This window comes from Canis lupus, chromosome 16 (genome assembly GCF_048164855.1).
Source record: "Canis lupus baileyi chromosome 16, mCanLup2.hap1, whole genome shotgun sequence".
Taxonomy (NCBI): Eukaryota; Metazoa; Chordata; class Mammalia; order Carnivora; family Canidae; genus Canis; species Canis lupus.
The window spans coordinates 60,028,787-60,271,000 of NC_132853.1; the positions used below are offsets into that span (position 1 = coordinate 60,028,787).

Genomic DNA, 242,214 nt, shown 5'->3' on the forward strand with positions numbered 1-242,214 from the left:
CGCCGACACACAGCGGGGAGGGGCCCCGAGAAAGTCGGAGCCTTTCGCGCCCCGGCGCTCACCCCCGCGCCGCCTCCCACGGCCCCTGGAGTCACGCCGAGGCGCGCGCATTATGTAAGGAGGCCGGTTGCCGGGGAACCTCTCCCACCCGGCCCTGCCACAGTCGCGCCTCATCTCCTCCGCCCCAGACGAGCCCCCTGCGGCCCTCCCGCTGCCCGGCCAGTAGGGAAGCTGGGGAACCTTCTAGGCCACCTTGCCAGGAGGGCCAGGAGGAGCCCAGACGACCCCCGGAGCCTGCCCGGCACTCCTCCAGCCCCCTCTGGGGGGACGGCAAGCCCATCCCCTGCCCAGGCAGGGCTCCGCTCAGGCCTCCCTCCTGGGCACGTGCCTGCGCTCCTGGCGGGGGGGGGGGGGACAGGCAAGGGCGCCATCCCTGTGGCCAGCCCACAGCTGTCCTGCAGGGCCAACTCTAGAGGAGAAAGCCTTTAAACGGACTTCAGGGCAAGGGGGAGTGGGTTTTGGGAAAGTGCAAACCCGAGTAAACAGCTGGGGGTGACAGCGTCATTGGGGTGGCACCCCCTCCTGGCTGGGTGGTGCCCCGCGGCCCCTGCTGTTGGCAGTTGGGCCCTGGGCTCCCCGTGTGGGGGCAGGCAGCCGCCCACCGCTGGCCCCGAGGCTGGGATCTGGGGTGTGATGCGCCCCACCCCCAATACACTTCCCATATCAGGACAGTTTCCACTTCACACAATTATTGCCTCCCCGCCGCGCCCCGTGTCACACATCGGGAACCAGCGCGGGCCCGCGGTCAGCAGGAGTCCACTCTCTGTTCAGGCTTCCTTGGTTCGCCCGTCACACCCTCTCGGCCTGGTCGTCACATCTCCCCGGGCGCCTCTGGGCCGCGGTGGCCTTCACGTCCCTGGCTTCGGGTGGCCCAGCCGTGTGGGGGTGCAGGGGCTGTCCCTCTGCCGGGACACTTCTGATGCTTCTGTAGGATTACGCTGGCGGGACAGGTTCTGAGAAGAAGAGCGCAGTGCGCCCCCCTCACGTCGTCGAGCCACAGGAGGTCGCTGAGATGCCCGCCGTGGCTATGCCCTGGCTCCCCTGGCTGGGGACTGCTCCCCAGTGTCTCCCAGCGAAGCTCTTCTCCTGCCTGCCGTGCTCTCTGGGAGGCAGCGGCCACGCACGGCCCACGTATGAAGGGCTGGGGAGTCTTCTTGAGGCACCCCCGCTTTTTAAAGGGCAGCTTCTCAGGTGCCTTTCTACGTGGCATCTGGGTGCTTTCTAGAAATGTCTAAGGGCCGATGACAACAATCTGTAAAACATTTGAAGGCATGCCACGTGCCAGGCACAGTTCTCGGCGTTTCTCCTGTCTTTCGCACCTTGAATGTCCCCAAGCTCTGGGGCAGGTGCCCCTGCCCCCCTCCCCGCCCAGTGGGGCCCACAGAGGCTGGGGAAGCCCCCGAGCCCCGCCGGGCTGCCCAGCGACTGGCTCCTCCTGCACGCTGTGTCCACTCCCAGCCGGTAGACCTCAGGCAGGCCTCACCCGCGGGCAGAAGACACAGCTCCCCTTTTGTGCCGCGCAAGGCCACGGTGCGCCGGAGGCGGTGACCTTCCTGCTGGCAGGAGGCAGGACTCCCCCAGGCCTAGATCTTCCAGCTCCGGGCGGCTCCAGGCTTCCTTGCCGATACTGCTGACGGTCACGAAGACCGGGGGCCTGGCCGGGAACCAGAAAACAGTTCTCCGGACACAATTCGGACAGTTGCACCACAACCACGGCCCGGGCCAGTCGCCTGGGGCACCTGGAGTGGACGGCGTCAGCAGCGCAGACCCGGGTGGAGGCCAAAGGTGAGGTCCCGCCAGGTATGCCCGTCCCTCCTGCCCTGGAACTTTCTGATTGCTGATTACAAGTGCTTGAGTCCAGGAAGGAGAAGAGGAGGAGGAGTCCGGATTGGCTGGCTCCCTTCTCAGAGAGCTGGGAGGAAGGAGGAGGGCGGAGGGAGAAACAGCCTCCTTGCCAAGCACACCCGTCCCTGGCATCTGAGCTGAACGGCCACCCCTTAGGCCCAGCTCAGCTGAAACCAGGTTAGGCAGAGAGAGACGTGGAGGTGAAAGCCCTTCAAAGTTTTGCTGGGCGGCCACCTCAGAAAGGGCTCCTTCTGTTTAGCAAAAATTCACAAATCCTTGTGCCTGCCTGCCAGGAGAACAGCTTGCTTGAAAAGCAAAGCCTGTCATCCTGTAATTAAATCTGAGACCCCCCTCCCTACGTGACGCTGAGATGAAGCCACTTATATAACACGCCTAAAAATAAGCTGATGAAGAGACGCACTTTTATTCTTCCTGCTTCTAGCCCTCTACTCCCGGGCCACCCGGGCCGGGGTCTGCGGAGCCGGGGTCGACGGCGGCAGCTCCATGTGGTCGCCTTCTCGCCTCCGACCACAGCCCGGCAGCCTGCCGGCGCCAGCCCCAGGGCCACTGCTCGGGGCCAGGGACCCTCTGGTTCAGAGCTGGGTGCCGAGGACCCACGTGGCTACATGCCTGCCCGGCCGCGCAGCCCAGAGGTGGGGACTGACAATCAGAAGCGACGGGGAAGTCGGCGGTGCGGGGTGCCAGAGCACCTGCCTTCTCAGGGAGCCCTGAGCTGCTTCCCAGCCCTGCCCTGAGTGTAGGAGGACCACCACCCCGGTCTGGGGCAAGGACGGGACTCGCGGTACTGGTGCTGGCACTCTTGCCAGTCCCCTGGGACTTCTCCATGGTGACAGCACCTTCCTCTCGCTGGCCTTGGAGGGGGCAGACCAGGCCCCACATCTGGGCAGTGATTTCCCAGCTGCACTGTCTGCCAACCTCCAGGCAAGGCCTGAGATCCTACTGCCCCCAATACGCTGAGTGTTCAGGGGAGATGGAACACCTGGGAAAGGGGAAAGGCCTCTGGACACCTCCCGAGTAAGAAGGTGGCAAGATAAGGGTGCCCCCTTAACTCTGGGGGCTGGCACTGGGGCTGACCTTGGCACCCAGCCCAACATCTAGTCTCGTGCACTGCTCAGGCCCTAGCTCCCGGCCCAGACACCATCACCACTGCAAAGGGGCTTCCATACAATGAAGAAAATCCTCAGAGAACAGGGGTGTCTCCGAGGCGGGGGCTCAGACCCATTCTCACGGCCAAAGGGGGGGTGCACTCGTGCTGGAGACCTTTCTGGACTCTAGTGGCTCAGAGAGGCACAGGCAGGGTACGCGTCTCCAGGCCTGGATTCCAGCGCTGCACCCACATCTCACTCTGCGCCCACCATCAGCCCTGCTGGCTCTCTCGGTGATGCTCCGGGCAATGCTCCTTCACTTTCGCCCGTGGCAGGTGCTGCGTGTTGGCCCCTCCCTGCCGCTTGCCTCCTGCTCCGCTGCCAGGGAGACAAAGAGGCCCAGGATGGGCTGCAGGACCATCAGCACACCAGGGAGGCAGGCCAGGCTCAGGGTGGGTCCCTGACCTCTGCCACTACCAGCAGTGAGCATGCCCTTGGGCAGGAGGGGGACAGTCTAGAACCTTCTAGAGAGTGGAGCTGCACTCAGGACTATGGATGCCTCTCTGGCGAGGGCCCTCTCCTCCTTCTACTGTTGTGACACTGATGGGAGCAGACAGCTCGGAACCCTCCAGACTCATTCCCCTCCCACAGCGAGGAGACCTCCCCCTCTGGTTTTCCTGCCAGCCTCCACCTGTCATTCTGGTCCCAACCACGTCACTTCCCTTAGGGAAGGCAGCAGCTTTACTCTGCACCCACCCAGCTCCACCTCGGCCCTTGACCCCGCTCAGGTCAACCAACGTCGGTCGTAGGGCTGGCAGGATGGACGTGTGCAGCGCACCGAGGTGGCCCGGAGCAAAGGGAAAGGGAGGAGGACGATGGTCCCACCGCCCGCCGCCAGCAGAGAGGTGCCCCGGCTCTGAGAGCTGCACTCGGCCTGCTTTCCGACACTTGCAACCAAAGGAATCCCAGAATCTGTGGGCACAGGAACCCGCCTTAAATCACGGCAGTCGAGAAAGAAAAAAAGAGGAAGCCACGGCTGGGAGCAGGAAGGAAACGAAACCGAGAAGGCTCTGCCTGTGATGGGAGCCGGCAGACAGGAGGGCAGGGGGGCTCGCCCCGACGTCACTCCCCTTCCTCGGGGGCCCTTCTGCCAGGCGGAGGGCTGTCCGTTTGGATCCGGGCGCTGTGACTTCGGGATTTGCCCTAGTTCCGCTCTGTGCAGGGCCACCTGGCGGGGCTGTGTCTTCCTGGGCTCCTGTGCTTGAGCAGCCGTGTGAGGAGCCGTGTGAGCCGCTGTCCTGGGCAGGATGCGGCGCGGCGTCGGGCTTCGAGAGATCTGGTGTCTTACAACGTAAAGCAAACAGTCCCTCCGTGTAACTCTAATTTCTGTAAATATTTTTCCAAAGGAATTATACTGGGAGCCCTGTGGGCCAGCTGAGTCAGCTTCCCCGTGGACCCTCCCAGGAAAGGCCTTCAGAACCAGCCAGTGGTCTGACCCCGTGATCCCTCCAAGGGAGGTCCTCCACCCCCAGGGTCCACCCCTCCCCAAAGAAAGTGTACCCGACGAGGGTCATCTGCCATCGCAGGTCCTCTCCTTCCCTGGGGGTCCCGGGCCGTCCTCTCCACAGGGTCCTGTCCCACCTGCCCACCCACCCCCTCTATGATCTTCTTGGCAAACTGTCCTCCCTGTCCCCAGGATGCTCCCTTTGCCAGGGTTTTCCTCGGGGCCCACCCGGCCCCCGAGTCACCCCTCCCGGGGCCCTCCTCTCCCAGAGCCCACCCTCCCAAGGTCCACTCCCAGGACGCGCCCCTCTCAGGATCCTCCCCAGGGTCCACCCCTTCCAGGGTCCTTCCCCATGACACCCCCCTACACACCCCAGAGCCCACCCTCCCGGGGTCCAGCCCTCCCAGGACCCTCCCCCAGGGCCTCCCGCCCATCCCCCTCCCCGCCCGCGCCCCGCACACTCACCTCGCGAAAGTCGGGGTCGGGGCGGGACCCGAGGCCGCGCGCCGGCCTCTCCCCGGGCCTGCCCCGAGCCCGCGACCCGCGGCGCCCGGGGTCCGCCCAGACCGAGACTCGGCGCAGAGCCCCCCCGCGCGCCCCCCGCGGCGCCCCCGCCCCCGCCCCCGCCCCCGCGCCGCCCCTCCCGCGCCGCCGGCCCACGCCGCCCCGCCCCCAGCCCGGCTGTCGCCCGGCCCCCGGGCTGTTCCCAGGCCGCGGCCCGCGCCGCGCCCCCGCCTCCTCCCCCGGGATCGACAGCGCCGCCGGCCAATCGGCGCCTGCGGCCGGCCGCCGAGCTCCGCCCCCTCCCCGTCCGGAACCCGCCAATGGGAAAGGCGGTGCGGGGGCGGGGCCTGCCGGTTGCCTGGCAGCGGCGCGGCCGGCCGGGGGCGGGCGGGCGGCCGGGGGCGGCGACGGGGCGCAGGGGGCGGAGCCTGCGGGGGGCGGGGCGAGAGCGGCTATAAAGGCGGCCGCCGGCCGGGCGCCGCGTCCCTGGTCCGGCTCCGCGCGCCCGCCGCCCGCGCCCGCCCCCGCCCGCCCGCCCGCCGCCCGCCCGCCGCCCGCCGCCCGCGCCCCCGCTCCGCCCCGCGGCGCCGCCGGACCCGCACCATGTCGCTGTCGCGCACGGAGGAGATGCACCGGCTCACGGAGAACGTGTACAAGGTGAGCCCCGCGCCGCCCGCGCTCGGGCCCGCCCGGGGCCCCCGGGTCTTGGCGCGGCCGCGGTGCCCGGCGCCTGCCCGCGGGTCACAGGTGGGCGCCCCGCCCCGCCCCGCCCCGCCGCCCCCGCCCCGCAGCCCCCGCCCCGCCCCGCCGCCCCCGCGTCCGCGGAACCGGGCCCTCGCGGGAGCCCAGCGCTGGGCCGGGGTCGGGCCGGGTCGGGCCGGGTCGGGTCGGGTCGGGTCGGGGCCGCGTCGCCCCGCGCCCCCGGCGGCGTGCGGACCCGGTGGCGGCCCCTGCGGCCGCGGTCACGCCAGCCCCCGGGCACTTTGTCGCCCACGGGCTCTGCCTTCGCACAACTCGCTCCCGGGAGCGCTGGCGTCCTGGACGGCCCGGGGGGGAGGTCGCGCGGGCAGGTTGGAGGGGGGACAGATAATCCATCGTCTTATGTAACCGCGGAGGAGAAGACTAATTGTGTAGGAGGCTGGCGCGCCTGCCTCCGCCTCTGATGTGTGTGAAGAGTGGGTGCGCGTCCTCCCCTGCACACTCCGGCGCCGCCGCAGCGCAGGGCCGCGCAGCCCCCAGACCCCTGGGCGGCCCCTCCGCCCCCGCTGAGCCCGGTCCACAGGAGCCGGCCCTGTGCTCTGGCCCTCCGGCCCCCGTCGCCAGTTTGCAGCCTCGCCCGGGTCGAGCAGCCCCTGGGCCCGCATCAGTCCCACGCGGCAGGTCCTCCGTGGGGGGAGGCCGGGGGCCTGGGCGTCCGCAGCAGGCGGCTTAGCGAGCCGCGCGGGTTCCAGAGCCAAGCCCGGGGCGTTCCTGCTGGGCTGGGAGAGTCAGGCGCCCGGAGCTCACGGGGCGGGGGTGGCGGGCGCCCGGCCGCTACGTGGGGCTGCGAGGCGCTGGCGGCGCAACAGTTTCTGGTTGTGTGGAGCGCCTGTGGCTGTGGCTGAGCCCTCCTGGCCCGGCCTGCGCCGCCCTCGCGTCAGCACCTCGCCCCGGACGGCCCCCACCCCGGGACTTGCCGGTGGGCCCACCCCGCGCTCGCAGCTGGGGTTCAGGTGGCGGACTCCTCTAGGGCGGCTTCTAACACGGGTTTTAAAGTTAGAGCCGGATGACGGGAGGAATCCTGAGGCCGGGCGGGGTGGACGAAGCCGTCCCGGAGCCATGTTAGAGCCGCCGGTAAACACGACAGCGGCTGAGGAGGGCTCGGCGCGTAGAAGGCACAGCCTCTGGGGGTCTGGTGCTCGGTATCGCGGAGAACCTGTGGCGTCCGTTCCTGGCGGTGGGGTTCTGCTAATGCCGTCAGGGAAGGGAGGTTTATTAAATTATTAGTCATTAGTTCCATAACCATTTGCTCGCTGCTGCAGGGGGTGGAAGGGAAGTGCCGGCCAGAGGATCTCTTTCCTATTTACCCTGTTTCTGCCATGAAACCATTAAACAGGAACTTTCATGGGGAGACTCACAAGGGGTGCCCGGTGTGGCTTTGCTCAGGGGAACCCCACAATCGTTCTTGCTAGAACTCTCATAACCTGGGCAGCGAGGCGTGCAGTTACGGCTGAGCGGCTTCCAGATGGAGCTGTGATTTATCCGGAGCTCTGAAGTGAGATCTCCTGGCAGAAAACAAGCGGGGTTTGAGCGTGAGGACCGTGAACCCCTCGGGGAGCCGGCTGGAGGGCGTCGGGTGCACATTCAACAGGCGAGCCCGTGCTTTGTGCCCAAGGGCCAGGCGGTTCGCAAGCTCGCGGGGAAGCGTGGCAAGGAGCCCCGGTGTCCGCAGGGCCGTGCCCCCCGCAGCCCAGCACCGCAGCCAGGTTGGCTTCGTGGGCGGCGCCGTCCCCGCCACCCTGTGGCCCACCTGCCAAGTCCTCGAGTGCCGAGTGCTCTCTCACCCTTTTGTGTTTTATCCCCAGGAAGCTCAGCGTTCCCTGGGGGGGTGGGGGGGGCAGCGGGGGCACCCTGGCCTGGTGGAGGCCCGGTGGAGGCCCGGCCTCCCTGAGGCACAGTCAGGGTGCAGCCAAGCTGCCCGTGTGGACCCAGCTGGCCCACCATCCCGTCCGGGGGCCGGGCCGCCTCTGCGCCTAGGTCGGGGGCTGGCGGAAGCGTGGCAGGGCCGTGTCCCCAGCCGTGTGCCCCGCGGGGCAGCCCAGCTGTTTGCTCTGGCCCTGCTCCGTTCCAGCTGCAGTTTGGAGCACTGTTTGCCTTGGCAGAGGAGGGAGCCGCAGGGACGCTCGTCCTTGGTCTTGCTGATTAAAAATGTGAGAAGAGAACATACTCCCTCCTGGAGGAATGAGTCCCGTGGACTTGTACCTCTTTCCCTGTGGCCTGGTCCCCACGGGAGCCACGTCCTCGGGGAGTTTCACGAGAGGTGAAGGGAAAGAGGTCAAACAGCTTCAGGGGGCAGCTGAGAGCTCCCCTTCTCGCCGGGCCAGGGCGACAAGTGCCAAAGCCTTCTGGGGGGAGGTGTGGGGTTAAGGTGCGGGCAGCAGAGCCTGGTGCCAGGACCTAGTCTGGAGGGCAGCCCTGGGTGACAGCCAGAGGGAGGGACAGACTGGGGCAGGGGCAGAGGCATCTACTGCTTAGACTTAGGGCCAAACCGCAGCCGTCCTGGGAGAGACCTCTGCGTGACCCCACCTGCTGGACCTCACCTCCTGGCTGGGTTTGGGGTCAGGGTGTTTTCCTTGTGGTCTTTTATGCCTAGAAGAACTGTGGCCCTCAGGTGACCTTCTGTCTCCTCGGGATGGCAGCTCCCATAGCTTTTCCAGAGACAGCAGCATCACCTGTCCTGAGGCTGCAGGAAGGTGGGAGACGGCCCGAGGATGGGACCTCGCAGGAGAGCCTTGGGCAGGCTCTATGGCGGTGTGGCTTTGGGGCCTTGGTCAACAGGGCCAGGCTGGTCACTAGGGGAGGTCTGTGGCTGTTGTGGGGATGTTGGCCTGGCTGTGCCATAGCTGCTCCGTGGGTGGAGGGTGACACGGGGCTCCTGGTGCCAGGAGGGGGGTGTTGGGCGCTGCGGGGAGGCAGCTGTGAGAGCCCACTGAAGCCTGGCTGCCCGGGCCCTGCCCACTACCCTCCACTGTCCCGGTCCCCGCTCCAGGTGGGTGTTGGGGGCGCTCTGGGAAGCCCTGGGCCGCTGACCTCAGACCCGCTTCCTCACCCGCGGCTGGGCAGTCACGCCAAAGCGTGTGCTGCCATCAGAAGTCCGGCGTCTGGCGTGGACAGAGCCCAGGGGGCCCCCAGTTGGAGAAGGTGGACTGATAGGCACTTCCTTGGCAACGGAAACGCCTGTCGGGAGGAGCGGAGCTGGTGCCTGCTTTGTGGAGGAGGCAAGGAGTCACAGCACTGCGCCCACCTCTGTGCACACGCATCTCTGCTGGTATACGTGTGAGGGTGAATGTGAGTACGTGTGTATGTGTGTGTGGTGCTCGTGTGCTTTGCCCTAAAGGTGCTTTCGGGGGTGTTTCTTGCTGTAATGTCTTCTGAGGAGGTGGCGGGGCCTGCTGCTGCCGACTGGGGTCTGCTACACGGCCTGTCCTTCCCCTACTAGGCTTTTAGGGGAGCTCCTCCACCCCCTTTCTGGAGTAGCCGGGGCAGCGAAATGGTTTCTCTGTTGCAGTGAGCTCTGAGCCGACGGGCTGTGGTAGTTCTTTGTGCCCAGGTCACCCCAGAGATCGTCGGCTGCACGGTGCAGGCCCCTGGTGGCTCTTGGGGTGCTGCTGCTGCCCCAGAAGGTCATGGGCCCAGGCCTGCGCTGTCCCTACGGGTCTTGCCTCGAGCACGGGCCTGCATTTGGGAGGCTGGCTTGGCCCGTGGGACCAACCCCGTGCCCCTGAGGCTCCAGGTCCCAGTGGTGGCTGACGCTGGCCCCGGGCTTTCAGGGCACCACCGGCAGAAGAGGCCGTGACGGGGCTGCCTGGTCTGGGATGAAGCTCCCCTCAGGACAGCCCTGCTCCCCCCGGCTCTGGCGAGGACGGGCAGCCTGTCATGGGAGGGCTAGGGGCTCAGTAAGGGGGCCTGTCCCCTGCCCCGGGCTCTCCAGCTGGGTGCTCAGACTTGGGTCCTGCTCGGGAGAGCCCTGGGTGTGGCCGCGGGCCTGGGTGGGCCCCAGGCAGGGCTGGCCTTGCTGCCTGCCTACCCTGCCCCGCTTGGCACAGTGCCCAGGTTTGCGTCCTCGGGGGGTGGGGGTGCCCGGGGCTGTGGCCCGGCCGGCTCCTGTCCGCTTCCCTTGCCCGTAGCTGCACTGAGCCAGGGCCCGTCCCCCCTTGCCGTCCTGGCCGCTCCACCTGGGCCTGGCGGGGGCGGGCAGGCTGCCTTGTCCCGATGTAGACCCGTGTCCCCCGGGTGCACAGCACCAGGGCCCCGTCAGCACCGGGCCGCCACCCGCTGACCACAGCCGCCTGCCCCGCTCCGGTCACTGTGAGTGGGCTATGCGTTGGGGGCAGGGGCACAGGTGGCCCGAGGGGAGGTGGGTGCCTGGGCTTCTCCTAAAGGGCAGAATGTCTCGTCTGCCCACGATGTGCTCCCAGGCGACCCCAGCCTTGCCCTGAGACCCCGGACCAGCGGGCGCCTGACTGGCCAGCACGAGCGTCAGTGCCGGGGCTCGGGGTGCCTGCGTTTGCGTTGCCGTCCGTGTCTCTGGTGGGTCTGCCCTCGGGCTGTTGGCTTCGAGAGTTCTGGGGGCTGTCTGGGTGCACGTCCCCGAGCATGACGCGTCCCTGGTTCCCGGAGCCCATGGCAGGCTGGGTGTTGGCTGGGCAATGGGGGTCCTGCAGCATCCTGGGGGGACCCTCGGGTCTGTGGAGAGTGGCTGGACTGGGAAGGCAGGGCCTGCAGCCAGACCAAGCTCTTCTCTGCGAGGTGACCTTGGCGCCAGGGGCCAGGGGATCTGTGCCCACACAGTCTGTAGGATCCCTCCTCCTGCCTTTAGCTCCTCCTTCAGACTTGTGCTGCGGGCGCCTCCATCTGTCCCAGAAACCTGTCTGGCCCTCGGGCTCCTGCGGCCGGCGGGGAAGACGCTGGCCTGGCTGGTCCCTGCCCTGGTTCTGTGGCCCGGCGGTCTCAGGTGCACCATGGCCAGGGCGGTCCACCTGCAGGTGCCCCTTCCCTCCCCTTTGCCCATCTGGGGGCTGGCGAGCCAGTCTGTCGTCTTCGTCCTGAAGCCACCACGCACCCTGGGCGGAGAGCACAGAAGATGTCTCGACACACATCACTGGACCCCACACCCCGACCGGAGAGATGCCGGGGGCCAGTGTGGGCCACCAGGGGGGAACAAGGCCACTGATCAGAATGGAGAGGAGTGCGTGCTTCCTGTTTGAGATTTTAATTTTCCGTGTAGGGGCAGTGTCTTGGAATGATTTCAGCAACGTTTAGGAAAGCCTGTATTAAATGGACAAGAAGTACGTCGGTAGAGTTTTCAGAGTCTGCCCCCTGTTTCACGGTGTCCCCAGCACCCTCCCCTGGGCTGTCGGGCAGCAGTGACCAGCGCCTCCTGAGGAAGTCTCTGGGATGTTCTCCTAGCCCTGAGACCCATCCCGCTGTTTATTCGTTTATTCGACAGAGAGCGAGCACAAGCCGGGGAAGCGGCAGACAGGGAGGAGCAGGGAGCCCGACGTGGGGCTCGATCCCAGGACCCTGGGATCAGGACTGACCCCCCCGGGCGCCCTGCGCCATCCCCTCGTTGACCAGTGAAGGGCCCGTCGAGTACTTCCTAGCTCGCGGAGAGCGCTGGGGGCACGCGGAAGGGGGGGGTGCGTGACTAGCCTGCAGAGTGGAGACCTCCAGGGGGCAGTGGGGAGGGCAGGGCAGGGAGGCCCAGGCCGAGGAGGCCCAGGCCGAGGCCCTACACGCTGCTGCCGCTGCCGGGCCTGCGGGGCGCGGTGGCCGGTGTGCCCGTCGGTGTGACGCTTCCTGGCCGGTGCGTCCTGTGGAACATGAGGGCAGTGGGACCGGCGCGGTTCCAGAGCGTTCGCAGCTGCCTCCCTGCTTGCTCAGAGGTAGTTACTCATGCAGTGGGGAGCCCAGCACCCTGAAACCCAGGTCAGCGCCTCTACAGGGACAGGGGTGGTGACAGGTCAGTGGAACGTCCTAACTGGGGACACAGGAACCAGACCTTGCTTTGTCGTCAGCGTTGGGCCTTCCTGTGGCAAGTGGGGGTTGGCCCAGTGTCCCCAGGTGCTCTGGCCACCATGACACAGCACCGTAGGTGGCAGCCTTCACGGGACACCTATTTCTGACGCCCGTGGGGGCCGGGAGTCCGAGATCCAGGCGTGGGCAGGGCTGGTTCCCCCGGGCCTCTCTCCTGGCTCGCGGGCGGCCGCCTCCTGCCCGCGGCCCCACGCTCTGGTCCTCTGTGGGCTCCTGTCCCGATCCCTTCTTAGACGGACGCTAGTGAGATTGGATCAGGGCTCACCCGAGGGCCTCATCCCACCAGCTCGTTCTGTCAGGACCGTCGTTCTGCGGGTAGCCCCGTGCTGAGGTGCCGGGCGCTAGGCCTTCCGCACGGGAAGTTTTCGGGCCTGATTGAGCTGCTACCAGCCGTGTGGCCTGGGCCTGCACCCCAAGGTGGCGCGGGCTGTGCTGTCGCCAGGGGCTCCTGGCTGCGCTCCGTCCGAGTCGGAGTGACGGCACTCCGGGCTGGGCGTGCTCGGGCCGTGACGGATTTCTGTCCAGCCTCAATCTAACGGCCACCCCGGGTGTGACCACACGATTCCCTCGGGGGCCGTGCGCTCCGAGCCGCCTTTGGTGGGGCCGGGGCCTCGGCTGAGTGTGAAGTGCAGACGGGAAGCGGTGGGAGGACACAGGTCCCCTGGCCCAGGGCAGCTGCTCCCGCGGGGCCAGCGCTCAGGGCAGGCGTGCTGGCCGGGCCGGTGCCTGCCGTGAGCCCTTGGGAGGCCGCGCCAACTGAGGTCGGGGACTGGTGGAGGGAGCCTCAGATGGGAGGGGAGCAGCCAGGCCGTGGGCCCTATGTGGACCTGCTGCGGGGTCGGCCTGGCTCCAGGTGGTGGGGTTGTGGCCACCAGGTCCCTTTGCTTTTTCATGCTCCGTCCCTGGGGGGCTGCAGCTGGGTTGGCCTCCCCAAGCCCCTGTGGGGTCTGCGTCTCTGTTGTTGGCTGTGGGGCCGAGGCCGTGAGTGCCTGCGGTCGGGTCAGGCTGCGGGGGCTACGGCCCATGGGGGTGGGGGTGGGGCGCCTGGTGCTGTTACAGTGGAGCCTGTCTGTGTCGAGTGCTGCTCGCTTTGTCCCTGCTCCCCTGGGGGTGTTTCTGCATCCTCTGCTGGCCTCCAACCTCCCACTGTCACCCCAGGGGCTGTTTTGTTCTGGAAGCTTCGCCACATCCAGTCATTTTCTGAGCAAGTATGAACATGTTCTTACCTTCTCTCTGGCTCTAACCCAGTGAGATCCAGCTCAAGACCTGCCTCCTCCAGGAAGCCCCCCTTTAGCACTCACTGAACTTTCCAAGTTGGTTTTATTTTTTCGAAAAGGATCCCCAGAATAGGTATCCCAGTTTATGCTTTTTTAAAACATTTTGTTTATTTATTCATGAGAGACACATAGAGAGGCAGAGACACAGGCAGAGGAAGAAGCAGGCTCCACGTAGGGAGCCCGACGCGGGACTCAATCCCAGGACTCCAGGATCACACTCTGAGCCAAAGGCAGACGCTCAACTGCTGAGCCACCCAGGCGTCCCGATACCCCAGTTTTTAAAGAGGAATGGAGCCTTCCACCTGCCCCCCACCACCCCAGGTGGGAGTCATGCAGAGTTGCGCTGAGGAGCTGGGCTCTCCCGGCTCAGCCTGGTGGTCCTTCCCACGCCTCCCATCCCCTGGCCCCCCTCGCACGGTGAGCCAGACCCTCCATCAGGGCCCCAGTGAACCGGCGCGCTCTGGGGGGGCTGCAGCAGGGCTCCCCTGGGAGGATGGCCGCCCCTTCCCGGGCAGCTCCTAGACAGAGGCCACCATAGTAGAGCTGGGCCCTGTGCTTCCTTATCCTGCGGTCATGACGAGGTGGGACGTGAGGGCAGGTGGCCGGGGCAGCCAGGTGCCGGGCCACTCTGTGGCTGAAGGCCCTGTGTCCTGGGTAAGCAGTTGGGGTGGGCACCCGGCGTCAGCCCTTCCGCAGATGGTCCCGGAGCGGGCATGTACCACCTCGGCCCTCGCCTCGTTCTGGGGTTGCTGGCCATGGCCCCTGAGGGCACCCAGGGCAGGCGGGGTGGCCCAGATGGCGCCTGGTCCAGCCTCGGCGGCTGTCGGGATAGCGGGGAGGCCCGTGTGCGGCGAGCGCTGAGCTCAGCTGTGCGGCCAGCCTGCGGTTGAGGCTGGAACTGTCTCCGCGGCAACTACCGGGCAGGCTCTTGGCCTCCCCACGCCTCTCCCTGCCTGTCTGTAAGATGGGGTGGCGGCGCGCTCGGATCGGTCAAGCCAGGGTGCAGGGTGATGGGGGCCAAAGGCCAGGTGGGGTCCCAGCACCGTCCTGTTCTCTGCATGTGCGCTTCCAGGTGTTGAGTGTGTTCCCATGAGTGTGCGCAGGACACAGGCAAACACGCCCAACCCGTCCTTCCTCTGCTGCGTGTGAGGGGCTGGAGGGGAAGCAGAAGGCATGTCACTTCCCCTCTGTCAGCAGAGAAACTGCACTTTGCGACCGGCCTGCCAGGAAGGCGCTGGAGGGGGGCCGTCGGCGGGAGCCCGTGCTGAGGAAGAGACGGAGTTCCTGCGCTCCGAGCAGCCGGCCGGTGCGGGCACAGGGCAGGCCCGAGCAAAGTCCCTTGGCAGAGCTCCTTTCCAGGATGCGTTGGCCGCCCTCCTCGTCCCCCCGCGTCGGAGACCGGGCTGCCTCGCTGCCCTTTCCCCTCACCGGCCAGGCGGACCTGTGACCACAAAGTCCATGGGGATGCGTGTCAGCATGCAGGCGGGCGGAGAGCGGCCCCTTGTTGGGGTCCTGGTGACAGCCGCCCGTACAGCTGCCCTTGTCCCCTCCCCTTTGGTCTCGTAGAAGGGCATGTGGTTCCCCAGGGCTGGGCAGGGCGGCCGGGCATCTGCGGCATGGAGACTCAGGTAGCCTCCGGGGTGGCGGGGGCATCCAGCTCAGGATGTCCTGGCCGGGGGGTGACAGCACAGCAAGCCTGAGCTCGCGCGTGTGTCCTGCAGGGACCCCTCCTCGTCCCAGCCCTCTCGCAGCATACATTCTGGGGGGGCGTCCGGGTGCCCTTTGCCGATCTCAGCCGCCCACCTGCTACCCAGGGAAGGTCCTTAGTAGGGGAAGGAACCAGCGAGTAAGTGCTTGGTGCTAAATACAGTGGAGCCGGGAACAACGCGGAAGTTAGGGGCGCAACCTCCCTCCCAGCCGAACATCTGCGTGTAGCGTGGGACCCCACCCAAAACTTGGCTCCCCGTGGATTAGTGTTGGCTGGAAGCCGACCTCCCGATGATGAGAATAGTTGATTAATGCACGTTTTGTACGTCGTGTGTGCTACGTGCTGCGTTGTTATGATGCAGTTAACCAGGGGAGAAAATGTTACTTAAAACCATTGTGGGGGGTGGGGGGACGGGGTGGCTCAGATGATCAAGCATCTGATTCCTGGTTTCGGCTCAGGGTGTTGGGACCGAGCCCCTTGTCAGGGTCCACACTCTGCGGGTGCCTGCCTGAGAGTCTGTCCTCTGCCCGCCGCCCCCCCCCGCCCCCGCTGGCATATGCACACGTGTGTCCCCTCTCTCTTTTCTTTGTCTCTCTCTGTCTCTCTTTTCTTAAAATAAATAAAATCTTAATAAAAGAATCGTTAGAGAAAATACATCTGTAGGGCTGTCGGATATCTACTGATAAAATGCCGGCGTGAGCGCGCACGTGCCCTCCTGTGTTGTTCGAGGCCAGCGGTGTGGTCCTCGGCCCAGAAAGCTGCCAAGGGAATACGTGCACCATCTCCGTGTTGCACTGCAGACTTTGAGCCGATTTGGGGATCTCATTTTCAGGGCACAGGGGTCAGAGCTGGAAGATGACTCTGGTTGCTGCTCATGTTGTGGGACCGAGCCCTCACCCTGAGGACGAGTGTGAGGCTGCAGCACGTGGCCGAAACACGGGAGGCAGGCTGCCCCCGGCCTTGCTCTTGTTGGCAGCGCCCTGGGCACAACAGTCCTGAGGAGAAGCAAGTTTTCCTCTCCAGGGAATCAGGCCCTGCTGCAGGGTTTGGGTGCTCTGGTCTCTGCACCCTCCTGGCAGAGCCCAGGAAAAGATAGTGCCATCCCTTGGCTTCTGAGAAAGGTCCAGGTGGCCAGTGACAGCCCACCGAGGCCTCCTCTGTGTGATGAGCTGTGGGCGCCCATGATGCTTCTGCCTCTATCGGCTCCGGGGCCCCTCCTCGGGCCTGGTTAGGGGAGTGGTGCTGGGGCAGGTATAGCAGGTGCTCCCCCTGGGCCGGGCCGGAGGAGGAACCCCATGCCAGGCCTCTGAGGCAGACCTGGCTGGTCTCTGGCTGCCCCGGTGCCAGGAGAGCCAGTGACCGGGAGGCAGGTGGGTGACGGTTGGCTGTGTGTCCATCCAGACTTCCGTAGGAGGCCTGCCTTCCAGGCCAGAGAGCGGGATCTGCACAGGGCTGCAAGCAGGTGCCTCTGTCACCGCCTCCAGTTGAGACAGTGACCCCTGTGTGACCAGGCCTGCTGTCCTGGCCACCAGCCTTCTCAGCAGATCGGAGGCCCTGCCCTGCCCAGGTGGCCTGACTCGCACCCCAGCACCCAGGCTGCCCTGCCCACTCACTCCCGCATTCCTTCCGCGTGAGCTCAGCTGCCGCACAGAGGGAGCGAAACCTGGCGGCTGTCCCCGTGTGTCACTGGGAGGGTGTGGGCGGGCTGCCACGGTGATCCCCTCGCTTGGCCTGGGCGCCTCCTGGCCCGTTTCCTGCTGTCAGGATGTTGATGGGCTCAGAGTGAGCTTGGGCAGCGTGTCCTCCTCTGCCCAGGAGGCCGGGGGTGCTGTCCCGGAGCCAGGGTGGCTGCGGTCCTGGGAATGCGGGTGGGTTTGGCACCAGCATCAACTAGGGCAGCGTCTCACACCTGTGCCCATTGTCACAGCGAGGAACTCGTGCTGTGCTGAAGCTCTGGGCACACGTGCACACACCAGCACACACACACACACACACACCTCAGGCACCCCTGGCCAGCAGGCTCAGGGACCCAACCTACCCTGCCTGGGTTATGGACCTTCTGTCCTTCACCGAACAGACACACGTGGGGGCACCCGGGTGGCTCCGCGGGCACAGGTTGTGATCCGGGGTCCTGGATGGAGCCCCTGCTCAGTGGGGAGCCTGCTTTTGCCTCCCCCTGCCCCTCCCCTGCTTGCTCAGCTCCCTGTCTCCGTGTGTCTTTCTCGTGAATAAGTAAAAATCTTAAAACAAAACAAAACAAAAACAAAAACCAGACATACATGAAGCCTGTCGCACTCCTTGGTCCTGAGGTCTCTGCAGGCAGCCTGCGCCATGCGCCTGGAGCTCCCACACGCCCTGTGTTCACGCCTGGCTGGTGACCCCTAAACCTGGCTTCCTGCTCCCAATCCTCCCGATGTCTGATCCTGCTGCCTGGCAACGACGCCCCTGTCCCGGTTCCCAGGTGCTCCCTGGATTTGGTCCACATTCCTGGGGCCCCAGAGCAGCGGCCTGCATCCTGCCTGCCTCCCCGCTGCCCCTCAGCCCCACCTGACCCACGTCCCGGTGCCTGTGGATGGGACCCGAGGGCCGAGGGCCCCGCTTCTCAGATCCCAGGGCAGGTCCAGCAGGGCTCCTGTGTCTGCTGGGCCCTGGCGGCAGTCCCCCGAGCACCAGTGGTTCCCCTCGGGAGGTGGCTGGACAACAGCTCTGCTCAGACCCTCTCTCCACTTCCCTTCCAGGCCCGGGAGCAGGGCCTTCCCCACTGCTTCCTGCCTCCTCCCCAGCCTTTCAGCCCCTGGCCGCCCCTGTCCTCCACCCAGTGGCTGGGCCCAGGCTTTGCCTGCTGCTGCCTGCCCAGGCCCTGCCCTGCAACCCCCCCCCAGCCCTGCCCTGCCCCCGGCCCCACCCCCTGCCCCAAGCCCTCCCCCTTATCCGCCCCCTCCTCCCTGCTCTGGCCCCGCCCCCCATCCCCTACCCCCAGCCCTCCCCTCTGTAGACAGCATGCCCCACTCCCCTGCTCCCCCGCCAGGTCCCGCAGTCTTGCCCCCTGCCCGGCATGTGGTGTGGACGTGTTTTGCTCTTGGGATGCCAGCCCCACAGGGATGGGGCATAGGCAGGGTCGCCGCCATGGGCCCCTGTGCTGTGCGGAGCAGTGCCCTTCCCTCGCCGCCCCATGGGTACGGCTGCCCGTGTTCCCTCTCCTTGCTCCCATGTGGTGTGGGACCTCGGGCCAGCCCCAGGGCTTAGGAGGGCACAGCTCCCTGTGGCTGAGGTCTCCGTCCCTCTGTGTGGATGCCCCTGGCTGCACCCCAGGGCGGGCAAGGGCAGCTGGAGCCCCTCCTGCTGGCTGAGCGCAAGGAGAGGGGACGGAGGGTGTGACTGGGGGACAGAGGGGCTCTGGGGGGACACAGTCCCCCGCCTCTGTTCCCAGACGGGCGTCAGGGACGGCGGGTTTTCTTTCAAAGTGCGGCAGGGGCGCGCGTGGCCGGGCCGGCTCTCGACTGTCGGCTGTCGGCCCTGTTACCCCGTGGAACTCACGTCGGGAGGTTGCGTGGGCCTGTTTTCACGCCTTGTCATTAAAACATCTGCTTGGCCTTGGCCGCGAACATCTGATTTCATCCGATGAAGAACTGCGGTCCCTGGGGCAGAGGACCCGGGGCTGCGAGATGGTTCATAGCGGGGTGTCTGTGTGTCCGCCGTGTGCCCCTCTGATCAGAGCCGTGTTCGTAGTTGGCGTGTTGAGCCAGGATTTGGGTGGGAAGGGGCACTGAGCCCTATGTGCAGCCGGAGGGGCTCCCCTCCCCGACTCAGCTCCTCCAGACGGGGTAATGGCACCTCAGCAGCAACACTTCTGGGCGCGATCCTGTGCCAGGCACTCTGTGCTCGGCGTGCGATCTGCAGAGCCCCGGGCAGCAGGCCGCTCTTGCTCCGTTGCACAAGGTGAAAACTGAGGCTGGGGGGGTCTGCCGAGGGTGGGGCTGGGGCCTCCCGGTCTCCACCCTGTGGATTTTCTCCCCTGGGACACTCCCGGGGTCACCGGGCCACCTGGTCACTCACGCCCTTTCTCTTGCTTTCCGCAGACCATCATGGAGCAGTTCAACCCCAGTCTCCGGAACTTCATTGCCATGGGGAAGAACTATGAGAAGGCCCTGGCAGGTGAGGCCGTGGGAGCAGTGGCCTGTCAGCAGGTGGATGGCTCAGTAGTGGGAGGAGGTGCTTTGCTCCAGAAGAAAACCCTTGGCAGAGGGAGGGTGTGGATACCTCGGCGTCGTGCGAGCCTGCTGTCTGCGCCCACGGCTGGGGGGCGGCCACGTCCTTGGCCTCGGCCTGGGGTCTGGGCTCGGTGCTCGTCCACAGCACCTGAAGGCGGCGGGTGTGGATGTCTGCTGCAGAAGCGTCTTGAGGCTGTAGGATTGGGCTTGGGCGCTGGGGCAGGGGCAGCGCTGCCCGGTCTTGTTCAGGGAAGGGGCGTCAGTGCCAGTTCTCTGCAGCGCGGGCCGCGGGTGTGTATGGACGCTTCCACCCTGGCGGGGGCCGGGTAACTCACACTGCGGTCAGGGGCGCCCTGTTCTGGGGGCCTGACTGCTGGTCTCCCCCACCCTTGACTGTGTCTCCAGGGTGGGGGTCAAGCCCCCTGACCTGGGGGGGTGGCATCCTTGTGAGCAGAGCCCACACCCCCAGCAGCTGCCCTGGGATGTCCGTGGCCCCAAGGGGGCTTGGTTGGTGGGACTTTGGCCTGGAGGCAGCAGCCTGGAGGGAGAGGCCGAAGCTGGGCAGCTCCTGTTCTTTTCTGTCTCCGTGGTCGCCCGGGGGACAGAGCGCCCGGCGGAACCTGTCTGCTCCTGGACGTGGCCTTGCTGGTCTGTAGGTGCAGGTGCCTGGCTGCAGACCTGCCCACTTGCAATGTCTTGGGGGTGGGGGGGCCTCTTGTCGTACCCCCCTCTGCCAGGTGGGCCTCTGCCCGGCCCTGGGGCTCCCCTCCGGGGGAGGCCGCTGCCCACTGACCCTTGTGAAGGAGAGCCTGAGGTCACGCACAGAGCAGGCCCAGAGTGTGGGGCGTGCTCCCCTGTTCCTGCTGAGGGGTCGATGGCCTTGACCCCTGTGGGCGGGCAGGGTCCCGTGCCGCCCTCTGGTTGTGGGGTGCTCACAGGCGTTCTGCGCCCAGCCAGGCTCTCTGAAGCCCCCCCCACCCCACCCGGTGCTGCAGCCCTGAGCGCAGGGACGCTGCCCGGGAGCCTGCCGGTCCCCAGCAGGGACAGAGGCACGTCTGCTCATCAACACAGGTTCTGTCCGCTGCTGGAGCTGAAACGCAGCCTGTTGCAGGTCACAGGCCGCAGTGGGGGCTTCTGTCTGCCGGGGGTTGCAGGCTGGCTTGGCCTCGGGTCCGCTGCCCCAGACGCCCCCCGTGTGCCAAGCTGGAGGAGGGCAGCGCAGGAGGGCGGGGTGCGGACCTCGGCGGGGCAGGACCAGGCTCATCTCTTCTGATGGGGCGGGTTTTCCCCGTGCACTCGGCTGACGGGGATTCCCTCTGTGGAGCCGCCGTCGGGGACTCTGCTCGCCCTCACCTGGCTGCCTCCTGGGGTGTCACTTCACTCCCAGTCAGTCCTGGTCAAGACCATGCCGCCCACTTCTCTTCAACGTGAGGCCAAGTTTTCCTCCAGAGCTTTCTGCCCCCACTCCCGGTTCCCCGAGGCTCCCCAGGGGCACTGGTGGAAAGTTGGCGGCTCCTCCGCCCCGTGTTCCCGGACCACCCAGTGGCACAGAGGTCGGGCAGCCACGCCACCACCGGCCCCTCCGCTCCACTCAGCGTCCCCGTGGCCACACTCGTGCGGGGCTCGGCTGCCCTTTGATCAGCGTTGAGGAGCCCACTCCTCTGGGCAGCCATCACAGGCCAGCCGTCTGGGCGCCGAGCGCGCTCCTGGCTGTCGCTTCCGTGGAAGCCGCTGCATAGCCTGTGATGAAGGGCCCGGTGAGATGGCCCGGCCTGGCTCTGGAGGCAGAGATGACAGGCTGCGTTGCCCCGTGCTCCCGGCGGCCTGCAGGGCAGGCGGGTCCCCTCTCCCCCAGTCTCCAGGCACGCGGCCATGCGGCCACGGTCACTGTGGGGCAGCCCGCCGCATGGCTTCTGTTCAGAGACGTGAGGGGCACCCTCCGTCCACGGCTGGGGTCTCCACGCCACAGCTTCCCCCAGGTGAGCTGTCAGCAGACCCTGCGGCCTGGCCGGATCCGGGCGCTGGGGGCAGCACCCGGCATGGGCTTGAGAGGCCCCAGGCCTGAGCGGGCACCGCATTCGTAGGGGAAAGCTGCTGGAAGGATGTCAGCCGGACCGGGCTGTGCTCAGCACAGGTGGAAGGGCCACGGAGCGGGCTGTGCCCACGACCACCGTGGCGGTGCTGAGGGCTGCCCTGTCCATCTCCGGTGGGCACTGACTGTCCCTTCTCTCCTCTCAGGTGTGACCTACGCGGCCAAAGGCTATTTTGACGCCCTCGTGAAGATGGGTGAACTAGCCAGCGAGAGCCAGGGCTCCAAGGAACTCGGTAAGACCCCTGATGCAGCGGGAACCCCCAGGCGGCTGTCCCGTCAGATGTGCCCGCGCGGGTCTGGGGTCCCCTCCTGTGCCTGGTCCTGATTCCTCTTGGGGTCCAGTCTCCTTGTCAAATCGGCATCTCTGAGGGACTGTGAGCCTCAGAGCTGGCGAGGGCCGCAAGGCACATGCCCGGCTGCAAGTGGGGTGTGCTGGGAGCTTCGGGGGCTGCTGAGAGCACGCCCGCTGGGTCTGTCCCCACCCCCATCCCGAGCAGCATGGTGGGGGGCGAGGAGATGGAACCACGAGGCCGGTGTTGGGCACCGTGTAGCAGTGGGACTGAGGTGACGGGGAGTGTTCCTGGTGTGATAGCGAGGAGGGACCCAGCCCATCACGTGGGGCCACCTGGTTTTTTGGAAAAGGACGCACCCGCCTGCATGCTTGTTGCCCGACAAGTGGGGGAAAGGCCCCAGAGCATAGCAGGCGGAGCCCCTGCGGCGGGTGGTTCTCTCTGTGCTCTCACTGTTTTACACACTCGTGTCGCTCGTGCCCCAGGCGCTCAGTGTCCCTTGTGTGTCCTGGTCACACTGGCAGGTGGCGGCACCAGACTGTCGGCGTCGCTGCTGTGGTTCCCGGAGCAGGCCACCGCCCTCCCACACTGTCCCAAGCCACAAGCAGAGCCTGTCAGCTGTGGCGCTTTGTAGGGGCGTCTGGTGCTCCTTGTCAGGGGACGTGGGGCCTGCGCCCGGGCCCGGCGGTCACGTGCCCCTGCCGGTGGTGGCCGCCCTGGAGGAATGGCTGCGGCGCCCAGACTGGTGTGAAACACGGCTGCTCTGTTGACAGACACGGCCAAGGAGCCTCCTGGGGCCGGGGGCACCGTGCGGACAGGGTGTGTGGCCAGGGCAGGCCCCTCGCACAGGCTGGCTCTGCCTGCACGGGTGGCGGGCGGCCTCTGTCCGGCGTCTGAAGGGCTGCGCTGCTCCCTGGCTCCCGTATGGCCTCCACAGACGCCGCGCTGCCCTGCACCTGGGGGTGCGGAGGGTGCTGATGGGGAGGTGGCTGTGCAGCCTGGCCGGTGACGGAGGCCCTTGGTCCTGTGGCAGGTGGTGCTTTGGACCAGCGGGCTCTGGGCTCAGAGGCCACACGTGGGCCTGCCTGGGGCTTCTGGGCCCTCCGACACCCTCGGGGCGGGTGGGTGGCCTGTGTGACCTGTGTGCGCACAGGCTCCTGCAGCAAGAGGGCCCTTCCGCTGTGGGGGGAGTCACATGCTCCCCTGGCACCAGGCCTGTCTGCTCCCTGCGGCCGCACTGGGCAGGATGAGCGTGTGGCTCCAGGATGGGGAGCGTGGGGCCCGGCACCAGGTAGGAATTTGCTGGGTGTGTGCGCATCTGCAGTGGTGGCCACAAGGTGCCGGGCAACGTCAGCCCGTGTCCTCTCAGCACACGCGCTGGCAGCAAGCGTGGGGCTCCCTGGGTCAGCCAGGTCTCCCGTTGTCTGGCGGCCGCGGCCTTCCCGGACACCATCGAGGTGGAGCAGCGTGTCCGGAGGCCACAGTGCTGTCGGACTTGGGCTACACGGCAGGGGTTCCCGTGACCTGTTATCAGGTTGGAGAATTTGCTAGAACAGCTCACGGCTCTCAGCAACACTTAATTACATTGACCAGATTATCCTAAAGGTGCCAGAAGGATACAGATGAACAGGCAGATGGAGGGAACCGTGGGTGGGACGCCTGAACCCGGGGGCTTCGGTCCCCGCACCCCCAGCCCAGGGCATGTTCCCCTCCCGGCAGGGCCCTGAACCCTGTGGTTCAGGCATTTTCACGGAGGCTTCGCCACGTGGGCAGGTCAGGGCCTCAGTCACCAGGCCCTCCGGCCCCAGGGGAAGGGGCGCAGCTGACAGACCAGCGTGTGGCTGTGCGGGGCCTTCCTGGTGGCCAGCCCCATGGCCCACCCGGAGGACGTGAGGATGCACGATGCTCCCGTCGCTCAGGGCCTCCCAGGGGCTTCGGGGCCCAACCGTGAATGTGTCTTCTGTGCCAGCCCCTCCTCCGCAGGCTCATCTCTTCTCAGCTTTACTGACACGTGACTCACGTGCCCTACGACTTACACGGGGGTCAGCTGTGGGGCTGGGGGGCTTCTAGGATATTCATGGGGGGTGCAACCATCCACCAGCCCCTGCAGCCACTGTCGTCCCCCGGAGATGCTGGCTCCAGACCACAGTGACCGCCTGGCCATGGAGTCGGGCTTCTCTGCACGGGGAGTTAGCGGGTATTTGCCGGCGTGGCGTCGGTGGGGCCGTGTGGGGCGGACTGTACCCTGCGTGTGGCCTGGCTTCTGCTACCGTCAGAATTGCGTGACAGTCATCCCTGTCCCCATGGGGCCAGCGTCCCTCCCGCCGCAGCGCCCGGGCCCTCCCGCCTGATGGAGGCGCCTGCTTGTCCTGCCATCTGCCGAGCAGTGTCCGGGCGGTTTCCAGTGTGGGCCTTTCCAAGTTTGCCTCTTCCCCGTGAACCAGCGACACATGAGCAGCGCCTCACATGCTTGCATCTCTTCCTCGGCCAAGTGTGCGTTCACGTCCTCCTCCTCTGCTGGGGTTTTGGTCCCGTGGCCAAGGGTGAGACTCGTGTGACTCGTGTGTTCTCGATGGAGATCGTCGGTCACGTGAGCCCCACAGCCGGCGCCCCCAGTGTTCACCTGTTGTGTCCGGAGCAGGGATTTTAGAACAAACGTGTTTAATTTCAGTGAAGTCCAGTTGGTTGATTTTTTTTTCTTGGACTTTACGGTTTGTGGGTTTTTTCGTGAGAGACACAGAGAGAGGCAGAGACACAGGCGGAGAGAGAAGCAGGCTCCCTGCAGGGACCCCGATGTGGGACTCGGTCCCGGGACCCCGGGGTCATGCCCTGAGCTGAAGGCAGATGGCCAACTGCTGAGCCATCCGGACATCCCTAGGTCGTGGGTTTTTATTAATGTGACTCTGGTTATGGTTTTCACCTGTTTCTTCTTCCTTCGCTTCGTTCCCGAGCACCTCTGCTGATTTAGTCCCAGGCCCCTGGGCACCGTGCTGTTCCTGCGCCGCCGTCCTCCCGGCCGCTCCCCGGGCACCAGGCGTCCCTCTTCTGGGCCCAGACCGTGTGCTCTGGGTCCCGCTTCCCCTGGGTCGGGGGACCGTCCGGTCTGTAGAGGCTTCTTCAGCACGGGGGTGGGAAGGGCCTAGGCCTCGTCAGTGTGTCCGCAGCTGTTTGTCCACCTGGTGGAAGGTGGGGCTGACTTAGGATGGAGGAGGCTGCGTCTTCCCCTGGGGAAGGAGGCACTCCCGGCCCAGCTCTGCTTTCTTCCAAGCAGGTTTTAGTTTAGGGTGTTCTGTTTTTCTCCTCCTGGAAGTGTTTGAAATCTTTATTCTTGGGGGGAGGGCATTGGAGGCCTCCCGGCTCTGGGGGGTGCGGGCTGGGCTGCAGATCAGAGCATCCCCCAGTCGTGGACGAGGCGTGCGGCCTCCAGGACCCCGGGCAGGGTGACCAGGGCCTGGCGTCGAAGCTGCGACCCCGAAAGGGGAAGGGAGGGGGCGGGGACACACAGTGCAAGGTGGGCAGGAACAAGGCGCTCTGGTGACATGGGAACAGCGTGGAGCCAAGGAGCGTGGAGAGGCTGCTGGGGGCCCTGGGAGGATGGATTTGTGCCCCCTCGGGTCGTTCTCCAGCAGCAGAGCCCACTTGGCACAGTAGAACATTCTGTGAGCAAACCATCGTTTCTCTCTCCTCTCCGTCGGCAGTTGGGTTATTCTGGGCGGGTTTTGCTGCTCTGAACGAGTTTGTCCATAGGACCGTGGTGCTGAGCCCTGCCACAGGGTCACCTCCACGGTGACGTGGCACCTGTGACGTGGCGCCAGGGCTGCTGGGGGGACCCAGCACTCCCTGCTGACCTGCTGCCATCCTCTGGGACAGGAGCAAGGGAGTGGCCTGCGCCCCCTGCTGAGGTTTCTGTGAGCCTTGGCAGGCTCCCCTCTACGTGAGGCTCAGCACACGTGTTCTCCTCGCACGCCCTCGGGCCACATCTGCGTGGACAGGACCCCCGCATGCACCCTGACCCCTGTGCCACAGTAGCAGCTACCGGCCGGCTTGGCCAGCCCGGCATGGGGGCCGGGAGGGACAGGTCAGGCCTCTCGGACACCAAGAGGCACTTGTCTTCGCTTTGTTGTAACTCGGGGCGTCAGAGGTGCCAATGTACCGGGGGCGGATGCTGCCTCCCAGGGGGCGCCCGTCCTGGGCTGGTCACTGTGCGAGGTCTTCCAGGCCCTTCCGAGCGCTTGTCCCTGCTCCTGCCTTGAGGCCCTGGTGGAAATTTCACATTTGGGATCCTTTGCTCTTGGCTGAGTTTGCACAGGTTGGGGTTCGGTGGCACATTCTGGCCACTGTCACCAGGGAACCATGTCACTGGGGTTTTAGGTGTCACGTCACCCTCTGAGGGGCACTTCGTTCTGGTTCCTTAGTTCCTTGGTCCCATCGGTCCACGGGGAGCGGGGACATCGGTCTGAGCTCCCCTCCCTGCAGGCAAGTCAAGACCCCGGGTGAGGCCCCTGTGGATTCCCACGTGACCACGTCTTAGGCACCTGCTGACAGGCTGTTCCATCGGCCCGTGGCCCCCTGTGCACGTGTGCACATACGTGTGTGTGTGCTGTGTTCGGAGGGAACGCCTGGCCCCTGACGAGAGGTGCAAACTCCGTGTTACGCTCGTGGACTGATGGGGAAGCCGACGCACGCTCCTGGGACCCAGGACACCGGCTTGTCTCTGGCTGTGAGGTGACACCCGTGTGTGGTCACACCTTCCTGCGGAGCTGACCCCTCTGTCGCTTTGTCTGGTGTTCATTTGACTACCTGCTCGTCTTCCTGTCTGTGGCCCCTGGGGATGGGCTGTTTCTGACCATTTCCTCCCCGCAGGCCTTCCCCCCAGGACCCCCACGGCCTGGGAACGACCAGGTCTGGAAGGGTGAGCGCCCCTGGGGGCGGCCCAGGAGGAGCCGCCAGGGCTTCATGACCACAGGTGTTTTCAGAAACTTGACGTCAGAGAGCTCGGTCCACTCTCTGGCTGCTGCGTCCCATGGGGCCTCCGTGAGGCCGGGGCTGCGGGTCGGGGCTGGGCAGGGACCTGGGGCGGCGACGCGGCCCCTCCCTGTGGGGCTCCAACCCGCCGGCTGTGAGGACGCTGCCGCCACCCGCTCCCTGCGGAGCCCTGTGCGCCCGAACCACCAGCACGAGCTCAGCTCACGCGGCCCTCCCGGGTGAACCCCCAAGTCGCAGGCCCAAGGCTTCCACCGTGTGGTTCCCCGCTCCTGAGCGCCCCAGGCGGCCCTGCTCCACCTGGCCCCCGCTGCAGTGGGTGGGCGGCCATCGCCCCAGCTGCCAGGGGGCGCCCCTCTGCTCCGGGTCGCGGCGGCCTAGTCAGAAGCTCCTCGTGCCCCCTCCTGCTGCCTCCAGCGGCGGCACACGTGACCTCCGCCTGCGGGGCTCCGCTGGGCCACCCCTGAGTGCCAGCCCCCCCCCCCCACCGGTGACCCCTGAGCGCACCAGCCTCTGCTTCCTGCTCTGTGCACCGTCCACGGCCTTCCGGGCCTGGGCTGGGCCTGACTGGCAGCTCGGGGCAATGAGGGAGGGCGCCCCGGCCGCGTGCGGGTCCCGGGCCCTGGGGGGCGGGCGGGGCTTCCACCCGCGCCTCCACCTTAGTCCCTTGGACGGTGGACGGGTGGCCCCCCTGCTCTGGCCTCTCCCTCATCCGTCCTGACGACGAACCATCAGAAGTGCCGACAGCCTGCTACGGGAGCACAGCACTGAGCTGCCGATGTTTCTGGAAGGCCCCAGCGAGGGGCGGGCCAGGCTCTCTTCCAGCTGAAGAGGCTGGTGTTTCCGCAGCTCAGGGGGCGCACTGCCCGAGCACCCGCCCTGCGGGGCCTGAGCCAGGGAGGCCCCCTGCACGGCCAGGGCCCCTCCAGGCTCTTGGTGACCTGAGCTCCGGTGCTCGGACATCTCAGTTCGGGGAAAAGCAGACAGGGCAGTGGCGAGAACCCCCATGCCGTCGTGCCTTTGCCGCCGTCCCTGTCCCCAGGAGTCCCTGCCCGTACCTCGGCTCTTCTCTGGCCCCGGCTCTGTGCGCGCTGCGGGCGGGTGCCCCCAGCTGTGGGGCTCAAGCACCTGTGTCCCCATCCAGGTGCGGGGGGCTGGCTTCTGGGCCCTCTGTTCCCGTCACAGCCACTGGAGAATGGGTTGTGGCTCCAGGGCACAGTCTGTGTGTGATGCATGGTGCTTTCCCCAGAGCTGGCTTCTGGGGGTGCCCTGTTTCTGGGGTGACCCCTGCTCCTGGGGGGGAGTCCTGCTCCTGGGGTGACCCCTGCTCCTGGGGGGGAGTCCTGCTCCTGGGGTGACCCCTGCTCCTGGGGGGGAGTCCTGCTCCTGGGGTGACCCCTGCTCCTGGGGGGGAGTCCTGCTCCTGGGGTGACCCCTGCTCCTGGGGGGAGAGCCCTGCTCCTGGGGGACTCCTGCTCCTGGGGGACTCCTGCTCCTGGGGTAACCCCTGCTCTTGGGGGGAGCCCTGCTCCTGGGGGGGAGCCCTGTTCCTGGAGGGACCTCTGCTCCTGGAGGGACCTCTGCTCCTGGAGGGACCCCTGCTCCTGGGGGAGCCCACCATTGCTCTGGGTCCCTCTGCAGGGGAGGGTGCCGTGGTCTGTGGTGCCCCCGGGGTGCTGTGTACCTGAGTATGTCCCACCCGCTGGACGAGGCGGCAGCCACAGCCCTGCCTTGTCTCTGCAGGGTGACTGTGTGCAAGGAGCCAGGCTGAGCCCACGGAGGGCGCAGGAGTGGGGGCCAGGGTCCCGGTGCCCCTGGGTTTCTCTACATGTGTGAAGTGATTCAGGTGTTTTGTGCTGGAATCACTCAGGCGGAAGAGGATCACGTCGCTTGCTCTTTGGCCTTCCCTGGCTTTGCAGGGCAGACTTCTAGAGGGTTCTAGACTTTTCACGAAGGCGGCACTGCTTGACGAGAACCTGTGGTGGCGGTGAGCAGGGCCCAGCCTCTGCTGGCCTCGGTGTCCCCCGCGTGTGGCTGAGCTGCCCACCGAGCCCGCCCTGTCCCGTCCGCGGCTGCTCTGGTTGCCTCATCCGTGTGGACGGCCGTTTTGTTTCTGTTCTCTGCCTTTGAAGAGGCTGCTTGTTTGTGATCCGGGGCGTGTGTGTGCTTGCAGGGCTGCCGTGTGCCTGCACCCGCGCCGGGAGAGCGGCAGGAGCTCCGTGCTGGGCGCGGCCCTGCCCCATGCTGGTGGGAGGCGCCTGAAACCCTCCGCTCTGGCCCCCAGTCCCTGGTTAGGGGAGGTGCGGCCTGAGCGCGGCCCCGCCTCTGGCTGCTCTCCGAAGGGTCACCGTTCCCACGCCCGCCCGCGGAGAACTCCCTGTGGGGTTTGGGTGCCTCTTCCTGGTCCCCCCCGCAGAGCTGGCTTTGCTCACTCGGGCCTCTCCCTCGGAGGCACAGGTGCCTGTTCCCGCCTGAGGGGCTGGGGTGCAGGGGGCCCAGCAGAAGGGCGTGCCCTTGGTGATGCGACCCCGGGGACCTTGCGACGGTGGCTGGACAGGCTGTGTTGGCAGAGGTGGTTCTGTCGGCCGCCCACCTGCTCCGGCTCCCGTGCTCCTGGAGGCCCGGGGGTGGTCTGGCTGCAGCCCCCCTCCCGTGTCTCTGTCGTGTCTGGTAGGCTGCCCGCACCCGGCCAAGGGCCTCAGGTGTGCCCCTGCCTCCCCTCAGGCCACGTGTGACAGCAGTGGGGCGGAAGTGCCACCTGCTGTCGGACCCCGACAGTGGGAGCTCTGTTTGGAGGCTTACTCAGATCCTGGTGTTGGGGCCTTCTGTTTCATGTCCCCGGGGGGCCCGACTCAGAGCCCGTGTCCCGCAGGCTGCACATCCGTGGCCAGCCTGGAACAGGGCTCCCTGCCTGGGTCCTGTCTTGATGTCCCCTTCCCAGCTAATGACACCGAGGCTCCCCCAACAGCACCCGGAGAAGTGGCCGGACCCCAGGGATAAAGACCCTGCTCTCTGGTCTTCCTCGGCCGTAGGGACTTGGGACCCATCGGGGCTCTGCTCGGGCAGCGTTGTGGCTCTGCTGTTCTGTTCCACTTTGTGTGGACGCTCAAGGGTCAAAGCCAGCCTGGGAGTGGGCGGGCCAGCCTCGCTGTCTTGGGCAGCGTTCCCTCGGCCCCACTTGGCAGCCCGGGCCTCAGGGCTGAACACAGAAAGGGCCGGGACATGTAGGGGTCCATTCTCGGGGCCCAGGGGCTCAGATGACCGTCACTCTTGCCAGGGGCCCCCAGTGCCCCAGCGTGGCCCACCCTGATGGGAGCGTCAGGCAGACTGAGCCTTGGCCAGGAGACCTCGGTAAACGTCATCTTCTCAGTGATGGCTTCAGTGAGAGCGGGAGAGGTCTTGCAGCGTGTGTTCACGTCCCTTGGCGTCCAGGGGCCTGTGCTGGGATAGCAGTCGGTGGCTGGGTCTCATCCTGAGGACAGGTGGGACCGCAGGGCCTCCTACCAGGATACCGGGGTTCTTGCTTGGAAGGGGCCAAGAGGAGCCCCGAGCCGTAGCTCTGTCCAGAGCCTGTTCCCTGGGGGGGCCGTGGGGCCATGCAGGGTCAGTGACCACCGGCCCCCGGCCTCTGCTCCGACGGGGAGCATGTGACTCGTCCCGTGTCTTGGCCTGCAGCTGAGGCCTTGTGAACCCCGCCCTGCAGCGGCGTGCCCGGGCCAGCCCTAGAGCCTGGGGGCCCAGAGCTCTCCCGCGGCGGCCAGTGACCGTGTCTCCTGACCCCAGCCGTCACCCCCGATGTGCGGTGCTGTAGACAGCAGCACCCCGCGGAGGACATCTGAGGAGAAGAGTAGGTCCCTCGTTTTCTCCCTCAGGCGGGAGCTGGTTTCCGCTTGGTGGTGGCCCCAGGGCCAGTGCACGTGCTGCTCAGGGGCCTGGGAGGCAGGGCTCCAGTCTCCCTGGGGTGCCAGCTCCTGGGGGGTGCCGGTCCCTGGAGTCCCTGACACTGGGGGAGGGTGGGCGCGTCAGAGGCAATGTGATACCCTGACGGTGGCGACCTGGTGTGCTGGTGACCAGCCCTCTACCAGTGGCTTCTCTCCTGTTTGTGCCTTCGTGAGAAAGCGAGAAGCTGCCCTCGGAGAGCCGACGTCCACTTGGATGGCGAACAAGGGAGCTCAAGGCAGGTTGACGGAGGGCTGCCCTCAGCACGGAGGGTCCTCGGCGGCACCAGAAGTGCCTCCCGAGCGGGAGCACGGCCTCTCTGCTCCGAGCCGGGGGACTGTGGCCTTGGGCCTTGGGCCCCGTCTGCCCACCCCTGAGGAGGCCCGGGTGTCGGGGTTCACTCCCCCAGGTGACTTTGGTCCCTGGTGTCTGCTTTGGGAGGAAAATGCAGGGAAAAATCCTCATCTGTGTTCACACCGTGCATTTCCTGGCAAGTCGCGGCAGGCAGAGTGAAAGACGCGGCTGGCAGGTGGCGAGCCTGCTGGAGCCGAGCCCCGGTGGACGCGGGAGGTGGGGGGCGGGCGCGGGGTGCCGTCCACACCACGGGGCCCACGGCGAGAGGTGACGGCCTGGGCGCTGCCACCAAGGGTTGGCGCCTCCTGGTCCTTCTGCCTCGGCAGGTCCCCTTGAGGCGCCACCCCTGCCACCCTGACCAGATGGCCTGGGGCCCCCGGCCCGTGCGGTGTGCCTGTAGGACTCGCTTGCGGATCGTGGCCAAGCACAGATTTGGCACCGGGAGGCCTGCGGCGGTGGTGATTCTGGATCCGTCCAGACTTCCAGGCGCAGCCGACGCCCGGCCAGGCCCTGAGCCCGGAGCAGGTGGCTGTGCGGCTCAGCGGGCGGGGTCGGCCTTGCCTCTGCCTCTGCCGGGAAGGCCTGGCCCGGCATCGGGTGCTGGGAGGGGCTCTGCTGAGCCTCCGGAGAGCTGGTGAGGAGCCCTGTCTGCCGTCATCACCATGGCAACACAGCCATCGTTCCCCCCCCCCCCCCCCCCCCCGCCGCTTTCCGTTTTTGCCTTTTTTGTGAGCAGGAGAGAACCCCCTTCTCCTGGGAGGAGCTGGAGGCTTCGTGGGCGCGGGGAGGGTGGTGCTGGCAGCTGATGGGGGTCCCCGTGGTGCTGTCTGGGCTCCGTGTCCCCTCCCGCAGTCCTGACGGTGCGGCGCTCCCTCAGCCCCTCACTGTCCTCCCCGTGAAGCTCTATATTTGTGCCTCATTCGGGCATATGCTAATTTAGCTCTCGGAGGCGCCTTCCGCTCTGGAAGCCACCAGAATAATTGAGCATTATGGATATTTGCTTCAGAAGGCTCCAGAAGGTGGTGTGTGTTCCCAGCCAAGTTTGAGCAGCTGACCCCTTGGCTTGGAGCCCCTTCTGAAATGATAGAGACCAGAGACTCGAGCTTTCGGGGTCCTCGCTGGCCACTTGTGACCACAGGGATGCCGTGAACTCTGAGGAGCCACAGGGTGGCCCCATCCAGCTCCAAGACCCCCAGGCTGGAGGTTGAGGCACGAGAGGGAGGTCACATGCCTCCCCTGCAGCCCCCGGCACTGTCTGGGGCTCTGAGGGCTCCTCCAGCGTGCGGCTCGCCCAGAAGAGGCTGAGACCATCGGCAAGTCCACCTGCCCCGACCCGGCACCCGCTCATGCCGAGCCGCGGCCATGACGTCATTGGTCTCAGCTCTGCTTCTCCAGGGCTGGTCTCCAGATGCTCAGCGGCTGTGCCCAGGCAGGGGCCAGGGTCCCCACAGGCCTGCGGCTGCTGTGCTCCCCACCCTGGGATGCTGGGTCCCAGGCCCCCAATAGGCCAGCCAGCTCACGGGATCTGCCGGCCTGATGGGCAAACGACACTCCCTTCTCCTGTGGGCTCCCACCCCGGGGGCTCCTACCCCATGGGCTCCCACCTTGGGGGCTCCCACCTCCCGAGGGCTCCCACCCCAGAGGCTCCTACCCCGTGGGCTCCTACCCTGGGGGCTCCCTGTGCTCCACGCCCTCACCCTGTCCCTGGCCCCAGGCTCCCTCAGGTTCCTGCAGCAAGGCCCAGCTCCTCTTGGTCAGAGAGTGCACCTCTGCCATCATATCTCAGGGCCTCCAGGTTCCCGGGGTCCCCCTGCTTCACACGACCCCCGTGCTTGTCAGTGCCAGGGAGCACAGCCTCCTGGAGGATGGTGTGGACATTCTGCTCCCAGTCCCACTGAGGCCACCCAGCCCCTGCCTTCAAGAACGCTGGTGGTCAAAATAGCCAGGTCTGGGAGGGCTTTGACCTTTGAAGCTCAGCCTGCAGCCCTGGGGCCCCCTGCCTTGGCCGCCTGGTCACATCCAGCTGCCTCTGGGCATGGCTGCCCTCTCACTGGCACACGGTTTAACCCCCAGGAGAGAGGAACGTGGGCCACTTGAGATTGGGGTGGGGGCCTTGGCAGGTGGCACCCGTTGGTGCCCAAACCTGACCATGCCAGCCTCCTGTACCCAGAAGGGGTGGCAGGTGTGTGCAGGACCCTTCCCCAACACCGGGGTGTCCAGGCTTGACTGTTCCCTGGGTGCAGGCCAGCAGGTAATGGGGTTCAAGTGGAAGGAAGATCCTCAGAGGACATGGGGCCTCCTCGGGTGACCCAGGGCCCCCTCCGGGAAGCCCAGTGCTTTCCTGGAGCACCCATGTGGTCTGAGAGCGCGGACCTGCCCCAGGGGCCGGCGGGCCAGCTGCTGGTCACATCACTGCCTGCCGTCTGTAGCTGAAGATCCCCTGCGTCCCACAGCACCGGTTCCACCTGGGTCCGCCCCTCCTGACACCGTGCGTTGTGCGCGGCTCCTCTTGTCCACAGGCCTGTGCGGTTGTAACAGCCGCGAGAAGGACACAGGTGGGCGGGCACAGCGAGGAAGACACCTGGCACTTGCAACCCACTCCCAGGCCTGACTTTGTCACCAGATGAAGGGTGTCGGGTGGGAGGTAAGGGGCCACGCATGGTGCCCACCCATTGATCACGGGTGGGCGGTGGCCCTCCCACAGGCATAGGCCTGGCTCCACGGGGACTGAACGTTGCCCCCACTGGGGGCTTTTCCTGCCTTTTGCCTGTTTGCTTGACCACCTCAGCCGCCATCGTCTTTCTGCTTAAGTGGGGAGGCTGTGCCTGGAGGCGCCGTGGCTGTCAGGCGGTGCCGCGCCCCACTGTCACTGTTGCTAATGGAGGCCAGTATTTGCCTGGCCCTGTCCCTGGGGCAGGGATTGTGTCGTGTGCCGTGTGCTTGGCTGGCCCGGTCCCCTGTCAGGAGACGCCTGGTCCTACTGATTCAGTCACACCAGGTACTGACATCCGTGCTTAACCCTTGAGAAAACTAGTCGTGCCTGGGAGCAGCCCTCCTGGGCTTCCCCCGCGGGCCCCTGGCCTGGGAGGCCATCTCCCCCGGGCAGCCCTCCCTGGTCTGCAGATGGGCCACAGAGCTGCAGCCGAGGGTGGTGCCGGGCCCCTTCTCCCTCCCTGCGCGCCACATCGGGGCTTAGGCGGCCTGTCCTCGGACACGCACACCGCCTTCCCGAGGCGCCTCCCGAGGGTCAAGACAGAGCTGCCTTCCGACCCGGAGAACACGCGAGTGCTGACTCGGAGGGACCCGTGCACCCCATGTCCACAGCAGCCAAGTCACGGAGGCACCCCAGTGTCCACGGACTGACAAGCAGACAAGGAAGGTGTGACGTCGGATCCTGCCGCTTGCAGCGATGAGGATAGAGCGGGAGGGTATTACCCGGCGCAGTCAGAGAAAGAAACGCCGCATGATTTCACTTAACGGGATTTAAGAAGCAAAACAAGTGAGCAAAGGGGAAAAAAGAGACAAATCAAGAAATAGACTCTTCGCCACAGAGAACAGAGTGAGGGTGACGGAGCCGCGGGGGCAGGTGCCGGGGATGCGGGAGGGCGCCTGTCGAGGCGGCACCGGGTGACATCCAGAAGGTGGTCCCTGTGTCCCACACCTGAGGCTGGTGCTACCCCGTACGGTAATCGGAATTAAAAGGAAGGAAAGAAACCGCCCTCCTCGGCCGCCTCCACTGGGGTCCCCGCTTCCTCTCCATTTCTGGGCTTAGTCAGGTTTTACAGGTCCCACTCCTGGGCGGCCTGTGAACCTGTCAGTTGGGAGGTGATGCTCAGCCGGCCTTGCAAGGGGCACACCCGGCCGTGGCCTCTGGCAGCTGCTGCAGAGCCGCCTCGTTCCACGCTGGGCTGCTCGCCTGCCCTGTGGTGTCAGCTCAGGCCACGGGCCTCTGTCGTGGGGGCCATCCCCCGGGCGGGCTACCCGGGCCTGTGTGGCGCTGGCAAAAACGTGTTCTTTTTTATTTTTATTTTTTTAAAGATTTTACTTATTTATTTATGAGAGAGACAGAGAGAGATACAGGCAGAGGGAGAGGGAGAAGCAGGCTCCATGCAGGAGCCTGATGCGGGACTCGAGCCCGGGTCTCCAGGATCAGGCCTCGTGCCAAAGGCAGGCACCAAACTACTGAGCCACCCAGGGATCAGGGATCCCCAAACGTGTTCTTTTGTTAAGCCTCGATGGGGCGTTAACTCAAATCCTGGTGAAATGCCGTCCTCGCTCCTTGGGGACTAGGAGCCGGCGGGGTGGCCCTGGAGGGGCCTCAGGCGGACGTGGGTCCCCGCCCCAGCCTGGTGGGGGGAAGATGGACCCACGTCTGCTGCCGGCCTGCAGGCGAGTGAACCCCGGGGCCCCGTGCTACCCCGTGTCTTTGTCAGTCAGCTGGAGTCCCGCTCCCTTTCAGCTTCCTGTCATTTGAGGATTAGAAGAATGCGTCATATCTTCTGTAAGAAGTAAAAGCAGCTGAGTGAAGTAAGTCAGTCGGAGGACAAACGTTATATGTTCTCATTCATTGGGGGAATATAAATAATAGTGAAAAGGAGCATAAGACAAGGGAGAAGAAATGTGTGGGAAATATCAGAAAGGGAGACAGAACGTAAAGACTCCTAACTCTGGGAAACGAACTAGGGGTGGTGGAAGGGGAGGAGGGCGGGGGTGGGAGTGAATGGGTGACGGGCACTGGGGGTTATTCTGTATGTTGGTAAATTGAACACCAATGAAAAAAATAAAAAAAAAAAGTAAAAGCAAAAAAAACCCCCACAAAAACCGAGCCTGAATCTTTACGGATTCAGTGTCGTGAAGGCGTGGGAGGGCTCTGTAGGTGCAGACGAAGACCCAGGCGCCCGAGGTGAAGATGCGAGTCCTGTTCCACGCCCGTCCCTGGGAACCGGCCCGCGGGCCTGCGTGGGGCTCACCAGTTCCCAACGCTTGGAGCCACGTTCAGGCCGACGGTGCGGAGTGCCTCGGGGAGAGGAGCGAGAGATGGGCGTGCAGTCCCGGGGGGAGAAGCTGGCGGCCACCGCGTCCGTGTGCGGGTGCGCTGTGGGGCTGTCAGGGAGGGGGGCGTGCGTCCGTGGCCGCCTCCCTTGAGCGGGGCGGGGCTGTCTGCTGTGGCACCAGGCCCTGCTGGGGAGTGCGTGCCGGCGTGTGGGGGCCACGTCCCCGGGCTCGGGGCTGACTCCCAGATGGTTCAGCGGAACGTGTGTGTACGTGCATGTGTATATGTGTACGTGCGTGGGGGTGTGTGTGTGTGTGCATTGTGTATGTGCATGTGCGAGTGTGTGCCTGTGTGTGCATGAGTGTGTGTGTGCACATCCACCAGAAGCAGGGCGTGAGCAAACACGGCGAGCGCCGAGGACCAGGGGGCCTAGGAGGCGGTGCACGGTGTTTGTTTCACTGTTCCTGTGACCTCCTGAGGTTCGGAAGGTCAGGCCGGGATGAGAACGTGTGCTGTGCTCTCAGCCCCGGGGACAGGGGACTTGAAGCTGTGACTCACGGCCCTGTTACCGCCCAGCAGGTCCCACTGTGTTTACCCGGGGCCTCCGGTGGCAGCCTGTGGGTGTGGCTGTAGAATGGGCCCGCACCTGCCCCGGGCCGACCTGCAGGCCCCCCTGGAGCCCCGGGTCACGGCCAGCTCCGGGGGACCCGCCTAGCGCCTCCGGTTCCCATGGGAGGAGGGTCTTGGTCTTGGGTTCAGAGAAGCTGCCGACTGGGTCCCCCTGCCGGCCGCCCACTCTGCTCGTGGTCTCTCTGCCACGTGGGGGCCCCCAGGATCCTGGGGACCCCGAGGCCGGCTCCCCACCAGCTGCCAGCCTCAAGGGCTTTCTCGGTCTTCCCAGAGCACACCGACCAGCCCCGCCGTCCTGGCGGCTCTCCTTCCCGGTTCTGCGCGGCCCCGGAGGGCACACGGGCCACGGCACCTGACACGGAGCCGTGGGGCGTGACCGCAGAGGATGAGACGTGAGCAAGTGCGCAGGCTGTGAGCTGGTCACCTCGACCTGGGGGCAGTTCTCACACTGACACACCAGCCTGTACTTTGTAGAGTCTGTACCTTTAAAACATTGGTACTTGTCCTTTGTTCCAGTTTTCTGGAATACTTTTTTCCCAAAGATCTGAGTTTGGGGAAACAAGCAAAGGTTTTCCTGGTTCTGGGATGTCGGGTGTGGTCCTACGACCCTGCAGGTGTGTAAAGTGGCCGAGTGCTCTGTGGCCCCCTCCCCCGTGGCGTCCTTCTGGAGGTTCTGAAAGCCCCCTGGGGTGTGTGGTGGACCCTCTGGTCACCTCAGAGGACACGGCTGTATGGGAGCAGGCACCGTCCTTCCCACTGTCCCATCCTGGCTGGCGTGCCAGGTGAGAGTGGCTCTTCTTTCTGCCTCCCCAGGGCCCTGCTGGGAACTTCCAAAACAGTGAAACCCGTACAGACTGGTGGCTCAGAGAGGTGGGAGGGATGGGACTTCGTGGGGACAGGTTTGTGGCTGATGGAATGTTCTGCAGTCAAGGATCGTGGTTGCTCGACCCGGTGCATGCAGTCGAGGACAGAGTTGCCTGTCGGGGGGTCCACAGGCCTGGTTCCAGCTCTGTGTCCTTGTTGGGGTGTGTGTCCCCCATGGAAGGCTGCATTGTCACTTGTCCCTGTCACCCCAGGGCTGGGCCACCAGCAGCGTCCTCAGCGTCCCCAGCCCACCTTAGCTGCACCCTTTCTAGAGGTTGCACTGGCTGCCAGGTCGGTCCCGACTGTCCCACCGTTGTCCTGTGTTGGGCACATGAGACAAAACCAGTTAATGTCCAGCCACACGTCCCCTGCACGTTTCACATTTCACTCCAGGAAAGATGACCGGCACGTCCCCTGTGTGGCTGTGTGTACACTTGTGTGTCTGTTTGCATGTGTGTGTGAGCGTGTGTGTATACGAAGGCGGGTGCACGTGTGTGCGTGCATATACTGACGTGCGTGAACGCCCCTGCTTCCCCTGCAGAGGGGCGTTGCCGTGTGTACCAAGTTCCGCTCCTTGCCCGAAAGCTGCTTGAGGTTACGGGCAGGACCTGGAATGTGAAAACGGGGAGCTGAGGGGCGTGCGCAGGTGACTCACCGCTGCCCTGGCTGCTTGGCTGGTACGGCAAACACTCGGAGGGCAGGGGAGGACGCGGCCTCTGACTCAGATGCCTCTGTGCTCTGCATGGGGCCGGTCCCTCAGGAAGCCACGGCGCCCACGCGGGCCTCGACTCCTGTCCTTGCTCCCGTGGCCTTTACCCCTTCCCCGCTTGCAGATCCTCTCCACGCCTGTGACTCGAGCCTGCGCGGCCCCTCCAGCCCGGCCACCAGGCTCTGCTGACTCCCCAGCCCGGGCCGTGGGCACCTGCCGCCTGGCACCCCTCTGTGCACGCCCTCTGGAGCCCTGGCGCCCCGGCGGGCGGTGGGCCGAGTTGGCCGCTCCGCCACCCTGGCCTGTGGAGGGCTGGGTCTGCGCTGCTATTTTAAACCCGGTTCGTCAAGTTTTTGAGCCACCTGTGCTATGAACCCAGGACACAGATTCCCCGGGGCGCATGCGTCTGCACTCGGGAGGCGGGGGCAGCCCGCGGCCACCTCCCCCCTGGGAGGGTGTCCCCCTTCGTGCTGTCTGGGACACGGGGTGGAGTGCCTCGCGGAACCCAGAAATGCAACACGGCCCCTGCTGGCTCTGGCTCTCAGGACCCCCGCTAGGTTGCCCGCGGGCCCCGGAAGGCACAGGCGCCCCGGGACCAGGGAGTGTGGTACTTGTGGCTCCCTGTTTCTCCAGGGGCCCATGTTGGGGCCAGCCTCGCCCTGCAGGCGGGGTCCCGGTCCCCGCAGCCAGCCCAGTGCACCCCGCCCGCCCCAGGGGTCCAGGGCCTGGGCTGCTCGTTCTCCCCCCGCCACCGCCTTGCGTGGTTCGTGAGCATATGGCTTCCTGCAGCTGCTTGTAAAATGCAGTTTAAAAATTGTGTGGGCTGCTTGGTGCAGCCTTGGGTTTGGGGCCTGGAGCCGGTGTGCGCACTGCACCGGCGCACCGACAGCACGGCCGGGGGGGCGGGCCGGGCCTCTGCTGGGGGTGGGGGGTGGGGGGGAGACTCCGGGGTGCTCCTGAGCAGTCGGCAGAGCCAGGGGTGCAGCGGCCGCGGTTCCTCACAGAGCTTCATGCACCTCTTGGCGTCGGGACCTCCTTTCTGAAGGGGTTACTCTGCGGGGTTGTGTTCCTCAGATGTTCTCCGCAAGCTGCTCGCACACAGAATTTTCAGGAAACATTCGTTTTCTGTTTGATCTTGTTAACTTACAGGCCGGTGCCCTGGGTGCCGCCCCTGCGGGGAGACCGGCTGGACCGCGTGTGGGCGCTGCCACGCAGGCTGATGCCCCTTGAGGTTGCCGTGGGGGCAGGGGGTGGGCGCTTGGGAGCAGGCCCTCCGGTCCAGTCCGGCCCTTCCCCGTGCCGGCCAGACCTTGTGCCATGTGGGCCCGCACCCCTTGGCCTCGGTCTAACCGATTCCCAGGTGCCTGCGGGCAGGGAGACTGAGGGTGGGTCCCGGCCGCTGACACAGGAAGACCCGTCACAAATGAGACCACAATGTGTTCCCCATCTCAGAGTAGTGGGTGTTTGTTTTGAGAAAGTTCCAGAACGCCAGAAGCGCCGAGAAGCAGAATCACCCTGGAGCTGCCCCTCTTGGGGCTTAGACAGATTCTGAGCATCCAGAGGCGGGATCCGTGGGTCGGGGTTGGCTGTGTGCGCCGCTCCAGGTACGCGGGACGCACCCCCTGCACACCGCAGGTGGCGGTGCTGAGGGCCGAGGCCGGTACCCAGGTCCCCCCGCAGGTGCTGATGCGCCCGAGTGTCTGCGACGGGCCGGACCGCCCTGGCCAGCACCCCCTCGCTCCTCTTGTCCCATGGGCTTCCCTTCGGCCAGGACTGGGCCCAGGCCCCTCCTTGTCATTCTCCGTCTCCTGTCGTTCTGGGCCTTGAGTCAGGGTTGATGGGAGTAGGGTCAGGACCAGGGCAGGCTTGGCGCCCTGTGGGGCTGGTCAGCCCTCCCACCCCGCGTGTGGTTGACTGTGGACCGCATGTGGTCAGGGCGCCGACCTGACCACGGGAAGCCACAGCCCCCCTTGCCCTGCCACGCCCTGTGGTGCCACAAGGCCAGGCCAGGGCTTGGAGCAGAGCAGGAGTAAGTCCAGGGACCCGGGGCCCCGCAGGTGCTCGCCGTGCTGCCATCTGTGGCGGTACCACCGGGTGACCGCACAGTTAGGGGGTTTGTGCACCGGGAGCTCCTGGAGTCCGGCCCTGCCCGTGTCCCTTCCTCGGTCGCCTCCCGTGCGTCGGGCCTGCAGACAGACCCAGCAGGTACAGCTCTGGTCCGGGGGCCGCGTGTTCGCAGCCCAGCCGCCGGGCTTCCCGTGTGCACAGGGCCCAGCCCTGCCCGACGGAGGCTCGTGCTCACACGCGCACTCACCCGTACACACTCAGGCCCGGTGCCTCCCCTCTGTCCCAGGCCTGCGCGCAGGCTGGCCCCGGGGCAGGCGTGAGGGGCCTGGGCGGGGAGGAGGCCGTGGCGGGACAGCGGGGTCCCAGCTTCCGGGCAGGTGCTGTCACCCTCAGCAGACATCTGTGGTCTCTCTGAGGCAAAATGGGTTCAGGAGGCGACTCAGCTCCGAAGGCAGAGCCCGGGGCCCCACAGGGTGGGGTGGAGCCTGCGGGCCTCAGGTCGGGCGGCTCCTGGGCTCAGCGGGGGCTCTGCAGGCCCCGTGAGCGTCAGCAGCTCGTGGAACAGCCAGTGGCCACGAGTGGTGGGCCGCCCTAGAGCCCGGGGTGCTTCTGGGAGGCAGAGTGGGCCTGGTGCCCCCCGTGTGGCCGGCAGGCAGCGCCCACCCCACCCCCCCACCAGGGTGCCTTCTGGGGGCCAGGGCACCCCTCGCAACTGCCCCAGGAAGGATCTCTGGGTCACGGGGCCCAGGCGTGAGCTGGGAGGGCTGCTGGTGCCAGCAGCACGTTGGGGACGGGGTTTGAGGGCAGAGTGACCCCCGCCCCCTGATCCATCGTGTCCACAGCATGCTCATGGCACTGGCTCTGCGAACGGCACTAAGCAAATAGGAGCCGTTCCGACGAGCACGGTCCGGCCGCCCGGTCAGCTTGTCCCTGGGCCACAAGGAGGGCGTCCTTCGTGCCAGCGCTGCGGGGCTGCCCGGAGGGTCTCTGGGTGAGCGGCCTGGGCCTAGGCCTCTGTCCTGGGGGCATTGGCTCGGGGGCGGGTACTGGGCCTGTTGGCCACTGTCGTGCCCTGGGCTGCAGCCTGCTGGTCCTGAGCACACTTCAGGGTGGCAGCTGGCGGAGAAGGGAGAACGAGGCTGAGCCCCCCGCCCTCCACGGCCTCTCCCCGGCTCCTCTGTCTCTGCTCCTCCTCTCGGGAGGTGGGGGGGCGGTTGGCAGCACGCTGGCTGCTGCAGAGAGTTCGGGAGGTGCGGCCTCATGTCAGGTCAGCCCCCAGGAACGCGCCCTGTGTGCAGGTGACATGAGCCCGTGTCGCCGACACCCAGACTGGAAGCAGCCTCTGGGGGACAGCCTCCTCCTCGTGCTGCCACCTTCTCCCTCCTGCCTGTCTCCTGTGATGACGGGCTTGAACCATCAGCATCCCCGAAATGTCGCTGCTCCAGAAAAGATGCTTGGAGAGCTGTGCTGTGCGCGCCCGCTGTCCCCAGAGGCCCTGCGTGCTCCGGGCGCCTCCGCAGGCCTCCCTCTGGGGCCCGCAGCCAGATCTCCTCTTGGCCCCATTACTGGCGGGAGGGTGGGCACAGGTCTGTTGGCCCTGGTGTCGCCTGGCCCCGGAGTGGGTGGGTGGTTGGCGGCCACGCGGGGTCAGACATGCGTGTGCTCATGGCTCGCTCATGGGCTGGAGATATGCAGCCTGTTGCTTCTGTTGGGCACTGCCGGTCTGGTGCAGACGCTTGAGGACTCTGACCCACGCCCCCCAAAGTCCCCAGTGATCAGTGTCTGAGGTTGGGCATCCCCCGTCACTCGAGACCCTCCCATTGCCTGGTGCCCCATCCCCGCACCTTTGCCTGCTGGTCACCCGCAGCCCAGGCCCCTGCACCCGACCACCAGCGCCCTGCTCCTCGGCCACAGGAGGGTGGAGGGGCCGTAGTGCGGAGAACTTACCTTTTCTCTCCTTTGTGTCTTCCCCACCCTCATGCTTTTGCAGGAGACGTTCTCTTTCAGATGGCGGAAGTCCACCGGCAGATTCAGAATCAGCTGGAAGAGATGGTGAGGGCCCCGGGGAGGAAGGGACGGAGGCAGGGGCGGCCGGTCCGAGGGAGGGGAAGAGCCGGCTGTGTGCCCTGGCCGTGTGTCCCAGGGCACGTTGCACAGGCATGTGGCTGCCGTCAGGGTGGGGGCGTATCCCAGGCCTCACAGGAGTCACATACTGGGGAGCTGACTCTCCAGGGGGCCAGGGACGTACAGAAGGACTCAGCAGGACCGGGCACAGAGCAGGGGGCTCGCAGGGGCTCTTGCTGTTTTCTGCCTGGAGTGGAGCCCCCGAGGTCACAAAGGCCGGGACGGTGGGACGTTCCCCGCGGGCTCCTCGGGGTGGCCGGCGTCCGGGGTGCACCTCTTGGGGGCGGCTCCCTCCCTCCCGCCCTGGCCGCTCACCACCTGGCGTCTTCCTCCACATCCAGCTCAAGTCGTTCCACAATGAGCTGCTTACACAGCTGGAGCAGAAGGTGGAGCTGGACTCCAGGTACCTGAGTGTAAGTAGTGCCCCCCCCCCACCCAGCGGGGCGCCTGCGTCTGCCGGGAGCTCCCGGTCCTGCAGGTTCCCGTCCGCGACAAGTGCAGCCCGGGGGGCGCCAGCCTTTGGGTGCCCCGTGCGCCCGGTCCCTCCTACCGGCAGCTGGTGCTGCCCGCGCCCTCGGGGCCCAGCTGCCCGCCGCGGGGCAGGGAGTGGGAAGGCCGGTCGGCTCATCGGTCTCTGCTTCATGTGGCATCTTCGCATCTTTGTACCTCAGGCCGCGTTGAAGAAATACCAGACGGAGCAAAGGAGCAAGGGTGATGCGCTGGACAAGTGCCAGGCCGAGCTGAAGAAACTCCGCAAGAAGAGCCAGGGGAGCAAGAACCCGCAGAAGTACTCGGACAAGGAGTTGCAGGTGGGACCGGCCGGCCGGCGCCGCGGGGACGGGGCCATTAGCCCTGCTGCATGAGGCAGGTGGCCTGGCCAGCACGTGGCGCGGAGCAGGGCGGGGATTTAGGACAGCGTGGCCCATGGTGGGCACAGCCCCAGACACCGGAGCTACCGGAACCCCGGATATTGGGGTGAACCCCCGGGTGCAGGTTGACACAGGTCAGGCCCAGGACACCCACCCCCCAAGGTTGCGCGGACTTCAGACAAGGAGGACGCCCGTTGTTTCCAAAGGAAACCTCGAGAAAGCTTCTCCCAGCTGCTTCAAGGGAAGCACCCCGGGTCGGGCGTGGGCACGAGGCCCCCCCTTCAGGTGGCAGCGGTTAACAAGCCAAGGTGCACCACGCATGCCTGCTTGCGGGCCCACGTCCCTCGGCTGCATGCCGGGACCCAGAGGTGGGGTGGTGCCCGAGGAGCACGCGCCCCGCGCCCTCCCTGAGCGGGTGCAGGTGACAGGCCCCCCCGCTGCCCCCCTCTGTGCCGGGCCTGCCTGGTGGGGTGCACGGTCCTGGCAACAGCAGGTGAGAACTAACGAGCACAGCCGGCGAGGGGAGCGGGAGGGGCTTGTTGCCCGGGGCAGCGGCGGGCAGCTCCTGAGTCAGACGCAAGTCCTGGCGCCGCGCTCTTGCCACGTCCTCTCCCGGGACTGCCCCAGCCCGTCAGCCCTGAGGGCCTGTCCCCGAGGCCGTCCCACAGAGTCATCTGCAGAGAGAGTCCTGTCTAGGAGCGGGTTGTGAGGCTGAGCGGTGAGAAGCCCACGCCTCGCTGGATGTCTCGGTTTCGTCACCTCCGTGGTGTTTTGCCGTTTTGCTCACCCAAGCTTCAAAGGTGAACAGTCCCCGTCCCCCATGCCCTCCCGGCTGGAGGCCAGGAGCGCCCTCAGCACTGGTGTGATTGCCCTGAGCTCCCGCTGAGGGGCCCAGGGGGTGTGGTGGCGGGGACACGGAGGCCGGCTCGTCCAGGGGTCGGAGCCTGTGCACCCCCCTCAAGGCAGTTTTTCCTTTCCCTGGTATCAGCTTGGAGATGTGCTTCGCATGCCGTAGGGTGGGCGGGGGCCTGGAGCGTGCCCACCCCTGCAGCTGTGCCGCCGTCCCCATGTTCCGCCCAGAGGATTTCCAGCACCCCAGAAAGGAGGCCCCCGCCCCCCCGCAGGCACCCCTTCCCCTGAGACAGCCGGTGATCTGCTGTCCGCGTGTGAACCGGCCCCGTCCGGGCATCTGGTGTGAATGGGTCACCACCGTGTGGCCTTCCGCATCCGGCCTCCCGCCTCAGCACCGTACGCCCCAGCCTGGTCCACGCTGTTGCCTGTGTCAGAACGTTCTCCTTTCACGGCCACGAATGTGGGAGCTCTGTTGAGCAGGGCCTGGGCCTGGACCAGCTGAGTTGCTGTGACCAGCCCCCGGGAAGCCGTCACCAGAGTTTGCAGCTGGAGGGTGGGGGTCATGGCCAGGACACCGGGGGTGGGCGGGGCTGGTGGAGGCCCTGACAGCTCTTCCCCCCGCGTCTGCAGAGTCCGGAGACTCTGCTGCATGTGGCCCCCAGCCACCCACGGCCCTCAGTGTGCCTTGCGCCACCCTGGACCCTCGGGCCTGCAGAGCGGGGCCGGAAGGGGACACGTCAGGGCCTGCATGCACCCTCTCTGCACGCCCTCGTCTGGTGCTGCTGGAAAGGTGGGGGCTCTGTTCTCGCTGCACGGGGTCTCCCGGCAGAGCCCCAGCTTGGTGAGCTGGCCACGTCCACCCCGGTCTCCATGACTGAGGGTCACCCCCCAAGCCCTGGCCGTCAGCACAGCCTACCCGCCCCCAGGAGGGCCGGCCCCTGCCCCTCCTCCTCCCCGGCACCTGCTGTGCAGCAGCGCCTGGTCACCCCACACGTGGCTGGCGGACAACCCAGGCTGGCCCTGCCCCATGCAGGCCATGCTGTGAGGCCTGGTGGGCAGATCTGGACTCTCCTCCTGGCCCTGCCCCTTGCAGGGGGTGTGGTGGTGGCAAGTTCCAGGCTCGCCCAGCCTGCCCGCCCCTTTATGGGGTGGGTCCTCCCCCCACATGCCAACGCCCACAGAGCAGCATCCCCCTCCCTCTTTCGAGCACCTGCTCAGGCCCCACCTGTGGGTCTCCTGCTTCTCCAAACCCATCTTCCTTCTGTTGGATCTGTGATCATCCAAGGGTTTTATCATGACTTTTCCCAGGTCACTGAGCCCCTTCCCGGGAGGGGTAGGTCGTGTGGTGCTCAGCACCAGGTGCCGCACCGTGACAGCCTGGATGTGTCCCATTATTTCAGTTTCCTTCCTCGAGGGCAGACGCAAAGGGACCGTGGAACCAGCACACAGAACTTCAGGAGGCCTGGCTGGGACTGTATGGGGTCAGGTGGTTTGCAGAGCGCTGTAGCGACTGTCCCCAGCCCTGCGGAGGAGCTGGGAGAGGCAGATGTGCCCACGTGGTGTTCCCGAGTCCCGGAGGGGCAGGATCCTGACTTGTGTGGGCTTCTGGGGCTGCATCCGTGAGCTGAGGAGGAGGAGAGTCGTGACCCCAGGGAAGGGGCGTGGGGTGGGCTTCAGACACAGCTGACGGCCTTCCGTGCTCCCTCGCAGACTCCTGTGCTCCTGGGCCCCGAGCCTCATGCAGCCCGGGGGGGGCAGGCCCTGCGTCCCGGGGCCCAGGCAGGCTCACCGAAGCCCCTGCCCTCGGGGCACTCCCCTGCCAGAGCAGGTGGTAAACCAGATGGCCTGAGCCTGTGCCACGGGCTGGCGCGGGCCTGGACACTGTGGCTGGGGGTTCCAGCATGGGGTTTCAGGCACGGGTTTGCTCGGTGCCAGGGAGAGGGGGTGGTCCTTCAGGAGGCTCAGCTGCTGGCGTCCTCCCCCCGCCCCCCCCGATGTCACGTGTGTAGAATGGTTGCTGGGGAGAGGAAGGGCTGCCCACGGGGCAGGGCCAGCCCTGGGGGCTCCTCGGGCAGCTCTGCGCCCCCCGGACACGCCCCCATCCGCTTGTCCTCCCCCAGGGCCTGTGCTGTGCATTCTGTGGCCAGGCCGAGCCAGAGCACCCCACTGCCCATGCGGCAGAAGGGACGTTGATCCGACTGGGTGTCGGTCCGTCAGTAGGGGTTCCCTGTGAACGGGACTGGGTCAGAGCCGGCCATTTGCAAGAACCGCTGGTAATTGAGGCTGTGTTTTGGGATTTCCATCAAGAGAACTGATTTTAGTTGTAGGTCAGGGAACAGGTGCTTAGAGGCATTTGGGGCACTAAGTAGGACGAGGGTGGCATCTAGAAGTAGGGAAGGCACCAGGGGCCGTCCTGACGGCCAAGGCCACTCCCCAGACCTCCTGGCACCCATGGAGCGCCCGTCCTTGTGGACGGGGCCGTAGGGTGCTTGGGCCGTGGAGGACATGCTGCATGACCCTGTCCCCTTGGCCCTCGGCGTCTCCGCGGAGCCCGCGTCCCCCTCCCCAACGCACAGGTGTGAGCGGTGGCACTGTTTCAGGGTCGTCAGAGCTTCTGGGTGATTGTGACGGGCAGCCAGTCCCGCTGGGCGGCCGGTGGTCCCAGGGCTCGTGAGTGGCTGGTGTGGAAGTGGCCAGTGCTGCAGGCCAGGCGGCAGCCTTGCATGTGTTTGCCTCCTCTGGCCCAGCCTGGCCCAGCTCTGACTAGAACGAGATGGGCAGAGGCAGGGGACCCCACCCTCCAAGGGGTATCTTGACGGATAGAAAACCCAAGAACGCACGTTAGGCACGTGGTGGGCTGGGGTCCAGGGAAGTGGGGTGTCTTCCTGTGTACAGGCTCCATACACCGAGAGAGGGGTTGTCAGGGCCCCAAAGGCAGAGGTGAGCGCCTGGGAAGGAAAAGAGACAGGGTGGACCCTGCCCGGGATCCCCCGAGGGTGGGCCAGGCCTGCTGCCCTGAGCACGGTGAGCCACGGCCGCATGGGGCTCTCAGGCGGCCGAGCCCCTGGAGCCCCTGACCCGGGCAGGGTCCGGCTGCTGAGCACTCGGAGCTGCGGGGAGCACTCAGCCAGGCCCCGTCCCCTCCCATCCCCTCCCGTCCCTTCCCGTCCCCAGGGCCATGCAGCCATGGGGGGAGAGGTTCTGCAGCCCCACGCTGGTTGTGTTGGAGGAGGAGGTCCAGGGAGATCCTCAGCACGGCCTCGTCAGAAGCGGGGGGCGCAGGCCTCCTCGTGGCGGCCGCCCCCCTCCCTGGGTTCGCGTGTTCCAGGAGGTGCACACATCCAGATCCCAGTCTGCGAGGGGGGAGGTTTGTTCTATTTAAAGGGGTGTGTAATTAACGAAACAAAAACAAAATAACCATAATTTAGGTCTTCAAAAAAGATCATGGCAGAGGCTGGTCCCATCAGCGTGTGGAGTTTGACGCCGTGCTTGTGGTTCAAGCCCTCTGTGCACCTCCCGGTCTCACTTAAAAAGCTCTTCCACGCCCGAGGCGGTCTGTGGGCAAGTCTCCCGGCCGCGGTGTGGACGCCGTCCCACCAGAGGCGCACCGGCCGAGCCTGAGAAAGCAGCGGCCTCTGCGCCCTGTCAGGGCCTGTGTGTCCAGAGGTGGCATCAGGGGTGCCAGGGTCCCAGGACAGGGAGGCTGGGGGACGCCCTCTGTTCCTTTGAACCTTTGGGCCGCGGGGGCCGTGTCGCCCCGCACACCACGCCTGTGCCCACCGGCCCCCGCTTGCCCAGATGGAGCCGCGCGGCGGGTTGTGGCCTCGGCACCGTCTCGGCCGCCCGGGAGTGGTCTGGGACGTTTTGGGCATCAGAGCCGCAGAGCCCTCGGGGGCCATGTCGGGCACGTGGCCTCTGACCTCTCACACCCAGGCCCGGCCACCTTAAAAACGTAAGAAACAGGCGATGTTGGTTTTAATGACATTTGTTGTAATAACGTTTTTAAGTGACAGCCCTTGTCTGAACGTGTTTAGAACGTGGCTTTGACATGTCATCGCCCTGAAAAATACTAGCGAGATACATCGTGTTCTTTTCCTATCAAGTCTGTGAAATTGGGCGTGGACGTGGAGCGGCAGGAGCTCCGTGGCCGCAGGAGGCCAGGGCTGCAGTGTCGGCGTGCCAGCGTGGGCGAGGCGGGCCCGCCCCTTCCCCCCGCGGAGGAACGGAGACCCCCAGGGCCTCGCAGCTCAGCAGGGGTTGCCTGGCAAAGCCGGTGCTAAACCCAGCCTCTGGCTTCCTCCAGGCCCGAGGGGCCGAGCTCACCGCACCCCTGGGTGGGGCTGGGGGACAGGCTGCGCTGCGGGCCTGACGGGCATCTGTCAGGGCAGGCATCTGGCCCACGGGTGTGGACATAAGGGGCCCCACGCTCTGCCCAGGCCTCTGGGCTGCAAGGGTGCCAGGCAGGGCGTCCGCACGTGGGGTCTGCAGACCTTCCTGCCATGCTGACGCAGCTCTGCACCCCTGCAAACAGGAGCCCCCAGGCTCAGGGAGCTGGACGGCTGGCCCTCCCCTCACAGGCCTGAGGGCGACCTGAGTCTTGCTCAGGCCCCTCGTGTTGGAATGAAACCCTCAGGCTCCCCCGACGCACTGCCCTGTGCCCACGGCCCCGCCACGCCCACCCCCCAGGGGACTGAGGCTGGTGAGGCTTCAGCCGCTGATGCCCGCGGCCTTCCTGTTCTGAGAACCGGGCCGGCCCCCCAGGGAGGGGACGCAGGCATGGCCAGCGAGGCCCAGGACAGCCGCTGGTGCGGCTGGCAGGTACCCAGAGTCCAGACAGAGCATGGGGGTCAGATTTTGCTGCCCCTTCCTGGTCCCCGCAGCCAGCTGAGTTCCTCGGTTGCCTCCTGGGGGTCGGTTCCTGCGGTGACAGCCCAGGGCCCGGAACGATGCTCTCATCCATGAGCCGCAGACCCGAAGGGGCAGCGTCAGGGCCCTGAGGAACGTGGGGCGCCACGGCCACGTGGGCCGAGGATTGTTCTCGAGCGCCCCTCCCCCCTGTGAGTCACTGCTCGCTCTGAGAGGAGACATATGTTCTGATCACTTTTGTCTTCTCGGATTACAGGGCTGTTGAGCCCAGGGTGACTAAGCGGGAGCGTTCTGCGTTCTTAAACGCTTTCAGCTGGGTGTTTCTATAGCACTGTCGCCATGGCACCGTAGGCCGAGCAGGAACACGGCGGAGGGGCGGGAGCGACGAGCCGGCCACAGCACCCACCTGCCCGCCTGCCTACGGCGGGGACGGCTCGGACCGCTTTCAGCAGCTAAGTCATTGGAGGTGTAGGGCCAGGCCGTGTCCTGTCCCCCTGCGCTCTTGCAGGGTGCGTGAAGGCTCGTGGGTGCGTGCTTGCTCGTCCGCGCTCAGGGCCGTGGGTGTCCTTGCCTGGAGCAAGCCGGTGTGGCCCGGGCCCCGTGGGTGGCCGTGCTGCACCGCCTGTCCCCCTCGACGGCAAAGCTCCCCACTTGACCCAGATTTCCTGGATGTGCCCAGCGAAGCTGTGGTCTCGGTCCTCAAGGAGCTGCATCCAGGAAGAGGAGGCCGGGAGGGCGGCTGTCATTCCTCGACAGAGGAAGCTGTAGCTCCAGCTGGGGCCACTGCCCGCTCCCCGCTCCCTGGGAGGCACGGTCCCCAGGTCGCGGCCCCCCTGCTTCTCCCAGGGCCGTGCACTCCACCTCCGTCCCGTCCCCTGAGACCCACGCTGCTCTCAGCCGTTCTCTGAGCTTAAGTAAATGGAAATCTTAAAAATAAAACTCCCCTCCCTCCCCGGCGTGGAGGCTGCCAGGCCCCGAAATGAGGCCAGTGCCCCACACCGCATGGCCTGGCACCGTTCCTCTCCACTCCTGGGAGCGGGGCACACCGCTGGCGAAGATGTGCCACAGCCTAAAAACCCAGAAACCGCATGCAGGTGGGACCACGGGGCAGCTCGAGGGCTGGGGTTGGAAGGAGCTGTGCTCGGTGCTTGGGCGGGCAGACCCAGGGGGCCCCACGTCCCGGTTTCCACGCCGTCCCGTACTGACCTTTCAGTGGTCCCTCTCCTCCCCGTAGGTGACAGCTAGCGTGGAGGCCATTGCTCTGGGCGGTCTTCCCTGGGCCTCCCTGCACGAGGCGGGCAGCCCATCGTGGTTAGCCTGGCCCTCCCCCAGCCCCCAGCCAGTTGGTGGGGACGCTAGAGCAGCCCCTGGGACAGCGGGAGGTGGTGGCACCAGGAGAGGGTGGGTTGGGGGCCTCCCTGGGGGTTAAACCCCTCATCCTGAGGCCGCCCCCCGAAGGGGCTCGTGGGCACTGGGCTGAGCCGGTGAGTGGCGTCGAGGAAGGTGCCCTTGCTGTGGGTGGTTGAGGCCTGTAGGGCGACGGCGGTGTCCCTGACGGCCCGGGTGGGGAGGGCGCAGAAGCCACGGAGCATTGTGCCAATGCTGAGGATGGGGCCCTGGGGGTGTGCGTCCATCCGGGCTGTCCCGTCCTCCCCTGGGAAGGCCCCCTTCCACGGCCACAGCTGGAATCGCCCCCGTGAAGTGCAGCTGTGCCCAGCAGCCCCCCCCCCCGCCGTCTCCCGGGGCACCGCCAAGCGCCAGGCCTGCTCCCCTGCCTGGGGAAGAGCCACGGTGCAGGGGAGGTGCTGGTAGGCGCACGTTTCATAACCAGGAGAAAAGTCTTCAGGCAGCTCAGGGAAGGGGGGGGGGAGGTGAGGGAGGTGTGTGGCCACGGGGCGGGGGTGGCCACAGGGGAAGGGGGGTTTGGTCCCCAAGAGCCGTCCTGGGTCCCCTCAGGCACGGGGGGTGGGCCTGTTGCTTGGGGCTGCGGACGGTGGGCGGATGATGGGGAGTCCCGGTAACCGTCCTCCCCAAGGGGGCAGTGGAGCTCTGCGTGGGTAGCCGTGTGGTCCCCAGGGGTGGGGGGCCCGGGTCTTGGGGGCAGGCCTCACAGGGAGTGGGGTAGTGTGGCTGCTTCCAGCCTGCACCCAGCCTGCACCCAGCTTGCACGGTGGCCGCGGGGGACAAGCCACACCCACAGGCGGGTGCTCGCCCCTCCGGCAGCGCTGCCCGGAAGGGAAGGGAGGCGGCAGGAACATCCCGTTCTGTGCACCTCCTCCTCCCGGCGCCCACCTGGGCTCAGCACCGCCCCCCAGGCTGAGTCAGAGCCGTGGGGGAGGCGCCCTCTAGGCAGGGCCTGCGGGGGGCACAGGAGAGCCCAGGGCCGCACAGGGCAGCAACCCGGGGCGGAGGGTGCAGGGGAGAGGCGCCGGGACCCTGCGGGCCCTATCACACGCGCACACACCCAGGCAGGGGCACGGCGGTCCCCGAGCGGTGCGTCTGGGTGCCCCCACCCCCCGCGACGGCTGCCTACGGCTTGAGGGTGTTTTGTTACCCAAAGTTTCCAGCCTGCAAATCCGACTGTTCCAGCGTGCCCCGGCCTCAAGCAATGTCTCCTGCATTCTCTGGCCACCCCCGCAGGATTTGGGTGTGAATTAGTCATTCTCACACACGTCGTGCCGGGTGAGCTTTCCCGGCCGCCGTCAGGGCGGCTTCAGATGCTTGGATCAGCACCGCGGGAGGCGCCACGATGCCTCCAGGGCCTCACCGACAATCTGCCAGCAGGGTCTGCGCCGGCGTGGGCATGGCTGCGGGGGTGGGGGGCCTGGGGCGCCCAGAGCTGGGCGTGGCCCCTGGTGTCCCGTCTGCTCACGCGTGTCGCCCGCTCTCTCCGCCCCCAGTACATCGACGCCATCAGCAACAAGCAGGGCGAGCTGGAGAACTACGTGTCGGACGGCTACAAGACGGCCCTGACCGAGGAGAGGAGGAGGTTCTGCTTCCTGGTGGAGAAGCAGTGCGCCGTGGCCAAGAACTCGGCCGCCTACCACTCCAAGGTGGGGGTGCTCGCTGCGCGGGCCGCTCCCCGTGGAGCGGGATCAAAGTAATACCGAGCGTTTGGGGTCGTCCCGGGGGACGGCGTGCGAGTAGCAAGAGTCACCAGCCAGATGCCGCGGGGACCTTTGAGGCTTTGGTTAGAAGCTGCCGGCTGTTGTTTTGAGGACAGTGGCTGGAGGCTGGTTCCTTGGGGATGGCTTGGGTGCCAGGGAAACCCCTTGTAGGGGTGGTGTCGCCCCTGGGGCTGGCTCCCCTGCAGGAACAGGCCTCTGTGCATAGTCTGTAGTCAGGAGCCAGGGAGGGAGCACTCCAGAACCTTCCAGGAGCTCAGAGGGCCTGCCTAGGCAGCCGCATTCACATCCTTTCTCCACGAACGGGCCGGTGGATCAGCAGTGTGAATGCACATTCACGCACGTGTGCTTGACCGGAGACTTGCTCTCTGCTCACCCAGCCTGGACTGGGAAGGGGAGCCGCCCTCCCTGCGCAGAGGCTCTGCCTCCTGGCCTTCCTGAGGGCCCGGCCACAGGTGCGGGGTGAGGACAGTGCAAGGACGTGCGTCCCCTGTGGGGGCTGGGAGGGCTCCCTGGGGCACCAAGCCAGCCTTGCCAGGAGCTCTGTGCGGTGCCTGCAGCTGGGAGCTGGGAGCTGCAGAGGTGGCCCCGCCCACACACACCGGCTCGCTGTGGGCACCCGCGCCCTCTGGTGGCACCAGGCCCCATGGCAGGTCAGGACTCCCCAGTGCTGCAGGCGCACGGAGGCAGGGTTGTTGCCAAGGCCCTGGTGCTCCCCCCCCACCCCCAGGGGCTGGACGCAGCCCTCCCGAGCCAGGTGAGAGAGGCCCGAGGGCCCCCAGGCGTCTCCCTGGCAGGTGTGTCCCAGCCCCACGGACGGGCTTCGTCACCAGGTGGGAGCCCTGGGCTGGGCCGCCGCCCCCAACAGGGAGCCCTTTCGAGGGTCACAGACCTGGGCTTGCCTCCTTTGGGTGCCGCGTCCCTGTAGGCCTCTTGTCACCACCACCCAGATTTGTCAACCAGTTATCTCAGCCTGGGTGCAGGTAACACTTTGGGTTTTGCTGTAGCGCAGAAGCAGCCCGACTAGGGACAGACGGGGTACGTTACAGAACGGGGGCCAGCCCTCAGGCCATGGCTTGTTGGGCCCTGGTCTGAACCACTCAGAGGGCCTTCTCCTCGCTTCTCCCTGCTTTCCCACACAGACGCCCCCTCCCTGCCCAGACCCAGGTCAGAAGTGGAGAGAGGCCACGAGGGCCAGACCGCCTTTGGGGAGGCCCTGAGCTGGGGAGCAAGCCACCCAGGGGAGCTCCAGGCTCTGCAGTGGGATGAAGGTCATGTGCCACTTCGGCCAGATGGGAGAGGGGAGGGCACAGCCCCCCAGGCCCTGGACAGGCTCATGCAGGAGGCACCAGACCCGGGTGGGCTACAGGGAACCTCAGGCTGGTGCCTCCCAACCAGACCCCTGGCTTCCTCATCCTGTTAGGCCGGCCGAGCTGATCGCAGGCCCAGTGCACGCAGAGGGACAGCTGGGCTCTGGGCCCCTGGGTTGGGGGCAGGGACAGTTAGCATCCTGCATCTACCGGGTACTGCCTGGTGGGTCCTGCCGTCCTGCACCCCCTGCAGCTTGGCCTGCCTGTGGCCAGGATCCCCAGGGCCTCGAGGTCACCCACGGTGCGTCAGTCAGCTGCATGGCTACTGGGCCATCGTCCCCTTTTCCTTCTTCCTTTTCCTTCTTCGGTGGCCCCTGCCCAGCTTGGACCTTGGTGTCATCTGAGCCCTGGTGGCCTCATGACTGCCTGGCTCACTGCTACAGCCCAGCCCTCCCAGGGGCCAGCGGGCAGGGCTCACAGGTGGCCACTCTGGCTGTGTGTCCCCACCTGGTGAAGAGCAGCCATCAGGCTTGACAGGTACGGCCCCCTCCCCGGCCAGCCCTGACCCTGCCCCTGCCCTCCCTGCTTCCTCTGCTGCAGGGCAAGGAGCTGCTGGCACAGAAACTGCCACTATGGCAGCAGGCCTGCGCCGACCCCAACAAGATCCCAGACCGCGCGGTGCAGCTGATGCAGCAGATGGCCAGCAGTAACGGCTCCGTCCTCCCCAGCGCCCTGTCGGCTTCCAAGTCCAGCCTGGTCATCTCAGACCCCATCCCGGGGGCCAAGCCCCTGCCGGTGCCCCCTGAGCTGGCCCCGTTTGTGGGGGTGAGTCTGCAGCTTCCAGCAAGCTTTCTGGGTGTGGAAAGATGCCCCCCCACCCTGCACCGGGGTGGCTGGGCTGAGGGGTCTCCAAGCCAGCCTCGCCTGACCAGGCCCTCCCGCGCCGCCGCCCCCCCCCCACCCCCCGCCTCTTCCCCACAGCGGCTGTCTGCCCAGGAGAGCACGCCCGTCATGAATGGCGTCTCGGGCCCAGATGGCGAAGACTACAGCCCCTGGGCCGACCGCAAGGCCGCCCAGCCCAAGACCTCGTCTCCTCCACAGTCACAGAGCAAGCTGAGCGACTCCTACTCCAACACGCTCCCCGTGCGCAAAAGCGTGGCTCCGAAGAACAGCTACGCAGCCAGTAAGGGCTTGGACGTGCCCCCAGCCCCGGGTGGTCGTGTCACACCCAGGGGAGGTTGGGGAGGCCCCCGGGCCCCGAGTGTGTGCGTGCTCTTGGGTGGCACCTTGACCCCCTTTGAGATTTCTGTCCTGTATCCTCAGGCGTCGCCTGGCTCCCCCCGCCTCCCGTTAGGCCTCTGGCGAGTGGCGGGCTGTAGGGGGGACACCGCGGGGCTGCAGGGGAGGGTGGAACAGCCCCCCCCCAGCTCCCGTGGGCGGCACCCCACGCGTCCCCCAGCTCAAGGGTCAGTGATGAGCAGGCGGGGGAGCCGAGACCCAGGCCCCGAGCTCCCCACACCTGCTGCGGCAGGTCTGCAGCCCCATGTGCCTCTGACTCTGACGTCCAAAGGCAGGGCCCCCACCAGCCCCGCCCCGCCCCCGGGGCAGCCGAGCTGACAGGAGGACCGGCACAGCCCCTCACTCCTGCCTGTCCTCCTGCAGCTGAGAACAAGACCCTGCCGCGCTCCAGCTCCATGGCGGCTGGCCTGGAGCGCAACGGCCGCATGCGAGTGAAAGCCATCTTCTCCCACGCGGCCGGGGACAACAGCACCCTGCTGAGCTTCAAGGAGGGAGACCTCATCACCCTGCTGGTGCCTGAGGCCCGGGACGGCTGGCACTACGGCGAGAGCGAGAAGACCAAAATGTAAGCGTCCACCGGCCGCACCCTCTTAGCCGGCCGTCGGGGTGTCAGGGCGGGCAGCCTGCCCTGCGTTCTGCTGTGCTCGGGACGCCTGCCCCCGGCCCCAAGGCCCTCAGACGTCCTGGCGGCTCGGGGTCCTTCCCCGACTGTTTCCCACTGAGCATTTTCAGTCGGTCCCCGCGGCACAGACGTGACGGCTTCTGTCCAAGCCCCAGCCCCACCGTCGCTCAGCAGCCCGTTGCCCACCCTGCCCTGCGTCACCCACTTGGCCCAGAGCCCCACACGTGCACACAGCCCGTCAGGCACCGCCCCCTTCCCCCTCCCCCCCCGCCGCTGTCAGGGCTGTGGCTTCCCAGTTGGCCGAGGCCCACCGTCCACCCCAAGGCTTCCTGCTGCCCCCAAGGCTCCTCTGACCAGCCCGAGTGCTGGGGTTCCAGAGGTCACGCTGTTGTGTCCCCGGAGCCGCGTCTTCACGGTTTCCTTAACACGTGTGACACAGAGGCCCTGCCAGCCTCTCGCTCTCGCTCGACCGCGGGGCCGTGCCCCCGCTACTGTCATCCGGTTGTGGCTGCTGGCGAGATGGGAGACGCCCCCGCCTTGGCCAGGGAGGGGCTGGTCGGAGCGCTGCCGCAGCCCCAGCAGCCCCCATCCTGGCAGGGCGGTCGCTAGGCCACCTTGCTCCCGGGCGCATCTGCCGCCTTCCAGACAGCTGCTCTGATGCTGGGGCCATGTGGCCGGAAACCAGCCCTGGCTGCTGCAGACGCAGGAGCCCTGCCCTCCTGCCGGGGATCCGCAGCCTCCCGTCCGGGGCGGGGGCTCAGGGCCGGGTGTGTGCCCAGGGCGCAGGCTGGGGTCTGGGGTCTCCCTGGAATGTGGGATCACCTTCCCTCCAGACGGTTGCAGCGGGCCGGGGAACTAGGGCTCTTGGGCCCCAGGTCGCTCTCACCTGTCTTCTCTTGCAGGCGGGGTTGGTTTCCCTTCTCCTACACCCGGGTTCTGGACGGCGACGGCGGCGACAGATTGCACATGAGGTGAGCCTGCTGACCAGGGCGCTGGCCCTTGGCTCTGCAGAGGCCGCTTGGGAACAGGGCACCGTGGGTGTGCGGCTCTGCGAGCCGCCCCTGCTCTCGGCCCAGACGGCTCGGCTGGGCTCTGGTGCCTTCTCGGCCCAGCATGCTGTGCGTCGGAGGCCCCCAGGTTTTGGCTGCAGTGCGCTTTGTGAGGCGGGAGTCAGGGAGCCTGGGGGGTCACGGGTGTTCCGTGGGGTGGGGGCTTCCCTTGCCCTCCCGAGGGGCTGAGTGGCACCAGGAGGGCTGGGGGCACGGCTGTGGGAGTCCCTCTGCCACACCTTCAGGCCCCGTTTCACGGCTCAGTGAGGCTGCTCCTGGGCCTCCAGGGCAGCCCATCGCCAGGCCTTCTCCGAGGGTCCAAGGGGAAGGTGGGGGCCCCACGGGGTCCCGGGCAGGGGTGGAGCCAGCCCCTGAGCACCCCCATCTCCGCAGCCTGCAGCAGGGAAAGAGCAGCAGCACGGGGAACCTCCTGGACAAGGAGGACCTGGCCCTCCCGCCCCCCGACTACGGCACGTCATCCCGTGCGTTCCCTGCCCAGACGGCCGGTACCTTCAAGCAGAGGCCCTACAGCGTGGCTGTGCCTGCCTTCTCCCAGGTGAACTCCGCAGCCCCTCTGCCCAGCCTCCCCTCTGGTGGGGGCACCAGTGGCCTCAGACCGTGGGGCTCCTAGGCCCGAGTGTGGACACGAGCACTTGCACCGGAGGCCTGGGAGGCGGCCAGAACCGTTTTGTTGCTGTGTCTCGGGGCCTCGGGAGCCAGGGCCTGGCACGTATGCCCAGGTGACCCAGGACCAAGTGGCCAGAGGCAGGAGGTCAGGGCCTGGGTCCCAGTGGAGCCCTCGAGCACGCAATGGTGGTTCTGAAGTCCACGTGAGGCCAGGCTGTGTGCGCGGATGGGCAGGTTCCTAGGGCTGTAGGAGCCCAAGGTTCTGGAACATTGGTCTCCCGGGGGGTGTCAGGAGCGGGGTTTCCAGTCCTTGACTCCAAGGTGAGCTCCCAGCCCCTGCAAGGGGTGAGAAGAAGTTTCTCTAAGACGCGGGCAGCGGTGACGCCCACAGATCAGGCCTGCCCAGGGCTGCAGAGAGCGGTGGCCGAGGTGGGTGAGGTCCAGGGAGGGCCACACGCAGCACCATCTGAGCGGCCTGCCCACCCCTTCCCGGGAGGAGCACAAGCGCAGTGAGAAGGACTCGACTGGGGGGTGGAGCTAAGGCCCTGGGCTGGAAGCTTCCAGAGAAGGTGAGGTTAGGGCTGGTGCTCAGGCAGCAGCAGGAAGGGGGTTCTCATCCAGCCTGGGAGAAGCACGGGCCCTAGGCAACGCCCCAGCGCCATCCAGCCCTGCCTGGGCCCAGGACACAGCCAGCTGAGCTGTGTGGTCTGGCCACCACACACCACTCCCGTGTCCATCGTCCAGCTTTGGCTTTAGCACTGAGGTGACCGAGGAGGGTGTCCCCAGGTGGCGCCCACAGCCCATCCCTCAGCCCCACAGCCAGGGCTCTCCCTCCTGGGGTGGCAGCACCTCCCCCAAGGCCAGGAAGCTGCCGCTGGTGTTTCGGGGTGCAGGGGCGTGTCCCATCCAGGGACTGGCCCAGGCTGGTGTCCTCGGGAGGCCCCCCCTGCCTGCCCCGAGATGTGCCAAGCAAGCCCGAGCTCAGCTGCCTTGGTGCTCATCCAGGAGATGTGTGTGGAGAGGTCACCAGAGGACCCATCGGGCGTGTGCCCGTGAGCGTGAGCTCGCTCGATGCACGGTCTGCCACTGGCTGGATGCGGAGCTGGGCTGTCCCTGCTGGGCATTTGGAGGGGTCCCCCGTGCCCTCGGCTGCAGTAGGGCACAGCCGCCTGGCCGCCCCCTGTCCTGCAGACCCCACCTCCCCCCGCGAACCCCAGCCTGACCCGTGGTGCTTTTCCTCCCCAGGGTCTAGATGACTACGGAGCACGGGCTGTGAGCAGGTAAGGGTTTCACACGCGTCGTTGGGGGCGGTGGGTGGACAGGGCCGGCTCCGCTCACAGACGCTCCACGGCCTGCTCCGTGGGGCCTGCCAGAGACTGGAGGCCACGCTCTGGGTCCGGGCAGGCGGGCGGGCGCCCGTTCTCTCCCCTGTCTGCGTGGCGGGTGTCTCAGGCAGCAGCCCAAGCCCCAGATACTGCCTGGGGGTCCGGAGAGCTGGGCGGGTGGGAGTGGGCCCTCCCCGCGGGAGCCCAGCGTGGCCCCAGGGGCCCCGCCTTCCAGGAAGCCCCTTGGTCCCGCTGCTCTCCCGCCTGCCCTTCCCTCCTGGTGCAGCAAGGGGGGCGCCTGGCCCTGGGCTCCCATCCCCAGAACCAGCCCGGGCGGCGCGGAGGGCTGGGCTGCTACCCCCGAGCTGCTGGCGGAGCTGCTGCAGGAGAGGCGTGCGGCCCGGCAGCGTCCTGTGCTTTGTTTCACAGCGGCAGCGGCACGCTGGTGTCCACAGTGTGAGGACGCTGACCACGGGCAGCCGCTGCTCGGAAGAGCCCCCCCACCTGTCTGGCCTCCATCAGTTCCCTCCTCTGCGCTCGTTGGTTTGTTCTCGGGTTCTTTTTCTTCCTCACTTGCCCTGTCCTGCCTTTTGATGGTGACCCCAGACTCTGAGTTCCCCCAGGGTCCATGGTGCTGCCCCATCTCTGCTCCCCGTGTTTACACGCCCCCCACCCCGCGTGTCCGCCAGGCAGGAGCTGCTGGCGGGGCAGCGGGGGCAGGCGTCCTTGCCTCTGCTCCGCGGCCGCCGTGTTCATGACGCGCTGTCCCTTGTCGAAGGCTCACCGCGAGCCAGGCCTAATGTTTGAAGAAAAAGAAAAATCTTTAAAAAAAAAAAAAAAAGAATAAAGAAAAAAAAGAAAACAGAAAAAAAAAACAAAAAACAAAACAGGAAAAGGACTTTTCTTTCCTGAAAAACAAAACCAGATCTGCATGGACTCCGGTGTGCGTACTGTTACTCCTGCATCTGACTCCCCCAGCGGACGCTGGCATCTGTGTCGGGAGGCTCGCGGCCCGCAGGCGCCCCTCCGAGGGCCGCACCCTCCAGGGGTCTTGCCAAGCAGGGGGGCCTCCTGAGGAAGCTGGCTGCTCCTGTGAGGGAGGCCACGGCCCCCAGCCCCGCAGCCGGGCCCCTGAGCGCTTCTTCCCGCGGACGCCAGGGCCCGTGTGCAGCACAGAGTGGGCGGCCCCAGGGCATGGGCCCTCCGCGGCGGAGGGGGGGGGGGGCAGTTGCAGCCGCTCGGACTTTCCAAAGAGCTGCAGACACCCCACCCCACCCCACCCCCGCCGCCCCGAGCGTCCTGGAAAGCGGCGCACAGCCCGAGGGATCCACAGCCCCGGCCCGGGCGGCCCTGGGGAGGGGGCAGCAGGCCCACCGCCCGGCCTGCCCCAGCGCGCTCGTCTGTCCGTGTGTCTCAGTGACTTCAGAAGCAGACACGCCGGACTCCGTGGCTACTGGTTTTGCCTCTTCACACCCTGAGTCTGGGGAGGGAGCCAGGCCGCGGCCCCGGGAGCCCCGTGAAGCTGTGGACGCTTTTTCTGACGTGATCTAAGAAAACCCTCCGCCCGCTCTCCTGGGAGCGTTCGCGAGAGAAGCAGCTCAAGACACAGACGGACCCATTTTATATTTGAGGAAAAAACAAAGCCAGAACGTGGACCCAGTAGAGAGAGCCTTCCGTGGTGTGTGCTCATTTTGCTAAAAGATCTCAAATCCAGGGGATTCCATGCTCAGTGGATGAATGTAGACACAAAACTGCGACACTTGTATGAAGATGTAAAGTGCTCAAAATATTTTCGTTTCCTTTCCTCTTTTTTTTTTTTTAATCTGAATTGTGCCCTGTACTGCAGTCGTTTGAATAAAAGTTTTATTTCTTGCACTGAGCTGAGTGTGGCGCGTCCTTCCAGGCCCGCTGCGGGGCCCGGGCGCCTCAGCAGGCCAGCCTGCGTCCTGTGGCCTCGGGGCTAGGCTGCCCCGGCCGTGCCCCCTGCGCCCGCCACCAACGGAGCCCTGTGTTTCCTTGCAGCGCCGAAGTGGAAGTGGCCAGATTCTGAGCCGCCCCTCACTAGACTTAGTAAGTCGCCCCGAGCTCCGCGCTGCTCGGTCTGCCGGGCCTGCCCCGCTCCGGCCTGGGCTTTCGCTTCTCCTTGGATTGCTCCTTGGGCTCTGGGATTTCCGCCCTCCGTCTGGAAGCTTGCGGGCCTGACTGGCTGCTCCCCCTGCGCCCCAGCACCTCCCGCACCCCTACGCGTGGTCAGGCCCCGGCCCTCTGCCCGGGTTCCTCTCCTGCCTCTGCGGGGTGCTTCGGCCGCAGTTGGGGCGAGGCCTGGTGATGGGCTGTGAGGCCAGCTTTGGGCTCCCCTGGCTCGGTGTCCACTCAGACACTCCCCTGTGGGCTCGGGCCCGCACCCGGCCCGGCCGGCTCCCTGGCTGGTGAGTACTGCGGCCTCTTGGGGGGCTGGGGACACCAGGGTGGGTCTTGGGGTCGGACCACCAGGCCCGCCGAGGCAGGTGGATACGGCGGCTGCGCCCCGTCTGGGCTGCGTAGAGGCCGCACCAGGCTTTGCAAACCAGGCCTCCGGCCACCGCGTGCGGGTGCCCTCGCTGACTGCCCACAGCCTGACCGTGCCGGCCCCTCCCGCCGGGCTCCAGGGAAGCAAGCCCCGACAACAAGCAAGGGGAAGCCCGGCGCTCCGGGCCAGGGCCCGTCTGTGCCTGCCCCACCCCGTCGCCGAGAAGCCTGCCCACGAAGCTGGCGCCCGCATCCTCTACCCCACAGAGCACCGCCGTGATGTGCTCCTCCCCACGGGCAGTGACTGCTTCAACAGCCCTGGACTCTCTTCTCTCACCACATCTGAGCTGCAGCGTGAGAAACTTCTGGAGAATTCTGGAGACAAATGCTCTTGACATTTGGGGACGGGGCGGATGGAAATGCCTTCCCTGCCTCTAGATTCCTTCTTCCAAGAGACCTTAGGAGGCCTACGCCTGCCACCCCCGCTGCCCCTTGGCCCCAGGGCTCTGGACGGAGCCCAGCCTCTGCCCCAGCCCGCCCCCCAGGCACAGGGCTGCAGCCCCCCGTGGGAGCCGGGGCATCCCCCACAGACTGGGCCTGGCCCAGGAGTCACCCGGGGTGGGTGTCAGGGCCCCCGGGGAGTTTGAGGCACCCCTGCCTGCTCTGCCAAGGTGCCCCCTGGGTGTGGCCCTGAGGGGCGGGACACAGTGGACTCCACCCCGGGAGGGTGGGCGTCCCGGAGGCACAGGGACCAGTCAGGCCCCAGAGGAGAAAGTTGAGGATGAAGTGGAAATCTGGGCTCCCTCTGCTCCAGAACCACAGAAGGCTGGGAACCGCACCCCGAAACGACGCTGCTCTTCTCCGATCACGTTTCTCGCTCACCCTCACGTAGTGGACTCAGAACAGGCGACGCCCGGAGTGCGCGGCGAGAGGTTGAAGTGGAGAGGTGCTGGGCCGTAGCGCTCGGCCCCCCTCAGCTGTAGGGCTGTAGGGTCTGTGCCCCGCGACACCCCGAAGCGTGACTGCTAACCGGGTGCTGGATCGGCCTCTGGGGAGGGGCCCGGCTGGGCAGGGAGCTGGCGGCACCGGTGGCCCTGGGCCTGCCCTGCCGAGTGTAGACCGCCCCGTCCGGGGCCCAGCGGGGGTGCTCCCGTGGGGACGGGAGGGGCCGGCTTGGGGCAGACCCTGCCATCCAGATGGTCCCTGCCGCCCTTTGCCGGCGCGACTGGAGCCTCCTTGTATCTTGGTGGTTTGTGGTCACACGTTGGCTCCCCCGGCAGTGACGGATGTCCGCGGGGCCAGGGACTGTGCAGGGGGCCCTGGGTTGGGATTTTGTCCTGTTGCGTCAGCAGGGGGTTGACCTGCCGGGCTCACCCGGGCGCCCACCCTGGGGCAGCTGCTGAGCCCCATCTTCCCCAAAGGCAGGAGGCCCCCGGGACCTGCGGTGTCGATGGCGCGGTGCCCTGCACTCAATTTTGGGGAAGATGAGAAAGGGGGATCGGAGGCCAGGCACCCTCTGGGGGGGGCCTCTCTGACCCTGCCGCCCCCCTCCGGCCCCAGCTGCTGCGGCTGGGTCCCCGGCCCTGGGACCAGGGCAGGAGTCGGGTGTGCCGCCCACAGCCGCTTGGCCCCGCACGGGAGCTGCTCGACCCCCACCTCCACCTGAACAAAGCTGCCCCATTGCGGCCCCCCAGACGCCCCCTGCCTTGACCCCGGCTGGGGACAGCCAAGGGCCCAGAGCCAGAGCCGCCTTCTGGAGCCAGAGTCGAGTCACGGTGGCAGGGCCTGGGGCAGACATCGCTGTCACAGCACACCTGGCTTTGGGAGCCAGAGGTGGCCGCTGCCCCCCGAGCCTCTGAGCTGCGGCCAGTCTGCACACGTCGGCCAGGAGAGACTGGCACGCCTGGGGGAGCTCGCGGGGTGGGAAGGGCCTTGAACGCCGGGCTCGTCGCGCTCCACATCAGAAGAAGCTCATGGGCCACGGGGCCAAGCAGGATCCTTCTGTCCCCGCGCAGACGTGGAAGCCGTGCGCCAATAAGTCGGCCGCTCTCCCTAGTTTATCCTTTAAAAATTCCGTCCGAGTTATCTCAGTGTCTTAGAAAACACAGGGAGGGGCCCCCAGCCCATGTGCCCCCCAGCTGCCGTGGACACCAGCCCAGCTGTGCCAGAGGCGACCCCTGCCCCAGGTAATGGCCTGAGAGCCAAGTGCTTCGCCGGGGGTGCAGTCCTGTCCGTGCCGAGCCCTCCGTGTCCCTCGTACCATCTGTGCTGTCACCCCTGGGGCCGCCTGATGACGCCCAGCCCGCTGTCCTCTGCTGTCCCTGCCCAAGCAGGGCCCCCCGAGCCCCTTAGGGACTCCGAGGGGAGGCTTCCGCGAGGACCAGGCTGCGTGCCGGCCTCTGCTGTGCTCATCTTGTCCCATCTCAACCTCTTGTCTGGCGAGTCCGTCTGTCCGTCAGCTGTGGCCTCAGGCATGCAGGGGAGGGCGCAGCTCCCTGGACTGACAGGTGGCTGAGCCCTGGTCCAGCCCTGCTGGCCCACGGCCGCCGGTGTGCGTGCACCCCGTGTGTGTCCTGTTGGTGTGGGGCGGCCGAGGCCCCGTGTCTGCCCCCAGCCACCTTCCGGGACCCCGGGATGCATGGGCCGGGTTTGTGTGAGCTGCTGAGCTGTGTGTGTCCGTGGCATGTCTAAAAACGGGCAGGTGGAGGGTCCTCTTGGCCTCGTGGGGCGGCGGCTCCCCAAACCTGGACACAGGCTCCCTCAGGACTGCCTCAGGTTTTGGAGAAAGAAGTGACTCCTGGCCGTGGGGCGCAGGCAGTCAACTGGCCCTGTGCACAGAGCCCATCCCTGGCTGTCCCCAGCAGGCTCCACGGTCTCCCTGCTCCGGGTTCCCGCTGGGGACCCTGGGGCCTGGGCAGCCCAGGTGGTTCGGTGCCCAACGGTGCCCGTCCCGGCACTAAAACCACTCTCCTCTCCTCTCTCAGGAACCCCTTTGCCAGCGTCCAGCTGAAGCCGACCGTGACCAATGACAGGTCTGCACCCCTCCTCAGCTGACGGCCAGGCCCCCACCGCTGCCCGCTGGGCCCCTGCTCCCCACCCGCACGCAGACCCTCTTTTGTAACAGTCTGCGTGCTCCCCGCTCGGAGAAAGAACCTTCCCCTCCCTGCAAGCCTTCACCTGCCCAGCTCTGCCCCGCTGCAGCCTGGCCTGGGCTGGACCCCGGCCGTTGCTTCGGAGGTGCCCCTGGGCCGCGGCCCTCGGGGCAGGGAAGGACGTCGGCCTGTAGCTGGAAGGGGAGCACGGCCCCCGCCCCGCCCGTGGCTCCCCAGTGTCTGGTCAATAAACAGGCTGCCCTACCTGTGCCTGCTTGTCATCTGTGGGCCTGAGGGGGCGGGAGGCCTGCGGCGGAGGAGGAGGCAGATGCCCCCCGATGGGGCTCTCCTGGGCCTCCCCACCCCTGCTGGCAGCTCTGGGGGGCTCTCCGCCCCACCCCACCCAGGCCCGACTCCCCTCCAGAACTGGCTGTGGGGCCCCCGGCTCTCCTCCATCCCTGGAGTGAATGGTGGGTGCCACTGTTGGGGGAGTCCCCCCCCACCCCCAGCTGCCTGCATGCTGCCTGTGGCTGAAATACACCCATGGTGACCAGCGGTGGTGGGGGCAGCCACTCGGGCCAGGCTCCTGACGCCAGGTTCTGCAGCCCTGAAGCGACACCGAGTCCGCGGCCCAGGAAGAGAAGCAGAAGGGGCCGCAGGTAGGGCAGGTGGGGACACGGGCCTCTGGCCTCGCAGGGGCTGGGGACGGGCCAGGCGGGCTCTCAGGGCAGATGTTTGGGGTATAGATGCACGGAAGCCCTGAGTCGTCCTGCCCCCGCTGCTGCACTTTGGCGAGGCAAGGGGAAAGGCCATCGGGGAGGTGTGTGGGTCTCCCTCCTCGCAGGACAGGAAGAGGCGGCTGCAGTCCGGTCTCCCCCCTGCTCCGTGCAGACCTCCACCCGGGAACGGCGGGGGCCGCCCTCTCGCATCCCCCCACCCTGCCATGGTCAGGAAGGACGACCGTGCCCTCCTCGGCACCATCCAGGCCCCCTCCTGCCCAGGGCTTTAGATGCAAACCCCCAAAAGAAAACACACGTGTAGCATGAAGCCTTTTTTTTTCTTAGCTTGGTTTCTTTTAAAAAACAAACGTAAAAGGAACAAGAAAATCATTGCACCAGCATCCTAAGCCTCAAACTAATAAAAAACGAAAAACACAAACCCAAAACAAGTCCCCCACCCACACCCCCAAAGCAACAATAAACTTTACATCTCTTTGGCAACAATAACTTAAAATCATCCCATATCCATTCGCTCAGACAACAGCAGTTACAAAAATATTCCCTGTGCTGCCCTACCCCCCACGCCCCTCCCAGCTCCACCCCTTTCTGCACCTGCCAGGCAGGAGCCCCTGACATGGTGGAGGTGCAGCCCCCACTTCCCGTCGCAGCTGGGCCGGTGCGGGCAGTGCCCCGCAGGGGAGCTGGGTGCGGGGCCAGCCACGGGCACCTCTAGAACAGGTGTGGCTGGGCAGCCCCCCCGCCCCCCACCCCGGGCCTCCAGCCGTGGACTCAGACCCTGGACCCAGATGGGAGCTGGCCCAGACCACGTAGGGAGGGAGCCCCGGGGTAGTGGAGTCGCCCAGGGAAAACACAGCCACAGACTCTGAGGTAAGGGTGGCGGGGGACACAGCCCGGGGGGCCTCTTCCTGCTGAGCAGACCCAGAACCCGGCAGAAGGGGCAAAGGGGGCAGAGAGACGCCGTCCCAGCAGGCCTGTGCCCGTTCTCCCCCCGGGCGAGGACACAGCGCCCTGTCTTCACCGCAGGAGCTGGCAGGCGGGCATGCAAGGCCCCCAGCCGGGAGCAGGTCCTCGGGCCGCAGAAGCCAAGCAGCCCGTTGTAACGCAGGGCGGGGGTGGCGGGGGCTGCTGGGGGCAGGGGCTGCTCGGGCCTGAGGCTCTGGGCACCCCCAGCCGCTCGCCACCAACCCGAGCGGCCAGAGTAGTCCTGCCCCGCTCCTCCAGAGCGCCGCGCGGGTGCCGGGGTGCCGGGGTGCCGGGGTGCCGGACGCCGACCACCGTCCTCGCCGCTGCCTGGAGCGGGACCAGCAGGGGCTCAAGCCTCCTCACAGCTGCCCCCAGCACCTGCCACTGGGCCTGGCCAACAGGAGGTGCCGCGTGAGCATTTGCAGACACACTGCAGACAGCGGTCCCCGAGAGTCGCCTGCCGGGGTCCCCACCTGACCTCCGTCCCTTCCTGGGACCAGGTGACCCCTGGGGCTGCGGCCTGGCGCCTCCCCTGCAAGGGGCCTGCCCATGCGCCCGGTTGGGGCCGCACCGGGTCTCCTCCCACCGTGTCACCAGGCTCCAGACCCGACCCTCAGGCCCAGCAAAGCTCGGCCCTGCCCTCGCCCTCTTACGGGTGGGGAAACTGAGGCCCGGGCAGGAGCAGCCGGCCGCGGCACGAACCCCTCCTGGTGGCCGGCTGATCGCTCAGGGATCCTGCCCGGAGCCTCCAGGGAAGCCGCAGGGGGGCGGGCCCCGGCGGGGGGCTCGGATTCTGGCCGCAGGGGCTGCCCAGGCCCCGGGGAGCTGAGGCCAGGGAGGGCCGCTCGAGGTCGCGCCGCATCTCCACCGGGCGGGCCCAGCCCCGGGCGAGGCGGCACGGCGGCCGGACGCTCCGCGCCTCAGTTTCCCCGTCTGAAAACCGCGCTCGACCCGGAGACGAGAAATAACGAGCGCGGACCTCACCTCCCACGGGCCCGGCGTCCGAGTCCGAGACGTGCGTGATGGAGAAGCGCGACGCGGGCGCGGGCGACACGGTGAAGCGCGAGAACGGGCCGGGCGCCGCCGGCTTGGGGGGCGCGGCGGGCGGGGCGGCGGGCGGGGCGGCGGGCGGGGCGGCCTCCGGGACCGCGCCCCGCGGGAAGCCGTCTCCCCACGCCAGCCCGCCGCCTGCAAGCGGGCCGCACGTCACTGCCGTCGGGGACGTCACGGCCCCGCCCCGCCCCGCCCCGCCCCGCCCGGCACGCCCCGCCCCTCGGCCGGCCCGCCTCCCCCCCTCCACGCCGCGCCCGGCAGACCCTGCCCGGTACGCCCCGCCCCTCACCCGACAAACCCCGCCCCCGCCCGGCACGCCCCGCCCCTCGCCCGGCACGCCCCGCCCCTCTCCACGCCCCGCCCGGCAGACCCCGCCCCTCGCCCAGCAGACCCCACCCCCGCCCGACACGCCCCGCCCACTCCCGGCAGGCCCCACCCCTCCTCGCCCCGCCCCTCGCCCGGCAGACCCCGCCCCCGCCCGACACGCCCCGCCCACTCCCGGCAGGCCCCACCCCTCCGCGCCCCGCCCCCGCCCGGCACGCCCCGCCCCCAGCTCACCCTCTTCTGCCGCGGAGCCGTCGGGGGCGGTGTCGGCCCGCGGAGGCCGGGCGGGGGCGCCGGGGGCGTGCGGGCTGCCCGCCGGGAAGGCGGGGGGCGACTCCTTGGCGCCGGGGAAGGGCTCCCCGAGCTCCCGAGTGGGGCTCTCCTGCAGGGTCAGAGCGGCACGGGGCTGCAGCGGCCGGCGGGGGCGGGGCGTGCCGGGCGGGGGCGGGGCCGTGCCCGCCCCCCCCACCCCCCCACCCCCCACCCCCCCCAGCCCCGCCGCCCCGCAGAGCCCGGGGCGCCCGCCCACCTGGTCGAAGAGGTAGACGGTGACGTCGTCGAAGAAGGACACGGCTTTCTTCTTGCGCTCCAGGTCCTCGCAGAAGGCCTCGGACAGCAGGCTGGGCATCTTGAGCAGACTGCGCAGCTTGCGCGCGCCCTGGCTCTCGGCCACCACCACGGGCACCGGGGGCGCCTCCTCCTCGCTGTCCTCGCTGGGCTCCTGGATGCTGTAGCAGCGCAGCTCCTCGTCGGACTCGTCGCTGTCCTCGCTGTCCTCCTCCTCCTCCTCCGGCCGGCCCTCCGCGGCCGCGGGCAGTGCGGGCAAGGCCAAGCCGAGCGGGGTCCTGGGGGCGCCGGGGCCCCCCGTCCGTCCCTGCTGGGCCTCCTGGAGGTCAGGGCGGGGGCTCTCGGAGCTCAGCGGGACTGGGGTCAGCTGGAAAACCTTGGGGCGCCCGGGGCTGAGCCCTGGAGCCCAGGGAGGCTCCAGTCTGGGGCTCTCCGGGCAGGTGCTCTGCTCCGGAAACGCGTCCTCCGGCGGCAGCAGTCGCAGGGGCGGCACCTCCCTGGGGCCAGGGCCCTGTGTCCCCCCAGGCACCCCAGACTCAGGCGAGGGCTGTGCAGACTGCAGCCCAGGGCTCTCCAGATCCAGTTCTAGCCTGGAGGCCAGGGCACCTCCTCCCTTCTCCGGGGGGCCCGAACTGGCCTCGGGATCTGTGTCGAGGTCCGAAAAGTAGGCTGAGTCACGGTAGGGGTTCTTCTCCCCAAAGCCGCCGAGGGAGGTGGGGAGCTGAGTCTTGGGCCCGGGGCTCTCACCCTCGGAGACCAGCTCCCCAAAGGCCTCGGGCTCACACGGCTCGTGTGCCTCCTTGAGCACGAACTCCGGGGACTCATAGTTCTCCGTGTCATAGCCACTGTCCAGAGCTCGGGGCTGCCCGCCGGGAGTGCCAGTGACCGACGGGCTGAAGACCTCGCAGCCACCGCCATCGCTGGCAGAAGATGGGATATCCAGGGAGTCTACGGAGTCAGGGGTCCCCACCTGCTTCTGCAGGGAGCAGAAGGCCGGCGTCACATCCAGCTTCCCCGCAGGTGGGCCATCGCTGGACAAGTCCGTGAAGACGCCGGAAGTGGCCTCTGTTGTGTCCTCATCCTCTCTGACTGGCGCCTCCAGCCCAGGGGAACCAGTGCGGCTCTCTGGGCTCGGGGCTACCTCAGGGGCAGTCTCCCAGCTGCCAGCAGGCAGGGGCAAGGCAGGCAGGGTGGCGAGGGCACCAGCCTCCTCGGCAGGCAGCAGGGCTCCCTCTTGGGATGGGGCTGGGATGGAGGGAAGGGGTCGCTGAGCTCTGCTGGAGCCCTCGGCCTCCTCAGCAAGCCTGGGCTCTGTCTGGGGGCTGTCACCCCAGCCCACAGCCCCCTGTGTCCAGGACGAGGTCACCAGGCAGGTGGCAGGTGCCAGGCCCCCAGCAGGACACAGATGAGGGGGGCCAAGGCAGCGGCCTAGCTCCAGGCCAGAGGAGGCCCCCTGCAGCCTGAGGAGAGGCTCTCTGGCGTCCTCCAGGGCCAGGGGGCGTGCCAGCTCAGGGACAGCCTGTAGGGCGTGTTCTGCGCCCGGGCAACAGCCCATGCAGCCCCCCACACATCCCGGGGCCCAGGGGCCTGGTGCTCGGCTGCCACTGTTGTTATTGGCGGACACGTTGGAACTCCAGTGCCTGAGCTGGGCGGCCCTGCATGCCTCGGCCTCCCCCACCTCCTCCCCACCCGGGGACGGCCGAGCCCCAGAGCTTCCCGAGGGGGACGTGCCCAATGGGTCCTCCAAGAAGGGTGGGCAGAAGGCAGCCGCGCCCCAGTCGGTGTCCTCCTCCCCAGGCTGTGCCAACCCGAGGGTCCCCGGTGATGGCGAGCCCAGCGGGCAGGGCGGGTCTCGGGCATGGCTCCCCCGCCCATAGTAGTCACAGTGGCCCCAGGACCCCTCAGCGGGCGGCTCGTGGCCCAACAGCGGCTCCATGGCCAACGAGGCGGCAGTGCTGCCCTCTGAGTCATTGTCCTGGTCACCGGCGTCGGGGAGCAGGTCCGCGGCGAGGGGGCTGGGGGTGCAGCCAGCGCAGTCAGGCTCGTGGCCGGCGGCGGGTGTGGGCTCCTCCAGCCGGATGAAGTACTCGCTACCCAGTGAGGGGCTGTGCGCACTGAGCACGGGCACCACGCCGGGGGGCGCGCCGTCAGGGGCACAGAGCTCCAGGCGCGAGGCGCGGCCGGGGCTCCCCGCACCCCCGGGCGGGGGGAATGCCTCGGCGCCGCGGCCCGCTTCCCACTTGTACTCGAAGTTGAGGCCGCGGCTGGTCTCGGTCACGGTCAGCACGTCATCCCCATCCGCGTGGAAGCCGTCGCCCGCGAACTGTTCCAGCAGCGGGAAGGACGAGGTGGCCGCGAGCTCGCCCGCGCCCCCCAGAGCCAGGCCGGCCAGCCCGGGGCCCCCGCCACCCCCACCCGGCCGCAGGGAGCGCCAGCGCTGCTCAAACTCCTCCTCCGCCTCAGTGGCGCCCTTGGCACAGAGGTACGACAGCAGCAGGTGCACCTCCTCGGCCGTGGGCCGCTGCTCAGGCTGCAGCCAACAGAACTGCATCACCTCGTACCTGCGCGGAGGGAGGCCCAGGGCTCAGGCCCTGCCCGCGCGCCCGCCCACCTGCTGCCCCAGGGCACCGCCAGCCTGGACGCCAGTCCCCGCCGGGACAAGTGGAGCGGCCCTCTGCACCAAGGTCTGGGGCCTCTCCTCCTACCCAGAATCCCCCAAGGACAGGGAAGAGAGCCTCCAGCTCACTCCCAGACACCCCAACTCTCCCAAAGTGGTGGGCACAGGGCTCTCCCCTTAGTTCGCCCCCACCCTGGCCGCAGGTGCGTTTGTGTTTTGGGTAAAGAGACCACTTGGGCCGTGGGCACAGGACAGGGCCCAGAGGTCAGTGCTGGGCAGAGGGGGAGCTGGCGTGAGCTGGAAACCCAGGCCGTCAGACTCGGTCTCGCCCCTCCGGCTGGGGACGCTCCACCCAGCCTGGCATCCCAGGGTCCTCACCAGCGGTCAGACAGAGTCAGCTGCAGCTGGGGCTTGGGAAGCTTGAGCTGCTGCTCCCGGACAGCGTAAGCCAGCACCTGCCGGTCTGAGTGGTGCGGGTAGGGCTGCGCACCCAGCTCGAAGAGCTCCCAGATGGTCACGCCCAGGGACCTGCGGAGACGACGGCCCTCAGAGGGGGCTGGCGTGGCTGCCCGGGGTCTCAGAGCCTCGGCCACCACAGGGCAGCTCCTGTCATCCCGCCAGCATCCTACGGACGCCCCTCCCAAAGGGTAGCACGGTCCTTGGGTAAACTGGCAGGATGCACGACCCGGCCAGGCCCAAGGCGGCGCCCAGGTCACCCAGGCAAATAAAAGCCACGCCGGCCTTTCCCCAAACCCAAGTCCATTCACTTGTCGATCTGTTCACTGCCGCGGTGAAGGCTGGACACTGCACCAGGGGTTGGAGCGACCCGGTGAGGCTCCTGGTGCTAGGGGCCCGGTGATGGCAGAGGGGGGTCTAGGTCCACAACACGCATGGGCCCAGGGAGTGGGCAGGGGCGGCCGCAGCCTCCAGGGCTGGGAAATGGCACCTGGGTTCCTTCCGTGGTCCTTCCCCCAGCTTCCAGGCCCAGGCTGACCCCAGAGACCCAGAGCATAAGGAACAGAGAAGTCGGGCGGCCCGAAGCAGAGCCACCCAGAGGACCCCAGTCAGGATGGGCCGGCAGGGGACAGGGGTGCAGTGCTGATGCACTAGGGGAAACGCCCCGGGGTGCTCAGGAAGGGGGGGGTCCATGGGTCCAGGCTCTGAGCACTCAATGGGAGCAGAGGGAGGCCAGACAGGCCCCGGGAGCTACAGGCTGGCAGGGTGCAAGGGAGAGGTGGAGAAGGAAGAGGGGACCACTGTGCCAGAGCCTCTGGCAGCTGCAGTCCCAGGTCTGCGTGCCCCTCTGTGCCCCGCCCGGTGCCGGGTGCTCAGGGAGGAGGGGGGCTCCAGACTACAGACAGGAGAGCCCGGCCTGCTCGCAGACAGCGGGGGCCACGCTGAGGCCCCGTCTCAGTCCCGGTGGCCTCCCCACCTGAACGTGTGCTCGGGCCTGGGGTCTGTGGGTGTCCGTGGATCTGGGAGGGGCAGGACCGTGGGCTACAGGTGGCCCAGCAGCCCCGCCAGCTCCCCGGGGGGCCATGGAGAGGTGAGGTGGGCAGATGAGCAGGTCATCCCACGTCTCTGCCCCCTGGAACCCGGCAGGCCCCGCGTCCTGGCCGGACACGCACCCACACACCAGGGCCTGGCGGCCTCGGGGTCTCCCTAGGCGTGTCCTCCAGCGCCGCCGACCCCCCACTCACCACACGTTGCTGGCCTTGGTCTGGTCCACCACCAGCAGGTTGCAGTGAACCTCGTCCACCAGCTCGGGTGCGATCCAGCGCAGTGGCACCCACAGCTGGTCGGCGGTCACGAAGTAGTCCTCCTGCGGCGCAGGGGCGGCGTTACCCGGGGGCGCCGGGCGGCTGGCCCTGCCCCCCACGCGGCCCCGCGCTCTTACTCTGTATTTGCCGTGGGACAGGCCGTAGTCGCCGATCTTCACCGTCAGGTCAGCCGCAAGCAGGCAGTTCCTCAGGGCCAGGTCGCTAGAGGGCGGGAGGGTGTGGGTCAGCGGCAGGGCCCGTGGGGGGCAGCGGGGCCGCGGGGCGGGCCGCGTGTCCCCGAGGCCTTGTCGCTCACGAGCGGGTGGGAAGGGGCATCTGAGAGGCAGCCTGTCCCCCCAGCTGCCCCGAGCCCCCTCCCTGGCCCAGCACTGGGCGCCCCGGGGGCCCACGGGGACGGGCCGCACACGCTACACCACAGACAAGGAAAATGAGGCCCAGGGAGGGCGGGAGCACGCACGGGGGCCCGGACGGCCCTGCTGGAGCCCCTCCCTCCTGACCCCTGCTGTTGTCCTGGCTTCCGACCCCCTGCCCACTGAGCCACCCCTCGGGAGCCAGCCAGCCAGGGACACCGCAGGCTTTCTTCCCGCCCGCTCCACCCTCCCCCTCGGCAACCGGCACCCTGGGGTCTGAGCAGCCCAGGGCATCCGGGCCCGGCCCTGCTCACACGGGGCTGGGCCCCTCCTGGCCCAGGACAGGGTAGGGGTAGGAGTGCCCCCCTGGAGCACGGCGGGCCCAGGGCTGCGGACCTCCCCCCAACCTGCTCGGGGGCCACAGGGTGTGGGGGGCATGGGCCCCTACGGCAAAGGTGGGGTCAGCGCACATCCACCGGGGGCCACAGACGGGCCCGCGCCTGTGGGGCGTGCGGGTGCTTGGGCCCCCTGGGTGGGCCCGGCGGGCAGGTCGGGAGGCTGGCAGCTGCCCTCTTCAACAAAATCACTGATGCTGGAGTTGCATGTGTCATCACTCAGCACCAGGATATTGTTGGGGAGGACGGCCCGTGCGGCGTCCGGGGCCGGTGGGCCGTTTGTCCATCGCCACTTCTTCTGGCACGTCCCCCTGGGCTGGGCACCCTGGTCCATCTTTCTGACTTCCAGGGCCAGGGTGGGAAGCAGAACAGAGCCATCCCTCCCCCGGGGCCTAGGGATCCAGAGGCCAGCAAGGGCCAGTGTGGGGCCACCCCAGGGACGGTGGATGGGCCTTGGGCCCTGCCTGTGCTCGCCCGGGCCAGCCTGACGTCCTGCAGAAGCAGGTCCCCACCCCGCGCCCCGTCTGTCTGGTCTTCATTAAAGCACCATGGTCCCTAAAGGCTGAATAAAGATGGACCAGCTAGCCTCACACAGCCCCAAGACGGGAACCCAGGGCCCCTCGGCGCGAGGGCAAGAGCCGCCCTGAGCCCCACGGGGACGCCCGGAGAGCCGGCACCCTGCCCCGCCCTCACCTGTGCACGTAGTTGTTGCGATGCAGGTGTAGGACCCCACAGGCCACCTCACAGGCCATGCGCTGCAGGGTCAGGGGGTCAGGCGCCATGGACTCTGCCACCCGGCAGCTCCGCAGATACCCCTTGAGGTCCCCCTGCCAAGAAAGGCGGCACCGTCATGCGCCGATCGGGGCGGGCACCCCGGCCAGCCCCCCAGGCGCCCCTCCCCCCCAGGGCCTGGTGGCCGCACAGCCATCCCACAGCCACGAGGTCTGCCCCAGTGGCCTGCTCGCGGGAGGACAACCCCACGGGTGGAGGGCCCGGGGCCACAGGAGCATGCCCCGTGTACCGCCCTGGGGCCCATGTGCTCGCCACCTCACTGCTGGCCCAGGGCAGACGACCCGAGCATCAGCGGGCACAGCCTTGACCTGCGGACACCGCCCGGCTCCAGCAAGGGCCCAGCCGCTGGGGAAGCCGGAGGTCACAGCTACGGCCCAGAGTCGTCCAGAAACCAGACTGGCAGACGGGGCGGGGGGAGGGGGGGGGGGAGCCTGCAGCACGCCTGGAGCCACGGGGGGCGAGGGCAGCCAAGGTCACGCCCTGGGAGGAACATGGGCCACGTGAGGCCCAGGACGCAGAGGTGAGGGCTTGCAGGAAAGCGTCCTAACTGAGCGGGACAGGCGGCGGGGCCCAGACGCAGCGGGACGTGGTGGGCATGCGCCCCGGCCCGCTCAGGGAGCAGGGGATGGAGGCGGGAGCGGCCACTCACCATGGGGCAGAACTCCATCACCAGCAGGTAGGGCGTCACCTCCGCGCACTGGGCCAGGCACTGGAGCAGGTTGCTGTGCTGCAGGGCCCTGCAGGAGCCAACAGGCTGCCCCCCTGACTCGAACTCAGGCCAGGAGGGGGCGGGCGGGCGGGGAGGGGGGCTGGCTCTGCAGGGGTAGGGGAGGAGCAGGGACAGCACAGAGCTTGCCTTTGTTCACAGGGCCCCGTGCCCGGCAGCCCCCGCCTGCCACCGCCCGGCCCCAGGTGCCACCCACCTGTAGGGCTGAGCCTCCTCCAGGAACTGCATCTGCTCCTGCACGCTGGCGCTCGCCTTCAGCTCCTTCACCACCACCTGGGTGCTGCTGATGCCCGAGTTCACCTCCCCGAGGAACACCTGTGGGGGCAGGCGTCACGGCGGCCCTGTCCTTCCTCGCTCCCCCCGAGCCCCGACCTGGAAGCCTTGCTTTACTCATCTGCAGAAGGGGCTCTGGGCCCCTCCTGGGGGAACCCTCCCGGCTGTAACATCCTCCCTTTCGTGCTCATCCCAAGGCCCCGGCTGTTCCGGCTCTCTCTGGGGGTCCGCAGGGAGGAAGTGGGGATCCCCAGGCTGGGGATCGGGGAGCAGCCAGGACCAAGACCCCGCGCCGCCCCCAACCCGGCGCTCCCAGGGCGCCTCCCAGCATCTGACACCAGGACTTGCCCGGAAGGGACGCCCCCGGGAGGGGGTCTCCATCCTGCCCCTGTGCCTGCCGGGCAGGAGACTGGCCCCCGGCGTCAGCGCGCACCAGCCCGCCCCCGGGGTCAGCCACTCACCTTCCCGAACCAGCCGTGGCCAACCTCCTCCAGGTACAGGAGGCTGTGGCGGCCTAGGTCCGTGGACTTGAGCAGCTGCACTGTAACAGGGCAGGGGGCTCAGGAACCCCGGCTCGGGCTGTCAGCGCCCCCATCTGCCCTTCCCGGGGCTGCCCACTCAGCACCTGCCCTCAGCCCCCCAGCGCCGGGGCCACAGCTGGGGGGCTGCCATCAGGAGCAGGATGCCTGCTGCCCAGGAGAGCTGTGGACCTGCGAGCTGCATCCGGGCATCTTTCTGGATGGGTCTGGGAAGGCTGGTCCCCAAACTACAGGGACAAGCCGCAAAGACAGCAGGGCCTGGAGCCAAGACCAGTGCGTGGGCAATGCCAGGCAGGCGGGATGGCCGGGGCCAAGCCCATGGGGAGGAGGGCCCTGGAGCCGCCCGTCCCCTCACCCCTGCCGCAGGCTGGCATTCCAGCACCAGGCACACCAAAGGCTCCTTTGTTGGGGGCTGCTTGGCACAGCCGTGCACGGAACACACTGGGCCCATTCTCCTGCAGCCTCGCTGGGTGAGGTCAGCAGGGAGGAAGGGTCAGCGGGGGCCCTGGAGGATGGGCCACGGCTGCCGAGCCCACTCACACCCTGTCCCCCGAGGGATTCCCCGAATTCTGCTCCCACGCCAACCGCCCTGAGGGCCCAGGGGACAGGGCTGGGCCGAGGATGCCAGGAGAGCCCCGGGGATGGGGGGCGGCTCCCAGGGAACACGGACCTTGACGCTAAGCAGAATTTAGGGTGGGGAGGGTCCCACTGGGGCTCGAGCCTCGGGGGTCCTCCCCCTGCACTGTCTTCCTCCATTTACAGTCTCAACAGGTGGCACCTGCTACTCGGGTTTTCAGCCTTGACCTCCGGGGGGGGCTGCCCCCCGACATCACCTCCCCAGACACGGGGTATCCTGCAGATCTGAGACATGGGCTATGGAAATGGAGAAAGCAAGCAATCGCTGCTCTCTCTGGTCTCTGCTCCCACCCTCAGGGACAGCCCCCCGAGCGGGGGGAGAAGCCACGTCTCAAAGATCCTTCGAGGTCCCAGACACTGTGTGCATGTGACAGGCCCGGGCTGGGGGTAGGTGACCCCTGGCTCCCCACCAGCCACAGTGTCCAGGCCAGCACAGCTGAGAGAGCCCCGGGGCCATCCAGGAAGGCCAGGGGAGCGTCCTACAGCAGGGGGCCTACCCTCTGGAGTTTGCGGGGGGCACATGCCTCTGAGCCTCAGCCCTGGCTCCTGCCTAACCGGTGACCTCTCCTCCAGGAGACACGGACTGGAGGGTGGGCTGTGACACCCATGGAAACCCGGGCCCTAGGGCCGGCAGCTGGGGGCCCACAGGGTTGCTCTGAGGACTCAGCACCTTGGGGGTCCCCAGCCCTCAAAGAAGTCTGGGCTTCACAGTGGGCAGCCTCGTGGTCATGGGCCTGCCAAGGCCTGGAACAGAACAGGGATGGGCCTGCTCATCACCCCTCAGGGCCTGACACCCTTTCCTCGTGCCCCTGGAGGAGCGGAGGGTGGTGGGCACGGCCCTGCCTCGGAGCCCGCAGGGACTGAGGTCAAGCTGCCTCGGAGGTGGGGGTCAGCGCGGGACCTCCCCCTACAGACCCGGACACGACCAGTGGTGCCCACAGCACCAGCCTCAGGCAGATGGGTTTGAAGCCCAGCTTGGATGTTGACCTCTAACCTTTCCAGCCTGAACTCACATCTGTCCTGTGGGTGCTCGCCCTGGGGGGGACCCCAGGACGGGGAACTAACGGGACACAGGGCAAGGGGGCCACGGAAGAGGCCCTGCTGCTCCTGCCCCCACCCCAAGGCCTGAGTGAAAGGCCCATTCACGAGCCCGCCCACGGAGGGGCCCCGACAAGCCCCTCCTCCCTGAGTAGGTGGGCCCTGCCCACTGGGCACAATGGGGCCCATGTCCCTGCTGGCCTCAGGGGGTCGTGTGGGGGCAGCCATCCTGGGACAGCCGGGGAGCCCCTCCTCCCAGCACACGGGTAGCCCATCGCAGGACCAGGCCCACAGCTTCCTCGCCCCTGTGGCCCGAGCTGCCCCTCTGCACAGCAGCCCCCGGGGGGCGGGCAGGAGGCCGACCCAAGCCTGTCCGCGGTGCCCCAGGTCCCACCAGAAGGGGGCACCTACCAGCCCTCTCCTGCCTCTCCCCTCCTGAGCCCAGAGGCCAGGCTGGACCCCGGAGTCACACGGGTGCGCACCACCCGGCCTCTCCGGGGGGGGCCACTCACCTGAGCGCCCCGGCTGCTTGGCCATGGGCAGGGAGACCTCGGTGAGTGGCAGGACGTACACGTCTGGCCCGTTCTGAGCCCCTGTCGCAGGGGACCCCTGTGCCGAGAAGCCCGCGGCGTACTCCTCCCCCTCGGCATTCTCAAACTCCTGCGGCGGTAGGTGGGCGCCCGCTGGCAGTGACTCCAGGGCTCCGGGGACGGGGGGCAGGGCAGGGGCAAGGGGTGCAGGCCAGGCTCGGCAAGCACCGAGCTCTCCGCTCCTTCTGGAGCCGGAGGTGGAGCAGGCTGGGGGCCTGACCAAGGTGGGGCACCTGCCAGCTCCCCCCACCTTCCCAGTCCTCGGGCAGGGAACTCCCCCACTCCCCCCAGCTGCCCGGGCACTAGGGGACCAGACAGCTTTGTTTTGTGTTGGCCGGAGGGGAGGGTGATTCTCCTCCCAGAGGCCTGGGGGGGGCCTCAAGCATGGGTGCCCGGAGCCCCAGGCCGGCTGCCCCTGCCCATCCGGTTGGTCAGCCCCCCAACCCTCTTTGCGCCCCCACTCCCCCCAGCAGCCTGTGATCCCAACTTCGAGGTCAGGGCTGGGGAGCAGGGACAGGGGCCCCGTCAGCCTGCCCACCCTGCCCCTTCCACAAGCTGCATTCCTGAGGGCCCGGAACAGGGAGCCCACCCCCCAGGCTGCAGGCCTAGGCCAGGCTCCCTGCCACCTTCTGCAGCCACCTGCCTGCGGGCCGCCCTGGACCTCGACCCAGGAGGGCCTTCCTCTGTTCCGGGGGCTCCTGAAGAGCCTGGCCCAGCCGTGGCAGCCTGGGTGGGGAGCGGGGGGCCCTACCTGGCCGGCCTGCTATTTGGAAATGCAGCTGCTGCACCTGTCGGTGGAGAAGCCCCTCCCCCGGGTCCAGAGCGCACTCCAGAGCAGAGCCAGAGGCTCAGGAATCCCCTCCTACAGAAACAAGAGCAGCTCCCACCCCTGGAGCCCACAAGCCCACTGCCCAGGTGGGTAGACTGAGGCCCAGAGCACAGCCCCTATGTGGGCAGGTGGCTGGACCGGCAGCCAGGCGGCCTAGGTTCTTCCTTTGGCCCTTCGTGCCCCCGGGGACCCTCCTTCGTCCCCGAAGCCCACTGCAGGCAACCCTAGTCCTGGTACCGACCCAGAGAGGACAGAGCCTGGGGACAGCAGGAAGCATCCCCTGCGATGCCTCCCCTTCCCAGGGCCCATGAGCCCTCCCTGGGGGCCCTGGGGTACCCACTGCAGCCCCATCCACCCCCCAGCACGCCTGGCCCCAGCCCCCGGCCCATACCTGACGGTGCCGCCTGGCAGCCCGCCGGATGGTGCCAGCAGAGCAAGCGATCACGTAGGACAGCGTGAGCATCGCTGCCTGGCCCCTGCTCCCAGCAAGCTCCATGGGGGTGCCCAGCCCCGGGCCCCCAGAGACCAGGCAAGAGTCCCCGTGCAGGCAGGCCCACCCACCGAGGCGCACTGGGGCCGGAATGTTCTGGGCACCATGTTCCCCAGGAAGTGAGGAGGGCACGGGTGGGAGGGGCCGAGGCTGGCCTTTGTTTGGGGCCTTGTTCCCACCGTGCCCTGGGGAGGGGCTGACCTCTATGGGCCCCCCACCCCACCCCCACGGCCTCACGGCTCCAGGATCCTGCCCAGAGTGCTGCGAGGTGACGCAGGACAGGCAGACGGCCTCCCCAGGACCGGCCGAGGGAGCGCAGGCAGGGGCACGGACCCCGCAGCTGCCAGGGCACAGCGCGGCCACAGGGGCACTGGGGGACCCGGGAGGGCGGCTGGGTGAAAGGCACCTCCTCATCCTCGCCGGACAGGTGCACAGCCCCCCGCGGGGCCTCCTGCGCCACGGCCTACGTGGCAGGGGTGCTGTCTCTCTAAACGGGGGCGTCGCGGCTGCGGTGCGGGCCGCTTAGCGGGGACGTGCATGGCCGGTCCCCTCTTAAAGCCGCCAGGCCTGGGAACTGCCTCCAGCCCAGGCGGCCGGGGTAGGGGCCTCCGGTCAGGGTTCTGGGTGGTTCTGGGCGGGCAGCTCCTCCGCCTGGTCCTCCCTCCCCGAGCAGCTCCCCGGGGAGTCCCCGGCCACTCTCCGGGCCTCGGCGCTGACTCCGGCCCAGGCTCCCTGGAAGCGACCCTGGGGGCGGCCTTCGAGAGGCCAGGGCCGTGCGTCTGGCTGACGCTCCATGAACAGCAGCACTGGCTACTGCCGCGCGGTCGCCCCGATCTCCGGCACCCAGCCCCTCCCTGTGGGGGCCCGGGGGCCCCAAGGACTGCGATTCCAGCTGGCCGGGGGGTCCTGGTGCGCGGGAAGCGTGTGCGGGCGGCTGTGGTTTCTCATTGCTGGGTCCCACGATCAGGGCTTGAGGGGCCGGGGGCACTTCCTCCCTGGGAAGCCAGGGGCCCCTGGGGAAGCGAGTCCCCTCCCACGGTGCTCGGGACCCCCACGGCCGCCCGCGAGGCCCCTCCTCACTGTCCCAGGGCGCCCAACCTGCGCACGGCGCTGAGGCCGGGCCCCGAGCCGGGATCCCACAGCACGGGGCCGGGCCCACACGGGGCACCCAAAGTGTGGGAGGTAGTGGGCGGGGGTCCCCAAAAGCCTGCAGGCCCCTCCCGTCGGTGGACCCAGGGAGGCTGTGGGGTCCCAGGTCTGCGTGGCCTGCAGGTGACCCCAGGAGGGAGGGAAGCCCATGCTGCGTGGGCACAAGAGGGCCCGGCCCTTGGGATCCCGTCCACCCGCCTCGGACCCCCCAGCCCTCACCTTGAACCCGATGCCGCCCTTCTTACAACACAGACAGGCCAGCATGAGGGCGATGACAGTGAAGAGCCCGGAGAAGGACACGGCCACCACAGCCAGGGAGGACGACCAGGAGAGCTCGCTGAGGGGGGCGCCGTCTGCCGAGGGAGAGGGGGTTATAGGGGCAGCTCGCCCGGCCCCACACCCCTGCCACCCCGGCCTCCCGGCCCCCTGCCCCCCGCCCCGGGCCCGCCACACCTGCCACCCACAGGCTCCGCAGGTGCACACGCGGCCACCGCCGCCCGGACCCGCAGTTCCCGGAATGGCCACGGGGCGCCGCTCTGGCCTCAGTCCGAGGACGCGGAGCAGCGGCTGATGGGGCACTGACACGCCCGCCCGTGAGACCCGGTCACCCGCCTGCCCTCCCGGCGCCGCCCCAAGGCCAGTCATCCCGCCCGAGCCGTGAGGATCCCAGAGGCGCCCGGAGCGAGGCACCCGCCAGGCTCTGCGGCGGGGTTGGAGCCGAGGCGGGGGGCGGGGGACCCCAGGGCCCCGGAGGGTGCACCGCGGGCCTCCTGCACCCGGCCTGGCGTCCCCAAGGCCCCCTGATGCTGCTTGTCCCGGGAGCAGCAGGGACCCCCAGGGCCGCACCCGGCCCACCTGGCGCCTCGGCCCTGAGCGTCACCAGGTGTGGGGACGTGGGTGCCGGGAGAGCGCCACTCCCCGGACACAGAGGATCGCCCCCACAGCCCCGAGACACAGGCAGGCACCCCGGCCTGCCCCCAACCTGTCACGCCGACCCCCCCTGCCCCCCGTGGCCGACCCCTCGAGACCCCGTCACCCGATGCAGCAGCCGGCCACACCAGGTGCGTCCGTGCGGGTCACCCCTGGTCTCGGCAAGGCCTTAGGGGACCCAAAGCCCCCGAGGTGACCCCGGGCCTGCTCCCCCACACAGGAGGGAACGGCGTCCCGGCGAGAGCGAGGAGCCTGAGGCGGCACAGCTGCCCTCCTGCGCCCACATGGGCACCCCGGGCCGCGGGCTGACGGGCTATCTGGGGGGCTGACTGGGGGGCTGCCCAGAGGCCGCGGGAACCCGAGGGCAAGCACCGGGCACCTGCCGGGTCCCTGGGCCCCACCCTCGCCCACAGGGCCAGGGGACTGGGGGGCAAGGGCGGCAGGGACAGCCGCGACCCGAGCCCAGGGGGCCCAAGGCAGAGACCTCCCAGCGCCTCCACAGCCCCGTCCACGCAGCGTCCCCTGGGAGGAGCCCCGGCCCCGCACCCGGGGAGCAGCCAGCGCCCTGGGGGTCACCCACGGGGGCCCGTGCGTCCCCGCTCCCCCCCCACTGGGCAGGTCTTCTGGCCGCTGGCCCTTGAGGAGGGCAGTAGGCACGGTGGCCACGCACCCGGGACCGCACCCCCAGCGCTGCCCCCGGGACCCCGCGCCGAGGAGCCGTCCCGCCCAGTCACCCTCCCCCGTGTGCTCAGGGCCCCTTGCGGGATGCGAAGGGAGCTGGGTGCGGGAAGCAGGGGGCCCAGCGCAGAGCGGAACCGGCGCCGGCCCTCCCTGAGAGGGAGACGTGACCGCGTCTTCATCAGGAGGGGGTGGGACTGGCTGTCACACGTCCGGGTGGCCCCCACGCCCTCTCCAAGCCCCTGTCCCAGTCCTGTGACCCTGTGGGGGATGACGCTCCACACAGGGCCAGGGAGCAAAACAGAGCCGGGGAGGGCGTGGGCCGGAGCGGACCCCACGCGAGGACGTGGCCACCACGAAGCGCACACGGTGCCGCGGGAAGACGCGGGAGGCCAGGCGCAGAAGGAAAGGCCCAGGGCCAGGCCGGCGGCGGGAGCCAGGGAGGCACGTCACCAGGTTTCCACGCGGAGCACGACGCTGAGGCAACGAGCAGTGGAGGACCGGGCCCCGGGGACCTCGGTTCGAGCCCCGCGGCGGGCTCTGCTCCGAGGGGAGTCTGCTTCCCCCCTCCCTCTGCTTCCCCTGCTTGTATCACTCTCAAATAAATAAATAAAATCTTTTTAAGAAAAAATAAAAGCAACAGAGGAAATCAAATATATCGATGGATTTGCCTCCATAAACACGTATGTTCCACAAAAGCCCCAAATCAGGGACGCCCGGGAGGCTCAGCGGTGGAGCGTGTGCCTGTGTCTCTGCCTTTCTCTGTGTCTCTCATGAATAAATAAATAAAATCTAAAAAAACCACACTTGGCCTCATCCATAATCAAAACAGCGCAACCCAAAAGGCCACGTCCTCTTCCAGGCCTGGGGGGCGATCTCGGCCGCAGCCTGCGCTCCAGCCCTGCCGCCGGTCTCCCCGGCCTGCACCCGGCAGCATCAGGAAAGCGGGAAAGCCGTCCTCACGGCCCCCCTGGGGGACCGGCCCCCTCATTGGCCAAGTGATCCCTCGTCTGGGAATTTAAACCATGAGCCTAACCCAGAGGGCACGGGAAGCCAGAACCGAGGCGAACCCAGGACTGAGCGCGTCACCACCGCAGACAGAAGAGATGTTCGTTGAGGTGATGTTTTTAGGACAAAAAGAGCCCGAACAGTCCACAAAAGAGGGAAGGATTAAAAAAAGAAAAAATCAGTACATCTGCAAAGGAAGCCTTACACAGCGAACCGAAGACGGCGTTCCCAAAGAGGAAAGCTCGCCGCCACGCTACGGAGACGCTGCGAGGCCACGAGGACACGTCGGGGCGCCAGGCGTCAGTCATGTCACGGTGGAGTCGGCCGGGACCCCCTCTCTTCGCCCCCCACTCCTCGCACACTCGCACGCGCTCCCTCCAAATAAAACCCCAAGAAAACCCAAACCTCGCAGAGTTCACTTCAGTTACACCTGCACTAAGTGGAACCCGAGGCGGGACCGCAACCGCTCATAAATCCAGGTCCCGGGGACGTCAAGGGACGAAGAAAGACCAAACCACCCCCAAGAAAGCCCTCAACGCATGGACGGCGCCTGTCGGGCAGCAAAGCAGCGGCCTCCGTTCCCGCCATCTGCGCCTCGTGGCCCCAACGAGCACGCAGCGCCTCCGGTCACACGTGCGTAAGCCACGTCACCGTCCCCGCGCTCGATGCCATCAGGAGCCCAGGGCCTCAGCATCACCCATCCATCCCCCGCCGGGAGCCACCTGCCGAGGGCAGCCAGGTGTCCCCGGGGACACGACGGGGACCCAGAAGGAAGCGGGGAGACGGCACAGCAAGCCAGAGCTCAGCGGGCCCAGCTGGGCCGTGTCTGCAGCAGGCGGAGCCGCATCCTGGGCCATGGGGCAGACCCCCCAGGCCTCCCCGTCGGCCCCACCCCGCGGTCCCCACCTGGACCCTCCTCGCCACCCCCAGGTGGGCCCTTCCCTCGGGTGGACCCGTTCCCTGGACCCGTGCCCGCCCACCCACTCCCGGAACCGCACAGCCAGCTGCCCCTGCACCCCTGTCACCTCTCCCCACGGGTGACCCCACCCAGGCCCGGACGGCCACCAGCATAGCCAGGACCCTGCCAACTCCGGGGGTCTGGGGTGTCTAGGCCCTCCCTCCGCAGCACCAGAGCCATCTCCAAAAGCAGCGCCCACCAACGCCCCCTCCGGGCCGTCCACGCAGACCCCCTTGCCCACAGGCCGGCCCTTCCCCTCACTGTCCCTGCAGCCTGAGGGGACATGGCTGGGGGCCTGCGACACACAGCACTCCGGAACGACTTGGGCAGAGCGAGGGCAGAGCAGTCAAGCCCTCCAGCCCCGCGGCCCCGTGCCTCTGTTTCCCCAGCGTCCCCCAGGGCCACAGCCTGCTGTCCCACCCGGCAGCTGCTCTGAAGCATACGCGAGGCCTCTGACCCACCAAGACGGTCACAAATCGTTTAATGAGAAGTGAGTGTGGCGAGGACGCGGAGAGCGGGAAGCCCGTCCCGGCCAGTGACCCCGAGGGAAAGTGGGGGCTCCTCTGGACATCGCCATGCACCACCCCCCCCAGTGTGGACCGTCTGCGGCAAACGGGGGTGGCGCCAGGGGCCGGGGGTGGGACGGGGCTGCAGGTGGCCCACTGTGTCTTTACGGGGTGAGGAGAATGTTCCGGAACTAGACGGGGTGGTTGCATGACATGTCAACCCACTAAGCGCTGGGCGTTGCTCACTTTGACAGGTCACTCTGTTCTGTGCGTTTCACCTCAATTTTTTTTTAATTTTTATTTATTTATGATAGAGAGAGAGAGAGAGAGAGGCAGAGACACAAGCAGAGGGAGAAGCAGGCTCCATGCACCGGGAGCCCGACGTGGGACTCGATCCCGGGTCTCCAGGATCGCGCCCTGGGCCAAAGGCAGGCGCCAAACCGCTGCGCCACCCAGTGATCCCCGCGTTTCACCTCAATTTAAGAAAGTGTTCAGGGTGCACTGGCACGGCGGCCTGGCCCCCAGAGCTCCCAGCCCCCCGCCCCCCGCTGCTCACACCACGGGGAGCTCACTCCACGGGTCAGCAACCCGGCCTCAGGGCCTCGGGGCCTCAGGCTCCAGGGTGACCGCAGGGGACGTCTGCTGCCCCACGTCCCCCGAACCTCAGAGGCCACCTGATGAACGAGAGGGCAGAGCAGGGCTGAGAGCGGGGCCCTAAGGCGTCTGTGAGCCGGAACGAACCTGCCCACACGCGTGGGCTCCGACACGCGGGCTCCGGACCCCCAACCCCAGCCTCCCACAGCAAAGCCACCCCCGCAGGACACATCCCCGCCCCACAGCTGGCACTGCACCCAGAACCGTCACGGACCGCTGCCAGGCTCAGCTGACCAGAGCCAGGTGGGGGAAACTGAGGCACACCCTCCCCCCTCAGAACCGGGCTCTGGGCCGGGGTGCAGCCAGACCCGACCTCCACCCCCCAGCAGATGAGAGAGGCCCACGGGGCGTCCGGCTGGGGTGGCTGTGCCCCGCTGCCCCCACTCCAGAACCTTCCAAACCTCTCAGCCCCGAGGCCCGGTCGAGGGCACCGCCCGCCGCATGAGGACAGAGGGCACGGGAGGCGCTGAGAGGGCAGGGGGTGTGCGGGGAGCGGGCGACAGGGAGGGCGCACCCCGAAGACGGAGGGTGGGGCTGAGAGGCCAAGGCCCGGCCTCCTCCAACACAGGGAAGCACGCGTGTCCCAGGCCCGGGTGCCAGCGTGCCCCGCCCCCACCCCGGTGACCACGCCGCTCAGCAGCCCCGGGGTGCTGCCCCCGCAGGGTGCGCAGGGCGCACTGGGGCCAAGGGGCTCACCCAGGAGGACCCCTTCCCGGACCCCGGGCCCCTGACCCGCCAAGGGTGGCCTGGCAGCTGGCGTGCGGTGCGCCCCCTTCCTGCCGTCCGTGTGGGTCACCGCTGAGGCCCCACACAGAGCCTACGGGGGGCACCCTCGGGCCCTGGCTCCCCAGGGGCAGGACAGCACCAAGGGGGCCTGGGGGAGGGGAACACACCCACTCGCACTCACACATGTTCACGCTCCCACTCGCACACACCTGCGCACGTTTCCACAGCACGGACAGACGCTCGGGGGCGTAGGCCTGGTGGTCTGGGGGGGCCCGGCCGAGACCAGCTGAGCAGCCGCCCTGGCCCTGCCCCGCGTCAGGCCAGCTTGTCACAAACACGGGGACAGAAGGAAGTTCCGCAATCTCCACACTGTCCAGTGACACGTGAGAAGGCCCAGGCCAGGGTGCCACCGCCGACCCCACAGAGCCCCCCACACAGCGTGGGGCCCACCCGCATGGCCGGTCCCGGGGTGGGGGGCCTGGGGGGTGGGAGTGACAACGGGGAGCACGGGGGCTGCCTCTACCTTCCACACGGTCTCCCCTGCACGGACGGCCCCCCCACGGGCCCCCAGCCTCGCCCACCTGGCCCTCCGAGGCACACGCGCCCACGGCCCCCACGCCCCCCACGCCCCCTGGCCTGTGGGAGACACCTCGGGAAGACAGGCCTGTTTGTTCACCCAGGGACCCTGCCTTGACACACGCTGGGCACCAGGTCCCGGGGCAGCTGAGCAGGACGGAGAAGTCCATCTCCAGCACGGCTGGGGCGGGGGACGCGGGGGACAGCAGCTTGGTAGACAGAGGCCCAGGGCCACCAGGCTCGGACGCCCCGCCGCCCTTGGCTCCACGTCTCTGCCTGGACACCATGCAGGGCACTATTGGGGGGCGGCCGGCTGGGGGCGGGGGCAGTGGGGGCACTGCCGGGCCAGCTGCGGCCTTCGCCAGGGGCAGGAGCACGCCCGTGGGCCTGGGAAAGGAGCCCAGACCCCGCAGGCCCGGAGCAGGCCCCGCCAGGGGACAGGACAGCCCCCTCCCAGGCTACGCAGCTTTGAGCAGGATCGTTCCTCCAGGCGTCCCCGCGGCGACCAGGAGCTGCGGCTTGGGGGTGCCAGCCTGCCACCAGCAGGGCTCAGGCACGTCCCCAGGATGAACTAGGCGGCCCAAACGCCCCACAACCAGCTTTGTGGGAAAAAGGAAAAAGGAAAAAGGAAAGGGGGGAGGTCTCCATGGGCGGCGTTTGCCAGCTCCTGGGGCGCAGCCTCCACTGCAGCCCGATGGCCACCAGCGCCACGTCACCGAGCGCAGGGTCGGGAAGGATGGGCGGCTGGCGCCAGCACACTCCGCGGCCACACAGCACCGGGAGAGCAAATGTGAGCCACGACACACGCGTGGGACCGAGGCTCCGGGTTCCAGGGTACAGACATGCCACCCCAAAAGGACGGGGGAGGAGAGGCCCAGAGGGGCATCACGGAAGGAACCGCCACACGGGCGACGCCGCGGGGGAAGGGGGACGGCATCTGCGCCCCAGCACGGCCACCGCGGGAGGGCAGACGCGGGCCCCGGGAGGGGCTGCCCACGGCGGCCACCGCCGCTTCCCCGGGGCCCGAGCTGCTCCTGCTGTTCTCGGAGCAAAGCCCCACGAGCCAGCCAATCAGGGGACACGAGGAAGGCCCCGTGTCACACGATTTGCTGCTATGACGTGACCTCGTGAGGCGACCCTGTACATGCACGCGAGGTGCGGGGGGAGAAGGGAGGGGGACCGGCAGGCTCGTGGGCTTGGTCCTGGGGGACGAAGGCGGGGACAGCTGCACATGCCCAGAGGCCAGTAAACACTGGAGCCCACCCTGTAAAGGGAGGAGTCCTCTGCAGGGTGGGTTGCGTCACGTGACACAGTTAGAGACCTGGGGGACAGAAGGCGACGGCAGTCCACCGTGGGGCCGGGGAACGCACAGCGCCGTGTCACCAGGGAACACGGCCAGCGGCGCGAGCCAGGACGCCTCGGGCAGGCCCACCGGCGCGGGCCGCGTGAGTCTGAGCAAGAGCAGCCGGGCGCACTGGGAACTGCCTCCCATGGGGTCGAATCCCGCCTTCCTGGGGGGGTCTCCCCAGGGGCTCGCTCAGCACAGCCCCCACCTGCCGCCACCCCCGCGGCTCCATGGCCCCAGGCGTACGGCCTCCGCAGCAGTCACCGCGGGGCCTGCAGGTGAACCTGCCCGGTGCCCCCAGCCGGGGCCCCAAGCCGGCAGGGCCCCCCAGACTGGCTGCAGGGCCTGCAGGGCTGCTGCAATCGGAACCCCAGGGCCCCTGTGCCAAATCACGAAGGATCGGAGAGTGACGGGAGCAGGGGTGAAGCCCCGTGGGGCCTCCCCAGGCCGGGCCCCCTGCGAGGACTCCTCGGATGTAGGACGGGGTTCTCGGCCCTGGGCCGCTGCAGGGGAGGCCTGGGCAGAGTCTGGGGCCAGCTCCCGTCTCCCTGCTGCTGGCCCGGCTCACGGGGACCCCACCGCCTCACCCCCATGCCATGACAGGTGAGTGGCCCTGAGGTGGGACCAGCAGGGCACCAGCCCTGCCCGTTCCTGTCCTGCCACTTCCTCCGCCAGGGCCCGGCCCTCGTGACGACAAGCCGCCGCCCCGGGCACCGCGTCCTCCCAGGAACCCCCCCCCCCGCCGTACCCGGCTCAGGCGGTGCTCCCATGTGCTCCGGCTGGCGGTCCCACCCAGGGTGGCCTCGGGAGACCCCCACCCCGCTCAGGGCACCAGGGGCCCGGCCCCAGGGCTCGGCGGCCGCGGCCCACACAGGCCGCCTGGGAACTGGCTCGGCCGCGGCCCTGCCCCGGCTTCCTCTGCCGCTTCCTCTGCCGGGGCGGGGAGGCAAGGCCGCGTCCTGCTGGCGCCCGGTCCTGCACGAGGGGCGGGCGGTGGACGCGCAGGTCCCCAGGCCGCCGCACCTGCCTCCCTCCCTTTCTTCTGAAGCCTCCCCCGGGTGGGCACGGGCGCCGCATCTACAGGGCACCGCAGGCCGCGGAGGGCGGGGGCGGCTGGGAGCCCCGGGGGCCGCCTGAGCGAGTCAGGAGCCCAAGTGCCTACCACAGGGTGGCGGGGAAGGCCACACTCAAAAGCCAGGGGCACCACTGCGCCTAGTTCAAGGTCACCGAAGGCTGGGGAGCCGGTCAGGCCTCGGAGGGACTGGGGTCCAGCCCCAGTGCGGGCCCTGCCCCATGGACTCTCCCACGGCGGGTGGGGGGATGGGCAGCCAGAGGGTCAAGAGGCCACACACGGGGCCACCTCGCCCAGGAGACACCCTCCGCCCCCAAGGAGGTAACGACATATTTTATTTTATTTATTTTTTATTTTTTAATTTTTTAAAGATTTTATTTATTCATGATAGAGAGAGAGAGGCAGAGACACAGGCAGAGGCAGAAGCAGGCTCCATGCAGGGAGCCCGACGCGGGACCTGATCCCAAGACCTCAGGATCAGGCCCTGGCTGAAGGCAGACGCGAAACCGCTGAGCCACTCAGGGATCCCCGGTAACCACATATTTTAAACAACGGGTTCTGCCCCAGGTGTACGCACCAGGCACCTGTGTGTGCTCAGCTGTGTGAAGAGCACGTGTGCAGGTGTGCACACGCCGGGGTCACCCCTATGCATGTGTGCACGTGAGAGGTGCCGGTGTGTGTGAGCACGTGTTTACAGTGTCCGTGAGAGGCGTACAAACATTTACTAACATTTCTGGGGACATGTGTGTGCACGTGTGTGTGCATGCGTGTGAGCGTACCTGCTGGTGTGGGAGCAGGGTCCCGGGGGGAGGAAAGGCAGAGGCTGGCTCCCTGGAGAAGGTGCCCGAAGCAAAGCCCCCCGCGCCCCCCACCCGGGGGCCGCCCTTCCCGGGCGCGAGGAAGGGTGGCGGCGCTGGCCGCAGGGTGGGTCCCTGGCGCCCCAGCCAGGCCGCAGAGCAGAGGCCACCAGGTTCAAGAACTGCGGCCGCCGTGCACTTGCCGCCAGGGAGAGGGCTCCCCACCTGCCCCCCAGTGCCCCCCAGGCAGGCCTCTCCCCGGAGGGAACATGAGGTGAGCACCCAGGCAGGACGGGAGCCAAGGGGCTGGGGGAAGGGGCAGGGGCGCCGGGTCTGCGCAGTGTCCCTGACCTCCAGGTCCCCCAGCCGGTCAGCCGGCACCCTACGGGCCGGGGACTCGCTGTGTTCGGTGGGTCAGGGACCCGCAGCAGCTCCAGCGAGGCCTGGACCTGCCAGCCACTGACCGAGGCCCCCCCAGGCCCCACCCGCCCAGTCTCCTGCCTTGGGACCCCCCAGTCCCCCAGGGCCATCCCGTCCCAACTGCTCCCGACCCAGCATGTGGCACCCCCGGCACCCCTCAGGCCTTGTCCAGCCGGTCTCCCCAGGGTGAGGGGTCACCTGCGCCAAGCCGAGTCTCGGGAGCTTGAGGGATCAGCCCAAGGCCACACAGCCCCGAGGGCATGAGGAAATCCCCCACAGCCACCCATACCGTGGGAGAAAGCACTGGACCCCACAAGTGGCAGCCCACCCCGAGAGCACGCGTGCAGGCCTGCCCCCTCACGCACCCCAGTCCCACCCACACATGAGAGCTGGTGGCGGCCCCGCAGGGCGCTGGTTTGGGCAAGGGCTCCCCAGCCCCGGGCCCCCCTGGAACCCGTACTCACAGCCTGAGCCTCAAGCTCAGTCCCCTTCTCAACACAACTGCCACCGTCCCTGCTGCACCCCCCGCGGCAACCTCCAGGGAATCCCAGGAAGCACACGTGGCCTGCGGGTGACTTGGTGAAGGTGCGGCCTGGGCCCGGCCTCCCCGTCCACCCTGGAGGGGGAGCCACAGGGACAGACTCCCAGGTGGCCGAGGGCGCGGGTGTTCCCTGCCCCCTGGGCTTGCTGGCCCGAGCAAGGCGCCCCAGCCCTCCACACACAAGCAGCCCTCAGAAGGAACCCCCCTCCACTCTGGGGACAGAGGAACGCCACGGAGCCACCGTGGGCTCACCGCCACCCTCTCCAAACAGCATCTTTGTTCACGGAGCGCCAAGCTTCCCCAGCACTCCACCGCACGAGGGCCGGGGGCGGGGGGGGGACAGGCCCTGCTGTCCCATTTTTACCGATGAGAAGACAGCGCCAGAGACACTCCACGGGGCCGGGCATCTAGCGGGAGGCCAGGGGGCCCTGCCTCGCCCACGTGGGGGCCGGCACGGAGCCCTGCACCCCAGCCATCACCCACTGCCGCCATCCAGGGCTGCCGAGGGGACCTCCCCCTGCCCTCCTGAAGACAACTTTCCCTGTACGTCGTTAAACTGACACGTTATAATTACGACGATCGCAGCTGTTTACGCAAACACTTGCAAGCCCCGCAAAGCTCTGGTCCTCGGAAGTGGGGGCAGGGTCTGGTGCCAGGACACACCGAGCGTAGGGACGTGGCGGCCGAACCCCACACAGGGCAGCTCGGGCGCCACAGAGCGGGGAGAGGCGGGGGAGGGCAGGGGAGGGGGTGGTGATCCCAGGGCCAGTCCTGGCACATGTGCCCACGCATCCCCGACCCTGCCGGCAGCTCCACGGCCGCAGTCCTGGGGTCGGCCCCCCACCTCCCGGCCCGCAGGCTGCGGGGACCAGTGGCCGGAGCCGCCCGGAGGGCTGTGCCTAGGCTGGCGGGGCCTGGGGTTGCTGCCACCCAGACGCTGGGCCGTCCGCGGGTGACATCGAGCTCCCGAGCCCTGGGGGCCGATGGCCTGGGAAGGCTTTGCTGAGGGATTGACACCCACACCCTAAACCCAGCAGACAGACCTCACGTCAGCTCCCTTCCCCCAGGAGCAGATGCCTTCAGATGGGGCTGTGCCCAGGGGACGCCGCGCATGGCCGCACACGCCGGCCCGGCTCCAGGCGGGAGACCCAGGAGAGCCTGTCACATGTGCCTGGCTTTGTTTTGGCTGCACTGGCCTGTGCCCGAGCTCCAGTGACATGTGGGTGGGACTCTGGCCCCTGGGCCAGGGCTCCAGGACAGGGATTTCTCTCCCACTCGGACCAAGGAGGGCTGGAGCTGGTGACATAGAGGCAAGGAAGCCTACCCCCTCCCGGGGACGGACGCGGGCCTCCTGCTGTCCCAGGCCCCGTGCCCCCTGCGCCCCCCGCGGTACCCACCCCTCCAGGATGCCAGCAGCCATGAGTAAACAGGCGGCCGGTGCCAGCTGCCCGGCAAGGTGAGAGCCCGGGCCCCGGGGCCTCGCAGCCAGCTACGCTGTGCCCCCCAGGCTGGCCACCTGGACCTCCCCCGGCCGTGCAGGGGGCCTGGGCACCACGGGGCTCCACCTCCCGAGCCTCTGCCCGGTGGGCTCTGTCCTGCGGGAGGCCGCTGCTCCCAGCTCCCGGTGCAGGCTGCTGGGCCGCCGGGCAGGGCTCCCTGGAACCGGCTCTGGGCAGCGAGAGAGGCTCCCACGGTGAGACCACGGACGGGCAAGGGGCCACGGAGGCCTGGGCCCCAAAGGTGACACTCCCACCCTCCCAGGGGACCCTCGCCCCTGGCCACCTCCTCCCCTGGACACCTGGGCCCGATGCGGGCCCTCCTGCCCCAGTTACCTGTGCCTGAGGCATCCCCAGAGACGCGGCCGGCCCTCCGCGCCCACCCCTGCCAGGTGCCAGCCCCGCGGCCTGCCCGCCTGCCCGCCGCCGGGGCCCTCCCGCCAGCAGCTCCTTCTGCGGCTGGGCTCAGGGTGCCCAAAGGGTTAATTTCCATGCAAAAGAGGAAACCGTGGCTCAGGAAGGCACCATGTCCGCAGTGGGGGGCTGGGGGCGCAGCCGGTCGGCGGCAGCAGGGCCAGGGACTCCCCGCCGGACTCACCGGGGTCGAAGTGCGAGCTGAAGGCGAAGCTGGGGTTGAAGAAGGACGACGACATGGCCAGGGCCGGCGGCGCGGGCACCCCGGCTGGCGCTCGCTCAGGACGCCCGGGGCCCCGGCCCGCGCCGCGCCATCGCCGGGCCGCGCAGGTGCCGAGCGCGCCCTGCCCGCCGCCCCCGAGCGCCCCCGAGCGCCCCGCAGCGCCCCCCGAGCGCCCCCCGAGCGCCCACCGCCGCAGCCGCAGCCGCAGGAGCGGGCCCGGGCGGGCGGGGCGGGCGGGGCGCGGACGAGGAGGCTCGGCGGCGCCGCGGGGCTGGGGCTGGTGCAGTCCGAAAACACTGGCGGGAGCGCGCGCGGGCGGGGGGGGCTCCCTCCGCGGCTGGGGGGGCACGGAGACGCGCGGGGGGAGCTGGGGGGCACGGGCGGGGGGAGCTGGGGGAGCTGGGGGGCACGGGCGGGGGGAGCCAGGGGGCTGGGGGAGCTGGGGGGCTGGGGGAGCTGGGGGCACGGGCGGGGGGAGCTGGGGAGCACGGGGGGCTGGGGGAGCTGGGGGAGTTGGGGGGCACGGGCGGGGGGAGCTGGGGGCACGGGGGTAGCTGGGGAGCACGGGCGGGGGGAGCTGGGGGGCACGGGCGGGGGTAGCTGGGGAGCACGGGCGGGGGGAGCTGGGGGGCTGGGGGAGCTGGGGGGCTGGGGGAGCTGGGGGGCACGGGGGCAGCTGGGGAGCACGGGCGGGGGGAGCTGGGGGGCTGGGGGAGCTGGGAGGCACGGGCGGGGGGAGCTGGGGGAGCTGGGGGGCACGGAGACGCGCCGGGGGCTGGGGGGCGCCCCGCGGCGGGGAGTTGCGGGCGGGCGGCACACCGGGGCGCACGAGCACGCAGGGGGATGCGAAGGCGCGCAGGGGGGCCACGCGCGGGCCGCACACGCAGGTTCGGAGGCGCGGGTCCGGCCCGCGCCCTTGGGGCGGCGCCCTTGGGGGTATTTTTGCAGGAGCCGCCCGCCTGTGCAGCCCGCGACCGGGGAGAGGAGGAGGCCGCCCCCGCCCCCGCCCGGGGCGCACAGCCGGGCACCCGGGGACCGTCCCCTCCCCGCCCCCCCTCGCCATCTTGCCCGATGCGCGCCCGCTGCGGGGGGGGCGGGGGGGGTGGTTGAGCATCTGGGTTTTATGTAACTCGGGTCAGGCTCCTTCCGCGCGGTCCATCCCCCGGGTGGTGAGCAAAGCCCCTGCGCAGGGCCCGCTGGAGGGCAGGGGGGGCGCAGGAGGGGGCACCTGCTCCCCCCCCCCAGGGACCTGCTCCCCCTCCCAGGCCCGGGGGCTTTGGGGAGCGGGAGGGAGCCTGGTGCTCCGGGCGAGGAGTCCACCCCTTAGGGAGAGGCTGCCTAAACCTGCCCTTCTCCTGAGGGGGCTCCCGGTGTAGAAAGTCCCTCCCGGAGGCTGTGGGCAGTTCTCCGCCACCACAGGCCCGTGGAGGACAGGGCATCCAGAACCTTCCAACTGGCCCTGGCTGTGTGGCAGCTGCTCTAAGAGGCTTTGCCCCACAGGCCGCTGTGGACGGTGAGAGAGCCACAGGTGGAGTGGCCCGGCAGACGGCCTGCCCTGTGGCAGGTGCTCTGATCCCAGCCCCAGGAGCAGGGAGGCCCCTGGGGGTGGGGCGGGCTGAGGTCTCTGCCCCAGGAGCGCACCCACGGGAAGGGGGCCGGGTCCACCGTCCGCGACCTCCCCTCCCCACCCAGGAGGCAAGCCCAATGCCGCCTGGCTCCGTGTAGAGGGGCCTGCTTCTGCCCACCCAAGGGGGCACCCCAGATACCCACGAGGCCGGGGAGGCCCCTTGGGGACAGGCGGGGGAGGTGACCCGTGGCCCTGAGTTACCTTTGCCCCGAGCCTCTGCATCACTGTGGCCGGCCTCAGGGACCAGGGTCAGGAGACAGTTGTGTGCGCCACCATGTGCACACACTCCCAACCCTCCGGCCGCCTGCAGCACAAGCCTAGGCAGAGGGTGGGCCACATCCTGGAGCCTTGGGGCCACGGACCGTCCTCTGGGGTCCAGGCAGGGCAGGGGAAGACCCCGGGGGCTCCAGGGGCAACACTCCCACCCCTTTTGGCCAGAGTGACACCCCTTCCCCCCCGGGCGACCAGGAGCTACTTCCCCGGCACAGTGACCATTGAGCTAGAGGTGTCCCAGGTGCCCCCGCCCATGAATCTGTCCCTTGGATCAGTGCTTCCCACTTGTGGCCCACCAGCAAGCGCTCACTGTCGGCCCAGCATGGGGCAGGGAGGCTGGCGCTGGAATTCAGGGGACGTCTGTCTGCCTGCTTCCCCCCAGACGGGCACTGCTGTCCGTCCAGGGGTTCCGGAGCCCCGGCTGTGATGAGACCGCCTGGGGGGACAGGGCCTGGCAGCCCCGCGGAGGGCGCAGCTGAGGTGCTTGGGGCCAGTCGGGCTGCCTGGGAATCTTTCCTTGGCCTCCGGGCCGGGGGTCAAGTCCCCTGACCTCTGAGAAGAAACAGGGCAGGCCAATCTGGGGTGGCCCCAGTTTCCTGAGGACGCGCGCCCTCCTCCCCTGAGCTGGGGCAGGCAGGATGCCCCAGAGCCCTCCACAGCGGAGCGGGGGCTGGGCCCGATAAGGGCCGGGGCAGGGCTGCCACCTACCTGAGTGGCCACTGCCCAAGGCCCTGCTTCCACCCACAGAGGCCCGGCTGGCAGTCACGCCTCCTCCCTGGCTTCTCCACCACGGGACACACAGTGAGCTTCCCTCGGCCCACGGAGACCGGGGTCATGGCCAAGAGCCTCTGCACCTACGGTCCCAGGGGTCCCATCGGGGGCAAGCCCACGTCCTGCCTGCCCCACCCAGGACCCGAGGGCGCAGGCCAGGCCGGGAAGGGTGTCCACAGAAAGGAGTCTGGGCCCAGAGGACATGCAGGAGAGGGGAGGCCCCTCCCTTTGGGGCCAGGTGGGGTGACATGAGGGGGGCACCAAGGGGCCCCAGAAACTCGGGGGTTATGTCTGTCTACAGGTGAGTGGGCCCACGAAGTGTGGTGCATTGTCCTCAAACACCTGCTGGGACATGGGGACCTGGGAGACGTGCTCAGGCAGAGAAGCCAGGCGAGGAGGGACAGATGCCATGGGCATCCGTGTGAGGGACCACACTGCCCCTGACCACAGAGCCGTGGCGCAGGGAGGGGCAGACCCGCGAAGGGGCGCAGGGCCCGCTTCTGGGGTGATCACCGTGTTCTGGAACAGAGGAGGTGGTTGTGCAACCCTGTGACTATCCGCACAAAACCCTGAATTGTGCATTCTGAGCACTGACCTTTGTGGTGTAGGAGTTGTAGCTCAGCAAAGCCGTCAAACTCCGTAAGCAGGTGGCTGATATTTTAATGTAAAATACGCTAGAGAGTCAGAATCACTGAGGAAACCCACGCAAGAGCGGGAACAGCCAGCGCGGCCTGAGGCCTGGGGAGCCCGGACCGCTCACCCGTCAGCCGGGCACCCCTCACATCCAGCCTCAGATGCGCACCCTGGTCTGGCCATGCCAGGCGCCGCGGAGCCAGGGAGCCCGGCCAGCCTGGGGGGGAGGCCTCCTGTGTTCCCCCCCCCCCGGGGCATCCAGGCCCCTAATAAGGGAGGAGCCACACTGCCCGAGTCCTCACCTGAGGCTGGACGTCCTGGAGCCGCCCTCACAAATGACCACGAACCTGGGCCACAAAGCAGCAGAAATGGACCCACGACTCTGGGGCCTGGCACTGAGCTGTTGGCAGCCCCGGGCGCTGATGGGCTAGGGGACCCCCGCCTGCCTCCTCCAGCTCCCAGGGGCACCAGCGGTCTGTGCCTGCGGCCCTGCCACACCATCCCCTGGGTCTCTCCTGTTCTCATAAGGAGCCAGCCAGTGGACTGAGGGCCCAGCCTGATCCAGAAGGGCCCCATGCTGGCTTCAGGGCCCCGGGCTCACTGTAGGGCCTGGTGCTAACTATAGGGCCCCACACTAACTTGAGCACATTGATGAAGACCCTATTTCCAAAGGAGATCCTATTGACAGGACTGGGACACAGACATACCTTCTGGGGGCACTGTCCATCCCACGACACAGGGGCAGGGCCAAGGGCACAGGGTGGGTGTGGGTGTCCGTAGAGTCCCGCCTATAATAAGAAGACATGTTAGCGTTTGAGCTTGCCCGGATCCCGCCCACAACCCCTCATGTGGGCACCACAGTGGGCACTGCCCCGGGGACACCCTGCCTGCTGGGCCTTCAGCCCCAAGGGACCTGGCACCCCTGCACCCCCAGGCCCCCTGCACAGGGGACGTGGCCACAGGCTGGGGGTGGGGGAGGGGGTCAGGTGCTCCTTACTGTCCTCACAGCCTGCCCCCATCTGTGGGGGAGGGGGTGCCGCTGCAAAGGGGAGGGGACTGTCCCTCGCCCCCTGAACTTGCTGGTGGACAGGCCCCAGACGCAGAAGTCTCCTCCACAAGCCTGCCCACCCCAGCTGTGCTCGGCGGGGTGAGGATGAAAGGGGTCCCGGCTCTTCCCCAAGAGGCCTCAGAGGGCAGGGGGCCTCTGCGGAGGGTGCCAGTGCCCAGAGCCAGCCAGGTGCCCCCAGCACCCCCAGCACCCCCAGGGGGTTACGCCGTGACCTGGGAGGAGGCCGAGGCTCTTGTCCTCACTGCTCGCTAGAACAGAAGGGCTGACCGGCCTCACACTCTTGGGGCTCGGGGCAGGGCTGGGGGGGCCGCGGGGGGGCCCAGGGCCGGCCCCCCACCCCACACTTGCTCCACGTGGGAGGGGCAGGGCTGTAGGGCCTGCATATGTGGGGGGAGGACAGTGTCCCCAGAGTTGCCCCCAGGCCAGCTCAGCCCAGCGTGGGGGCCACAGAGCTGTGGGCGAGGAGGTGCGGCAGGCTCCCCACCCCTCATGTGCAGCCCCCACAGAGGTGGACACAGACTGGGTCTTCCAGGGGCTTCCCTCGTGGGGTCAGGCGGGCCGGCTCAGCGCTTGGCCAGTCCTGCTGCTTATTTATGTTTCCTGTTTGATTTATGCTTCATTAAAAGCATCGTTTCCTGTTCTGCATATTTCTTTTTCTTTCTTTTCTTTTTTTTTTAAGATTTTATTTATTTATTTGACAGAGAGTGAGAGAAGGAGCACCAGCAGGGGGAGCAGGAGAGGGAGAAGTAGACTGAGCAGGGGGCCAGATGCGAGACTCCATCCCGGGACCCCCGGGGTCATGACCTGAGCCAAAGTTAGATGTTCAACTACGGAGCTGCCCGGGGGCCCCTATTCCTTTTTTTTTTTTATATTTTATTTATGTATTCATAGAGACAGAGAGAGAGAGAGAGAAAAGCAGAGACACAGGCAGAAGGAGAAGCAGGCTCCTTGGGGGGAGCCCGACGTGGGACTTGATCCGGGGACCCCAGGATCATGACCTGGGCTGAAGTCAGGTGCTAAACCCTTGAGCCACAAGGACTGCCCCCCCCCCCTTTTTTTAAATCCAGGAAATGCACATGATGTAAAACAAATCATTTTAACATGAACCATTCAAGGGCATTCAGCACGTTCACAGTGTGCAACCACCACCTCTATTCAGTTCTAGAACATTCTCCCCTCTCCAGAAGAAAAGCCTGTACCTGGTCAGCACTGACTCCTCACTCCCTTTCCCTCCAGCCCTCGGCAGCCACGACCTGCCCTCTGTCTCTGTGGGTCCGTGGATTTGCCAATTCGAGGTATTTTATACAAACCGCACCGTGCGCCATGGGCTCCTCCGTGACTGGCTTCTTCCTGTCCACGTGAGGGTCGGGGTCCATCGGCCTGGGGAGCGTGTGGCTCCTCCTGCCTGTGCGCAACGGCCTCCCCCGTAGGGCCACGTGCGGCGCGGGGAAGTGCTGCCTGCTGGGGGCCTCGCGGGCGTGTGCAGGTGTGTACCCTGCGCTGGGCCGAGCACACGAGCACGACGGAGAGCTCCCAGGCGGCCTCGGAGCCAGAGACGCCCCCCCACAGAGACACACGCTGAAACAGCATCTCTACCAGCAAAACGCTGGGATCGGTTCAGGGTCCGGCAGCAGGCGGCCAGTGGAGGAACTTTCTGGAGCATGGCCGGCCTCGTGTGAAGCCATTACACGAGGCGGCGCACAGGACGTGTGAATTTCCCGGGGATGCGCGAGCGACTCTCACGCAGAGAAAGCAGATCTCAGAGCCGCGTCCACGCCGTGCAAAATGCGGAGCAGGGAAGCCGCACGGAGGGCAGCTGGTGGTGGCCAGGGGCTGGGAAGAGGTTGCCCCGGGGGTCTGTGCAGCTTGTTAAAAACCAGAGGACCTGAGGGGTGTCGGGCAGGAGCCCTTGGGTGCGTCTGCGTTGGTCTCCTTGTGCTCAAGCCGGTGACTGTCTTTCAGGCCCCCCCCAGGGAGAGGCCAGCACTGCCTGGGGTCCCACGGCCCTGCTCCCCACGACCTTGGGGCTGACGGACCCTCCCCTGCCCTCCCCCGCTTGGTCCGCCCCACCGTGGCTCCCTGGTCCCCCACGGTGACCCAGGGACAAAGGACAGCTGCCCGGCCTGGCTGCTCACCAGAGGAGGTCCCCGGTCCAGTGGCTTCTCGGACATGCAGGTGAGTCTGCACGCCCCCGTGACCCTGGCGGCCCCGGCCAGCCCGTCCTGGATGCCCTCCCTCACACGGTACGGCCGGGGGCAGGGTGGACCTAACGCGGCGGACACCGCACCTGCCCCCGAGCTGCCCACTCGCCCCCCCGCCCTGGGCTCGGGGAGGCCGGGCGCTGCCCAGGGTCAGCCTGCCCCGCGTGGAGGCGCCAAGTGCCAGTGAGCCCCTGGGGGAGGCAGCGCCAGGCGGGAGTGGCCGGGAGGGGCAGGCGCTGGGGGACAGGTGCAGCCCGGCTGTCAATAGCCCCAGTGCTCGCAGGTATAAAAGCTGGGGCCCCTGGGGCAGACTCTCAGCACCCCAGCCTGACCTGCCTCCCCAGAACCCTCAAGGGAAACCAGGCGGAGGTGAGCCCTGCCCGGGAGGGGCGGTGTGGGCTCCAGGCCCAGCCGGGCTCCCAGCTGCGTTATCATCCACAGGACAAGCAGAGGCCCGGGGGGCCGAGGAGGCCGCAGGGAGGCCCAGGGCATGCAGGGCAAGGAGGCGGAGGGGGAGGGGCGGCCCCGGGGGAGCCCCAGTCTGGAGGCAGCTGGGGGCCGCAGGGGTGGGCCCGGGGTGCACCTCGCTTCCGTGGCCTCCGACAGCGCCAGGAGCTGGGGAGCCGTGTGGGGAGGCCGAGACCTCAGGACCCCAGGTGCGGAGTGGGGGACCGGGAGCCCCCAGGGCCAACAGACCCACTGACTCTGGAGGTACCCTCACGGCTTCACGTGAGTCCCTGCCTCTGTCAGCCCCCAGCCCCGCGCTCCCTGGGACCCAGGCCCCCCCTGCTGGGCCCCCTGCCTCAGTTACCCCCGCCCCCAGCCCGTGCAGCGTTCTTCTCCTGTCAGCACCTGAGCTTGGTGGGTGACTCGCTGGCAGATGCCAGCAGAACGCGGCCCCAGGACGGCGGGCGTCCGGGTGAGGAGGGAGGGAGGGAGGGGTCGTGCTCGGGAGGCACCAAGTGGGAGCAGCCCAGGAGGCTGGGGGGGACCCGGGCCACCAGACGCTGGCTCTGTGTGGTGCCCGCAGTTCCCAGCCCCCAGCCCTGGCGGGACACGTCAGCCTCCCTCTGGGGTGAGTGCGGCTGCGGCCCGGGCCCTGGATCAGGGCTATAAATAAACTAACGGGGCGGCCGAGGCCCCGGGCTCGCCCCCGCTCCAGCTCCGAGCTTGGGCTCCCCTGCCTTCCTGCGGGGGCACCCCTGACAGCAGCCGTGTGGGACTGGCTGGCGACGAGGCACAACCAGGGTGCCCATGGGGGCGGGCAGGGCACCTCCTTGCAGCACAGAGCTCTGAGACCCTGGCCCGGGAGAGCGGAAGCCGGGTCTCGCCTCTGAGCGGGCCTCCGATGGCAGCTGCCCCCCGCCTCCCAGGCCAGCCCCCCAGGAGCCTCCTTCCGGGCACGACGGCCGGGGACCCGCTCCAGGCCCATCTCAGGCCCGGAGCCCTTCCCCCAGCATCTACCTTCCTTCCTGGCTCCTCACTTGACCCTGAGAAGGGGCAGGATGGGCAGGGGTCTCCCCACTCCACAGATGAGGAGACCGAGGCCCAGGGCAGCCGTGGGGTGCTCCCGGGCCAGGAAGTCCGGGGGCATAGGCAGCACGCCCTGCCCCCCACAGGCTCCTGCCAGGGTTGAGCCGCAACCTTTGACCCGTGGCTCCTCTATCGGGAGGAGAGTAGAGATCCCTCCGGCCACTGCCCAGCCCCACGCAGGATGCATGGGCCCCTGGGCTGCCCCCCTGGTCCTGGGAGTATGTTCCAGAAAGTTCTGCAACCTCGTGAACTTTTGAGAAGGCCAAGGAGCCTCTGAAATAGCTGTTTTGCCACAAGCCCCAGAACCCAACCCCCCCTGGGGACAGCAACCCGAGAGCCCGGCAGGTCACAAGGCACTGCCTTGAGGGCCACAGGACAGCCCGGTCCCCACCTGCTGGCCCGTCAGCCTGTGACCAGACCCCCACCCGCTCGGCTGGAAGCCTGGCCTGCCTCAGTGGCTCCTGCTTGACAGCGACTTTCCGTGAACAGGGGGCAGCAGGCCTCCCCGCTTGGGGCGCCCGGGTGCCCATCTCCCGGAGCCAACCCAAGGCTGGCCTCTGTCAGCACGCCCCGCTGCGGGGCCTGGGAGGGCGAGGCCAGGGCTGTGGGCCGCAGTCACGGGGGAAGGAGGTGGGGCCTCAGGTACGGGGCGGCTTCCCGGAGGAGGCGGCTTTGAGACAGGCCTGAAAGGACAGACAGAAGTTCCCTGGCGGCGTTGAGGGGGCCGAGGGCAGCCACCACCTGTTGGGAGCCAAGGGAAGGGCCTTGTGCTCTTCACTGACCGTCTGGGGGCCTCGGCCTCTTCCGTGAGAGCAAGTGACACTCAGGATGGCCCGCCGGCAAGAGGGGGCCCCGGGCACAGGAGTGTCCTCTGCGGTCAAGGGCAGCCACACGCCTGGTCTGGGCCCCTGGGGACCCTGCTCAGGAGGCAGGAGTTGGCACCTGCAGGGACTGTGTCTGCTCCGGTCCCAGCAGAGCGCCCTGTCCCCTGCCGTGCGCGCCCCCCAAGCTGCCTCCCATCCCCCGCAGGGCCACGATGGACGAGGAATTCTCCTCTCAGATGAAGAAGATGGCCTTGGCTATGGGCACGTCCCTGTCGGACAAGGACATAGAGCTGCTGCCCACGGACATGAGGCATCACGGTAGAGCACGCCCCGCGTCCCCGGCACTGTCCCCCCGCCCCGGCCCGGCCGGGCCGCGGACGCAGGAGCCGCAGGAGCCCCATCGGCGGGCTCCCCGTTCCCGGGGCTGAGCCGCCAGCCCCGCGGGGTGGGGGGAGGGGGCCGTCCCCACCGCAGGGCGGAAGCGTCCCCCTGGGCCCTGGTGACCCGCGCCCGGCCGTCCCAGGCTCCTTCAACTACCTCAAGTTCCTGGAGTACATGCAGAAGTTCCAGGCCGCGGGCCAGCTGGACAGTGCCATCCGCCAGGCCTTCCAGACCCTGGACAAGGACAAGAGCGGCTTCATCGAGTGGAACGAGATCAAGTAATGGCCCCCGGCCGGGGGTGGGGTACTGAGCCCCCCAGCACCCCGGGGGGCCGGGCCCGGCCAGAAAGTCTAGGCACCCCACGCTGGGGCCGGGCCCGGACACCCCCTCCAGCAGGGCTCGTTCCCCACCTGTAGGACGGGGAGGGGGCCCTGTGCAAACCACTGGGTGCCAGCCGGACCCCCAGCTCTGACCCGAGCCCGCCCCCGCCCCCCACCCCAGGTACATCCTGTCCACCATTCCCAGCAGCGGGCCCACTGCCCCGCTGACGGACGAGGAGGCCGAGGCCATGATCCAGGTGGCCGACACGGACGGCGACGGGAGGATTGACTTCGAAGGTGGGTGGGTGCGGACTGGGGGGGACGCCAGGAGCCTCCAGTTGGCCCCCACCCCCGGGCACGGGGCGCTCGGCCATGTTGGGTGGGTGCAGCCCCGCACAGCGGGAAACCAAGCGTCAGAGATGCTGAGTGTGCGGGGGCGGGGAGCCCACGGTCTCTAAGTGGGCGAGGGTCGGCTGGGCGGGGGCGGGGTGGTCTGAGGGGCAGGGGGAGGTTTGAAGGTGGGAACCAGAGCCCAAGGCCCCGAGGTCTGGTCCCCACACAGCACCCCTTCGGGCTGGCTCGGGGACCAGAAGGCAGAAGGCAGCACGGTGGCCCCTGAGAACAGCGGAGCGAGGCTCGGGGCCCAGGACGGACAGGCCTCCACACCGCCCCGCCCGCTGGGAGCCTGAGCTCAGCTCTCTGGGCCCGCAAAGCCTGCCTTGCCAGGTAGCCCCAGGATCGCAGAGGGCAGCCTGGCCGAGGGGATGGCTCAGGATTCAGCGCCCCAGCCTCTCAACTGGGCCTCAGTTTCCCCACTGAGAAAGGCAGGATGACCCAGTCCATCATTAGTCCACCACGCAGGCCCTGGGTGGGGACACAGGGCCCACAGCAACCGCGGGGGGTGCAGACGGCACAGCTCTGGTCGGCCTTGCTCCTCAGGGCCCAGCAGGGCAGGCCACGGGATCCCCTACAGGTGAGACTCCCCCTCATAAAATGGGGCGTGCCTCCCCATTGGGTCTGCAGGCCTTGAGGGGCACAAGGCCAGGGGATTATTTACTAGAAATCTGTCTCCTATCCTAGAATTTTCTGAACTGATCAAAAAGGAAAAAGTTCCAAAGAAGAAGTAGTACCACGCTCGGCCCTGGGCATCGTGGGACATTCGCATGCCTGACCGAGGGGGCCATGGGGGTGGACACAGCGCATGCCAGGAAAATGGAAGAACAGTGTCATTAAATGAACGATGCAGCCCGAGTGTTTCTTGGGTGGAGTGTGTGAGCTGGGGGGGTGGGCCAGTGTGGGAGTGAGGGGGGCACACAGGCTGGCTGGGTGGGTGCAGCGGCCCCGGCCCCACCGCCTCCCGGTCCCCACACCACGGGGCTCTCGCCGCTCCTGGCAGTGCTCTGTACCGACACCCCTTCTCCAGCCCCAGCTGGCCCCTGCTAGGCTGCCCTGGCTTCATACAGCTGCACAGGGACACAGCGCGGGGACACCTGCTACCCCAGGGTGCAGCCGAGGGGGACCTGGCATGTGCCCCAAGCCGCAAACCTGCGGTCAGTCCTCTGCCCGCCTGCTTCCCTCCGCCCCCAGCTGGGCCTCCGGGCTCTGCTGCTTGCCCCCTAGGGGGAGCTCCATCCTGTGGTTTAGGCCCCACCTGTGGGCTGGGGCTCCCTGCCCCCTGCGCCCTGCTCCCCACTCCTGAGCCCTCGTGGCTTCCTGACGCCCCGGGTCATGTGAAGATGTCATCTCGGAGCCCGAGGCCGAGCTCTACGGAGTCCCAAGTCCCACCAGTCCAGTCGGCTGTGCATCATTCCTGGGCCTGGGCTGATCAGGCCGGGAGCTCTGCAGCCCACACCCGGGGAGCGCTGGCTGCACTCCCCGTCCATCCCGGACCTGGACCCGGGAAAGCACTGGGCCCCCCACCTGGCCCCCAGGTCCACCAGTGGGGGTGAGCATCGGGGCGGGTTTACAGGAGGGCTTCATCCTCCCACTGCTGTGTGGGACTCTACACCCTCTAGGAAGGAGGAGCCTGAGGTGGCCTGACCAGCCCGACCTTCCTCCTCCTCTCCTCACCTTCCAGAGAATCCCACTGGCTCCACCCTCAGGAAGCCACGCCCCCCTGTCCCTGCCACCATCCTGATCACCACCCCTCTTGCCTGGGTGGCTACCATATCCCCCAGATTAGCTGCCCGGCCTCTACCCTCTGACAGGTGGTTCTCAACCCAGCAGCAGGGAGGTCCTTTAAAAATAGAGGTCAGATCTGGGGCGCCGGGCTGGCTCAGTTGGTAGAGCACGCAACTCTTGATCTCAGTGTCATGAGTTCAAGCCCCATGATGGGTATAGAGCTTACTTAGAAAAAACAAGTCAGATCTATCGCTCCACTCAGAACCCTCTAGAGGCTCCCTTGTCAAGCTGATTCCTTGGAATGCCCCTCATGTCCTGGTTCTCCTCCAGGCCCTGATTCCAGCCATGCTGCTCCCTTTGCATGGCTGTTCCTGCCTGGCATGCTCTTCTCTAGATTCACATCTGCATGACTAACTCCCTTGTCTCCTTCTAAATTCCCTCAAATGTGACCTCCCAAAGAAGTCAATCCTAACCCACAGTTTGCACATCACACTCGCCTCGCTACATGCTCTGCATCTCCTTGCCCTGATATCTTTCCCCATAGTACTCACCTCCCACTAATATACCATAATATTTATGTATTTGTTATGTTTACTATGAGTAAGAAAAGTGTCAAGGACATGGGGATCTGAGACCCCAGGGAAGAAAGGCTTTGAGAGGTAAGCCTGATGTTGGCACAGGTTGCTCATCAGTCATTGGTAACAGTGCCCAAGAGACTGAGAAGCTGAGGAGGGCATCCAGCAGCCTCCTGGGTGTTTGGTATCTGCCAGGGAGGAGGAGGAGAGGCTTGCCTTGGGGCTCTAAGAAGTGGGGAGTGGACAGGAGAACCAAGCCAGTCTTCACAGAGACTGGAGTCTGGCTACAGCTAGGCCAATCCTTCTGCTTCACTACCCCTCAGAGCAGAAGAAGTCCCTGTGGACCGGGGGCCAAAAATGGCCCAGTGCAGGCCAGACCTGGCCACACTCATTTATTTGCATAGTATCTGTGGTCGTTTTCAAGTTATACTTAACTGGAGGACCACACAAAGCCTGAAAGTAAAAAGAATCACAGAGATACACCACACAAACACTACCATGAGCAAGTGGGTACAGGTACCACTATCAGATGAAAGAGACCACAGGCAAGAGGCACTGCTAGACAAAAAGGACCATTTCATAAAGATGAAGGGTCAGTTCACTAGGAAGACACACAGCTCTAAACATGTACACACCCACTAACACAGCCTCAGAATTCATAAAGCAAAAATGAGCCAACTGGAATGAGAAAGAGAGGATGCACAATCATGGTGGCACATTTTAGCATTTCTCTTGGGAATCAACAGAGCAAGGAGGGAAAATAAATCATTAAGGATACAGGAGAGGGCAGCCCCGGTGGCGCAGAGGCTTAGCACCGCCTGCAGCCCAGGGTGTGATCCTGGGGACTCGGGATCCAGTCCCACGTCGGGCTCCCTGCACGGAGCCTGCTTCTCCCTCTGCCTGTGTCTCTGCTTCTCTCTCTCTCTCTCTCTCTCTCTCTCTCTCTTGCTCATGAATAAATAAATAAAATCTTTAAAAAAAAAAGGATACAAAAAAAAAAAAAAAAGGATACAGGAGACTAGAAATACCATGAATGAACTCAACCCAAATGATACAGATCAACTCTGCATCCAACAACTGCATTCTCCTTAAATCAACAAATATTTACCAAAATTGCCCAAATGGTGCCCATAAAGCAAGTCTCAATTGAATCAGAGCATTGAAGAAACATATAGAACGCACTTTCTGACCGTAGGTAAATCAAGTTAGAAACTGTAAACTAAAAAGAAAAGCAATGCAGCACAAAACAACTCCCAGTTCACAGAAACCACTGTGGAAATTAGAAAATATCTTGAACCCAAGAATAACCAAACTACAATAAACCAAAACCTCATGTTGCTTGGAAGAAAACTCAGTGTTTGCTGCATGGACTGGGAAGGGAAAGCCCGACCATCAGTGGTCTAAGAACTCTCCCCAAGAAGTCAGAGAAAGGAAAGAAAATTCCATTTAAAGGCGAGGGAAGGGAGTAGAGGAGTTCTGAAGGGTCAAGGCCAGTCAGTGCCCCCGCCCCCTGGCCTGGCCCCTGCAGGAGCGCACACCCCACAGGGCAGGCTGGGGGTCTGTTTGGCTCCGAGTTCTGCGCAGCACAGATCCAACCGCAAGTTCAACGACCTATCTGTGCTGTCACTTGTATCCAGAGAGGGTGGTGGGTCAGAGGCAGGTTGTCTGTCAGAGGGCCACGGGTGCAGGGGGCCTGGTAAGGGGGTCCAGGTGAGGTGGCGCCAGAGATCCCTCTAGCTGCCCCTATAACCCATAGTCATCCAGGGAAGGGACCCCGCCAAAAACCCAGGGTGTCTCCCTCTTCTGTCCACAGGGGGCTTTGGGGTGCTCCTGCTGGTGGTGGCCAGTGCCACCTGGGCCGGGAGGTCAGGCCTGCCTCTGGTTGGAGCATCACCTCCACCCACCTCTACGGGTTTCCTGGCTTTCCTGCTTGCCCTGCTCTCTGGACACCACCGTCTTCCCATGTGCTGAATACCTTACTTGCAAAACTACATAGTTGAGTAATTTACAGCCACTTCCCCATGGCAACTCCTAATAACAGCTTCAGACAAAAATACCTTTTTTTTTGGTGGGTGGAGGGAGGTCAGAGCCTCGATAGGAAAACCTGTCTTCCCCCGTGCCGTCCCCGCCGTGCTCCTGGGAGCCTGGCCGCAGTCAATGACCAGTCAGCTCCTTCTGCCTGCAGCTGCAGCCCAGGGAGGGGTCTGAGCTGTGCCCGCCGCCCTCCCCTAGAGGAGCCCCACCCCGCGCCCTTCCCGGCTCCAGCAGAAGGCGTCAGAGGCCAGCCTGGATCCTGGAACAGCCGGTGGAGAGGGTGAGCCGCAGGGCAACCCTAGCCCCGAGGGACGGAGCAGGGAGTGGGGGCCGGAGCTCCGCAGAGACCCGGACAGCCCCCCTCACCTCCCGCCCCGGAACTGGATGCCCCAGCCACACCCGGCTGCATGGCCACAAGCTCTCCTCCCGATCCAGGCACCTCACAGGACGCGACAGCCCCGTGAGGAGGGGCTCGGGCTCGGGGACGCTGTCCAGGGGCCAGCCCAGGCTCCCGCCCCGGGAGGGGTCAGGCCAGAGGGAGCGGGTGTGTGTCCCTGCGGCGCCCCGCCCCAGCACCAAAGAGGGAAAAGACTCTCGTGCAGGTGAGGAAACCGCAGCTGGACATACCCCAAGGCAGCGGGGAGGGCGGCGGCAGGAAGGGGGAGGCCCGTGGTGAGCGAGGGCCGGCAGAGGGAGGGGAGGCGCGTCCGCAAGGAGCACCTCGGCCTTCCCCTCTCATGCCTCCCCCCTCCTCACGGGCAGTTCTTGGCCAGTGCCCACTCCTCAGGGGCTCCCGGCTGTTGCACTTCCGGGGGGGTGTCCTCAAGTGAGGGAAGGAAAACGAGGGTCTCCTGGGAGGGCCACACTGTCTCCAGCCATCGGGAGAGAACAGCAGGCGCTAGGGCTGCTGGAGAGGAAGGGGAGGAGCCTCCGAGCCCCTTCTGGGGCAGAGCAGGCCAGCCACAGGACCTGAGAGCCACGGGGCCCAGGAGCCACGGGGGCCCAGGAGCCACGGAGCCCAGGAGCCGCGGAGGCTGAGAGCCACAGGGCCCAGGAGCCACGGAGCCCAGGAGCCACGGGGGCCGAGAGCCACAGGGCCCAGGAGCCACGGAGCCCAGGAGCCACGGAGGCTGAGAGCCATGGGGCCCAGGAGCCACGGGGGCCAAGAGCCACAGGGCCCAGGAGCCACGGGGACCAACAGCCACAGGGCCCATCGAGGCCCAGGCTGGAACAAGAGCCATTCTCTCTGCTGGGGGCCTGGGACCCAGCCCCAGGGGCTGCAGCAGGCACATGCACCGGGAGGGGCTGGGGACACCCCATGCCTGGCCTCCAGCCCCTGCTACCCCAGCCCGCAGCCCAGGAGAAAGAGACGAGGCAGGGGCTGCACAAAGTATGAAAAACACCTCTTTACTGTTAAAATGCAGGCATGGTGCTCTAACGTCAGGATGACCGGAGCCCAGGGCGGAGGAATAGAGGGGTCGGTGGGGTTGGGGCCGGGCTGGGGTCCGCCTCACACCAGGCACCCCCCGCCCTGCTGCTGTCGACCCCTCCGGGCTGCGGTGGTCACTTGGCGCTCGATAACGGCCACTTGCGCTGCTCCAACAGCTCTTCCAGGTGGTCGGCCCGCTTCACCGCGGCCTGCAACACGCAGTCTGCCAGGGGTCAGGCCCGAGTCGCCCCCACCCCGTGCCCCCCGGGCAGGCCCGGCCTCGGGGACCCACCTCATGCTGTTTTCGGAGGCTGCGCACGGCCTCCTCCTTCTTCGTCAGGGCCAGCTTCACCCTGTGGGGAGCACGCGGTGGGCTTCGGGGCCTCACCCCCGGCCAGACCCCAGGGCCCGTGTGCAGCTCAGAGGAGCAGCACAGTGGCTGGGAGGGGCCCCATCCCAGAAGGGCCAGGGGGATGGCTGTGCTCACCCCACCCCAGCCCTGGGACGGAGGGGAGCTGCCCCCCTAACCCCTCGGGGCCTAGACTCCTCCCACACAGGAGCTGCTTCATCCAGGCCGGGGATGGGGGTGTGGGGGTGGAGGGTGCGGGGAGCTGCCTCTCTGCAGACCCACGTGGGGCGCTCCTGGGGAGCCGGTCCTGCTGGGGGGCTTGGTGCTCAGCCGGCCAGGCCCTCGGGCCACGCGTCACACGGAGCCCCCAGCGGCCTGGACGCCCAGCTCCACCCCAGCTGCCAGGAGAGGCGGACCCGCAGCCCGCATCCGCTTCTCAGACCCAGCACCCCCCACCCACCCCCTCGTGCGCCCCCAGGGCCGTGCCCACCTCTGGTGCACCTCCTCCAGCTCCGCCTGCTTCTCCCGCGAGAGCTGCTCCAGCTCCAGCCGCTGGCGGGCCCGCAGCTCGGCCAGCTCGGCTCTGGCAACCCGGGTGTCCTCCTCGGAGGCGGCCAGCCGGTCGGCAAACTCCCGGCGCAGCACCTCGGCCAGGCCGCTCCGCTCGCCCACCAGCTGCTCGTTGACCTGGGGGGGTGTGCAGGGAGTGAGCATGTGGCCGGGGTGGGGGGGCGTGGGGATGGGGCCGCCGTCCGCCCCTGCTCACCGCCGTCACGCGGGCCAGCTCCTTCTCCTTGTGCCGCAGCAGGCCCTGCAGCCGCAGGCCCTCGCCCTCCGCCTCCCCGAGCCGCCCCTTGAGCTCCGTGCACCGGTCCTGCAGCTTCCGCTCCGACTGCTCCAGCTCCGAGAGCTCCGCGTCGTACTTGTCCCGGAGGCGCTGCACGCTGGCGGGCGGACAGGGCAGGGCCGGGGTCAGGGGGCCCGGGCGCTCAGGGCCGAGCCGGGCGCCGGGGACAGGGCCTCACCGGCTCTCCGCCGCCCTCTCGCTCTCCTCCCTGGCGCGCGTCATGTCGGCCTCCAGCCGGTGGATGACCAGCTCGATCTCCTTGTCCCGGCCCCTGCGGACTTCTTCCCTCAGCTCCCGCTCCCGGGTCAGCAGCCATGCCTCCTGGGGGTGCAGGGGCTCGGTGGGGCTGGCGCAGGGTTGCCCACAGGACCTCGCCCTGCCCTGCGCCCCGTTGGCCCCATGGTCAGGACCCGGCAGGGGCCCGGGGTCCGAGGGGGGGACTGGACACCTCCAGCCTGGGGCGGGCAGGGCCCCGACGGGGTGGGCTCAGGGCAGGCAGTTGGGAGACTCGCGTCAGGCTTCACGCTCTGACCCAGCCGCCCCGCGTCCACAAACGTGCCTCACAAATGCAGTGACGCCTGCACATGGTTACGGGGCAGACAGGAGGCTGCTCGGTCCCCAGGCCTATGGGTCACCGGCTCCTGCATGGCCCGGAGCGCCTGTCCACACAGCCTCTCTCCAGAAGACCCGGCAGTGCAGGCCGGCACTTCCCGAGGGAGGCACCGCAAGTTGAGGAGGGAGCCTCCTCGGTGCTCCCCGAACACGGGTGGGCGGTGTCTGCTAGTTTCAAGGGCAGCCACGTGGGTGAAGGGAGGGTGAGGAAGGTCCTCCTCTGCCATCAGAGGGACTCACCCCGGCCCCAGTCTCCCCGGAGGAGGCCTGAACCAGCGCACTCAGGTCCGGTGCATCCACCAACCCCACCACCAACCCTGAACGGCCAGTCCGGGGAACCCAGACCGGGCCCACGGGAGGCCACGGGACAGGAACCCGCACGCAGCTGTTCCGACACCCGAGGTGCCGGCCAGGGGCTGCTTCCCGCTCCCCACCTCCTTCTTGGCGCAGTTGGCCTCCCACATCTGTCTTTCCGCCTCCAGCTGGTCCTTCAGGGCCTTCATCTCCATCTGGGGGGTGGCAGCACCGTGAGAGCAGGCCCCGAGCCCCCGGCGCGCACGCCAGGCTGTGGGTGCGCAGGGCGCTGGCCGGGGAGCCCCGCCACTCCAGCCCGGCTCAGCCCAGCTCCCCGGCCGGCGGGGCTGGGTGGTGACCCCTGCACCCCAGACGGGCGCGCCCCACACTGCAGCGGGAGGGGAGGGGCGGGGAGGGAGGCGCGCAGACCTGGTGCCGGCGCTCCTGCTCCTCTCTGCCCTTCTCGAACTCGGCCCTGAGAGCCCGGCCCTCAGCCGCACTGCTCTCCTCCAGCTGCCGCCTCAGCTCCTCCAGCTCCGCCCGCTGCCTGTGGGCCGGGACAGGTCAGCAAGGCCAGCAGGGCGGCCGGGGGAGGGGGCGGCGGGCGGGCCCCCCCGGGTGGCACCTGGCTGCCTGCTGGCCCAGCCGCTCCTTCTCCTCGGCCACCTCGCCGTAGAGCCGCCGCCGCTGCTGCTGCAGAGCCCGCTGCTCCTGCTCCACGTGCTGCTCGAAGCTGCGGGACCGAGGGCCGAGGGCTCAGCCCCGCCCCCCGCCCCCCGGACGTCCCAGCTCTCCCGGGCCAGGCCCGCGTGTCCAGGGCACCCACCGCTGCTGTGCGCGCTCCCGCTCCTGCTGGCCCAGCGCCTCCTTCTCGCGCTCCAGCTGCTCCCGAAGCTCCTCCACCTGGCGAGCGCAGCGCTGGGCCGCCCGCGCGTCCGCCTGCAGCAGCTCCGCCTCGTGCACGCTCTTGAGCTTTTTCACCTCCTGCTTGTGCCTGGCGATCAGCTTCTGGATCTCAGGCTCCAGTCCTGGAGGGAGGGCATCACGCTGCGGGGCCCGCAGAGGACCCCTGACCCAGGGCCCCGAGCCTTGCCCCCGGGGCTGCAGGGACTCCCAATTCCCACCCGCTGGGACACTGGGGCTGCCATCCGGCCAGGGGGTCCCTGACCCCGGCCACACTGGAGTCTCCAGCCCAAAGCACGGCGGAGTCCCCGTGGGCAGGCCCATCCCTCTGCCTGCGGCACTGCAACTCCCCGCCGACTCCCCGCCCTGGGGTTCAGGCCTGCGGGGTCTCCCCTTGGTCCAGGCGTTAGTGGGCACAGTGGAAGGGGGCCCGTCAGCCCCCAGACCCACTCTCTATATGCGGGAGGAGCAGCGATGGTGCCAGGTGGCAGGGAACCCCGGGGCACCCCCATGCTCCCCTGGAAGGTGGAGGAGTTCAGGGTGCAGAGGGGAAGCAGGGCCCCCCTCCCGGACCTGCGTGTGAGGCCTGTGGCCTGCCTCCCCGCCGCCCGCCACCCAGGCCTCCAAGCCAGCTGGATGCGGTCACCCACCCTGAGGCCTTGGGGCTCCCCGGGAATGTGGTCACTCCCGTGGCTGTAACGGAAACCACTGTCCTTGCCCAGGACCCCCCCCCCCCCCCGTGCCTGCCTCTGGGCCCTTGGCCTATCAGCCTCTGACCCGCCCCAGGGGCTGGCCGGCCCCCACCTCGGACTGTAATCTCCTTGATTTTTCGGGTTTTCTCGTTGATCCACTTCTCCCTGCGGACTTTCTCGGTGGCACTCATTAGTTCCTTGAGTTTCTTGATTTCCTGCCAGCAAGGACACGGGGAAGTCCCCAGGGCAGCGGTGAGGAAGCTAGAGACGCAAAGGGACCCCTGCGCCTCACCCACCCCTTCCCCCGCACATGCCCATGACCCCATTCGGCCCTCCCCAGAGGTGGAGGCAGGGTCCAGTCTGGAGGCCTGAAGCGGGGGCCCCACAGGGCACCCCAAGTCCCTAGCACCAGCTGACCCTGCGCTGGCCAGGGCAGGGTGGACCTTAGGCATGCTGGTGCTGGGGCGCCTGGTGGCTCGGTTGGTTAAGCGCCCGACTCTTGGTTTCGGGTCAGGTAGTGATCTCAGGGTCGTGGGGTCACGCCCTGGATTGGGCTCCACGCTCTGCAGGGAGCCTGCTTGAGATCCTCTCCCTCGTCTTTCTCTGCCCCCTTCCCACTTGTGTGTCTGCTTGCAGGCACGCTCTCTCAAATAAATAAATCTTAAAAAAAAAAAAAAACTGCTAGTGCCCGCCCTTGCAGAGTCAGCTCTGGGTGTGGGGACTAGCTGCCCACAGTGTGCGCAGCGTGGCCGTGCGGGGGAGGGAGCCTGTGAATGGCGGCCGCCGGCACAGCACAATGAGCAGGGGTCCAATCCTCGGCCAGCAAAACCAGGAAAAACAGGTGAGGTCCCCTGCCCCAGGGCCCAGACCGGGGGCCGCTCAGGTTCACACGTGGCCAGCACTGCCTGCCACCTCCAACGTGACACAGCGAGGGGGACTGCGAGTCCCTTGGCCCCCACCCTAGCGTCCAGCACCCAGGCGGTCAGAAGGAAGCTGCTCCAGGGGAGGGAGGGGACAGATGCTGGTGCTGGGGCGGCATGTCCGCTGCCTGGGCCGCTGGCTGGCACCCCGTGTGTGGGCCACAGGCCCGAGGCTCTCACGTGCGCGCTCCTGGCTCCACATGGTGGGTGCACAAGCCCCCGTGACTCTCACACTCCGAGGCGGCCTGGTTCTGGGGTGGCCAGGCAGGGACCTGCCCCCACGGGGCCTGAGAGCACCGCGGGGCTGGAGGTAGGCCGTAGGACGGCCGGTGCAGAGACGGCCACTCAGGCCGCAGGCCACCGGGCCGAGAGGCTCACCAGCTCGTGCTGCTCCTGCACCTGGGCCTCCCTGTCCTTGCGCCTCTGGTCCCTCTGCTTCAGCTCGGCCACCACAGCCTCACACCTCTCCGCCAGGGCCTTCTTGTCCTCAATCAACTGCAATCAGGGGCCGGGGCTGAAGCTGCTGCCCCCAGAGGGTCCCTGCCCCCGTGATCACTGCCCACCTTGCAGGAGCCTGCGAGGGGCCCTGGGGCTGGGAGGGCAGGCGGCAAGCGGACGGAGAGCATGGGTGGGGGACACAGCCGCGGGGCAGGGGCAGGTCACGGCTGTGGGGGGAACACCATGATGCCTTGGATGACCTGTCAAGCAGTTCCCACAGGGGAAGGTGCCGCCTGTTTCCGCAGAGGGGAGGAGGCCCGTGGATCTAGAAGTCTCCGAGAGGCCCGAGCCGGCCTGGACCCCGACGACCCCATGTGCCCAGCAGGTCCCGGTCCCCTCCCCCGCCGCTGGTGCCCCCTTGCCCGGCGGAGGCACCTGGTCGATGAAGGACAGGTGCCGCTGGATGGTGGCCTCGTAGTGGTCCCTCTGCTGCCGCAGCTGCCGGCCCAGCTCCTTCTCGGTCTCCTTGACCCGCCGGACGGTGAGGTCCCGCTGCTGCATCTGCGAGGGGTGCCGGGGCGGCGACGGGGCAGAGAGAGCCAGGAGGGGGACACGGAAGGCGAGGCCTCTCAGGGAGCAGCACTGGCAGGGTGCCCAGCTGGGGAGCAGGTGCAGCGTGCGCGTGCGTGTGGGCGAGGCTGGGGGCGGGGGCGTTACCAGCGCTCTCTGCAGCAGCCCCACCGCCTGCTTCTTCTCCTCCACCTCCAGTTTCAGCCGCATCACAGATGTGCTCACCGTGGACCCGGGCTCCGGGCGCCCGTCCTCCAGCGCCAGCCCCTGGGGAGGCAGCATATGTCAGGCAGGCCCTGGCCCCCCGGTGAGGACCTGCCGTCCCTCCCGGGGCCCCTCCACACCTGGGGGGCCGAGGCCGGCCGGTCCTGCCCTAACTGCTCCATCTCCATCTCGTGCAGAAAGCTCATGATGCTCTGCAGCTTGGCCTCAGAGAGCAGGGTCCCGTCTTCGGAGGGACCGTCGCACGTGCTGAGCTTCCCAAATCTCTCCAGGTTGTCAGCTGTCAGGTTGCTGGCATCGTCCTCCTACAGGTACAGGGGAAGGGGCGCAGCATCAGAGGCTGCGGGGCGGCCGAGGGCTCTGCGCTGGCCTCCAGGAGCAGCTCAGGACCCTAGGGCAGGAGCACGCGCAGGCGCATCTGGGGAAGGCGGCTGGACCTGGTCTGGAAGGAAGGGCCTCTCCGGCTGCCCAGGTGCTTGCAGGGCATCGCTGAGGGCCCCCAGCAAGGAGGCGGCCCTCTCTCCCCACCCCAGGATTACTGAGCATCCTAAATCTCAGCGAGCCCTCAGAAGAGTGGGGGGGACTCAATGAAGCCCTACGTGGCCCTCACTGGGGTCCCGAATGAAGCAGGCAGGTGCCCCCACGGTGCCCCTGTGACCTGTGCAGTCGCAGCCCACAGTCACCTCATCCGTCCAGGAGTACTTGTCCTTGCGGTAGGCCCTGGGACGGGGCAGCGGCTCGGGCTCCTCTTCCAGCAGCTTCAGTGTGTCTAGCAGCTCGTCCAGTGTCACCCTGGACTTGGCCCTGCTCCGGGCAGGGCCCCCCACCTCCAGATCCTCACCAGGCATGCCCTGGGCGCTGGCATCCTGCAGCGGACACAGAGGAGGGAGACCCACTGAAGCCACTCAAGCCACGCGGCCTGGACTCATCCCGACCCACCTCCAGGGAAACGAGAAGGGTGGCCAGGCAGGGCGCCCCTGGGGCTGGCCTTCTCGCCCCTTGGCCCACACCTAACCTCGGAGCCTCCCGCTCCCTTCTGCAAGCGGGTGCAGGGGGCCCCACCCCAGGGTGTCTGTGAAAGTCTGGGGGGACGTCAGAGCAAGCCCTGACTCCCCAGCTCCGCACTGGAGCAACGACCCAGCCCTTCCTGGCATGAGTGGCCCCAGGCATGGACGCGCCCCAAAGCTGAAGCCAGGGAGGGAAGTCAGGAGGAGCCGTGGGGACACCTGAGGCTTGTCCTCTGCCAACTGCTGGGGCTCCGGAGATGAAGGGGAGGCGGACTGGCAGGGCTCCTCTGGGCGCGCGGTCGGGAAGCCAGCGCCTGTGCAAGAGAGCACAGTGGTGGCCCACCTGGGCGTCCCCCCGGCCGGGGCAGCAAATCCAGAGGAGCCCTTGAGAAGGGGCCACACTCAGGAAGGCACAGCAGGACAACACGGGCCATCGGGGAGTCTGGGCAACACGGGCTCCTCTGGGTGAAGGGTCAGGGGAACTAGTGCGACCCTAGGACTCCAGGCAGGCCTCACTGCTCCGTGGGTCCCCTGACCAGCTGCAGAGTAAGAGGAGCAGGGCTGCAAAGCCTAACGCTGAGGCCCCTCCTCCATGGGGGGACGTGGCCAAACGGGCCGTGGCACAAAGTGGGGTAGGGGACATCGGGAGGGACCACAGCCCTCCGGGGAGGGGGGGGTCGGGGGAGGTGATGACCTTGAGGGGGGTCGGGGTGATATGATGATCTTGATGGGGGTCAGGCCGGGGTGATGAGCTTGGGGGGGGGGTCAGGGTGGGCTGATAACCTTGAGGGGGGTCGGGGTGAGATGATGACCTTGACAGGGGTGGGGGTGGGCTGATGACCCTGAGGGTGCACAGGCCGGAGGCAGAAGTGTGGCCCGCGGGCTCTGCTGTGCTCACCGGCATTGTTGGCCTTGTGGGTCTGGGGGGTGTGGGTGGTGCCCCCCGGCCTTGGGGGCAGCTCCTGGGCAGGCCGGGGCTTCTCTGGCCCCCAGGCCTCCTTCAGCTCGGGGTCACCTGACTTCTGGGCTCGCTTCTGCTGCAGCTCCTGCCGTGAGGGGGAGCTCTGAGCAGCATCGCTGGACACAGCCAGGCCCCTCGTCCCCCCACCCTGTGCCGAGCTGCCCAACGCCCAACAACCAGGGGCATGGGGAAGGAGGGCTCCGGGAAGGTGGCGGGCAGGGGTCCCCCGGGGGCACGGTCTTGCTCTCAGCCACAGAGGGCAGACCCAGCGAGTGTTTGCTGCCTTGGCACGGGGTCCCCACGCCTCGGGTCACCTGGCGTACCTGAATGGCCGCTCGCCTGGCCTGGCGTGCCTTCTCCTCCCGGGCCTTCCTCCTGGCCGCCTCCTTCTTCTGGTGCTGGTCCAGGAGGCTGTCCCCTCCCAGCTGCCGCCGCTGCTCCTGTGGAAGCCAAAGCCACAGCTGGTCTGACTGGGAAGATGGAGCCGCCCGGTGCAGACCTGGTTTCCACGGGACACCCTGGCCCCCAACCTGCTGTCTCTCTGCCCCAGAGGAGAAAAGCGTCCATCCAGGCAGCCAGTGGCTCCTCCGGGTGGGGAGGCCGCTCTGCACCTCAGGGCGGGGGCCCTGCAGCCAGAAACCCACTCAGACTGTAGGTGGCAGGCGTGTCCCGATCCCCAGGCCCTGACCCGGGGCAGGGAGGGAGCAGGGGGCCCCCAGACTGGGTACGGGCCACGGGCAATTCCAGGCCACAATCCCACGGGTCCCAGAAACCCCACTATATGCAGCTGAGACCCCGGGGACCCTCGCCCGCCTCCTCGGGGCACGGCTTACACACCCACGCTGACCTCTTGGTTGGATGCTGGCAGGTGCTCTAGGCGGGCAGCTCTGGCTTGGCGCCGCTGCACCTGGTGGCGGTACCATCGCTGGATGGTGACAGCTGCCCGGTTCACCTGGTGGATAAACCTAGGGGGAAGGGGGCAGCAGGGCTCGGGACCAAGCCTGGGCCCCGTGTCCCGTGGAACCAGGCAGCTGAGCGACGGCCTCTTGTCCCTGGATCCCCGAAGGCCCAGGTGGGCAGGGAAGCTAACGGCTGCACGTTCCCGCAGAAATGAAACCCCAGGAATAACCCAAAGGCCCACCGTTTGGCTGGGGGTGAACGCTGCATCCTGACACAGATGGCAACTCCCCGCAGAGAGCGGCAAGCCAAGGACACGGCCAGGCGTGATAGGCCACGGACCAAGTGCTGCCCCCTCAGAACATTCTAGAAAACGCAAAGCCCTAAGGGGATAGATCGCTGTGGCCAGGGTCGGGCCTGGAGAAGCTGGATAAAAGGCATGTGGGGGCTTGTAGGGGTGATGGACCTTCTGTGTCTTGGCGGCTGTGTGTGTAGACGACACAGGTGCACATGTGTGCCCAAACTCACCAAGCCCACCCCTTAGCCTGCGGGACCATCTCATAAATCAGTTCACTTGGATAAAGCAGAGTCAACCCTTGATCTCAGCTCCTGGGACCATTTGCTGGTTCGTTCGGCAAAGGTCCCCCGGGAGCACCCAGGACATGGCTGTGGCCACCACAGGACAAGCACACGGCCAGGCAGGTGACCGAGCGGCCGGCGCCTGACCTCACCGTCGTGTGACCTGAGCTTGGCAGCCTCCGTGTTCTAAAACTATTATCGACTGGAAATTTCTCTCACGGGAGCTTCAAGCCCCGCCGCCGCCACTCCCCCCAGCCCCCAGCCCCCCGGTCACCTCTCGGCCTCCTCCTCTGTCACCTCCTTCCGTCTGAGCGGGCCCGGGGCGCCCCCTGTGTTGTTCTGGGCCACAAGCTTGCTGCCGGCCTGGTCCCCGTGCGGCTTCCCGAAGCTGCCGCTGCCCCCAGCCCCGGTGGCCGCCTTGAGGATGTTGCTACCGGGAAGGGCAGAAAAGGCTCGCGGCGGGCCCAGGCCCCGCACCCCCGGACCTCAGGAGTGAGCACAGCCTGCTCCCTGGGCCTGGGCCCGAGCGCCAGCAGATCCCCAGGACCGCCTGCCCGCCCCCCCGCCCCCTCCCGGGGTCCATTCGGTGGCATCCACTTTGGTGGCCCCGTGATTAACGAGCTCATTACGTTCAAAAAAGCAAAGCGGTCTCAAGAGTCACAGGATCCCAGAGCCGGACAGTGACCCGAACCACCCGTGGGCAGTCCCGGCCCCCGACTGGCCTGCGCAGAGCTGCTCTGGAGACTCTAGGGTGGCCGCGGCTTCCCCAGCAGGACCCCACGCGGGGCTGAGCCCCAGGCTGGCCTGACTGCCCACCAGGTCTGGCCCGTACAGTGCCCCCCCGCGCCCCACCCCGGTGCCCGTCGCGGGCAAGGGCAGCAGCACCAGCGCCCCGACCTGCCCCAGACCAGAGCCAGGCCTTACTTGAGGGAAGGAGCTGTGTGGTTAGAGCTCTTGGGGGGCGGCGCCCTCTCTGGGGGCGTGTAGTGGTTGTGCACCATGGTGGTGACGCAGTTGCCCACGGTGCCCTTATTGCTCCTGCCGGAAGACACGGGAGGGGGTGGCGTCATCCAGGCGTCCCTGGGGCCCCTCCACGGCCGCCACACCGATAGCGGGGGCCTCCTCGGGGCCCGGGACAGCACCCCCCCCCCCGCCCCCAGGCATTCCACTGAGCAGAACCCGAGCTGCGCAGGGAGCACCTGGGCCTTGGCAGCGGACATGCCTGCAGTGGGGACATGGGTCAGAGACCACCTGTCGATGGGGATGGGCCTTCCTGGGGCAGCGAAACAGGGCGGAAGACACACACCGTCCTCTCTGCCCCTCAAACGCCCGGGAAGGAACACACGTGGTATAAACACACGAGGACGGAAGACGTGAGCACAGAGCTTAACGAGATGAGAATCAGAAGGACCAGTGGTGAGTGACACGTGGAGGGCTGGGGACAGGGAGCTGGGGACCAGGGGAGCCCCACAGAGCTGCGGGAAGTGGAGGCCCCCAGCTCTGCTACGCTGCACCGCAGACCCCTTCCTCCCTCGGCACCCAGGCACCGAGCCCGTCCCTCCGCTCCGACAGGCTGGCTCTCCCGGTGACGCTGTGGCGGGCGGGAGACCGGAGAATCCCTCCCCAGGGGCACCGAGCCGCCCGGAGAAAAGCCCCAGACGCCGATGGCACGGACCCCCAGGCCGGCAGCCCGGCCCTCCTGGTCACCCCACGTGAGCCACCAGGCAACACTGAGGACACCCCTGGGAAAGGCCCCAGAGCCAGACTCCAGACATGAGGAGACGCCGTGTGAAGGGCGGATGACCAGAGGGGGCGGGACAGGGTGTCTCGGAGAATCCACACGGGCCCCGGGGCAGTGTCCACACACCCTAGGGACAGCGTCTGCGGCACGGGCTGTTGGTGGCCTGCGCCGATTTCAACGCAGCCCTCACGGCGGACCCCAGACGGTGCAGCGCAGACGGGGCGGGAGCGCAGTCCCCCAGCCGGTGACCCTGCAGCGGCGCCCACGGCCCCACCGCCCCGCCTGCTGCCGTCGGAGCCCTGGGAGATGGAGCAAGATCTGCCGCCCCAGCAACAGGAGGAGCTTGTGGGACGAGGCCCACGCGGGGCTGGGGCAGGGCAGGCTTGCAGCACGGGGCACGCAGGCCCCTCGGGGCGATGCTGAAGGCAAAGGAGACGACGACTGGGGAGGTGCTGGCTCTCTAGAACCTTCCAGCAGGCTCACTGGGCCACTGACACCGGGACCGAGCAGCCTGAGCATCAGCATGGGGTGGGGGCACCGAGGAGAGCGCGGAGGCCCCAGGGTGCAGAGGCACCCCGAGATTCCACGTGGGGGAGCAAGGGGACGACACAGAGCGTGTCTGGAGACAACGTGGCACCCGGAGAGGACGGGGATCGGGAGGGCAGACTCCGCAGCAGGGGCCCTGGAGCCACGGTGACCCTGACGGCTCCCTTCCCGGCCCGCCCTGGGCTCACCCGGCTCTCCTGTCGCCACCCGGTGCCCTGGCGGGGGGAGGCGGGTCTGCAGGAGGCTGTGCCCAGAAGACAGAGGAAGGAGGGCCCGCCCCCCCAAGGCGGGGGCACGTGCACGGGGAGGGGGACAGGGGGTGGGGCGGGCGGAGGAGCCAGGCCCCGAGGGCCTTCTCTGCGCAGAGGAGCTTCAGGGTTCTATCCTCAAGTCCGGGACAAGGGCCGGGACGCAGACAACACGCAGGAAAAAAGATCATTTTAGGGTCCGCGAGCCGCGAGCCTGCCCCACAGGAGTGGCACCCGAGCGCAGCGCACTCCCCGGCAAACCCTCCCGACTCCGCGGGGCAAATAAGAGCATGACCCGCAGGGCGAGGATCCAGGGCCCGGGTCCACAAGTTCCACGGCAGAAACGAAACACAAAAAAAACCACGCAAAATCCCAGAATCCGGATGAAGCAGAGCGGGTGCTGGCCCTGCGTGGAAGCCCCGCCCCAGAGATGGGCGCGCACCTGCCCATGGAGCGGCCGAGGCGCGGTGCGCAGGGGTGCGCAGGGCGGCCACGGGACAGCAAACCCCGCCTTCCAGCCCGCCGTGGGGGCCGACGAGGGACCCTGGAGCCCGCACGCTGACCAGCCAGGGCCCCGGCTAACACGCTGTGCCCCTCCCCAGATGCGGGTCGGGCCTCGCAGTGCGGCCGGGGCCCCCCCAGGAGCCTCGCCAGGCCCAGCCTGTGCGGAAGAGGGCGGCGCAGGCCAGAGGAGCCCCCGCATGCAAGACGCCTCCCCCGAGGCCTCCTTCCCTGGGCCCCGGGTGACAAGTTCAGTCACTGGTTTCCCCACTGGTTCGTTCATTCTGGAGCACGCAGGTCCTGGACAAGTATGACAGATGCAGCGTGCCCCCCACCCCCCAGGGCTTCAGGTGGCTGGGCCCCGACCGCGGCTCCCACCTGTTGTTGGCAGTGAAGCTCGGGGCCAGGGGTACGGTGCACTCTCTCCTCCGGGGGCCCACGGGCGCACCGACGGTGCTAGGGCTCCGGGAGTCGGGTGGCGAGGCAAAGGCCCTGGGCTGGTCATCCTGTCGGTGACACAGATGCCACCTCCTCGGACCATGACCTGCTGCCCAGGCCCCTGGCTCATCCCCCACTGGCTCCCCCACAGGCTGCGGGTTTCTGTGCCCCTCCCCCACGTCTGATGCTGGGATCAAAGGTGCCCCCAGAACTCAGAGGGAACCTCGCAGACCCTGGCGCCGGCCCTCACCAGGACGTTCCACGTGGCTGCCTTCTCACTGGGAGTTTTGCTCAGACCAGCCGCCCTCTTCTTCCCACCGGGGCTGCCCTCAGAGAGCGTCAGGACATGGGGGCTCTCGGCCGGCCTGTGTCGGGAGAGGGGACGGCAAGCAGGGACAGTCAGCCCCGGGAAGCCAGCTCCAGGAGCACGGACGCCACATCCTCCGGGGGACGGGAGGGGCCAGGTCACCACCAGGAAACTCTGTCCCCGAGCACTCCCGCCGCGCCCTGGCCACCCTGACACCTGCACAAAGGGCGCCGCAGGGACAGGGGGAGACGAGCAGGCAGAGGGCCACTGGCCTGGGGGTCCGCGTATCTACTTGCAGGTAGGATGGGTCAAGGCACATCCCGCCTGCCCCCTGCCCCCCGTGGGGCTGGCCTGAGTGCAGGTCGCGTCAGGCCCGTGTCCAGCTGGGGCCCAGCCTGGTGAGGCTGCAAGAGGGGCTGACGGAGGCAGGAGGGGAGGGCGCCAGGGGCTACCTGGGGGCGCCGGTCCAGGCCTGGTTAGCCGGCGGCTGGTGGACCTGCGTGGTGCTGTTGGATCTGCGGAGGTTGTTGACGGTTCGGGAACCCCCGGGCCCCTCCTGCAGACAAGGAGAAACAAGCACCCCGTGGCGGGGGCTACAGACACTCGCCGGAGCACCGCATGCCATCCTGGGGCTTCCTGGGGCTCCCTGGGCCTCGGAGAACGGGTTCAGAGAGAGGAGCGCGGTCTCCCGGTTCTGAGGACGGCACCCCCGGGGTCCTCGGCGTGACCCGGGGCGTGGGCAGGTCCTCAGCCTCTAGAAGCCTCGTCTTCCCTGAGCAGAGTGGTTCCCTGCGATGCGGTATGGTGAGGGTCCAGGAGGAAGAGGGTGGGCCTGGCCGGGGAGTGGGCGACGGATCCCCGAGGAGCGTGGCCCGCTCGCTCCCGCCGCAGCACCTGCTGCCAGCCTGCCCATCAGGTCCCTTCAGGGCGCTGGAGCTCATCCCCTCCTGCTCCTTGAGCGCCTCACTAATCCAAATGTTGGTGGAGCAGGAGGGACCGAGGGGTTGGTGCCAGCAGGATTTAGGCCCCGACCCTGGCCTGAACCCGTGGGAGTTAGGTCTCTGGTCTATACGAGCTGGAGTCTCCCCGGATCTCGGGGCGGCCACAGGCAAGGAAGAGGCAACAGCCGTGAGGGGTGCGGCGGCTCTTCGGGGCGCCCGCACACCCGGCTCCGGCACTTACCGGCGCCTTCCTCCTTGGCTCACTGCCGGCGACCACGGAGAAGCGGGCGATGGGCTTGGTGGTGGAGGCGCTGTTGGGGCGCCAGGACACCGGCGGGGGGAGGCCCGTCAGGCTGAGGTCCACGCCTTCTGAGCTGCCCTCGGGGGTGCTGGCGGGCCGGCTGGCGGGGCGGGAGCCCTTCATGGGGGCGGAGCAGGCCCTGAGCAGGCAAGACATGCAGCGGGCGCCCTCTGAGAGCCGGGCCGCCCCACCACCACCTCCCGCCCGGCCTCGCAGGCACCTCCTTGCAGGGTGGGTGGGGGTCCCAGGGCCAGGAGAAGGCATGAAGCAGAGCAGGGTCGCCTCTCCGGAGGGACCCCCTCGAGGGTGGCCGGGGGCAGCTGCCTTCCTTCATCGGGGGGGCAGGCAGGTGTCTACAGAGGGCCGCCCCCTGGGGTCATCCTGAGGCCGGCGGGCAGGACGCGCCACGAGAGATGTTCTAACGGGGACCCGGTCTGATGCTTGCCACCCGACCCAGGGTCTGCAACTCATCTGGCCACGGCACCCCTGAGTTTCCCCAGCGCCCCCAGGAGCACCCCAGGCGTCCTGGCATCGGCCGCCCACTCCCAGGCCCTGCACCCTCCCAGCACCCGCCACCCTCCAGTCTTCCGGGCTGTCCCTTCCCTCCTGCTCCTCACCCCTCAGGTCAGGGGGTCCCGGGCTCAGGCTTGGCCTCCCCTCCACCCACCCTCTCACCTGGGGGCCCACATCTGGCTTCCAAGCTCCATGCAGACGCTGGCGGTTCCCACCCCACCCTGTTCCCTCACCCCTGCCTCAGGACCTCCTGCGCATCTGGTGCCTTGGCCCCAAAGAGACCAAAACAGGGCGCTGACTTCCGCCTCCAGGGGCCACAATTTGTGGCCAGCCCAGGCCAGGCCCTAGGCCCCAGGCTGACATGTCCCCCTTGGCCAGCACCCCTGCTCCCCCGGCGGCCAGCCAGTGGGCGCCCTCTCCCCACACAGCCCTTCCCTCCACGAGCTCCCCTTGCACCTGGACCAGCACAGCAGCCCCTCGTTCCCCCTCCCTGTGGCCAGAGCTGACCTTTCTGCAGCGGGTCTCAGGTCACACTGTGTCCCTGCCAAAACCCGTCCGAGGGCCCCGCACCGGGCACAGAGAATGAAGTCTAAACACCCGGCAGCCCTCGGATCTGACTCTGCTCTCTCTGTGACCTCCTCGCTGCCCCCACCCCCGGGGGGGCCGTCGCTCTGCTGCAGCCAAACCAGCCGTCCCGCTGCTCCTCGGAACTGGTTCCCATGGCAGCCTCTGCACCGCGGGCCCTCCGCCGGGCACCCCTCCACTCAGAGAGCCCCAGGCCCGGCACGGTGCTCCCCGCTCCTGCTTTATTTCCCTCGGCCTGGCCACACAGGTCGGTCTGTGTTGTCTGACCCCTCGTAAGAACGTCAGCTCCGCGAGGACAGGGCCCACACGGCCCCGGCACGTGGCAGGCACTCCAGCAGCAGGAGTGGGTGCGCGGGCAGGACACGGCCACCAGGGAGGGAAGGGCACGGCCCTCCGGCCAGGAGCACTGCGGGTGGCTCGCCGTTACCGCCAGGGCAGCGCAGCGGCCTCCCCGCCTGGGCCCAGGCGCCGAGTGGGGGGCCCTGGCCAGGGGAGCCCAGGGCTGTCCCTGCCACTCACGCCAGGCCTCACTGGAGCATTTCCGGCTGCGGGGGTGACTTTAACACCGTCTGTCCCCAGAGCACTGGCCACACCCCGCGGGACCCAGGCCGGCCCCTGGGCTGCAGCTGCAGCGCGCGGGGCTCAGGCGGTAAACACAGCCTCTCCCTGGAGACGTCCGGGCCGACCTGGCCGTGCGCACAGGCCGTCCGCCCCGCGCCCCGCGCCCCGCGCCCCGAGCCGGGGTCCCAGCCCCTGCCCCGACCCCTCAGCCCCGGAGTCTCCCCCGGGCAGCTCCGGGCCCCGAGCGCTCGGCTCCAGGGGCCGGACCCCCCACCGCGGCCCGTGAGCGCCCCGCCCGCACCTGCACGGGGGAGGCGGCGGCGCCCTCACCTGCGCGGCGCCCTCACCTGCGCGAGCCCCGCCTGGGGAGCCTGCGGGGCGGGCGGCGGGGCCCGTGCGAGGCCCTCCCAGGCGCGACGCCCCGGGCCCAGGCTCGGCGCTGGCGACCTCGCGCCCCGGCCCGGCCCGGCCCCGAGGCCCAGGTGACAATGAAGCCGCCGGGCCGAGGGCGAGCGGCCGCCGCCAGCAACCAGCCTCGGGCCCCGGCCCGGCCCCTCCCCCGCCCGCCGCGGGGCCCGCCTTTCCTGCCGCGCCGCGCCCCGATTGGCCGCCCGCGTGCCCGCCCCGGCCGCCCCGGAGCTCATTGGGCGCGGGGCTGTCCGTCGGGGCGCCCGGCGTGGGAGGGGCCGCGCGGCGAGGAGCCCCCTCCCGCCAGGGGCAGCGGCCGGCGATTGGACGCGGCCGGAGGGGGCGGGGCCTCGGCCTCGGCCGTGGGCGGGGCCGCGGGGGGCGCGGGGGGCGCGGGGGGCGCGGGGGGCGCGGGGCTCTCCCGGCCTGCTTCTCTGGGACCCAGTCGGCCTGCGCGGGCCCCCGGCGCCCACAGTCCTGGTCGCCCGCGCCGATCCCCGGGCGCCCACGCCGACCCCCGAGCCCAACACCATCTCCTGCTGCCCACACCCTCCCTGCGTCTGGACACAGGTCCTGCTGCGTCCCCTACCCACAAAGCTCCCTTTACCGCTTACCTGCGGGTTGGAAGCCCCGCTGGCGCCCCTTCTCAGGCAGCCCTACCCCGGGTACCTGGTCACCGACCCGCACCCCAGGCCCACCGACCCTCGTCTCTCAAGCATGCACCGTCTGTTAGGTTCTTCTCTCCATCCCATTACCTCAACGCTTCTGTGGAAAACCAACTGACCACATTTGTATGGGTCTGTTTCTGAACTGTCTACACTGGCTCACTGAGCCTGTGGGAACTTCTGCCAACACCGCACTGTCTCCATTAGTGCTGCCTGAGTAGGAAATCAAGTCAGGTAGTGGGATCCTCATTGTTCTTTTTCTTTTTAATTTTTATTTATTCATGATAGTCACACAGAGAGACAGAGAGAGTGAGAAGCAGAGACACAGGCAGAGGGAGAAGCAGGCTCCATGCACCGGGAGCCCGACGTGGGACTCGATCCCGGGTCTCCAGGATCGCGCCCTGGGTCAAAGGCAGGTGCCAAACCGCTGCGCCACCCAGGGATCCCCTGTCCTTCTTTTTCTTTCTTTCTTTTTTTTAAGATTTATTTATTTATTCATGATAGTGAGAGAGGAGAGGCAGAGACACAGGAGGAGGGAGAAGCAGGCTCCATGCAGGGAGCCCAATGTGGGACTCGATCCTGGAACTCTGGGATCGCGCCCTGGGCCAAAGGCAGGCGCTAAACCGCTGGGCCACCCAGGGATCCTTGTTCTTCTTTTTTAGTATTGCCTTGGCTATTCAATTTTTAACTTTTCCTGTAAGTTTCAGTATCAGCTTGTCAGCATCTACAAAACAACCCAGCTGGAACTCTGATGAGAATTATGTTAAATCTGTTGATGAATTTGGGGAAAGTTTTCCATTCCATGAGCATGGTATTCCTGAGCATTCAGGCCTTCATTGCCTTCTTGTCAGTCTCCTGTGCTTTTCTGCACACCGTGTTATTGCTAGTATGCAAAAATATTTGGCAGTATAGTTTACCCTGCAGCCTGCACCCTTCCTAACCTCACTCATCAGTTTTAGGAATTTTTGTAGATTCTATGGGGGTTTCTACATTACATAGACAGTAATGTTTGTGAATAAGTTCCCCTTCCGACATACTTGTCCCCCTTTCCTCCTGCTTTATTGAACTGGCCAGGGCTTCCAGTATAACGCCGAACAGAAGTGATTAGAATGGATAGGACTTCCTTGTTCCCAATCAGTCCTACACCATTATGATGTCAGCTCTGGGACCAGGTGAAACAAACTGTCATATTTCTCATATGTGAAGTTTTTTTTTTTTTTTTTAATTTTTTTTTTTTAATTTATTTATGATAGTCACAGAGAGAGAAAGAGAGGCAGAGACACAGGCAGAGAGAGAAGCAGGCTCCATGCACCGGGAGCCCGATGTGGGAATCGATCCCGGGTCTCCAGGATCGCGCCCTGGGCCAAAGGCAGGCGCCAAACCGCTGCGCCACCCAGGGATCCCTATGTGAAGTTTTTTTTTTCATGAATGAAATGTTAAATTTCAGGTCTCCCGCATTTTCTGCATAAAATGTGATTTTTCAGGGGTCCATGGGTGGCGCAGCAGTTTGGTGCCTGTCTTTGGCCCTGGGTGCAATCCTGGAGACCCGGGATTGAGTCCTGCGTCGGGCTCCCAGCATGGAGCCTGCTTCTCCCTCTGCCTCTCTATCATGAATAAATAAATAAATCTTTAAAAAAAAAAAAATGTGGGATCCCTGGGTGGCGCAGCGGTTTGGCGCCTGCCTTTGGCCCAGGGCGCGATCCTGGAGACCCGGGATCGAATCCCACGTCGGGCTCCCGGTGCATGGAGCCTGCTTCTCCCTCTGCCTGTGTCTCTGCCTCTCTCTCTCTCTCTGTGACTATCATAAATAAATAAAAATTTAAAAAAAAAAAATGTGATTTTTCTTTGTAAATGTGTTAACTTGGTGAATTATGCTGATTGATATTCAGATGTTGAACCAGCCTTATATCCTGGGAATAAACTCCAATTCTTGTGACATATGAACCTTAAAAAAAAAAAATTTATATAGTCATGAGAGATACAAAGAGAGGCAGAGACACAGAGGGAGAAGCAGGCTCCCTTGATCCCCAGACCCAGGACCGCGCTCTGAGCTGAAGGCAGACGCTCAACTGGAGCCACCCAGGTGTCCCACATGTTAACCTTTTAATATGCTGTTGGATTCATTTTGGTAATATTTTTTTGACAATTAAACAAAACAAAACAAAACTTATGTTCATCAAGGAGATTGGTCTAGTTGTCTAGACCACGTGCACATGGAACATTCCCCAAGATAGACTATTCTGGGCCATAAAACAAACTTCAACAAAAGTTTCAAATCTTGGAGAATACAACTGAAGTTATAGAAAACATGCTCTTACTGTATCAGGATTAAAATAGTAATAACAGAAAAACACACCTTTAACAATCCATCAGATAAAAGGACGTCCCAAGGGTAATTAGAAAATAAAACTATAAAAGGGGCACCAGGATGGCTCAGTAGGTTTATTGTCTGACTCTTGATTTTGGCTTAGGTCGTGATCTCAGGGTCGTGAGACTGAGCAGAGTCTTGTCCCTCTCCATCTGCTTCTCCTCACTCTGTCTAAAATAAATAAAATCCTAAAAAAAATAAAACTATCATAGTTCATGGGATGCAATCTGGAGAAAAACATAGCATTAAGATTTTAATGTTAGAAAAATAATAAAGGTCCCAAACCACTAATCTAAGCTTCCACTTTTAAGAAACTAGAAAAAAAAGGAAAAATGAATTCAAAATAGTAGAAAAATAAAGAGCAGATAGCAATGAAATACAAAACATAAAAGCAGTAGAAAAATAAAACCAAAGGCTTAGATCTTTGAAAAAAAAATTAACAAACTTCTAAACAGACTAATCAAGAACAAGTGGAAAAAGTCATCAACCTAAATGAAGGATGGAGCACCATTACAGACCCTACAGACACACAGCTTCTGTGGAATGGACCGGCTTCTTGGAAGACAGATTCCCGATGCTCACGTGGGATGAGATGACCTGAAGAGCCCTGCACCTGCTTGAGAAACCGTTTCATGGTTAAAACCTCACAGTTAACATTAAGGGACCAGATGGCTCCAGCAGGGAGTTCTCCCTGACATTTACCATCAGGAGGCCTCTAAGTGTGCCCCTTGTTAATGCTGTTTTCACTGAAACACACACACACACACACACAAAAAGGCACCAGTGCAGGTCTGTGTGAACACTAGTGTTTACTTAGAACGTGCAGGAGGCATGAGCCTTGCAGCAGCAGCATCCTTCAGGAGGCCAGCCCGCAGTCTGCAGCCACAGCACGGACCACGGCCGCACAGTGACCTGCCGCTGTAGACAGCCCTGCTCCACCTCAGAGCAGCGATCTGAACTGAAAATAAAGACCCAAGTCGTGGTTCCCAATCCATGTAAAGCCTGGTTGCTGCGAGGCAGGCACAGGCCTCCAGGGCACCCTTGAGGTCCCCACTGCCAGGCCCTGCCATGAGCCTGCCTGCTGCTACAGGAATTCAAGTCCCAACAGCTAGCCTCTGAAAAGAGACACAGGGAAACTGAGGCAGCCTCACGCCCTCCTCTCAGGGTGGTCACTGGAAACAGTAGCAGCTTGGCAAGGGCCACAGCCGGGGCTCCATCTCCTTCTGACGTGTCCCCTCACGGAGGAGCTGGGTGCCCACAACGACCCTGAGCTCTTGAGTGAAGAGCCAGGCCTCCCGTCCTGCCCCGCCAGGCGTCACACCGCACCCTCTGCCCCGTTCTGACCCCTCTGGCTGCAGGGAAACGGGCTTGACAGCGTCTGCAGACAGGATGACCGGCCAGGTGCTGCGCAGGAGGCCCAGCGGCCGACCTGAACAAGCAGCTCAGATCCTGGTTCTGCCTAGAAACCCGCAGGGTCCGCGTGGGGCTTGCTCTCCTTGCACTGCCCCTGTGCTACTCTGACCCTCATGGCAGAGGGCCCACCCCATGAGGGGGTTCATCTTCCCCAGTGGGGGGAGTGGGAAACCTGTCTTTGGATTGGGAGCCGACCTGAGGACTCCCTCGCACCATGCCACCTGGCTCCACCTGGCTCTGTCCTATCTGCTGTGCTGAGTGGCCTGCACCTCGTCCTCCGCAAGCAAGGGGAAGACACCAGACAGAGCAGGGCCGGCCACAGACCCAAGGGGAACCACTGCTTGGTGGGCCGTGGGGGCCGGGTCAGATGGGACAGCACAGAGTCAGGGGTCCTGGGAGCTCCAGGCCGGGGGCCACGAGAACTCCACGTGTGGCCCAGGGCGGCAAGGTCATGAGTTTAGAAATGGGAAAGCTGACGGCTCTGGGCCAGGAGGCTCTCTCGCTGCTGCCTTCTGTGACAATGTCCATGGGACTTGGGGCGCCTTTTCTGTGGTAGTCCCGGCCCCTACCAGGCGGGGACAAGCCACCAGCTCCATTCCAGCGAACAGGGAGCTACAGCTGCCACTGGGCACTGGGCTCTGCAGGCAGCAGCTGGGCCCCAGGCTAGACTCCGGTGCTCCTTTTTGGGGGCCCACGCCCAACGGGCTCCACTCAGATGCAGCCACCCGCTCTCTAGAACCCGCCAGCCTCGTCTCGGCCTCCCTGGCGTCCCCAGGGACTGACGGGGGGCAGCTGTCCAGGGGAGGGGGTAGTGCAGAGCCCTCGGGCGAGAAGAGAGTGGAACTCAGAGGCTGCAGGAAGGCTTGGTTCCCAGCAAAAGGCACGGTGTCGGTCAGCAGGTCTGACAGGCCCACGCGGGCAGCAGCGGGGCTGGGTGCAGCGGGCAGCCTGCGGGCAGGGGGCTGTTGTCGGCAGGAAGCTTCAAAGTGCCTGAGGATCTGGACGCAGAAGGAAAGGGGGGTGGCTGAGGGTTCGTGTGCCCTAGGGGCACAGAGACACCCCTCCCCAGCACGGCCGCCCACCCAGACCTCCTCCTCCTGTCCTCCCCCGACCTCCTTCAACACCGGCCAAACCCTCTGCGCATGCACGGCCGCACCTGTCAGCAAGCCTGGCTGCATGACGAGCCGGCTCAGGGAGAGGGTGTCCCTTGTCCGGCACCATGCCAGCGCCAACCCAGACGCTGAAGGAAGGAACGTGCCCTAAACCCTCTGCTCCTTCCCCACTGCTGTGCACAGAGCTTACTCCCGCCCTCTCATGCCCACAAACACCACTATGACCAGGTCACTGATTCTTCAATGAAGGACAATTTAAAGACAAGATGCCCAGGATGCCACTAGGCAGGAGGTGTGGGGGCCCAGCTGCAGGGGGGCTGCCCAGAGGCTCCCTGCCCGGTGAGAGTCAGGAGACCTGCACACAATTCAGGCACATTAAAGGGACTCCAGGTGAATGAGACCATTCCGCCCCCTAGGGGCCGGGGAGGGATCGAAGCGCCCGGCACATACGTGAACCGCGACCCAGAGTGGAGGACAGGAGGGTAAATCCATCTAAGCACAGAGGGCTTCCTGCAGAAGGCTGCCCGTGAGCTGAGCCAAGGAGGGGTGGGGGGCTGCCTGCAGAGCAGAGCTGCTGAGCAGTAAGGCAGCTGAACTGGGAAGTTCAGGAACTGGAAGAGGCTCCACGAACCAGGGACCACAGCTGTCCTAAGGGCACGACTTGTCCCACGCAGCCAGGAGCGGGCATGTACAGGTACGTCTGGGGAAGGCTGGCCCCAACAGGTATGAAACTGCTGAGGCACCCCGTCACCCGCTCCTCTGGGCCCCGCTGCCCACCTTGGTGGCCTTGTTGGTCACAGGTCCAGGGCTGCCTGCACTGAGCTCCTGCAGCCGCGGCCGGGTGAGGAGCAAGATGTGCTCCTGGGAGAGCAGGTCGGTGCGTCCCAGGGATGCAATGGCACCCAGGGCTCTCTGCCAGGGAGACAGGAGGTCAGCAGGGCCCCCCCAGGATGGAGACCCATCTGACCAGCTCCCTTCCTCCTCTTGGCCCAACTACAGCCCCACACTGGGGAAGCCCAGGGCAGGCCCCCTGGAATCCTGTGCTTACTCCCCCCTGCTGCCCGTCTCCCAGGGCGGAGCCCCCTCTCCCCACGTGAAGAGGTCCCCAGTTACCCCTGCTCACTCCCTCATACCCACGGCCACCCCCCACTCATAGGCAGGCCTCACCATCTGTGCACACTCGCTGGGCCCGTCCAGGTGGCGCGTCAGCAGCTCCAGCACAGCCTCACAGTTGAGCAATCCACACCTGCAGGAAGGGGCAACCAGGAGATGGGGGGTAGGGGGCCGGGGCGGAGGATGGGGGGGCGGGGAGCGGGCAGGGGACCCACCCTTTGATGAAGCGCTGTGCCTCCTCTTGGCTCAGAAAGGCATGTGGCCCACACGTCACGGTCTGCACCAGGTTCTGCTCCTGCTGGCAGTCACTCAGGCTCACGGCCTCAACCCTGTGGGGGGCACAGTGGTCAGGGTCAGAGAAAGACCCCTCCGGGTCACGCCTCCACCCAGGGAGGGCGCCCAGGGGGCCCACTCACCGCTCCGCCAGGTCGCTGGGTGCCTGGCTGGCCGCAGAGGGGCTGTCACTGCCCGACCGACTGCCAGAGTCCAAGGCCTTGCTCCGGTCACCGCTCTCCTGGGAGGAATTCTGGGAGCTGGAGCTGCTGTCCGGCTCGTCCCAGCCCCCTCCAGCCTGCCCCGGCTGGGGTCTCAGGACTGTGAGGGACGGAACTGGGAGTCAGAGTGGAGCGGGGGGGGCGGGGGGGGTTCTGACTCGCCTCATGCGCCCCTTCCTGTGGCACCTGGACTAGCTCAGGAAGGCCCTGAGCTCCAGAAAAATGCCTGGTATGAGGTGACATGGAACACGCCTGCCCCAGGGCCAGCTCGTGAACACACAGCAGTGCCAGGCACTGAAGGCCAAGTGGGAGGCGGTTTGCGGAGGTGCAGATCACCCCGACGCCTGTCCCGCCGTCCTTCCTCACCCTCACCGTGCTCTGTGTTGCACCTGCACTGCCTACTGCCCCTGCTAGGATACAAGTGCTGTGGAGGCTGGCCCTGGTGTCACTATGGCCCCAGCTGAACCAGCAGAAGCTGAGCGGGGGTCCCGGGTCCATATCTGAACGGGGGGACCCTCTGGAAGCCCTGCCTGCTCTGGGGCCGTAACACCCGAGCTCCAACTCCAAGCAACTGGTGAGACGCTGGCAGGGTAGCGTCTGTGCGCCACGCACAAGCTTTGTGAGAGAAGGAAACCAGTACAGACCACAGTGAACGTGCACCATGCTGGTGGAGGGCTCTGGCCACGGGAACATCGCAGAACATGCCGCCTCTGGGGCCGGACAGGACAGGACAGCAGGGCTCCCTGACCCCACCCAGGGCGCACCGCCCTCCCCGGCCTCTAGTCAGATCCCTCCCCGAGCCACACCCTGTGGCCGCTGACACTAAGGGAGTCCCGTCCCTCGGTCCCCGCAGCCTCCTCTGCTCACCCAGACCCTGGCAGGGGGAAGCTAGACCCCCCAGAAGGCTCTCACCGCTTCCTCGGGCACCCAAGAAGCCCCTGGAGAGCGGCTTCCCAGCAGCTGAGCCACCTTGGCTGGCTAAAGGCGTCACGGCGGGCTGGTAGGCATCGCCCCGCGGGAGGGGCCTCTGGGTGCCGGGGCTCTCGGGCCCCGGGCGCACGGCGTTGGCCACCACCTCCGCAGCCTTCTGGATGGTGGAGAGGAAGGCTTCGCCCGCAGAGCCTGCGCCACAGGGAGAGGGAGATGGCCTACTTTGGTCGCGTCCCCTGTGCTCTCTCGTGTCTCCCAGAAGGAGGCACTGCTTCCACTCTGGGCTTGAAAGAGAGATCTGAGCTGTAGTTACAGAGCAGAGGCTACGTGGGGGACCGGAGTTCTTGCAGAAGCTTCCCCGGTGGATTCTGCTCCAGAATGCTCCCGGGGCTGATGGAGCCTGGGTGCCCCACACTGCACTTGCGATCCAGCTGTGGTTCATGCCCTTCCCCACCCTTGTGCCCTACGAGGACCGAGCACTGTCACCCCACCTCAGGAGAGGACAGGCCTCCGAGCCAGACCCGCTTTAGGAATCAGTGCCCCCTGAGGGCCGGGGGGTCAGAGCTGTGACCAGAATGAGTAGCAACAGGCCACCGAGGCAAGCTGGGCATGCAGAGCCAGCTCAGCACCGCACCTGCCGAGTCACCTGTGGTAGCCAGGCCCAGCACCCTCTGCCCTTGGGCCCTGGAAGGAGCCGTGTGTGCAAATGAGGCCCAGCCTGACTTCTCCCCTGCTGGCTAAGCAGACCCGGCCGGCCTCGTCCCACAGGCCCCGGCAGAGAAGGTGGAGTGGGCAGGGCACGCCAGCTGGCCACATCACCCTCCAGGGCTCGGCAGGCCTGAGCTGCCAGGCCCTCGCCCCCACGGCTCTGGGAGCCCACGCAGCACTCACCCGTGTGGCCCCGCTCCTTGCTGTAGCCGAAGCCCTGGAGGGAGCCCTGGGGTCTGGACTGCGAGCCCATGCCTGCAGGCAAGTGTGGCTACTCATCCTCAGCCCTGCGCAGAGTGGCACGCCGGCCGAGGACAGCAGGTGGGGAGAAGGGACCCCAGGCCTTCCAGAGGGAACACCCAGCGGCAGGGATGGACACAGCGGCCTACCTGCTGGAAGCAGGCCCCTGGGAGCCTGGGAGTGAGGCGGAGGGGACACGCTGTCAGAGAATAGTGCGCTTCCCAAGTCCTAGATGAGGAGGAGGGTGCTCAGCACGTGCAGCTGGGCTGCCATCCCCCCCCATCCCCCCGTCCCCAGGGTTCTCAGAGGCCAGGCTGGGTGGGGGGGACGGGGGGCTGGTCCCACAGCAGGAACAGAGCCAGGGTCCCAGGCGGTTGGAGAACAAAGGCCCAGTGCTGCCCTAGAGCCGACCTGAGTCCCGACTCACCTGGGCGGCCGCCCGCACCTTCTGGTACAAGCTGTTCCCGTGGAGAGGATCCGGGGGCCCTGAGAACGCTGCGGGCAGAGCCGGAGAACCAAGGCTGAGCGGGCGCTGGTGACCGCAGGGGTGACGCTCCAACACTCGCGTTCCCTGGGGGGGTGAGCTGCAGCCCATCCCGGCCGTGACCAGGCCCCCCAGGGGCCCCTACAACTCTGATCCCCGGCAGGTGGCCCTGGCAGCCCCAGGGTCAGGGTTAGCTCCCTAAAGCACAGGTCGGACCTCAAATCCCCCACATGACAGCACTTCCAGGTCAAAGTCCTTACAGCAGCCATCAGCCCGCGGAAGCTGCCACCCCCCCAGAATGCTCTGCCCCATGGACAAAGCCTGGAGAGCACCCAGAGCCCCTCATCCAGGACGCCCTGCCCCAGGCTGCTTCTAGAGCCGCACCCCTGCAGGCCCCAGCTCCCATGCTCACACCAGGCCTGCGTGTCGACCTGCAAAGCACGACGTGGGTGGCCCCCTCCCTGACCCCACCGTCTCTCTGAGTTCCTGCAGGGGCAGCCTTACTACCTCTGCACCCCCTTCTGCCCGAAAGACACACAGAGGATCTCGTCCAATCCAAAGCCCCACAGAGGTCCCGGGGGGCCGGGCGACAAAAGCCCGCTCTTTATCATGACCCACAAGCTCCACCTCTCGAAGGTCTGAGCTCAGGGTTACAGCAAGTGAGATTCTCCAGAAAAAACGAGCCCACCCTAGGCTCTGTCTCATCCGTCACAGACGCACCTCTCTTCCCAGCCCCCTGGCACCGTGCTGTCTCCACTGCGGCTGGTGGCCCAGGACCAGCAGCCGGGAGCCGAACCTCCAGTGAGTGGGGATGGCACCCCCTCATTCCCATGGGACTCCTGCCCTGGGGCCACCTCCCCACAGCCTGGCGCTGTCCCCTGGGCTTGGAGCATGGCAGATGGAGGCTGTGGCCACGTGTTCCTGGGGTGCAGGACTGGGGGACCGCTTGTGTGCAAGTTGGCAGCACAGACACGCCCCGGCCGGCGAAAGTAAGCGAGGCAGGCCTGCTGTTTTTGCACAGGAGTTTTGGGGGGCACTGGTGACGAGCACGAGCCCCGGTGGACACCGGGGGCAGCGGCCAAGTCTGGGGGCAGGATGCTCTCCGGGGTGCCGAGTGCCCAGCCTCGCCCAGCCTGTCCTTGAAGGGCTGAGGTGGCTTCAGGGCGGGGAGGTGCTGCCTAACGATGGGGGTCCTCCGAGCGCACCAGGTGCCTCCCCGGGGCTCTCACGGGCCCAGCTCGGTGTGCACGGTTCCTGCCTGAACGTGGGCCCTTCCAAGACTCCCCGAGGCCGGGCGGCGGGGCCTGTAGATGCTGCAGCTGCCTCACCTGAGGGAAGGTCTCGGGCCACGCCTCCCAAGTTCTAGTTAAAGAGAAACAAACAGGACAGCCCCCGGCGTGGGTGGGGTGAGACGGCGGCTCCCCTGCAGCCCCATCTGTCGCCTAGACCGCGACAGGCCAGGCCCCCCTCGTGCAAGCTCACAGCGCTCCCTGGCTCGGGCCCTGAGGACACGAATCATCTCTGGCGGGTCGGGCACTAGAACAGGCAGGACGGGCCTGGGCCGCCCAGGCCGGGCAGGACACACGGGCAGAAAGTGACGGGCCAGACGCAGTAGGGCTGGGGCGCAGACGGGAGCTGCCAGGAAGGGTCCTGCGGTGGGGGTACCCCTGGGGGTCGGCGCAGGGCCCCCCGCCCCGCGCCCGGTACCTGCAGCCTCTTGGATGAAGGCGGGGTTGCGCTTGAGGATGAGCACGGAAGACGGGGAGCCGTGGCCACACAGGTGGAGCAGGATCTTCAGCACCTGGGGGGCGGGCAGGTGGGGCAGGCGGCACGCACCCCGCCGCGCCCCGCCTGCATCCGCCGCCCGCGGGTGGGAGCTGGGCCTGCCCTGGGTGGGGGGCCGCGCGGGGACTCACCTTGAGCTTCACGCGGCCGGAGCCGCTGTGCAGCCGGGTCAGAAGGTACTCCAGGAGGCACTGGCTGCTGCCCGGGGACTCGTGGGAGATGCCTGGCCGGCCGTGGTTAGGGAAGGGCTGAGCGGGGTCGGCCGCGCCTCCCGCCCCCCGGCCCCGCGCGGGCCTCCCCGCCGCCCCGCCGCCCCCCCGGCCTCCGGCGCAGGAGCTGCAGCGGCCCGGCCCGCGGGCGAGCGGCGGACACGAAGGATACGGGCGATCTCCTCGAACAGGTAGCCCGGACACGGGGCGTCGTCATCCGACGTTCCCTTCAGGAGGAGCGGGAGCTGGAGAGGAAACAGGGCCCGGCCCGCAAGGCGTGAGCGCCGCGGGGAGGCGGCCGAGGGCGAAGGCAAGAGGCCCCGGCGGGGGCTGAGCGGCCGCCCGCACTCACCCGGTGCAGGAAGCTCAGCCGGTCCCGCAGCGCCGGCGTGGCCGCCATCATGCCGGTCACCTTCCGGCCCCGCCCGCCGCCGCGGCCCCCCTCCAATCCCCGCGCACGCCTGGCCCAGCTGGCCAATCGCCCGTGCGGGGCGGGCACACCACGCGAGCCTGAACCAATCCGAAGTCCCACGTCAAAGACAGACAAACCCGCCAGCCACTTGCAGTGTTCCCGGAGCCGGGTCGCCGTTCCGGAAGGGGGCGGGGCTAGCGGTGGGGTGGGGCTGAGGCCCAGCCAATCAGGGGGCGCACGGGACGCTGGGCGCCGGAAGAGGGCGGGCGCAAGATGGCGGCGCCCACGGGTGCTGGGAGTAGCGGCTCATGTCCGGGAACGGAGCGGTGTGGGGGCGCGTGCGGGGCCGCCTCCGCGCCTTCCCCGGGCGCCTAGCGGCCTGCGGGGCCGAGGTGAGGAGCCGCCGGGCGGGGCGGGGCCTGCGGGACAGGCGGGGCCCGCACGGGCGGGGCGGTGACCGGCGGGCGCGGAGGCCGTCGCGATCCCGGCGCGTCCCGCCCGCCCTCCAGGCCGCGGCCTACGGCAGGTGCGTGCAGGCGTCCACGGCCCCGGGCGGCCGCCTGGCGAAGGACCTCTGTGCGCCGGAGTTCGAGGCTCTGCGGCGCTGCTTCGCCGCCGCGGTAGGTGGGCGCCCCCGGGGGACAGTGGGGCGCGGGGCGGGGGGGGCCCGGGCGCAGCGGCAGCTGCCGTCTCCTTCCCGCGCGTGCGCTCAGGCCGGCCGCGCCGCCCGACCCCCGACGGCGAAGGGCATTCAGGAGGCCGCTCCCCGGGAAGGGCAGCCCCCGAGCGGCGCTCGCTGGCCCTCTGGCCCCCGCGGGGCTTCTGCTCCGGGGCCGGGACTCAGCCGCGCCGCATCACGCCCCTTCTGCTGCCGACGCGCAGCCTGCGGAGGTGCTGTGACCGCCTGCCCTGCCCCAAAGCGGAGAGTACGGGTCGCGTGGAGCACATGGGGTTGGACATGCTCCAGGAACCCGGCGCCCGAGGAGGGGGCCCTGGGCTGGGCCGGGATGCCCGCGATCCCCTGTGTCCCCCGGAGCTGCCGGTGCAGAGGACCCGACGCGGACAGGGCGGTTGAGCTCGGCGGACTCCGGGGACCTCAGGCCGTCCGTCCCCTGACATTCCGGGATCGATCATCCTGAGCGGGTAGCTGTGCCTTGGCCGCTTGTCTGGGAGAGGACAGTGCGAGGCTCCCTTCCCGGGGGCTCGGAGATTTTGCACCTCCCCGGGGACGCTCAGGCCTGGTCCTGCCCCCAGCCAGCCCCCCCCCCCCACCCGTGGCCAGCCTCGTATATGACGTGGGCCGTGCAGCCAGGCACACCTGTCCCCTGCGCTTCCTCCCCGGTTCTACAGTCTTCCCCGGGGGACTCTCCACTCTGGGGCTGCAGCTTGGAAGAAGCTCCGTGGAAGGACCAAACACGTTCCCTACACACAGGTCTCTCCGTGGCACCTTTTGTGGTGAGGGCCCACCTGTTCCAGGCGCCTGTATGCTCCTTTGCCATGGTCGTCTACAGATGCTCCCACAGCGCGCCCTAAGCTTGGGGGCTCTTTCCCATGCCCCCATCACGGAAGATGACCCTGCTGAGAGCTGGGGGACCTGACGTTCAGGACGAGGGTGCTTGAGTGTTTGTCACCACGAGGAAATGCACCGATGAGCACCTTTTTGCCCAGTCTGCTGCAGTCCCCAGCCTTGCACAGAGCTGCCTGAGGAGGCAGAGAGGGTGCTGGGTCCCGTCCAGCTCCGTGCCAGGGAGCCCTGTCTCTGGGCAAGTGTTTTCGGCGCTTCACCTCAGCGTTCTCTGTAAGGAGCTCCCGCCGCCTCGTGAGCACTGAGCGCGCTGTGTTGGGGGGCCTGCACAGGGCCTGGTCCAGGGCGGCGTGGCTTGAGGGCCTTGGCCTGCGGCAGCTCCAAGCACCTGAGCCTCCAGCCACGCGGCCGTGCCGGCGCCCGCAGCCGGGCTCTCTGGAAGATGTTTGCTGCTGCCGGACGGCGTTTGGTGGGATGGTTTTCTTGTTTTATGGTCTCTTCTAACTTAACCTGTTCACACCAAATTCTTTATTTTCTAGGCCAAAAAGACCCTGAGGGGAGGCCTTTAGGATGGACGAGCGAGCACTGCACTTGTTTACTGCCCCAGGGAGCAGAGCCGGGCGCCTGGTGCTGACGGCCACCAAGGGCAAACGTCCAAAACGTCTGACACTTTTAGAGCTAGAAGGACTGCAGGCGCGTCAGGGAAGTGGTGGGCGAGCGGGCGTGGGTTTTTCTGCCTCGTGTGTGAGGCTTTGGGTTAGAGTAAGATCCTGACGCGATAATAAAGACCACGGCAGACCATGTGAGAGCTGTCCTGTTGGACATGGCTGTGGGAACATGCTGCTCAGGAGTCTCACTTTCTCAAGAATTCTTACCCAAAATACCTTATTTGAGCCTAACGGAGCCGCCAGATGTAGCTGCCAGTTTACAGGACGTGCCAAAGATAAAAGCACAGCCACACCAGAGAAGGGAAGCTGCCTCCTGTGGGTTTCTGAGAGGTGCCCTCGAGGGAGGGTTGGGCTTAGGAACCCAGGGCAGTGCGGGGTGCCTGCCCTTCTGAGGCCCCCCAGGGTCAGAGCCTAAGCCCTTCTGGCTTTCCTTGCCCCGCCCTTGACCTGGGTATGAAAGTAGGGGTGGCACTGCCCCTGAATGCCTGGCACAGGGCCAGGGCGCCACCTGCTGGATGCCTGGGGACTGTGCTCCAGGAGCCCCTCCTGAAGCATGGAGGTCACCCTGCCCTTGGGCACCACCCAGCCCCTGGCTTGCTGGAGCCAGGCATCCGTGACACCATGACGCCGGGCTTCTCTGGCCCCTCACGCTCTCCACTCCGACCTCTGCAGCTTCTTGTGAGGAGCCTGCAAGACGCGTTCCACAGGCGTCCTCCTGTGTGTCCCTCCTCTTCGGGCTACACACCAAACTCCCAAGTTTCTTGGCCTTTGTCCTAGTTCTCTGGCATCCCCAAACTCACTCCATCCTCAAGACCATGTTTATTGGGGGAAATACAAGAGAACTGGTGTCTGGATGCAGCCGTTCCTGGAGCTGCATCGTCACATAGAACCCTTTGTCCTCAGGCAGCATCTGAACTCAGGGCTTGTGTGCACCAGGTTTCCATCCTTACTCCTACCCGGCCCTCTGGGCTTGGTGGCCCTGCCCTAGAAAGGGAATCCTCATGAGATCCTACCCGTCACCTGGGGCAGCTCCTACGAGGACAGTCACTCACTGATGGCCCTGCTTGCGGCTGCTCTGGCTGGACCACTCACTGCACCTGCTGGTCTTGACACCAGTCTTCTGTGCTCACAAAGCAGACCACAGCCCCCAGCCCCTGCCAGCTCCCTGTGGTTCTGGCAAGGAGCCCCACACACAGGTCCCAGTTCTTCCCTGAGGGACATCGGGCTGGGGAGGCCGGGAGAGCATGAATGGTAGGGAGACCCCAAGGGTCGGGGGGCGGGGGACAGGGACTGGGTCCCTGCTCTAAGGAAATGACCTTCTGTGGCAGGAGAAAGGCCTTACCTCCAGGAAGACATAAAACTTGGGTTGAGGTAAGACATCCAGGTAAATACACCTGGGAATAGAATCCCACCCTGAAAACATATGAACACGTAGAGTTCTGATCTCGGCAACCTCCAGAAGGTGTTTTCCCACTGAGCGGGGTTTGTCTAGGATAGTTATTACTTAAGCGAAGGCCAGGAAGCAAGGAAGCACCCCAAGACTCACCCCCTTTCTCAGGGGCTCCCTGGCAGCACTGGCGCCCGGCCTCGGGAGGAACTACTCGGGTCTAGTCCTCGGGCTGCCCGAGAACACGGGAACCACAACAAACAGGATTTCAAAGGCGCAGGGGCAGGACGAGACCGGAAGCCAAGGCTGGGGCTGCCGAGCCGTGGTGGTCTTCCCGAGGGCCTGGGCACCTCCAGCCAGCAGCCCCTGACGGCAGGGTCTGGGGCACACATGGCCCTCGGGGGGGGGTGGGGGGCACAGCTGCTGGGCCCTCGGCACGCAGGTGGACAGCCTGCCACGGCCACCCCTGCCCACCGGCTCTCCCATTCATTGAAAATACGACACCACAAACGCCACCCGGCTGCCCGCAGGGTCTTTCCGGGGCTGTGCCGTGCCCAGTTGCACACCACCGCCAGTCTGATCAGCAGACTCCCTGCACGTGGTGGCCACACAGGCTCCTCTCAACACCGGCTTCACTGACCCAACATTGGGATGTTTCTTATTTGTAAAACAACTTTATAGTTTGGGAAAGCACAGGGAGCGCAGAGGGACCGTGACAAGGGCTGAGGCGGCCACACACTCAGGCAGCTGGCTAACCGAGATGCCGCAGTCCCAGCCCCATGTCCTCCCACGTGGAGCCGTGGCCACCGAGCAGCTGAGCAGAGGCCGAGTTTGTGACAGTTCTCCACACACTCGGAGCATCACGTGAACCACGACTATGTAGAGCGAGAGGCAGTCCGGCGGGCAGTGGGCCTCACGGCAGCCTGTGTCACCTCGGGGCCACGCTCCCCGGCCGGCCGCTGCATCGTCTGAGTCCTGGTGAGCTCGGTCACCCCAGCAAGTTTAAGATGCGGGCTGGCAAAGGCATAGGCCGTCCAAACCCCCGCCACCGCGGGACCTCTGACTCGGCACCCACGTGGTCCCCGCGTGGTTGGGGGAGGAGACCTGCCGACCAGGAGGACCGTGGCGGCTAGTGGCTACTCAGGACTCCTCCTGGGCCCCGGCCAGCTGCTTCACCTGGCGGCCGTGGACCACCCGCAACGCGCCCCCCGCGGCCTGGTGCAGCTGGGTCTCCAGGGCGCTGCGGAGGTCATTGACCTGCACATCTGGCAGAGGATTAAAGCTGATGATGACCCTGTCCCTTGGGGCCGGGTCCCCTCCTGCCCCAGGAGCCACATCCCGCCGTCTCCTCCTCAGGTCAGAACCGGCCTGGACTTTCAGGTCTCGGTTAGATTTGGCATGGTCTGGCTTCTGAGCCCCAGGGACGGCTGGTTTGGGCCCAAGATCAGGGTCCTGCCTCTGCTCAGGCTCTTGGACGGCAGGGTCTACCCCCAGAACAGGCACACGGTCCCCACCAACGGCCTCCTTTCTGGCCTCCAGGTGACCGCCCTGCTGCCCAGCCTGGCCCCCGGCAGAAACAGCCCGGTGTGCCAGCTGACCGGTCTCGGCCTGGGCCCCAGGGGCTGCTCCTCCCGACCTGCTGGACAGGCCTGCAGGTCCCCAGTCTCGGCTCACTGGCTGGGGCTTCACGGGAAGGTCCCCAGTCTCTCTTGCTCCCAAGACCTCTGCCTCCTGAACGTTGGCACCAGTGGCTCCCACCTCTTTTCTGGATCGTCTCCTTTCGTGGGAGCCTCTGCCAAGAGCGTCCTGACCCGGTTCCAGGACCTCGGCAGCAACAAGCTTCTCTGGGCTCCTGGGCGCCTCGGCAGGGCCTGGCTCAGGCACCTGCTCCTGCACGCCAGCATCGGCGGCTTCGGGCACAGCGCCCTGCCGGCCTTCCCTCGGCTCGGCCTGGGCTGCCCGGGGCTCTGTGCGGGCTGCGCCCAGAGGAGCAGCTGGAGCTCTGCCTGCAGCCCCCTCGGGCTCCTCCACTGAGCGCGGGCCGTGTCCCTGGGGCGGCGCGGGGGGATGCCCAGGAGCTCCACGTGCAGGTTCCAAAGGCTGCTGGGGATGAGGCTCCACCGTCTCCCCATCGTGGGACTCCTCCTTACCTCTGGGGACAGCCACCCCAGGCTCTGGCTGCGCTTCAGCTGCAAACCAAATAAGTCTCAGTTTAGCCACAGAAATAAGCAGAAGCTACCACCACGGGGACCAGAGAGGGGAACTTGCAGCAATCACACACAAATCAAAGCTCTGCCCACAGGACTACAGGTCCCGGGGCCACAGACCCAGCCACACGGAGCCACCGGGAGCCCCAGCTGGCGATCACACATCCAGTGACAGCCGCCTTCCCCGACCCGGCCCTGACTTGCCGTCCTCGCCGTCCTGCCTCTGCTGATGGATCTCCTTGTGCTGCTCCTCAATCACCGCCAGCAGCTTCTCCTGCTGGTCCAACAGCCGCTTCTGCTGGACCTGCTGCTCTTTGATCACCTGCAACAGGACGGCGTGGTCCAGCAGCTCCGCCCGGCCCGCTTCTGGCAAGGGGAAGGCGCACAGTCAGAGCCTGTCCCGGCCACACAAGTGTGGTGCCGGGCAGACGGTGATGGGATGCCCGCCCTGGGATGCCCCACGCCTGCACTGGCTCCCGTGGGCCCCACTGCTCAGACTGCTGCCCGCTGGGAATAAATGTTGGGAGAAGCTAAAGAGGAGGTCTGCCACAGTGGGAACGACAGCAGGGTCCTGGGCTAGAGAGTACAAGCTACAAACTGCTCTAAAATCAGAATAGCAGCCCTTGGAGAGTTTCCTCCAAGGGGAGAATCCAAGAAACAAACTGTCTTCCTTTTCAGCAGTGACCAGGACTGGAACCTCGATGAGGCAAAAGCCAGCTGCAGATAATACAGGGCTCCTGACGCTGCTCCTGACCGCCACCTGGGGGGCTGGTGCAGGCTGGCACAGGGGGTGGGGGGCAGCGCAGCAGGTGTGCGTCAGAGGCCTCACCACACTCTCCCCACACCCCTAACCCAGAACTTGGGCCCAGGAGGAGGCCCCGAGTCTGAGCACCCGGCGCCAGCAGTGTGTGCATGAGGGAGCCCGCCTTTCACTACCAACGCCTCAGCCCTGGGTCAGCTATGTTCCGGGCAGCCGTGGCTCGTGTAACTGCTATGACACGTGTGTCCTTAAGCAGGAGGCTGAGAAGGTGACATGAGCGGTTAGGGCAGGTGGGTGGGCAAGCTCACAAGGAGTGGTGAGAGCACACATCCCAGTAAGGCCCCACGTGCTGGGCACACACGTGCTGGCCTGTCCTCCCCATGGTGACCTGTGACCTGCCACAATAGCACAGGGGTTGGCCTCCCCACCAAGAGGCCCACAGCAAGAACGAGGCACGTGGAGGACGGACCCTGTGAGCATGAGGCCCCTCAGCCAGCCCCAGAGCAGCAGTCCCCACTCCCAGCCCGCTGTCATCCAGACACCCTCGGGTCACAAAGGTGCCTGCCTCAGAAGGGCCACATCCTGTGGATGGGACCAGGGCTCCACACACAGCCTTTTATATGGGGGACGTTTGCAGTGTCGTCCCCCCAGGGCTCTACACCAGCCACCGGCCATGAGCCTCGCTGTCACCCTGGATACCCGTGGCTCATGCCCATATAATGGTCAACAGTACAGGGACAGCCTCACATGCTGCCACAACTGCCCATCCCCAGGGCAGGTGCTGGATGGGGGGGAAGTGGTGCCTGTCATGTCCAGCCAGAAGCAACAGGTAGGGCAGATGCGAAACAGAGTGGTGACAAGCCATGTCCTCGGGCAGACCCCGGCCCACCAGGACCACAGATGGGATGTCAATGCACATGCAGGACACACTAGTACCCGGCCATGCACAGGGCGGAAATTCCACACAGGCCCCCGTCAGCACATACAGACGGCACCCATCGTCCTCCAGGACCGGGGCACTTATGGAAAGGCGTGAGTTGGGACATCAGGGGGCCCCAACTGAGGGGCCGGGGCCAAGCCTGGGGCGGGGCAGGCTACGTGCGAACACAGCCTGTGCCTTCTCCGTTCTGGCCTCTTAGATCCCCCCCAAGCAGGCCTTCGATTGGAGCACACTCATCTGGGTCCGTACCTGCTACTATCTTTTTGATTTCAGCTGCTCATCCCATTGAGAGGCGTACAGAAGAAAGGCAGAGTAGGAAACTGTGAAAATTGTCTTTTCAGAAAGAAAAAAAATCAAAAGAATCAAACAGGTTTAGGTAACAGAATATAAGGACAGGAATCAGTGAACACAGGGAGGCAACCAGACACGAAGCAACACGTGTGAAACCCCTAGAGCAGCCCCCTAACTCCAGACAACCTCCAGGGTCTCCTGGCTCAGGCCTCTGGCTGTCCCTGGGTTCAGCGGGCAGCCCCAAGCCCAGTGCTCCGGCTGGGAGGCAGCCCAGGGGGGCAGCAGAGCACATATGTCTCGGGAACAGCCCCCAGTGCTGCTCCACCAAGACCCACGCGCCCAGACCCTGGCGGCACAGCAAGAAACACCCTCGCACAGCTCACAGGGGTGGGTGGGGCCGCTCCGCAGACAGACTCGGTGATGCCGGGAGGTGGGTGGGGTGGTGGTAGGATGGAGTTCTAACTGGGGAGCAGCTGTGCACAGGCCCCTTGGTCACCAACCAAATGAGGACAGGAGATCAGGAGTCAGGAAGGCTGCCCCAACCCACACTACGGAGGCAGTGCCCACCAGGGCGGGGCCGCGAGGAGGGGGCGGTCATCAAACCAACAGCTGAAGTCACCCCAGAACAGGCACCAAGGTCTGAAGGAGGATTAACTACCGGAGAGATAAGGTGTGACAAGCTTTTGTTTCACAGGACAGGTGCTAGGTCTTCACAGCAGACGGGCACAAACGTCCCCCCAAGCTGAGGGGGCGGAATACACAGGGGCGGAGGTGAGGCGGGCAGGACCAACCACCTGCCCTCCCAACCGGGTCACCGGGAAGGCACATCCTGAAAACAAGCAGCGTCCGGGGGCACGAACACCCCCACTCTGGCGGTGCTGAACGCCACTCCTATTAGGAGCAGTGACACAGCCGCTTTAAAAGAGCTACAAATGGGAACAGAAAACCATGTGACATGATGACAGATGTTTTTTAAGAGGAAAAAGAGAAGAAAGGCAAAACCTATGTGGCGGGGGGCGGTGGGGGGGACAGGGGACAGAGAAAGCTTCCCCCCCAGGACAGGCACCTGCGGCTCCTTCCCGGTCATGGCTGCGGGGCTGGAAAGAAGGGGCAGATGGCTCGGGGCCCCAAGGAGGATGCGGCAAAAAAGCCAAGCCTTACCCTCCAGCTTGCTGCCAGCGTGGCCTCCGCCCTGGCCTCCTCCGCCCTGGCCCTCCGCGTTCCTCTGCTCTCGCAGCTCTGCCTGAGGCCCAGCCTCGGGGGCCAGCTTCAACAGGAGGGGAGCCTTCCCGCCTGCACACATGGAGATTGGAGAGGTTGGCAAAGAACTCAGAGGAGTGAGGTGGGGAGGCAGAAGGGGGGTAGATGCTTCCTAAAACCACCCTCCTCCCCACCCCCCCACCCGTCAATTTATATCCGACCCGATGATTACCGGGGAAGTAATAAAAACATATTTAACAATCCCATGGGCTCGTGGCGGCGAGCCAGCATTAACTACCTTCACCAATTAACATGCGAGAACCGTCCTAAGTGCGCTTAGACGGCACTTAACAACGTGCTACCTGTCAAGCGCTCCAGCGCGTCCCCATGAGCGCCCAGACACATGGGAGCAGCGCAGCACCTGACACTTAGTGGTCCTGCAAACAGTGTGGCAGACACCACGGCAGCTGTCAGGCCACCACCCCCAGCTTCCCCAGCAGCTGCAGCAGGGCCACTGCACTCACACGCTCGCGTGATCTTGGGAGCCGAGTGTGGGGGGGTGTCTGAGCGGAAGGAGGAACGATCGATTCCTGCTGCCCCACATTCCTCCCCCCAGAGGGGCCTCAGGGGCCCAGATGACACCCACCGGGCTCGCTCTTCTCCGCCAGCCTGCCCAAGGCCCCTGCGGCCCGGCCCGGCAGTGGGACTGCAGCGGCTCTCTCCCCTGCGCCGGCTGCCAGAGCGTCCTGCCCGTCGGGGGGCAAGGCCTGGGGCCCTGGCTGCAGACCCCTGTTGCCTGGCCCCTGGTCCTCCTTCATGGGCTTGATGGCTGGCTGACCATTTCCTTCTGGAATGTTCTGGGGATCTTCAGGGAGACCTCCTGCTACCTCCAAGACCTGGTCCTGTCTGGGTCGGTCTCTCTCTGACTCTGGCGGAGGAGGTACCATCTGCGCCTTGCCCCCCAAAGCCTTTTCATCCACGTGCTTGGACGGATGCTCACTCTCCTCCGGTTGGTCTTGGTCTTGACCTTCGTCCACCACCACCTTGTCGTGAGGGACAGGGGGCTCGTGGCGGTGGGCCTCGCCCACAGGTACCGCCACACCTGGAGGAGATAGACACGTCAGGGAGCCGGCAGGGGAGGCTGGCCCGGCCCTCCTTCCCAGGAGTGTGAACGGAGTCCCGGTGACACGGGCTGGCAAGTGCTACCTCTCCCAGATGGGACTGTTTCCTGAGCGCTGAGGCTACTTCTAGAGACTGAGAAAAGGCGCAGCTGCGAGCCAGCTGGAGGGGCCCGGGGGACGACATGCGTCTGAGCCACAGGAGGAAGCAGGAAGGCCCAGAACTTAGGCGGGCCCCTCCCCGGCCCTCCCGCCACAAATGCCACCCCACCTTGGCCCGGGCGGTCCAGCTGTGCCTGCTCCTGCTTCTCCTTGGTGCCTTCCCTCTGGGGCACGTTCACGGGGCCCTTAATCTGGGCCTGCTCCATCTCATCTTTGTCATTGGGCAGCTTCGGCTTGTCTCGGCCGTCCTCGGCCACGTCCACGACTGGATTCTGGCCTGCAAGCCCGGCACAGCTAATTGAGCAGTGTTTCCGCGTGGTTACACCGCCCGTCAGCATGGGACTGGCGGTTTTCCCTAGATTGTAATCACATTTCCTAGTCGAATGGCAGAGCCTAAACAGTTATTTTTTTTTCCTGTTCAATCATTAGCAGCTAAGTACCACAAAAAACTGTCATTTTTCATGTGTATTCATAACAAAAATATGTCAAGATGTAATTTACACCTAACTGGGTGCGGAAAACGGCCGCGCCATGGAGCACCGGCCGCTGCCACCAGATGGCAGCACGAGCCCGCATTTGCCACATAATGGGAGCTGCCGCCTGGGGCCAGCATCTGCCCAGGGTCCCCCCTTGGGGACAACCACCCTGCCACACCACACCCCCCACTACAAGCCAGCACTGGGGGTGGTGGGGGGGGGCTGAGAGATGCTCAAGGAGAATGCTGCTGGGAAAACCCACGCATGACCCCGCCCACAGTAAGATCAGCTCCAAGGAAGAGAGAGAGGGCCACACGCAGAGCCAGAGAAGCAGCGCCTCCCCCGCTCCTACGCCCCACGTCTGCCCCACGCCCGTCCCCACGCGGCTGTCCATGCCAGCTCGCCTGCACAGCAGAACGGAGTCTGTTAGGACATGGTCTCTATTTAAAAAGTTGGCAAATGTGGCAGAAACTAAACATCCTGGGAAAAGATGCTTTAAAGAACCATCATTTCATCCCAGAGACCGGAAGCAGCCTCTGTGACCCATCTCAGGACACCAGCCGCCCCAAGGCCAGAAGGGACGGGCCTCTGGCTGTCCCCAAGGAGAGGAAATGTCCCAGGCGGACCGATCTGCTGGCCCGGGGCGGTGCCCTCACCTGCATGGGTGCCAGGTGGCAGCGGGGACAGAACCCTCACTGGATCGCTGCGGGGACAGGGCCCTGCCAGGTGGTGGGGCAGAGCCAGCCAGCAGGAAGCAGACTCTGGACTCTACAGTTTAACCAAGTGACTGATAACAGTCAGCGTGTGAACGTTCCCGAGCAGGTGAATCGTCCCAGTCTCAGTCACACAATTAACCCCTTCCCAGAGTTTCCATGCTCACCCAGGAACCACTGTAAATCAAGGGGTCTGTCCAACACATCACGAAGTTAAGAAAAAGGGCCAGAAGGGGAAGGAAAAACCGGAGAAAACAGGAAACTGCCGTGCTATCATAGGACCAAGCGGCCCGCACATGGTCCTGTCTCAGCAGGACCCAGGGTGTCGCCATGAGAGCCAGGGAGGCCTGGCGGGGGCTGGGCCGAGGGGGGCCCCCCGTGCAGGTGGCAAGGCGGGGACCGATGGTGGTCGAGTCAGCCTGCGGGGCCCCTGGAAACCGCGGCGGGGGACACGACTCTACCACCTGTGAGGTGCACCTGGCCGGGTGGCCCCACAGTCCACAGCGACCAGAGGCGCTCCCCAAGCTGGAAACGGCTCCCCAGGGGCACAGTCTGCCAGTAGGGCCTCCCCGCCAGCCAAACACAGCCTCGGGATGGGTGACCGAAGAGCAGCTGGGGCCACGCAGACGGGATACAGAGAGCCATCAGGATTGTCACCCCCGGGGACCAGCAACCCAGTGACCCAGGGCAGACCCACGCCGAGCCCATGTCTCTGCCACATTCCACCCGGTGCTCGGAGACCAGTGGTTTTCAGCGGAACTGCACTGCACGTGACAAGGGATCCACCTGACGGTGCTGCAGGCTGTGCACCCCCGGGATAGGCCAACGGACGGTCACCCATCGGGCCTTCCTGTCCAGGGTCCACGTGGGCATCAAGGCCGTAACTCTAGCTCAGCCGGAAGGACGCCCAAAGACCCCGACACTGTGCTCCGGGCTGTCTTTAGAATCAGGGAGGCAGTGTGGACGGCATGACCCCTAGAGTGGCCCTGCCCACCGCCGAGGAAGCCCGCAGCCAGGGCCCGGGTCGGGGGGCGTGCTGTGGGTGGCTGCTATCAACCAGCCTTTCCCCGGGGGCCCGGAGGTCAGTTAAGACAGAAGGCAATCATCTCAGACCATCAAGCTCCAATCATACCAGAGTCCACAGATGGGGTCCCTGGCCCCCTAGAGGACCCCGATTCAGGAGACACACGGGACCCCAGGGCCACGCACTTGTAAACCCAGAGCAGCCGCCTGACAGCACTTGAGAGAGCCAGGCCCTGTGTTCAGGTGGCTTCCCGTGTGACCAGTTTCTGGCGCCCCCCAAAGCGCCTGCCCTGGAGGTGGCTGTGGGAGCGGGCTAGGGAGCGCGGGGTTCTCAGACCCCCCTTCGTGGTCTGGCTGGCAGGCGCAGCCTTGACTTCTGCATTTTCTCACCTTTCCAAGTTTGCGGAGTTGCAACGGCTCCCCAGACCCCAGCCTCCTGCTCAAGGGGCCACAGGGGCCCCGGCCTCACTCCTCAAGGTCCCCTAGAGTGGGAAGGTCTACCCATGGGCAGAGGTGGGCAAGTGGCTCCCCAGGGGCCTCCGAGGGCAGGTCCAGGTCACTGGGGGCTGCACACGTGAGGCAGTGCCCTCCCTGCCCCAGGGGACCCTGCAAATGTGGTCTGGAGGGGCTGGCAAGGTCGCCTGGGAGGGCAGGGGTGAGACGAGCTCACTGCGGCTTCCTGACACACGTGGCCAAGGAAAGCCCCTCTCGGCAGGGACCAAGCCGCCGGGCGGAGAGGAGGCAGACGTGTGTAGAGCTTTGTCTCCCTCACACATGTGTGGTACCTGCCACAGAGTGGGGACACTTTCCTGCCTTGTGCAGGGGCGAGCCCTTGGGAGATTACGGAGCAGGGGGCCCTGTGACGAGCTCCCACTCGGGCCTGGGTCACCCTCTGCCACCTGCGTCCAGGGCCATGGCTGTGCTGCCACCCACAGCCTTCAGCCGGCTCCCCAGCCTGACACCCAGAGGCCCCATCCTGGCCCTTCTTGTTTCTCCCCCCAGAGCAGAAGCAACCGCGCACCCGGGGGGCGGGGAGAGCGTGCATCAGGGGTGCCCAGACACCATGACACAGGGTGGGGACACTGGGAAGGGAAGGGGGAGAGGGGACGTGGCCGCATTCGGAGGACGGAGCCAAACGTGTTACAGAATCCGACCTGCGCTGCCGGACCCTCCGGGGTGCTACCAGATAGGAGATAAATGGCCTAATTAGGCTTTTTAACAGATAATTGCCTCGCAGGGCCCAGCAACCTCTTTCTTCCACACGTGCTGTTCACCACACCACCACGCATCCCGGGCTCAACTCTCCAGGAGTGCCAGTCCCCGTGTCCCCAGCAGGGTGGGACCGCCATCATCTGTCCCAGGGCCAGTTCGGGGCTCTAAGGGAAGCTAGCACCGTTCTGGCCTCTGCAACATCAAAGGGACCAATAAAACCCCACTGCAGGCTGCCGGGCAGAAGTCCGACAGGGCGCGCACGGCGCAGGCCCTGCAGTCCCAGCCCTGCTTCCACGAGGCGGCCCGTCAATTACGGGGGAGGCCGAAGGCGAAAGAAACAGAGAACGCGCTAAAAACACACGGCATGTGCTCCTGAGGGGGGCCATGTGTTTTGTTACGGGCTCGTGGAAGAAATGGAAACCAGATGTGGCCTCGGCGGGCTCCAGGTGAGCCCGCGGCCGGCTGCCACGACAGGATGCAGCTGCCGGCACAGGCCGTGGACCACGGCGGCACAGCACCATGGGGACAGGCAGCCCGGTGCCCCCGATGCCGGGGAATCCACGGCCGGCTGAGCCGGGGTCACGGGTGCCCGAGTCCAGCTCTGCCAGGGCCGTCAGCAGGGGCAGGTGCATGCCACACACTTCCCTCTTCAAGTGGACTTTCTCCAAGTTGCTGAATCCATGTAGCTCGGTGCAAGACACACTCAGGTGGCTGCTGACCATTCTGTTTCCCTGGTGAACCCCATCATTCCCAGGGGTCCTCTCTGCAGACTCCAAAAGGGGAATCTTTTTGCCAGCCCTCATCATCCCAAGAAGGCAAAAGAGAGCAGAGCCTGCTCCTCGGAGCCCCAGGAGAGACTGTTCTCCCACAGGGGAGGTTGTGGGGGCGCCGATGCCAGCCAGGGGCTCTCGAAGTCCAGGCACAGACACTGCTGGCAGGCCCAGCCCAGCAGGGACCCAGGACACATTCAACTCTCTTGCCAGCCTTCTGGGACCTTTTCTTTGTTGATCATGGAGGTGGGGTGACCAGGGCTCCTACCTGGGGCAGGCTCTCCTTTCCCAACACTGTCAAACCCACCAGCACAGGCACTGTCCCCCTGCAGGGGCCTCCCCGACAGGGGCATGCATCCTGGCAAATCTCAATCCAAGCGGGGGTCTATCTGCAGAGGAGGGGAGTCGGACCCACATGGACACACGATTGGTGTGAATGCATAAAACCCAACCATCGTCAGAGCAGAAGCCCCCAGAATGAACGTCACCACAGAAGCACAATCCACCAGGGAGTGCCCCAGCTTGATACCACTCAGCGCTGCTGGTGGTGAGGGGCCAGCTTGGAGGAGGCTCTCCCTGTACCCTCCTGTCAATGCCTGGGACAGCCAGGGGTTCACAGAACACTCTTCTCTCCCGACCAACTCTGAACACCATGGAGCCCCCTTTGTGCCACGGAAAGCCACGCTCAGCAACCACCCAGCAGGGCGCCTGGCTAGCTCAGCAGGTTAAGTGTCTGCCTTCAGCTCAGGTCATGATCCTGGGGTCCTGGGATCGGGTCCCACATTGCAGGGGTGGGGTGGTCCCTGCTCAGCAGGGAGTCTGCTTCTCCCTGTGCCTCTCCCATCTGCTCATGCTTACTCTCTCTCTCAAATAAACAAAATTTAAAAAGAAAAAAGAAACCACCCTGCACCATGACAGATATGGCCACAGGCGGGGTGACAGCCACACGGTGCAGGCCCGTAGCTGTAGAGGCCAAGTGGTCACCAGCATCGCAGAACAGCAAACGAAGCCAAGGGGTGTTGCTGACTTTGTCCAAAGCAAAACCTGGCTTGAACCCTTATCCCCAAAACAGAGCCAGCAAACGTGACAACAGCCGCCTGTGCTCACCTGCAGGCACAGCGAACAGCGGCCCTGAACCCATTCCCGCTGTCCACTGCCCAACGTGTGCCGCCTGTCCCCTGCGTGCAAACCCCCCGCCCTCTTCTATCACCCAGATGGTACAGGGGCAGGTAAGACAGCCTGGAAGCACCACCTGCGGGCCACAACCTGAGATGATGCTGCCGGGGCCCCGAGAAGGCTGCGGGGCTGGGCGGCCGTGTGCATACCTGGGAGTCGCGTACCTGGGAGTCGCGCTGCCTCTGCCTTTATGATGCCCTCAGCCTCTTCAAGCCGGCCGGCCAGGGCTTCCTTGGCCAAGTCCACCGGGGCCTCTTCACTCACGGACAGGGTGGTGTGTGTGCTGACCATCAGGATGCCCAGGCCAACCCAGAGCACCACCTGGACGAGACAAAGACCCAAGAGCAAAAGAGGTCAGGTAGTCTGTGCGCCCCTGCCCTGTGCAAGCGAGGAGGGGGCATGGGGACCACGGTGCGCACAGGTACCGCAGTCCTGCTGGCTTGCCCACCACTCACGCTGGCCGCTAGGAGACGATGGTCTCTAACTAGTGAGCGTGACCCAGTCATCAGCTGAACCTGCTGGAGCCGGGCTAGCAAGGGGGGAAGGGGTGGGCTGGGGCAGCACGAGGGCGGTCTGCAGAGGAGTCCCCCAAGCCCACTGACCAGGCCTCCTGGAGAGCAGGGGCCAAACCCACTTGCACCCATGGCTACAGAGGTCAGGCTCCCAAAGGCCTTGGTCAGATGAGCAAGAACTTCAGGGCAGCTGCCCAACCCTAAGGAGGCACTTTGCCACCCCCCCCGCACCCCCGCCCTCCGACCCAGCAGGTGTGCAGGCAGCCCAGGCCCCTGGGTACCTGGCTCCTGGGCGCAATCGTTCTGCCCCCCACATCACCCACTGGGCCGGACACGCCCAGAGCCGCCGGCAGGGATGGAAGAAAGCCATGGAGGAGGCGGCTGCTAGCCCTGCTCCGGGTGAGCCTCATCCCCACCCCGACCCCAACCCCGGCCCTCCTGTTGGGGAGCCACAGCTGATGAGACGCAGCCCTCGGTATGCGGTGCCCCAAGCCCTGCATTATGCAACGCCGTCGCCTCCTGCAGCGCCTATTTTAGGACTCGCACACGCTGGACCAGCGCGCACAATTATTTGTGCTGCCATAGCAGTGGACACGGCCATTCGTGCCCTGCCTGCCCCGGCCCACCGGGCTCTCTCCAGGGAGCACTGGTTCCTGGTCCTACAGAGGCTGTGGGAGAGGCCCTGGAGGAGATCTGCCCCCAGAGCCAGGGGGACCACTCCTCACCTCTACATAGCCTCAGAACCAGGATGCAAACCTTTTTCTAGAAGGCGTGTTGACTTTAAAATGCATCGGTTCAAAACAACCCGGGAGCCATTCCTAGGTCCAACCCAGGGGGAGAAGGGGTGCTCCTCGGAGGAAGGGCCTCCGCTCACCAAGGTGGGTGAGGCCAGCTATAGAAGCCTCCAGAACAAGTCCACTGCACGGCTTGGGTGCTCAGGGGCCAAGGACAGGGCACGCTCCCAAGGTCGGCCCTCAGTCCTGGAGGCCTGTGGACACCGGAGGCCCCTGACGGTGAACCCCCGACCTGCCACGGCCAGCTGTGAGGGGGCCACCAGAGGTACACGCAGGGGTTTGGGAGGCCAGAGCAGTGCCTGCAGATTCCACAGTATGACCGGGACCACGACCTCCCACTAAGTGATTGTCCTGAGAGCCTGAGGACGCTCAGCTTTAGCACACCACGTCCTCTCCCCGGGAAGGTAAGATGAGTGGGGCAATGACGGTGTCCAGAAGTGACCAAGGTCATTTTTAAAGGTCAAAAGGACACTTTAAATCCCTTGCATTTTTTTTTAATTTATTTATTCATTCATGATAGACATAGAGAGAGAGGCAGAGACCCAGGCAGAGGGAGAAGCAGGCTCCATGCAGGGAGCCCGACGCGGGACTCAATCCCGGGACTCCAGGATCATGCCCTGGGCCAAAGGCAGGCGCCAAACCGCTGAGCCACCCAGGTATCCCCAAATCCCTTGCATTTTATATTTCTCCAACCAACAGCAGAAATGGCCTTGCTGACAGGCAACAACAGAAGTTCACCTCCTAACCTGGACCCGTGCGGACAGGGCAAGGACAGGTGGGTGAGAGCCCCCAGGACTCGCATGGAGGGACGAGCCGCTCTGCCGGTGTCACCGGCTGTGCAGGGAGGACACTGCTCCGGAGCAGCCTGAGGCTGGCGCCCGCTGGGGCCATCCCTGATGTGACCCTCGCAGCACATCCCTTAGCATTCCCACAGGAGACTGGAACAGCAACATTTCACCTGTGACTTGCAATGACTCATTTTAACCCTCGGCTTTCTGGGCTTAAAAGAAATACATCACACTCAAAATAAAAGACATGAACCTCATCAATGCTGGGGGATGGCAAGCTTCCTGGAGAGAAGACTGTTGACGTATGGTGGATTCATAAGGATGGAGAGGTTCACTTCCACTTCTCACACGTGAGCCTGTCTGAACTACACACTGGTTCCAACCCCGTACCTCTTGCTCAAATAGCCCTGGGGGCGGGGGCCCGGCCGCCCTGCAGCCACACGGCCCGATTCTGGTCCCCAGGCCGGTGTGCTCGGCATCCAACAGCCACCCGGCCCCAGCCTGCTGATCCTGGCCGAGGTGGGACAAAGCCGGCGGGGGGCTCACTTGTCTCTGAGCCCCGGTGTGCATGCACGCACTTATACCCTTCCAGGAGCACCGGGCCGGCCTTCGGGTCCCTGCTTGGGCGCCGCTGCCCGCTGGGCTCCCGACCAACTCAGGCCCGGAGAAGGGCCGCAGGGTGAGCCCGCAGCTCGGCTCCTTCCTCGGGACGGGCAGCTCCTGCTCCCCCTGCTGGCTCCCAGGTCGCAGCACCTCCCCCCACGTCCAATTTCTCCAATTCTTGGGATAAATGAACTCACGATGGCAGACAAAGTTACTTCTGGATTCACTAAGGATTCACGGTGTGTCCATGGTCCTTGCTCCTCCCACGAGGATGCTTCTCAGGACGCTCCTCTGTTTGAGACCATCTGCAGCCCAGGCCCGGCGCACCCAGCACCCACGCACCCTGTCCAGGGACAAGTGCCGCTGTGCCCAGGAGCGTTCCGGTGGGCCGGGAGAGCGGATCCAGGCCCGATGCCGGGACTGTGCCTTCCATCGGAGCAGCAGCTAGAGCTCCTGGGACAGGAGCCAGGAGCCCAGCAGGTGCACCCCCGGACCGAGGTCTGCACCTAACTCCAGCCACACTGCCAAGTTCGTACCTCGGAAGATTTCTTTTCCTCAAAACATTAAAGCTGCGTGTTTGGAAATAAAACACAGCAGCACGTGCGGACAGCATGCCACAGTCGGATGGCCCAGAACTGCCTTGTGACCTGACTCTCCAGAGGGAGAGACTCAACCATCTCCACAGCTGGTTAATTCGGTTTGTGTGCTTTCTGGATTTTAAAAACCATAGTGAAGCAGGCGTAGACAGACGCTTCGGTAACATGATTTCACGTGTGTTTGCGGAGTGTGTGTGGAGCTGTGTGAATGTGCATGTTCATCCCCATGCGTGAAGCCACAGCCTCACCGGGCTCCACAGTGCCTGGGGCTGTCGCGGCTGAGTCAGGAGATGGCGAGCTGGCCCCTCACGCTGCCAGCAGCACAGCCAGGGGTGCAGGCCACACAGATGACAAAAGACAAGTCCTAGCAACTGGGAAGGAGGGGGTGAGATTACCCAGAGGTGCCCTAAGAGTGCAATAAGTGAGGAGGGTAAAGGGTTAATACGTGAAACAGGGAGGCTCCCTGCACGAGCAGGGGGAGAGTTAGTGGAAGAGGAGCTCTGGGGATGGCAGACACGGTCATGCGACCGTCTGGTGGTCTGGGACATGCGGGCTGGACACCACACCCCATGACTGCACAGGGAGGCTGTTAGGTACACACAGCAGATTCACCAGAGCGCAAAGACAATGACACTTTCTAAATTAATCTACAGCTTCAATGAATTCCAATTAGACCAAAAAAACCCAAAAAACTGGATTTAGTTTTGTTAAGAGTCAGATTGACTAATTCGAATATTTATATGGAAAACGAACAGGCGAGCATATCCAGAAATGTCATGAATAAAAGTGAGGAAGAGGACCAGAATTAAAATATCTTGGGACAGCTGGGTGGCTCAGTGGTTGAGCATCTGCCTTCGGCTCAGGGCATGATCCTGGTCCTGGGATCGAGTCCCGCATCAGGCTCCCGCTGAGAAGCCTGTTTCTCCCTCTGCCTGTGTCTCTGCCTCTCTCTGTGTCTCTCCTGAATAAATAAAATATTTAAGAAAAAAAAAAAAAGAATTAAAATGTCTCCAGAGCCGAGCACCTTACAGACTCCACCAGTAAGCGTGTGACTCTTGATCTCAGAATCATGAGTTCAAGCCCCACCCTGGGTGTAGGGATTACTAAGAATAAATAAATAAACTTTTAAAAAGTTGGATCCAAATTTTAAAAAGAAGAAACGATTTCCAGAGTGATGCGTCACCGTGCAGGGGGCACTACGACAGCCATGGCAGCAAGCAGCATGGAAGGCTGCATGACCGGGCAGGCCAGCGGCACATTCAAATGCCAAGTCCCAAAGGAGCCCCGAGTACGTAGAAGATGTAGTCTGTAGGAGTGGCAACACTGCACATCCGTGACAGCACCAGTGATTCGGTGTCTAGGGAGCCCCAAAATAAAACACAGATGATCAAAGATTTTTTTTTTTTGATCAAAGATTTAAATGAAAAAATGAAGTCATGAAAGTACTAGAAATGAGGAAAGAATTTTTAAAAACAATACTGAAGAAGAAGAGCCTTTCTAACAATGACCTTTTTTTCCCCTACAAGAGTCCAAGGGACTTGACCAATGGAAAAACATTTGCAATCTGGCAGCAGCAGGCTAGTGAATCTCCTCGTGCCGTAAGTTCCCAAACTCACTAAAATTGCCTTATTAAGACACTGGCAGACAACCCCGGCCACTCAGACTGGGGTGACACCTCAGAGGATAGAGCTAAGCATGGAGGCCCTGTGAGTTCAGGCTCCCCCAGGATCTGTGGTGTTGAGCACCGGGCAAGAGAGCAAAAGCCTGGAGTTTGTGTGATGCTTGGGGCAGACTCCAGGGGTCAGGGCTGAGGGCTCTCCAGCAGCCAGAACTTGGGCAGCCACCATCCTCAGCGAAGGGCACCCACATTCGGTGTGCAATTCACCCCCCACCCCCCGAGGCACATGCCAGCTACCAGCTATGCAGACAGGCGCAAAGAGCAGCTGCCAAGACGATGGAAGCTAAGAAGAGAACTTAGGAACGTGAGGGCAGGGTGTTAGCTGAGACCCTGGAAGGGCTGTGCCCCAGGAGTGAGGCAAACCAGGAAAAGACTCCCCTCAACTGAACACAGGCCTTCTGCTGGAAGACCCCATCACCCAGAACCTCTACCATTTCTCAAACACAGTGGCCGCAAACTACCAAGCACACCAGAAGGCAGGACTGAGTGACAGAAAACCAAGAGGCTGCAAAGGAGCAAGAAAAATAAATGCTGACAACTTAAAACAGTAGTAATAATGTCTTGGGATATTTAAAATTTGTGGAAAAGCAAAATACACAAGAACAACACCACCAAAGGCAAGAGGAGGGGAAGTGGAGGCAAAATATCATGGGATTCTTGCCTTGTGTGGAAAGTGGTAAAACAACTTAATAGTCAACTTCAATAAACTGCCTTGTATAACCATTAGAACAGAAATGTGCAACTCCAGTTAATAGAAAAATAAAAAATGAATACTTAAAATGCTTGATTTATCCAAAAGTCAGCAAGAAAGAAACAAACAAAAAAGGACAGATGGGACAAGTAAAAAACAGAGCAAGACGAAAGCTTTAATCCTCCCCCCCCAAATCAGTAATTACATTCATTATAAAGAGTCTTAAATACTCCTATTAACAAACTGGATAAATATGCTGTTATCTGAGATATGCTATAAATATAAAGGCACAGAGAGATCAAAAAAGAAAAGAGGAAAAACCTGTATTGTGTAAATATAAATCCAAAACAAAACCGGGTTGGTTACATACTATATCAGACAAGGCCAACTTTAAGGACAGAAGCATTTCCAAAGATAAAAAGAGACATTTCAGAAGAAAAAGGGTCAGTTTAACAAGATATAACCGTCCTAAAACTGTATACTGCTGACAACATAGCTTCAAGATAAAAAGCAAAGCTGATACAACTAAAAGGAGAAATAAACAAATCTACAATTACGGTGAGCTTGCCCTATCTTTCCCATAACTGATAAACAAGATTAAAAAACAGCAAGAACATGTAAAATCTGACAATCACAGTTAGTAACCCGATCTGGCCACACACAGCCTGCCGAGCATCCATCAGAGCAAACCATACGCTGGGTCACAAAGCAAGTCTCACAAATGTCAAAGGACCAAAACTCAAATTTTTCAGTGTGTGTTCTCCAAGCATAGTGGGATTGCACCAGAAGTTGGTACAAGAGATTACTAGGAAATCTCCACGGTCTGGAAATCCAAAGCAGACTTGGGTAAAAGAAGACACGAGGAAAATTTGGAAGTGCCATGACTTGAAGGATAGGGTCAGTCCTTCCATCCACGGTTTGGTGGAACCCCATCGAAATCCAACACGGCTGTGTGGGAGGCAGCTGGCAAGCAGACGCTGCGACTTAGCTGCAAATGCAAAGGGCCGGTGATGCAAAGACCCTCTTGGAGAATAAAGGTAGAGGGCTCCTACCGCCCACCAAGAAGACTCACTGTCAAGCCGCAGCACTCAGAGCGTGGGGACATGCATGGACATGAGGGCTGCATGAGGACAAGACCAAGAGACCAGCAGCAGAAGTGTCCCCAGCAGTCCCTTGTGTGCACAGGTGACAGGTGACAGCAATGCCACCGCAGTGCCAGGGAAAGGGGCGCCATCAGCTAAGAGCCTTCACCTTACCTTCCCAACCATTCCAGACAGAGCACGCATCTGAGTGTGAACGAGAAAATAATAAGCTACCAGAACATAACCTCCGAGGCGACCTGCAGGACCCTGCAGTGGGCAGCATGTAAAAAGCACCCAGCCAAGACAAGAGGCGACAAACTGCACTACACTTGAACGAAGAACACCTGAGGCGCCTGGGTGGCCGTGGCACAGCCTGGTGGGCATCGGACTCTTGGTTTCTGCACAGGTCGTGATCGCAGGGTCATGAGATTGAGACCCAGGTGGGGCTCTACACTGAGCACAGAATCCGCTAGTGATTCTCACTCCCTCTCTCTGCCCCTCTCCACTGTAGGTGCTTGCACACGCTCTCCCTCTCAGAAATAAATAAGCCTTCAAAAAAGTAAAACAAAAATAAATAAGATAAAATTAAGAACACCTATTGGTGAAAAAGTATCATAAAGAACATGAAAAGGTAGCCAAGAGTGAAAGAAAACATTTGCAATCTGTATTTCTGAAAAAAAAAGGATTTAGATCTAGAATCATTTGAAAACTTCCAGAAATCATTAAGAAGAAGACAACCTAGGAGGTAATATGGGGCAAAACGTGAAAGATGTTCACAAAGGAAGGTGCTCACGTGGCTGACGAGCACATGAAAAAGTGCTCAACATCATTAGTCATCACAAATTAAAACCCAAAGGAAGTACCACCACAGGCTCCGGAAGGGAAGGGCTAGCGGCTGGCGTTTGTGAAGGGCACACAGATGCTAATGCAGCTAGAATTCCAACTCGGTGCCAGAGGACCACCTTGGAAGACCAGGAGAAGGCCGGCGAAATCTCCTCAAGCTGCACAGTCACAACCCCAGGACCCGATAATAACCCTGCCCCCGTGGGTCACCGACACACTGAACACACATCGCGGACGAGTCATGCGAGAGCCCCACCGTGTGCTCCGGGGACCCGGGCAGGATCGCGCAGCAGGGAGAACGGGCTGCTCCACCTCCAGCCACGCGACTCGGCTCAGACGTGACGCTGGAGTGAGGAGGCCAGATACGCACACACAGCCACGCACTGTGAGACTCCGTTTACACCAACTCCAAGGACAGGCAAAATTATTCCCAAATGTGTGATCCCGGAATCCGGGATGGAGTCCCACATCGGGCTCCCCGAAGGGAGCCCGCCTCTCCCTCAACCTGTGTCTCTGCCTCTCTCTCGCTGTGTCTCTCATGAATAAATAAAATATTTTTTAAAAAAATTACTCCCAAATGTTAGGAGACAGATGAGCAGTAACCCTCGGAGGGGAAAGACTATGAGACACCACAGGGAAGTTTTGGCATATGCTGGAAGGTTCTAAACCTGCCCTAGACGGTGGCCCTGTGGTTGGTTCACTTGGCAAACGGTCATCAAGCCGCATGGAGAATTAGGTGCTTTGCTGTATTGCTGGCTCTGCAGCACTCCTGAAACCATTACCAAAACATCTTGAAAAGGTAAAGTTCAGTAAGTCCATAAAAGATGAGCAAGAAGCCTGGACGGTTCACAGATAAGGAAATGCAGTAGCTTATAAACACAGGAAAAGACGCTCGACATCCCTGAAGGCTGAAGAGGGAAAGAGGCCGGGGCTCGGCTATGGAGTGACGGTGCGGACCTCTGCGTGGGCCTCGGCTGAAAGCCACTGCGGGTATACACACTCACTCTCAGACACCGGGATTCCATTTCCAGAAAGCTTCCTACAGACACGCTCTCAAATACATCCCAACACTCATGTCCACGGAGGATCGGCACAGCTTCCTCCCTGATGGCAGAGCACCGCAGAGGTGACCCCATCAGTCCCCTAGCGAGACAGTGAGGGCGGCCCCAGCAGGGGAATGGGAACAGGGCGGGGGCACACGAACCATCCAGTCTCTGTATACACACACCAGGCCCCCGGGGACCTCCACATACACGTGGTAGCGGCCTGGCCTAACCCTGAGCCTCCCAGACCCTCAGAACCTTTTATACTAGAACCTCATCTGGGAACACGACCCCAGGCCAGTCCTGGGGGGCACTGAGCAGCACTCACCCGGGACGAAAGGGCGTTCTTGTGGATTTTCTTATAGATCAGAGCTGGACAGATGAAGCAAATGAGGCTCCCCATCGTCGCGCCCGTGAGGCCCAGGATGGTCTCCACTGGGAACAAGAAACAACAGGAAGGGGTAAGCGCCAGGGGCTCCGGTGAGGAAGCAAACGAAGGCTTCCAGCAAGCACAGGTGGGCAAGCCAGCCCTGCCGCCAGGCCCAAGTTCACATGCCTCCAGAGCGCTGGCGGGAGCAGAGACCCACGGCTCTGTGCCCCGAGCACCCTGAAGGGTATCCTGTCTGATTCCGCAAAGGACAGTGTGGGGGTCAGCAGCCCCATGAGAAGCAGAGGCCATGCCTTTCCAGCTAGGAGTCTCGGGCAAGCTCCACGCTCCCTGCACCTCAGGATTCTGGCCAGTGAAATGGAGGCAACGTAGCTCCGTCCCTTGATCGTGAGAGCAGCAGGGAGGCAGGAGGAGCAGGTGTCCTCCCGCAGGGCCCAGCACAGAGTGAGGCCTGCAGCACAGAGCACCTGGGGTCCAGTGGGGGCTTCTTGATGGCTCAACTAAGATCACTACCCTCTCGGCAAGTGACCGACAGGACGTGGACAGAGCATCGGCACCCGGCTGGTTGCCTGGGGGAACCCATGCAGGCTCCACTCGGTGTCTGATAGGAGAAGCTGTGTCTGGGATAAGTGTGTGACAGCTTCGGCCTCGCTCAGGCCCTCCCCCTCCCTTGGTGACGTGCCATCAAAATCAGGAGTCAACAAACAACAAGGAAGGAGCCGCCACATCACCACGATCTCCCCAATCAGGCCAGTGCCCCTGCGTCTCAGTCCCTACCCAGGGTCAACAGCTCAGGTTTGTACCCCTGCCCGTGGTCCCGGAGGCTGCTGCCCTGTCCTGTGCTTCTCAGGGAGCCAAAGGAAAGATTCACGAGGAATCTCTAGATTTTTTTTTCTTTTTTTTTTTTTTTTGAGACCAGAGAGTGTAGTGTGAGGCTCTGGGTGTCTTACTTAAACACCGAGACTCCAGCAGCAACCACCACAGGTCCCTCCACATCACAGCGAGGTCGGGGACAGAGGACAGGGGAGAGGAGAGAGCCCGCAGGAAACCCGTAGCCAGGGCAGCCCTCCCACTTACCGTTAGGGATCATGATTCCACCCACCATGGTTCCAAACACAACTGAGAGGGTGAGCGCTTTAAACCGGAGCGGGGGCATGTAGCCTCCAGCAGCAAAGGTCCCATCTTTTTGCTAGGTGAAAGAAAACAAAAACAAAAAGGTTTTGAAATGACGGATCTCCTCCCTGCTCCCTTAAAGGGCTGGTGTCCCAGGTGGGTGGGAGTGCGTGACCGGCAGGTGACTCCAGAGCCTTATGACTTGGCTGAGCAGCGTTCCTGTGAACTGGTGACCCAGCCCAGAACCCAAGGCAGCACAACGCCAGGACGGCATCGGGCCTTCCGTGTTCCATCAGAGCAGAGCCTGAAAGATTCAAAACAGGACCAGGTGAGGAGCGTGGCCACCAGACCCAGGCCCAGCCCCAGTCCCACGGAGCCAGGCTGCTGGGTTCCAAGGGTGGCACAGGGTTCCCAGGGTGGCACACACTCCCACACACACCCACTGCCCTGCAGTCTGTCCTCATTTCCAGGTGCTTGACATGCAGTCCCAGGAGAAGGAAAGTGGACACTGCGCCAACCCCAAAGTTACTCCTCCCCCAGGGCCCATTCAGCAGATGCATCTCCCCATCAGGTAGGTAGCAGGAGTGAAGCTTCTAGAGCAGTGCTGGGCACCAGGAAGGGCCAACCACGCATGGTTCCCATTCCTGGGCTGGGAAAACCCCACTCCAGGCGAGCCTCAGAACCTTTCTGTAAGTAGAATTTCAAAGCACCCCATTTCCACAATAGATCTTTACACAGGCGGCTGTCTCAGGATGGGCAGGGGCGACTGCAACCCAGATTTCTGATCGACCTGAGGATGACAACTTGAACCAATTGTGGCGAGGAGGGGTGTTAGGGCTTTGGACCTTTGGACCCAAGAACTCCTGCCTAGAAATCTACCTAGAGGCCCAAGAGGAGAGGGAGAAGGGGAAACTCTGTGTGTGAAGGTCCAGCGAGAGTCATCCCTGAGAGGTCAAGCGTGAAGGACTGCAACAACCAGAGCATCCCACAAAAGCTGGAAGAGCAAGAGCGCAGAGGTGCTACGGGTTTCCATGGAGACACCCAGGGAAGACAGGAGAGCTCAGTGAAAGGACTCTAAAGAGGCCCGCACAAATGCCACGTCATCTGTGGGAGGACGGACGGAGCTGCATTTTCTTTCCTGATTTCACACTGCCTCTCAGGCCACTCTGGATTTTATATTTTTTAATGATAAAAATGTATTATATATGGAAACACAAATGCCGTTCATACACAAAGCACAGGTCTGCATCAAACCGGTAAAGAGGGAAGCCAGTGACTCACAGTGCAGACCCCAGGGACTGCACCAAATCATGCCACGCTTGGTGCCTAGGTGCCTGAACAGCTAACAGGGTGGGGGATGAAGAGTGGGGAGGCTGGCCAATCCTTCGGGGCTCAGCCTCTGCTGTGAGGTGCTGGCTCTGGTGGCAAAATTGGCAGGAAGCTGCCCTGAGCACATGCCAACCACGTGGACAGCGGGCCCAGTTCTACTGTTCTGAAGGCCCAGGTGGTCCACATTCCCCAGTCTGGCTATTGGACCCCCTCTCTTAGAGGTCTGAGACCCCAAGCCCCCAGTTCAACTTGTGTGGCTGCCAGGAGTCCTGCTGACACCGCAGACCACACTAAGGACCTCAGGCCAGAGACAGGAGACACAACCACAGAGAAAAGCTGTGGGTGGGTCTGTGGGCTCCCAAGGTAGGCGCGGGGTCACCCCCCCGTCATAGGACACCAGCTATCACACGCGGACCTATTGTTGTTAACTCAGCAACAGAGAGTCGACTTTTAGTTCCAATCTTATACCTTTGAAAAGTTCTCATAAGGGACACCAGGGTGGCTCAGTGGTTGAGCGTCTGCCTTCAGCTCAGGGTGTGACCCTGGGGTCCCGGGATCGAGTCCCGAATCGAGCTCCCTGCATGGAACCTGCTTTTCTCTCTGCCTGGGTCTCTGCCTCTCTCTGTGTCTCTCATTAATAAATAAATAAATAAATAAATAAAATCTTAAAAAAAAAAAGTTCTCATAAAGGACTAAAGCATGGGCAGCCCGGATGGCTCAGCGGTTTAGTGCCGCCTTCAGCCCAGGGCCTGATCCTGGGGTCCCGGATCAGTCCCACATCGGGCTCCCCACAGGGAGCCTGCTTCTCCCTCTGCCTCTCTCTCTGTCTCTCACAAATAAATAAAATCTTTAAAGTAAATAAATGAATGAATGAAGGATTAAAGCAGTGCCACCGCTGCACATGTGAAAGTGAATGAAACCCAGCCTCTTAAGCTGTTTCTTGTCAAACTGTTAAAATTTTCAGTTATATAAACATAAAAAGCAAAGTGTACTGACCCCAGTGCCCAGCTGCTGACCTGGCTGTGGTCAACGCCTGCCTGCAAAGCCAGCTCTTCCACGTTCCTGCTCCTCCCCCCTCAGGGTTTCCTGTTCCACCTCTGATGTGGGGGTGACAGCCCCCAAGGCGGGCCCTATCTGCTCGGACACTGGGCACGGCTCCATGCCTCCCGTGTGGGCAGACCCCTGTGTGCTCTGACACAGTCTCTCTCCTCCAGAGTTGATTCAAAAAAAAAAAAAACCCTATTAAGAGATTTCACTTTAAGCAAAGCTTTTCCTTTTTTTTTTAGATTTTATTTATTTATTCATGATAGACATAGAAAGAGAGAGAAAGGCAGAGACACAGGCAGAGGGAGAAGCAGGCTCCACGCAGGGAGCCCGACATGGGACTCGATCCCAGGTCTCCAGGATCGGGCCCTGGGCCAAAGGCCGGCACCAAACTGCTGAGCCACCCAGGGATCCCAGCTTTTCCATTTATTTATTTATTTATTTTTCCAGCTTTTCCATTTTTAACCAGGAAAAGCTCCCCCTGCCACAGCCCCGAAAACTAGAGAACCCCTGCAAGCCAACAGAAGAGAACATAATTAAGATGAGCAGAGTAACATTTTCCTGGCAAAATGCCGCCTGAAGAGCCTCAAGAACCTTACCTGCTGCTCAAAAAGCAGCGTGTTCAAGGCCTGTCGACATGGCAGGATCATCATGGGGAAGCCCACGGCCACCGACATCATGAAGCCCACTCGCATCATCTCAGTCACCAGGTTGGAGGGAAAGTGCATCAGCACGTTGCCCGCAGTGGCCTCAGTGAAGCTCACGTAGCCGAAGAAGCCTACCTGTGGAAGGGCGACAGTGGGGGGCGTGTGGTGGGCCACACTCCCCCTGGACACAGCCCGGGGGCTGCAGCAAGACCACCCCGCTCATGGGATTCCTGCCCAGGGAACTGTACCCACAGCGGCAGGCGGCAGGCACAGGGAAGCTGCCCTCCATCTGGGGCGAAATCCAAACCTGGGAGCCAAGGGCCAGCCGTGCTCGCCATGGACGGACACACGGTGCGGACAACAGTGCGTGGGGCAGGTGTAGGAACTAACGGGAACGCAGACGCCACGCAGCTCAGGGAACAGAACAAACGGGAACACGGAGGCCGGATGAGAAGTCTACCAACATGTTAACTGTAACCACACCCACGGGCTGGAATCAAAGACAACTTTCCTCCACTACTTTGCACTTCTCAGTGTCAGTAAACAGAGCCCCTTCCACAGTGGATCAGCAAAGGTCTCGGAGAGAAGGAAGGAGACTCCCAGCCAGGGTGCCGCCGAGCACCCACCCTAACCTGGGGGGAGAGGGGGACAGCGGGGCCGCGGGGGGAGGGTTGCTGTGAAGGAGCAAAGGGCAAGCCCGCGAGGGGTCGAGGGGTGGAGAGCGAGCCGGCTTCTGACCCAGGACAGGCGGGGGCGGCGCACCAGGGCTCCTACCATGACATAGAAGGTGGTGACCACATTGAGGGAGGAGGCAAATATGGAGCTCATGGTTTTCACCGACGGCTCATCCAGGCTGTCGTAGGTGGGCAGAACCTGGCTGTAGAGAAACGAGCAACTTCACCAAGGGGATCCCAGAGACAGACACACCCCTGGCTGCCTGGTTCCCAGGTCCCCCGCCGAGTCTCCAGCACCTTCCTTCCAACCACACCCACCGCCACGGTTAACGCGGGGCCACCGCCGGGGTCTGGATGGCGGAGCGCCCCCCCCCCCCCCCCGACGGGCTCTCTGTAAACATTTCAGAAGTGCCACAGAATGAAAGGCCGTCTGTCCCGCCGAAGTAGGAGCGTGACCACCGCGCAGAGTGCTGGGCTGCACTGAGGCAGCACGTGTTTACAGGGGAAGCAGGATGCGGTTCAGAGAGCTGCCGTCAAGAGGACAGAAAGTTAAACAAACAGAAGCAGGGCCGGGCCACCTGCCCTCGCCTCCGTGCTGGAAATTGGAGCCCGCAGGGACAGAAGAGCAGCTTCTGTCCCACGCACGGCCCAGGGCCAGCCACATGGTGCTGCCGGCGGTGGAAGAGACACGTCCAGAGGGCTCTCGGCAAACAGAGTCCCTGAGGGGAGCAGGTGGGAGGGGCGGGGGGCAGGGGCACAGGGGAGGGCCGTGTGCAGACCTGGGAAGGGAGGCCACACTCGGGGAGTCAAGACAAAGAGGTGGGGCTGAAGCTGTGCGGAGAGTGAGGGATGGAGAGGCGGCACTCTCCACCCTGGGTACCCTGGCGTCCCGGCGGGAGGAGAGGGAGCCACGGCCAGCGGTCACGCATGCAGGATGCCAGCTGGCAGGGGGGCGTCAGGACACAGACAATCGTTGCCAATACATGGACAAGCATAACAGTCAGTTGAGCCAAACCCCAAAACCACCTTTGAGAAAGTAAGAGGAAACGTCACTGAAAAGCACACAGGAGCTGGTGGGAGAACCGGTGGGTAGAAGCTGACCCCCGTGCTTCCCAGCTGAGGCACACCATCCCGCCGGGGCACCCAGTGGGCAGAGGGCACCCGGGACAGCCGCCCTCCCCTCAGCCTGGCTGGAGGGTGCCAGGCAGAGGCTGCCGTGCACTCCAAGCAGACGGCAGAAGGCCCAGAGGGGAAATAGCACGAACGTTCCTCGGGCTGGGACGGGCCTTCCCTCCCCCAGGCCCCAGCACACACCAGGAGCTGCAGGTACTATGGGGACAGGGCTGTGCCCTGTGCGGGGACATGAACGAGTGTAGAAAGGCCAAGGTGGCGGGCCCGTCTAATCCTGCCCAGGCCCCAGGAACCCACTGGTGAGAGCCACAGATGTCCGTGACCACCCAGCTCGGCCCTCCACCTTGTGTAGCAGTCCCAAGACTCACTTTACCCCAGTCAGATGGATTTTGCACATGTAGCCCCAACACACAGCCCCGGGCCTCCACGTGGACAAGGCCCCTCTGGGCTCAGCACTGTGCTGGCCGCTTCTCTGGCCCACAGGGCCTAATTGGCTCTGCACCACAAAGGACTTGTTTACGATGAAGTAAGACCAGAAAGGGCCAGACAGGAAGAGCAAAGCAGAGGCCTGGCCCATCCCTGCAAAAAGGCCACCAGTCAGGCAGGCAGGGCCTGGTGGTCACCTGGGGGTCACCGAGCAAGTCCCTGTCTCTCATGCACTCTGGTGCAGAGACACAGCAGGAGCGGAGAGCTCTGTCTCGGCCCTTGGCAAAGACCAATGTTTTTAAGGACGGGGAGGTCAGCAAACTGATCACTCCAAGCTCTGTGGACCCCCCTTGCCAGCCACTCACTGCGGAGAACGTGGGCATAGCCATAGGGCCGACGCCCCCTTCGTACAGAAGAACAGGATGTGGGCTCACAGCCCTTCCAGAAGCTGTAATTTGACCTAAGAACCAAACCTAACAGATGTGCGCCGGCTACGACGTGGCCACCAGCAAAAAGCCCAACCGCGGGTTTATTTTTTAAAAAGCAAACTCAGACAAAAAGGACAACTGGTAACAAGGTACACCATAAGAGATTGTAACTTCTGTCACCAATTATAATGGGGACATTGAACAGCAAGAGAGGAGCATGTTCTGGTGGAAACCGAGCTGCCAAGAGAGACAGTAAGTGGGAAATGACGATTTGGATCTCGCATGTGGGTGTAAACACAGCAGCACGAGCAAATTCTATCTGCCACATTAGTTTACGATTGGCACAATACATGCCCACTGGAGCTCCGGGGGGGGCTGGCTCTGCCAACCCCCCCGTGCACTGATGGTCTTTTCCCGTCCGTGCCGGATTTACGCCTCTCTTTTGAGCGGGTTACCGTTCCGACCGGGCATGAATCACTGGCTCTTGTCATTCGGTGGCGAAGGTAATGCTGCTGGAATTATGGAAATAGCCTGATCTGCATTCACAGAGCTCCGCGTGCCAGAGAGAAAGCACACTCGCGCACGCGCACACCCCTCCGAAGGCGCCCCGGTGGCAGTCGGAAGTCAATGTTTGTGCAATTTCCTTTTAAATATTCTCACACGAATAGCTCAATTCTGGCAAAATGCTTGGGACTGTGTGAATCAGATGGTTTTGGGCTGTTCTGTGTTCCCCACAGCCAACTCTTCTGGGGGGAGGGGGGCGAACTGGGCACTGTCCCCAGTGCTGCCGACAGCACATCTCAGGAATAAAGTCGAGTTCTCTCTCGATAAAAATACACACAGCTCTCTCCCTCAGCTTGGAGGGGGAACAAGTCACAGCAGAATGAGACATTACGAGTCAGTGGCCTGCATCGCCCATTACAGAGAGCAGACGACACCCCTCCCCGGGCCTCAGACCCCTGCCCGAGGAGCACCCCCGCGCCTCGGGCCCCCGGGGGCAGACGGTACTCACGACTGGCAGGCGAAGGACATGCCAAAGATGGGGATGCAGCGAAAGACACCATCCCAGCGCACATAGCGGATCCGCTGCAGCCACTGCCCCCCGAACAGGCCATGCTTGAGAGAAGAGAGCACGATCTGCACGAGGACGAGAATGGAGCGCTCAGGACCGACCTGCACACAGGGCAGGACTCGGGACCCCCATGCCGGGCTGGGCACCTAAAGACGCACAGCCCCCCAGTTCGCTGCCCCGTGCTGTGCCGCGAGCTGGACTTCCTGCCGCAGGGCCTCCTGGCACTCGGGGCAGCTGCCCGTGCTCCAAACACATAGCACAGAGGGGGCACAGTGAGGCCCACCTGCCTGCCCACCTCTGTTGCCTCAGGTGAAAGGATGGTCCCTGCAGACTGGGCAGGCCCTTCCCAGGCCCATCTGGACAATTTTTTTTTTTTTAAAGTAACCTGTGTGCCCGATGTGGGGCTCGAACTCACGACCCTGAGATCAAGAGTCGCACGCTCTATCAACTGTGCCAGCCAGGTGCCCCCCCACCCCCACATTTTAAGACAAAGCCTCAGAGGACCGGGCTGTCTGGAGAGTAGTGCTACCACCACTGGGCAGCCCTCACACCTGGGGGACCGGGAACGTCCACCCAGCACTCAGCTTTCTAAGGAAAGCGGCAAAGATTTTTACGCCGTTCACTCAGGATTGAGACTTCTGACCCTCAGGCTCCAGGGGCTCCTACTGAGAGGTCTCTGGGCGCTCCACACGGGACCCCCCAGAACTGGCCGGCTATAAACATTCATCTAGGAAACAACCCGCCCCTTGTGATGAAGCGCTAGCACCCTGACTTCTGAGCACAAACGATACATAGAACACCCTTCGGTAAAATGAGGAGCATCTACACTCGGTTTCCTGGGGCATCAGCCGTGCCCCTGCCCTGGCGCCCTCGCGGTGCTGGCCCAAGTCCAGGCGGCCCGTGTGCCCTCCCAGGGTTCACCGGAATAACTCTAACGCTTCCCCAACTTTCAACCACCTCCCCGTCACCCCCAGGAAGCAGCTGGTGGCCAGATCAGCCCCAGGCCCCTGTCACTCACCACAAACATGAACACGGTGTAGAACATGAGGGCCATGGCACTGAAGGACTGGATGGAGGCCATCATGTTCCTCTGCAGGCTGAGTGGGAGCACGATGCACAGGGACACCACAATGACCAGGAACACACGGAAGGTGCCAGTCACCTGGGGGGAGCCGAGCGTGCTGGGCAGCCATCACCTCACTGAGCCCCCAGAGTTTCCCACCCGCAGGCCCGGAACTAACCCCGGGGCATCCAGAAGCTTCTCCTAACCGACCTCAGGCTGCTGGTCTCACCCTCACCTGTCCCCATGGGGCTGAGACATGGCCCTGCAGGAGATCACACGGAGCTGCCACAGGAGCAGCCACAGCCTGCCAACGCACCAGGCCCCTGAGCGGGTTCTCACCTGAAACCCAAAGAGCCGAGCAAAGAAGTTGGACCCCAGGTCGCCAATCACAACGTAGAAGGCCATGCAGGTCCCCAGCATCAGCCCGATCATGCTGCGGAGAAGGAGGTGGCGTTGAAAGGGCCCCATCCTAGCAGGAGTCCACTGTCTCCTCCCCTGGCCGAGCCCCGTCCCTGCCGATGCGACCGGCCCATCACCGCCCAGGGCTGGCCCAACGCAAGGTGGAGTTTCCAGCGTTCGCCGGCCTGAAGACCTGGGGTGCGCCAGGTGCAAGTGGCTCTTTTACTTGGAACAAACACTGAATAACTACACTTCTCTCTCCAAGGAGACTGTGCACGTTCTCTCCAGGGCTATCAAGACCCACCGTGATGCTACACAAGTTAAAATAACAATCGACTGCTCTCAGAGGATTGTTCTTTTGCATTCACAATTCCCTAATTTATAAGCCTAGAAGTGTAATTTCCCAGCAATTCTTTTCATCTTCTAAAACTTCACTCCAAAGGGAGAAAAACATGGGACACCTGGTGGCTCGGTGGTTTGGCACCTGCCCTTGGCTCAGGGTGTGATCCTGGAGTCCAGGGATCGAGTCCCACATCGGGCTCCCTGCATGGAGCCTGCTTCTCCCTCTGCCTGTGTCTCTGCCTCTCTCTCTCTCTGTCTCTTGTGAATAAATAAATAGAATCTTTAAAAAACAAACAAAGGGAGAATGACAGGATATTTCCCATGTAATGCCACCTCGAGGCGACAGCGTGCGGGGCTGGGGGCAGGTGTTGGGGGCGATGCTGACAGGAGCTACAGCCAAGCCTCTGGTTCTGCTGAGCCCCCAGCTCCCCACTTTTACATCCTCTTCAGTAAGACTTAAATAAGACTTTTGCCCGACACTCATTTTAAGGATACGATAAGTTGAACTTTAAACTATTTAGGGACACTTGAGGCAAGTATGACTTCATACAGCAGTCCATGTCCGAGACATGTGGGTGGGTGTAGAACAGCGCTCAGGTTCCTCCTCGGGGCAGGTGAGGAAGAGGGTGAGGCCGGCGAGCGGCACCACGTACCTGGTCTCCACCAGCATCTTCCCCATCTTTCCGTACGCGTGCAGGGCTAGTGCAGAGAGAGAGAATCAGCGTTCAGTCTGACAGCATGAGAAGCACACCGGTCAAGACACCACCCAGGGAAGCCAGGAAGGCCAATCTGGCGTTTCAAGGGTATAAGGAGAGCATTTTAAGATTTTAGTCTCGGGATCCCTGGGTGGTGCAGCGGTTTGGCGCCTGCCTTTGGCCCAGGGCGCGATCCTGGAGACCCAGGATCGAATCCCACGTTGGGCTCCCGGTGCATGGAGCCTGCTTCTCCCTCTGCCTGTGTCTCTGCCTCTCTCTCTCTCTCTGTGTGTGACTATCATAAATAAATAAAAATTAAAAAAAATAATAATAATAAGATTTTAGTCTCGTGTTTTTTTCAGCTCTACCATCCAAATGGAAACCACAGAAAAAAAGAACAAAAAAGAGGGAAAGACACAGGCAGTTGAATTTTTTCATTAAAAAATAAAAAAAGGCTGTTGGGGTGAAGTGGCGGCCTCCGCACACAGTCTGGGGTGGGGGGTGCCCACAACGAAGCTGCGCACACTGGGGCCGGAGGGGGGATGGCGCGACCAGTGCAGCTCTGCACGTCCTCCAGCGGAGAGGAGCTGCCCATCCTCCCTTCCTGACAGAAGTCTGCGAGCAGACGAGACACCAAGAGCTGGCTCGGCAAGACCTGTCCCAGGACCCAAGCACGGCCCGGGCACCCTGCGTCCTCCCACCCTCTAGGAAGTTCTCATCTCCCCGGAGCGACCAGAAAGGGGTGCGTGTGACAGCACAGCCCAGCTTGCCGGTCCCAGGAGGCTCGGAGAGCAGGAAACATGCAGCCAGTTGCTGTGAATGAGTCCAAACAACACTCGTCACTTCTAAATTACTTAGGAAGAGGTACAGCGTTGCCAAAAGCAAGGAAGCTTGGCACAAGACACAGGCTACGCACGGGCAGAGGGCCGGTGAGCAGCACAGGCCCCCGCCCTGACGGTCACGCCGGCCTCCCTGGCTCGTCTGATGCCGGAGACTCAAGGCCATGCTGAGACCTTCACAAACCAAGGACTCCAGACAGTAGCCAGCAGCCCAAGGCCCGCTGTCACCAAAGGGAGGCACTCAGAGGCTCCCAAGGACGGCCACACCTATAGACCAGACTCAGAACTCCGTGCCCCACAGAGGTGGCCCCGCTCCGGCCATCCCTTCCCCTCGAGGAAGCTGAGTATCTACAGCACATTCCAAATGCTCAGAGCAGCTGCCAGAAAAATTCCAGGACACACCTGCACCCTGGACAGCGAGGTACTTCAGCAAGGCAGGGGGCGGCCCAGGACGACCTCCTGGATGGGACCGTCCCAGTTTCTGGCCTCTCCGCTCCCCCCTCCCCCCTTTCTTGCCCCAGCCTCCCCCACCCCCACCTCATATGTGCAGATCCATGTGCTGCAGATCCAGCAGCCCCCAGCCCTCAGCCTCCCACCCAGCACGCACTGGAAGGGCGGAGGGGGCCCAGGACTGTCTCTCGGGGGGCTGGCAGGTGTCTGCAAAAGGATTTCTAAGCAAGCATGCCTCGGTGCAGTCCAGAGCTCCTGGGTCAGCCCTCCCTGTGACAGGAACTCTGCAGCTAAGAGGCCGGGCCTCATCCCAGTCTAACCAGTGCTCTTGTGCAGAGCGAGGATGGGCATCCAGAGGGCTCTCCCCGTCTTCCCCTGGGAGGCCGGGCAGCAGCTTCTCCCCCTGGGGCCACTCCCTGGCCCGCGGCTCTAAGGCTGCTGTGGACACAGGGCTAACGCTCCGGCTACCCGGCTCAGTGCAGGACCCGCTCTCCCTCAGCAGTCCAAGGCTTCCTCCTGACCACTGCCCAGCACCAGCAGGCCGGAGAAGGTGGGACACATGCCAAACTGCGCTGTTCAAGATATGAGGGTAACCTCGACCCAGTCGTCCCCAGAGCCAGGCCTTGGGCTGCATCTGATTCTCCAGCACCACACGCTCAGGGGACAAGAAAGCCCTTATTGGATACATGAGGACGTACAGACCCCCGGGTGTCAGAAAGCTTGGCCTTACAGCCCTCAGCCCACCAGGTAGCCACACATGCAGGTCACACAACTGAAGGCCGGCAGGGAGAAAACTGGCTGGACAGGCCCTCTGCAGGCCCCACCTGGGCCCAGGGGCAGGCAGCAGGCAGACCAGGACCCCGGGACCCCAGGTGGCCAAACGATGGGCCCGCAGACATAGTGCCAAAAGCATGGGCGCTCACAACTGAGAGCTCAGAGCCCCAGTCAGCAGGGTGGGGGCTGGCAACACCAGGGGAGACGGGCTGGCTGGCACGTCTACCTCCTGAAAAGGAGGTTTAGAGAAGTCTCCGTGAACAAGACACAGAGGGCGAGGGAGCAGCAGGTAAGAAGGGGATGAAAGTCACCAACGGGCCCCCAGAGCAGCCACCAGAACACCGAAGTGACGTCAACAGACGCTGCCCCAGAGCTGTAACTGCGGACTGGTCCCAGCGGAGGGGCCTCACCAAACCGAGAAACGGGGCAAAGTCTCACTCACGTCTGGGCATGGCAGACACATCCATGGAACTTCCCCCCCACACACACACCCCAGCCCTGTCGTGGAGACTGAGTGACATCTGCCGCTCCAGGCCCTGCTCCCTCTGCAGGTCTGGCTGAAGGCCATCTGGTCACATCCCTGCCCCCAGGGGCTGCCCAATGCCCACGGATCCAGCCGATGATGCAGGGGGGCCTCCTCTCAGGAAACCCTCTCCAGCTGTGGTGCAAGCTCTCATGGGGTCTCCCACCCAGGAGAAGGCAGAGGGCGAGGAGAAAGACCCTTTCAGTAAGTCTGCCTAGGTGCTGGAGGGCTGCTGACCCACAGGGGACTCTCAGCTGACCTGAGGGACTCTCAGCTCTTCCCATCTAGGGCTCCTTTCCAAGCGGTGGGGTCTCTGTTTCTGAGAGACGGTCCTGGGCCCCGAGCCTGGATCCAAGGCAGCTGATGCTGCAGACAGGGCCACGGGGTCCGTGGGAGCTCACACAATGGAGCCCTCTCCTCTGAGACCAAAGACACAACTGAAGACCCCGGGTGGTCTGGGATCTTTGTGCTTCTAGCAGTTGGGGCTGCAGTCACAGCCAGCAGCTGAAGCTCAGGAGCCCCAGGCGGCCAAGTGTGAGGGTGGCCACTGCCCACTTTCCTTTCAGCCTCTCCCACCTGGCCAAACCAGACTTTCTAAGAATAATCAGACAGCCCGCTGTCAAGAGCCACCAGCCTCCGTGGTCTAGGGCCACTTGTCCCATCAGGGCACAGCCAAGCACTTCGAGGGGCACGTGCCACAGGAACCCTGGAATATGTAGACCTTTGGAGGGGAGAAATAGGCTACCCTGAAGGCCACGGCCCTGCAGGCGGAGGAAGGGGTGCCCTGGAGCACGTGGCATCCTGAACTGCGTCAGGTCACATCAGCGTGGTCCCTTTACCTGTAACTGTCACTTCCTCAAGTGACTCCAGCAACAGTGAGAGAGCCTCACGGCACCATTCTCATGGGGAAGGAGAGAAGGAGGCACTCCTTCAGCTCTGAGGTCAGAACAGATGCTAGTATCTTGGTGCCAATGAAAAGCAGACGAACTGGAAGGAAACCAGAGGTGGTGCTGCCAAAAGCCCACGCGTGGACCTTGCAGATGTTTTTATTTTGTTTGGCCCCTTGGAATCTGCACACCACTTCCTCTCGCCGCCTCCTCTCCCTGTGAGAGCTTTGCATGGACCTGGCCACACACTGGCTGGAGGCAGGCGGTAGGGCGGGGGTGGGGGGGTGGGGGTGGGGGGGCTTTCATCCAGAGCCCGGGGAGTCTCCTCAGCTCCTGAGAACCCCCATGCAAATACCGCCAGCACGGGATGCAGAGCACAGCAGCCCGAGGGCGGTGGGAATGTAAGGGCCCTGCTCTCAGAGCCAAGTGGCCCAGGAAGCAGTCCAAACCCAAAGGAAGCAGAAAGCACAGCCTCCTCACCCTTGGCCGATATCAAAGGAAGAAAGACCTAAAGGAAATGAAATTACAACCAACAACATCAGGAAACAGCAGTGCTAGAGACGGGGGACTGGATCCCAGCCACCAGCCTGGGCCCGACGGCCGTCTCCTCCACACCGTCAAAGCAGGGAAGTGCCACAGACCCCCGGCAGGCAGCTCTGAAGGAAGGCTCTGGGTGCTCAGGACAGGCAGACGATGAGCAAGTGCACAGTGGGGCTGAAGGCCGCTGGTCCTGCCTGAATTTGGAAAGGGAGGCGCTCTACTGGAATTTGCATAAACGGGAGACAGGAGAGTAAGTGTCACCCCGGTGAAGCATGTGTCTCTCATAATGGTTTTTAAAAACGGCATTAAATTTTAAAATAAGGAAGAAAACCTGCTGTTCAAGGAACTCTTTAATCATACGGTGGATGGAAAGTAAATAAAAGAGCAAGGCCCTGCACCCAGATCTCGAACGCTGCGCTTCCCAAGAAAGGGCTTAGGGGGATCCCTGGGTGGCACAGCGGTTTAGTGCCTGCCTTTGGCCCAGGGCGTGATCCTGGACCCAGGATCGAATCCACATCGGGCTCCCGGTGCATGGAGCCTGCTTCTCCTTCTGCCTATGTCTCTGCCTCTCTCTCTCTCTCTCTGTGTGTGTGTGTGACTATCATAAATAAATAAAAATTTAAAAAATAATAAAAATAAATAAATAAATAAATAAATAAATAAATAAATAAATAAATAAAAAAAAAAAAAGAAAGGGCTTAGGGCTGCCCAGCCGAGCGCCGCTATCCTCACCCAGGCCTGCGTAGGTCCTCCGTTTGCTCAGGCTGGCGGATTTCACCAGGAACATGCAGGACTGGTGTGTCATCCAAGAGCAGAAAACCAAGAGCAGGGCCCCCAGGACGATGCCACACTGGAGAGTGGGAAGGTAAAGAGAAAAAATGACATGACCTGGTATTGCTGCCTCACACACATGGCTCCTGAGAGCCCTCTCCGCTGCCCCCCCACCGCCCCTGCTGCCCCCACCCCAGACTCTTGCAGATGCCAGGCCCCGGCTCTGCTTCACTTCCCTGCCTACGGGTGACAATTCCTAGCACTGAAAGGGACCAATTCTCTGCATGTGGTGGCCACATGCTTTGTGACCCTGAAAGAGTGCCAGGGAACCACTTCCTCCACGGCCCCACCGAGTCTCAGCGAACAGTGAGGCACTGCCAACAACCAGCCTCCCCAGCTCCCTGCACACGCCCCGATATAGCACCTTCTAGCCACTTGGATCAACAGCGAGGAGTGGTGAACACATTTTGGCAGGGAGAGATTAAAAATGACATTTACACCTTTCTTATGAGTTAAATAGACGCCATCTGACCTAGTGATTGCACTCCTCGCTATTTATCCGGAAGAAACGAACACGTGTTCATGCAGAAACTTATCTGCCCGTGTTTATATATAGCGGGTTCATCCGTGATTTAAAGCTGAAGAAACAGCTTCAGGGCAGGAACTAGGAAGCCTCGGGGAAAGTCTAAAGGGCTAGAGCATTTTTAAAAATAAGCATGGGGTCTTGGGACCAGGTTTTGAGATTGGGGTGAGAGCAAGGAAAAAACCGAAGGCAGGACCAGCAGAGAACGCCCTTGACTGTGTGTTTCTATCTATCTGTCTTTCCTCTCTGGCTTCCAGGTCCCCTGCGCCAGGTGAGGTACCTGGGTCCCCATCACAGTCAGGAGCCTGTAGAGAGAACCCTCCTTTTGGACAAGTACCTGCTGAGTGCTGCAAAAAGCAAACTTTTGTAAAATTTTATATTAGTGTCTAACATCAATGGTGACTCGGTTCCTGAGGGCTGCAGCCAGCCTGGGACTTTTGTAAGAATTTCTGGGTGTCTCCCTTAGATGTCTTTTCCTTCTTGCTCCCTCTTCTTTTTATTTTATTTTTATTCTTTAAAAGATTTGATTTATTTATTCATGACAGACAGAGAGAGAGGCAGAGACACAGGCAGAGGGAGAGAAGCAGGCCCCATGCAGGGAGCCCGATGTGGGACTCGATCCCAGGTCTCCAGGATCACACCCCGGGCCAAAGGCGGCACCAAACTGCTGGGCCACCGGGGCTGCCCTGCTCCCTCTTCTGTGTAATCTACGGTATCAAACATATTCGCAGAGAAAAAATAAATAGAAACTGAAGAAACGAACATCCTACAGTCTCACCCAGAGGTGAACACACACACATACCCTACGATCCAGCTACTCTGCTCCAAGACCAACACCCCAGAGAATTACACACATGGCGTCAAAGCCTGTACACAGGTGTTTGCAGAACTCCAGGTCAGAAATACCCTGAAGGCTGAGCAAAGGCCTAGACGGCAGCACGGCCACACAGGGCTACAGGGAGCCAGGAGGAGGCACAGAACAAAGTTACAACACAGGTACTACTGACCTAGGGTGCCACAGGTGGGCTGGTGGGCCCGGCAGTAGGGACGAGGGGGGCTAGCCATGCTCTGTTCCTTAATCTGGCAGCTAGTTCAAGATTTTGTTCACTTTTGGAAAACTCACCAAGAATACACCCAAGAGGGCACTCTCTATATGTGTGTTATACTTCAGTGAAATGCTAATTTTTATGAAAAGTACCCAAGTTACTAAGACCAAACAAATATACAAACAAAAAACCCCAAAACGAAAATTTTTTAAATAACATGGCTGAGGGCACCTGAGTGGTTCAGTGGGCGAAGCGTCTGTCTTTGGCTCAGCTCATGATCTCGGGGTCCTGGAATCGAGTCCCACGTGGGGCTCCCTGTTGAGCAGGGGGTCTGCTTCTCCTTCTCCCTCCCCCTCTGCCCCTCCCTGCTGCTTGTGCTCACTCTCTTACTCTCAAATAAATTTTAAAATAAGTAAATAAATAAATGACATGGCTGTCCAAGGCTAACACACGCATCCCCAAGCTGCCCACTGGCCTTCCGCTGTGCTCTGGCCAAGGGCTTCCCGGGAGAAGATGCTGCGTCCACCCGAGAGAGGGGTCCCCGCTCTGCTAGGCCCTCAGGACAGGGGGAAGCGCCTGTGGTTCTCTGCCTGAACATGGGGCTCCACCACTAAGTGTGCGCTCCTCCCAGGCGCGCTGGACTGGCCTGCGTTTAAATGCCCTGACAGGGGCCTTGTGCCCACCACGCGGCAGGCTCCAAGTGCATGCAAAGCACAGTCAGACCCCGGTGGAGGATGGAGGCCTTGGGCCTGCAGATGCACAGCCACACGTGCCTCAGGAGGTAGCTCCATACTAGCAAGTGGCAGTGCACCCTGGGACACGTGGTCCCTTCCAGAAATGCCCACAAGTGGCCGTGCACGATGGGATCCACGGTGCTAGGTCACAGCGGCCGCCCCCGGGGCTCTAGAGCAGCCCTGTCCTCCTGCCCACGCCTTTGCCAGCGCAGTCATCAATAACTCACATGGGAACTCTGAAGCAATTCAGGCTGGTCGGCTCGAAGTAGGGGATCGGTGATCACCAGATTTTAATTAAAAAAAAAAAAAAAAAAGTTTGTGCTATTTTTGTCCAAAAGATGCTAAAGATGCTTTTTGTTCAAAAAGGCAAAATGTTTGTTAATCTAAAATTAAACTATGGGTGCCCACTTTCAGTTCCAAAGTATGCATTTTATTTCAATTTTTCTCCTTATTTGGTTTCATTGCCTAAGGCTGGTCCTTGTGCCCTGCAGCCACCTGCCCTTCCCAGGTGCCGCACTCCTCCTCCCCCACATGCTGCCAGCCCCCTCCAGCGCCCAGGGGGACCAGCAACCGCACCCACCCCGGTCAAGGTGAGGCCGAGGACTTCAATTTTAGGAAAGAAGCTTCCCCGCTGGATGACGTCACCAGCCTCCCTTTTGTAAAGCCCCAAATACCCATTTACTTGCGGATTAAACAGAAGCTACATGGGTCCACGGTGCAAAACCCACCCGTGGCTTTTTTCCATGCGGTCTGTAACGCTGGCACGACACTTGTTTTCGAAATACATTTCAGATTTTTTTTTTCAGCCACAGCAACGTGTAAACGTTGGTGAAACCCACAATCCCATCACCCTGGAACCAACACCCCCCACCGAGTCCCGTGGCGCGCAGGGCTGGACCTGTGGGCTCCGGAGCAGGTGCGGGTCTGCTCAGAGGTTTAAAAAGCAGTAGCGGGGCCCCTGGGAGGCTCAACAGTGGAGCACCTGCCTTGGGCCTAGGGCGTGACCCCCAGGGTCACGGGATCGAGTCCCACAGCGGGGTCCCGCCGCAGGGAGCCTGCTTCTCCCACTGCCTGGGTCTCGGCCTCTCTCTCTCTGTCTCTCAGGAATAAATACATAAAATCTTAAAAATAATAAAAGGAGCAAAGAGGGGGCGCCTGGCGGGCTCCGTCGGGGGTGCGGGAGACCCCAGAGTTCCAGCCCCACGTTGGGCCTAGAGATTACTTAAAATCGTTAAAAAGAAAAGAAACAAAAAAGGAACAGTAATAAAGGGAAACCCCACGGAGCCCTGCGGCCACCGTCCACCTGCGACCCCGGGGCCGGCCCGACAGGTGCCGCCGCAGCCCCGCGCGCCGCACTCACCTGTTTGAAGCAGAAGGGCATGGTGAGCACGCTGACCCCCACGATGCTGTTCACTATGTTCGTGATGAGCCCCCAGTTGGAGGCGGCGGCCGCGGTCATTGCGCGGGGCCGAGGGTCCAGGAGCCCGGGCCGAGGAGCTGGGGCCACGGCTGGACGCGACACGCTGGGAGGGACGGGCGACTGCCTGGAGGCGGCGGCCCCCGAGGAAGGCAGCAGGGACGGTCAACCTCCAGCCCCCGCCAGGCCCTGCGGCTGCCTCATGGCGTCGTCCCCCATTCGCCGTCGCTGGGCGCCCCCGGGTCCCCGCGCCCAGACGCGGAAGAGCAGCCTGGGATCAGGTAGGGACACCTCACCTGGTCTTCAGGGCCGCCTCTCCGCGCACACTTCCGCCTTCCGCAGGCTCCTCCTCCCGGAAGTGCCGTCACGGGGCGGGGCTCCGCGGGCGCGCACCAATGAGAGGCGCGCCTGGGAGGGCAGGCGGGAGTCTTGCGGGGCTGGCGAGGGGAAGGATGCGGCGTGGCCCGAAGGGGCGGGGCTCGGAGGACGCGGACTCCAGGGGGCGTGGCCTGTAGCGGGGGCGGGGCTGCGGGCGGGGCCTGCGGCGGGGGCGGGGCCTGCCGGGCCGTGGGGACCCGGCGTCACCGTTGCAGGTGCACACCCAGCCCGGTCCGCGGAGGCGGCACCCACGTCTCGCGGGGGGACACGTGCAGGCACAGAGGGGCTGGCGGCTCCGCGGAGGGCACACAGCTCGTGGAGAGCGCGTGAGGGTCTGCTCCCTGGGCCGGCGCCCTTCAGGAGTGCACGCGGACTGGGCGACGTGACAGGCGCGCAGGACTGGAGAAATGCAGGGGGCTTCAAGAAGGAGGCGGCTGCCAGGGAGCAGTGGGAACGGGAGGCCCTGCCACCTGTGTGAATTCCTGGCACCTGGCAGATGCTCAGCCCCCCGGTGTCCGCGGAACGGATGCGGGGACAGGGGAGCTGGAAGGAAGGGCCTCCTCCGGACAGGCAGGTGGGCCCTAGAAGGGTGCAGGAAGAACCTGAGGCTGCGGGACAGGGGACAGGGGCCGCCGCGTTTGTGGGGCGTGGGGGACCTTATGTCCTAGGACAAGCTGACTCCTCAGCTCCCCAGGGCAGCCCTAGACAAGGCTCTGCTGCACCCACGCTGGAGGGGAAGAGAGGGGTCCCAGGGGAAGCGTCCTGCACCCTGGAGTGGGGAGGGGGGTGCCCTCGGCTAAGGGGCAGCTCTAGGTGCTGGGCTCGGATGGTGACCTCGGGGCCCCAGAACGAGCCCCACATCGGGCTCTGCACCCAGCAGGAGTTTTTTTTTTTTTTTTAAATTTTTATTTATTCATGAAAGACACAGAGAGAGAGGGGCAGAGACACAGGCAGAGGGAGAAGTAGGCTCCACGCAGGGAGCCCGACAGGGGACTCGACCCTGGGTCTCTAGGCGCTAAACCGCTGAGCCACCCAGGGATCCCCCCAGCAGGGGTCTTTTTGAGACTCTCTCTCTTTCTCCTGCTGCCGCTCCCCACTGCTCTGTCTCTCAAATAAATAAAATCTTGAAAAAAAGAAAGTACTTAATTCAAAGCCAAAATAGTCCATGCCATCGTTCACCTTTGTGTAAACCATACATTCATTCTGCAACCTCTTAAATTTCTATGACAGGCTCTGGGGCGGGAAGGTATGTTTTTGTTTTCATTTTTTTTAAGATTTTATTTATTTATTCATGGGAGACACAGAGAGAAAGGCAGACACAGGCAGAGGGAGAAGCAGGCTCCATGCAGGGAGACCCATGTGGGACTCGATCCCGGGTCCCCAGGATCACGCCCCGGTCTGAAGGCGGCACTAAACCTCTGGGCCACCCGGGCTGCCCAGGAAGGTATGTTTTAACAGCAAGTAATGACTCTCATGACTGCACCGCGCAGCTCTGAGGCAGGATGTTAACAGAAACTTAGAGAACACCCTTTGGTGCCCCCACACGTCCACCCTCCTGTCCTCCTCACAGCTGTCCTGGTGTCATCACCGTCGGGTACCATCACTCCGCTATTCTTTAAAGGTTTACGGCACATGGATGCGTCCCCCAGGCAATTACGGGGAACACTGCTGTTTGTCCCTTGGAATCCATTTACTCTGTTTCCCGAGGTTTGCAGGCACGTAGGGCCGCCAAGAATAAAGAACGCACTTCCCAGACTCCCTTGCAGCTAGAGGAGCTTCGTCCCATGGCAACATCGGGGTCACGGGGGAAGCCATCTGGGGCCACCCGGACAGTGCTGGAAGGAACCTGGATCCCTGGGCCACGTCACGGAGCAGAGCCGCGTCCCAGCCCTCGCTGCCTCGCCATGCTGCTCCGTGACGGGGACACGGACAGCCCCGCTTAGGCCACTGCTGCCGTGGACTCTGCTGCGTGAAAGCCAGGTCCCCGCCCCCCTAACCCAGCAGTGTACTGGGCAGAGCATCTTCGCACGTTTTATTTTTACACCGATGGCTTCATACATACGTATTGTTTTGCAACATCCTTTTCCGCTCAACTGTTGGCAAGATTCACCATCGTACTGCTCGTCGGACTCCTGTTCCCCCTGCACTCTGGAGCTCTGCTCTTCACACCGCCCGCAACACGGAGTGTTCGCTCCTGCCCACGGCACCAGAGCGCTCCCCGCGACCTGGCCCCTGCGTGGCGACGCGGTGGCGGCTGCGGCCTCGGCTCCCCCCCTGGATCAGTTTGCCGGAGCGGAAACCTCCCGGGGAGCCGTGGGTTCGAGAGCAGCCGCAGCCTCTCTGCCACCAGCTACCGCTCTTCGCAGGACTTACGAGGGTTGCTCGTTTACATCACAGGCTGGAAATTTTTTTTCTGTAAAGAATCGGAGAGCAGGGGATGCCTGGGCGGCTCAGTGGGTGAAGCGCCTGCCTTCGGCTCAGGTCATGATCCGGGGGTCCTGGGGTCGAGTCCTGTGCCAGGCTCCCTGCTCAGTGGGGCATCTGCCTCTCCCTTTCTCCCTCTCCCTCTGCCGCTCCCCGTGCCTGTGCTCTCTGTCTCAAATAAATAAACTTTTTTTTTAAGAGTCAGAGAGCAAGTATTTTCTGCTGTGCAGCCATATGGCCTCAGTCACACCTACTCGGTTCTGCTGTTGCAGCTCTTCGAAAGCAGCCCTAGACGGTACATAAACAGACGAGTGTCTGTGTTCCAATAAAACTTTATTTACAAAAGCACTGGCTAGCTCAATTTGGCCTGAGAGCTGTACGCTGTGGTCTCCCGCTGGGTTGCTCAGTGGTTGGGCATTTGCCTTTGGCTCAGGGCATCAAGTCCCCGCATCGGGCTCCTTTCAGGGCGCCTGCTTCTCCCTCTGCCTGTGTCTCTACCTCTCTCTCTGTAGCTCATGAATAAATAAATAAAATATTTAAATAAAAATAAAAATAAAATAAATTATCCCCTTCCTTTGGTACCATCAATGTGGCCAATCTGGTGAATAAAATGAAATCTCATTTTGCTTTTACTTTGTTCCCCTTAGTTACAAATGAGGCCAATCACCTACTCAAATTCTATCGTCCAGTCATACTTCTTTCGTGGAATGCCCATTCGTGTTTACCCATTTTTCTTTTTTTCTTTTTTTTTTTTTTGCCTTAAGAATTTTTGTTTATTTCACATCTGTCATCTTTGTGAGTTCTTCAGATGCATTTCTCCTATAACACACACTCCTTTTCCTTCTGCTCAGGAGTAAGCACAGTGCAATACCCATTTTTCTAAATAACTGTTTATCTCTGTCCTTATGAATTTTCAGGAATTCCTTCTATGTGTTTGATAACTAACCCCGTGTCCCTCAGTTTGGGTTTGTCCGCTATCTCCTCGCTGTATTGGTTTCTCATGGCTGCTGTCACAAATCACTGAACTGTCGGCTTCCCCAACACAAGTCCCTTATCTTACTGTTCTGTAGGACCGAAGTCCAGTATGGTTCTCCGCGCCTGCAGTCAGGGTGTAGGCAGGCTGCCTCCTTTCTGGAAGCTCGAGGGGAGAATCCACTTCCTGCTCCTTCAGTAGCCAGAATGCGCTTCTTCGGGAAGACAGGACCAAGACCCCCATTTTCTTGCCAACTGCAAACTGACAGCCGCCCCCCAGTTCCTAGAGGCCACCTCATGGCCCCCTCCCTCCACTTTCAGAGCCAGGGAGGAAGGCGTCAGCTCCCTCTCGCAGTGCATGTCTCTGATCCAGCTAGGAAGTTTTCCAATTTTAAGGAAATATGATTAGATTGAGATCATCAGATGACCCAGGATAGTCTTTCCATCTCAAGGTCTGTAACCTTAGTCACACCTACAAAGTCCCTTTGGCCATATAAAGAAATATATTCACAGGTTCCAGGGATTCACAGGTGCACATCTCTGGAGAGGGCATTATCCCACCCCCATTTTGAGATTTTAAGTTGTGTTCCTTTGGCAGGAATACCGTAAAGGTGATGCCATGTTTTCTTTGAATCCTATCAGATGCTGCAAGATTGTGCTTTGTCCAATTATGGGTAACATTCCCGTGGACAGCTTGATTAGACAAGCTTCTCCATCGTGAAGACATCCCTTTGTCCCTTATAAGTACAGAGTGGTTTGGAGGCTGGTGATGTGAAACCAAATATCCCGATCCCTATCAACTTCCGATTTATCAATTGGTGTCAGTGCAGATTCGCAGTTTCCTGCTGCATTCGGTGGGCTACGATCCATTACTATCACTATCTTGTGCTTTTCCTGCCATCAGTTGTTCCTCCAGGGAACCCTAGTTCCTTCTGGTGGAGAATGGTGATAGAAGCCAAGGCCCGAGCCCCGGGTGTGCTCACGGCTGCAGGGCACCTCGGTGGGCCGCGCCAGGAGGTCGGTGTGTATGTACCACACACTCCCATCCAGAGCACAGCCTAAGCCTGTCTGTATATGTGAAGGCCACAAGCGACAGCAGGACCTCTGAATATTTCTGGAGGTCCAGGGCCCAGAAGCCCCCCTTCTGCACCAGTAACACCCTGGTTGATGCCTTCCTACCTCATTTGGGCTCACGTCCCCACCCCTGGCCGCCTCTCCCCCTACCTGGACCGTGTCTCTATCCACATCAGCTCTGGGTGGCCTCTCCACCTCCCAATCCCTGCTGGCACAGACACTCACCTCATCCTGCCCACCCCCACCCCTGAAGTTTTTAGGACTGGAGTGTAAGTCAGGGAAAGGAAGGGGCAGGGAGAGGAAGCACCGTGGCCATTTTTTACTCTGCACCCCTGTCCACACTTCCGACTGGCACCTGAGCTTGACCACCACAGCCGATGGACCACATGGGAGACACCTGTAAGGCTGTGTGACCCCAGGCACGCTTGTGACCCTCTGTGAGGCTGCTCTGGGGCACCCCACCACCATCTGGGGAAGGAGGCTGGGTGTGGGTCCTGACTCTGGGTGCTGCCAGCCTCCGTGTTCAAAGAGGACACTGGCACTTGTCTGCAGTGAGGGTCCTGTTCCTCCCCAGCAGGAGGGGGTGGGGTGCTGCTTTGCCAGGGGTGTGTCTCCCCTTGCTGCTCCCCCAACCTCCATCCTCACCGAAGAAACGCAGGGGTCCAGCCTGGGTTCAGTCTGCGTGGAAGCTGTGGCCACTTCAGCGAGGGCCCTAGGAGAGCCCGTGGCAGGAGAACGTGGGCCAGTGGGCAGGATGAGTCCTGCATTAGTGAGTGGATGGTGGAGCCAATGACCCCACTCCGGGCTTCCCCGTGAGGGGGCACGCAACGGTCCCAACAAGGACTGGTCCCTTCTCTCCCACAGAGCGGCTTTATCTCTGTGATAAAGGGCAGGCATGACGGGAGGCCAGGAAATGAGTGTCAGGGACCCGGGGAGGGGGGTGCGGGCTATATGGGTGTTGGGGAACCTTGTGTGGGGCCGGGCAGGTGCGGGTTAACTGTTCACTGCAGCCCGTGGGTGCACCCTCTAGAAACTGTAGCCTGCATCCCTCTCGGGTTGGTTCTCCCCCTTGCAGAGCTTGAGGCTGCCCCAAACCCTGGGAGGTGTCTGGTGGAGGGTTGGGGGAAGCCCAGGCCTATGGCTCCGTCCCCACCTCCTGCTCTTTATACAACCCCGCAGCCGTAAAACTGACAGCAGGCCCAGCAGAAGGAATAGGAGTCGTTGAGCATCCCCTCCGCAGGTCACCTCTGGAACCCCCCCTCGCCCCCGCCAGGCACGACTAGGGCCACGGCCCAGCTGCCCAGGGCCACGCCCCAGCTGCCCAGGGCAGGCGGGCCCTTGAGGAGCTTTGAGAAGGATATAGGATCCTTGCAGATGTAATTGCTTAAGGTGCGGAGGGCAGCCCGAATGCAGTAACTGGTGAGCTAAAAGGGCGGAGGGCGATGTGCACCCAGTGAGAGCACCCCCGGGAAGGCGGGCGGGGGATTGGAGCCATTCACCCTCGAGCCAGGGGTGCCAGCAACGTCAGCGCCAGGAGAGAGCTCGGCAGGAACAGAACTCCCAACACCTTGAGCTCCGGCTCTGTGTCCGCACCTGGCAGACGGGAGAGCCCTGTGCCTGGACGCCCCGGCTCACAGAACTCGGCTCTGGGCCCCAGGACGGGGGCATGCAGCCCGCTCGGGACACCCCCGGGTTCCAGGCCCTGCCGCCCCCGCCCCCGCCGTCTCTCCTGGCCGCCCTGGCCGCCCAGGCCAGCCGTACACCCAGCACCTGAGTGGAAGCAGTCACCCTGGAGCACCCGGGGGGCCGCCTGCCGAAGGCACGTGCCGAGGGGAAACTTGCCCTGATTCCAGCAGGTGACTGTGGGCGCAGAAGGTGGGAAGGTGAGGAGCCCACCAGGGACCCGTGTTGCTCCCCGTCAGCTCTGACCTCTGTCGCTTCCTGCCTGCCCCGCCAGGTGGCCACTCTGGCCTGAAGCCCAGGCTCTGTGCCACCCTCGGAGACCCCGTTGGCAGGAGCCCAGCTTTCTCAGGCTCTCGTGCCCTCTGCCCTTCTCTGTAGCATCAGCCGCCCAGTGGGTGCGGGTCCCATGGAGTCCCTGCCGGGCTCCCCTCATGCAAACGCACCCCAGCTCAGAGGCCCAGAGCCTTGCAGGCTCTCTTCTCCTGGAGCAAATTCTGGAACGAGAGGGTGCTGGGGCGTCCACCTCGACATTGGCAGCCTCCCGTGTTCTCAGAGCTTTCCAGCCTGTGCTGCTCGCTTCCGGCACCTGCTCCAGCGGGAGGTCTATGGGGTGAGGGGGGGACACTGCAGGACCGGAGCTCAGCCCTAGGATGGGCAGGCGTGAGGAGGCCACCCCCTAGATGGCTTGGGGGTCTGAGGCCATCACTCCATGGTGTCTCCGTGGTCTTCGCGTGGGGAGACGAGGGAGCACAGAGCGACAGGCCTGGTCAGGACAGAGCAGGGAGGCTGGGTTCCCACCTGCCCCGCTCCCCGCCGTGCTTCTCTGCAAAAGTGCCTGGGAGACGCAGGACCCTCCCCTCCCAGCCACTGGACGACGGAAATGAAAGTCCCCCCCCCCAAGAAAACAAATTCTCATTCCTTTTTGAGCCCCAAGAGTGGAAACGATGCTGCTCCTGGAGTTGGAACTGTGTCAGGCCCCGGGGTTCCGGGGTGGAGGACCGCAGGCCCTGTAGGGAGAGCTGGAGCTCGGCCGGAGGCATGGGGACCCCAGCGGGTGCCGTGCTCTGCTCTGAGTGACGTCACTGCTGGTCCTCTCCAGAGGGGAGGGGTATCCAGCAGCCGGCTGCCTGGGCTGCATGCTCCCTGTGCTCCCTGTGCTCCCCCAAGTGGCCCCCCGACCTGCATCCACGCTCTTCTCTCCCCTGTTAGCTGCACTTTGCCATCAGGGCTGATAGCAGGCAGCCAGCTAAGACATGACTGTCCCCGGCCTCCGCAAGGCTTCTCAGTGTCCTTTTCACCTTCCCCTCCTTCCTCACTCCTGCTGCCTGGAATGCGGATGTGATGGCTGGAGCTCCAGCTGCCACGGGGGCGTCTTCAGCTTCTCCTTTTCAGTACAGCCCCCATCTGGTCTGTCGAGAAGTCTTGCTGAGCCCGTGTTCAGAGCCTCACTTCCGACCACCTCTCAACACTCGGCTTGTCCCACCGGGATCCAGGCTACCACCATCTGCCTCCCAGATCGCTACAGTCTTCTCCTCACTGAGGAGCCGCTCCTCTGGCTTCCTCACAGGCTGCGGGCCGCTCAGCCCCTTCTCACTCAGGGGCCGGCACAGCCAGCGCCCCACCATCCTCCGCTGAGCCCTCCCAGGCCCCCCCACCCTTGCTGGCCCCCTGCAGCCACTCTCACGCTGCTGGGCCCTCCCCAGGCTTCTCAGGCTTGCCACGTGGTGAAACACCCCAAAGTCTCTGAGAGGGAGTGGGAAACAGCCATTTCCACTGCAGCAGCACCCCCAGGGCAGGTGTGGCGGGAGGTCCTGGGGGTCCCTGCCGGCCTTCCTCTCCAGCACCCCCAGGGGGAGATGCCCATTTCTACACTGGTCCACCTGGGTGGGCCCCAGATGCAGGGACGCCTCCCCAGAACTGATCCTCCCCACCCCTGAAAGGTGTGCCTCAGGGAGGGCTTGTCCACATCCCACAAGGCCCCAGGGCCCTGCCCAGGCTCCAGGGGAGGCTACGACCCGCAGCAGATTGGGGGAGACCCCAGCCAAGCAGATGGGCCTGCCTCTCTGGGACATTGTTCTCCTGGGGAAGTCCTCCCCTGGTCCTCAGGACACTAGTGCTTCCCCAGGCGGCCCGTGGGCCCTGAGTGATGAATTACCCTCCTCTCTCTGCCAGGTTGGAAGATGGGCTGCGGTGGGGAGGGGAGGGAGACACAGTTGGGAGCCCTGGGGCTCAGTTGGGCTGTATCCAGGCTCCCCCAACCCGCAGCTGCAGCCCCCCCAAGGCTGCCCTGCACTAGAGCAGGACACTGGGCCACAGGGAGGTATGCAGGAATGCGACATGCCCAGGCAAGGGACGAGCCTGAGAGCCTCCCCAGCTGTGCGGGGGCCCTGGGCTGATGGAGCCCTGGTAATTAGAGCCTGTGACACCCTGGGGGTGATGGAGACAAGGAGCACAGGTGGGAGGGGTGGGACAGACTGTCCCACTGGGGGCCCCACGGAGGGCTGGGGCAGGGGTCTGACTGACCCCTGAGTTCCTGAGGACTGTGGGGATCCTCAGGCCCCTCCCATGGTGGGGAGTGGTCTCTGCCTTGACCTGCTGCAGGACCCCCACCCCTCCCCTGCCTAGCGTGGGGGGAGGCGGCCTCAGCCCTCTTCTCCCCGCATACCACACGCAGGCTCCAGACGAAACCCACATCCTCTCCCCACCCTGCTGCCCTCAGCCTGGACCAGGGTCTTCACCCCTGCCTCTGTTTCCTCTCCTGAAATGTACTGCTAACTCACCCCTCCCATGACAGTGGCAGGAATGAAGTCTCACAGAAGCTGGAGCACCGCAGGACCCCACCCCTGGCGGCGCCCATCCCTCACTCTGGAAGTAGCCACGGTGGGGCCACGACTATCTCTGCACCAGAGAAACAGGCCTCCTCTTGCTGGGCTCTTGGTGGCTCACAGGCCCCTGTGCCCTGGGAATGGAGGAGGCAGTCGCAGCACCTGCCTTGTCAGGGGTCAGAGGTGAAGCAGTAGGTGTGTTGGGGACACATCCCTGCCAGCTGGTGTCACTGTCATTGTCGTTTGGGTGCCCGGACAAACACAGACGACGTTTTCATGTAACACAGGTGGGTTTGAGGATCCCTGGGTGGCGCAGCGGTTTGGCGCCTGCCTTTGGCCCAGGGCGCGATCCTGGAGACCCGGGATCGAGTCCCACATCGGGCTCCCGGTGCATGGAGCCTGCTTCTCCCTCTGCCTGTGTCTCTGCCTCTCTCTCTCACTGTGTGCCTATCATAAATAAATAAAAATTAAAAAAAAAAAAAAAAACACAGGTGGGTTTGAGATTTCAGGCTGGGGGCACTGAGCAAGCTTAGTCACCCAGGGCCCACTGGTCCCCCAGACCCGGGGTTCCTGGCCATGCTCCTCTAGTCGTCCCCACCCCCTGGTGTGTCTGGAGAATGGAGGACCCCTCCTCCTCCCCTGATGCAGGGCAGGCAGTGGGGTGCTCACCGGCCCGGACCAGCAGGCAGGGGTTCAGAGTGCACAGTGGCTAACCCACAGCCGTTTATCACAGCAGTGCCAGTCCTCTGCCCCCTCCTGTCCACGCAGACGACCGCCAGTCCACGCTCAGCGTTCTGGGGGCACAGAGAGGAGGCCCACGCAGGCTAGAAGCCCCAACTCTTCTGGGGAAAGCAGTCACCCTTCCTGGGGAGCCCCAGCCCTGGGCGGGGGTCTTGAAAGGGACGCTTTGTTTGGGGAGTTCCTCCCTGGAGGCTGAGCCACAAGGTCACCTCAGTTTCTTAGCAGACAAGGGACGGAGGTCACCCGAGCCGGTGGGAGGGAGTCACCCCCACAGGCGACTCCTGAGAGGTGCCAGCCCGGGCCTCTCTCAAGCGGCCCCCCAGCCGTGGGTAAGAGCACGTCCCCCTGTCATCTGCAGGACCCACCGCCTGCCCTGTGGGGCCCAGCGCCGAAGGCGGGGACGATGTCGGGGAAGGAAGGAGACGCAGCACAGAGTTTTCCCTCCTCCGCAGTCCTCCCCTCCTCGTGGGGCTTTTATTGGCTCCTTAAGGTCATTCTCAGTGAAGAAAACTGTAAACCGTCAGCACATGCCAGAGTGCACCCCAAGGCCAGGCAGACGCCCCGGGGTCACCTGATCCCCCCGCGCCCCCCCCCCCCGGCTTCTTTAGCCCCGGAGGCTGCAGGGCCCCCCTGCTCCCCACATGTGACACCCTGTGCTCACCCTGGGCTCTCGCATCACGGCCCCCAGATCGGCTCCCGGGGCTTCTTGGACCCTGCCCACGAGGCGCATGGCACGGGCCACGCACCTGTCTCCTCTGCTCTCGCTGCGCTCCAGGGTCCCATGCGCCAAACCCAGGCTAAAAGAGGAATTTATTCAGAATTAATTTTTTCAGAATTAATTTTTTCTTCCTTCCTTCCTTCCTTCCTTCCTTCCTTCCTTCCTTCCTTCCTTCCTTCCTTCCTTCTTTCTTTCTTTCTTTCTTTCTTTCTTTCTTTCTTTCTTTCCTTCTTTCCTTCTTTCTTTCTTTCTTTTCTTTCTTATTCAGAATTTCAAGACAACAATAAAGCACAGGGCCCTTCTGGGCTTGGGGCCCGTGCCACACTCCCGGCCGCTCGTCTGTGAAACCAGTGTTTGTCGGGAGACTTTTGCTGAAATGCCAGTCGTGGCTGGAGGGTTGGGAGGGTGGCGGGGAGAAGGAAAGCCCAGGGACGGAGGAAGGGCTCTTGCTGGACCTCAGGAAGTCTCTTGGAGTTGGGTGTTGGGGTATCCTAGCTGGTTGGTGTGCCCTGTCCCTTCAGAGCCCCACTCCTAGTGCAACAGCCACAGCCACCAAAACAGGACTGCTCATGCCTCTCCCATCGGTAGAGTGAGCCCCATCACGTCAGACCCACAGCTCCGAGCCCTCCTCCTGGCCCCCAGCTCTGTTCTCTGGCCTCCTCGGGCCGTGCACCTTGAAGAAACCAAGACTTTCCCGGCTTCTGCCCCGCAGGCCTGCCTTCCCTACCCATCTGGAAGCTCCAGTCTCCCCCCGGAAGCCTCTCTGGCCCGCTCCTTCCCCCGGGAAGGGGTTCTATGTACCCAGAGCCCCCTGGACTTACGTGTTGCTGTCTCTTCCCCTAGATCAAGACTAATGGAAGGACTTGTGTACCATGGTGGTCTCGGTGCCTAGTACCAGGCCTGGAATATCGTTAGTGGCCTGTTCAGGAAGGTGAGTGGCAGAGGTAGGAATAGATAGGTAAGGATGGATGAGGGAATAAATGGACAGATGGATGCACGGGTAGGTGGATGAATGGACAGATGGGTGGGTGGGTATAACCTGGACTACAGGTTCCTCCAAGTGGAATCTCAAGTCCCAACCCTGTCAGTTTTATCTTGGTGGGTCCTGTGTCAGCCAAATGTCTTCAGTCAGCTTTAGGTGACAGCAACCAGGGCTGTTCTCACTATCAGTCAGATGGGAAGGATAGTGGGATCGCTCACAGCTGAAACAGGCGACTAAAGCGTGGACTTGGGAGCAGAGACCCCGGGCAGATGAGAAGCAGGAAGAGCATTACCGACCTCTTAGGAGGCACAGCCTGGACAGGTCACCTGGTCAACCACACCGGGGAGACTCCATCTGGACCTTCGCCTGGTGACAGAGCCAGGGAGAATCTGCCTGCCAGGGGCTGGGCAGGGGCCGCATCACACTGAGTGGTCTTCCCTTGGAACGTCCACTGGAAGTTTCCTAAATACGTTCTGCGCCACTTTATGGAAGATTGCAAGCTCATCAGTTGTACACAAAAGATTTCTCGTTATTTCTGGAGGCAGCTGCTGAAGGGACAACTCTCTCCTCCAGGGGGGACCTGCTGGGAGGCGACCCTTGTGCCCAGGTGTGCCCTGGGAGCTCAGCTACGACATCAAAGAACACAGTCTGAGAAACAAAAGTGGATTTACTGTGGAAAGAAAAAGCACAATGATCCCCGTCACTGTCCCTTCCAAACGGGGAGATGCTGCCAAGGGACAACCCCTCCCCACCCAGATGGGGCCCCAAGACGCTACTCATGAGTGCAGGTGGTGAGGAGGATGTCCCCAGGCCAGCCCAGCGGACGGGGAATTCAAACCACCCCCTAGACAGCCCCTCACAGAACGCAGTGGCGGCCCAATCCCCTGTCTCCCAGGTGAGCTCCGAAGTCACGCGGCCCCCGGAAGGAAGAGAGGGTGGGAATCCCTTCGGGGAGATGTCCTCCAGCCGGGCTGGACACCCGGCGCAGCCCTGCAGAGGGCAGCTTGTGAACAAAGACCAGGTAAGGACATAAATCAGCCGCAGGATCACATTTCCTGCTCTGAAAGGTTCTGTAAAACATGGGAGAAAATTGACCTGTCAGGGGGGATAGATGGGCAGCGATAGTGGCCGCCCGTGGGGGGCCGGGCTCTCCTCCCTCCTCGGGGTCCTGCCTGCGCTGGGCGCCCTCGTCCTGCCGTCCGCGGGGAGGGGTGGCACGTCCAGCAGGCCGCCCTGGGGGCTCCTCGGCTACCCCGCCCCCCGCGCCCTGACGGAGGAGGCCCAGCTGCCCGAGCCGTCAGGCTATAAAACGGATGGAGACCAGAGACGGTGTCAGCAGACAGCGAGAGCACCTTTTACAAAATCTAATCTCTTTTTATTTCCCTCCCCCTCCTCGTCCCGACCTCCCAGCCACCCCTCCCCCTTCCTGCAGCTCAGGCTGGCAGTGACCTTGATGCCTGGACGTTGGTGTGGGACAGCCAGAGCCCTCAAGGTCGCCCTCATCAGCTTGGGGGGCTCTGCGGTGGGAAGAGCACGTGGGCCTGACGGGAGCCCGGGCTGCCCGTGGCCCCCTAGCCGGGCTCCACTCCCACTGGGGCGACCCCCGCACCTGCCCCCCCCCCCCCACCGCACACACAGCCCTGGATGGAGACGGGACCAGCCCTGGGGGGCCCTGCGACCTCGCTGCCCCTCAGGTCCCCGGGGGCGGGAGGGGGTGCTGGCCTCCTGAGGGCTGGGCCTCCACACCCACCGCAGCATCTGCTCCCCGAGCTCCTGTGCTCACCCCGCCTCGCACCCCAGCCCGCGTCCTCTGGCTGCGGGGCTGTGCCCACAGAGCTCGGCCCAAGGACCCCCAGCTCATGCTGTGGGGGGAAAAGCCGGGGAAGTTACGGGAGGGGCCTCCCCCTGAGCAGACCCGGGGAGAAGACCCGCGCAGGCACCCTCCCCCCAGGGGCAGCGCCCAGCTGCGGGGCCCTCGGCAGGTGACCCGGTGCCCGCTGCGGCGTGGCGCCCCTGGACACCCCTTGTCCTCTAATGGCCCAGCGGCCTGACTGCTGTGGGGGCCGAGCCACTGGGGGCAGGACGGGACGGGGTGCAGAGGTGGAGACATGCCCGGAGACAGAGACACGAGGAGGAGGACACGGGGACTGACCGACGTTGGGCTGCCGCGGGAAGCCCCTCCCGCTGCTCAGCTGGACCAGAGGCTCCGGGGCCCTGGACTTGCCACGCGGGAGGAGGACCACGCGCAGAGAAGGTGGCCGCGGAGTCCAGGCCTCGCTCGGGCACTGCCCCCGGGGGCCCCCTGGCTGTCCCGGCACCGCTGGCCCTGGGGAGTCTCCTGAGACTGGCCCGGCCCCGGTCCTCGGTCCTTGGGTCTGACCTCGTGGCTGGCTGACAGCGGACGGGTCTCCACGCCTTTGCCGAGCCCGTCGGGACAATGGCCCTTTCAGGCCACTTGCTGGCAAGGGCACGTCTGGCTGGAGGCCTGTGGCCTGGCAGTCAGCAGACAGACAACTGATAAGGAAGACAGAGCAAGGAGACACCAGGGTCCAGGCCCAAGGGAGGCGGGGTCGCCCACAGCCAGGGATGCTTGGCCCCGGGGGGAAGGAGGGCGGCTAGGGAAGGCATCCTCAGGGCTTGGGGGCTGAGAGGGGGTCCCTGACCCGACGGGGGGGGGGGGGTGGCTGGGCTGGATGAGGGGATAAAAGGGCACATGCTGGGGAGCGCTGGTCCGGGGCAGGGCTACAGTGGGGGTGGGGCGCTCCCCAGCCCGCTTTGTAAGGTCTCCTGTACCCCACCAGCCTGTCACCCCCGCACCCCCTGGCTGATGCCTCTGGGCCCCGACAATGGCCAGCCTGCCAGCCCTGGTGCCCCAGCTGCCTCCACACCCTGGTACCACCACCCCCCGGCCCCCCGCCTCCCCCCTTCCTGGGGACTCGCACGCCACGCCGTGGCCCCAGCTTGGAGCACCGATTCTCCTGTGGGATCCACTTCTGGGTCCAGGCGCACACACTGCCCAGCCTCAGGCTCCCCAGGGCATGGACGCAGATGGCAGGAGTGGGCGTAGGTGCTGCTCTTCCGCACACACTCACTTGTGCACACACACGTCCATGTGCCTGTCCCTTCCCCCGGCTGTGGATCCCTGCCCCGGGCTCTTGAGCGGGCCGCTGTGGGCAGCAGGGAGTGGTGGCCTGTCTTGCAGCTGCATCAGCTCAATGAGGTTGGAGTGCGTGTGGGCGGCAGGGGTTATGAGGAGCCTCAGGTCACACAAGTGCCCTCACGCTGCGGCCACCTCCTCCAGGTCACAGAGGCCTCTGTCTTCACCTTATCCCTCCTCCCTCCCTGCCGCCGCCCCCACAGCCCCTGGCAGGTGCTGGCAACATCTGGAGACCTGTCCCCGGAGCCTGACCTGAGCGGGCCCCTTGCTGCCTGGGTCTCGTGCCCCAAATGGAAGGCGGGGGTTGATTCTTCGGTGATTGTCTGTGTTGTGACCTAAGCCTTGGCTGTGCCAGCCCTAGAGGGGCCCTGGCGCGTGCCTTGGCGTCGCCCACCCCCTGCTCAGCCTTCCTCTCCGCTGGTTTCATATTCTCTGGCCCCAGGCCTGGTCCCGTGTCCCTGGACATCTTGCCTAGTGACACTGCGGCTGACGGCTCCTCCGCCCCACTGTGACCCAGCGCTCCTCCTCCTCCTCCAGCCTCCTGGAATCCTTGATATTAAGCGCCATCCCGGTTGGCCCAGACACAGGCTTATGTAGGGCAGGCCTGGGCTCCCTGGGGCAGCTGGCAGAAAAGCAGGTTACAGCCAGTGCCTTGGGCCTCCCGGTGGAGGAAGGGGGCGGAGGTGGGCTGGCTCTGGGCAGCGCGGGGCAGGGAGGGTGGTGGGGGGGGGGGGGGGGGGGGGGGGGGTGGCTGCTAGGCCTCCCCCACCCCCGACCCCTGGGCAAACAGAAGGGCCATCCACAGGGACAACCACCTGCCCAGTGTCCTTTAGGGTCCTCACTTTCAGGGAGACGGCAAAGAGAGTCGGATATATCCCTGTTCAGTCTCCAGTTTGGGTGGTGATTTTTAAAAATACTGAATTTTCCTATTTCTCGAAAAAACAAAGTTTTCCAACTGGAACGAGACAAAGAGAAGGCTCACAAAGCCAGGAAGGTTAGGTACCCACCATGAACTTGCAGGCTCAGGACCATTCCTGGGGTGGGGGTAGGGGTGGGTTGCAGAGGGGGGTGGTCTGAGGATGCCAGCGCAGGGGCAGGGCGTGGGGGGCCTCGGGCCTGGACGCCAGCAGGACCTGGTGCGGCCACGTGGTGGGGAGCCTGCGGCGTCCTCCTCACCATGTCCCAGGGCCCAGTCAGGGGGCAGGGGGAAGGGGTTGCTGAGAGCTGGGTGCCCCCACCCCTGGGTGCCCCCAGCCCCCCAGCAGAGCCGGACAGGCCCGCAGCTCCCCCTCCCCAGACACACCTCTCTCTCCCACAAAATAATTTAATGCAACTTAATGGCTTGAAGTTGATGTAAAAATTACAGGCGTGTGGGGGTGGGCTGGGGTGGGGGCCTCGCAAGAAATCTTTTTGAAAATATAATTGAGTTAATGGAGCCATAACTGAGTCTCGTTTTGGGGGTAATTGGCCTGCTTTTTGTCACTCTGTCCATTTACATACTCCTGTTTTCTCTATTGATTTTTTCTTTATAAAGTGGGCCACTTTACTGCAATCTTTAAAGCCCCAGTGATGAATAAAAAGCTCCTCTTCCTACTCATTAAGACACAGGAATTAGCCCGGCTCAGGGGCCCCCCCAGCCGATCTGCGTGACAATCCTGGGCTGCGTTGTTTTGGCTGAGGCTGGGGGGGCGGCCGCTGGAGGCCCTGGGTTCAAAGGCAGCCACAGCCGAGCCAATTTCCGGGGGGCGGATCCGGGTGGGGGGCGCCTCCAGAGGGGTCCACACCAGCCAAAGGCAGCGGAGGGCTGGAGACGGCCCAGAGGTCCACAGCCTCCCCTGCGGGCCCCAGGCTGTGACCTTGAGACAACCCTCCCTGTCCCAGACCCCGTCCTTCTCCTGCTGAAGGGGTCCTGGGCCCCTCCCCCGCCCCCACCTGCCTGGGGGGGGGCTGTAATTCAGAGGCCCCACCCACCGCTTTTGACTGCAGACCGAGGTCACATTTCCTAAAGAAAATATTTCTTTTAATTATAAAATCCGTATACGCACAAAATAAATGAAACCAGTGGCACGAGGAGGTGCAAAGGGGAAGTAGCGTCTCCCCAGCACCCCGGGTCTCCAGAGGAAACGTCTGTGAATGGCTCCATGCCACCTGCAACTTGGTCATTTTATTTAATCTTATCCGCTGGGGGTTTCCCAGGCCTGGGGACTTTCAGGACTAATCCGGGACGGTCCCGGGAAACTGGGACAGATGTTCAGCTTCTGAGCGCCCCGCCCGCTCCTACACGGCTGGACGCTTCTAGTTTCTCCATGTACCAAATGTTGCGGCAGAGGACGCCTCTGTTCACATCTTTGCTCCCTTGTGCAAGCCTATCTGGAAGATACAATTCCTAGAAGAGAAAATTCTAGGTGAAAAGGCAAGCATGTCTCAAATCTCGATTGCTATTGCCAAATTGCCCAGCAAGAGTGTGCCAGCATCACCACCGCAGGCCCGAGCTGCGCGCCCCATGTCCTTGGCGCAGCTGGGTCTCACCAATCATTTTGACCTCTGTCGTCTGATAGGTGACAACTCGTGTCCTGGTGGATTTATTCTATTTTACTTTATTTTATGTATTTTAATAATTATTTGGGATCCCTGGGTGGCGCAGCAGTTTAGCGCCTGCCTTTGGCCCAGGGCACGATCCGGGAGACCCGGGATCGAATCCCACGTCGGGCTCCCGGTGCATGGAGCCTGCTTCTCCCTCTGCCTGTGTCTCTGCCCCTCTCTCTCTCTGTGTGTGTGACTATCATGAATAAAAAAAAAAAAGATTTAATCATTATTAATATATACCTTAGAGACAATAAAATGCACCCATCTTAAGTGGTATATAGTTCAGTGAGTTTGGATAAATGTCTACAGCCATGTAATGGGCGCCATGATCAAGGTGGAACATTTCGGGCCCCCCAGGGCAGCTCTTTCAGGACATTTTACAATCAGTCCCACACCCGATGGCAGTCCCATGGCCACCAATCCCCTTCCTGACACTACAGCATGGTTTTGCCTTTTGTAGAATTTCATATAAATGGAATCATGGAAGCGCGTCCAGGTGGCTCAGCAGGTTAAGTGTCTGCCTTGGGCTCAGCTCATGATCTCAGGGTCCTGGAATCGAGTCCCTTGTTGGGCTCCTTGCTCAGCCAGGAGTCTGCTTCTCCCTCTCCCTCTGTCCCTCCCCCACCCTGTTGTGCGCTCGCTCGCTGCCTCTCTCAAATAAATAAATACAAGATTTTTAAAAAAGATTTTATTTATTCATGAGACACACACACACACACACACACACACACAGAGAGAGAGAGAGAGAGAGAGGCAGAGACACAGGCAGAGGGAGGCTCCATGCAGGGAGCCCGAGCTGGGACTCCAGGATCACGCCCAGGGCTAAAGGCAGCACTAAGCCAGCACTGAGTGCTGAAGGCAGCACTGAGCCACCCAGGCTGCCCGATAAATACGATATTTTAAAAAGAAATGGAATCATGTAGAACAAGCAGCTCCCACATCCAGCACAACGATTTTGAGACATATCCATTGTTTGTGGTGTGTATCCTCCAACTGCCGCCTAGGGACCGTGACCTGGGTGGACCACATTCAGGGTGTGTCCCTTTGGTCGGCCCATGGGGGGGGGTTGTCTATTAAGGAACATCCCAGCAGGAGGCGGCTCGTTCAAGGGTGAGCCCGCAGGGGGGAGCGGCGGGGCACCCAAGCTTTCCCAGTGCCTCAGGCTGCCTCCCCACAGCTGGGCTGGGTCCCAGCTCCCCGGGAGTGGCAGGGGGGGTCTCCCTGTGGTTCTGAGCTGCGTTTGCCTGATTAGTCTGTTGCCTTTTGACATTTATTAATAATGATGCTTTTATCATGCAGACATTTCAAACATTTTGTGTAATAAATTTCTCTTTCTGTTGGTGGTTTCGGGTTTTATCGGTTTCCCTTTAGACCCAGGTTGTGAAGCGACGGCTTCAGTCCCCAGAAATTGGCCCCTCAGGCTGAGCCCCTTTTACTCACAGGTGTTTGCAACATGCTGGGGCCCCTACCCCGGCTCCCAACCACTGCCCACCCCCGACCGTGGACACCGACACCCACGCCAAGGGTCCTGTCCTGCCATCTGCACAGCTCGCCCGTTCCCAACTGTCACCCCCTCTGACCACAGCTGTCCCTGGGTCCCCAGCTGGAGGAGGCTGGAAGTTACCACTGGAAGCCGCAGGCGCCCACACAGTGAGCCCGTCTGTGGGTGCCTGGGGCCACAGGGAGGGAGCTGGATGCCCGCAGGGCCCCGAGGCGCTCAGCGGGCTCAGGGAGCGGTCCAGACCAGTGGGCCTGACCTGTGAGCCAAGGCCACGTGCTCAGGGAGCCCCACACCTGTCCCCTCTCCTTCCTGGCACACAGGTGCAGCCACGGTCAGCACGGGCCATGCCCCCTCAGGGCCCTAGCCTCTGTTCCACGGCCTGCTCCCCCTGCCCTGCCAGGGCCCCCCACTCCTAGCCAGCACCCCAGGGCTCATTCCCTCATTCCCTCCTCTTGTCACATCTGCTTTGCTGAGTCTTCCCTCAGGCTCAGGCCAGCTGCCACCCACTGTCTCCCTGATACCATGACGACAGGGTCTCCAGGGTCACTCGCCACGGTGGGTTGAATGGTGTGTCCACCCAGTGTCGAGGAAGGGCCTTTGGAGATGTGACTCAGGTAAGGATCCCGAGAAGAGGTCGTGCTGGAATAGGGGAGCCCTAAACCCATGACAGGTGTCCTCGTAAGAGGAGGACAGGATACACGTCATGCACGGAGGGGGTGAAGGCCATGTGAAAATGCTGCGGGGGTGGGGGGACTGGAGGGAAGCAGCCACAAGCCAAGGGGTGCCAGGAGCGGCCCAGAGACCCAGGAACTGGGACACAGGCGAGGCAGGGCTCCCCCTCTGAGCGGCAGAGGGGACCAGCCCTGCGGGCACCCGGCTCTCGGGCTCCGGCCTCCAGAGCTGGGAGAGAATCAGTGTCCGTTGTTTAAAGCCACGGACCTGTGGTCTTCACGCCGGCAGCCCCAGGAGACGAGCAGGCTTGCTGGGGTTTCCCTGCGCGCCCCCGGGAGAAGGCCCTACGGGCCCTGGGAGCTACCCCAGGGCGTAGGGGTGAGAAGGGGACAGAAGAAAGCCCGATGCAGGTGCGCTGACAGGGGTCAGCAGCGGGCCCCTGGGCTGCAGCCCGCCAAACACGTGTGTCAGAAGTGTCCCCTAAAGGCTCACGCTCGGGGGCGCCCACGGCAGCCGTGCATAGAGGCCCCCAGCCCCCAGCCCAGAGCCGACGTGTGCTTGGGAAGGCCACCAGGCCGTGGCGTGCCCCTGGGACCCGGCGGGCAGACGGGCACCCGCAGCTCCAGGAACCCGGGTCCTGCTCTGGGCCCCCCGTGTGCCCACCCCAGGGAGGGCCCCACTGTCATGCTGGCGCCACCGGGCAGACGAGGGAGGTGTGTGGAGGTGAAACCAGGGCAGCCAAGGAAGTAATCGGATAGTCGATGCTTCCAAAGGGCCCAGACCCGTTGTGACGGGGGGTGGCACTGACCTTCCCAGGCCCCCAGCCACTGGAGCACCCAGTGCCCCTGCTGGGACCTCCCCTGAGGGCGTGTCCCGGGGTCCCACCCCCTGCTGGCCCCCTCGGGCTCTCAGGCCCCCCTGCCCTTTGTTCTCATGTGTCCCTCTCACTCCAGCTCCTGCGGGGGCTCCCCCAGGAGGCTCCCCCCGCCCCCCGGGCACCGCCTCCTCACCACATCTCAGTTCCATCCCAGCTCCCCGGAAGGCAGCCTGCAGTGTGGCCTCCGTACAGGTGGGGGTGAGGCCCCCCGGAGCTGGGGGCTTCAGCCGCGGGGACCAAGGTCTCTGATTTTACGCTTTAGCCGAAGAACCAGGTCCGCGGCTCCCCGGTGAGGCAGTGCTGGGGGCAGAGGGGCCCCCCCCCGGGGGCTGTGGGCGCAGGAGGGCGTTACCGTGTGGGGGCTGCACTGGGCATCAGGGCCACCTCATGCCTCCCTGCTCCCTATGCCACTCAGACACAAACCCCCCCGTGTCCCCCCAGCCCTCCCTCCCAAACAGCCCCAGGCCAGGGGCTGGAGGGGTGCTGGGGTGCTAGTGGGGGAGGGGTGCTAGGGGTGTTGGTAGGGGGAGGGGTGCTGGTGGGGGCGGGTGCTGATGAAGGGGTGCTCCTGAGGGGAGACATGTAGCTGCTGCCCCGAGGGTGGGTAGATGGCACCTTCTCAGCAGAGCAGAGCCTCCGGGAAGAAGCAGGCTGGGGGCAGGAGGAGGGATGTGGGTTAGACCCCGGGGGTGGCGGGGAGGATGCCGGGGTGCCTTGGGCTCTGGGTTGATCTGTGGGGGAAAGCGGGTGACCCCGCACATCTGGAAGGGAGGGAGCGCAAAGGTCCCATGTGCGGCGGCCCTTCCCAGCCCCACAGGCCCGTTCGAGAGCCCTTCCAAGTCCTGGATGTGCGCCGGGCCCCCACGGTGCCAGGCCTCCTGTGTCCCCTCCACCCCCATGGGCACGGGCGAGCTTCACTGTGGTTTGGGGGGGTTATCCCAGGTCCACCCACTGGGAGCCAGGCAGCCTCACACTGGGCTCCCAGCCACGTGGGGGTGACAGGGAGGACCCGGCTCACCCTGCCCTACTGTTAGCCCAGCAAAGCAAGTCGGGGTGGGGGGCCGGTCCCCCATTCTCAGCCCATCCTATAACTTCGTGATCATACATCTGTTTCCCCAGGCTTGTGTTGTCTTTACAGAAATACAGATGCTTGGGGATCCCTGGGTGGCACAGCGGTTTGGCGCCTGCCTTTGGCCCAGGGCGTGATCCTAGAGACCCGGGATCAAATCCCACGTCGGGCTCCCGGTGCATGGAGCCTGCTTCTCCCTCTGCCTATGTCTCTGCCCCTCTCTCTCTCTCTCTCTCTGTGTGACTATCATAAATAAATAAAAATTAAAAAAAAAAAAAAAAAAAAAGAAATACAGATGCTTTCCAGGCTGGGTCTTTGAGCCCCAGACCTCCCGCCCTCTTCCCTGCCAGCTCCTGGGGTCTGCCTGCCTCGCTGCAGGAGGTCCTTCCCCCCACCCCCCTACGAGCCGCAGACCAGCGCCCCTCCAGTTAGACAGGTCTGCACCCCGCATTCCTAATTGCAGGTGCCCGACTGGAGGTGCTGGGCCACCCTGAGCAGGTGTGTCTCCCCTGCTTGTGGCCACCTTTTTCCCAGGTGATCAAGGTGTAGCCTGCTCTGATTGGCCAGCTTGGCCGTGACCCTGCCCCAACTCCGCGGGGTCCTGGGGTTGACGGGCTGACCCGCTGATGGGAGGCGACCATGGGCCTCGCTTTATTTTTTTAAGATTTTATTTATTCATTCATGAGAGACACAAAGAGAGAGAGGCAGAGACACAAGCAGGCTCCATGCAAGGAGCCGGACGTGGGACTCAATCCCGGGACCCCAGGGTCACACCCTGGGCTGAAGGCGGTGCTAAACCGTTTAGCCACCCGGGCTGCCCAAGGGCCTTGGTTATAATCAGAAGGGAAGGTGTGTGGCTCCGCCCTTTGGACCCAGCCGGGCAAGGCCTGCACCCTCCCAGAGCTTCCCTTCCACTCTCATGCGGGGTCCTTGGTGGCGGCCTGAGGGCTGGTGAGGGGCTGGGTGCCCCACAGGGATGGCGACCGCGGTGTCACCCTTGCCTGCATGAGCCTGAGCCTGAGGCCTGGGCCTGTCACAGGCGTGCTCTTGCCGGGCTCATGCAGCACATGGCCAGGGATGGAGGGAGATGCCCCGTCCCCAGGCAAGGCCACTGGCTCCCAGGCCAGAGTCCCCGGGCGGGGAGGACTTGGTTCCCAGGAGACCCCCGCTTGCAGCTGAGGCTGGGTGCACCTGTGGGGGCCTCACCACCTCTCCCGCTTCCTGTTCCACACCCGTCAGTGTGGGGTCGCCCTGGGGGCACCCAAGGTGTGTACACTCCCACAGGCAATGTGACAAGCACACAGTGACTCCTACTCAGGCCAGGCCCTAGAGATGCCCTCGAATGACCTGCCTGGGGCTGGGGGTGGGAGGGAGCGCTTGTGTTGGGGCAGGCGCTCCCCACGGTTCCAGACACCCCCGGATCCTAATGAGGCCGTGTGCCAGGGTGAGGGCGCCAGCCAGCATCAGCCCAGAGCCGCAGGAGGGGGGTTGCTGCCGCCCGTGGCTGCCGAGGCCCGGGGACCCCCAGGCTGCAGGAGGACAGGGGCCCCCTGAGCTGGCTGTCAGGGCCTGAATCCAGTCCCCATGCCAGCACTCCATATCTGGGGACAAGGTGGGTCTGAGCTCCTGCTTCGGGGCTGGGAGCCTGGCCTGGTCCCCCTCAGCCCAGAAGGGTGCTCTGTGCGTACTTCCCACCCCAACTCTGAGGCCTCCTCAACGCCACAACGGGGAGCAGGACTCTCTCTGCCCCTGGGGAAGGTGCCCTCCCTGCTGGGCCCCAGGGCTGCGGAGGGCCTTGAAGAGCTACTCTGGGGACACCCAGAAAGGAGGAGACGTGGGCCAGCCTTCTGGAAGCTTTGAGAGGCCTCTGCCCACCCGGGACAGGGCCATTTCCTGGCCCTCATACCGCCAGCCCCCTGTTCACTCCTGGGCCAGGATAGGGGTTCTGGTAGGACACAGATGTGAACACAGGGCAGTGACACAGGGCAGAGTCACTCGGAGAGAGAGACAGTCCCGAGGTGAAGGGCCCAGGTAGCAGAGGGGCCTCCACAGCACCAAGCCTTAGGCCCCAGAGCGAGGCTAGGCCTCCCGGGATGGAGCCAGGCGTGTGGGGTTGAAGGGGAAAGCTGGCTGTCCCCTCTGTGTGCCGGGGACCTGCCAGGTGGCTTCCGGACGTCAGACACGCCCGAGATTTCAGGCCCTGGGCCTGTTCCCGTCTGGTCCCTGGAACTGGCCCACGTCACAGGCCTGCGCGGGAACGGAAGGGCAGACGGGAGAGCCCGGGGTCCCAGGCAAGGAACAGCAGGAGCTAAAGTGGGCAAGTGAGCAGAACTCCAGGGAAATTCATTCGGAAAAATTACTCGTAGGTGCTCTGGAAGCGTTAGGAACACAGGCTGCTAAGGAGCCTCGTGGAGACTGCATCGGGATAACCCCCATCACCTGGTCACAAAACGCAGTCTCTCCTTCCCACGGTCCTACTGGTGTCTCTGCGGGGGTCCTGGGGGGTCTCCAGGGGGCAGGGGCGGGCCCCTGGGGTAGACTCCCACCCCGCATCCAGCACCCAGGAGCACCCCGGTCTGAGGGCTGAGTGGTGGGCCCAGTGCCCCTCACACGCGGCACCCCCCGCCGCAGGGTCCCAGTGTAGCCCCCACCCCAGGGGCTATCCCAGAATGCTTCGGGCAGGGGCTGTTGCCTGAAGTGTGCCGCCCCAGCTTCTCTAGAAGCGAAGGCAGGTCAGAGCCCCTGATGCTGCCCCAGGAGGCAGCATACCTCCACCCCCATCACCTCCCATCCTGCACTAGTCCAGGCTCAGACCTGGTGTGTCTGGGTGTAAAATCCCCGTCTGCAGGTGCCCCCCCGCTGCCGCCCTGGCCCTGCCCAAGGGTGCCACTGGCTGTTCCAGGGCGGGGGCTGGCCTTGTCCCACTCCGCCCACTCTGTTGTGCTTGGACATTAGCACCTGCCCACCTCCAGAGTCTGAGCCTGGCCTTTGGGGCCCCCTCGCAGGATGGACCCTGGGCCCTCAGCCTCTTCGGAGGGCCTGCGTAGGGTGCACGGCCCCTACCGCCTGTGGTGGGAGGGATGACCCGGCGTCTAGGCCATTCTGCCCATGGCCTGGGACTGGGGTGGGGCGGGACCGAGGACCCCCACAGCAGCGGGCCGACCTGACCCCACCCCCTCCTCCTCTGGGGTCCCTGGGTTTGGGAGCTGTCTCCTAGGGCATGTGGTCTCGGGGTGCAGTCGGCAGGGGTGGAGCAGGAGCTCTGAGGGGCTGTTCTTGGAGGAGGGGCAGGGATGTGCAAGATAATGAACGTTGGGGGCGGGGGTGGCCTTCCAGCCCAGGAGCCCCCTCAGGGCCCCGCAGGCCCCCCACCTCCCCAGCAGTTGTTTCCTGGGGCACCGGGAGGCGGGGGTCAGCCGGAGGCCAGTGGTGAGAGCTGGCTGGGGGTGCGGGGGGAGGCCCCGGCCCCCTCGCCTCGCGGCCCCGGGGCCCCCAGAGGGCTGGGGGTGGCCCGGCCAGCCCGGGAGCCGCAAAGGGCACACAGAGTGCAGGGCTGCGGCGAGGTGCCAGCAGGCCCTCCAACAATGTGGTTTCAATCTAATTGTCCCAAAATATTGTTACAACACGAACCACGTGCCATCCACTCACCTGCAACTAATCAGCAGCAAAGCTACCGAATAAATCGGTTCCACACCCGTGGGGCTGGGCAGCCCGGCGCACGAACCCCAGCACCCAGGCCAAGGCCACCGCCGCCGGGGCCTGTTTCCTGTGGGGGTGACAACGGCCAGGACAGGCGGGGGGCACCGCCGGAGCTCCTCCTCTCACTGGGACCGCCGTCCCCCGACTCTGGAGGCTGAGCTGCAAGGGCCAGGCCCTTGTGTCCTAGCCCGCCCAGGACTCAGAGGGCTGGCCGGGGAGCTGGGGTCACGCCGGGGCTGCAGCCAGGTCAGCCAAGGACTGCCTGGGCCCAGGGAGTCCCCAGCGCGCTCTCTGCACCCTGAGCCTTCCAGGCCGACACCGTGCGTGCGGGGCCTTTTCCCCTCCGGGGAGCATTTGCACGCTCCCAGGCAGTAACAGCACAGCAGCCTTCCAAGCCACAGAGGCCTTTGGGTAAATATGACGCTGGTGATTCTCCAACACTTACGTGAGCTAAGGGTGCCCCGGGTTCAGCCAATGAGGACACGGAAGCTCGCAGAGGACCCTGGATGTGCCAGGGCCTATTGCAGGCGGACTGGTTCTTCTCGAGGCCTGCTGGCGCCTTGCACGCTGCCTGCCAGTCAGACCCAGCGCCCGGGCCCCGAGCTCCAGGGGAGGCGACAAAGCAGAATTACTGGAGCAGTGGGCCCGGGGCTCCTTCCCAGGAGGCCGGATACCCCATGGTGGCCCTCGCCCTCGGCCTGGGGGCTGAACAGGGCAACCTGAGCAGGAAACACGGTGTAACAATGGGCCCCGCACGATGGGCGTCAGTGGGTTGAGTGAGGGTGGCCTGGCAAAGACCCTTTTTCCAAATTACGTCACACTCACAGGTTCCAGGTAGATGTATCGGGGTGGGGCGGGTTACCATTCAACCCAGTACTTAGAGACTAGCCTCACCCAGAACCCACTCGTGAGGGATCATATGCTGTATAAGTGTCCTACCAATAAGTGCTTTTCTTACACTAATTTTCGCACTTCTGGTACGTGGATGGCGTTACCCTACTTTATAGGTAAAGGAAAAAGGAGTTGGAGATGTTAAGCTTCTTCCCCAAGGCAGCACAGCTTGAAAGCAGTGGCGCTGCCTCCCACAAGGCCTGTGCTCTTCCCATGGGCTGGGGGGGGGAAGGGGGGGGCCTGCCAAGTGACACCGGAGGCTCTGGTAGAGCAGGGGCTCCGCCTCGCCATCTGAAAGCCCCGCGGGAGGAGCACCGTCCTGGAGCACCACCGGGCCCGGTGTCTCAGGCTCACACACGGAGGTCACTGCTGATGCTGTGGGGTGACTCCACGCAGACTCAGCGGCCCAGGAAGGTCGCGGTGCACCCGATGCCACGCGGCGGGCAGGGGCGGAAGGAGGCCCTAACTCAGGCTGGCATTCCTGCCACTGGGGGGGCTCAGGCGCTGGCCAGCGACCGAGAAGGGGTGGGGCTGTACACAAGGGGGACGACGGGGTCCCCGAGTCCAGGCTGGCAGCAGCCGACCCACGAGGGGTGTAGGAGGCTGCAGGTGATGCCCTGCCCATATCTGTGCCCGTGGCGTCGTCCTTTCCCGTCCACCTTTGAAGAAAAGCAAAGTGGACAGGATTGCTTTTAGTCTCCCGTTCCGCGGGGCCTGTCTGGCTCCCGAGTCGCCGAGGAGGTGGGCTGGGGACTGGGGCCTCAAAGGGATGGGGCAGGGACAGGAGCCCAGGGAGCCCCTACGTGCCTCTCATGGGCCCTTTCCTTCTAAAATCATTGGTTTAATGTGGTAAAACCTATATAACATGTAATCAGCCCTTTTAACCTTTTTTTTAAAAGTAGACTCCACCACGCCCAGCATGGAGCCCAACGCGGGGCTCGAACCCCTGATCCTGAGATCACACCCGGAGCTGAGACCAAGAGTGGGACGCTCAGCCGTCTGAGCCGCCCAGGCGCCCATAACCATTTTGACGTGTAGAACTTGGGGACTTTGAGCATGTCCACGGCATCCTGGACCCTAGGTGCTGTCAATTTGCAGGATTCTCATCACCCCAAATGGAAAGCCAGCCCCATCAAGCAGTAACTCCCCATTCCGCCTCCCTCCAGCCCCGGCAGCTTCCAGACTGCTTTCTGACTCCACGGATTTGCCCACTCTAAGTGCTCCCGAGACGCGGGATCAGACCCTCTATGTCACCTTCCTATCTGGCTTCCTTCACCTGGCGCGACGTCCCCAGACCCATGTGCCCCAGGCCCCGTGCCTCTGCTCCACCCCTGGACGGAGCACTCCTGCTTATCCGCCCCGCCCTGATGGACGCTCTGGTTGTGTCACCTCTTGTCTGTTGTGGATGACGCTGCTTCGAACATGGGTGTCCACATGTGTCCGCGTCCTTGTGCTCAGTTCTGTGGGGTGTAGACCTAGAAGTGGTGCTGCTGGGTCACGCGGTAATTCCATGTTTAGCTTTTTTAGAGTTCTTTATTTTATTTTTTTTAAAGATTTTATTTATTTATTCATGATGGACATAGAGAGAGAGAGAGGCAGAGACACAGGCAGAGGGAGAAACAGGCTCCATACCGGGAGACCGATGTGAGACCCAATCCCAGGACTCCAGGATCGCGCCCTGGGCCAAAGGCAGGCGCTAAACCGCTGAGCCACCCCGGGATCCCCCAAGAGTTCTTTATTTTAAAGAGAGAGAGCGCGCAAGCAGGAAGGGCAGAGGGAGAGAGAATCCCAAGCAGACCCCCACCCGCAGCACAGAGCCCGACACGGGCTCCATCTCCTGACCCTGAGATCACATCTGAGCTGAAACCAAGAGTCCGACACCACCAACTGTGCCACCCAGGCGCCCCTCTGTGCTTGGCTTTTTAAGGAGCTACCAAACTCCCTTCCTCTTTCAACCCATTTTTACTTTTGAAAAAAAATATATTTGTCTCCCCTGAGGCCAGAGGGGAATCCGGGAAGGTGGGAGATGTCAGGGAGCAGCTGCGGGTGGCTGAGGGTCCTGCAGGCAGCCGTGTGGGGCGCTTTGACCTGCCGGCTGCCTGGAGTCTGGGCCAGCGGGCATCTCCCCCCGGCCCTGCCCAACCCAGTCCAGGGGTGACTCCTTCACCCTGTGCCTCAGTTTCCCCATCTGTCAAAGGTGCCCAGAGCAGCATGTACCTGTCTGGAGGTTCTGAGTGTGGACACAGGCCTACACAAGTCCCACACTGGCAGGTCACCAGTGCCTGATAACGTTGGCCTCGGGACACCCAGCCTCCCTCTGGGGAACATGGTCCCGGACCCCCAGTACCCAGCCCAGGTGTCTCAGGGGCCCTGTCTACACTGTGTCCGGCTCTAAACTGTTCCCAGGCGCCCCCCCCCCCCACCGCAGGTCCAGGCTCAGAGCCCCAGGGGTGGACCTGGCAGCCTGGAGGAGGGGCCGGGGTGCAGGGAGGAGGGCAGAGGGGCGCAGGCTCCTCCCTTCCTCGCTGCCTGCCCCTGAGGGGGCAGAGGGGGAGGGGGAGAGGGGCGGCCAGCGGCGGAGGGCAGGAGGCCGAGAGCGGCCCAAGGTTCTGTCCGGCAGGGGGCGCCGCTGCAACCCGCCAACACCCTGGCTTTTCCCGGGGGGCTGCGGACTCCGCCCAGCATAGGCCGCTGGCCCTGGGCCTGGGGCGCGCCCAGCTGTGCTCCGCCTAGTCTTGCAGGCCTGGCTGGAAGGTCTGGCCATGCTGGTCTCTCCCAGACGTGGGTCCCAGGGGCTGAGGTCACCCCGCGCAGGCCGAGATGAGGGGCGCAGCCCGAACACGTGTCGGCGGGAGGTGCGGCTGTGGGGCCCACAGGAAGCCTGCTCGGGATCCAGGGTTTGCACACACGCTGTCCCCAGGACTGCGGGCACCCCCGGCTGTGCCTAGAGAGGCTGCTTCTGGGGGTCCAGGCCTGTCAAAGGTGAGGCGGGGGGCTCCAGACTGGACTCAGGGTCACGGGCTCAGATCACCTGCGCCGCTGCCTGGACCCCCTGTGGGCCCCACGTTTGCAAAGCAGGGACTGGCCTTGCCCCCGGCGGGGCTGCCTGACCCGATCCACAGACGGCCCCGCGAAGTTGGTTTAAATGCATGATCTCTCTGAGCATGTGCTAGAAAAAACAAAACTGACACGTCACGCCCTCAACTGCACAGATATTAACTCCCGGGACAAGAGCAGGTGAAAAAGAAACCCTTGCAATGACAGGAGGTGTGTGGGGCGAATAGCGGTTTGGGGCCTGGGGGCACCCAGGTTCGGGATGTGTGCCCCCTTCCCCCCACAGGGGCCCGGGTGAGCGGCCGGAGGGGCCGGGCTGGCAGGAGTTGCCCCCCCAGCCCTGAGGGAGCCCCCCGCCCCTGCAGGCGCCCCGATGCTCCAGCCCGGCCCTGCCCACCGTCCGCGGAGCCCTGGCAAGCAGGCCGCAGGCTGGGCGGCCACTCCTCGCTGGCCAGGGTCCACTCGCGCTGCGCCCTGCCCCCGGGTGAAGTGAGAAACCTGAGCCGGCTCCAGCACAGATGGGAAACCCCACCCCAGGGCCCGCGGCGGGACAGGTGTGGCTGGGCTGCGGGCTGCCTCCCACACCCACGCAGGCCTCAGGCCAGGGCGGCCGACTCAGCCTGGCAGCTTCCCCGCACTGGCACTGCAGCTGCGCTCCCCCTGGGGCCCAGCACCCAGGATCCAGGCCCGAGTCCCGGGCACTCAACTGGGGGGGGTGCTCCACCAGAGGCGGGGAGCACCTGCTTTGATGGCAGGGCTGGAAACTGAGGCTCCTGTGCTCTTCCAGCCCTGGTGAGCTGCTTGGCTCTCCGGGCTTCTGCACCTGGTCCTGGTTCTCTGCAGGCATCACAGGTGACCCCCAAGGCTCCAGAGACCTAGAGCCTGACCCCCTCCCTCTGTCCCCTGGAGCGGAGGGCTAGGCGTTCCGGGCCCTGGCAGCAGACACCAGGATCAGAGCTTTCCCACACGCTCCCTGGTGGAGGGGGCTGGGACCACTCAGGACACGCTGGCGGGGGGGTGAGGGGGGCCAGTCCAGGCGGCAGCAGGAGAGGCCTGTCTGCCAGGCCCAGTGGCAGCAGGACACCCAGCCTCTCCGGAGCTGGCTGAGTCCTGACAAAGGAGATGCTGCCGGGGAGCAGAGAACAAATTCCTGGCAGAGCAAAGAGCGGTGGCTCCTGGGCAGGGCCAGGCTGACTCGGTCCGGAGGACCAGGACCTAGGACTTGGAACGTTGTGGGGAACAGGGGGTGGGAGATGGCCAGGGCCTCCTGGCATCGGGGTGCACAAGGGCTGTGTCCCGGGCCGAGCCTCACGCCTGCCTCCCTTTCTGGCCGGGGGGACTCACTCCTGTTCTCTGGCCTCCCGGTGACGTGGGAGGGGAGCAGCCCTGAGGGGGAGGCAAGGCCCACACGACGGGCGTGGGTTTGGGGTCCCCCACCCCCCAGTCCAAGTGCTGCTATAACATGGGGGGTCAGAGCCAGAGTCCTACATTCCAGGCTCACCCCCCATCAGAGAAATATGGATTCTTGTCTTGAGCCTGCTAACCACCTCCAAGGGACGGGGACACACGGACGCAGGCGTGCCCGTTGGCCCGAGGGGACCAAGTGGAGCCCAGGGCTGTGGGGGAGGCGTGCCCAAGAGCAGACAGGGGCAGAGGGCACGTCCCGACCAGGGAGGCGTCTGAGCTGGGGAGGCCAGCACGGTCAGCCTCGGCTGGGCCTGGGGGTGCCGGGCTGTGACGTGAGCTCTGAGGAGCAGGCTGGGAGTCCTTCCCCGGTCTGGAACCCCCGGCCTCGGGGACAGCAGAGACTGGAGGCCTGCAAGCTGGCCCAGAGCCCCGGCCCTGCCCTCCGTGCCCCCTGCACCCCCACGAGGCCCACTGTCCCCCGGCGGGTGTGGGGTCTCACGCACAGGAAAGGGTAACCAGGGGAAGAGAAGAGGCAAACTCTGGTGAGCTGGGCCTGGAGGCAGCCAGGGGGAGGCTGAGGGGGCTCTGCAGGCTGCCCGGGGTCTCAAAGGGCAGGAGAGGAGAGGCCGCGGCCTCCCTGACGCCTCTGGAGGGCCCAGGCGGTCCAGGAGGCTCCACCTGACGACGATGAGGCGGCCCAGGCCCGAGTCTTCAGTGCTGATTGTGCCGCCCTCCCTCCCGGGGATGGGACCCTCGTCCTCAGTGGGCGCAGAGGAGCCCGCCCAGAGCTGTGGACCGTGGACAGGGGCGGGCGCGGGTTCCAGGGGGGTCCACACAAGCCAGACAAGCCTCATACCGTCTCCGAGCCGGTTTCTCCTCTGTGGTTTGCACCTGGCCCTCATGAGACACTCTCAGCTGGGTGTCAGGCCCGTGGGCCGAGAGTAAGGCCCCCGGGTGGGAGCATGTGCCCTCCCTGCCAGTACGTGGGGACGTGGGCAGTCTGGGGCATCGCGGCGGGGCTGCAGGGAGACAGGCTGGGGGCCTTGGGCTCAGTGGTGATGTCCGCACCTCCACTTTCTCATGTGTGGAACGGCGCTGCCGTGAGGCTCGGATGACTTGGGCCCCGTGCGTGGTGAGGTCTGGGTCGGCTTGAGCCACGGTGTCACCAGCTTCTCCTGAGCTTTAGTCTTTCCTGGCCTTGGTTTCCTTTTTTTTTTTTTTTTTAAGATTTTATTTATTCATGAGACACACAAGCAGAGGGAGAAGCGGGCTCCCTGCGGGGAGCCCGATGTGGGACTTGATCCCAGGACCCCGGGGTCACGCCCTGAGCCAGAGGCAGGCGCCCAATTGCTGAGCCCCCCAGGTGCCCCTCTGTTTCCTATCTAAAGATGAGTTAAGGGACGCCTGGGGGGCTCAGCGGTTAAGCATCTGCCTTCGGCTCAGGGTGTGATCCTGGGGTCCTGGGATCGAGTCCCACCCACATCGGGCTACCTGTGAGGAGCCTGCTTCTCCCTCTGCCTGTGTCTCTGCCTCTCTCTGTGTCTCTCAGGAATAAATAAATAAAATATTTTTAAAATATATTTATTTTAAAAATATAATAAAATAGGGCAGCCCCAGTGGCGCAGCGGTTTAGCGCCGCCTGCACCCTGGGGTGTGATCCTGGAGACCCGGAATCGAGTCCCACGTCGGGCTCCCTGCATGGAGCCTGCTTCTCCCTCTGCCTGTGTCTCTGCCTCTCTCTCTCTCTCTCTCTCAATAAATAAAAATAATATTCCATTTAAAAAATAAAAAACAAAAATAAAAATATAATAAAATAAAAATGAGTTAACAGCAGACTCCTGGTGTCTGTATTTGAGACAGGACTGTGTGACTACTGAGGTTTCCCCTTCAAGTGCCTCTGGGGGGCCCTCAAGGCTGTTCTGTCCCTCAGGTGTGAGGACAGGTGTGTGTGTGGGGGGCTGTGAGCACTCCTTTCAGGTGCTCTTGAGCAACACAACCCCCTCCACGAACACCCCAGACTGCCAAGGCGGGGGCCATTGGAGCCACAGAAACCAGAGCGGGCGCTGGGATCCGCACAGTCTGCGGGTGTTGGCAGGAGCGGGGGCTGCCCAAGGGCCCCAGGAGGCATTTTTCTGCGAGTACCTACAAATAAAATGTATTTGTGCACGTTCACTCTGTATCCAACAGCTTTTTTTTTTTAAATATTTATTTATTTATGATAGAGAGAGAGAGAGAGAGAGAGAGGCAGAGACATAGGAGGAGGGAGAAGCAGGCTCCACGCCGGGAGCCCGATGTGGGACTCGATCCTGGGTCTCCAGAATCATGCCCTGGACCAAAGGCAGGCGCCAAACCGCTGAGCCACCCAGGGATCCCGCTTTTTGGTTTTTTAAATCTTTTTAAGTTTATGTATTTAAGTAACCTTCCCACCCAATGTGGGGCTCGAACCCACAACCCCAAGACCGAGAGTCACATGTTCCCCTGGCTGAGCCAGCCCAGCGCCCTCCCTCTTCCCAGCAGCTCTTTTTTAAAAGATGCTGTGGCATCTGCTCTCTTTCCTCCCTTGAGAGAAAATTGCTGAACCACTAGGGAGTCGGTGGCTGTGACACTTCACTCCGGAATGCTCGGCCATCTGACGGGCGGGCCCCAGCAGGTGGGCAGCTGGTGTCCGGGAAGGGCTCTTGAACACCCTCCTGGCGGGGAGCCGGCACCATCTCCCAGGTCCCCTCGTCGCTGTCCTCAGGGGCCGGACCCTGCCCGGGCCTTGCACTGTCCCGTCTCCTTAACCCCCTTTCCTGTAGAGTGGACACCCCACCTTTTCGCCGTTTTTGCCGCTGACCTTTGAAAGCCTCCAGAGTGGTTGCTGGCGGAACGTCCTATGGTCGGGGTTTCCTCATTCTTCCCTGGGGCTCGATTCAGGTCCAGTGTTGTGGACAGAGCATCACACCCGTGACCTGAGGCACCCGGGGGACCGGAGGCTCTGAGAGGTGGGGCGAGTCGGTCACCACCGCAGGCCTGGCCTCCCCCTCCTGCTGCAGGGGCTCCACGGGGCCGTCCGCCACCTCCCGGCCGTGGCATGACCTGCCTGCGGGGCATCCTCGGAGCTGACCCAGGGGCCAGCGGGGAGCACATGGGACCCTAGAGGGCTGGGGGGCGTGGAACGCCTGCAGCCCCAGGGGCGTGGGGTCAGGCCGGCCTCCCTGATTCCCCAAGCTCTCTTCCGACACAATCCCGAAGGTGCTGTGGCTGCAGCAGAGGGGAGCCCCGCCAGTTAGGTGTGGGGGCTCTGGGGGCCTGGGGAGGGCCTCTCTGTTGCCATCTCCGGCGCTCCCAGCCCGCGCGCTTTGCCGCTGCCAAGTGGGCACTAGGCCATCAGAGCAGCGTGTGGTTTGGATCTGCCAGGGGGATCCCCCGACGGACCCGCCCACAGGGAGCCTTGGGGGCACCTGCAGGGGGCTGGCAGGGCCGGGGGTCCGGGGCCTGGACAGAAGGCCCTCCGGGAGCCCAGGGGGGCGGGAGCCCTGAGAGCTGTGGTCCAGAGTGGGGACGGGGAGCACACCCGCCTCCTCACCAGCAGCACCCACTCACTCAAGGTCGGAGCAGCGGGGTGGGGTGGCCCCCCCCCCCCGCCTGCAAGCCACGCCCATCTGGCCACAGCAACCCAAATCGATGAACAACCAGAGAGCAAATTCCATTTCGATGAAAGCATCACCAAACAGCAGATTCCCAAGTCCCAGGATGGGGGGCCCAGAGCCCACGGCCCCAGCTGGGCCCCTGCACCTGTCAGGGCCACCCCGGTGGGAAGGGGAGTGCATCCCGCTGCCCACCCTGGTTCTGGGGTCTCCCCAGGGCCAGCGCCGCCCCTCTGAATGTCCCCGGTGCTGCAACGCCGTGAGGACGGCCATCCCGGGGCTGGACGTGGTCAGGGAGGACGGAGGCCTGCTAGGCCTGGCACCGGGGACGGTGTGTGGACTGTGGACGCTCCTGGCTATGCGTGGGTCCAGGTGGATGACATCCACTGGGGAGAAAGACTGGGTCAGGGAGGCCGGGAGCAGGGCTGTGACACATAAGGGATCAGGCCCCGAAGGAGCTACAGACAAGAGGTCAGGGGCAGGATGGGCAGGACTTGGTGTGACCAGAGGTTAGGGGTGGGGAGAAGGGGCTGCAACCCCGGAGAGAGCCGGTACCCCTCTGCTCCCCCGCTCCTGCGTGCCCCCTCCCCAGGGTGCCTGGGGACGCCCTCGCCGGGGGGGCCTTGCCAGGGCAGCCGTATCTGCAAAGTTCCCCCAAGCCCGTGGGGACTTCCTGCAAGGACACCATCACCTGCAGTGACAGGGACAGGCCCCCTGGGTGCGCGGAGGCCCTCAGCCATGGTGTGTGTTTTGGGGGGGTACGGGGTCAGCACCGGGGCAGTGTGTCCTGTGCTGATCTGACCCACGCACCCGGCCACCCCACGGGACAGAGACAGGTCGGGGCAGGGGGGAAGTGAGACTGTTCCTGGAAGGGTCGCCCCTTTCCTAGCACTGTCCTCCAGAGCCTCCTGTGCCCTCGGCCCCCTGGACCACCCCGGGGCCCCGGAGCTGTGCGGGAAGCCTCCACCCTCAGAAGCAGGCCGTCCAGCCTGCCTAGCCCGGGAAGCCAGGTCAGCTGGGTGGCTCAGGGCCATGGACACAGTCCCAGGTGGGAGGAGGGACCCCTCGGGTGCCCTGCTGGGATGACGATTTTAAGTAATCTGCAGTATTGTCGGGTCTTGGACAGAGGCCAGCTTCCCGGTCGGCAGACCTGGTTCAAATCCTGCCATGTGAAAAAAAAAAACAAAAAACAAATCCTGCCGTGTGGCCCTGGGCAAACTACCGAAGCTCTCTGCGCTCCTCGTCCCCAGGCAGGGGGACCCAGGGTGCTAATGCTGAAAATGCAGCAGGTACAGGTGCAGGCAGGAGCCAGGTCTCTTCCTCCCCGTCTCTCTCCTGCCCCCTGTCCCTGTGGCCTCCAGACCAAGCAGCCTGGCAGTCCTCTCAGGGTGCCTGGGGCTGGCAGGGCGGTGGCCCAGCAGACCACCAAGCCCAAGGTGGGGTCCGCACGGCTCGGGGTAAACAGAGGACGGCTGAGGTGGCCGCAGGTGGCTTCTGCACCTGCCAGGTGAGCGGAGAGGCCCGTCCAGTGGTGCCCGGCAGCTGGGAGCAATGCCATGCGGCCCAGCAGGGCTGGCTCCGTTCTCACTGCCTCCCCCTCAATCATAGCCTGGCCCCTCCAGCTGCACTTGGTCACATCTCGGCAGCACAGAGGTGACGGGTGGGCTGGACGCAGGGCCAGATGAATCCCAGGCCGCTGCCCCAGTTCCCGGCCCGGCAGCGCCTCCCGGTGTCCTGGGTGCTCGGTAGCTGGACTCCCTGCATCACCCCCACGCCTCCCAGGCCTCTCTCCAGGGGAGGGCCTGGCGTCAGGGTTTCCGCCAGGGACCCCGAGAACCCCTGCACTGTCACATCTTTTGGAAGGTGCTGAAGGCTGGGCCAAGGAACCTGTGGAGCAGCGGACGGAGGTCCTGCTGAGGACCTGACCGCCTCCCTCCTGGGACGGCGGATCTGAGAGGAGGCCTGCTCGGCCAGAGCATTCGTGCCCCTCACAACCCCAACAGGACAGGGCCTGTCCAGCCCAGAGTCCTAAGATGAGAGGGAGGAGGCTGTGCCTCTTTCCAGGTTGGGGGAGTCCCAGGGCAAGGTCTTCAGCACCAGCCACCCTCTGCCACGAGTGGACCAGTGAGACCACGATCACATCGTCAAAAGGAGAGCTCCAAACAGGGGCAGGTGGCCCTGCTCCCTCACCCCGGCCCCTGGGCACCCCCTCCGGCCTCCCCTCATGGCCTCCCCACCCCCACAGTTGGAGGTCTCTGGGCACCCAGTCAGGCCCCCTACTTCCCGCACCTCTCTTGTGAGGGCTTCCAGTCCTCAATTGGAAGCACCCAGAAGACCCCGTTAGGCCCAGGTCACCCAGCAAAAGATCTGGAGTGGGAGGGAGGCGGGGTGGCATGAACCCTTCCAAAGCACCCTCACGCCTGCTGCGGCTCCACCTGGGCACCGGGGCTGTGCAGCCCCTAAATTGCATGGGGGATTCCTGACTAATGGCTTTTCAGGGGTCCTTGTGCACCCGGGCCCCCGACTCCCAGCTGGCATGATTAGCAGTGAGTTCAATGGCAGGAAAATTATTAATTTCCATCCCCAAGTTTACTTCTGGGGAAGTTTGCCAATTAACTCAGCAAACCGAGGCACCCGGAGTAGGTAGGGAGAGGCAGGCAGAGACCCAGGACAGTCCTGGCGAGGGCCGTGGGGGGAAGCAGGTATAGACTCCATGATCCTCAGGAGCTTGGAGGGCCACAGAGGAATTAGGAGGCCGCCCCCAGCCCCTACCCACCCATGGCCACTGGCAAATGGCAGGAGGGGCAAGGCTGCCTTGGTCCTGGTCTTCTGGGCCGTTGCTGCTAGACTGTGAGTGTGTGTGTGTTGGGGGCCAGACATGGTAGGTTGGGCTGGGAGCCCTAGCTCTCACAGTGTACACGTGTGAACAGCAAAGCTGATACTTCAGCACCACGTCTGAATGCAGGAGCTGGTGGCCTTGGATCCTGTGACAACCAGGGCCCGAGTGTGTTTCAGGTTTTCAGATGTCCTGCTGGACGGTCCCCAGTCCTCGTCCTTCACATCCTTTCTCCCTTTTGTGCAAAGCCAGGCCCCTCCACTTCAACGCTGGGGGCCACTCTGCTAGCCTTGGCTCCTCCACCTCTCAGGAACCGCCCCCCCAATCCCGTCCTGGCTCTTGCCTTGGCCCGAAGTCCGCGTACAGGATGGGGAGGGGGCAGAGGGGTGCAGAAGGAAACCAGGAGGCACACCTGCAGGGGCTTCCTGAGCCCCCAGGCCTTAGCCTGGCAGAGAGAGCCCGCAGGAGTCAGCTGGACCCTCCAGAGCCTTCAGAAACGGGAGTGGGATCCACACATAAGGCCAGGAGTTGGGGGGGGGGGGGCGTGTAGAGCCAAGGTAGGGCTCCTGACGGGGGTCGGGGGTGCTTCTAAAGCCTCGGGGCAGCCTCCTTGTGAACGTGAGGAAGCAGCCCTGCTGCCCGCAGGATGAGCCGAGGACCACTGTGCGCGAGATCCCAGGGCCCTGGGGGACAGTCCTGCCAGCAAGCTTCCAGTTGTCTGGCTCAGGAATGCTTCCCCAGGCCCGCCCTGCAGGGTCCAGGAACAGAAGGGCAAGGCCTCAGAGTGACTTTTCACCGATTTTTCAAAGGCAGCCCAGAATATTCTACATCTGCCAGCCTATGGCCTCGGCCTGCAGCTGCAGCTTCCCCTCGTCCGTCTCCTGCTGCTCTAGGCCGACTTGGGCCAGGCCATTCCTGTCCCTCCGGTGGAGGGGCTGCGGCCCCTCCGCTGATGCCCTAGCGCCCCATCAAACCCCAGAAGTACTTAAAAACGTAAATTAAAATAAATCGCATTTTGAAATCATAAGTAGGGGCCATTTTATCGCCTTTATTGCATAACAACTACTAATGAAGTCTAGTCCCTGCGGCCTTAATCGCCTGAAGACTAAAGTTCAATTCCTGTTGTCCACGCAGGCTGGGGGATGCTGGGGTCACGTCCACGCACCTGCATAACTCGAGCGTAAATAAATTTATGGGCAGAATCAGAGGCTTTGGGGCTGGTCCTGGAGGCTACAGGTGGAGTCCCTGCCTCCTTGAGTGAGGGGTCAGGGGGTCCTGGGAAGAGAGAGCTCTGTGCCTGGGGCAGGAGGGGGTGGGGGCTGTGACACCCCCCACTTTCTTTCCTGACCAAGGAGGGCGATGCAAACATGGCTGTGTAAGGGCCCCGGCAGCCTTTCCACACTCACTGCACACCCCCAGGGAGCGAGGAGCAGAACGGGATTGACGTGGCCAGGCTCACACGAGAGACCTAGATCGGCCACACTCCACAAGGACGGGCGCGAGCCTGGCTTTCCCCGAGCCCACCTTCCCGGGCTTCTTGCACCAAGACAGGACAGGGCCAGGAGGCCCAGGGGGTCCCCTCCTCCTTCTACACTATCCACTAGGAGCCTGCAGGGCTGATCACGGCTGCGGGTGGCAACTGAGCTCCCCATCTCGGCGCGGGCAGGACAGATGAACACACGGCTGTGACCCTCTTAAAACCTCGGCTCGGCTGTGACCCTCTTAAAACCTCGGCTCGACCTTGGGGTTTGAACGAGACTCTGTGCCCAACGGAGAAGGACACCGAGAGCCCTCAGAACACTTGTGCGGACTCCATCCCCGGCGCCCCCAGCCCAGCCCCCAGGGCCCCAGGCCCATTAATCTTTAACTGCCTCTGGGCTAGCGCTGACCCCGAAAGCAAACAGGAATAGGATTCCAGGGGAAGGGACACTCCACCTGGGGGCCACCTGGAGTGGGCCTCGGGTAGGGGTGGGGGCAGGTGGGAAGGCTCTACCTCAGGGCCCAGCAGGCAGCCGGGCTGATGGTGGAGAAGGCCACTGGGTTCCCAGTTCCGGGCCCTGTGGCCCCCAAGGCAGAGGCAGATTTCAGGGCCAGAGCCCAAAGCCCAGCAGGGGTTGGGGGCAGGGGCTGCGGCTGGGGCTGAGGTCCCCACCACAGCCAGAGGGCAAAGGCATCCCGGCAGAAGGCAGGGGAGGGGGCGCTTCCTCCAGAAATCCGCTGGGCTATTGTTACACTTTCCGAGGCCAGGGAATATTTCCAGGAGGTTGTGACAACCAAAAAAAAAAATAATAATAACGCCCCTCCCCCAGCAGCAGGAATTCTGGAAAAAACAGCTGCTGCTGTGTTCGGGCCGAGAAAAAAACCAGGTCAGGCGCCGCGGAGATCTAATTTAAGGCGCGCACCGCCCTGGCTGCCCGGGTGCGGGGTTCGGGCCCAGAGGCTCCAGCCCCAGCCTGGGGCGCATCCAGGCCGCCGGGTCCAGGCCGCCCACGGGGCCCTGGGGGAAGGGAAGGGGGCTGTGCCCCGGGAGGCTGGGACGAGCAGGGTGCTCAAGGAAGCACCCAGTACGTGGGGGAACGGGCAGGGCCCGCTAACGGGAAGCCCAGGGCGCGGGCTCCGGGCGGGCCGGCTGGGCCTGGAGGCTCCCCGGGCTGCCCCCCACCCCGGCCGCTCGGGCCCGCGGGGCAGGGCGCCGAGGGTCCCGCGAGCCCCGGTCTCTGGGGAGCGCAGGCGGGTGGCACGCGGTGGCACGGCCGGGCCTGCTCGGTCCCCAGGGTCCCCGCGGGCCCTGCCGGGCGGGGGGGCGCGTTTGCCCGCGTGGACGGCCCGAGACTCCGGAGCCCGTGCTGCGCTCTCGACACCGCGAAGGACCCAGAGGAGCTGGGGGGAAAGGGCGCCGAGTGCGCGGTACCGGGCGGCGCCGGCGGGAGAGGCCACGGGGGACACAGGGCGGCAGCTCCCGCCGCTCCTCCCCTGCTCCCCCCGCCCCCGCCCAGGGTGTGAGTTCCTGTCTCTGGGGCAGAAATCAACAAACAAACAATTCTCGGTATTTCCCAAACTGGGGAGCCGGGGAGTGGGAAGGAAGGATGGGGGTGGGGGGGAGACAGGGTCGAACCCGTTGTGTGTGTGTTTTTTTCTTTTTTACTTTAAAAAATTATATATTTTATGTCACAATCACTTTTCGTTAAGACCACAAACATCCAATTTGGCTTGGCGTAATAAAATCAGCCGGAGCTCCCTTAAACGGAGCCATTCCGGTGAATTAAGTTGTGAAATCTAATCTATTATATCCATAAAGGAGAATGCTTTCATTGTAAATTCAGGCTATCAGGCAACCATACCTGGGGCCAGCCTCCCTTTCGGATTTGCTACTTGAAGGCTTATCAAATTACTTCAAAATGTGGGGCTACCCTCTCCATATCTCTTGGCAACAAAAATTAAATGTGGCAACATTTCTTTTAATAGTAGGAGGAGGTCAGGTAGGACTGCCACAACAAGGGGGGATAATTAAAAAAAGGCTTTCCTCCCTTCACCCCTTCTCCGCGTTGGGAAGCGCGGTGACCGTTTCACCAATTAATTCGAGTTTTTAAAACAATCTGAACCGGCCGGGACGTCCTCGGCATTCTCTTCTGCTCGGTGGCTGGATGCGTCCAGGACGGGACTCCCGGGTGGATCGCACATGGGCCCCGAAGAGCTCGGGCACCGGCCCTGTGGCCCCGGTGCGGGGACCGCGTGGCCCGGCCCCTGCCGACGTCCCTGTGCCCGCGTGCAGCCTGCACACCTGGGCCGGAGAAGGGCCTGCGGCCTAGCGCGCTGGTGGCGGCTCCCCGCGGTGGCCAGGCCAGACAAAGGAGTCGCCCACGAGGGGTTACTCGGCACCCCCCTTGTCCGTGCCCACCCTGGGCCGTGCTGCAGCAGCGCAGAGCAGGGCCCTCCAGCACCCCGGCAGCAGTTACCTGGCTGGCAGCCGTGGTGCGGGGTGCTGCACTGCGTGCCCGCCGGGGGGGGGGGGGGGGGGGGGGGCCGGGTCCGAGCCCTCGCTGCCCAGACCACACCCTCCCTCGGCGACACCTCCGTCTGTTTTCCAGAATTAACTGACTCCAGGCTGGGTCCAGCGTGTGCACTGGCCAGAAGTTGGGGAGCCCAGGGACTCTCCACCCGCGCTCCGGAAGAGGGCTGTTGGGGGATGGCAGGGAGGGGGTCGAGAGGCTCGAAACTCCCAGGTAACCGGGACGCGGCTGGGTGTCAGGCGGCGGCAAATTTATGAGGCGCCGGCGGAGTGTCGGCCAGGCCTGGCCGAGGCCGCCAGCGCACCCGCCTAATCTTTGACTTCCATCTAATTATTTTGTTCCTGCCACTTTCAACTCAGTGTCCAGAGAAGCAAACAAAGGGAGGATGGGGGATGGGACTCTAGGCAGTGACGGGGAATCGGCGGGGTCCCCCCCACCAGCACGGCGGGGGCACCAGGATGCCCCAGGCGGTACCCTGCTTGGGTCTCCAGGAAGGCGAAGGTCCCCCCACGGAGGGTGACCATCCGGGGGCGGGGTGGGGGGAGCTCACTCTCCGGCCGGCTCACCTTCGGCCACCGGTTAGGGTGGGGGCCGAGACCCCCGGGCCGGTCTCCAAGCCTGGAGCGTCGGTAGCGCGTCCAACGCGCCAGCAGGCAGGGCTCCTTGGGAGGATTCCCTGTAAGTGCCCTGGGGCGGCGGGAGAAAGAAAAAAATACTTCCCCTAAATTGCAGTGGAGGGGTTCGTGGAGGGGTCTCGGCCGGGTGCGCCCAACCAGAGGCAGTAGAGAAGGCAGAGGGAGGCCGGATTTTTCTTCCCACAAGATAAAAGATCCGCCCAAGCGGGTAAGAAAGGAGTGAAACTTGCATTTTTCATGTTTAAAAAAAAAATTCTAAAATGGAAAATGACTTTAGTGGTCACCACCCATAAGTCAACTAAAAACAGGGATAATTAGAGTGTGGGGAATTCGGGGGACCATAAATCTTCGGCGCCTTTTCTCCGGGAATGGGGAGCCTTTACGGTTTGTTGAGTTTTATTCGGGGCTTTGGTGGATGCGGGTCTGCGCCAGGGCCGCCGCGCCGGGCAACCAGGGACGCGCTGGGCGAGGGCGCCGCGAACCCCTCGGCCGCGGCCCTGGAGCTGGAAACCGAAACTCTGCACTTTGCTGGGAGGAGGGGCCCTTCCTGCCTTCGGGGCCCCTCTCCCCAGCTGGGTGACCACGACTTGGGAGGAACTGAAGCAGGGTCTTAGGGACTATGTATCGGTACACAGCCCGAGCCCGGGTGGGGGCCTCCTTTTCTTCTCAGTTCAGACTCAAAAGACAATATTCGGGTGTGCAGGGGGCCTGGGAGGTGAGGCCTTTCTTAAGAGTGTTCCCTGTTCGAGCCCCCACCCCTTTCGCCTGGGCCCTTTGTTCTCATTTATGGAGGGAGGGGGGAGCGGGAGAAACGGCCACAAAATGCCCCCCTCCGCTTTAATCATCAAATCTCTTCCTTTTCAGCCTCCCTTCTAGGCAAGGAACACATTTCACTCCAAAGGGGAATTTCCCCCCCACCTGGTAGAGGCCGAATTCCCAGTTTCCCACGTAGGACTCTTTTGTGAAAGTCTCCAAACAAAAACACCCCGCATCCGAACATCACCTAAAGACCATCAGTCAGGGTGGGAGAGTGGGCAGAAGACGCATTCCCTTCCTTAAAGTATCCCCCAAATAAAGCGCGCCCTTTCCGACGACTCTCTCCAACCCTCCCCTTTGTTGCAAAGATTCAGTTCCGTCCTAAGAGCAGGGGCGGTGGGGGGGGGGCGGTTACAGGTTCACTATCAGAAGAGTTCCCCCCCAAAAACGATTCTCCGAGGACTTCTTTTGTTTGACGTGGGCATGGGGGAGGGGACGGAGCCCGCCCCAGGCTGGCTATGCGGCCTCCCCTATCAACCCCCCCAAAAACCAAGCCCACGGCCTGCCCTAACTGGCAAGTCCGGGGCTCCTGGGGCCAGGAGGAGCTCGCTGCAGCCCTGCACCGGCCGAGCTCGGGTCTCCCCATTCCAGCTTCCCCCGAACTGAGCATCGCAGCGCTCAAAGGAATCCGGGTTTTCCAGGGGAGGAGGGTGGAGAGTGCGGGGAACAAAGCCGGGCGCCCCAGCTCCGGGCCGAGGCGGGGCTCGTGGTCTCTTTGGTGAATTCCAGGGAACCCGCCCCGGCGGGGCAGAGGCGCGGGGAGGAGGTGCCCCGCAGGGCCGGCGGCGCCCCCCGGAGCCCGCGGAAACACACGCTTGCAGCGAAAGGCTCGTACACACCAGCCGGGTTTATTCGTTCCCTACCCGGGTGCGCTCGGGGCGCGCGGGAAACAAGGAAACGCACGTACCTGGCGGCGCTCCGAGGGGCCCCCGAAGCCACTCCCCGCCCGGCCGGTCGCCCCGCGGCCCGTCCCTCCCTCCCCGGACGCGCGCGGAGCCCGCCGCCGGGGCCGCGTCCTGCTGCCGGCGCCAGGGCCCGCGCCTCCTCCCGGGGGATCCCCGCGGGCCGGGGCCGGGGCCGGGGCCGGGGCCGGGGCCGGGGCGCCCAGGCCGGGGAGCGGCGCGTCCTCCCCGGCCGGGGCCCCGCGTGCGCACGTCCCCCGCCGAGCTGCGGAGCCGGCCGCGGAGCCCTCGGGGAAGACGAGGAGGCGGCGGCGGCCGCGGTCCGGGCAGGAGCCCCGGGGCGGGAGGGGTGCTGGGCGGAGGGGCGGGCTCCCCGCGCCCCGCGGCCGCCGCCCTCCCGGGCGCCCCGCCCCGCCCCCGCCCCCGCCCCGTCCCCGCGCCGAGCCCTCCCGGCGCCCCGCCCCCGCCCGCCGCCGCCGCCCAATCACCGCCCGCCGCCGCCGCTCCCTTTGTCTGGGCCGCGGGCTCGGGCCAATGGCAGCGCGCGGACACGCGGGCGGCGCGCGCCTGGGCCAATGGGCTGTCAGGACGGGCCGCGGGGGGCGGAGCCTGGGCCCCGGTCGGTGCGCTGCCGGGCGGAGGCAGGCAGCCAGCCGCGGGGCCGGAGGCTCTCGGAGCTGCCGGTGCCGTGACCGTGCGCGGCGGGACCCGCGTGTCCCCGGGGGGAGCGAGGGGACCCTGAGCGCCGCAGCCTCCAGGGACGTGCGGCTCAGAGGCGTCTCCGCCCCAGACCGGGTCCCCCAGGGTGGGAGTGGCCGCGCTCACCGGGGTCACCCCGAGCAGGGGGCGGCTCTGCCGTCGCCCCTGAGCAAGGTCCGGAGCCTCCCAGATGCCCAGGGCTGGTGACTGCTGCGCCCCGCTCCTGGGGCAGGCGGGGTCGCCCCCCACCAGGAGCACCCACCCAGGGCAGGGTCCCCGCCGAGCCCTCCTCCACGCCCCGCCCCGTGCGGGGGACGCGTTTTGGCCCCTCTATGATGTCCTGTTCGCTCCCCACCGAGGGAGGAGGTGAACCCCCCCACCCCCCAGGATGCCAAGTTGCTCCTCCCGGTCTCCTCCCCAGGGAGACACACGAAAAGCAGGTTGGCTTGCTTCTTCCTGGGGGGGCTTCCGCGCCCCGCTCCCCTACCTTCTCTGGAGGTAGAAGATACAGCCTTAGTTCCACCAGGAGACACAATCAGGACGCGTGGTCCCGGGCCTCAGAGAGGGTGGCTTCCAAACTTGCCTTGGTTTCCAAATCTGGGCTCAGAATAAAATCGCAAATAAACCAAAGTAGAAACCTGAGCACTGCAGTCTGTGGGTGGCTCACTTTGAAAGCACTGGACCTAGTAGATGCTGGAATGTCCGCTCTGGAGGGTGCGGACCCTCCTGGGGGTGGGGGGTGGGGGGGTGGGGAGTGGGGGGGGTGGGGGGTGGGGTGGACACTGGAGTGAGGTGCTGGCTGCCAGAGGGACCTGCCATGTCACAACCGTCCCAGGACTCGTAGGGTTTGGCCTCAGGATTCTCAGTCCCCACACCACTGGAGCTGATGCCACCAAAGTCACCAGGCAGCTCCCTATTTCCAAGGCCACAAGACAGTGACCTCTAAGTGTCCACTTTGGGGTTCCCCACTCCAGGCCAAGGGGATCCTGAGGCAGGTCCAAGAAGGCCAGCAGCAGCTTTCCATGGCCCAGGCCCCACAGACCCCATCAGCTTGGCCTTGGAAGTTGTCCTGGGGATGAAGCGTCCCACATCCTGAGAACTGATCAGGTTTAGATGCCACAAGGAGATTGAGTACAGATGGTGGTCTAGACCCTTCCTAGCAGTCTCTGGACTCCCACCCTCAATAACCAGGAAATGACAGAAGAGTTTAAAATCCATTCTAGGGCAGCCCGGGTGGCTCAGTGGTTTAGCGCCGCCTTCAGCCCAGGGTGTGATCCTGGAGACCCGGGATCGAGTCCCGCGTCAGGCTCCCTGCATGGAGCCTGCTTCTCCTTCTGCCCGTGTCTCTGCCTCTATGTCTCTCATGCATAAATAAATAAAATCTTTAAAAAAATAAAATAAAATCCATTCTAACCACAAGAACAATAAGGTGCCCTCAGTGGACCAGAAATCCCAGGGCCTTTGGGGAGATGGGTGATGGTGGGAACGGTCGCCCTGGCCTGAGGGAAGAAACCAAGCTACAAGCGCAGAGGCAGCCAGGCTGGCCGGTGATGGTAGCTCAGGGGCAGCAGCTGCAGGGTTGGGGGTCGGGGGTCTGGGGTGTGCCCGGCAGCCGACGGTGGACAAGGAAGAAACCCTATTGTGACTGCTACCTGGAAGGCACAGGGAGCCCGTGTACCCCCCTGAGCGGTCCCCGACGCCCCCAGCAACATGCTGGGACCTCCACCCAGCAGCTCGAGGCCACTGACAGCTTGCTGACAGACAAATGGCAAACTTGGCATCTGAGGAGGAGCACCCACCTGGAATCGGCAACCCGTGGGCAACTGAGCAGCACTAGTGGAGGTGCGACGCAGGGCAGAGGCTGCAGCTGTCCCCCGGGTCGCGTGCCCCTCCCCAAGACCGCGGGCGACGGTCCTGGTTTCCCAGTTTCCTTTTTTTTTTTTTTTTTAAGATTTTATTTATTTATTCATGAGAGACACAGAGAGAGAGAGAGACAGAGAGACAGAGAGACAGAGACACAGGCAGAGGGAGAAGCAGGCTCCATGCAGGGAGCCTGATGTGGGACTCGATCCCGGGACCCCAGGATCATGCCTTGGGCCGAAGGCAGGCACTAAACCTCTGAGGTACCCAGAGATCCCCGGTTTTCCAGTTTCCTTAGCCGGGGAGTGTAGCCAGGACACCAGCCGCTCTCCGGAGGAGCCTGAGCAGAAGGACAGGTGCGCCTTCCAGGCTAGAACCTTGCTCCGCACGCTTCCCCTTCCCGGGGCCTAACCGACGGCAGCCGGTGACGAGAGTTTCAGAGACCACTGGTCGCTGTCAGCGTGGGGCCCTGAACAAAGGCGGGAGTTAAGGCCACCGCCTAATTGGGGCCTTTCCTATGGCTTCGCCAGAGAGAAAGAAGCTTCTTGTAGGTTTGCGCTGTCACACCAGGGCCTGTGCGTTGGGGGTGATTTAACTTCCCGGGATCCCTGCTCATCGCTCCCCTGCACCAGAATCTCACGTCTGCCAGTCACACCGCGGCCTCGGGATGAGTGGGATGTGCCTCTCTTCTGGACTTTGCACTTGGCAGTGCAACTCCCTCCGCCGCCGACACGTTGGTGGCAGGCGTGAAGTGAGCAGGGGCTCCAAGTGCGCCAGTGGGGTCCGCCTCGTTCACTGGGGTGGGGAGCCCCAGATCCGCCGGGACCTGGCCTGCAGCAACCCTCAGAGCTGCGGTGTGAGCATCGGGGAGGCTGCTTTGCCACGAACCCGGAGTGGTTTGTTATGCAGCATTGCTGTGGCAACAGCTGACTAATACGCCCACCCTCACTGATGCAGAAATGGGTGCCCAGGGAGCTGGCGTGACAAAGCCCTAAACTATGTGGTGTTGGCTTAGCGGTTAGCTTGTGGATGCCGGGGAAACGGCTCTGGTGAGCTGGAAATAATAACACACTTCCCGTGTTATGTCGCGGCAGCACATTTGGGAAAACCGGGGCAGTGACAGACTAGGGCCCGGGCGCGCGCTGGCAGGTGCCTGCTGCTTCGCTGTGGCGTTAGCGAAAAGCGAGGGCCAGCTTGCAGAGTGGCCCCGGGGCCGGGGACCCACTGGACGGGAGCCGACCGCTTAGACCTCGAAGAGCAGGAACCCCGATTGCTCCCGGGCCTTCAGGGAAGACAGCTCGGCCAACGGTGGGGGGGGGGGTGCTGCAGCAAAGATCCGGTGAGGATGAGTTTGGAGGGGGCAGGGGACAGGTCCCCGGACAGCTAGCCCCTCAGGTGGACAGGAAGGATGCACACCTGAGCCCAGTGGGAGGCTGCACACGTGTGAGAGACTTGGGCTTTGGGTGGGCACCTCCCCCCCGCCCCGAGATGGGGGGGAAGCCTGGGCGCTGCTGGACCTCTGGAGGCCTAAGGGCAGATGTGTCCGCGTCCAGCACGGGCCCCCGATGCTCGACGTTCCCCGGATCCCCGGGTAACTAGTTCTGCCCAACAGCATGTGCGAGGAGCGACTCTTTTTGATAATTTTAGGTATCATAGATTTTTACAGGAATGTATTATTTTTATGTTCAGAGGAAAAAACAACAAAGACATGTTTGTTGTGAAAAAAAAAATTAAAATGAGTTTTAAAAGATACCTTCCAAGGGCGCCTGGGGGGCTCAGTCAGTGAAGTGTCTGCCTTCGGCTCAGGTCATGATCCTGGGGTCCTGGGATCGAGTCCTGCTCCACTGAGCAGAGAGCCTGCTTCTCCTTCTCCCTCTGCTCCTGCTTGTGCTCTCTCTCTCTCTCTCTGGAAAATAGATAAATGAAATCTTTAAAAATAAAATAAAATAAAAAGATACCTTCCAGAAGTCAACTATCTTGGGGGTGTAAAAAATTTGGACATTGAAATAAAAAAATGCTGAAAAAAAATACTCAAGGGCGCCTAGCGGGCTCAGTCAGTGGAGCATGTAACTTTTGATCTCAGGGTGGTGAGTTCGAGCCCCATGTATGGCATAGAGATGACTTTAAAAAAAATGAAGAGACGAGCAACCACAACTCGATAGGTAGGCCAAGGAGCGGTCTAGAAACGGCTGAGCCACAAACTAGTGAGGCGGGACGTCAGGCTGAAGAATTCTGTACAACACAGAGTGAAAGGTAAAAAGTTATAATGTAGGAAGAAAATTTAAGAAACGAGGAAAATGATTTCACAGTTTCCTACATCCAGTTATTTAAGTGGAATCCCAAAGGACAGAGACCAGGGGAAACGCTCTCTGTCAGTGAAGAGTACAGGAAAGCCGTCCTGGACCCAAGAAGACACATGACAACACTTTGGAACACAAAGTGAGCAAATAAAAGCTCCCAGTGGGGGCGGGGGAGGGCGGTGGAGGAAGAAAACATGTTACTTCCAAAAAAAGAAAGAAAAGGATAAGCCTGATGTCAGACATCAGCAACTTTGGATTGCAAACAATCCAGGGGCACCTTCACAGTTTGGAGGGAAAATTATTTGAGCCTATGATTCTCTGCCAGGCCTAACAGCCATTCAGCTGGGAGGAAAAACAAACACTTTTTTGGGTCATGCCAAGTGTTCGGAGAGTTTATTTCCAACAAATACTATCTGACATAATTACTAGATTATATGCTCTAGCAAAACGAAAAATGAATCCAAGAGGAAGACATGGCCTACAGGAGTCAGTGAAACTATTTTTATCGGGGAACTCGTGCTGGAAAATACTCTCAACAGTCTGGGAGGAAAATCCAGATGATCTCATCCTGAGCAGGGAGGGGAGAGGAGGAGGGAAATAAAGCTGGAAAGTGTGTCTTAATCCTGTGGACAATCGGGATACTGATTCATTCTCGACATGGGTAGGGAAAGGTAAGTTCAAATATGAATGCTAAAAATTTTAAGTAACCACTAGGTGAATAGAAATATGATTTAAGAAAAAAAAAACCACAACAACTTCCAAACCATTAGAAGAAAAAATTAGAACAAAGATAAATTTCGAATCCTACAGAAACAGGAAATGAAGGCGGGAGGGGGACGGCGGGTGGGGGGTGCGGGCAGGAAACCTGCAAATGGCAACGTGAGGCTAGATCACAGGACTGGGTTTCAGTACACTGGAATCACAATAAATGTGAAGAAGTTAAAGTCATGCATTCAAAGGCAGAGACTTTATAAATAAAGGGGATAAATAAAAGTTCAAAGTCCAGGGACGCCTGGATGGCTCAGAGGTTGAGCGGCTGCATTCAGCCGAGGGAGTGATCCTGGAGACCCAGGGTCCAGTCCCACATGGGGCACCCTGCATGGAGCCTGCTCCTCCCTCTGCCTGTATCTCTGCCTCTCTCTGTGTCTCTCATGAATAAATAAAATCTTAAAAAAAAGATAAATAAAACGTTCAAAGTCCAGACCTGTGCTGTCAGGGAGGCTGGCCCCAACACCCAACCCCGGGCCCATGGAAAGAGCCCAGGCGGGAAGCTCCTGGATGGAGTCCCAGGGCCCACGGGGCTGCCTGGGACACAGTTATTCCCATCTTTTCTCTCATTCCCAACTGCAACTTGGCGTAGCCTCGGGTTATGAATACACAACTTGACTGCAATGACACTCCCTCAAACCACACTGCAATTATTGCAGACCCCTTGAAATACTGTTTCTTTTTTATTTTTAAAAGATTTTATTGGGCAGCCCCGGTGGCACAGCTGTTTAGCGCCGCCTGCAGCCCACGGCCTGACCCTGGAGACCAGGGATCGAGTCCCACGTCGGGCTCCCTGCATGGAGCCTGCTTCTCCCTCCTCCTGTGTCTCTGCCTCTCTCTCTCGCTCTGTATCTCTCATGAGTAAATGAAATAAAATCTTTAAAAAAAAAAGTAAAATCTTAAAAAAATAAAAGATTTTATTTATTTATTCAACAGAGAGAGAATGAGCAGGGTTAACTGCAGGCAGAGGGGGAGACAGGCTCCCCTTCGAGCAGGAAGCCCAATGCGGGGCTCCCTCTGAGGACCCCGAGATCACGACCCGAGCCAGAGGCGGACGCCCAACTGACTGAGCCACCCAGGCACCCCTGAAATACTGCTTCTGTCCACCAGTACTTCCAAAATTTTGTAGTGATGTAATGTGTTAATGAAGATGCTCAAATATCACATGTTGATTGTTACAATATATCAATATACACACGTACAAAACATACACAAACCCTAGACTTTGGTGATTGTATTCCAATATAACTGGTTTTTATAATAATAACATAGTGGTCAGAAGTTCCTAAACATTTTAAGGTTCTGTGCTGTCACTATGAATTTATCTTTTTATTTTATTATTTTTATTTTATTTATTTTTTTAAATATTTTATTTATTTATGATAGACATAGAGAGAGAGGCAGAGACACAGGCAGAGGGAGAGGCAGGCTCCATGTTTTTTAAGGCCTTATTCTGAGAAGGGATCCACAGACCCCTAGGTGCCCAGAAGAGCCCAGGCCAATCTTGGTGACTCTGCTGCTGAAGGCGGATCCGGGTGGGGTGGGTGTGAACGCCTGCAAAGGGACAGGTGCTCCAAGACAAGCTCATTATTTCTGGGCGCGCTCCTGGAAGAGATGTTCTGGCTCCCCCTGGATCCTACTGGGTTTGGGTGGGAATCCTGCAACCAGGCTGAGGGCAGAGCCGGCCCTTCCCCACCTCTGAGTCGGAGCACAGGACCCCAGGCCTGGAAGACACTGCGGGACCTCCGGTGCTTGCCCCGTCTGCCGTGTGAAATGCTAAACTTCATTATTGGTGACGCCAGTCAGTGCAAGACAGAGTTCCTGCCCCTGTACACCCTCCCGAAAGAAAATGCTGCACGAGCAGAGAAAATGTAGTGAGGCTCACAGGTGACAGCGGGCAAATGTGCGGCTGCTTGATCTGCATGTGGGGTGTGCGGTGTGACCATTACATGGGAATTTGTAGGGCTGCACATATACTCTTTTAAAGATGTCTTTATTTGAGAGAGAGAGAAAGACAGACAGACAGACAGAGTACAGGGGTAAGGGCAGGGGGAGAGGCTCTTAAGCAGACTCCACGCAGTGCAGAGCCCAGTGTGGGGCTCGATCTCAAGACCCTGCGATCATGACCTGAGCCGAAACCAAGAGTCGGTCATTCAACGGTCTGCGCCACCCAGGCGCCCCAGTAGGCTACACATTTAATATAGGTGCGTGTCTGTATGTATTTTGTGCTTCAATTCAAAATTTTAAAATGCCAGACCAGTGTGATGGTGGCATGGCATTGTGAATGTTCCTCGTGTAACAGAATCCTACACTTATATGTGGTTAAAATGATGAATTTCGCGTGTATATTTTACCACAACGAAAAGAAAGAAAAATTCATGGGATTACAGAAAACATGCTGAATCAAATGCTAACAAAAAGGAACATATGTAGTAATATTAGTGAGAGAAATGGAATTCAAGGCAAAAGGCACGTGAAGAGACCCCCTGAAGGCCACCGCATTTCATGTCCAGCCGCCACAGAGCCGCGCCAATTGCATCAGGTGTTCCGTAGCTGTTTGGTTGCAAATAACAGAAAACCTGGGATGCCTGGGTGGCTCGGTGGTTGAGCATCTACCTTCAGCTCAGGTCGTGATCCCCAGGGTCCTGGGCTCTCCGCAGGGAGCCTGCTTCTCCCTTTGCCTGTGTCTCTGCCTTTCTCTCTCTGTGTCTCTCATGAATAAATAAATAAAATCCTAAAAAATATTTTAAAAAATAAATAACATAAAACTTAATAGTGACCTGCACACACAGAGTTTGTTGGTCTCATGAGGCAAAGCGCAGATGTTGGCAGTCCAAGATTAAGAGAGCTACCTGAGGAAATGGTCAGAGGCACAGATTCCACCTTCTGGCAACATGTGTCTCGTGTCCTCATGGTGGCAAGATGGCTGCTGCGCCTCTAGTTACATCCTGTTTCCAAAAATGAGGAAGAGGGAAGGGCCAAGGGGTAAAGCTTTATCTCGACAAAGTTTCCTTTTTATTTTTATTTTTATTTATTTTTATTTTTTTAAATTTTTATTTATTTATGATAGTCACAGAGAGAGAGAGAGAGGCAGAGACACAGGCAGAGGGAGAAGCAGGCTCCATGCACCGGGAGCCTGACGTGGGATTCGATCCCGGGTCTCCAGGATCACCCCCTGGGCCAAAGACAGGCGCTAAACCGCTGCGCCACCCAGGCATCCCCCTTTTTATTTTTAGGAGAAGTCCTTAGACGTGTCTGCCCACATCTCCTTGGCCAGCACTAGGTCACGTGGACGCCCCCGTCTTCAAGGCACACAGTCTGCCACAACAATCACGAATTGCTATAAACCAACCAACACACCTTCAAAACACAAAGAGCAAAAAATTATAGGGGGCGCCTTGCTGGCTCAGTCGGTAGAGCTCGCGATTCTTGATCTCAGGACTGTGAGTTCTGGCCCCGCATCAGGTGTAGGGATTGCTTGAAAATAAAATCTTTTAAAAGATTATAGTGTACACAGATCTGCACATAGATCTTAACACAGCATTCTCAGACACCCAGAGACCCGGTGAACAAAAAACAATCAAGTATATGACAGCTTCGAAAAGCACCATTTACGAATGTGATCCAATAGATCTCTATAATAGAACTTTGTGATGGATGAACAGAAGCTCTACTATTTTCACACAAACGGACAGTCACAGAATTGTCCATTTATTGGGCCACAAAAGAAATCTAATCGATTGGGGCACCTGGCTGGCTCAGCTGCCTAAGCATCCGACTCTTGATTTTGGCCCAAGTGATGATCTCAGAGTCGTGAAATTAAGCCCCATGTCGGGCTCCACGTGGGTCATGGAGCCTGGTCAAGATTCTCTCTCTCTCTCTCTGTCTGCCCCTCCTACCTCTAGAATAAATAAATTAATAATTTAAAAACAGAATTCTAATAGATGGGACACCTGGTTGGCTCAGTTGGTGGAACACACAACTCTTGATCTCAGGGTTGTGAGTTTGAACCCCATGTTGGGCGTGGAGCCTATGTAATTGAAAAAAAAAATCTGATGGGTCAACTGAGCTGAAATCATGCAGTTCACATTCCTTGACTATGATGAAATCATTTAGAAATTAAGAGGAAAAAGGTTACATAAAAATTAGTCACTTGGATGTTTAAGGACACCCTTCTGAACAACTCTTGGCTAAAGACAGAAATCCAAACAGCAATTGTAAACTATGCATAAATGAAGAAGCAATGAGGCTACTATATCTCAAAACCCGAGCTCCATCCCCAAGGAATAACTGAAACCTTAGAGCCTAAGTGCGTCATTGGAAGGCAAGAAAGACTGAAAAAGAACAAATTCAGTTTCAGCTGGGGAAGCCTATAAAAAAGCAACAAAACCATCCCAACGTTTGAGCCAAGGTCTTTGCATTTGTGTCCATAAAAGAACACAGGACGTTGAAACAGATTTCTGCTGGGTCTTTTCCACTTTGGGTTTGTGGAAGGGCCAGCAAGAGCCCTGTTTTCCCCGCTGGGCAGGGGTCTCCATATACGCTTCTTACCTGGGCCGTGACAATGGGGCTGAATCTGCCTCAATACCATTTGGGCATTTTTATGGGTGGATTCTTGACCATCTTGCCAATTTCCAGTAGTTATTTCTACTTCCTCTGAAGTCAATTTTAGGGTTTTTTTCCCATTAGAAAATAATCTAGATTTTTAAAAAAGATTTTATTTATTTATTCATGAGAGACACAGAGAAAGGCAGAGACACAGGCAGAGGGAGAAGCAGGCTCCATGGACGGAGCCCGACACAGGACTCGATCCCAGGACCCTGGGGTCACGCTCTGAGCCAGAGGTGGATGCTCAACTGCTAAGCCACCCGGGCGTCCCTAGACTTCTTTTTTATTTTGTTGGTGCTTTGGTCCCTTTTCTCATTCCGTGTGTGTGTGTGTGTGTGTGTGTGTGTGTGTGTGATCACCCCTAGGGGCCCTCACTCCCTCAGTGACATCCCTGCTGCGTCCTGTCATCCTTCTCTCCCTGCTGGCTTTTCTCTCTGTGTATAAACGTGCTCAGGATTCTCTTCCCCCGAAAGTAAACCGCATCATCAACGACAAACCAGCCCCAAACACCTTCCTGTCACCAGCTCCCTCTCTCCTCAGCCAGGCACCCGGAAAGAGAAGTCGACTTGGGGGCTTCTGTTTTATTTGGGGGTTGGTTGGGAGCCATTGGAACCAGTTCCTCTGGAAAATATAGTAAGATGAATTCCTAGAAAAAAAATAAATAAAACCCCCAAAACCATCCACAGTGGGGCCCTAATTTAGTGTCGCTGGATTCCTCAGCCCGAGATGCCCCTGTCAGCTTGCTAAATGCCGGCTCTGGGCTCCCGGGCAGCTCCCCTGGGCCTGGGGTGTGGCCTGCGGGGGGAAGGCCCGCACACTCTCGGATCCACCACCACGGCCCTGCTTGCACCCTCCTGGCTAGGGCAGTGCTGCAGAGGCTCCCCACGGCTTCTGAGTCCTTCCCTCCTGGGGCAGCTCCAGGACACCACCTCTGCGCCTCTTCTGGGCAGAGATCACTCTCCTGTGCCCCCTCCTTCCTCCCCTTCTTGTCCTCCTGGGCTCCCTTTCTCTGCCGCCCAGTGCACCCTCAGCTCTGGGCTCTCTGCATCTGCATGCTGTCTCGGGAGGGCCACCCTGGGGGCTGGATCTTCCATGCCTGCTGCTGAGAAGGGCTGGATTCGCACCCCAGCCCCCCCGCCCCCGCCTCCCAGATCCTCGGCCACCTCCTCTTCCGTGTCCGCAGCACCGCGTGGTGGGCACTCCTCCCCTGGGTGGGGTTCCCGGAGCTCACATGGAAGGGTACAGATGGCCTACAGGTCCGAGGGAAGAGCCACATATCCAGGCACCCCACAGGACAGAAGCAGGTGCTCCTGACGTGGGGGGGGCAGGACCCCCGGGAGGTTTGCTCAGGCTTCGCCACGGGGTGCACCTGCCCTCTTCCGGTCACTAATGCTGCATGACGATCCGCAGACTCAGGGCTGAAACCTTCGCTTCGTCACGCTCACACGGTGCGCGAGCTGGAGTTTGGACCAGGCACGGCCGGTCCTGCTCTGTCCCCACAAGGCCCGGAGTTTGGGCTGGAAAGACAGCTGGGGGTGACTCCAATGGCCGGGGGCCTGGAATCCTCTGGAAACACCTGCACTCCTGTTTCTGGCGGTGGATAGCAGCTAGGGGTGTCGCCTCGGGGCTTGGGCTCCCCACCACCCGGCAGCCTGGGGCGCCAGGACCCCGAGAGAGTTAGGTGGAAGCTGCAGGTCTTTTCAGACCCAGCCAAGCCAGTGGGCAAGGCGGCCCTGACTCGACGGGGTGGCCGGGGCGGGGACACAGACCTGTGGCCTGGTGGACAGGGTGTCTGCGCGGTCGGTCGCGAGCATTGCTGCTTTCAGACACCCGCCCGCCCACTGGAAAAGCCGCAGAAGCTCCGGTCGGGCCGCCCGAGGGAAACCCCAGGCCGGGGCAGCCTGGCGGCGCTCAGTCCGGGCTGCGCAGGAACCCGGGGCAGCACGTTTGGTGTCTTCATTCCGCGTGGGTCCTGGCAGCTCGCAGGCGGCCCCAGGGCACACGCACTCCCACAGACATCACGGTGATTTTCTCCGGGTTTTCCAAGCCGGGAGTGTGAGTGGTCGGGATCAGCACTCCCACCCCAGCTGAGCCGGCGGATAGGTGAGGGGGGTGGGCCCCGGCCTGCTGGGCGCAGGCTATGACCTGGGCGGGGGCGCGGGTGAGGGTCCCCGACAGGCGCGAGACGGGGGCCCGGCAGGTGTGCTCTGGTCCCGGGGCGCGGCCTTGGTGGCTGCCTCTGCTTGGCCTTGCCTCTGGCCCCCGCAGCCGGTGAGCTCCCCTGAAGGGCTGGTGCGGGGGGCAGGGTCCCGTCTTTGGTTTCTGCCCCCCCCGCACCAGCCCTTCATCTGCTCACAGATCCTAGGAGTGGGCTTGACAAGACCAGAACCAACGGGAACCTGCCGGCCAGGCCACCAGTGACTCCAGTTAGAGGCTTTGGAGGAGCCGCGGGAACCAGCATTGTTCCCTAGACACCTAAAAGTGTATTCGTGCATGCAAATGTACACGATAGTGCGCCACGGTATATACTTAGCAATTACATGAAATCACGTTAGATGCACGCATACACGCACGTAACATCATGGTTCGCTGTCGTTATGCTTTTTACTTTGAAATGATTATGGATTCACGTGCAGTTGTCAGAAATAACCCCGAGAGATCCCACCGACCCTCTCCCCAGTCCGCCCTGTGCCAGCGTCTTGCAAAACGATACCGCAGCATCACGGTAAGAGGCAGGGCAGCCCTGTCAGCACAGGGGTCAGCTCGGATTTCGTCATTTCACCAATGAATGGCACGTCAGTGGGGTCAGAGAGTAGGGACGTCTGGGCCTCGGCGTCACTCCCGGGAGCTCCCCCAAGCGCGGCTGAGCAGTGTCCCCGGGGGGAGGCCCACCTGCCGGGGGTCCGGTGGCCGGGTTCCTGGTCTTGACCGTTAGGGATGAAGCTGTGGCGGACGGTCGTGCTCAGGGTTTCGCGTGCACTCGGGGCTCCGCTTCTCTGAGTAATGCCCACGAACGCCGCCCCACGGAAGGGAGCCATGGGCTTAGTTTTTACAGACACCGCCACTGCCACTGCCACCGCGGGACCAGAGCCCCTCTGGAGGTGCGGGTTGGCATTTCGCGGCGGTTTAGCTTGCGTTTCCCTGGCAAACGAGGACATTGAACATATTTCACGCGCTGCTTAGCCTCCTGCGTGTCCTTGGTGAGGACGCCGGCGCGTCTTGCTCATCCTCTGATCCCGTTGTTTGCCTTCCGGCCGGCCGCTGACCAGGAGGACAGTTTGCTTACCTCTGCCCTCAGGGGCTTTGTGCTCCGCCTCTGGTCTGCAGCTGGGACAGGAGGGGTTCTTTTTTTTTTTTTTTTTTAACTTTTTCCTCTTAAACTTACAGAAACGTTGTTAGAAGATTACAAAGAGGGACGCCCGGGTAGCTCAGATGGTGGAGCGCCTGCCTTCGGCTCCAGTCGTGGTCCTGGGGTCCTGGGATCAAGTGTCGCATCCAGTTCCTTGCTCTGCAGGGGGCCTGCCTCTCCTTCTGCCCCCTACGCATTCTTTCTCTCTCTCTCTCAAATAAATAAATAAAATCTTTTTTAAAAAGGTATTTTATTTATTCATGAGAGACACAGAGACAGAGAGAGAGACAGAGACACAGGCAGCGGGAGAAGCAGACCACGCCCTGGGCCGAAGGCAGATGCTCAACCACTGAGCCACCCAAGTGCCCTTAAATAAATAAAATCTTTAAAAAAAAAGAATAGCGCAAGGAGCTCCTATGTACTGTTCATCCAGATTCCCCAAGTGTTATCATCTACCACCTTTCCTTGTTCTACTGTTTTACAACTTTTTTGAATCACCGAGAGTGAGTCGTAGACATGTTGCCCATCACCCCTTAAGCCTGACTGTGTATTTCCTCAAACAAGGACGGGCTCCCACATAGCCACCACATCACGATCAAAATCAGGACAGGAATATCGATGCGACACTGCTCTTCACCCACAAGTCCCAGGAGATGTCACCGATTGCCCCCCAACATGTCTTTGAGAGCTCCAGATCCAATCCGGGGTCACACGTTGGTTTGTTGTCATGTTTCCTTAGCATCTGTCGATCTGGGATTCAAGTCTTCCTCTGTGGCTTTGACACTTAGGCCTGGGGGGAAAGCTTGCCTTCCACATGTGGGTCTGCTGGGCAGGGTCAGCGCATTGGAATTCAGGGCGGGAGGCAGGCCAGGCAAAGCATGGCGAGCACACGGGTAAACCGAGGCCAGAAAACACAGGGGCTTGTTCAGTGTGGCACAACCAGCTGACAGTGGGGTTTCCGGGCTCACTAGCCTGATCTGGGGCTGCACACACCCTGGAACTCAGGATGTCACTGCCAACCCATCAGGCAACCCAAAGGTTGGAGGACAGAAGGGTCAGCTTTCCAAAATCTAATTTAAAAAGTGATACACTGGGGGCGCCTGGCTGGCTCCGTGGGCAGAGTGTGCACCTCCTGATCTCAGGGTCATGAGTTAGAACTCCACTAGTTAAAAAAATAATTTTTTAAAAATTTTACTTTTTTAAAAAGATTTTTTATGATAGTCAGAGAGAGAGAGAGAGAGATAGAGAGAGAGAGAGGCAGAGACACAGGCAGAGGGAGAAGCAGGCTCCATGCACTGGGAGCCCGATGTGGGATTCGATCCTGGGTCTCCGGGATCGCGCCCTGGGCCAAAGGCAGGCACCAAACCGCTGTGCCACCCAGGGATCCCAAAAATGTTACTTTTATTTAAAGATTTATTTACTTATTAGTGAGAGACACAAAGAGAAAGAGGGAGGCAGAGGCACAGGCAGAGGGAGAAGCAGGCTCCATGCAGGGAGCCTGACGCCCTGGTCTGATGGCGGCGCTAAACCACTGAGCCACCAGGGCTGCCCTAAAAAAAATAAAAATTTAAGAAAAAGTTTTAAACTATACATATTTTTTTAAAAGTGAGATTACTTTAAAAAATGTAAGAAAATAGGTTAAAATATATATATTTTTAAAAAGTAATACACTGGACCACTTTCTTACACCATAACCAAAAATAAACTCAAAATGGATTCAAGCTTTAAATGTAAGAGTTGAAACCACAAGCCTCCTAGAAGAAAACCTAGTAATTTCTCTGACATCGGCCTTAGTGGTATTTTTTGGATCTGTCTCCTCAGACAAGGACATGCAAAGCAAAAAAAAAAAAAAAGCAAATGGGACTACATGAAAATAAAAAGCTTCTTCACTCTGGTACGCCCAGCTGATTCAGTCCATGGAACATGTGACTCTTGATCTCAGGGTCATGAGTTCGAGTCCCATGTTGGGTAAATAATCCCATGAGATTATTTTTTTAAAAAGAGGAGGATGCCTGGGTGGCTCAGCGGTTGAGCATCTGACTTGCGCTCAGGGCATGACCCCAGGGTCTCTAGATCGAGTCCCGCATTGGGCTCCCCATAGGGAGCCTGCTCCTCCTGTGTCTCTGCCTCTCTGTGTCTCTCATGAATAAATAAATAAAATCTTAAAAAAAATAATTCCGCAAAGCAAAAGAAATCATTAACAAAGCTGAAAGGTAATGTACTGAACAGGAGAGGGTATTTGCAAATGACATACCTGACAAGGGGTTAACATCTGAAAAGTATAAAGAACCCACATGGGGATCCCGGGGTGGCTCAGCGGTTTAGCACCTGCCTTTGGCCCACGGCGCGATCCTGGAGTCCCAGGATCGGGTCCCGCGTCAGGCTCCCTGCATGGAGCCTGCTTCTCTCTCTGCCTGTGTCTCTGCCTCTCTCTCTGTGTGTGACTATCATAAATAAATTAAAAAATTTTAAAAAATAAATGTTTTATTTTTATTTTATTTATGATAGAGAGAGAGAGAGAGAGAGGCAGAGACACAGGCAGAGAGAGAAGCAGGCTCCATGCAGGGAGCCTGACGCGGGACCCGATCCCAGGACTCCAGGATCGCGCCGTGGGCCAAAGGCAGGTGCTAAACCGCTGAGCCACCCAGGGATCACCAAAAATAAATCTTTAAAAAAAAAGAACACACATAACTCAATATATTTTAAAAAATCCAAATGATTCAATTAAAAAATGAGCAGAAGACCTGAATGGACACTTTCCCAAAGCAGACATCCAGATGGCCAACAGACACATGAAAAGATGCTCCTCATCACTCATCATCAGGGAAACACAAATCAAAACCGCAATGGGATCTCACCTCACACCTGTCAGCATGGCTGGAATCAAAGAGACAAGAAACAACAAGTGTTGGCGAGGGTGCAGAGAGAGGAGGCCTCGTGCACCGCTGGTGGGAATGCAGACTGGGGCAGCCACTCTGCAGAAAACACCGAACACAGACGTACCCCTGACAGTCCAGCAATTCCACTTCTAGGTACTCGTCCAAAGAAAACAAAACACGAATTCCGAAAGGCTCACGCATTCCTCTCTTTGTCGCAGCATTATCCGCAATCGCCAGGACGTGGAAACGACCCAGAGATCCACGGACAGATGAACGGATAAAGAAGTGGTGCGTGGGCATGCGCCCACACACACGCACACGACGCAGTGTCACCCCGCCACAACACAGGATGACGTGCCGTTTGCAACAAGGGCGATGGAGCTGGGGCGCGTTCTGCCGGGTGAAGCAAGTCAGAGGGAGACAAACACCACGCGGGGCCTGCAAAACACACAGAACACCACACAGCAGAAACAGACTCGCAGGTACGGGGCACAAACCGGTGGTCACCTACGGTGTGGACGAGATGGGTGACCCCGCAGCTACAGCGGGGATAAGATGGGAGTGCGGCAAGGAGTGTGGCGTCGCTACAGGAACAACGCTGAGTGGTGACCGTCTTGCAGCAAATGTACCGTGCGCACCTGAAAATAGTGCCGTGGGGTATGTCAATTTTACTTCAAATTTAAAAATTTGGGATCCCTGGGTGGCGCAGCGGTTTGGTGCCTGCCTTTGGCCCAGGGCGCGATCCTGGAGACCTGGGATCAAATCCCACGTCGGGCTCCCGGTGCATGGAGCCTGCTTCTGTCTCTGCCTCTCTTTCTCTCTGTGTGACTATCATTAAAAAAAAAAAAAAAAAAATTAATTAATTTTTTTTTTAAAGATTTTATTTATTTATTCCTGAGAGACACAGAGAGAGGTAGAGGGAGAAGCAGGCTCCCTGCGGGTACCCCGATGGGGGACTCGATCCCAGGATCCTGGGGTAACACACTGGGCTAAAGGCGGCGCTAAACCGCTGAGCCACCGGGGCCGCCCAATAAAAACTTTTTATTTTATTTTAATATATATATATATTTTAAAATTATTTATTTATCCATGTGCAACACAGAGAGAGACAGAGACACAGGCAGAGGCAGAAGCAGGCTCCATGCAGGGAGCCCGATGTGGGACTCGATCCCGTGTCTCCAGGATCACGCCCCAGGCTGCAGGCGGCGCCAAACCGCTGCGCCACCAGGGCTGCCCTATTTTATTTTTAATAAAAACTTTTTAAATGTGATCCATAGGGACACCTGGTGGGCTCCGTCACTGGAGTGTGCGACTCTTGATCTCGGGGTCATGAGCTCAAGCCCCACGTTGGGTGTAGAGCCTACTTGAAAAACCTGATAAATAAAACTTTATCTTCAGAATTGGCCTTTCTGTTTCATGACTGTGATCTTCTTGAAGCGTACAGGCCGCTGACTTCGTGAAATTTCCCTCTGTTTGGGTGTGTCTGATGCTTCCTCCTCATCGGGTCCCACATCTACTCTTCCAGCAGGATGTCCCAGGAATGACGCGGTGTACTTGGCGCATCACCTTGGGCACCATGCAACATCTGTTCGTCCCAGCGCAGGTGGTATCAGTGTTTGGCACCCGGGCTAAGGTCCCGTCCGCCAGGTTTCTCCACCGGAAGGTTAATTACTTCGTACTTTGAACTTAAAAATTAATAAGCAATGATTAGTAAAAAAAAAAAAATTAGCAAGGAGATACGCTGAGTGTAAACATCCTGTTTTCACCAGCCTGTGCCAATGACAGCAGAGACCTCGCTGTGGATTTTTCCCTGAATCAGTGATTAATGTGCGGGCTGCCCAAGTCGCGGTCTCGAACTGTGGAGTCCCTTCCGCATCGCAAGGTCTGCTTCCCGTCCCGGTCCTGAATTCGTTCTCTTATTTACCTCGTGAATTACCTCCACCCTGAGTAGGGAGAGCAGCCCTCTACGATCTGTGTTTTGTTGCTCTGCTTGTTCCACCAGGAGCCCCGTCCAGCCTCTTCTGCCTCCTGGTCCCACCAGGCGCATCTGGAGCCTCCCCTGACCCAGCCCTGGAACCCGCCACTTCTCCAAAAAGCCTTTTAGAAGAGAATGGAATTTGGAAACCAAGATCTGGGCACCAGGTGTGCTCGCTGCTCCTGGGACTTCACTGTTTCTGGGCCCTTCTGGCCGACGGAGCTGAAAACACACCCACCCCCCGCCCCCGGCCTCTATTTCTATATTAAAAAAAAAAATTGGGGGCCAGTAGGTGCTCACCCAGGATGAGGGACAGGTGGCTGTGGGCAGGACCCGGGAACCCCGTGCTGGGCAGCGTCCACACGCTCCGCCCGTAGCCAGGGACCCTCTGCACTGCAGCCAGCATCGGGCCCCGAGCCCCAGAGGGAACCTGTCCTCATTCTTCCGGCCTCGATGATGCAGCGGCTCCGGGCCTCAGGTCTGGACAAGCCAGAGCGGTCCTCGGTGGGCCAGGGCAGCCGTGAGCCCGTGCTGGCCCGGGGACCTTGTGCAAGAGCTGGGCCATCCCCGGCTCACAGTCCTACCTGTGACCCCTTCCCCATGGGTGCTGTGCCCCCTCCCACCACCCTTCAGCCTCTGCTGAGCTATCAGGCCCGTCACGAACCCATCCTGGGCCTCAAACCTAAAAGCCAGCCCGCCCTGTGAGCACAGCCCCGAGCATGAAGGTGTCGGCTGCTCAGGCCTTTTGGGGACCAGGCCGGGGG

General features: G+C 63.6%; 7 protein-coding genes and 3 long non-coding RNA genes across 32 annotated transcripts in view; 4 read left to right on the forward strand and 6 right to left on the reverse strand.

The window, feature by feature from the left end:
• Positions 1-2,305: 2,305 nt before the first annotated feature.
• On the reverse strand, positions 2,306-5,087 carry LOC140607288 (uncharacterized). The gene is made up of 2 exons (XR_012009397.1): positions 4,981-5,087; positions 2,306-4,397 (listed from the first exon to the last, which is right to left on the reverse strand). It is a non-coding gene; the product is annotated as an uncharacterized lncRNA (long non-coding RNA).
• A 470-nt stretch (positions 5,088-5,557) lies between these two features.
• On the forward strand, positions 5,558-63,863 carry BAIAP2 (BAR/IMD domain containing adaptor protein 2). Of its 8 annotated transcripts, none has more exons than XR_012009395.1 (16): positions 5,558-5,676; positions 18,879-18,954; positions 21,249-21,335; positions 41,922-41,983; positions 42,397-42,468; positions 42,727-42,864; positions 51,543-51,695; positions 53,678-53,902; positions 54,059-54,260; positions 54,740-54,941; positions 55,901-55,969; positions 56,441-56,603; positions 57,920-57,954; positions 60,022-60,069; positions 60,648-62,693; positions 63,492-63,863. XR_012009395.1 is itself a non-coding variant. In XM_072781933.1 (15 exons), the coding sequence occupies exons 1-14, from the start codon at positions 5,623-5,625 to the stop codon at positions 60,047-60,049; spliced, it is 1,566 nt and encodes a 521-aa protein (XP_072638034.1). In that variant the 5' UTR covers positions 5,558-5,622; the 3' UTR covers positions 60,050-60,069; positions 63,492-63,863. The 8 variants fall into 8 exon arrangements, 6 of the variants coding, with proteins under 6 accessions (XP_072638034.1, XP_072638032.1, XP_072638035.1 ...); XR_012009396.1 differs by having other exon boundaries at positions 60,775-62,693; XM_072781933.1 differs by lacking the exon at positions 60,648-62,693.
• Positions 63,864-64,637: 774 nt separating this feature from the next.
• AATK (apoptosis associated tyrosine kinase) lies at positions 64,638-91,911 on the reverse strand. Of its 4 annotated transcripts, none has more exons than XM_072781927.1 (14): positions 91,758-91,911; positions 79,672-79,805; positions 76,907-77,054; positions 74,643-74,722; positions 74,105-74,223; positions 73,831-73,918; positions 73,083-73,216; positions 71,761-71,845; positions 71,564-71,685; positions 70,242-70,391; positions 67,209-69,807; positions 66,914-67,061; positions 66,287-66,490; positions 64,638-65,692 (listed from the first exon to the last, which is right to left on the reverse strand). In XM_072781927.1, exons 1-14 carry the CDS (start codon positions 91,810-91,812, stop codon positions 65,652-65,654), a joined length of 4,107 nt encoding a protein of 1,368 aa, XP_072638028.1. In that variant the 5' UTR covers positions 91,813-91,911; the 3' UTR covers positions 64,638-65,651. The 4 variants fall into 4 exon arrangements, with proteins under 4 accessions (XP_072638028.1, XP_072638027.1, XP_072638030.1 ...); XM_072781926.1 differs by lacking the exon at positions 91,758-91,911 and adding an exon at positions 91,496-91,667; XM_072781929.1 differs by lacking the exons at positions 76,907-77,054; positions 91,758-91,911 and having other exon boundaries at positions 79,672-79,733.
• A 4,616-nt stretch (positions 91,912-96,527) lies between these two features.
• PVALEF (parvalbumin like EF-hand containing) lies at positions 96,528-102,679 on the forward strand. Of its 5 annotated transcripts, none has more exons than XM_072781940.1 (5): positions 96,528-98,344; positions 100,933-101,045; positions 101,251-101,386; positions 101,610-101,725; positions 102,509-102,679. In XM_072781940.1, exons 2-5 carry the CDS (start codon positions 100,940-100,942, stop codon positions 102,553-102,555), a joined length of 405 nt encoding a protein of 134 aa, XP_072638041.1. In that variant the 5' UTR covers positions 96,528-98,344; positions 100,933-100,939; the 3' UTR covers positions 102,556-102,679. The 5 variants fall into 5 exon arrangements, with proteins under 5 accessions (XP_072638041.1, XP_072638040.1, XP_072638039.1 ...); XM_072781939.1 differs by lacking the exon at positions 96,528-98,344 and adding an exon at positions 98,522-98,653; XM_072781938.1 differs by lacking the exon at positions 96,528-98,344 and adding an exon at positions 98,580-98,739.
• Positions 102,680-107,549: 4,870 nt separating this feature from the next.
• Positions 107,550-124,056, reverse strand: CEP131 (centrosomal protein 131). Of its 2 annotated transcripts, XM_072781944.1 has the most exons (26): positions 123,908-124,056; positions 121,842-122,040; positions 121,112-121,215; positions 120,603-120,717; positions 120,293-120,420; positions 117,803-117,916; positions 117,153-117,308; positions 116,250-116,367; positions 115,726-115,842; positions 115,340-115,487; positions 114,661-114,755; positions 114,118-114,300; positions 113,557-113,739; positions 113,360-113,479; positions 113,078-113,203; positions 112,583-112,699; positions 111,397-111,499; positions 110,516-110,717; positions 110,315-110,422; positions 110,119-110,236; positions 109,830-109,904; positions 108,962-109,104; positions 108,703-108,880; positions 108,427-108,623; positions 107,880-107,940; positions 107,550-107,796 (listed from the first exon to the last, which is right to left on the reverse strand). In XM_072781944.1, the coding sequence occupies exons 2-26, from the start codon at positions 122,022-122,024 to the stop codon at positions 107,722-107,724; spliced, it is 3,267 nt and encodes a 1,088-aa protein (XP_072638045.1). In that variant the 5' UTR covers positions 122,025-122,040; positions 123,908-124,056; the 3' UTR covers positions 107,550-107,721. The 2 variants fall into 2 exon arrangements, with proteins under 2 accessions (XP_072638045.1, XP_072638046.1); XM_072781945.1 differs by lacking the exons at positions 120,293-120,420; positions 121,112-121,215; positions 121,842-122,040; positions 123,908-124,056.
• Positions 124,057-127,791: 3,735 nt separating this feature from the next.
• On the reverse strand, positions 127,792-135,970 carry TEPSIN (TEPSIN adaptor related protein complex 4 accessory protein). Of its 2 annotated transcripts, XM_072781953.1 has the most exons (13): positions 135,842-135,970; positions 135,662-135,734; positions 135,412-135,503; positions 135,203-135,296; positions 133,439-133,506; positions 133,161-133,239; positions 132,955-133,026; positions 132,046-132,255; positions 131,056-131,233; positions 130,855-130,968; positions 130,694-130,772; positions 130,304-130,438; positions 127,792-129,412 (listed from the first exon to the last, which is right to left on the reverse strand). In XM_072781953.1, exons 1-13 carry the CDS (start codon positions 135,890-135,892, stop codon positions 128,864-128,866), a joined length of 1,794 nt encoding a protein of 597 aa, XP_072638054.1. In that variant the 5' UTR covers positions 135,893-135,970; the 3' UTR covers positions 127,792-128,863. The 2 variants fall into 2 exon arrangements, with proteins under 2 accessions (XP_072638054.1, XP_072638055.1); XM_072781954.1 differs by lacking the exon at positions 132,955-133,026.
• A 164-nt stretch (positions 135,971-136,134) lies between these two features.
• Positions 136,135-138,229, forward strand: NDUFAF8 (NADH:ubiquinone oxidoreductase complex assembly factor 8). 2 transcript variants are annotated; one of them, XM_072781955.1, is made up of 3 exons: positions 136,135-136,293; positions 136,411-136,525; positions 137,966-138,229. In XM_072781955.1, exons 1-3 carry the CDS (start codon positions 136,210-136,212, stop codon positions 138,058-138,060), a joined length of 294 nt encoding a protein of 97 aa, XP_072638056.1. In that variant the 5' UTR covers positions 136,135-136,209; the 3' UTR covers positions 138,061-138,229. The 2 variants fall into 2 exon arrangements, with proteins under 2 accessions (XP_072638056.1, XP_072638057.1); XM_072781956.1 differs by having other exon boundaries at positions 136,136-136,293; positions 136,411-136,521.
• Positions 138,230-140,135: 1,906 nt separating this feature from the next.
• Positions 140,136-179,827, reverse strand: SLC38A10 (solute carrier family 38 member 10). 6 transcript variants are annotated; one of them, XM_072781947.1, is made up of 17 exons: positions 179,418-179,827; positions 175,656-175,773; positions 170,869-170,914; positions 169,814-169,907; positions 169,430-169,573; positions 168,352-168,476; positions 165,455-165,557; positions 164,633-164,815; positions 161,625-161,736; positions 160,488-160,594; positions 151,694-151,850; positions 146,269-146,436; positions 145,526-145,981; positions 144,841-144,972; positions 143,638-143,661; positions 141,893-142,054; positions 140,136-141,670 (listed from the first exon to the last, which is right to left on the reverse strand). In XM_072781947.1, the coding sequence occupies exons 1-17, from the start codon at positions 179,514-179,516 to the stop codon at positions 140,622-140,624; spliced, it is 3,279 nt and encodes a 1,092-aa protein (XP_072638048.1). In that variant the 5' UTR covers positions 179,517-179,827; the 3' UTR covers positions 140,136-140,621. The 6 variants fall into 6 exon arrangements, with proteins under 6 accessions (XP_072638048.1, XP_072638047.1, XP_072638052.1 ...); XM_072781946.1 differs by having other exon boundaries at positions 151,679-151,850; XM_072781951.1 differs by lacking the exon at positions 175,656-175,773 and having other exon boundaries at positions 151,679-151,850.
• Positions 179,828-220,719: 40,892 nt separating this feature from the next.
• On the forward strand, positions 220,720-222,385 carry LOC140607295 (uncharacterized). Its single transcript, XR_012009398.1, has 3 exons — positions 220,720-220,872; positions 221,392-221,502; positions 222,159-222,385. It is a non-coding gene; the product is annotated as an uncharacterized lncRNA (long non-coding RNA).
• Positions 222,386-239,221: 16,836 nt separating this feature from the next.
• The window catches only part of LOC140607578 (uncharacterized), a 3,354-nt gene continuing 361 nt past the window's right edge, over positions 239,222-242,214 (reverse strand). The window contains exons 2-3 of the long non-coding RNA XR_012009554.1: positions 239,600-241,160; positions 239,222-239,473 (exon numbers count right to left, since the gene is read on the reverse strand). This is a non-coding gene — a long non-coding RNA (uncharacterized lncRNA). The remainder of the gene's footprint in view (positions 239,474-239,599; positions 241,161-242,214) is intronic.

What these genes read in the sequence shown, in the direction of transcription:
- BAIAP2 (XM_072781931.1), top strand. Translation starts at nt 5,623, where the DNA reads ATGTCGCTGTCGCGCACGGAGGAGATGCACCGGCTCACGGAGAACGTG. An exon ending in ACTCGGACAAGGAGTTGCAG is followed by an intron (nt 42,865 to 51,542) that starts GTGGGACCGGCC and finishes CTCCGCCCCCAG; the next exon opens with TACATCGACGCCATCAGCAA. An exon ending in GAAGAACAGCTACGCAGCCA is followed by an intron (nt 54,261 to 54,739) that starts GTAAGGGCTTGG and finishes GTCCTCCTGCAG; the next exon opens with CTGAGAACAAGACCCTGCCG.
- AATK (XM_072781926.1), bottom strand. Translation starts at nt 91,652, where the DNA reads ATGGAAATTAACCCTTTGGGCACCCTGAGCCCAGCCGCAGAAGGAGCT. An exon ending in CGCAACAACTACGTGCACAG is followed by an intron (nt 71,846 to 73,082) that starts GTGAGGGCGGGG and finishes CCCGCCCTCTAG; the next exon opens with CGACCTGGCCCTGAGGAACT. An exon ending in ACCAAGGCCAGCAACGTGTG is followed by an intron (nt 70,392 to 71,563) that starts GTGAGTGGGGGG and finishes TCGTCTCCGCAG; the next exon opens with GTCCCTGGGCGTGACCATCT.
- PVALEF (XM_072781940.1), top strand. Translation starts at nt 100,940, where the DNA reads ATGGACGAGGAATTCTCCTCTCAGATGAAGAAGATGGCCTTGGCTATG. An exon ending in ATCGAGTGGAACGAGATCAA is followed by an intron (nt 101,387 to 101,609) that starts GTAATGGCCCCC and finishes CCCCCACCCCAG; the next exon opens with GTACATCCTGTCCACCATTC. An exon ending in CGGGAGGATTGACTTCGAAG is followed by an intron (nt 101,726 to 102,508) that starts GTGGGTGGGTGC and finishes CTCCTATCCTAG; the next exon opens with AATTTTCTGAACTGATCAAA.
- CEP131 (XM_072781944.1), bottom strand. Translation starts at nt 122,024, where the DNA reads ATGAAGGGCTCCCGCCCCGCCAGCCGGCCCGCCAGCACCCCCGAGGGC. An exon ending in TGGCAGAGGACAAGCCTCAG is followed by an intron (nt 114,301 to 114,660) that starts GTGTCCCCACGG and finishes TGTCCGCTGCAG; the next exon opens with GATGCCAGCGCCCAGGGCAT. An exon ending in AGCAGGAGCGCCGGCACCAG is followed by an intron (nt 109,905 to 110,118) that starts GTCTGCGCGCCT and finishes GCCACCCCCCAG; the next exon opens with ATGGAGATGAAGGCCCTGAA.
- TEPSIN (XM_072781953.1), bottom strand. Translation starts at nt 135,892, where the DNA reads ATGATGGCGGCCACGCCGGCGCTGCGGGACCGGCTGAGCTTCCTGCAC. An exon ending in CCGGCCGCGTGAAGCTCAAG is followed by an intron (nt 135,297 to 135,411) that starts GTGAGTCCCCGC and finishes CCCGCCCCCCAG; the next exon opens with GTGCTGAAGATCCTGCTCCA. An exon ending in CCAGCGAGTGTGCACAGATG is followed by an intron (nt 130,439 to 130,693) that starts GTGAGGCCTGCC and finishes TCTCCCTGGCAG; the next exon opens with AGAGCCCTGGGTGCCATTGC.
- NDUFAF8 (XM_072781955.1), top strand. Translation starts at nt 136,210, where the DNA reads ATGTCCGGGAACGGAGCGGTGTGGGGGCGCGTGCGGGGCCGCCTCCGC. An exon ending in TAGCGGCCTGCGGGGCCGAG is followed by an intron (nt 136,294 to 136,410) that starts GTGAGGAGCCGC and finishes CCCGCCCTCCAG; the next exon opens with GCCGCGGCCTACGGCAGGTG. An exon ending in CTGCTTCGCCGCCGCGGTAG is followed by an intron (nt 136,526 to 137,965) that starts GTGGGCGCCCCC and finishes TTTATTTTCTAG; the next exon opens with GCCAAAAAGACCCTGAGGGG.
- SLC38A10 (XM_072781946.1), bottom strand. Translation starts at nt 179,516, where the DNA reads ATGACCGCGGCCGCCGCCTCCAACTGGGGGCTCATCACGAACATAGTG. An exon ending in TGCCCTTCTGCTTCAAACAG is followed by an intron (nt 175,774 to 179,417) that starts GTGAGTGCGGCG and finishes CCCACTCTCCAG; the next exon opens with TGTGGCATCGTCCTGGGGGC. An exon ending in ACACCGTGTTCATGTTTGTG is followed by an intron (nt 168,477 to 169,429) that starts GTGAGTGACAGG and finishes GTCCTCGTGCAG; the next exon opens with ATCGTGCTCTCTTCTCTCAA.